The sequence below is a fragment of the Anomaloglossus baeobatrachus genome, chromosome 3 (assembly GCF_048569485.1).
Source record: "Anomaloglossus baeobatrachus isolate aAnoBae1 chromosome 3, aAnoBae1.hap1, whole genome shotgun sequence".
NCBI lineage: Eukaryota > Metazoa > Chordata > Amphibia > Anura > Aromobatidae > Anomaloglossus > Anomaloglossus baeobatrachus.
This window is the reverse complement of record NC_134355.1, coordinates 345,154,373-345,442,730: the sequence shown is the minus strand read 5'-3', so window position 1 is coordinate 345,442,730 and position 288,358 is coordinate 345,154,373.

Here is a 288,358-nt window from a genome sequence, read left to right as displayed (position 1 = left end):
AAATATGTGTATATTTTTTTATTTTTTTAACCTTTTAATTTTTAATGGGGCGAAAATAGGGGTGATTTGAACTTTTATTTTTTTTTATTTTTTTTATTTTTTAAAACTTCTTTTTTTACTTTTTATTTTTATTTTACTAGGTCCCTTAGTGGACTATAACGATGAGCAATCTGATTGGTCTTCCATATCTTCAGATCACAGCTACAGAGCTGAGATCTGAAGATATGCTGCTTTAGTCTCAATGCCGGCACTGTGTCGGCATTGAGAGAAAGTGACTCATGTTAGCTACAGGCGTCATCACATGACCCTGTGCTACCATGGCAACCACCAGAAGTCACGTGATCACGTCCCATGACTTCCGATTGGGTGGAGTAAGATATCCTAATGACGGTGCGCATATGCATCTCGCAGACAGATTTTGGCAGCAAGATGTAAGGGGTTTATAGTCGCGGGTGCAATGCGATTCCACTCGCAATCAGCAGGCACACATGTCAGCTGTTGAAATCAGTTAATATTTGCGCGGATTGCCGTAGACTGCCAACAGCAGCCCGCGGCGATTATAGTGACATGATCCATGACGTACCAAGTACGTCATGGGTCGCTAAAGAAGTGGCTTAGACACTGGTTCAGGAAACAAGAGTTTGAGTTCATGGAGAACATGATTGACTTCTCTTTTGGCTACAGGCTCTACAGTGGTGACAGGATGAACCTCAGTGGGGAATGTGCAGCCGTGCTGGGGGAAACAGTGGTTAAATTGGCGGAGTCCTTTTTAAACTAAGATCTGAGGGGACGGGGTTAGTGTAAAAAAGGAGACAGATATAGCTAACAGACAGTGGGATAGAGTAGCGGTTGGCCGGAGTTACACTTGCGAATGACTCACATCGCATCAACCGGCATGGCTGCACACTCTCCTGTCAGTAGAGGGTCAGCTGCATGTATTTCTATGTCGCTGAGACGGTCCAGTCCGGAGAGCGGCAGACCAGGCTGGGTGATGCAATGCGAGCCTTGTGCAAGTCAGTCCCAAATTTAACTATGGCCTTAATGAGGAATTAGGGCTCATGCGCACGTTGCGTAATTACATGCATTTATGCTGTGTATTGCACTGCAGCGTCAATGCATGCATCCAGCATCCCCTGTACAATCTATGTAAATTGTGCATGTTATGTGCACGCGATTTAGTAGCTAAAATTTTGACTCAAATTCGTGCGTTCATAAAAGCAGCATGTCAATTATTCCGTGCGCTCTTGATGCAGCTCCCACTCTGTCTATGGTGGGCACCAGCCATAGCGCATGAAATCGTCTTTTTTCTTCTGAAAGGGCTCATGCGCATGTAACTGCATAATATTCTGCAGTGATTTGATAGAACATGTGCGCTTCAAATCGCTGCAGAAACACTGCATAATGAATGCAGTATTTTTGTTAAAAAAAAATGATTTCAGGTGCTCGGGATGCTGCTCCCACCATAAACAGAGTGAGAGCTGCATCCAGAACGCACAAATAATTGACATGCTGCTTCTATGAACGCACGGATTTGGGTCAAAATTTTAGCACTCAAATCGCTGCGTTCAAAACAGCAACGTGCGCACATATCATTCACAATCTTCATAGATTGTGCAGGGGACGCAGGACGCATGCATTTACTCTGTGGTGCTATACGCAGCATAAATGCATGTAAGTATGCAAGTGCGCATGAGCTCAAACACTGCATCCATTATGCAGTGTTTCTGCAGCAATTTGAAGCGCACATGTGCTGTCAAATCGCTGCAGAATATTCAGCATTTACGTGCGAACAAGCCCTTAGAGTGGTCTGGGACTAGAAAGTAAAGTAGTTAGGTGACATGAGCTAATAAATGAGCTAATAGTATGTCCCCCTTAAGAACCAAGCCACTTTGTACATTAATGACCGAGCATCATTTTCTAATTCTGACCAGTGTCACTTTATGTGCTAATAGCTCTTGAACATTTCAACATATCACAGTGATTCTGAAATTAATTTTCTTGACACACTGTACTTTATGTTAGTGGTAAATTTTGGTCAATATCATTTGCGTGTATTTATGAAAATATAACAAAAGGCAAAAATGTAAAATTTCACAATTTGCAAATGTAGCGCCCTGGAAAACCAGGTAGATGTACACATAGGCCCCCGCATAACACCCATCCCACAAAGGGTTAAATCAGCCGACCTGAAACCCTAGTCACCCCCCTCAGAGAAGGAAAGGCACACCACTGGGCGGGACCAGGTGGTTAGGAAACACCCGCCTAGGGGTCTGGAGAGCCCGGGGCGGGAAAACAGTCAGATTGAGAGGAAGTTCAAGTTGGAGTGGAGGTGTCGAGCTAACAGGTGCCAGGGTTTCAGCCCTGACACCTTGGCTAGGTGGCAGACGGTAGCCAGAATCTGCAGAAGACGGGAAGACGGCTGCCGGGGATCCGAGGTGGACAGGGTTGGAGCTCGCCGGTACCGACACTGGAGAACCGACCCGGAAACCGTGTGCACAGAGGGGGTACTAGGACCCTGAAGCCAGGACCGGCACCGACGGCCTAGCTAATTAACCAATTGAGGACAGAATTTTAGGTCCTGTCCCAACCTAAGTCCCGAAAAGTAGACAACCACCCACCGAGAGGGATAGGGCAACCGTCAGGGCCCGTAGATGCCAAGGGTCATCGTCATACGGGCACGGCTCCCAACCAAAGGACTCCCGTGTTTCAAACCGGGAAGTCCTACCTACAAAACACTGAGTGCAGAGGAGAGAGACTTTGACTACCAGCCCGGGTATGGGATCAGATACACCTGTCTGCGGCAGCCGGCCACCATCACCTTAGTTTACCACGAGACTTGTGTGCTTTGTTCGACCGTGAGTATCATCCCCGGCCTGGCCGGGTGCCCTGGCCCCTGCAATTACCATCCTCAGCATAGAGACACTGGGCCCCGGGACATCCATCCCTACTTACGGAGGGGTTAACATCCAGCTGCCAGCCCAATATCCCCAGGAGCCCCGCAATGGCAGCGGTGGTGCTGCATCTCCCCACACACTGTGGGTGGCGTCACAGACATTTTACAACCAACCCCGTATAAATACGTCCCACCTTTATTCGGAGTGTCCGCGAGACCCCCGGGTCCAGAGAACCCCCTCGAGCCATACAGTAGATCCGGATCCGAGCAGCGTTGCCTGCTGGCACGGGGGCGGCACACAAACATTGAATTTTTATTTAAACTAGACAGTTATTGCACCAAAATAGTTAATATATTATTTGCCACATGTCTACTTTACATCACCACCGATTTTTAAATATAATTGTTTTTTCTTAGGATGTGAGGAGGGTTACAATTTTTCAGCAATTTCTCATTTTTTAATTAAAATTTACAAAACCATTTTTTTAGGAACCATATCACATTTGAAGTGAGTTTGAAGTGACAGAAAATACCCAAAAGTAACATTATTTGAAAAACTGCCCCCCTCAAAGAGCTCAAAACCACATTTAAGAAGTTTATTAATCCTTCAGGAGCTACAAAGGAATTAAAGCAATGTGGAAGCAAAAAAATTACGTTTTGCTTATTCCCAACAAAAATGTTGCTTTAGCTCCAAATTTTTCAGAGAGGCAGCAGCGGTGCCACCATCCCATCACCGCAACTCACGGGTGGCGTCACAGACAATCTCCCCAGCAAATACCCCCATCTTTCACTGTGTGCGTGGATGGGCGGTTGCGCGAGCCCCGGGTCACCACTCGAGCCCCAGACACGATCGCGGACCCGAGTGTCACTCGAGCAGCCCCGGTTGCCGCAGCGGAGGCCGCACCCATCCGCGACACATACATTGCACATTTTTGGCAGCGCACATTTGTAACAACTTCCTGATTCCAGCAAAGTGAATGAGAATCCTAAAGTCTCATGCAGATGTTGTTTATTTTCTCCTTGCAGATTTGGTGCCCAACTGTCCCTTCATGCAAATGCATTAACAAATCTTTAGAAAAAGTATTTCTAAAATCAATTTATGCTATGCTAATCAGAGCTTTGACTACTCAAGGGGATGTTCATTCCCTAACTAGTCGGCCCACTTAGGATTATTTTGGCATTTAGCAAATAAATATAATATTTGTAATCCTAATTGACCTAAAATGTAAAGGTTTATACTGATTTTAAATAGTGAGAAAGACATGCATATGTGTCTTTTTAGATAGTGTATGTAAACTTGTTAATTTCAACTGTATATTGTGTTTTCAGCTGGCACCTGTTCACACCTATTGGATGTGTGGAGCAGTCTTTTTGATATACAGTATTTGTAGTGCATTTCTTTCTGACTGATCACTCAGCCCTATAACCAGGGTTTGTCCATCTTCTTTTGTAGCTGGATCCTTTCTGCCTGGACAAGTAGGTTTTTAGCCCAGATAGCGGCATTCCAAGTTAGGGTACCGATATATAAGAGATCACCTTATCGTTGTTTATCGGGCTCACATGCGTTGGCCAACACAAAAGCTAAACATCTATTTTTCAAAATATTCCTAGAGCAGTAATGCAATACCAGAGTTCCCTTATTCATTGTTAGCATTTTACAGTGCAACTGTATGTATTTTTGTAGTTATATTGTGTTTTCAGCTGGCACCTGTTCACACCTATTGGATGTATGGACTTGTCCTTTTGAACTATTTTTGATAACCAGCAAGGGTAAAACAAACAGCTGGGGGTTGCAATCCCCAGCAGTCTGCTTTACCTTGGTTGGTTATAAAAAATAGAGGAGATACCACACAGGTTTTTTTTACAATTATTTAAATAAAGAATTGGGGTAATTGGGGTAATATATGTCATAGTGTAATTGCACCTAAAAAGGGATTATCTCAAGTTTGAAAGTTATCTCCTATCCACATAATAGGGGATAACTTTCTGATAGCTGGGGTATGACCACTGATCCTGAGAGTTGAGGTTGATCATCTGCGCTACTTTTCTATTTATTCTTGGTGGGGGCACCAAAGATTGCCAAGCACTGAGCTCAACTGATTTTCAGCACTCGCATTAGAGAAAATGGAGTGGCAGTCGACCTCCACTGCATTTAGCCAGGGCTCTTCAGAGCCCTGATTCTCATGATCAGTGTGGGTCACAGTTGTTGGACCCTCAACAATTGGAAACTTACCCCCTATCCTGTAGAAAGAGGATATCTTTCAAACTTGAAGCATCCATTTTAAAGAGTATCCAAAAGTTTGGGATATTTTTAGATATGTTTTGGACACATTCTAAGCAGATTGGTAGGGAGACCCCCAAAATTCTCCAACTAAAGACCCCGGTGAAGGGTACAACTCCAGATACAGGAGTGCATGCACACAATGCAGAGCAGAGGCAGTAGAAACTCAGTCCTGTTTCCTAAACTGTGTAATTTTAAGAGGTCTGTTGAGCAATCAGTGGGGGTCTCAGATTCTACCCCTTTTCCAGACTGAGCCCACTCAGATTTTTGCACACATAGCCACGCTACAGTGCTATAAAAATAAGAATGCTATAATTAATCAATATCCTAAAAAAGTTTTTATTTAATTGTGATCAAATATCCAAGTGAAAAAATGTATGCTCTATATAATACAGAAAAGGTGCCTCTGTGCCACATATATCAAAATAAATGATTAAGTTATTATTATCATATTTATATGGTGCCAAGGTGTAAATGTTTAAAACAGAATGAAAAAATGTGACAATGATTACACAGAAATAAATATTAACTATTGTTATATATTGTACTCATGAATTGAATTATTGTTTTTTTCATAAACTTTATTCATGTATTGTGTTATCATCTTTCTTTATCTGCTTTTTGTATGTATATTTTTACATGGTAATACCTTTTTAATCTGTGAACATGATTATCAATTGTGTCTGTATTATATGTGCCTTTAGCACATTTATTTCATTGTGTGCTTACTTGCTAACAGTGTACATGCTGGCGCACCGTTACTTTTATTCCCGGCTGTGTCACTCCCCTCCGTGACGCTCTGACCACGGGACCTAGGGCCTGCTCATGTGATATACTGTACATGGGCGTGTCTCCAGTTCTCATTCTCAAGGTGTGATCACTGACACGCCTGGCGATAGGACTGACCAAAAGACATCGACATGTGAATGTGCCCATGGGCATTGGCATCCCACCTCGTGTATGTAGAGTATATAACATTGTTTTCTAATGGTTCATCTTGTGTATATAAGGATCTGATCAAGGGTATTAGGCTACTCCCGCAGAAGAAGGCACAGTGCCGAAACAAGAGTAATATACTACTTATTGATCACTTAGATTCTGATGAATCTCTGCATTTTTTATTAAATGATACATCACTCTTATATTTTGCTTTATTTATTTGATTGTTATTCAGGATTATCTAGCATATTTAACTCTGTGATGTGGTGCCATCTACTGGCTAATTGTATACTTACCTCTTTAATCATGTAATTTCTTAAAAATTATATATTTTTAACTATATCTACCATTGGTTGATATGCATTATTCTGATATGATTTTTTTCAGTCTTCATGGTACAAAACCACATACATTTGTCCTTTTGTTATGGGTAGATAACATTTGTGATTTAACATTTTGTGACGTTGCATACAGTTCACACATTGCATAATGGGGTACTCACTCACTTTGCTGTGATGTGAGGAAGCACAGGAACACAAACCGTTTAAAAAAAAGTCCAGCAGCTTATTAAAATCCAGCATAAACTGCACTTGTGATACACAGATTACAATCCGTTACCTTTAGGGCATGTGCATACGTTGCATTCTGTACCTTGCAGAAATAAACGCATCCTCTGGCAGAATTTGATAAAGTCAAATTTGGTTTTGACCAAAAAAACGCAGGAAAAACGCATGCTTTTTGAGTAAGTTTTCATTGCGTTTTAGGTGCGTTTTGATTGCTTTTCACATGCGTTTTACTTGCATTTTGGTAGTTGCGTTTCCAATACATTGTCCTGATAGAATAAAGCTTCCAGAAATGAAAAAAAAAAAAAAAAATTAAAAAAAAATAGACATCTACTGTCATGTCATTTCATGCTGCCAAACATTCATTACATTCTGTTGAATAGGTAGAATCTCTTAGAAAATGTCTTTGTAAAATGGAACTTTACGTTAGTTGAGGATGTGATGTAACCAGGGAAGCCCTTGAGCTCACTACCAGCCAAAAACGGATGCGTTTTTGTTGACAAATATACATGCAGATCGCATACAAAATGCAAGTAAAAAGCAATGATTTGAATTTAGGATGCGTTTTGCTAATTCTCATTGACTTGAATGTTAGCAAAACGCTGCCAAAACGCTCAAAAGAATTGACATGTTGTTTTTTCAAATGCAGAGATTGTGACAAATTTTGGCACAAAAAACGCAGCGTTTATGGACGCATAGTGCGCAAAAAATATGCCTATTTCCCATAGACTTTGCTTGGATAACAAAACGCATGCATTTTGGCATTAAAACACTGCAGTTCAAAACGTTGCGGAAACGCATGAAAAAACACAACGTGAGCACATGGCCTTAGAGAGGTTTCTGTGCCTCTGTTCTGAGTCCAACTGCCTCTTAACCTCTCAGAGGCTGTTCCTCAGGTACTTGGATTTCTGGTCCATATTTGTTGTGGTAAGCCCACACAGGTTTGGATACCACTCAGCTGAAGTATCCCAGTGAGGCTGTCTCACCCCACTCACTGACCCCAGTCAGCCTTCATACTCCTCCAAGAGGTTATTCATGGAAGCCTGGCAGCTTCCTAACGCTGACTCCTATCAGCTCATGTGACGCCCTGGCCTATCAGGTCGTCACAGGGTATTGTGCAATCTGCCCTTCTGTGCAATATCCATCTCCTCCTTGGTTACGAAACCCCAATTTATGGTGTTGCCAAAACCAGCCAATCAAAATCCTAGGAACACTCTGCACCCCACCCACCAGACACACCAGTGGACGGCCTGAGTGGAATAGAGTCACCCACTTGGGGTGATGGTAAAGGGAGGTCAGGAGTGTCAGGAGTAGGTGAGTAAAGTGTTGGAAGTGAAGGAGAGAGGAGGTCAGGAGCTGGGCTCCTTGGAAGTACTAGGTGGCAGACAGTGGTCTTGGCCTAGTAGGAGCTGGACCCCCGGTCTCAGGGGATCGTGACAAGGGGCATGGAACTGTCGAGGAGGACAGCCGGCGGCCTTGTACCATCACCGAGCTGGGACCAGGGCACGACGGGGTACGTGGATCCTAGGTCAGGGAGTAGCTTCAGGCAACCTGACAATTTACCAGACAAGAACGGAGCCTTCAAGATCCGCTCTCCACCCGCTCCATAATCGGGGTACTAGCGCAACGAGAGGGATAAGACTTTCCACACATATGGTCCAAGAAATCCCAAGCGTGAACCCTGAGAGCAAGCTTCCTCAGTCAACCATACTGGGAAGCGGGACCCGACTAGTTTCAGGCTACAGGGACCAACCAGAGAGAAACAAGAAGCCAAGGGAAAGGTCACAGATCAACAGGCAACAACAACGGCAAGGGGACCCAGTCGTGCTCCCCCACAGCGGCAGCGGTGTCCAGAACTTTGATTTACTATAGTTGTCGGTGTCAGCGTTATTGGATTGAGTGAGTACGCAAGTGACCTTTACCTCCCCAATGGCATCTCCCTGTCATCATCACCAAGCCCCGGGGCATTCCCCTACCCGTGGAGGGGTTAAACACCTAGCTGCCCACTCCTTTGCCCCCAGGTACTCCCAGTTGCAGCGATGGAACTCCGCTTACCACACACCACGGGTGGCGTCACAAACTATTCCATACAATACTCCCCTGTAAATACCCCTTTTACTATTCGAGTGGTCGCCAGACTCCCGGGTCTGGACGCCCCTCGAGCCACCGTTGCTGACACGGGGGCGGTACACTCACACACCTCCTTAAACTCCACATGTGCAAAACAGACAATCTCCATTTTACATGTCATGTGTCACACCCATCGGAGGGGGTATGTAGGTAGCCAGACCCACCCATCTCTCCACCTACTTGAAAACCTGACCCAGAGAACACTATACAAACATGTGGCACTACATGTACCAGAAAAGACCTCCAGGTGTCCACCACTTCTGTGGTGCATGCCGCCCATTTACAATGAGGCCGGTCGTCATCTTACAATATCTTAAATTATACTTATTGTACTCAGTTTATTGTTTACATTTGCTTACACCCTTAAACCAATATTTAAATTTTCTGGCAAATCCATTGTTTTTTTGATTTGTAGGTATGCTTACTGTCGTCATGAAAAGTGAAATTGATCTTCATCTTCACCTTGTTAGGAGAGGCTTAAAAATGTTGTTGCAAAATTCACTGATATTTTGAACTGTTCATAATTTCCTCCACATTAACTAAAGATTTGGTTCCAGCTTCCAAAAAAGAGCTCCAAAGCATAATTGTCTTACAAATTTTTTTTATAAGCATTGAAGACTGTCATGGCATCGTTGGGATCTGTTCAGACTACTGATTCTGACACTCTGCCCAATAACTTTTCTCGTACTCTGTAATCAAAAGAGGCAGAGTCGGGCGTTGATCTGCAGAGTGGTAGTTCATAGGCAGACAGGCTAGCAAGAGTTAATCATTAATCTCGTCTTCTCTGCTTGTTAGTCACCTTTGATCACATGTTATAGGGGAGCCAAGTACATCTACTCCCCTCCTATTTATGCTGGCTATATGCGTCATTCTATGTCAGCTATAGTTTATCTTAGTCCGGATCACAACACCTTACCAGACCAGGTATCTGGTGATTGTGGTACTTGATGCTGAGTGGGGTTGTGGAGTTAAACCTGGTTGCCTTTTGTTGCTACTTTCCTGCTCTTGCTTTTCTCCTGAGTCTTCCCATTGTTTTTTCCTGTGTGTATAGTGTGTCAGACTTTTGGTTTTCCCTTGTCTGTCTTTATCTTTGTTTCCATCTAAGTTCTGCTACTTCCTTCCCTGGTGGTAGGAGGGAATCAGATTAGTTCTGGTCAGGCACATGACTCAGGCATCTCCATCATCAGGAGACATCCTGAGGTTAGGGATAGCCTAAGGTCCCCTAGCATGAGCCCCTGTCCCTTGCTATCCCACAGTCACATTGTGAGAATAAGGCTATGTGCCCACGGGACAATGTACCCGTAAGTATTTTCCCGCTGAAAACCTGCAGATTTATCTTGATTTTCTAGATACAGTGGAACCTTGGTTAACGAGAACAATCCGTTCTGGGAGTGTGCTTGTTAACCAAGTTACTCATTCAGCAAAGTAAGATTTCCCATAGAAAATCATTGCAATGCAGACAATTCGTTCCACAACTTGTTAAATGTCCCATCCTGGTCCCCTATTGTGCCATTCCACACATGCACAAACACACACAAACTCACACAAACACACACAAACACATACAAACACCCAAGCACGCAAACGCACATATTATGCTCACCTTACCTTCCGTTCCATCGCCGGTCTCCTGGGACTTGCTGTTTGCTGGTGCGGGCTGTGTATTGGGTTACCACCACGACGAGGGAGGAATTTCCACACCCAGAGTGCTGACGTCAAAGGCAGGAGCCGCTTGCCTCTGATTGGTCAGCGCGCTGCCTTTGAGTAGCGGTGATAGAGGAAGTTTCTGCTTCGTCGCGATACCTGCCGATACACAGCCTATACTGGCGAACTACAGGACCAAGGAGGCCAGCTATGGAATAGAAGGTAAGGTGAGCATAATACTGTATGTGTGTGCATGCGTGCGTGTTTGTTTGTGCGTGCTTGTGTGTGTTTGTGTGGACTGCAAGAGTCGGTTAGAGCGCGGTGAATGTACGGAACCAGAAGTGTTTGCGATGAATATTTTGCTCATACAGCAAAGCTTTCTCGTAAACCGAGTTACAAATTTACAGAAAGCTTCGCTTGTTAAGCGAAATTCTCGTTAACTGGGTTACTCGTTAAGCGAGGTTCCACAAATCCGCACATTTTAGCAAGTACAGACACTCCCCATGTTATCCTATGGGACATGGGGAGTTTCTGTGTCCATGCTGTGGTATATGCAGCTGCGGAATATGCTGCAGATGTCCCGCAGCCTCACGTAACTGCATGTCAATTATTCCTGCAGAAATATCTGCGGAAGTCCCGCCTCTCCACTATGGAGATAGAGGTGGGACATCCGCAGGTCGCATGAATGTTCGCAGGTTTACCGCAGATATTTCACTGGAAGGAGGACGTTGAGTCTTTGTGTTACCTTAGGGGTATTGTGTGGTGCGTTAGTGAGTCGCCCCCCCCACTTTTCTGTGAGGTAACATATGATTTCACTGGTGAACAGTGGGATGGACGGTGAGCATAAATCCCACCGCCACCTTTGATTGCACTGTTTGCACTTTTGAGCACTATATTTACAAAAACCGTTCATTTTCCTCCCTGATCATACTTCAGTGTTTTTCTGTAATTACCATTTTTGCACATAGCCACTTTCAAAAAAGAGTATTACTCATAGGGCAAGAGTGCAATTATGGGAGGATAACGGTTTTGCACAATGTCACTTTAACTCTACTTGGATGGATTTGTTTGAACCAGGAGGACTGTGAGGGAATTTTGAATAACTCCTGTAAGTTCTCTCTGTAGACATCCAATTTGTACGTTGTGTTTATCACCTTGTGGTATCACTTGTCTAGTTTTTATAATAATTTTAATAATAAATTAATAATTTTAAATACCAAGTGCTATACATACCTTATCATATTGGTATTAATCCTCTACTCCTCTTCACTGGAATCCCGCAGCAATGGATAGCTGCGGATTCTGGGGAGCTTCTGCGGGAAACCTGCGGACGTACCTGCAGATATATCCGCCAGTACATTGTCCCGTGGACACATAGCCTAATGCTACCTTCAGCATGCTTCACTATGGGTATTGTATTATTTTGGTGTTGCTTCGCACCAAACATACCTTTCAGAATTATGGCCAAAAAGTTCAACCTTGGTATCTTCATACCAAAACATGTTTTCCCATATTCTTTTGGCAGAATTGATATTGATTTTGGCAAAACATAGCTGAACTTGGATGTTTTTTCTTGTAAGAAAAAGCTTCCATCTAGGCACCCTACTTCACAGGCCAAACATACGAGGAATATGAGAGATTGTTATCACATGCAGTACACAACCAATGCTTGCTACAGAAATTTTTTTCTAAAATGTACTAAATAGGAAAAGCCAAAATAAGATATGTGCCAGGACTGGAATCTTACAAGGGATTTATTTAAAAGAGTAAACTTTGTTAAATACAAACTATTAAAAAGACATGAATAAAAATTCCCAGTAATACAGGCAAAGAGATAAATTCATAGTTGAGCCACTGTGGGAACCTCTATACTAAAAAGCCACCAATTATACGTAAGGCTATGTGCCCAAGGGACAATGTACCCGCGGATATATCCACAGGTGTTGGCACCCCTGACCCGGTCAGGCACCACTGAGTACTGCACCCATGCTGGGACAGTATTTCCAGGTAATCCTAAGGGTCAGAATGAGGTGTGTATGCACAGACACAAGGCAACCAGGTCTCCCACACCTTTAGAGGGGACCCTTAGGTAGTCTCCAGAGAGGGCTAGCCTTCAATTCTGTTCAAGGGGTGTAGTGGAGGGGCTGGGAGCTAAAGTGCAGAGGTTGTCAGGAAAGTAGGGGAGTGAGCCAGTCTGGTAGTGGTGAGTGGTGGTTACTAAGGGATACACGCGCGGCCACTAGTCAGACACTGCACGAGGGTAGTAACCATTGGCGGGGGAGAACAGTCACTTGGTAGTCAGAGTACAGTGCTCCTGGTGACTAGGCACGTATGGGGAACAGGTCCTTAGAGCAGACTCCAGTTTAACTATCTGCTAAACTTGGCAGTGAGGGGAACTACAAGTACCTCACCAACTTCTCAGAGTCCGAGCCTCAGCAGCAACACAGGGACCCATAAGGAGACAGAGCCTGAAGCCATCTCACCTGGTCCACGCTGCCGGCAAACGAGCCAAACACAGGGGAGAAAAGGCAGTTGCTACTCCCTGGATAGACCCCATGGTACTTCAAGTCAGGGGTTATCTGAATAAAGAAGTGCTAGGAAGACGAGCTAACAGGTTACCCTCAGCCCTGGTTCTACCTGGTTTATCGCAGCATCGCTCATGATAACATCTGAGTGAGTAAAAACGAGTTGAAAGACTTTCTGGACTGAGACTGAATTATTCCAGGACCCGCTACCCTGCTCACCCGAGTCCCTGGGGCCTGCCTCACTCACGGGAGGCTACACTATCTGGCTGCAGACCTCATCAGCCCCAGACGCTCATAAAACCTGCAGCGGCGGTCCTCTTCATCCCTGACCGCAAGCCGTGAGTGGCGTCACGATATATTAAATAAAAACTAACATTACCTGTTGACAAATCGAACAAGACCTCGAAAAGGATCATCACCCCTGGGGCGACATCCGCAGGTACATTCGCAGGTTTCCCGCAGCAGCTCCCCGGAATCCGCAGCTATCAATTGCTGCGGGATTCCAGTGAAATATCTTCGGTAAACCTGCGGGCATTCGTGCAACTTACCTGCGGACGTCCCGGCCTCTATCTCCATAGTGGAGTAGCAGAACATCCGCAGATATTGCAGGAATAATTGACATGTAGTTACATGCGGCTGCGGGACATCTGCAGCATATTCCACAGCCGTACATATCGCAACATGGACACAGACACTCCCCATGTCCCATAGGATAACATTGGGAGTGTCTGTACTTGCTAAAACCTGCGGATTTATCTAGAAAATCCAGATAAATCCATAGGTTTTCCGCGGCAAAATCCGTGGGTGCATTGGCCCTTGAGTACATAGCCTAACATGTAACCATATCAATATTGCAATCAAAATGTAAATAAATATTCTGTAATGTACTAATGCGTACCCCCACACAACTGTTTATAGATTGGAGTACAAACTAATGTACATTCCTCATAAAGAATCAAATACCATGATAAAATAATAAAAAGCTTATTCATCAAACACCCAACGTGTGTTTCACAAATGTTTTGTCAGGGCTTACAACAGTGCTTGCCAGAAATTCCTGCAGCTCCTTTACTGTTGTTGTAGGTCTCTTGGCAGCCTTGTGGACTAAGGACTGATTTTGTCACACCCAAGTGAATCAGGTTATCTTTTGCAAGTGTGTACAAATTTAAATTTGTCAAAATGAATCAAGCACAGATCAGTATCAACTTTCATTCAACTAACACTGATTTCAATAGTTAGATTTTCAGTACTCTCTGCCTTCCTATCCATTATCCTTTACAATTTTCTGCTGCCTCCAATTCAGATGGGTCATGAACAGACATTTACTCACAGTTCATAATATCACTTATTCAGTGCTGCAGGCTGGGTTGCTGTTTATGGCCCTACATTGACAGATATATGCTTACTTGCCCCCATGATATTTAAATACCATGCGATTTCAACCACTGCCACCTCAACTGCCAGTAGACAACCATGTTAGCCCCTCATCTCCTGGCTGCCCATTGTATTTTATAATGCTATTGTTTACTGCTTGCTGTAGGGCTGTCCATTGTATTTTATAATGCTATCGCTTGCTACTTGCTTCTGGGTCTACCATTGCTCACTCAAAACAGCCAGATATCTGCTTGCCTGCATTATGCTATTTTTATACCCTGCAGCTTCTGCCCCCCCCCGCCCCTGCAATGCCATACATCTCCTGGCGGCCCACTTTATTTTATAGCACCATACTTTACTGCTACTGCCAGGAATGCCAGAACCGATCCTATACTGTAGACATCTCCTTGCATACCCATCACATTCAATACTGTGTGGTGGTTGCTGCTGCTTCTACTGCTGATAAATGCCTAGATACATCTGCTGTTTTCGTCCAGTGTATAGATATACTGTACTGCTGAATGGAAGTGTACTCTTTTTGGGGTATGTAACGGGGTGCCAGGGGTGCCTCCGGCCTTGTAGTCGTGGCCCTCGGTATCAGGCTTACCCCTGGTTCCACCGTCACTATGGGGACAGGAGCTGACTTGGTGGGGCAGAGTGTGGTCGTGGTGCAGATGTTGTCCGGCGCACAAACACTCTTCAGGCAGGGTACAATGCGATGAACAAACATTCTTTTATTCTTCACAGTTAAAAGTCCAGACAAAGCAATCCGGTCAGCAATAAATCTGGCAGATGACAATTCCTGTGGAGCTGGGGACACCCTGACCAAACGTCACCTCGGGTGGGGATATGCCCTCCGTACTCTACTTCCTTCGGGCACCCACTATTCAGCCAAGCATACACCGGACCCACACCGGCAGAATAGGCTCTGAGGTTACGTCCACCTCCTTCTCTCCGGTGTCCCCTGCTGTTCTGCTCACACACTCTGCCCGACGTGCACACACTGCTGCCCCGGATGCTACTTCTCACAAAGTCCCGAACAAAGCCATAAAGGTGCTGAGACGCTTTCTTAGCTGGGGGAAGCCTGTCCTTGCGTCCCCTCCAGTGGTGATGTGCCTGACTACTCCTCTTCGCCCGGCTCCCACTTCTGGCTACCCACAGCCCGGACCCACACCGGACTGCTTCACACTAGGAGGTTACGCCCGCTCCTTTTCTCACCGGCTTCCCTGCTTTCCAGCTCCCACACTCTGCCCCGGCTCTGCTGCTCCGCTCCTGTCCCCGAGATGACTGCTCCCTTGATCTAATCTTTCCCTCACACCCTTGTTCTCTCCTCCCCTTGTCTCTGCCGGCTCCTCCTCTCCACTGTGGTGACAGCCGTCCCACCCGGCCACTAGGGGTACCCTAACACTATACACATGCACATACAAATAAAACATTTTTATTAATAACATTTCCGGGTTAACTATGCTCCCTTTTGCAGGGGGTCTGCTCACCCACTGCATACCTCCCCTCTTAAAACCCGAGCCTCCCGGCAAGGCTCTTAAACACATAAACACATAAAAACCTTTTGGGTCAGTCCTCAACAGCGGCACCAGTTCAGCGGCGCTCCCGGTCTCTGGACAGCGCCCGGAGGCTCAACAGCGCTCCCGGTCTTAGATGGGCGCCCGGAGGCTTCAATAGCGCTCCCGGTCTTTGCTGAAGGTGCCCGGAGGCTTCAAGAGCGCTCCCGGTCTTTGCTGGAGGGCAACAGGCCCGTCAACGTTAAAGAAACTTCTGCCGGCTGAACGGCGCCGGACTTAAACAACAGATCAGCAGTGGTGACTTACTCTGGGGCCAGGCCCTCTTCCATTCCTCCACTTGTGCCTGGATGTATGCCCCCAGGGATTGTCCCGGCTGCTGACGGATCCTCTGGAAGGACGCAGGGGCGTAGGGTGGCTCCACAGGCGCAGCTGCTGCAGCTCCTCTCGGTGGTGAAGGCGTCGCTGCCCCTGACAATCTTGCTGGTAACGGCGGCGGTGTCAATGCTGAGACTGGGTAGAGTGGAGACGGGTCCTCGTTTCCCGCTCCTAAACAGACTCCACCCCCATCCCCACGCATCATCTTGACTCCTCCGCTGAGGTACTTCTTTTTCTTCTTCCGTGCCCTGGAGCTGGCGCCTCCCCTCTTTGGGCGGAGTACTCCATGCTTTCTCTTCGGCACCGGCCAGCCCCAGGCTCTTCTTTTGGCGCCAATTCTGCGCGCGCCTTCTGTGTCTTCCCAGACAACGGCCATCTTGCCGCCATCTTGTGCCCGGTCCTTCACCTCAGGCACCGTCTCCTCTTCCCACCATGGGACTGCAAATCTTCGCTGAGAGTCCGGATCAGGGGCCCTCGGCACCACTTGGTCTCCATCTTCTTGGAGCGGGTCCCCTGGCATACGATCCGGATCCTGCCGACTACGCCACATGTAACGGGGTGCCAGGGGTGCCTCCGGCCTTGTAGTCGTGGCCCTCGGTATCAGGCTTACCCCTGGTTCCACCGTCACTATGGGGACAGGAGCTGACTTGGTGGGGCAGAGTGTGGTCGTGGTGCAGATGTTGTCCGGCGCACAAACACTCTTCAGGCAGGGTACAATGCGATGAACAAACATTCTTTTATTCTTCACAGTTAAAAGTCCAGACAAAGCAATCCGGTCAGCAATAAATCTGGCAGATGACAATTCCTGTGGAGCTGGGGACACCCTGACCAAACGTCACCTCGGGTGGGGATATGCCCTCCGTACTCTACTTCCTTCGGGCACCCACTATTCAGCCAAGCATACACCGGACCCACACCGGCAGAATAGGCTCTGAGGTTACGTCCACCTCCTTCTCTCCGGTGTCCCCTGCTGTTCTGCTCACACACTCTGCCCGACGTGCACACACTGCTGCCCCGGATGCTACTTCTCACAAAGTCCCGAACAAAGCCATAAAGGTGCTGAGACGCTTTCTTAGCTGGGGGAAGCCTGTCCTTGCGTCCCCTCCAGTGGTGATGTGCCTGACTACTCCTCTTCGCCCGGCTCCCACTTCTGGCTACCCACAGCCCGGACCCACACCGGACTGCTTCACACTAGGAGGTTACGCCCGCTCCTTTTCTCACCGGCTTCCCTGCTTTCCAGCTCCCACACTCTGCCCCGGCTCTGCTGCTCCGCTCCTGTCCCCGAGATGACTGCTCCCTTGATCTAATCTTTCCCTCACACCCTTGTTCTCTCCTCCCCTTGTCTCTGCCGGCTCCTCCTCTCCACTGTGGTGACAGCCGTCCCACCCGGCCACTAGGGGTACCCTAACACTATACACATGCACATACAAATAAAACATTTTTATTAATAACATTTCCGGGTTAACTATGCTCCCTTTTGCAGGGGGTCTGCTCACCCACTGCAGGTACATGGAAACTGCTTCCAAATTAGTGATTATTAGTAAAAGGGTAAAAGCCCCACTAATTAATAGCATCTCACTAGTGAGATACTTGTTTGAACATTGAGGTGCTTAGGTACGCTCAATGCTCAATCGAGTATCACAGGTGCTTGAGCCCCATGCTCAAGTCCCCACCCATGTTTCATGGCTTTTAGACAGCCAATCCACAAGCCATAATTATCTGTCATACAAAGTAATACCATAGCCATGTTGGCTACTGGCGTTTCTGTGATTTGCAGCCGCATCTCTTCATTGGGTCTTTTATACTGTAAGACCCAGTGATGCAATGTTTGGCCTATTCAACCAGGTGAAACTATGCCACCTGTAGAGCAGAACATACAAGTTCATCCAAGAGAGCTAGGTTCCTGTCCCACGTTGCAGGGACAGGACACCACTCTTGAAGCCAGAACAGTGAGAACAGGTGGTGGGTTTGATGGCAGATAAAGTTTCAAGTTTGTTTCCATGCACTATACTTTATTCCAAGAGTCTAGGTTACATAATCCTAACCCTAATCCTACTTCTTTCCACCATGGCGAGTCCCAGGAGACAAGTGATTTTACAGTCGACACTTCGAGAAGCTCTTTCCATTTCCATTTATTTATTGATTCTGGCCTCTCGCCCTGTACGGTTCAAGAGGGATATGAGGAGATCGTGAAGATCGTATAGAGGGATGCCCAAATATTTGAGCAAAAAAGACTGTGGGAAATGGCAATTAGTGTCTCAAGAGGTAGATGATGATGTAACAAAGTTGCTAACAAGTGATGTTAAGTCAACAAATCAGGAGGACCATAGTGCGGAATTAGAAGAAGAGGTGGTGAAGGATGAAGTTTCTGACCCAAACAGGGAAGGTGCCATGCAAAGCGAGGACTGCAGCATAGAGAGGAGGGATCCACAGCACCACCACAGGAAGGAAGAGGCACTGGGGAGGCTAGAGGGAGAAGGCAGGCAACTGTTCTCCATAGCGCCCACATGTGGCAAGTTTCCAGGCAAAGAGTTAGGTATTCCACAGTCTGATGCTTTATTAAAGAAAATGTGGATGATAAAATAACAGTTATTTGCAACCTTTGATGTACCAAGATCAGCAGGGGCCTGACCACTAGTAACAATCTCAGACACTAGCCATCAATGCAACTGACTAGGTGGGCCGAATGCCTGGGACCACAATCAGTGTCTGCAGATGACACCACTGCCTCTTCATCTGCGGTATGTGCTTGCCAATCTTCTATCTTTGCACCATTCAATGCACATTCGCAAGCACCATTGGCAACCATGTCCCATTCTTTGTCCCAGTGCAGCGTTCAGCTTTGTCTACTCTGGAAACATTGCACTACTGCCTTGGAGAATCTGCAACAGGCTCTGCTGAAACTAATTTGCTTAGATGACAAACAGCACACAGCTGCAGAGTTGTGGAAAGCTATAACAGACCAGACAGATCTGTGGCTGGCATCGCTGAACTTATAACCAGGTACAGTGGTGTACCACCAATGCTGGTAGGCCACGTGACTGTTATGGGGCCCGTCAGTTTGGGGGGCCTGCTGACTTCAGTGCTTGCTTCAGCTAAAAGTGCATCTGAGCAACACACGTGATCACCCAGCACTGGTTTCCTGCAGCAGCTGGGCGATCACATGCACTGCTAATAAAGAAAATTAATATTCACTGCTCTCCAAGCGCACAATCCTGGGTGTGGGGAGCAGCAAATATGCCAACAGCTGACATCGGTGTAAGTGGGCGCACATGGCAGTGACGTCATTCATTGCTCGTGTTAGACACTACAGTCAGTTGCCAGCATCATTGGAGGACACCATGCATGGGGTAAATAGAGTTAGGGTGAGTATAATTGTTTATTTTTTTTACTGTGTGTGGGGATCATATGTATCAGGATGGGGCCATGATGGGGTTATATACCAGAATGGGGTCATGATGAGGACATTTTCCAGGATGGGACATATACCAGGAAGGGGTTATGACAGAGACATATACCAGGATAGGTCCACGATGGGGACATATACCAGGATGGGGCCGTGATGGTGACATATACGAGGATAGGGACATGATGTGGACATATACCAGGATGGGGCCATATACTAGGACTGCTTTCTCCGGCCACCCTCTCTGTATAGCAGTCTGTGATTTGTTACAGACTGCTATACACGCCCCCCACCCTGTGTCCACATCTGTGACTGGTTACAGTCAGTTTGCTGTATGCTAGTGTAAAAATAAATACATTAAAAAAATGACATAGGCTCCTTCCCTATTTTGATAGCCAGCATAGGTAAAAAAGCTTTGGGCTGCAGGCCCCCTCTGTGAGCTTTACCATGGCTGAATATCAAAATAAAAGGGGGAAAAAAGATGTAGAGTCCCCCCCCCCCCTTTTGATATACATCCACAGCAAAGCAGGCAGGTGGGGGCTGGTATAATCAGGAAGGGAAGAGCCATGGATATTGGCCCCTTGCAGCCTAAAATCACCAGCCGACAGTTGTCATCAACCCCTAGATTTCTAATGGCAAGGAGTCAATGAGACCCCATTACTAATCCTGTAAGTCAAAAGAAATAAAACAGAAACACCAAAAAAATCCTTTATATGAAATAAAATGCACACACCCTCTTTCACCTCTTAATTAACTACAAAAACACCCTTGAAGATCCAACATAATCTATGACGCACCCCTAGGCTTTGGGGTACTCGGTCTCAGGCAGCATATTTACTGGGACAGTTCACTGGGTGGCCATTCGTGACCCTGGGGGTCACTTGAAGGGGGTTATGTACAAGGGAATAATAATACAGTTTTTGTCGTGACACCACTTACGGGTTGCGGCTATTTAAATGGGGCCGCCGCTGCACAATTTCTCGCTGCTGGGGCTGATGTTAATGGCAGCCTGGATGTTGGGCCCTACACAAGTAGGTCCAGGCCCCATTGGATAGATGATGGTGTTGGGTGCGGAAAGAAGGTAGGCCACACAAGGGATTGCAGTGTAACTGGTTCTTTACTCACAGCGTTGTTATTGCTTGCAACCCGATGGAGGCTGGTCCTCACCACTGGTCCCCTTAGTTCCAGTGCCGGTGTGGTAACTTGGTGGCTTTCTTCCCCTGCACCTGTCTCTGGTTGGAGGTTCCCCATGGCTTGGAGTGTCTGGGGGTCCCCTCCTGGTTGTCTTTCAGTCTTAGTCTGTACGGCATGTAACTTGAACTCTGTGGGGCCAGATCTCTGTCTCGTTCCCAGGTTCTCCCTTAGTTACTGTTCCCCGAACTTTTAGGTCGGTGAGGTCCTGGATGGTCCCCTCACTGTGCAGATTTTATCAGGTCTGCCTGGAGCGTTTTCCTGACCTAGGGCTCTGCACCCCATCGGTGCTATGGTTCCAAGAGTACCCCACTGCTACTTTCTCCCGTCAGTGCCGTTACGTCCGTCTCTTTTCACTTCCACATACTGACTGTCTGACCCCTCCTCCCTGGTCGTCATCTAGTGGACTGGATCGGTTCCACCCCTAAGTGGCCATCCATTGGGTCCAACCCTAGCCTGTCACCAGTCCTTGGGAAAGGGAAAAACAGGGATTGTATGAATGTTTTGGTGTTACCAGCACTGGTCTTCTGGATTCCTGGGGGTAGGTCCTGCATCTTTCACAGGATGCAATTCCCTGTAGGTCCTGATGGCTTATGAACACTACAGATACTCAACTCTGCTACATCAGGAGCCTGCAGAGAGTGGAAAATATGTCTCTTCTGACAAGGGGGATCTGTCTGTGAGCAGGTGACGTCACTCAGTTCACCAGAGGTCACAGCCAGGTTCCAACTGTATAACCTCAAGTGACCTGACTGCTGGGCTGTCGGCGTGCATGTGGAGGGCCGTGGGTACCTCAAGCTGTGACTGCAAATAACCTGAGTGACATCCACTCAATGCTGCGACTTAGTCTCTGCCTGAAGCGCACAGCGGGTGGTCATTGTTCTATGGCCACTCGCTATGACATCAGATGTAGCAAAGCTGAAATCGTTGTAAGACCTCATGTGGATTACGTCAGACTTGGGGGTTTAGGAGGTTAATAAAGTGGTAAAGAGGGTGAGGTTTTTTGTATTTCAAATACATAATTTTTTCGGTGTTTGTCTTTATTTTTTTTCACTTACAGATTAGTAATTTGGGGACCTCATAGACCTTCCCCATTACTAATCTAGGGCTTAGTAGCCGCTTTAGGCTGCCATTAACCCCCATTTTATCCCGATTGCCACCACACAAGGGCAATTGGGAAGAGCTGGGTGAAGTTCCGCGATTGTCAAATCTAATAAATGCAACACTGCTGGCCAGCTGCAGCCTGCTATTTTTAGGCTGGGGGCCTAATAACCATGAGCCTCACCAGCCTGAGAATACCAGTCCCCAGCTGTCGGGCTTTATCTTGGCTGGGCATCAAAATTGGGGGACAGAACGCAGGAGTTTTAAAATTATTTATTTAAATGTGTTTTGTTTGTTTTTTTCTTCCAATGGATACCGTCGCTGTTTTGGCTCAGCGGCTTCAGGGTCTGCTCCTGGAGGTTGCAAACCTTAAGTTGACTATTGTTGGGGATTCTGCGGGTCCAGTTGGAGCCCGAAATTGCCCACTCTGACAGGTTTGCAGGGGGTAGAGAAAAATGTTTTGCTTTTACAGAAGCCTGTAAACTGTACTTTAGGCCTTACTCCTCTGGAGATGAGGGAAAGCGAGTGGGAATAGTAATCTCACTATTGCAAGGGGATCCGCAATCATGGGCTTTCTCTTCCCCACATGGATCTGGTTGTCTCCGGTCAGTAGATGAATTTTTTAAGGCCTTCGGTTTCATCTATGATGATCTTGACCAAGTCTCCTTGGCTGAGTCCAGGCTGCATCATTTCCAGCAGGGAGACTTATTGTTCAGAATTTCGTAGATGGGCAACTGACACTAAATGGAATGAATTGGCTCTCCGAATCCAATTCTGTCAAGGCCTTTCAGAGAAATTGAAATATGCCTTGGTGATTTATGAAACTCCTGTGTCTTTGGATACTGCCATATCCTTGGCAATATGTGTGGACAGACGCCTCTGAGATAGACTGGTTAGATCATTCTACCTGTAGACCCTTACTCGTGGCAGTACCCCATTATCAGGGGGGTGATCTGAGAGTGAACCATCACTCATGGGTTTGGAGGAGCCCATACAGCTAGGAGGAGCCACTACTTCGCATGTTCCCACTAAAATCCAAAGAAAGAAGGGGTGTGAGTTTTTGTTTTGTTGTAAAGAGGGTCATTTTTATTAGGGTCTGTCCCTTATTTCCTAAGCAAAAAAGATTATCTGAAACTTGGTTTACACTTGGTGGTGTGGAGATGGAAAATCAGGGTGTGTGTTTGTCTTTCACATGTAATTCTCCCTGTGTCCTGGCAGCAGGGGTGGTGCTAGAGAGCAGCACTGAGAACATTTATGTGTTTGTGGACACAGTGGAGTCAGCATGGTGGATACTCTGTTTGTAAGAACTCATGGGCTTACCTGCAGTATGTTAACTAAACCCATCTCTATCTAAGCCATTGACTCAGCACCACTTGCTCAGGGATGCCTGACACAGATAGTACATGATTAGAGTTGATTGAATCCGCCAAAATCCGGGACCGGTAGATCACTGCCGGATTGAAAAAAAAAATCAGGATCCGCTCTGGATTTCGGTGCCCATATAAGTCTATGGGGACCAGAATCCAGAGATTAAAAATGTATTTGTGGAGGGGATAGGGGGATAGGAGTGCGCGTGGTGTACTCACCCGAGGCTGTGTCATGGCAGCAAACTCCTTCCAGGTCACGCTTTTCCCTTCCGGAGCCCACAATTCAATATTCATTGTTTTGCCTGCCCACCGGCGCGTGTAATTGGTTGCAGTTAGATGTGCCCTCACCTTGAGTGGCAGCGTGGCAGCTGACTGGCACCAATCACAGGTGGCAGGACGGCCGGTGGGTGGGGAAAGCAGTGCAAGTGTCTGCGGGTCAGTATGGTGAACGTGAATGTGTTTCAGAAACTCGTGCGAGTCTGGCATGACAGCACCCAGCATGGCCTGCACTCTCTGAACATGAGGGTGCATGTACACAGAAACACATACACGCTCCTGTCAGAAGTGTCCACGGCTGTTCCGGTGATGGAGCTTTTTTTTTTTATTTACAATGATTTTCTTTTCATCCCCAGCCAAGATAAAGCCGGCTCGGGGCTGGTATTCTCAGCACGCAGCCACCCGGTATTGCCGCATCTATAAGATGTGACAATCCCGGTGCTTTTCCTGCTCTTCTCGATTTGCCGTGGAGCGGTGCCAATCGGGCTAATAAGGGGTTATTAGCAGCGCACAGCTGCTACTAAACCCTAGGTTAGTGATAGCACAGGCATCTATGAGATACCTGCATAACACTAACCTGTAAATGAAAGGAAATAAACACAGACAGAGAAAAATCCTTTATTTGGAATAAAGTACAAAACACACACCCTCCTTCACCTCTTTATTAACCCTCAACACAGCCCTCCAGGTCCGACGTAATCCACACGAGGTCCCACGCTGTTTCAGCTCTGCTACATAACACAGCCAGTGGCCATAGAGCACGACCGTTGGCTGTGCAGACAATAACTGAGCCGCAATGACTGCATGGCACGCAGATCCTGTCACAGGCTGGGGGCGCATCTGCCTGCAACCAATCACAGATAAGAGTCGGTGGGCGGAGAAAACACGGAAAGCTGTGTGTATACAATGAACAGTACAGGAAGTGAATGCGTGACCCAGAAGCAGTGTGCTGCCATGACACAGAGTCTCTGTAAGTATGAAACGCTGTTTTGTTTCAGTTTTTCTTTATTTTTCAATTATTTTCCCCAGTACTAGATCCGGATTGTTCATCCGGAATCTCGGATCCGGGTCCGGCACCCAGAAATCTTTGAAACCGCGCAGATCCAGACTTTTACAGTTTGGATCCGCTCAGCCTTACACATGATATAAAACTAATGGTAGACCTCTGCATTGTGAAGTAATTTCCTGCAATGTCCTGGAAGGCCTTCCCTCTACCATTGTACTGGGTCGATTCTAGTTGGTGAAACATAATTCTGTAGTTGATGGCAATCCAAGGAAATTGTGGAGTGGGGAAACCACTGTTTTGATAATTGGCTGAACAGTTCTCTCTCTGGGGTCTCTATCGAAACCTTACGTACATTTTTGTCAGGGTTTCAGGATGTATTTTCGGAAAGGGGGTGTCAGGATTTGCCTCCCCATTGTGTATATGACTGTCCCATTAATTTGCTTCGTTAAGAAGAAAGATTGGGATCTCCGCCCTTGTTTGGATTTTTGGGAATTGAACCAGATTATGGTCCAAGACTTGTCCTCTTCCTCTTATTCCGGATTTATTCAACCAGATTGTGGGATCCAAATGATTCTCCAAGTTGGACTTAGGGGTACTTTGCACACTACGACATCGCAGGTGCGATGTCGGTGGGGTCAAATCGAAAGTGACGCACATCGTCGCTGTTGATATCAGAGTGTGTAAATCGTTTTTAATACGATTAACGAGCGCAAAAGCGTCAAAATCGTATCATCGGTGTAGCGTCGGTCATTTCCATAATTTTGGAAGGACCGATGCTACGATGTTGTTCCTCGTTCCTGCGGCAGCACACATCGCTGTGTGTGAAGCCGCAGGAGCAAGGAGCATCTCCTACCTGCGTCCTGCGGCTCACGCCGGCTATGCGGAAGGAAGGAGGTGGGCGGGATGTTTACGTCCCGCTCATCTCTGCCCCTCCGCTTCTATTGGCTGCCTGCCATGTGACTCCTTAGGAAGGAGGCGGGTCGCCGGCCAGTGCGACGTCACAGGGCAGGTAAGTCCATGTGAAGCTGCCATAGCGATAATGTTCGCTACGGAAGCTATCACAAGAGATCGCAGCTGCGACGGGGGCGGGGACTATCCCACTCGGCATCGCAAGCATCGGCTTGCGATGTCATAGTGTGCAAAGTACCCCTTAAGGAGGGCTTACAATCTGGTTCGAATCAAAGAAGGCAATGAATGTAAAATGGCTTTCAATACACCTGAGGGTCACTTTGAAAGCCTGGTCATGCCCCGGCCGCCATTTTACAGAATTTTGTGCATATTTTTCACTATTACGTGGGCAGGTTTGTGGTGGTTTATTTGGACGATATCTTGATCTACTCACTCAATATGGAGACACATCAGGTACATATTAAGCAGGTGTTAGAGGTCTTGGGAGATAAACTGTATTCCAAACTGAATAAGTGTGTTTTTACTGTCCTAGAGATACAATATTTGGGATACCTGTGGTCTGCTTCGGGTTTTCAGATGGATCCAGAGAAGGTCTGTGCTGTATTTAACTGGGATCATTCAGAACACCTGAACGTGTTACAGTACTTTTTGGGGTTTACCAATTTTTACCAGAAATGTATTAAAAACTATTCAATAATTGTAAAACCTCTCACTGACATGACAAAGAAAGAAACGGATTTCTCTAAATGGTCAGACTCTGCCCAGCAAGCTTTTTCCTCTTTAAAAAATGTTTACCACTGCACCTATACTCAGTCAGCCTGATGTTTTGCAGCCTTTTATTGTACAGGTGGACGCATCTGAGGTGGAGGCTGGGACTGTGTTATCACAGGGTCCGTCAGCTGGTAAATGACTTCCATGTGCTTTCTTTTCCAAGACATTGTCCTTGAAGAAACTATGATGTTGGCAATAGAGAACTTTTGGCAATTAAGTTAGCTTTTTGAGGAATGGTGCCATTGGTTGTAGGGGGCAGATCATCTCATTACGGTAATCACCTACCATAAAAACTTGTCATATCTCAAGTCTGCCAAATGTCTCAATACCAGGCAGGCTAGGTGGTCTTTGTTTTTAACAGGTATAATTTTACTGTCACTTACCATCTAGGTCGGCATTGAGGTCCTGCACAGACGCACTTTGATCTGCCCTGAGCAGGGCAGATCAAAGTATTGTAGGGCGCCTGCACAGGTCCTCAATGCTGACGCGTGTGCATGATGTACGACGCGCCATACACCCAGGCTTCAGAATAAGGAGGACAAAGATGTCCGAAAGAGGAGGCACCGGTACCGGAGAACAGAACCACCCATTCGACCAGTCTGCACCGTACCAACCATTTAGGTATTATAAAGTGATTTTTATGTTCTACACAGCGGCTTGGGCTCTTATATACACCATGTTAGAATGCTGTATATAAGAGCCCAGTGGTGGTGGCCGCCGCCTATAGTCACCAAATCTTGTGACAGGTTCTCTTTAATATTTAGTGTGTGAGTCATAATTTCTTATTGTGATAGTTACTAAGTCCCTTTTTCTTGATTGTTGTGCTATATTTAGAAATGGCACATATCGGAGTATTTTTCATATTATTGAAACTTGTTTTTCTTTTATAATCTCAAATTAAAATCTAAACTGGCACTTATATGATAAAAGCCATAAATCAATTGCTGTAATGTAACTCTCTCAACCACCTTGGGATAAATTATTACAATCTGCAAATAAATATGCTACTTGCGCAATGTGAAAACAAAATTGAAATTATGTATTGCAATTCCCACATATTTAACACTGTGTATCCAAATATATAAAACCTAATAGGATCAATAGACAACACTAAATACATATAGTATACAGTCAGGGCCAGAAATACCGTATTTGTCGGACTATAAGACGCACCGGACTATAAGACGCACCCTGGTTTTAGAGGAGGAAAATGGGAAAATAAAACTTTAAGCAAAAAATGTGGTCATTACACACTGTTATGGGGCGAGGATCTGCTGCTGACACTGTTATGGGGGTAATGTCACCAAATTCTCTACTAAGGTACCCCATCCTGGTAATGATCCTCCTGCCTTGTATATGATCCTGCTATAAACCCCCATCCTGCTCCTATACCAGCATCCTGCTCATATCCCCCCATCCTGCTCATATACTCCCATCCTGTTCATATACCCCATCCTGTTCATATACCCCGATCCTATTGATATACCCCCATCCTATTGGTATACCCCCCATCCATCCTGCTCATATTCCCCCATCCATCCTGTTCATATACTCCCATCCTGTTCATATACCCCCATCCTGTTCATATACCCCCATCCTGCCTGCTCATATACTCCCATCCTGTTCATATACCCCCATCCTGTTCATATACCCCCATCCTGCCTGCTCATATACTCCCATCCTGTTCATATACCCCCATCCTGTTCATATACCCCCATCCTGTTCATATACCCCCATCCTGTTCATATACCCCCATCCTGTTCATAAAGTCCCATCCTGCTCATATACTCCCATCCTGTTCATATACCCCCATCCTGTTCATATACTCCCATCCTGTTCATATACCCCCCATCCTGTTCATATACCCCTCATCCTGTTCATATACCCCCCATCCTGTTCATATACCCCCCTCCTGTTCATATACCCCCCATCCTGTTCACATACCCCCCGTCCTGTTCATATACCCCCATCCTGCCTGCTCATATACTCCCATCCTGCTATATGCCCCCATCGTGCTCATATACCATCCTGGTATATGGCCTGTATCCTATAGCACAGAGAAAAAAACAAACGTTTATACTCACCTTTTCCTCACTCCCTCCAGCACCGATCATCTTCCTCTCTGCGCCACTGACCTGCGTGTGTGGAGCCGTTCCCCTGCTGCATCGCGATGTCTTCCTGTCTGTGCCGATCACACGGGGACGGGTGAGTGTACTGATTCACTGCACCCCGCGCTGGTAATGACGCGCGGGGGGCAGTGAATACAGCCGCACATGATCACTCCAGGCTGTAATTGCCAGGGGTGATCATGCGGACGGCTCTTTGCTATGCGCGCGTCCCTGCTCGTCCTCCCGCCCACCTGTCAGCGCCGGCTTCTGCACTGAGAGATGGGCGGGAGGATGGGCGTGCATATGTAATGAGCGGGCCCACGTGGTCACGGCAGGCGCTGCTGCTGCCTGCTCGTGCCCCCGATGACCCGCAGCACTCTCATTCCCAGCCGCAGCCCTATAATCAGACCATAAGACGCACCCCCAACTTTCCCCCAACATTTGGGGGAAAAAAGTGCGTCTTATGGTCCGAAAAATACGGTATTTGGACAGTGACACAAGTTTTGTTATTTTAGCTGTTTACAAAAACATGTTCAGAAATACAATTATATATATAATATGGGCTGAAATTGCACACTCCCAGCTGCAATATGAGAGTTTCCACATCCAAATCGGAGAAAGGGTTTAGGGATCATAGCTCTGTAATGCATAGCCTCCTCTTTTTCAAGGGACCAAAAGTAATTGGACAAGGGACTCTAAGGGCTGCAATTAACTCTGAAGGCGTCTCCCTCGTTAACCTGTAATCAATGAAGTAGTTAAAAGGTCTGGGGTTGATTACAGGTGTGTGGTTTTGTATTTGGAAGCTGTTGCTGTGACCAGACAACATGCGGTCTAAGGAACTCTCAATTGAGGTGAAGCAGAACATCCTGAGGCTAAAAAAAAAGAAAAACTCCATCAGAGAGATAGCAGACATGCTTGGAGTAGCAAAATCAACAGTCGGGTACATTCTGAGAAAAAAGGAATTGACTGGTGAGCTTGGGAACTCAAAAAGGCCTGGGCGTCCACGGATGACAACAGTGGTGGATGATCGCCGCATACTTTTTTTGGTGAAGAAGAACCCGTTCACAACATCAACTGAAGTCCAGAACACTCTCAGTGAAGTAGGTGTATCTGTCTCTAAGTCAACAGTAAAGAGAAGACTCCATGAAAGTAAATACAAAGGGTTCACATCTAGATGCAAACCATTCATAAATTCCAAAAATAGACAGGCCAGAGTTAAATTTGCTGAAAACACCTCATGAAGCCAGCTCAGTTCTGGAAAAGTATTCTATGGACAGATGAGACAAAGATCAACCTGTACCAGAATGATGGGAAGAAAAAAGTTTGGAGAAGAAAGGGAACGGCACATGATCCAAGGCACACCACATCCTCTGTAAAACATGGTGGAGGCAACGTGATGGCATGGGCATGCATGGCTTTCAATGGCACTGGGTCACTTGTGTTTATTGATGGCATAACAGCAGACAAGAGTAGCCGGATGAATTCTGAAGTGTACCGGGATATACTTTTAGCCCAGATTCAGCCAAATGCCGCAAAGTTGATCGGACGGCGCTTCATAGTACAGATGGACAATGACCCCAAGCATACAGCCAAAGCTACCCAAGAGTTCATGAGTGCTAAAAAGTGGAACATTCTGCAATGGCCAAGTAAATCACCAGATCTTAACCCAATTGAGCATGCATTTCACTTGCTCAAATCCAGACTTAAGACGGAAAGACCCACAAACAAACAAGACTTGAAGGCTGCGGCTGTAAAGGCCTGGCAAAGCATTAAGAAGGAGGAAACCCAGCGTTTGGTGATGTCCATGGGTTCCAGACTTAAGGCAGTGATTGCCTCCAAAGGATTCGCAACAAAATATTGAAAATAAAAATATTTTGTTTGGGTTTGGTTTATTTGTCCAATTACTTTTGACCTCCTAAAATGTGGAGTGTTTGTAAAGAAATGTGTACAATTCCTACAACTTCTATCAGATATTTTTGTTCAAACCTTCAAATTAAACGTTACAATCTGCACTTGAATTCTGTTGTAGAGATTTCATTTCAAATCCAATGTGGTGGCATGCAGAGCCGAACTCGCGAAAACTGTGTCACTGTCCAAATATTTCTGGACCTTAAGGTACCGTCACACTAAGCAACTTACCAGCGATCCCAACAACGATAGGGATCGCTGGTAAGTTGCTAGGAGGTTGCTGGTGAGCTGTCACACTGCGACGCTCCAGCGATCCCACCAGCAACCTGACCTGGCAGGGATCGCTGGAGCGTGGCTACACGAGTTGCTGGTGAGCTCACCAGCAACCAGTGACAAGCCCCCAGCGCCGCGTGGAAGATGCTGCGCTTGGTAACTAAGGTAAATATCGGTAACCAACCCGATATTTACCTTGGTTACCACTGCACAGAGCTACACGTGCAGAGAGCAGGGAGCAGCGCACACTGAGCGCTGGCTCCTTGCTCTCCTAGTACAGCACACATCGGGTTAATTACCCGATGTATGCTGCAGCTAAATGTGCACAGAGCAGGGAGCAGCGCACACCGCTTACCGCTGGCTCCCTGCTCTCCTACTTACAGCACACATCAGGTTAATTACCCGATGTGTGCTGCAGCTACATATGCAGAGAGCAGGGAGCAGTGCACAATGCTTAGCGCTGGCTCCCTGCTCTCCTAGTTACAGCACACATCAGGTTAATTAACCCGATGTGTCCTGCAGCTAGCTATATGTGCACAGAGCAGGAGCCGGCAGCACAGGCAGTGAGAGCGGCGGAGGCTGGTATCGAAGGTAAATATCGGGTAACCAAGGACAGGGCTTCTTGGTTACCCGATGTTTACATTGGTTACCAGCCTCTGCAGAAGCCGGCTCCTGCTGCCTGCACATTTAGTTGTTGCTGTCTCGCTGTCACACAGCGATCTGTGCTTCACAGCGGGACAGCAACAACTAAAAAATGGCCCAGGACATTCAGCAACAACCAACGACCTCACAGCAGGGGCCAGGTTGTTGCTGGATGTCACACACAGCAACATCGCTAGCAACGTCACAAAAGTTGTTCGTTAGCAGCGATGTTGCTAGCGATGTTGCTAGCGATGTTGCTTAGTGTGACGGGGCCTTAACTGTATATGCCAATCTTTCAGTGTATAAGAGTTCATTGATCCAAATCTTTTGTTCAAAAGCTGTGGAGCACAGTTTGCTCCAGTCCTATAATTCCAATAAATCCAAAATACACTGTGTGCAGAATTATTAGACAAGTTGTGTTTTGGAGGATTTTTTTTTATTATTGATCAACAACTATGTTCTGAATCAACCCAAAAGACTCATAAATATCAACGCTTAATTTTTTTGGAAGTTGGAGTGTTTTTTTTTAGATTTGGCTATACTATCTGTTTGTGCAGGTAACTATTACTGTGCAGAATTATTAAGCAACTTAATAAAAACTAAATACGGTATATTCCCATCTCACTTGTTTATTTTCACCAGGTAAACCAATATAACTGCACAAAATTTAGAAATAAACATTTCTGACATGCAAAAACAAAACCCAAAAAATTAGTGACCAATATAGCCACCTTTCTTTATGATGACACTCAACAGCCTACCATCCATAGATTCTGTCAGTCGCTTGATCTGTTTACGATCAACATTATGTGCAGCAGCCACCACAGCCTCCCAGACACTGTTCCGAGAGGTGTACTGTTTTTCCTATCTGTAGATCTTACATTTTATGAGGTACCACAGGTTCTCTATGGGGTCCAGATCAGGTGAATAAAGGGGCCATGTTATTATTTTTTCATCTTTTAGACCTTTACTGGCCAGCCACGCTGTGGAGTAGTTGGATGCATGTAATGGAGCACTGTCCTGCATGAAAATGATGTTTGTCTTGAACGATACCGACGTCTTCCTGTACCACTGCTTGAAGAAGGAGTCTTCCAGAAACTGGCAGTAGGTCTGGGAGTTGAGCTTCACTCCATCCTCAACCCGAAAAGGTCCCACAAGCTCATCTTTGATGATACTAGCCCATACCAGTACCCCACCTCTATTTTGCTGGCGTCTGACTCGGAGTGGAGCTCTCTGCCTTTTACTGATCCAGTCCATTTGGCCCATCCATCTGGCCTATCAAGAGTCACTCTCATTTCATCAGTCCATAAAACCTTTGAAAAATCAATCTTAAAATATTTCTTGGCCTAGTCTTGACGTTTTATCTTATGTTTCTTGTTGAAAGGTGGTCGTTTTTCAGTCTTCCTAACCTTGGCCATGTCCCTGAGTATAGCACACCTTGTGCTTTTTGATACTCCAGTAACGTTGCAGCTCTGAAATATGGCCAAACTGGTGGCAAATGGCATCTTGGCAGCTTCACGCTTGATTTTCCTCAATTCATGGGCAGTTATTTTGCACCTTTTTTGCCCAACATGCTTTTTGTTACCCTGTTGGCTATTTGCCATGAAACGCTTGATTGTTCAGTGACCACGCTTTAAAAGTTTGGCAACTTCAAGACTCCTGCATCCCTCTGCAAGACATCTCACAATTTTGAACTTTTCAGAGCCCGTCAAATCTCTTTTCTGACCCATTTTGCCAAAGGAAAGGAATTTGCCTAATAATTAGGCACACCTTATATAGGGTATTGATGTCATTACACCACACCCCTCCTCATTACAGACATGCACATCACCTGATTTACATAATTGGTAGTTGGCTCTCATGCCTATACAGCTTGGAGTAGGACAATATGTATAAAAATTATCATGTGATCAAAATACTTATTTGCCTAATAATTCTGCACACAGAGTAATGGTATGAGTCCTTCAGTAGTAGCTACTACCTAAAAGTTTATTTCCACAAGTGAAGCTCACGAATACTGCTCCTAATTACCAATTTTGACGTTACTATTAAAGCTACAGTGTGGAAAAAACAAAAAAGCCAGCACTAAATGTGCACTACAGCACTAAAAATTCCAACTGTACTTATTATAAATTTGAGATTTCAAATTTCAAATCAGTCATGGGTACAGGATTGAAATAGACCAGGTGAGTGCTGCTAAGAGCAGTTCTACTATTCATATGTGAGGCCGTATGGCACATTTTATAAAAATATTTTAGTGTAGGACTGCCCCAAATGAGATTTGCCGTGACGTGGCGAGGCAGCTCAAGAAATTGCAATTTTTTGCCAAAAATCTCAAATTTTTTATAATAAGTACAGTTTGGAATTTTTAGTGCTGAAGTGCACATTTAGTGCTGGCTTTTTGTTTTTTAAAGCTACAGTGTGTAGCTTGGACATGCTGATCCTATATGTTTCAGAGATGCACGGCAGCTTGCTCAGTGCCGTCACAAATGGCAATCAAGAGCAGGATTCTGAAGCTTCATTCATGCAGATAAACTTTTTTAGGAGTAACCACCAGTCAGTGCACCACTGAAGGACTGAAGAATACCAGTATTTAAGACTACTTGAGTATTAGGACTGGAGCGAACTGTGCCTCGTAGCTTTTAAACAAGAGAAGACTCTTATAAGCTGACAGGTTGGCATATATACTAAATGTTTTCAGTGTAGTCTACTGATCCTACGAAGTAGGATATATTTTGATACACAATGTTATATACAGTGCCTTGAAAGTATTCTTCCACCTTGGCATTTTTCATGTTTTGCTACCTCACTGCCTAGAATGTCACTGTTTTGTTTGGAGGGTTTGCATGAGTTCATGTAAAGAATATGCCTACAACTGTGAACATTTGGTTTTCATTTTATTGTGGGGGAAACAACATTTAGGACAAAATACCTGAAAACTTCAGTGTGCATAACTATTCAACCCCCTAAAGTCAGTTCTTTGGTGAGCCACATTTTGTGGTAATTACAGCTGCAAGTCGCTTTAGATAAGACCCTTTGAGCTTTCCACAACTTACCACTGGATTTTTTTGCCCATTCCTCAAGACAAAACTGCTCCAGCTCCCTCAAGGTAGACTGTTTCCTCTGATGAACAGTAATCAAGTCTGACCAAAAATTCTCAATTCACAGACCGACACAGGTTTTGCTCAAGAATACCCATGTATTTTGCCCCATCAATCTTCCCCCTGACTCGGACCATTTTCCCTTTTCCTGCTGTTGAAAAACATCCCCACAGCATGATTCTGCCACCACCATATTTCACTGTGGGTATGTTGTTCTTGGGGTGATGAGCTGTGTTGGTAAGGTGCCAGAAACAGCATTTACCTTTGTGGACAAAAAGTTAAATTTTGGTCTCATTTGACTACTGCCTTCCTCCATGCATTTGTGGAGTCTCCCTCATGCCATTTTGCAAACAAAACAAGCCTTTCAATTTTTGGCTGTAAGTTAATGCTTTTTTTCTGGCCACTCTTCCATAAAGGCCATCTCTATGGAGTATACGGTTTATTATGGTCATATGTAAAGATACACCTGTCTCTGCTTGGGAACTCTGCAGCTCTTTCAGGGTTACCTTCGGTCTTTGTACTGACTCTCTGATTTATTCCCTCCTTGACTGTGCAGATAGTGTTCATGAGTGGCGATTTCTTAGCATGTTTGTTGTGTCATCATATTCTTTTCATTTCATGATAATGGATTTGATTGTTCTCTGGGAGATCATCAGAGATTTGGGATCTTTTTTAGAACCCAATTCTAACTTGTACTTCTCAACAACGTTGTCTCTGAATTGTCTGTGTATCTACAGACAGACCACGGGACACTTACATTGCACACAGGTGGCCTACCTTTCACTAAGCATGTGACTTATAAAGGAAAATGCTTGCACTAGCCAGACATTTTTAGGGGCTTCATAGCAAAAGGGGTTAATACATATGGTGATTTTTAGCTTTTTTATCCAATACATTTTATTTTTACCTATATTTTTCTCACTTCACTTCTGTGAGAGAACAGAATACATTTGAGTATGTGGTATCTGTCTTAAACTAAACTCTGACGTCATATGGTGATCAAATAACTGAATGGGCAGTTAAGTTTCACATTTCTATTCACGCTTCTACTACTCTTATTAGTGCATTGCTCAGAGAGAACTTGTCCTTTGACTGTGATATTACTTAAACTGGTCACATGTGGAAAAAAAGGAGAATTCGTTGAGTACACCATACTAGGATGTACTGTATTGATTTCTCGAGCACTCGTAATACAAATCTTATTCATTTGGGGTTCAAAAGGCATAGAGGAAGTGCATTTCACTCATACTTTCCGAACTTAGACTATTTAGTGCTGATGCATCACACACAAATTGAATTACAAAAATATTTAAACACAGGTTGCAATGTAACAAAATAGGAAAAAAGCCAAAGGGGTGAACATTTTTGCAAGGCACTGTATGTGGGTGTTATAATACATAATTTCCTCTTTTATCAGTATGCGCAAGTAGAATATCTATTTGCAGCTTTTATAATTTCATCTCCATGATGCCTAGAAAAAGAGCAGCCAGTAGAATAATATAAAGTATTTAGTGTACCTTGGCATCTGAAATGCAACTTGAATTATACTTGTTGAGATTACATAATGCTGCATGTTACTTTAATATTTTAATCAGTAATTCTGGCTTGTTATTTGTCTGAAATACTGGTCTGAGACAACAATAGATATTGAAAGCCAGGCCACGCAGAACCAGCTGAACACAAGCCTGTCCTCGAGACATAACTAGGATGTAATAACATGCTTCAGGAAATGCTGACATGGACTTTGGCAGATGTGCCCCTTGCAATTCTTCAACACAGAAGACCATTGGAAGTGATTGCCCATTTAATCCGCTCTTGAATAGCATTCCCTTTTGAAGATGCTTTTTTCCATTATAACAAATTAGACGTGAAATTGTCATAACTTGCCAGTTAAGACTAGTTTTACAGATCTACCACTTTCCCCTTACAGCCCATGACTAAAATAAATATTTGCTAAATTTCCGAGTGATTTTATTGTATAAATGATCTTTTTTGACCTTATTGCTTGATCACAACTGAATAGAAGTGTATTAGACAATAGAAGACGCTAGAACTTCAAGGTCAATGTCTCCCTTTACAGACTACACATAACATATAACTGTAATACTACAATCTAGCAATGTACAGCGTTAATAAGACTACAAGTGTAGCAAAAAAAAGATAATTACAACAAATCTAAAAGTAAAACATGCAGAGATCTGTGAATGCAAGGGAATTGTCACATATAGATTTTAACAAACTTCGCCAACTGTCATGGCGGCATTGGGTTATGTTCAGACTACAGATTCTCACACTCCGCATGATAACTTCTTCGGTGTCTGTGATCAACGCAGGCAGACTTGGGCATGGATCTGCAGTGTGGTAATTCATAGGCAGCCTTGCAAGAGTTAATCTCTACTAGGCTATGTTCACACAGGGGGTTTATGCTCAGGGTTTTTTTGCAGCAAAACCGCAGATTTTGCCAGGATATAACCTGCAGTTTTGCGGTGTTCTTTTGCCGCAGTTTTGCACTTTCTCTTTGATCTGTATGGGTAAAAAACTGGGGTAAAATCATGGCAAAACCACGGGAAAACCGCTGAAAGAATTGAAACGCTCATTCTTCCAAAAATGCAGCAAAAACCAAGGTTGACAAAACAGTCAGGAAAAAACAACATAGCCCTAGGCTTAGCTTTAGGCTATGTTCATACACGGCATTTTTGCTCAGGTTTTTTCTGCACTTGTGTCAGGAAAACCTTATGTTGTGGCAGAGAACTCTCCTAGTGGTGCCCGGCATTTTTGCAGTTTTTATGGCGTTTTTGCTGCGTTTTTTGGTGCTTTTTATTCCCCTTCGCATGTTCATAAAGTTCAGTTAAAAAAAAACCCTGTTGATCTGCCCATCTTTGTCTCAGTGTTCATTTTGTTCATCATTATCTTGTATAATCATGGCTACAGGATGACTTTTTTCAACAAGAAGAGGGGGGACCCCCATGTTGTTGGTTTTTTCAACTAAAGGCTTACCAGCATGATTAGTTGATGAACATCTATGTGCATCTGTGATGCCCCTGAACTAGTCAGGGTGTCACAGGGTCCTGCACCCCCTTTTCTTTTGGTGCAGAGCTCAACCCCCCATGGTTCTAGGATCCTAACCTTTGGTATTGCTCCATCATCATTCAAATCCTAGCCACACCTCACACCACACCCTGTCAGGCACACCAGTGGGTGGTCTAGCTGGAACAGGGCCACCCGCCTAGGGGTTAGACAGACTGAAGGGAGGGGCTGAGTCAGTGGAGTAGTAACCCTCAGAGAGTGAGAAGCTGGAGGGAGTTGAAGCTCCCTGGGAGATGTTGGCTAGGTCGCACACGGTGGTCTGGGACTGGAGGAGTCGGAGACCCGGTCGCAGGGTATTAGAGAGGGGTGCCAGACTTAGTTTGGGAGAACGGTTGGCACTGGAAAATCTAGTAACTGAACCGGTACCGAGCACGGAGTGGTACTGGACCCTAGATCAGGGAGTAGCTTCATGCAACCTGATAATTAACCTGTGGAGGATAGTCATTTTATGAACTTTCCCCAAGAGCTCAGAGATCGAAGGCATCAACACAGCGAGGAGGATAGGGCTTTCCAGCTTATGCGGCCCACTGAGATCCCAAGTTGCAGCCATTGAGAGAACCACTCCTCTAACTAACCGTAGGGAGCAGGACACCGAAAGCTTCAGGCTGAGGGGTTACTCAGAACATCCAAATTCTAGTGCATGGAGGCAGGTTACAGACCATGAGCAATATCAACGGGAGCGGACTCCCGGACGAGCTCCCCTGAAGTGGCAGCGACACCCAGAGACTTGGTTTACTACTGTGTCAGAATCTGCTTGATGGTCGCATCAACACCAACACGGCCTGAGTGAGTACGCTGTCTTACCCTGCGTCCAACCTGCACTACGCTCCCCTACACTCCACCATTCAGAGTCCTGGGGCCTCCCCTACCCGTGAAGGGAACGTCATCTGGCTGCCCCGCTCCATCTCCCCTGGGTACTCCCATCGGCAGCGGCGGTACTCCCCTTACCGCGAACCAGGGGTGGCGTCACGAATATTAATCCCCTGTAAATAGCCCCCTTTCATTTTCGGGTGACCCCGAGCCCCCGGGTCCGGAGACCCTCAAGCCACGGCAACCCCGGATCTGAGCAGTCCGACTGCTGCAGGGGCGGTACACATTCTCCAATACCAAGCCATTTTGACTGCTTGAGTAAATAGTTCACCAAATATGCTTTCCAAAAGTCCAGGAACTTTGCTGCAACACACTTCACTGTACTCTCTCCAACAAACTGTACTCTCACAAACAAACCTACTATCTCCTGATTCCTGTGACGTCACATCCTGCTGTTCTATGAGGTTTTGTCACCAAAACCTGATGTACTGTATGAATTTTTCCATGGCATATACGGCGATTTTGGCACTTCCTCATTGCTTGGTTTGGGTGAAAAAATGCTGACATGCTCATTCTTTGAAAAACTAGGTGAAAACCCCCCAAGGAGGTTGGCAAAACAGTCAGGGAAAAAACCCAAGGTGCTTTTGTGGCGCCCCTGACCTGGTCAGGCACCACTGAGTACTGCACCCACGCTAGGTGAGTACAAACAGGTAATCCCAAAGGCTAAATAGGGTGTGTATGCACAGACACATAGTGACCAGGTCTCACACACATCATAGAGGGGACCCCTGAGCAGACCCAGGAGGGGGAATGGCATCCACATCTCAGCTAGTGGTGGGTGGAGAAGCTGGAAGCTAGTGATGCAGTGGCAGTGAGTCAGAGAGAAGCAGGGAGGAGGACACAAGCCGAGTCTGAAGCGGAGAGCGGGCATGCAGACACGCTAGTCAGACCCTGCAGGTGTAATGGCTGTTTGTGGGGGAGTTCGGTTGCCACACAGTCAGCCTGAAAGACACCTCAGGAAGAAGTGAGGGGGTTGAGTACGGGGACTCCTGGTAGACCAGGGGGACAGGTCCCTAGAGCCAGACATCCATTTAGTGGTCTGCTAAAACCTGCCGGTGAGGACACTCCAAGTGTCTCACCAACCAATACAGAGTCTGCAGCATCTGCAGCAACGAGGGGGCCCATAAGTGAGATAGGGCCAGAAGCCATGTTTGCTTGGTCCACGCTGCCAGAAAACAGGCCAGAAAGGGGAGAAAAGGCAGTTGCGACTTCCCTGGATGAATCCCATATACTTCAAAGTCGAGGGTTATCCGAAACAAGAAGTGCTAGGAAGGCGAGCTTACCGTCACCCCTATACCAGCCTGAAGGATACCTGGTTCTCCCTAGTCTATCTCAGTATCACCCGGGTTACCTCACAAAACCAGCTGAACGTGAGTAAACAAGTTGAAAGACATTCTTGGACTTCGACTGAGTTATTCTGCGACCTGTAGTTCCATGCACATACACCCGAGCCCCTGGGGCCAGCCTCGCTCTCGGGAGGCCATAACACCAGACTACAGACACCATCAGCCCCAGATGTTCGTTAAACTGCAGTGGCGGTCACTACCCTGATCGCAAACAGAGAGTGGCGTCATGACTCCTATGAAAGTGAACCTGACATACCTGTTGCCAGAAGGGGTCCCTACAGAGAAGTCCCTGCAGTGTCCCGTAGGCGACCGCTGCAGCGACTCACTTTGTGTGTGTGTGCATGAGATTTCTAGAATCTAATTGACTTTTCAAGGACTGTGAAGGCAGCATTTTATTATCATGAATTTGCATAAAAATGCACCAAAAATGCTGCAAGAATGACCTATGTGAACTTAGCCTTAAGGGTGCTTTACATGCTGTGACATCGCTAACGAAATATCGTCGGGGTCACGGTATTTTTGACGCACATCCGGCGTCGTTAGCGACATCGCAGCGCGTGACAGCTAGAAGCGATGATCAACGATCGCAAAAATGTCAAAAATCGTTGATCGTTGATACGCCGCTCCTTTTCATAATATCGTTTCTGCTGCAGGTACGATGTTGTTCGTCGTTCCTGCAGCATCACACATCACTATGTGTGACACCGCAGTAATGACGAACATCTCCTTACCTGCGTCCACCGGCAATGAGGAAGGAAGAGGGTGGGCGGGATATTCCGCCCGCTCATCTCCACCCCTCCGCTTCAATTGGATGGCTGCCATGTGACGTCGCTGTGACGCCGCACGAACCGCCCCCTTAGAAAGGAGGCAGTTTGCCGGCAAGAGTGATGTCGCAGGGAAGGTAAGTCTGTGTGACGGGTGTAAGCGATGTTGTGCGCCACGGGCAGCGATTAGCCCGTGACGCACAACCGACGGGGGGCGGGTACGCTCGCTAGTGATATCGATAGTGATATCGCAGCTTGTAAAGTGCCCTTTAGTCTGCTTGTTAGTTTACTTTGATGATATGTTGTGGGGAAGCCAATCACATCTTCTCCCCTTTTATATATGCTGGCTAAATCTTTCCACCTATGCCAGCTATAGTTTATCTTAGCAGGTCTGGTGAGGTGTTGTGATGCAGACTATCTGGTGGTTGTTATACTTGTTGCTGAGTGCGGTTGTGGAGTTAACCCTTGATGCCTCTTCTGTTACCTCCCTGCTCTTGCTTTACTACTGAGTCTCTTATTGTCTATGTCTGTGTGTGCAGTGTTTCAGTGTTTTCGTTTTCCCTTGTCTGTCCTTATCTGTTTTCGTTCACACTGCTGTCCCATCTTTCCCTGGTGGGAGAGGGGTTATTAAAGTAGTACTGGTCAGCAGCATAGCTAGGAATGGGACTCAGGCATCTCCAGGAGTAACCCTGAGGTTAGGGATAGCCCATTGTCCCCTAGCATGAGGGACAGCATAGGAGCTCATGTTTTCCGCAATCCCAACAGTCACTTCAAGACAGCAACATGCTGAAAATTACCATATCTTGTTATCTGGTTCTATAAATTTGGGATAAGCCATCAATATTACAATAGTCTGAAGTGTATTCTGTTCCTTGTTTACTGGGCAGACAGTCATTCTGTATTTTTACTATTGGCTGTGCTTCATAGCCCTATAGTTTGGTCTCATTTACTTGAGATGTAGTAAACTTGTATGAAGCTACAGTGCTTTTGTCACGGGCGGCGGGGCGCTGCGCTCACCACACTTGGGTCCGGCGCTGCTGCTGCTCGGTGGCTCGAGCGGTGGGCCGGATCCGGGGACTCGAGCAGCGCTCCTCACCCGTGAGTGAAAGGGGGGTAGTTCGGTTTGGGGATTTGGTCCGTGACGCCACCCACGGGTTGTGGTGAGGTTGGGCACCACCGCTGCTATTGACGGAGATCCCGGGAGCGATGGTAGGGAGCAGCTGGGATGTTTCTCTCCCCTCCGTGGGTAGGGGGTTGGTGGTCCCGGGGCCCGGTGAGGTGTCGGGGAGGCAGGGTTGGCAAGGTGCAGGGTCGCTTGGACTGCGCAGCGCCGTGCCGGATGGCACGGTAGTACTCACTCAGCCACAAATGGATGCAAAGTCTCTGGTAAACCAAACGGCTGGATGGACGGGTCCCGCAGGCGGCTGCTGTGGTTTCTCCCGGACGGGTGGTGGTGGCTGCCTTTCCCTGCACCTTTTGTGTATGTTCGGTCCCGATGGCTTGCCACCGGTAACCCGCTCCCCAGCGTGTATATGTGCCGGAGGAGCCCTTTTGCCCGCAGGGTCTGGCCCTGGGAACTCTAGCTGTGGCGGTAGCTGTATTTCCCTTTTGCTGGTTGGACGGTTGCCTTCAATCGGGTCTTGGCTGTTAGGAAACCCCTGGGGTTCCAGTCACTAACAGATTTGACCTGTTTAACGGCGACTCCAAGCCTGGTCGGGGTCCGCAGGCCCTGCTGGTTTGTGCTGGCTTCACTTCGCTCCCCGGTTTGGTACCGGCGGGCCACCGCCCGTCCCCGGTCCTACGGTTCTGCGTTGATCTGCCTCTCCTGCAGACAGCCACCACCGTCTGCCAACCTTGCTCTCGGTGCCCAGGCCACGTACCCGGACACAGTCAGTTTGCTCCTCTACTACCACTTCCCTAACTGCACTCGAGCTCTGCCCGAGCTGAACTAACTTCCTTTCCCGCCTCCAGGACTGTGAACTCCTCAGTGGGTGGGGCCAACCGCCTGGCTCCACCCCACCTGGTGTGGACATCAGCCCCCGGAGGGGGGCAACAAGGATTTGTGTCTGACTGATGTGCCTATCTCGGGGTGGGGGTGTCGTGTTGTAGTCCCTGTGACAACCTGGCTAGTCCAGGTCGCCACACTTTATCTGCCTGAACAACTAATTAGTAGGTATGCTCAGTCTGCTGCATATATACAGTGCGCATATCTTACTGTACATATATGGCAAACTTGGGCAAAGTGGACCCCTCAGGCACTGTGGGCCTTTCACTTGTCAGGTATCACCACAGGGGTAGATATAGCTTTGGTGCAACCCCTGCATCTGCACAGAAGCCTAAGAGGTAAAGAGACACAATGCCATATGCAAAGCAGGTAGAAATGTACATTATGATCAGCTATTAGACTGCAAAGAGCCCATCTGTTTTATTTTGCACAGGGACCCTCTTCTCTTTGTGTCCACACCTGGATCACCAAATGCTGTTTGCTCTATACTGTACATTATACTTTGTCGAGTATTTTACGGTACTTATGGCTGATATCTTTTACATGTACAGTGTGATGTGTGCATTAAAGAGAACCCTATGGGAGATTCCTACTGCCTGAATAACTGGCATAATGGATGAGACACTGGCTTTTTTGCAGCTCTTCATGTTATACTGTGATACGCTGCAGTGTTTCAAAGAAAACATACTTTTAAAGTTGGATCAGTGGGGACTATGTATCTTGGATGAATACAAAGCATGTCTGTCTGGCTGCTCCCCATCCCATTCTACTTGACTGACAGGTCTTTCTAAATACAAACACATGTAAGGAAAGGCCTTTTAGTCTCTGGGATTGCGGTCAGTAGAAGCCGCCTGAGACCTGCCTCGGACTAGTCACCAGAAACACGTAGTGTCAGACTTCTTAATATTTTATCTGAAAACATTGCAGTGTTCCAGACTAAAATATACACAACTGCAGTAATATAGCCAGGGTTGCCTTGTGGATTGTCACAAGTCTTGTGACAAATAGGGTAATCATTTTCATCCACCTCTTTCTGCAAGCTAATGTGGCGCCCCTGAGGTGTCAGGTGCCACAGGGTATTGCATCCAGTAACAGGTGCAGTGCTAACCCCGGGTTCCTGGAAGACCAGTGCTGGTAAATCACATTCAAACACATCATACATACCCTTTTCCCAGACTGGGTAACAGGCTAGAGACGGGTCCAATGGAAGGCCATCTATTGGTTGGGACTTATCCAATCTGCTAGTAAGAAACACGGGAGGGGCTAATCAGTGCAGTTGATGGAAGACGGACATCATGGCAGAGACACAGACAGTCAGTCAGATAGTCAGAAGTTGACATTCAGACAGAAAATGTAAAGTGGCTTGCTGGGTTAAAGGCGTACGGTTGCCAGGGAGAGTACAGTGAGTGTACTCACGGGACCGAGCACCGGCGAGGTGCAGAGCCCTAGTTCAGGAAGATGCTTCAAGCTCACCTGATAAATCTGCCTGGTGAGGAAATCATCAGCGTTCCTCATCAACGTTAGTGTCCGGGGCACAACAGCAAAGAGGGAACTGGGACAGAGGTCCGACTCAAGAGAGGTTCAAGCTGCCTGCCATATTGGTCAGGACTGTGACAACAGGAGGGGACCCCAGAACGCTTCAGGCCACGGGGACCCACCAACTACAGACAGGTGCATGAAAGTAAAGCTCACCAGATCACTACATCGGCACTGGGATAAAGGGAATACCGGATTACCTGAGGCCCAGATTGGTAGAGACCAGCACCAGCCGGGTTGCAGCTACTCAGAACCAGTGAGTAAAGAACGAGTTAAACTCAGCCCCTGTGTTGTCTGAATTCTTCCTACACCTCTGCATCACCAACGTTCACCATGCTACAACCACCATCATTCTCCCCTGCTGCTTAGCTCTACTTGTGGAGGGCCATAACATCCTAGCTGCTCAATACCACCAGCCCCAGCAGTGAGAGACTTTGCAGAGGTGGCTTCCCCCATATAGCCGCATACTACAAGTGGCGTCACAAAAAACATTTTATTTTTATTTTCCCTTTTATTTTCACTTTTTATTAAGCAACCCCCAAGGTCACGGAATCGGGCACCGGCCACCCGTGACACAGACCCGTGATTCAAGGCCCGGGACCGAGTACCACAAGGCCCTGGGGTGCGTCAGCTTTCTGGCATCATGAACAGGATTGGACTAGGCCCGATAACACCGGGTGACGTGCACCTTGTGGATTGTGTTTGTGGCTGAACTTGTGAAATTGTCCGCCATCTTGTGTGACAGAAAATTAACTGCGTCACACGAAGAGCGGTTGTAAAAAGGGAGCGAAAAGAAACTCTGCCCACGACTCTGTCGACAATAGCCGAGGGGTGTAGTGGCCTGACCCAGAAGCTCCCGTAGTGCTCCAGTCCCACAAGAGAGGGTGGTAAGAGGAAACCAAGGGGGAAGCAGGATGGAGGTGTAAGGAGACGGGGATGCAGAGGGGCCTGGTCCGGGCATGGACGCAGCAGCGCCCGGACCGGTGGTACCGATCATTCCGTTCACCCTGCCGTATGTTCCGGGAGCAGCTTGGCTGCCCCAGTATCATGGTAAACCAGATGCCTTAATCGGGTTTAAGAAGAAAATATGTATTGTATTGGACTATTATGTATAGTATGCAATGACTGGCAAACAAAGAGCGTCTGTTGTGTTGGGACAGTTAATGGGTGCAGCAGAGCTGGAAGTAGAGACCTGGTCAGATGCAGACCAGGAATAAGTAAACACCATTTTTGAAAAGTTGAAAATTGCTTTTGAAACCTGTACAGAGGCAGAGTTGAGAATAGGATTTTACAATTGCAGACAGAGACCGCAGGACAGTATGAGACTGCTCTAAAGGCCGCTTTACACGCAACGACATCGCTAGCGAGATGTCGTTTGGGTCACAGAATTCATGACGCACATCCGGCCTCGTTAGCGACGTTGTTGCGTTTGAAACGCACGAACGACCTTTATCAATCAAAAATACTCACCATATCGTTGATCGTTGACACGTCATTCAAATCACAAATATCGTTGCTGCTGCAGGTACGATGTCATTCGTCGTTCCTGCGGCAGCACACATCGCTGTGTGTGACACTGCAAGAATGAGGAACAACCTCGTACCTGCTGCCGCCGGCATTGAGGAAGGAAGGAGGTGGGCAGGATGTTACGGCCGATCCTCTCCTACCCTCAGCTTCTATTTGGCGGCCGCTTAGTGACGCCGCTGTGACGCCAAACGAACCGCCCCCTTATAAAGGAGGCGGTTCGCTGGCAACAGCGACGTCGCTAGGCAGGTAAGTACTGTGACGGGTGTAAGCGATGTTGTGCGCCACGGGCAGCGATGTCGCCCGAGACGCACAATCGATGGGGGTGGGTGCGATCGGCAGCGACATTGCTAGTGATGTCGCTGCATGCAAAGTGGGCTTAAGACTTCAAGCAGCAATGTGGACCTTGAAGCTTGTAGACCTCATCAGTGCCTAGGAAGGGAATAGGATGATGATTGAACATATCCTGCAAGGGCTGCAATCATTTGAGGACCATAAACAGCTGTGCCTGTGGGCCTTGGAACACCCTGATGTGGACTTTGTTGTCTTAAGGGACCGGGCAATAAAAGCGCTGCCACCACCTGCAACCACAGACCCTGCCCCTCAGTCATGGCAAGTCAGTACCTCACCTTTGATAGTGGAACCCTCTTCCTTAACCATTGGGGAGACTAATGGACAGGCTGCGACAGCTGGTGCTTCTGATGACCTGTGTTCCCAAGTGCAACAGCTAAGTAAGGATGTAGCCATGATCCTAAAAGTGATGCAACTCAAGCTAGAACCCAAGTCGTCAGAGAAGATTCAGCTGGCTGACTGCCCTGAGGACGTTCCATGGATGCGAGGAAGGAGGACTCCATCATCTAGAGGAAGGACCAGCAATCGCTACGACTCATCTGGGCAACCCCTCTGCCGTCGTTGCAACAAAGTGGGCCATATTGCCAGAGCATGTCCTTTAAACCAGCAATCCCTAGGACCAAGGGCCAACCCCCAGGAATAAGACGACAAGGTCTATCTGATTGGCGTGATAGATATGTGGGAAGACGACCAGGTCTGTCCATCACGCTGGACGGAATTCCCACATCTGCATTGTTGGACACCGGCTCACAGGTAACAACCATCTGGTATGTTCTTTTCAAGAGATTCTGGTCTGATACTGAGCTCACCCGTCCAGACTCAGGCCTCACCATTTATGCCGTTAATGGATTACCGGTGAATCAAATAGGGGTCAGGGAGGTAATCATAAAAGTGGGGAGGGGAGGGTGACCAAGGATTGATTGTAGTTGAAACTGATGCTAATGAGAAAAAACTACAGATGATCTTGAACCAATGTAATTGATGATTGTTTAGGAGAAGTGCTGTTCTTACTCCAACAGATTGCTGGAACTGCCAGCATTGGGCAGCAGAGGGTCCTTCAAAAAAATCAAAGCCCTCCTACGGAGTCAAAAGGTAAACCTGTCCGGTGGGGAAATTGCAGTGTACGGGTGATAGACCTGATCCCTATTGTGTTACCCCCAAGAAGTGAGATGATGATATGGTGTTCTGGGCCGCAATAGGCCTTAGAGGGCAGGATTACCAGGCAGTGGTTGAGCCCATATGCTCAGAGAATAGGCTTACAATACTGACAGCCCGGGGGGTGGTTGATGTACGCAAGGGAAGGGTACCTGTATGAGTGCTAAACTGTGGAGAAGAGGAAGCCAAACTGCCCAGATACGCTACAGTTGCCAAGCTGTTCACTGTCAGCAACAACTCCATCCAGGCAGTGGAACCTTTGACCCCGTCAAACCTGGCGGAGGATAACAGTTCCAAGGAACAGTTAGGGGACTGCTGTCAGAAGCTGCATGTAGGCACTGATTCCACGCCTTCTCACCAAAAGCACGGAGTTTATCGGGTAGTACAGGAGTATGAACAAGTCTTCAGTAAATATCCATTAGATTTCGGGAGGATAAAAGGGGTACAACAGCATATACCCACAGAGAATCATCCACCCATTAAGAAGATACCTCCAGCTCACTATCAGTGTGTCAAAGAAATGTTGTGGGACATGAAAGAGGCAGGGGTTATCAGAGACAGTTGTAGCCCCTGGGCAGCTCCACTGGTCCTGGTTAGAAAGAAGGATTGAACAATGAGGATGTGTGTAGATTATAGGCAAATAAATCTTATAACACATAGGGATGCTTACACGTTACCCCGCATAGAGGAGTCACTTGCTGCACTGAAAACTGCTAATTCCTTTTCCACCTTGGATCTTACTAGTGGGTATTGGCAGGTCTCCGTAGCAGAAGAAGACTGAGAGAAGACTGCGTTCATAACAACAATGGGCCTGTGTGAGTTTAATAGCATGCCATTCAGACTTTGCAATGCACCCGGTTCGTTCCAAAGACTGATGGAGTGTTGCCTGGGACACCAAAACTTTGAGACCGTGCTAATCTACCTGGATGATGTCATAGTGTATTCTAAAACTTATGAGGAACATCTGAAACATCTAGCTGAGGTATTTGAAGCATTGTTAAAATATGGAATGAAGCTGAAGCCACTGAAATGCCATTTGCTGAATCCAAAGGTTCAGTATCTCAGAAATGTGGTCAGCGCATAAGGAGTGGCACCAGACCCAGAAAAGATCACCGTCATAAAGAATTGGCGAAGACCAACCACCGTCAGAGAGGTACGTCAATTCCTGGGCCTGATAGGGTACTACAGGAGATTAATAAAGGGCTATGCGAAGATGGTGGCACCTTTGCAAGAGCTCCTGGTAGGCCAGGCAAAGAAGGGAAGACCTCTGGTCCTCCAGTTGAATGGGGTGAAAAAGAGGAAAACTCCTTCAGGCAGATGAGGTGGGTACTGACTGATGAGGAGATTCTGGTCTATCCTAATTACAATTTACGATTCGTGTTATATACTGATGCCAGCAATGTTGGATTGGGAGCAGTACCTTCTCAGGTCCAGAAGGGAAAAGAACTCATGATTGCTTATGCAAGCAGGAAGCTACGTCCTACCGAGAGGAACCCAGAAAACTACAGCTCATTCAAGTTAAGGCCCCGTCACACACAGAGATAAATCTTTGGCAGATCAGTGGTTGCAGTGAAATCATGGACATATTGTTCCATTTGTACACAGCCACAAACCTGGCACTGATTGTCCACAATTTCACTGCAACCACAGATCTGCTGCAGATTTCTCTCTGTGTGTGACAGGGCCTTTAGAGTTCCTGGCCTTAGTCTGGCCTATCACTGAACAGTTTAAGCATTATCTAGCGGCTAGCAAGTTCACTGTCTTTACGGATAATAACCCTCTGACCCACCTGGATACCGCAAAGTTAGGTGCACTAGAACAAGGTTGGGTGGCCCGGTTGACAAACTCTGACTTCACCATCAAGTATCGGGCTGGTCGCAAGAATGCCAATGCAGATGCGCTGTCAAGGATTCCTCACTTACCAGATGCGGGAGAAGAAGTGGATGAGCTTGAAGAAATAGAGCTACCAGCTTTTCACTGCTATAGAGCATCCCAGTATCAAACTTGTACCAAACGTCAAGAAACTATGCTGAAATCATTACCCCACCATGGGTGGAAGGAGATGCAAGACAGTGACCCAGCTGTTAGCTTAGTCAAAAAACTGATAACCCAACCAGACTCATCTTGGCCCAGATGCTCCACCTGAAATACAACATTTGTGGAAAGAGAGGAGCAAGTTGTTTATTTATCGAGATAAGCGGTGTAGACGTTTTATCAATCCTAGAATCCAAGAGATGGTGTGGCAGAAAGTGGTACCAACGAGAGATGTCCAGATGGTGTTGGAGGCATACCACGATGGAGCAGGACACTTTGGATGGAAAAAGCTGGAGACACTGTTACGTGAGAGGTTTTATTGGGTTAGCATGAGAACCACCATAGAGAAATGGTGTAGAAATTGTAGTCCCTGCAATCTAAGAAGAAAAGAAAGTGACAGCCAAAGGGCACCACTGTAACCAATTATAACCAATCAGTCAATGGAACTTGTAGCCCTAGACCATGTAAAACTGACACCCAGTAGGAAATGCTATACATATACTCTTACAATGGTGGACCACTATTCCAGGTTTCTAGGGGTAGTTCCAGTAAAAGACTTAACAGCATAAACTGCAGCAAGAACCTTCCAAGCCTACTTTTGTAGACCACACGGGTATCCAGAGCAGGACTAACAGATCAAGGCCCTGCATTTGAAGCTGAAGTATTTCAAGAGTTTTGCAGCCTATATGGCTGTAAGAAAATCCGTACTACGACTTATCCACAGACTAACGACATGTATGAGAAAATGAATCAGGTAGTCATCGACCTGTTGAAAAGCCTGCCATTGGAAGAAAGAAACATGTGGCCAGAAAAGGTACCTGACTTAGTGGACATGTATAACAACATCCCTGTGAGTTCCACCAACTGTACACCAGCATATCTAATGAGAGCAAGACCCGGAAGATGGCCAGTTAATCTGGAGATGGGAATTGTAGTTCCTGAAATCAATTCACCAGATGCTGATTGGGACTCTCATCGTCGAGCACAATATAGAAGAGTACAAGGGTGTGTAGAGAGAAGTTTAAACCAGAGCAGAGAAAAACAAAAAAAGGTCTACAATAAAAATGCACAAGCTGTTCCCTTAACACCTGGAGAAATAGTTCTAAAAAGAAAGAGGAGAATTCATAAACTTGATGACCAGTGGGAAGCAGAACCTTACACTGTGCTATCCTCTAATTTTGAAAATAAAAAGACTTGCTTGATTAGTAAAGATGAAGGAAAAACATCAGCAACAGTCTCCAGAGACCATATAAAGACATGCCCAGAGCAATTGAAACAAAAAAAAGAAGAAATTCCCTGTACACCTCAATTGAAGGAAAAGAGAAGGTGATGCATACAGTACGCAGATACTTTCCTGAAAATTGGCCCCAGTAGAATGGAGCCATCATATTGCCAGTACTTACTTTCCCACAACCAGCGGAAGTACAGGAAAGACTGGAAGAATCCATTCGAATTCCAGAAGAACTACCTATTGTAGCAGAACCAGAGGAGCCTGCAATCAGTGAACCTGTCAATCCTACAGTTAGGGGTACTTTACACGCTGCGACATCGCTAGCATTTGCTGGCGATGTCGAGCACGATAGCACCAGCTCCCGTCGTACGGCCGATATGTGGTGATCGCTGCCATAGCAAACATTATCGCTATGGCAGCATCACACGCACATACCTGCTCTGCGACGTCGTCAGGACCGGCGAACCACCTCCTTTCTAAGGGGGCGGTTCATTCAGCGTCACAGCGACGTCACAGCAGCGTCACTGAACAGCCGCCCAATAGAAGCAGAGGGGTGGAGATGAGCAGGACGTAACATCCCGCCCACCTCTTTCATTACTCATTGCAGGTGGCCGCAGGTAAGGTGAGGTTCCTCGTTCCTGCGGTGTCACACATAGCGATGTGTGCTGCCGCAGGAATGACAAACAAGATCGTACATGCAGCAGCAACGATAATTGAGAATAGGGGGGCATGTCACCGATTAGCAATTTTGAACGTTTTTGCGACGATTCAAAATTGCTCATAGGTGTCACACGCAACGTCATCACTAACGCGGTCGGATGTGCGTCACAAATTCAGTGACCCCAACGACATCGCTTTAGCGATGTTGTAGGATGTAAAGCGGCCTTAAGACTAAGTAGTCGCAGACAATTACCCAGTCTACCTATAACACATAGGTCTATTCTGAATACAGACACTAGTGGGAAACTTACACCAGATACCAGAGTACAACAGGGAAAAGCTGAGACACTTGAATTACATAGGTCAAGTTGTACGAACTTTGGTCAGCCCCCATCCAGGTACAGAGAATAAGTGTCAAAATGAAAAAAAAAAAAAAATATATAACTGTTACGAGGGGGACACGGGGAAGTGTGCCAAGATGGTATATGGATAGCTTCCGCCAGTCAAGGTCCACTGTGCGGTGTAGGGGACCGCTGCTATGGTCGGGACAGAGTGAGCGGGTTGCTGCTAGTGATCGTCTGTTACGTCACAGACGATCCATGTAAACCGGTCCGCCCTAACCCGTAAGGGTTGTATGGCACGGGGCTACCAGCACTGTGTACCTATTGCACGGGGACGCACAGAGGTGCCCACGCACGTGTGCTTCAGAAACCAGGTGAGTCCGACAGAGAGTCAAGGAGCTCACCTGGGGCAGGAACACAGCCTGCTAAACGGAATACTGCTGGAGCAGCAAGGCAGGGGCAGGACCTGCAAACCAGGGGCTGCCTAAGCAGCAAGGGCAAAGCCCACAAAAGACAATGATGCCTGTACAGTGGCGTGGCAGCACACTGCCAGACATCCAACAATAGAAGGACAGTCACGCACCGCCATGATGGCAGGGGGAACTTTTAAGGACGTGCAGCTCCACCCAAGGGCGGGCGTGAGGCGGAGACGACGGACTTGAGCCAATCAGGATCCGTGACGTCCCGGCCCAGCCAGTCGGGATTCAGCACATCACCAGCCTCGTCATCGGGCCGTGTGATATCAGTGAGCGAATCAGAAGACGCCGCGTGGGGCACATGCTCATCCTCCTGCCTCTGGGTCATAAATACTGGATCCTCGGTTTCCCAATGTGCAGAGACAAGGGAAGTCTTGCTGCTTCACTGAGCATCTATCCTTTGCACACTGCGCAACCTCCCAGAGCCTCTGTGATGCTGAGCAGGAGGGCTCGTGGATGGGAGACCGCTCCATTCCTTGCAAGGGGAGAACTACTAGGTGTCACCCTTCTGCTGCGTCTCTGAGTAGGCAACTTCTGGAGACTGCACAGTCTCCCAGACCTTTGACACTGCTGAGCAGGAGGGCTCATGGCAGACAAGGAATGGGGGAACAGCTCGTACCTTGCAACAGGAGAGCCACGAGGTGTAACATATAACAAGGTATCCTTATGTATATAGTAGTGTACAGAAGGGTGGCGTCACAAAAAACATTTTATTTTTATTTTCCCTTTTATTTCCCCTTTTTATTAAGCGACCTCCAGGGTCAAGGAACCGGGCACCGGCCACCCGTCACAAGTCCCCATGATTCAAGGCCCGGGACCGAGTACCTTAAGGCCATGGGGTGCGTCAGCAGTTCTCAGTAATTTATTCTTCATTGGAAATAAATATCAGGTGTATTTAGCCCTCAGATTTAAGCCTGCTTTACACCTTACGATCCAGCATACGATATCGTATGCGATCGTAACCGCCCCCATCGTATGTGCGGCACGTTCAATTTGTTGAATGTGCCGCACATACGAGTAACCCCCCGTCACACGTACTTACCCGTCCATACGACCTCGATGTGGGCGGCGAACGTCCACTTCCTGGAGTCCAGTTCGGCGTCACAGCGACGTCACGCGGCAGCCGGCCAATAGAAGCGGAGGGGCGGAGCTGAGCGGGACGTAAACATCCTGCCCACCTCCTTCCTTCCACATTACCAGCCGGGAGCCGCAGGACGCAGGTAAGATCTGTTCATTGTTCCCGGGGTGTCACACACTGCGATATGTGCTACCCCGGGTATGATGAACAATCTGACGTTCAATTCATGAGGAATGAACGACATACGTGCGATGAACGTTTTACCGTTCAATCGCAATCGCACGTAGGTGTTACACACTGCAATGTACCTTACGATGCCGGATGTGCGTCACTTACGACGTGACCCCGCCAACACATTGTAAGATACATCGCAGCGTGTAAAGTGGGCTTGAGTCAGAAGTTATGTCACTAGAGCTCAATGCATCTCTATGAGAGCCAGAACAATGCCACAACAAGACTCTTATAGAGATGTATTGAGTTGTGAAACACTGGAGCTTCCATCAGGTCACAAATCACCAGAGCTGGACAGGAGCTACGGTCAAAACAGATGAAGATGGCGGCAAGTGAGTATGAGACAGGTGCCAGGGGACTACAGCGCCAGTGCTGAAAAAAGGAAATAAATGCTGGACTGTTGAATTAAAGCAACTTTATTGTAAACCTGGCCTCAGTGTGTTTATTGGCAGAGTGTTGTTCTACATGTGCTGCTCAGTGCCTCACTGCCTGCCTTTGTAGAGCACAGCAGATAATAACAAAGTCATCTTGGCTTCTGCACTCTCTATAAGCAATCAGCAACAGAGACGAATCACCAAGCAGTACATGAAGAAAAATGCACTGCTAAAAACACTGTTCAGTGAGCAAGAACATAAAATTGTATACCATATTGGTATACAAAGGTTTTTTGCATAGGGCCAATGCATAACATATATTGGTATATGGCATACACTGTAGTGTCACATGTTGAGACTACATTGGGTAAAAACAGTACATTAGAAGATTTCTCTACTATAGGCATTGAATGATGCTTATAGAGGTTGACCACTAGAGATGAGCCCACCTCAGGCTTGAGGCTCATGGTTCATACTCGGAAAATGATAGAAAAATTCTCGTGGTGAGTTGAGCACTGTGCTCGTGTCTGAGTGATTACCTGCACTGTGCGTGCTGCTGTGCTTTTAGTAGCAAATTACTCTTTTATTCAGCATACTGAGCTGTTTTGTTCACGTAAAATTAATAAGAAAAAAACAAAAAAAAAAACGCCCACCCACCTCTGGAAATGTTTTGCTTTAGGCCCATAGCTAAACATTTCCAGAGACAGGTAGGCAGTGTTTTTTTTTATTATTCTCTGTGAACAAAATAGCTCAGTATGCTGAATGAAAGCCTAATATGCGACAAACAAACAGTTCCAGCAGCGCGCACAATGCAGGTAATCACTCAGACACAATCACAGCGCAATACTCACCATGGAGATTTTTACGTCATTTTTCGAGCCTGAACCCCGAGCCTTGAGCCTGAGGTTCACTCATCTCTATTGATCACTACTCAGTCAATTCCTTCGCAATAATATATTTCCCCTTTATAAAATTATAACACCTAATCTCACTTTTGCTGAAACGGTGTTGACATAAGCTCTCCTGGGCTTGCATGACATAACAATCAGCGGTCACTTAACTGGCCACTCCTTCTGATGTAATTGACTTCCAGAGAAAGTGAGAGAGTAGCCGCTACTCTCACTTCCTCTTGATGTCAAAAGGAGAGGCCAGTGTAGTGCCTGCTTATTAGTTGTAGGGATCACGTTAGATAAGAGCCAGTGCTGACACCATTGAAATGGCTCTGGCACCGGAAGTAAGTATAGGTATTATTATTTTATAAGGGGGAAACATACTGATTGAGCAGGGGTTGTCCTAGTAGTGGACAACCCTTTTAAGATAGTTTATCAATATTAAATTGTGGAGAGTTAACACCTGGCACAGCTGTTTTCAGCTGCTGATTTCAACACCACTTAGGTAGAATGACCACTATGGTACAGTATGTACAGAGTCTGTATGAGATGTGGATAGGGTCTTATTCTGATGAAAGCCAGATTGAAAACCAGGAATGGAAAACAGATTAATCATTTTATGAGATCATCAATATCCAATATGCATAAAACAGAGTCTCCAATAGTCTCCACTGCATACACCAATGATCAGGTGACAGTTACAAGATGTTAGGGGCTCACCTGGTGATGGGGATTCTATAAGCCATAGGTCAGGGAGAACAGCAAGGGGCAGGACTTACCAGATAGCACGTGGATCAACAAGGACCAGGACAGTAGGGTATGCATTATGGTAGGCAGACGTGCAAAGCAAGGAGAGCAAGGAGAGTAGCCATACTCCAGAACTATAAGGCTTTGTTCCCATGATCAGTATCCATTCAGTTTTTGCCACTGAACAATTTCTGCACCATTTTCGCACCTGAGTTTACTTGCGTTTTTTAATTGTGTGTTTGTGTGCGTTTTTGACCCTGCGTTTTTATTGCGTTTTTGATGCTGAGTTTTTTGTCTCTGTTTTGTGTGTGATCCTTTAAAAAAAGCTGTTTTGTTTTTGAAACTTCCTGGTATTGACATCAGTAGGTGTGGATTACATGCTGTTTTGATTTGTTTCTGCCATGTAAATGCTTTAAAAACACATGTTCATTTTTTACCTGTGGAATTTCCGCATCTATTGCAAGTCTGAGGGGAAATTTTGCACTGAAAAATCAGCGTACCCACAAGAGAAATTGATATGCTGAGGACTGGAAAAATGCCTTTCAGATTAGTTTACTCAGTGTAAAAAAATAAGCACAATGGACATGAGAGTTCTATTAATCCCATCTTCTTTGCTTGTACTTTCACCCAATTAAAAAATGCAGCGTCATAAACACAATTAAAACTCATCGTGGGCATGTACCCTAAATGTTTATTCAGTCCAAGATATGCAGCGAACAAATGGTTAAAGACAGAGTTGTATGCTATCAGCGGACAGATGTCTTTGGTAGTGACTAGGGATGATCGAATACCTCAAATATTCAGCTACACTCATATTCGACGAATAGGTCACCGCTATTCGACTATTTGTGAATATTCGATGCGCAATGGAAGTCTATGGGAAACCCGAATAGCAACTATTCGGGCTTCCCATAGACTTACATTGCGCATCGAATATTCGCATAGCGGCGACTTATTCGTCGAATATTCACAAAGCCGAATATTGCCTAATATTTGTGATATTCGATCATCCCTAGTAGTGACTAAAAGCACTGATGCAGAGGCAAATGGAATAGTTGTTTGTAGAGAAGATGCACACTGTTGCAGCAGCAGTGAAAAGTTTGTTATGCTTACAACAGACAAAAGGTTAACTGCAAGTTTGAACCAGAAAGGAAATGCACATAGCTGTGGCCAAACAGGATTTTGCTTGAATGGATGATTGCCAACTGAGAAAATGGGTGATGAGGCAATCTCTAAAGCTGAAGATAACTGACAAAAGTTTCTAAATCCCACAGGAGTTTGCTGAGCTACTTAAGAAACCAGTTGACCACAAGAAAGGGAGGTGGCCATAGGAGACGGAAGCATGGCCTATCACTGGAGCTGAGACAGGTGAGTGACACAAGAATTAATATGGTATTAGTCTTCAATTAAAAACTAAAATGTACGGCTGGTGAGAGAGATTTTTTCTGTGGTACTATATTTCTATATACACAAAATTGAAGTGGCCCTGCAGGTGCGCCTTTAAAATTCTTCTATGGTACTTGAAAGTACTGAGTCCTTGCCTGACATGATACATTGTGAAGTATTCCAGGTCTTCATACAGATATATCCTGGTGACATCTGTGTATATAGTTACAGAAAAAAGACTTTGAGTGTATGATATTGTTCCACTGTTAGCCTGATGACAATGGGAATGTTAAGTACAAAAGTGCATATGAATATATATATGGGTTACATGGATGGAGGCATTGACCTTAAGTCGACATATCAGTGTTATTCTTGTGTGAGCTCTATTCTGTGTTCTTATGATTCATGGCGGGTTTGTATACTTATTCAGAGTTTTTCGGGACATACAGCAACATCTAAGCAATTATAATAACACTTAGACTAATTCAAGAATGCCCTATACAAATTTTTCATATTTTTTTCCACCTTTTCTTTCCAATGTAGCAACGAGCCAACGACAAAAGGGACTAAATAATGAGAGCAGAAAAATACGAGCAAAGCTCATAACCCTTGAGAGAAAGTGAAAGGATCTTCAGCTGACAGGCATTGCATTGAAAAGTATTATTATTGTGAATGTAAATGGTGGAATGCTGTTTAATGAAAAATAATGACAATGAATCAATTGATTGATTTCTTGGGAAAAGGCTAAAGCCTGATTTAGCTGTCAGAAACCACTTATTGCAGACGGTGGTCTGTAAGGCATGTTTATAGAAATTAAACAAAGCCAGCATCAAAATCACATTCATTCTAATCATCCACAGCAATAAAATCAATAGTCAGAAGCTGTACATGTAGACAAGATCTAGACAAATATAGCTGAAGAAGGCTGATGCGCTTTTAGCCATATTTGTCTTTACTACATTTATTTTTACTGAAATCTGAAAATGAATAGCAATTGCTTTGGATTACATAAATAATCAGTGTTGTCTAAATGACAAACAATATAAGTTTGATATCCTTGCCCTATCAGTAAATGGGATTTATCAAGTGCATATGTAGAAATCATACTAACTATAGAATAAGGCATACCCTTAAACACAGCATTCACAATGAATTATTAAATAAAGGAACAAGACTCATAATGCCCCAGAAAAGTACATACCATAGCCTTACTGTATACTATAGATCAGGGGTGGGCAATTCAGATTCCAAGGGGTCATATGAGAGATCGTGATTGGTGTGAAAAACTGAACCAATAGGCTGAAATTTAATTCTGCTTAATATTAATATTAACATATTCACTATAATTATTATTTTATAGTAATATTAATTGTATAAATAAATATTGAGCAGAATTAGGTATGTTAACAACCCCTTATATACAGGATGAACCCCACACAGCCCCCTACATGCAGTATAAGCTTTCACATCACATTTATATACAATATGAGCCCCTTACATAGCCTCCCTATATACAGGATAAACACTCACATAGCCCCTATATACAATATGAGCCCACAAACAGACCACTGCATATAGTGTGAGCCCTTCACATAGCCCCTCTATATACAGTGTGAGCCCCACATAGCTCCTCCATATACAGTGTGAGCCCCCACATAGCCCCTCTATATACACCATGAGCCCACACATTGTCCCTCTATATACAGCATGAGCCCACATATAGCCCCTATATACAGTGTGACCCCCACTGAGCCCCTTTATATAAAATATGAGCCCCCACATAGCTCCTTTATATAAAATGTGAGCCCTTACATAGCCTCTTAAAGACAGCATGAACCCCCACACAGCCTCCTAAATACAGCATGAGCTCCACACAGTCTTCTAAATACAGAATGAGCCCCCACATAGCCTCCTAAATACAGCGTGAGTCTTCAGCCTCTGAAATAAAGCATTAGCCCCACACAGCCTCCTAAATACGGCATGAACCCTCACATAGCCTCCTATATACATTATGAGCCCTCACATAGCCTATGTACATTATGAACCCCATATAGCCTCCTATATATATGAGCCCACATAGCCTGCTATATACATTATGAGCCCCACGTAGCCTCTTATATACATTATGAGCCCCTCATAGTCTCCTATATACATTATAAGCCTCCACACAGCCTTCTAAATACAACATAAACTCCCACATAGCTTCCTAAATACAGAATGAGCCCCCACACAGCCTCCTAAATACAGCATGAGCTCTCACACAGCCTACTAAATACAGCATGAGCCCTCACACAGACTACTTAACACAGCATGAGCCCTCATACAGGCTACTTAACACAGCATAAGCCCCCACAGCCTACTAAATACAGCATGTTCCAAAACACATTCTCCTAAATAGAGCATGAGCCTCCACACATGCTACTTAATACAGCAGGAACCCCCACACAGCCTCCTGAATATAGCATGAGCCCTCATCTATCCTCCTAAATACAGTATGAGCACCCACACATCCTACTTAATACAGCATGAGCTCCCAGATAGCCTCCTATATGTATTGTGAGCCCTACATAGCCTTCTAAATAGATTATGAGCCCCATGTAGCCTCCTACATACACTATGAGCCCCACAAAGCCTCGTATATACATTATGATCCTTCATATAGCCTCCTATATACTTTGTGAGCCCCACATTGTCACCTGAAAAAATGAGCCCCATATAGCCTTCTATATACAACATGAGCCCCATATAGCCTCGTATATATACATTATGATCCCTCATATAGTCTCCTATATATGTTATGAGCCCTCATATAGCTTATGATATACTTTATAAGCCCCAAAAAGCCTCTTATAAACACAAGCCTCCATAGCTATCATGAGGTTACCATAACGGAGAGTAGTCTCTCCTAATACTGGTGTTCTGAGATCAAAGCGCAGGACTTCATGCACACTTACTCGGGTTAATACTGCTGGCTCTGCAGATTCTCCTTTTTCCAGTGCTACTAGGGTTAAGTAGATCCTCTGGTCTCCAGAACTCTGAATGAAAGCAATAGCCAGCTGTTATCTATTGCTAATTAGCTCTGCTATAAAGACTTCCCTCCTAAAGGTACCATCACACTAAGCAACATCGCTAGCAACATCGCTGCTGAGGCACAACTTGCTAGCGATGTTGCTGTGTGTGACATCCAGCAACAACCTGGCCCCTGCTGTGAGGTCGTTGGTTGTTGCTGAATGTCCTGGACCATTTTTTAGTTGTTGCTCTCCCGCTGTGAAGCACACATCGTTGTGTGTGACAGCGACAGAGCAACAACTGAATGTGCAGGCAGCAGGAGCCGGCTTCTGCGGACGCTGGTAACCAATGTAAATATCGGGTAACCAAGAAGCCCTTTCCTTGGTTACCCGATATTTACCTTCGTTACCAGCGTCTGCCGCTCTCAGCTGTCAGTGCCGGCTCCCTGCTCCCTGCACACGTAGCTGGAGTACACATCAGGTAATTAACCCGATGTGTACTGTGGCTAGGAGTGCACGGAACAGGGAGCCGGTACTGGCAATGTGAGAGCGGCGGACACTGGTAATGAAGGTAAATATCGGGTAACCAAGGGAAGGGCTTCTTGGTTACCCGATGTTTACCGTGGTTACCAGCGTCCACAGAAGCCGGCTCCCTGCTGCCTGCACAAGTAGCAGAGTACACATAGGGTAATTAACCCAATGTGTACTGTGGCTAGGTGTGCAGGGAGCCAGCGGTAAGCGGTGTGCGCTGGTAACCAATGTAAATATCGGGTTTAGTTACCCTATATTTACCTTAGTTACCAAGTGCAGCATGCTTCCAGCGATCCCTGCCAGGTCAGGTTGCTGGTGGGATCGCTGGAACGTCGCTTAGTGTGACCTCTCAACAGTGACCTCCTAGCAACTTACCAGCGATCCCTATCAGGTTGTATCGTTGTTGGGATCGCTGGTAAGTTGTTTAGTGTGACTGGGCCTTAACTCAGGTAATTGCTAGTGATAGTTTCTGCTTTGTTTGCCTCTAGAGGGAACTTGTGAGCTGTGGACCAGGAAGACTTTCAGAAAACTGACTTGGCAAATTAAAGCACTTTTGCAGTGCTTTAAAACCAGTAAAAGCAGTAGAGGAATGGGGAAAATGGACACTAATATGGCGTACCTTCTCAAGTAGGTACGGCAAGTCTGGGCATGTTTTCATAAATTTCTGAACAAATAGGTTCAGCAAGTGAGCCATGCATGGCAAGTGTACCAGCTTGCCGACCTTTAAAGCTGGCAACAAATGACCAGGCCAGGTTGGAGGTGCAGCAGAAAGAGCCACTGATTGGTCTGCTCTTTTATACCTTGCCACAGCTCTGCTGCAGTGTGGGGCTTGTGACCTAAACAGATCAACTTCAGCAGAGTGTGTTGCTGCTTTGCTGATGTGCTGCTGCACAACTCCCAGCTTGACAGTGATAGGAAGGGTAATTCAGCAGAGGATGAGGAGCAGGAGGAGGAGGAGTAGGGTAAACAGGAAGTGGCATATGATAAGGCGGAAACGCTGGTAGAAGTTGGGCCTGCTATTCTTGGCGTGGGTAGGATGTGTGATGTTACAGTTTTCGAGTTTGTCCCAGCCTCCACCAGGTTCACCCAGGGTGCCATGACAGATATGTATCGTCTGTGTCCACAACAACTTGTCCACATGTCTGTTGTTAGTTGGATTTTCCCGGTTACGGCATTGGTCAGAGCATGGTTAAGATTGTTTAACACATTCTTGTGTAACATGGGATGGCACAACGGGCAAAATTGTGGTGGCTGGGAACACTGTATCATAGAGCAGCCACAGCCAAGAGATCACGGAAACACTGTGTTCCCACAAGCCTAAACGGCAACATCTCCACGGCTAGCAATTTGACAATATGCAACTTTAGTTTTTGTGCCTGTGGTGAGTGGCTAGGTATTTACGCTTCCTTTCCAAGATCTCAGACAGCTGGATGCTTCCCTGGGACAAAGAAGTAGATGTGGTTGATGTTTGCTGTGTGCGCAATTGCACCTTGTGGGCAGGATGTATGAGCACCTGATTCAAGGACAGCAGATTATGAAGGACGTAGCACAGGCGACTTGGTCTGATCCACAGACACAAATTTGGTACCCTGGTGTTCTGCCCACCTACTGGTGTGCTTGGCTGCCATGTGGTTCCATATACTGGTGGTGCTCAGGTTGCCTTTGCCCTGGCCTCTGCTCAATTTGGTATGGGAAATGTTACAGATTACAATGTGTTTCTCTGAAGGACTTTAAGAAAAAAAATTCCAGACAGCGGCTGAACGCCTTCTTGCCCTGACTTGGGCAACAGTGGGGGTGCTCTTGGGACCAGTTAACCCAGTTCTCACTCTGGGCAGACCACTACCCCTTGGTGCCTGTGTTGGTGCTACATATCCATCTTCCTCTGTGTTGCTGTGCTGGCTATGCATGTCAATGGTCCAAGTTGGATCAGTGGACTCATCCTCGACCACCTCGTCTTCCATCGTATCCTCCTTCCCACTTGAAATTGTAGGCTGACCTGATGGCAACTGTGTCTCATCATCATCAGACTCTACCTCAGGAAAAAGTAAATCAGGTTCCTCAAAATAGCTTTCTTCTGGCCATAGGTCCTCAAATACTTGTACATCAACACATGCCACCTCTTCACGTCCCTCTTCCATGCTGCATGGCGAGAGGCCAGAGCCAACCAATGAGTACGTACAAAATATTCCTCAGAGTGGCCAAGATTGGGGTCATATGTCTCTTGTGACTGATGAAGGGGGGAGGAATTAGGACCAGGTTGAGGATTGGATGGGCCAGCTTTTTGTGTATCCACAGTAGACTGTGTGGTCGTGGAAGATTGCTTGCTGCTTGACAAATGCGAAGAGACCTTGTCTGCCATCCAAGACACAATCTGCTTTCGCTCTTCTGCCTTCCACACATGTTTACGTTCCAGACAAGGAAATTTGGCAAGGAACATAGTGGATGCATCAAGCTTCTTCTGACCTGACACAGACTCAGTGTTTTATCACCCACCACTGACAACACCATGCCCACGTGCGTGTCCCTTAACAACTGCTTTTTTTGTCATTTTGGGTTTTGATAACATATTTTGCAGATGTTGATAGCCCAAAAACTTTGACCCCAAAAATATTGTGGAGAAAGTACAAGTGAGTACTTTGTACCAGGCAGCACAAAATAGTAGAGTCCTGCTTTGTATTGGCAAAGGCCACTAGCAATGTATGAATGTGGCTGTCGTGGACGGACGGCACAAGTCAGGCTGGGAACCCCTAAATATTGTGGTAACAGGAATCGTGCGTTTAGTGTATCAGGCATCACAAAATGGTCCTGCTTTGTATTTGTGAAGGCCACTGGAAACGTATGAATGTGGCTGATGTGGACGGACGGCCCAAGTCAGGCTGTGAAACCCTAAATATTGCGGAAACAGGAACGGTGCTTTACTTTATCGGGCAGCAGTAAATACTAGAGTCCTGCTTTGTAACTATTTGCAAAAGCCAAAAGCAACGTATGAATGTGGCTGACGTGGACAGATGGCGCAAGTCAGGTTGTGAAACCCTAAATATTGTGGAAGCAGGAACGGTACATTTAGTGTGTCAGGCAGTACAAAATGGTAGAGTCCTGCTTTGTATATGCAAAGGCCACTAGCAACGTATGAATGTGGCTGACGTGGATGAATGGTACAAGTCAGGCTGTGAAACCCTAAATATCGTGGAAACAGGTCCCAATTCCCTACCTAATCCACAATCTCTCCCTCCCTGCTGTGACTTTGTTCAGTGCTATCAGCTCTTAAAACAGCTATTGTATTCTGGTTTCTAGATGGTAGGATGGAGGTAGTGACACACACTGCTTTAAAAACTCTCCCTACTTGGAAATCGGTCCCTCTGGACACTTTACTGACCTACACTGCAGTAAGCCTCGAAAAGGGCTTTTTGTGTTACTAAGAGGCCTATACTCTACCTAGCAGCTGCTTGCTCTATCCCTACCCTGATACAAAGCAGGATCCACACTAAGTATGCGCCAAATGGCGATGGAAGGTCTTTTATAGACCCTATGACACTGAGCGGCCAGCCAATCACAGTAATGTCACAACTAAGATGGCTGCAGCATTACTGTGATTGGTTAAGAAGCCCAGCATGTCTATTGAATGCAAATCAGGTGCCAAAACGGCTGGGCGGGACATCCGAATATAGCGAGGCGAATACACCATTACTCGCTTAATAACAAATAGCCCGAGAACCGTACTATTCTGCGAATAGCAAATAGTAATGAATACACTTGCTCATCACTAATGGTGATATGTCGCTGACATTTGGGGATTGATGCCCTTCAAATGCCACAGTTAAGACCTGGGTTGCCAAATTTAAAATGGGCCACTTCAGCACCAATGAAGAGGAACATCTTGGATGACCGTGAGTGGTTGTTGTTCCAGAGATTGTCGATTCTGTGCACAACCTCATAGTGGAGAATCGACAAATTTCAGCTAAAGCAATAGCAGACATCATGGGCATTTCCCGTGAATGTGTTTGTGTCATTATCCATGAACAGTTGGACATGAGGAAGCTATCTGCAAAGTGGGTCCCGAAATGTTTGACAAGAGATCAAAGAACCATGTGAATGAAAACTTCCCGATGCATTTGTAAGTGTTTCCGGACTGATAAGAACATCCTGTATTGACTGGTCACTATAGAGGAGACCTGGATTTATTTGTATGACCCTGATAATAAGGAGCAGTCAAAAGAGGGGAGGCACAGTGGTTTTCCTCATCCAAAGAAGTTCAGGGTGCAAAAATCAGCCACTAAGGTGATGGCATCTGGGTTCTGGGATAAGGAGGGTGTGCTGCTAGTGGACTACCTTCAAAAGGGTTCCACCACCAATGCAAGGTATTACATTGAATTTTTGGACCAACTGAACTCAGCTCTGAAGGCCAAAAGGCGCAGCAAGCTGTCCAAAAGAATCTTGTTCCTGCAAGACAATGGTTTCGTTCACACTGCACAAGCAACCATGGCAAAACTGGCAGACCTGGGCTTCCAGCTGGTGGACCACCCACCTTATTCACCAGATCTAACTCCCTCCAAATATCATCTGTTTCCAATCCTGAAGAAATACCTAAGGGTACCAAATTTCACATAATTTCTGATTCCATGGCTGCTAGAGATGCCTGGTTTGAAGCACAACTGAAAAACCAAATATATTCCCATTTCACTTGTTTATTTTCACCAGGTAAACCAATATAACTGCACAAAATTTAGAAATAAACATTTCTGACATGCAAAAACAAAACCCCAAAATATTAGTGACCAATATAGCCACCTTTCTTTATGATGACACTCAACAGCCTACCATCCATAGATTCTGTCAGTTGCTTGATCTGTTTACTATCAACATTGCGTGCAGCAGCTACCACGGCCTCCCAGACACTGTTCCAAGAGGTGTACTGTTTTCCCTTCCTGTAAATCTCACATTTTATGAGGGACCACAGGTTCTCTAAATGGGTTCAGATCAAGTGAACAAGGAGACCATGTCATTATTTTTTCCTCTTTTAGACCTGTTGTAGCTGTTCTGTTTTGTCACAAGTCAGCTTATGGGATCACCAGTGAGGTCCTCTGAATTAGGCCTCTTCAGACCTAATCAAGATCGAGCGCTCGGAGAAAAAGACCTGCATTCATGTGAGCATGATCAATTTTCTGTTTATTCATCTAAGGTACAGTTTATTTATACCATTTACAGATCAATGTGATATTGCAAAAAAAAAGCTTCTAGCTGGACTTTACAAGTTGCTCATATGACCTTTAAGTTTTAGCAAAACAAAAATGTAGAGTCATGCATATGAGATAAGAAGAAGATAAGAAGAACATTTAGAGACAATAATAATCCTTGAGCTTGTCTCTTATTCCGAAGGCTCCATGACTATGAACTACCACCAGATATAATTACTAAATTTCAATAAAATATCTTTAATAAAGAAATAGAGAAACTATTAACCCTTCTATATCAGACCTTTACTGGCTAGCCACGCTGTGGAGTAGTTGGATGCATGTGATGGAGCATTGTCCTGCATGAAAATCATGTTTTTCTTGAACGATACTGACTTCTTTCTGTAGCACTGCTTGAAGAAGTTTTCTTCCAGAAACTGGCAGTAGGTCTGGGAGTTGAGTTTCACTCCATCCTCAACCCGAAACGTCCCACAAGTTCATCTTTGATGATACCAGCCCATACCAGTACCCCACCTCCACCTTGCTGGTGTCTGAGACAGAGTGGAGCTCTCTGCCCTTTACTGATCCAGCCTCTGCCCATACATCTGGCCCATCAAGAGTCACTCTTATTTCATCAGTCCATAAAACCTTTGAAAAATCAGTCTTGAGATATTTCTTGGCCCAGTCTTGACGTTTTATCATATGTTTCTTGTTGAAAGGTGGTCGTTTTTCAGTCTTCCTTACCTTGGCCATGTCCCTGAGTATGGCACACCTTGTGCTTTTTGATACTCCAGTAACGTTGCAGCTCTGAAATATTGCCAAACTGGTGGCAAACGGCATCTTGGCAGCTTCACGCTTGATTTTCCTCAATTCATGGGCAATTATTTTGTGCCTTATTTGCTCAACATGCTTCTTGCGACCCTGTTGGCTATTTGTCATGAAACGCTTGATTTTTCGGTGATCACGCTTCAAACGTTTGGCAATTTCAAGACCGCTGCACCCACCTGCAAGACATTTCACAATTTGGACTTTTCAGAGCCCGTCAAATCTCTCTTCTGACCCATTTTGCCAAAGGAAAGAAAGTTGCCTAATAATTAGGCACACCTTATATAGGGTGTTGATGTCATTACACCACACCCCTCCTCATTACAGAGATGCACATCACCTGATTTACTTAATTGGTAGTTGGCTTTCAAGCCTATACAGCTTGGAGTAGAACAACATGTATAAAAAGTATCATGTGATCAAAATACTCATTTGCCTAATAAATCTAAGGCCAACTAAACAACTTATTTTAAACTCAGAAATGTTGGCCTACTGAAAAGTATGTACAGTAAATGCACTCAATACTTGGTCGGGGCTCCTTTTGCATGAATTAACTGCATCATTATGGCGTGGCATGGAGGCGATCAGCCTGTAGCACTGCTGAGGTGTTATGGAAGCCCAGGTTGCTTTGATAGCAGTCTTCAGCTCATCTGCATTGTTGGGTCTGGTGTCTCTCATCTTCCTCTTTAGAATACCTCATAAATTCTATATGGGGTTTAGGGCAGGCGAGTTTGCTGGCCAATCAAGCAGAATGAAACTGTGGTTATTAAAGCAGGTATTGGTACTTTTGGCAGTGTGGACAGGTTCCAAGCCTGTTGGAAAATTAAATTTCCATCTCCAAAAAGCTTGTCGGCAGAGGAAAGCATGAAGTGCTCTAAAATTTTCTGTTAGACAGCTGTGCTGCCTTTGGTCTTGATAAAGCACAGTAGACCTACACCAGCCGATGACATGGCTCCCCAAACCATCACTAATTGTGGAAACGTCACACTAGACCTCAAGCAGCTTGGATTGTGTGCCTCTCCACTCTTCCTCCAGGCTCTGGGACCTTGATTTCCAAATGAAATATAAAATTTGCTTTCATATTTAAACAACACCTTGGACTACTGAGCAGCGGTCCAGTTCTTTTTCTCCTTGGCCCAGGTGAGATGCTTTTGGTGTTGTCTGTTGGTCATGAGTGGCTTGACACAAAGAATGTGTCAGTTGTAGCCCATGTCCTGGATATGTCTGTGTGTGGTGGCTGTTGAAGCACTGATTCCAGCAGCCGTCCACTCCTTGTAAATCTCCCTCAAATTTTGGAAGGACGTTTTCAATCCTAGCAAGGCTGCAGTTATTACGATTGCTTGTGCACCTTTTTCCACCACACTTTTTCCTGCCACTCAACTTTCCATTTATATGCTTGGATACAACCTTTTGTGGCTTTCCCTCCTTGTGGAGTGTGTCAATGACAGCCTTCTGGACATCTGTCAAGTCAGCAGTCTTCCCCATGATTGTGTAGCCTACTGAACCAAATTAAGGGACCATTTTAAACACTTAGGAAGCTGCTGTGGCCTAATAACCATTTAAACACAACTGTCTGTTTCTGTTTTTGTAATGATTTCATTTTCAGAGCACGCTGAAAATCTTTAGTGATTATTGCAAACAGGATTGGGGTTTTTGTATATAGCACTTGTCGTTGCACTTGGCAACCTTACTATAGCACACAAAAATTTCACCAACTCACTTAGAGCAAATGTATGATTCTATGACAGTGCCATGTTTCAAGTGGCTGAGCTTTTAAATTAATGGTGGGTTTACTCGGCTGACTATATAAAAGCTGATTGGCAGTTATGTACTAGCCAATTTGCACAGGCCAACAAATATTCTACAATCTCAGAACAACTGTTAATGTACTCTGCAGAACACCACCTGTTTACACAGGATAATGTACAGTTTACAACAATCATTTTAAAGTTGACTTAAAAATCATCACACCTTAAGTTGTTTACCAGCCTTTTTAGAAAGGCTGATAGTTGGGAATAAAAAGCCCTACGAACACTCATCCCCTATTACTGTCTCAACAATCTCAGCAATTTTCTGTTCTTGTCTATGAAGATTGCATGACTGTATGCTTGATTGTTAACATCTAAACTTATGAGCAGTTGATTAGTGGAAACGTCAGAGCTGAATAATTAGAATACTTTTGGTCATATAATGTAGAAGGAATGAATCGTAAAGCTCACTGTGAGATATCCAATAAAGCTATAGTCAAGTTAATGCGGTTCTCCAAGATATGGCAAATATGTTCACTGTGACGTGTTTCAAGCTGCAACTGTGTTGTAGTCACGTAGCAGGATGGCTTTACACCTTAAAAAAATAAAATTTGAGACATTTGTCTCAACTGTCAGAGGAGTAGCACTGTAACCTGATCAGCTCATTCAGACATTAAGCAGAGCCATGGCAAGGGAAATAAAAAACTTGCCCTCAGTTGAGTGAGCAGAACAGTCAGTCTTCATGCCCTGCTATAAGCCAGTCAGGTTAACTGAGAAGAACACTTTTACAAATGAGCACAAAGGAGGATTGAAGCTTGAGAAAAATAGCTTGGTTTGCAGGACAAGTTTTTTCTTTCTTTTGCTACAGCACAGTTTCAAGACTGAGTGAGGAGTTCAAGTCACCATGCTGCTCCTCTGACAGTTGAGACACATTTCTCAAGTTGTGATTCTCCTGGTGGCAACCTGTCCTGATATGTGACTGGGACAGGCTGCAGTTTCAAACTTATCACAGCAGCCATTTTTGTCGAATAACCCTTTTAAAGTATCTTTATCACAGGGTGACCTTAGTGACTTATGTGAAGTAACCTAAAAGCTTCTCCCGGTAAAATAACTGGTTTGTTTATAGTTGATGAACTACAAGTGAGCCTATGCTAATTTACATGGGACAAAGAGACCGATCACTGGTTTCTGTCTGTACTCTTCATTAGAGAGAGTCTCACCCAGCTGGTCTGATATAATTTTAGCTTTTTTGTTTTATTTTTGAGTAATCAATTATACGCTACACCAAATTAGCAAACACAATACAACATTGCCTGCTTTTCATAAAGGCCACTATCTAGTTTATACAGTTTCTGAAGTGCATCATTTACATGCCACAAGCGAAGAACCAGGAGCAGAATAAAACAATCAAAGCACTTTCCATGGACTAATCAAGGGATGCTCTGGAAATAGCTAATATTAATATCAAAACAAGCCCTTTAGTTTGAAATCCAGGCTATTCATGTGTTAATGTCCTTGAGTGTTTGAAGTTGTATAGGGTAGACTAATTAAACAGAAACTTTGTTTAACATTTAAGGGGCTGCCTACTTTATAGGAACGTTTTACAGGAGGCAATAAACGTCTGTGTTTTGCCACATAAACTTAGTTGTTCTTATGCCTCATCCCAGCTGAAAACTGGAAAACTAGATAATATGAGAAGGTGAATCTCCAAATCCATAAAAGTTAAGATACCGCTGGCTACATAATACACATAACCATTTACTTTACCTGGCTACAGACATTTGCACAGGCATTAAACAGGAACAGCTTGCATTCAGCCCGAGGCGAAGCTAGCAGGGATTATGGGAGGAGCACACTAGTATATATATATATATATATATATATATATAACACAGTTATACAGCCCTGGCTCACTTCGCAGACTCGATTACTCCAGGGACACCAGAAAACTTCATCCACCTCGCTAGGGGCAGTGTATAGAGCCGTGGGGCCGCCGGTTTCTCAGTGCTGGCGTTATGTGAAGGCAGTCTGGGCAGGGCCCCCACGCTCTGATGGGCCCCCCTCCCACGCTCTGAGGGCCCCCAGTCTTTCAATTACAAACTGCAGCGATAGCACAAGTTCCGTACTATCGCTGCAGTTTCCGCGGCTGCAGAAGGACCTGTGGTGACATCACAGTCATGTGATATCACCGTAGGTCCTGCACTGCGGAAGTCCCAGGCCTGTACATATCCGGTGTACAGGCCTGGAGACAGCGCCGCTATTCAAATATATGTGCATCTTTCAGATGCGCGTACATTTGAACAGTGTGGCCGGTGTCAGGACTGAGGCGGAGGAGCTGCTCAGCCTCGCACCGACACAGCAAATAAGAAAGCCGCGGAGACACCATCACGTGTTTCTCAACGCTGGCAGGAAACTAGCCAGGTCTTTCACCGGGAAGGAACAACCACGGGAAGGGCAGTCTCCAGTCAAGGAGACCACCTATACCAAACATGGTATCCATCCACAGACAGCCGTTTCGGGGTATTTGCCCCTCATCAGTGTGGAGTAGGAATCTGGCTAGTGGGGACAATGCCTAGTAAAAGACTACTTAAGCAAACATTGTTGACCTTAGGGAGATCAACATATCCACTGCGGAGACACCATCACGTGTTTCTCAACGCAGTGATTCTAGAGCATTGCCCCCTGGGAAGTATGCAAATAAGAAAGCCGCGGAGACACCATCACGTGTTTCTCAACGCTGGCAGGAAACTAGCCAGGTCTTTCACCGGGAAGGAACAACCACGGGAAGGGCAGTCTCCAGTCAAGGAGACCACCTATACCAAACATGGTATCCATCCACAGACAGCCGTTTCGGTGTATTTGCCCCTCATCAGTGTGGAGTAGGAATCTGGCTAGTGGGGACAATGCCTAGTAAAAGACTACTTAAGCAAGCATTGTTGACCTTAGGGAGATCAACATATCCACTGCGGAGACACCATCACGTGTTTCTCAACGCAGTGATTCTAGAGCATTGCCCCCTGGGAAGTATGCAAATAAGAAAGCCGCGGAGACACCATCACGTGTTTCTCAACGCTGGCAGGAAACTAGCCAGGTCTTTCACCGGGAAGGAACAACCACTGGAAGGGCAGTCTCCAGTCAAGGAGACCACCTATACCAAACATGGTATCCATCCACAGACAGCCGTTTCGGGGTATTTGCCCCTCATCAGTGTGGAGTAGGAATCTGGCTAGTGGGGACAATGCCTAGTAAAAGACTTTTACTAGGCATTGTCACTTGTCACCAAAGATCCCATTACTGCAAACTACTGTAATTGTACATTAGTTATTGTGTGTGCACAGGAGATGTGCAGGAGCCGCCTGTGCTTTACAGTCAGCGCTCCACTATAATGGGCATAGCAGCTACTAGATATTTGCATGTAGCTGTAGGGCGGGCCCCTAGAGTTATTTCCCCTGGTGGGCCCCAGATACCCCAGTCCGACACTGCCTATCACAGACCTTCATGCTGATGATCTGGCCTCGTATTTAACAGAGAAAATAGAAAACATCTGCCAAGAGATCAGCTCCCAGCCACTAAGCATCGTGATTCCCATCCCTCCCACATCCCATCCAGCTCACTTTCCACATTTGACCTAGTCACAGAAAAAGTCTCCAGGCTCCTCTCTTCTTCTCGTCTTACCACTTGCTCTACTGAACCCTTCCCCTCACACCTACTCCAGTCTCTCTCTCTCCGGTTGTTACTACTCACCTAACTAAAACCTTCAATCTCTCTTCTGACATCTACCTCAAACACTATCATGACTCCATTATTAAAAAAAAACTTCTCTTGACCCATCTTACGCAAACAACTACAGACCAGTCTCCAATCTCCCCTTCATCTCCAAACTCTTGGAGCGCCTGGTTTATTCCCGCCTCATCTGCTACCTCTCCACTCACTCTCTTCTAGATCCTTTAGGCTATGTGCGCACTTTGCGTTGAGGTAGTTGCAGTTCTAAACGCATCCTTTGGCAGAAATGGTCTTTGTCAAATTTGGTTTTGACCACAAAAACGCTATAAATACGCTTGCGTTTTTACCTTGTTTTTACAGCGTTTTAAATTGTTTTTCAATGCTTAAAGTCAGATGCGTTTTGATTACAAATACACTACTAAATAAAGTTTAAACATTCAAACACTATGAAAAAAACGGAAAAAAATGATAAATATTATCATTAAAATCATACACAAATTAGCTAATTTTATTAAAATTATGTCTGTGTTCTAATATTTATGCATAAAATAATGTAAAATTATGGATTTTCATTAATTTAATTGTCTGACTATGTGTGTGTGTAAAGGGACATATCATGCCCTTATTATAAAGTAAAAAACGCATGCGTTTATTTAGTCAAAAAAGCATGCATTCTGCATCAAAAAAGCATGTAAAACGCTAGGATTGTGATTTAGGATGCGTCTTGAAAGTGCTCATTGACTCTAATGTTAGCAAAACGCTGCCAAAATGGCAAAAATGATTGACATGTTGCTTCTTTAAACGCTGAGTTTTTGCCAAACTTTCTGCAACTAAAACGCTGCGTTTTTAACAGCGTTGTGTGCACAAGAATTCCCTATTTACCCTTGGACTTTGCTTGAAAATCAAAATGCATGCATATTGGCATTAAAACGCTGCTGTTTAACACGCTGCAGAAATGCAAGAAAAAACGCAAAGTGCGCACATAGCCTTATAGTCTGGCTTTCGCCCCCTACACTAGACAGAAACTGCCCTCATCAAAGTGACTATTGATTTTCTGACAGAAAAACATAATGGTGACTACTCTCTGCTTATTCTTCTTGACCTTTCTGCAGCCTTCGACACTGTTGACCACTATCTCCTTCTCTCTACGCTCCAGTCAATTGACCTAAAGGACACTGAGCTCTCCTGGTTCTCCTCCTATCTTTCTGGCCGCTCATTCAGCATATAATTTGCTTGCTCCACATCTTCTCCTCTTCCTCTCCCTGTTGGGGTCCCTCAAGGCTCCATCCTTGGCCCTCTTTTTTCTCCCTCTACACTGCCCCAATGGGACAGACCATCAGTAGATTTGTCTTCCAGTACCATCTTTATGCTGATGGCACACAACTATACACTTCATCCCGTGACCTCACCCCCGCTGTACTACAGAACACCAGTGACTGTATGACTTCAATTTGCAACATCATGTCTGCTTGCTATCTGAAACTTAATCTTTCTAAAACTGAACTTCTTCTCCCTCCATTTTCTCTCCGTACTAAACCCGACATCTCCCTCTCTGTGTGCGGCACAATGATAACTCCTAGGTAGCAGGCTCGCTGTCTGGGTGTTATACTTGACACTGATCTCTCCTTCACCTCCTACATACAATCTTTTGCCCGCTTCTGCCGCTTGCACCTCAAGAACATCTGTAGAATTTGCAACTTTCTCACAATGGAAACAACACAAACCCTCACCGTGGCCCTGACCAACTCCCGCCTTGACTACTGTAACTCTCTATTAATTGGTCTCCCCCTAACTAGACTCTCTCCTCTACAGTCCATCCTTAATGCTGCAACCAGGGTCACCTGTCTGGCTAACCGTTACTCGGATGCTTCTGCTCTGTGCAAGTCATTGCACTGGCTGCCCATATATCACAGGATCAAATTTAAATTGCTTGTTCTCACACACAAAGCTCTCCACAGTGCGGCACCCTCCTACATCTCCATCCTCATCTCTGTCTATCACCCTACCCATTCTCTATGCTCTGCAAATGACTTTAGACTAACAAGCACACTAATCCGAATCCCCCACTCCCGGATCCAAGACTTCTCCCGAGCTACACCAATCCTCTGAAACGCTCTACCCCAAGAAGCTTGGATGAATCACAACTTACTCAGCTTCAGACGCTCCCTAAAAACACATTTTTTAGTCAGGCCTATCACACTCCCCAACCAAATTAAATTCACATAATCCCTTCACAACCTCTCAGAACATAACTCTCCATCAAACTCCACCGCATCCAAATGCATCTCAAAGTTTTGGCTGACTGGTAAAGGCAGCCTTTATCTATTCCCCATTCCCTTGAGATGGATGGATTGTCATTGTAAATAAGCACCTGTACCTTGTCCTTCCCCTCTCACCTCATTGTAGATTGTAAGCTCTCAAGAGCAGGGTTATCTTTTGTGCTCTAATTATAGTATTTTCTATAACTGTTACTTGTTTGTATATGAACCTCCTGAATCGTAAAGCGCTGCGTAATATGTTGGCGCTATAGAAATAAAGATATATATATATATATATATATATATATATCACAGAACAGGCTGGGGAATCCATACATCACTGGGGAGGATGGGGCATGTATAGAGTATATCCCAGGAGTCACTGGGGCATCTATACATCACTGAAGAGGCTGTGGCATGTATACATCACAAAAGAGGCTTAGGTCATCCATATTTCACTGGAGAAGATGGGGCATCAATACATCACAGGAGACACTGGGGCATCTATAAATCACAGTAGAGGCTGGGGCATCTATACATCAGAGGTGAGTCTGTGGTATATATAAATCATTGTAGAGGCTGGGGCATCTGCATCTATACATCACAGGAGAGGCTGGGGCATCTATAGGTTAATGGAGAAGATGTATATGTCACAGGACACACTGTAAGTCTATACATCACTGGAGAGGCTGGGACATCTATATATCACTGGAGAAAATGAGGCCTCTATATGTCACAGGAGAGGCTGGGGCATCTATACATCACTGGGGAGGATGAGGCATTTATATGTCACTGAGGAGGCTGGAGCATCTATATGTCACTGGAGATCATGGGTCATATATACATTACCGCAGAAGCTAGGGCATCTACATGTCACAGGATAGGCTGAGGCATTTACAGTATATATCACTTGAGAGGATGGAGCATCTATACATCACAGGAGAGGCTTGGGCATCTATACATCACTGGAGAGGATGGGGCATGTATACATCACAGGAGAGAATGGGGCATCAATACCTCACAGGAGAGGCTATGGCATCTATGCCTCACAGCGGAGGATGGGGTATGTATACATCACTGGAGAGGATGGGGCATGTATACATCACAGGAGAGGATAGGGCATCTATACCTCACATGAGAGGCTGGGGCATCTATACCTCACAGGAGAGGATGGGGTATGTATACATCACAGGAGAGGATGAGGCATTTATATGTCACTGTAGAGGATGAGGCATTTTTTACAGCACTGGATAGGCTGGGGCATCTATAGATCACAGGAGAGGCTTGGGCATCTATACGGCACAGGAGAGGCTGGGGCATCCATACGTCACTGGAGAGGATGGGCATGTATACATCACAGTAGTAACTGGGGCATATATACATTACTGAAGAAGCTGTGGCATGTATACATCACTGCAGAGGATGGGGCATCTATACATCACAAAAGAGACTTGGGTATCCATAAGTCACTGGAGAGGATGGGGCAGCAATACATCCCAGTAGACACTACGGAATCTATAAATCACAGGAGAGGCTGGGGCATACATACATCACAGGAGAAGCTGGGGTATATATATCATTGCAGAGGCTGGGGCATCTATACATCACAGTAGAGGTTGGGGCAACTATACATCACAGTAGAGGTTGGGGCAACTATATGCAACTGGCGAAGATGTTGCATATATACATCACAGGACACACTGCATCTATACATCACATGAAAGGTTGAGGCATCTATACATCACTGGAGAGGATGAGGTATTTATACATCAGAGAAGAGTCTGGAGCATCTATACATCACTGGGGAGGATGAGGCATTTATATGTCACTGGAGAAGCTGGGGCATCTATACGTTACTGGAGAGGATGGGTCATCTATACATCACTGCATAGGCTAGGGCATCTATACATTACAGAACAGGCTGGGGCATCTATACTTCACTGGAGAGGATGGGGCATCTATATATCACTGGAGAAGCTTGGGTATCTATATGTAACTGGAAAGGATGGGTCATGTATACATCACAGGAGAGGATGGGGCATCTATACATCACAGGAGAGGCTGGGTACATCACTGGAGAGGATGAAGCATCTATACATCACAGGAGAGGCTGGGGCATGTATACATCACTGGAGAGGCTGGGGCATCTACTATGTTTATCACAGTACACAGTGGGGCATCTATACACCACAGGAGAGGCTTAGGCATCTATACGTCACTGGAGAGCATGGGCCAGCTATACATCACAGGAGACACTGGGGCATCTATACATCACAGGAGAGGCTGGGGCATCTATATGTAGCTGGAGAGGATGGGGCATATATAAATATATATATCACATGAGAGGCTGGGGCATCTATGCATAACTGGAGAAGATGAGGCATTTATACTTCATTGGAGAGGTGACTTTCCTCTGTACAAGTTGTAGAGACAACAGGAGAATGAACAAGGGTAATGGAGGATATAAACACACCCCGACCGCCACCCTCCAATCAGTCAGAGGAGGATGGTTGTCCAAAAGAGGAAACCAAGATATTAACCGTACACTCAGGAGCATCCTGAGGAGTGGGAAAATTTGTTCAGCCCCTCCCGATTTAGCCCCTGGGCCCAGAGAATAGGAGACAGGACAATCAGAGGAAATATATACTCCCAGACTGCCTTCCCCAATGTGGTCATGGGAAGCGCGTTTTTTTAGATGTTAGATGCGGAAAGATTGACTTTGGGTCCACACACTCAAGCCCATTCTGAGGAAAGGGAAGAGTATCCCTCTCATGTGCCGCAGATGGTGTAGTCGACGCAGACAGAATGACTGAGGAAACCATAAAGCTCTGGTTGCCTTCCTCAAAGCGACCAAGGGACATACTTTCTTAGGAGAGGGGACCTGTTTCAGATGAGATGGAGATACGTCCACAGTAGGAACAGGCCTCCATCCCACAGTAAACAGAAGCCAGCTGAATGCGAGAGAAAAGCCCCCAAACTTGCATGGGTTCATTCTCCTCTACCTGTGGGACCTCCACCTCCGGAAAGCAATGAGGGCTCCGGCCTTGGTGGATTTCTCTCTGAAGCATCTATCCATCCTAATGGCAAGGGACATTGCAGCCTCCAGTGACATGGGCACAGAGTTCTGGAGTAAGGAGTCCCTGAGGCGAACAGATAACCACTGGACAAACTGACTGAGAGCTGGTTCATTCCATAGCGTGTCCATGGTTCATCTCCAGAACTCAGAACAGTACTACTCCACTGGCCATGTCTCCTGCTGGAGGTTGCAGAGCTGGTATTCCGCCAGGGCAACGCCATCAGGCTCACCGTAGACAAGGGCCAGAGCCACTAATAACTTATCTACAGACCGCATAGCCAGAGAATAGGCCAGTATAGAGAAGGCCCAGGACTAGGGATCTCCTCGCAACAAGGAGACCACAATCCTCACTCACTGAACCTCAGTCCCCAAAGAATGGGGATGGAGCCTAAAATACAGGCGTCAGGCTCCTTAAAAAATTCTGAACCTATCATGCCCCCCAGAAAACTTGTCTGGGAGAGCCACTTTAGGTTCAGGTGGGGATTGGGCTGACATCAACAGGCCCACCACCTGTTGCAGCTGCTGCATCATCTCCGAACGCAGACCCTTAAAGGGAACCTGTCACCTAGAATATGCGTTCTGACCTATCAGTAGACGCATGTGTGCCCTAATTACACTTCCCTACCCAAAAACGTTTTATTACCTTCATATTTCCTATGTAAATTAGAAAGCCTTTGGTCACAGGGGCGGTGCCTTGCCCCTGCATACTTTCTGTGGTATCACGACCCTGTGGGCGTGATACCATGGAGCCACATGAGCAACGTCCCCGTCGCTCATTCGATCCTGCGCACGTTTACACTTACTATTGCGGCAGGCTTCTCTTCCGAGTTCTCCTTATCAGTTTCAGATGCACACTGCGCATGAACACCTGAAAAAGAAGCCTTCCACAATGCGCGCAGGATAGAATGAGCGACAGTGACGTCGCTCATGTGACTCCATGGTATCACGTCCACAGGGGCGTGATACCACAGAAAGTATGCAGATGTTCATAGGGCAAGGCGCTGCCCCTGTGACCAAAAGCTCTCTAATTTACATAGGAAATATGAAGGTAATAAAACCTTTTTTATTACTTTCACATTATACAATTTTATAACACAGGGATGGTAGGGAGGTGTAATTAGGGCACACATGCGTCTGCTGATAGGTCAGAACGCATATTCTAGGTGACAGGTTCCCTTTAACCTCTGCATGAGATGGGCAAGAGCCACCACCTGTGTCATACTGGCACAAAATAAAAAAATAAAAATGGATGGGCCGATTATTATGTTACGTTATGTGACCGATTGGGAGGTGACTGGACAGGGGATCCTGTTCTTACCCTCAAGCTATGGGGTGTACCCTAGGCTATGCCTCAATCCAGAGGTATGCTTGAAGGTAGAGAGGTCTGTGCCCCCAGCTTCTCCCCTTCCCTCTCCTGTTCTAGCCCTGATGATACGAGCCCTTCCATACCCAGCACCCAAGGACCCGGGCCAGGACAGAAGCCCTCAGAGCCCATCAACAAATAAAGACAGACAGGGGCTACAAAACAACACATGCACTACTACAACCAACACCAGTGGACTACAAAAAGTGAACAGGAACAACTAAGGATAGAGGAAGGTTACAATAGAACAAGTAGCTTCCACTCAACCAAACAACGGACGACAGCAACAGCTCCCAGTACATGTCCTTCCACCTTCAGACCTAGTTTCAGTATGAATCTGAATAACCAGCACCATTTGATGGAAAAAAGAGGGCTTTTTTTCATGCAGAAGTGGTAATCAATGGAAACAGCTGATAACCACTATGGAGTCTGCTGCTGCTACACAAACTGACATTAACTCTACTTGTGCCAAAGGAAAAAGATGCATTTAAACAAGATTGTCTTATGGCCCTGAGACTGTCATCACGGGTCATCATGACTATCGTGATATGGCCACTCCAAAACATTGCCTTTGTTAGCAGTATGCTTCGGGCCATTGTCCATTTGGAAGATTCATTTCAGCAGTAGCTGATGTGTTGAGATGTTGCTTCAGTATTACCACATACTCTTCTTTCCTCATGATGCCATCTATTCTGTGAAGTGCACCAGTCCCTCCTGCATGGTTGTTTTTTTATGTGTTTTTTTAAACCTTGTTAGTGATGCACAGACTCACAAATCTGAAAGTGAATAAAAACTATACCTAAAGGGGTTTTCCCATCAACAAATTTAATTTTAATCAATAGATCCTGGAATAAAAATATGATCCACAACTTAATGTAATTAAAACAAATGTACCTGTGCTGAGATAATCATATATATGTGTCCATGCTATCTACTGTGTAATGGCTGTGTCTGACCATACAGGAACATAGTCTGATCATATCACATCTCCTGAGCAGGGTAGGAAGCAAAAAGTATATAGAAATTACAGCACAGGATCACACAAAACTGTTTCTTTGAGGTAAAACATCAGCTGCCATCCCAGCTCTGGGCTGCATGGGCACCACTCTACTTCACCAAGGAGACCGTGGGTGCGAAGTGGACTTCGGACCGAGTGCATGAAACTTACTTGTAGGTTTGAACTTGTGTCCATCACCCCTGCTGCTAGTCGTCAACCTAGGCGGGTAGTCAAACATGCAACAACAGTTCACTTAGAAAACCAGATTTGTTTAATTTTATTTTTCAAACCATTATGACAGGCATGACCTTCCTTCCTCTGTCTCTGGGATACTACTCTTTGTGCTGTCCCCCGCTATCTCAGACCATGTCTTCAATATTCTTGGATCTGTGCCTCTTTTCCCCTAGTACTACACACCTTTGTCCACTTCTGCGCCCCGATAGCTTCTTTAAGCTCATCAGGGTGAGCCATAGGCTCCGGACCTCCAGAGGTTACCTAAGGGTTCCCTAACTGGCCCTACCATTGAGACCACATCTTCTCGCTTGGAACCCACTTTTCAACTGAATTCCTTAGGAGCCGCCCTCTCCTAGCCATCCACCTTGACACGTTACACTCCTCCCTTTTCTACTTTAACCATTTCTAATTAAAATGTCTTCTTAACTTGCTTTACCACCAACTAAACTTGACCACTAGATAGTAGTACTTGGCAATCTGATTGACTTTTACATCTATATCCTACTCCTATCTAAAACATTTAAATATCAACACATGCATTTATATTATTCAACAGTATACACATAAAACAGCATAGTTACACCATGGGGAATTGCATACCTATTACACACCTCCCCACTTAAATATGGTTGTCCTCGACCATAACTATATATAAACCATCAAACAGGTATTAATTTAACAGTCCATTAAAACACCATATCCCTTGTGTCCCTTAGGCAAGAGTACATAACACCTGCCCATATACGATAGAGCTCACGCAGCAGCTGGCCGACAGCTCGGGTCTTAAGTTTCCCACCTCACCTCTCTGTGGATGACATTCCATTCTTTCACACAACACTGGCCAGGTATGAGTTCAGGGGACATGGGGCAAGGGGTAGAGTCCATGAGCAAAGGACATAGTCTGTGTGTCAACAGGGCAGTGTGAGAAGTCCTTGGGTTGAGACAAAATCCATGGTGGTGGGCAAGCAGCTCTCTCGCTGCTCATAGTTCTGCAATCCTTTCTCTGGGACGGACGGAATGCAGGGGGTTGATGGGGGTCATTGCTGTGGCTGTCTGGCTGAGTGGTAGAGCTCGATCTTTCATGGTCGACAGCCGATATCACTGCTGCAAACCTCCCGGCCACCTCTCCTTCACTTCTGAAGGGATTTGGGCTGCCCTGTCCTGCCAGCCGAAGCAGCCATGGCCACTACTGGCACGTAGACCATACCAGCGGCCTCCCTAGCCAAGAATGGCTCCGCCTTGCTGTCTTTATCCATCCTGCTCTGTGTCATCCACAGAAATTGTACTGACCTGTATTGTTGGTGGAGCCTCCATCTTCTGGACTGTACCCTTCAGGCTGGGGCCTCTTCTGACTTTTTTTTCAGAGCAGTCAGCTCTCTCTCTTCAGTACACCCACCAGAGGCAGGCATCACTAAACAGGGGCATTTCTTAATCCCTAGCTTCTGAGAAAACAAAGCTCAACTTTGCACTCTTTTGCCACTGTACCACCCCTGATGGATGAGACTCTCTTCCTGTCACAGGCCATGTTCTAGCATTTTTGCAGCCATTAGTAGTTCTTAAGCTTAGGTATCTTTCCTGCAGCCTTCTTTCTCAGGTTGTGCTGGGAACGACCCTGCCCACAGCACCATTTCAATGAGGGTGCCGCTTTCCTTCACCAAGGAGACTGTTACGGGGGCTGTCTGATAATAAAACCTAAAGGAATGTCAGACAGTCAGGGTCCACCGTGCAAAGACTCTGCTGCAGACTATGGCAGAGGATAAGGGGTATATAAGTGTACCACGGTAAAAAATAATAGCACAAGTGCAGAGTGCAATACCTCTGTTAAACTCACAGAGGAATATAATTAGAAAATAAAGCAATTCCTCCCTTACTTGGAGGGCGTGTGGAATGGTCTCTGTTAAAGATCACAGAGAGAAAAGCAGTGAGTGTGAAATGGCACCTACCTAGGTCCGTTCTTCTAGTGGTGCCAGGAGATGGACAGCAGCGTAAGCCGCACAAAGCTCCTACCTGCGTTCGCTCCACTAGTGTGCGAGGACACGAACCACTAGATATGGCACCTGCCTAGGTCCGCTCTTCTAGTGGTGCAAAAGAGACGGACAGCAGCGTAAGCCGCACAAAGCTCCTACCTGCGTTCGCTCCACTAGTGTGCGAGGACACGAATCACTAGATATGGCACCTGCCTAGGTCCACTCTTCTAGTGGTGCAAAAGAGATGGACAGCAGCATAAGCCGCACAAATCTCCTGCCTCTGTTCGCTCCACTAGTGTGCGAGGATACGAACAACTGCCAGACGCAGTATAAGGAACGTTACCCTAGCGGCAACGTCCACCTACGAGTAGAATCAGAAGGCCCAGCTGGACCATGTGCCTCAGGCACCTGCCTATGTCCGCTCCACTAAGAGGTAAGGATACGGACTGCAGCCGAAGCTGTAAGGTATAAGAATGCTACCCTGCCGGTAGCGCTCACCTAACATAGGCAGAGTGTTGCCTAGAGGGACATGCACAGGGCATCTACCCTCATGCATGAACCAAGAGGACTGAGCGCCGGGCGGCGTGCGTCAGGGTCTTATATAGACTCTGTGCCTCATCCAAGATGGAGGACACCAGAGCCAATCCGCTGCCAGAATGACAGCAATGACGTCACGCTGGCCTATCACCGAGCAAAGCGTCACAAGCACATGACCAGCGACCAATCGGCATAGAAGGTGTCAGAGACATGTGACCACGTGTCACAAGCACATGACCAGTGGCCAATCAGCTTAGAAGGTGTCAGAGACATGTGACCTCGTGTCAGCGATGATGTCACCCGCACATGTGCAATGGCTCCAAGATAGGACTTAGTCTCCAGCGCTTGCACATGTGCAGTAGCAAGAAATCCGGACATAGTCTCCAGAGCCACAGCAACCGTAACAGAGACTCTCAGTGTGGAAAGGACTTTGGGCGGGGTGCATGGCACCTACTTGCCGTTTCGGGCCTGTGTCCATCACCCCTGCTGCCAGTCATCGAGGTAGTCAAACTCACAACACCAGAGCTCACTTCGCCAAACCGATTTATTTACTTTAATTCTTCACACCATTATGACAGACATGGCCTTCTTCCATCTTTCTGTGGGGTATTATTCTTTGTGCTGTCCCCTGCTATCTCGGATCTTCCCCTCAATACTCGGGATTCTGTGCCTTCGTTCCCCTAATACCACACACCTTTGTCCACTTCTGGGCCCCAATGGTTTCTTTAGCCAGACATCTCTGTCAGCCCCTGAGGTGAGCCATAGGCTCTATACCTCCAGAGGTATCTTCATGGTTCCCTGATTGGCCCTAGCCCCGAGGCGTCTACTTACTTTTAACCTAGTTGTCTAGTCACTTCCTCTGGAGTCCCCTTCTCCTACCATCCAACCTGCTACTCCTCACTTTTCTACTTTAACCCTTTCTGATCTAACATGTCTTCTAAACTTGCTTTACCACCAACTAAACCCGACTGCTAGATAGCAGCATTTGGCAAACTGACAGTCCTAGCACTACTATATCCAGACCCCACTCTTCTCTAAAACATTTAAATGTAAACACATGCATTTACATTATTCAACAGTATACACATAAAATATACCATACAGTTTAAACCAGAAATTTACATACACCATCAAAAAAGACACATATGCATGGTTTTCTCACTATCTGACATGAAATCAGAATAAACTTTTACCGTTTTAGGGCAACTAGGATTTCCAAAATTATTTATATTTGCCTAATGCCAGAATAATGAGAAAGAGAGAAAGTTTGAAGGTATTTTTATTACTTTCTGCAATGTCAAAAGTTTACATTCCTTTCATAAGCTTTGGATATCCTTCCACAAGCGTCTCACAATAGTGGGTAAGAATTTGTGCCCATTCCTTCTGACTGAACTGTTGTACCTGAGCCATGTTTGTAGGTTGCCTTGCTTGCACCTGCCTTTTCAGTTTTGCCCATAAATTTTCAATAGGATTGAAATCAGGCCTTTGTGATGGCCACTCCAAAACATTAACTTTATTATCCTTAAGCTATCTTGTAACCAGTTTGGCATTATGCTTTGAGTCATTGTCCTTTTGGAAGACCCATTTCCGCCAAAGCTTTAATTTCATGGCTGATGTGTTGAGATGTTGCTTTAGTATTGCCACATAATGTTCTTTTCTCATGATGCCATCTATTTTGTAAAGTGCACCAGTCCCTCCTGCAGCAAAACATAATTCTGCCACTCCCATGTTTCACAGTTAGAATTGTGTTCTTAGGCTTCGAAGCTTCTCACTTTTTCCTCCAAATGAAACGATAATCATTTTGGCCAAACAGTTCAATTTTAGTTTTGCCAGACCGCAAGACATATCTCCAAAATGTAAGGTCTTTGTCTCTGTGTGCATTTGCAAACATTAATCTGGCTTATTTATGTTTCTTTTGGAGTAATGGCTTCTTCCTGGCATAGTGGCCTTTCAGCCCTTGTTGATACAGTACTCGTTTCACTGTGGATAATGACACAATCCTACCAGCTTCCGCCAGCATCTTCAAAAGGTATTTTCCTTTTGTTCTTGGTTGATATGCACATTTCTGACCAAAGCGTGTTCATCTCTGGTACACAGAACCTCTCTCTTTCCTGAGTAGTATGATGGCTAGACATTCCCATCTTGTTTTTACTTGTGTATTAATATTTGTACAGATGAATGAGGCAACATTAGGTATCTCGAAATTGAACAGAACTCAGTGACCTCACCTCAGGTGAGGTCTTTGAGTTTAAAAAGGTCACCTGAGGTCAGTTTACCTGTGGTCAAAGCTGGGGTATTGTAGTCTCATCGCTGCCGCTCAGTCTCTTGTCTGAAGCCCACAGCGTGTGGACATGTTCTGTGCCCGCGCACTGTGCCTTCAATATGTTTGTAGCAGAGTTGGAATTGCTGTGGGACCTCATGTGGATTACATCGTAACGGTGTGTTTGGGGTTAATAAAGGGGCGAAAAAGGGTGAGTATTTTGTATTTTGTTTGACATAAAGGATTTTTTTCGGTGTTTGTGTTTATTTTTTTACCTTACAGATTAGTAATGGCGGGGTCTCATAGACACCTTTCATTACTAATCTAGGGCTTATTGGCAGCTGAGATCTGTAAATAACCCCTCATTACCATGATTGCTACCGTACTAGAGCAATCAGGGATAAGCCGGGTAAAGTGCAGGGATTGTTGCATCTAATGGATGCAACAATTCTGGCTGCAGGCTGCTACTTTTAGGCTGGGGCCCAATAACCATGAGCCTCCCAAGCCTGAAAATATCAGCCCCCAGGTGTCGGATTTATCATTGCTGGGTATCAAAAAGTGGGGGGACAGCATGCTGCTTTTTTAATTTATTATTTATTTATGGGGTCCCTCTTATACACATCAAAGATAAGCACATGACTGGGGGCTGCATCCTATAGCAGTATGCTTTATCTGTGTTGGGTATCATTATATGGGGAGATAATCCAAGTAGGAGAATGAAGCGGCAACTCGACCTGGTGGTTGGCAAACTTTTAATCTGTATTTACAGCAGACAACATATACAGGAATTAAAGGGGGGTGGGGTGGGAGGGATTTTGACGTACTTTCAGCAGAGCACCACCTGGAACGGCTGTATACAGGAGTCCTGGAACAGCTGATAGACTGATTCCGTAAGTACGGCATAGCCAAACAGCATAGTGCAGCAGTGCCCAACATTTTCTTCTTGTTTTTGAATTATATGGGGAGACCCTATGCAATTTTTATTTATTTATTTATTTTTACACCAATATAAACACGCAGTCAGCACCTGTGATTACAAGCAGCCAGACACACTGTCACACAGGGTGGGAGCGCGTTCTGACTACAACCAGTCACAGACACCGGGTCTACCTATGGGCAGAGGAAGCAGTGCATATGAGTGAGCTTAATGAGCCCTGGAAGTTGTGTTACCCCTTCTTGGGAGACTGTTAGGTTTAATGTGCCTGCTTTATTCTTATTTACTTTCTTAATGTTTTCTTTTTTAAATTACCCAGGTGGCCGGATCTGGAAAATTACCCAGAGTTCCCTGAGGACTCCGGGCCCGGGATCAGTGCACGGGTACTAGGTAACCTGAGTGGATCCAGACTTTTACAGTCCGGGTCCATCCACTCACTAATTACCACAATACATCTGAATATAATCACCAACTTGTTACCTAAAGCCTGCTTTACACGTTGCAATTTCGCATACGATATCGTATGCGATTTGCAACGCCCCCATCGTATGTGTAGCACGTTCAATTTGTTGAACGTGCCGCACAAACGATTAACCCCCGTCACACATACTTACCTTCCATACGACCTCGATGTGGGCAGCAAACGTCCACTTCCTAGAGTGGGAGGGACGTTTGGCGTCACATCGACGTCACGCGGCAGCCGGCCAATAGAAGCGGAGGGGCGGAGCTGAGCGGGACGTAAACATCCCGCCCACCTCCTTCCTTCAACATTGTGGGCCGGGATCCGCAGGAGGCAGGTGAGATCTGTTCATCATTCCCGGGGTGTCACACACTGCCATGTGCGCTACCCCGGGTACGATGAACAATCTGACGTTCAATTCGTCAGGAATGAACGACGTGCATGCGATGAACTTTTTTTCGTTCAATCGCAATTGCATGTCGCTGTCACACGCTACAACATACCTTACGATGCCGGATGTGCGTCACTTACGACTGACCCCGCCGACACATTGTAAGATATCTTGTAGCGTGTAAAGCAGGCTTTACAATATACAACATCAATATACAGTGCCTTGAAGCAGTATTTATACCCCTTAAACTTTTACTATTTTTTTCTACGTTAAACTCACAAATGTACAGTATATTATTGGAATTTTATATGAAACAAAGTGGCAAGTATTTGTGAAGTGTAAAGAAATGGATACATAGCTTTCTAAATATTTTAAACATATAAATTTGAAAATTGTGAAGTGCATTTCTATTCAGCCCCCTGCAGTCTGATACTCTAAATAAAATCTTTATTGAATAATTGCCTCCAGAAGTCATCTAATAAGTTAATTGAGTCCACTTTTCTGTAACTTATTCTAAGTATAACTACAGCTGCTCTATGAAGCCCTCAGAGGTTTGTTTGAGAATATTAGGTATAAAACAGCATCTTGAAAAGAAAGGAGCACACCAGACAGGTCAAGTTGTGGAGAAAAAAGTAAGACAGGATTAGATCATAAAAAAATAGCCCAAGCTCTGAACATCTCATGGAGATTGTACAATCCATCATCCAAAATGCAAGGAGTATGGCACAACTGCAAACATACCACGATAAGACCGTCAACCTGAACTGACATCCCAAGATAAGACAGCATTAATTGGCGAAGCAGCCAAGAGGCCCATGATCACTCAGGAAACCTGCAGAGATTTTCAGCTCAGGTACGAGAATCTGTCCACCCGACAACTATTAGTTGTATACGATGAAGTGGCCGCGGGTAAGACCGCGGCTGAGTTCCCATAATCTGTGCCAACAAAATCCCCACGCTCAGATTTTATGCAAGGGTACATTTCTTTACTGGTAAACATCTCAATGACACACGCAGCTGGCTTAGCAGCACACATAACCAGATGACTAAACAGCGGTGACTCCAAGGGAGAGAGATGGAAAATCTTCAGCCCTCTCAACAGAGGACTAGCTTACAGTCTCTTGGTATGGAGGAAGGAGATGGTCCGGAGGTCCCTTGAGTCCAGTATCACGTCTGCAGCAGTTCTGGCAATCCCTCACACTTCAGCGATGAGGGCAGTCCGAGGCAGGTCTGTTCAGGTCTAGCTAAAGTAGTTCAGTGTCCTTTTTCTCGCACTTTTACTTCCTGTACAACAAGTGCCTGAGGGAGGGGATCAGATTTTACAGCGTCCACCCCTCGAGCAGTTTCAGCACTTGTCCACAAGGTGGCAGCACCATCCTGTGTAATGTCAGTCTCCATGTCCATTTTAATCACAAAACAGTCAGAGCTGCTCGCCTCGTTACATATCCCCCCACTGAAAGGTTGGCAGTCCCTGTCAACATTCACAGGTTCCAAGGCAGCGAGGACTGAGGCTGTGGCAGGGGGAGGCTGAGAAGTGGACCATACATACTGGTCCCTATAAGACTGTCCAGGAGGAACCCCGGCAGTGGTGCATGTAGTACGCCGCAGAGGTTGGTTTCCCTCCACTCTATCACCGGTTACACTCTCTACCTCCGTGAGTTCCCTAGAGGGAGAGCCAGTCTGAGCAGGCGGGTAATCAGTCCCAGAGTCAACAAGGTCACTATGCTGAGTAATATCAATGGTGTCAGTCATGTCAGCAGTGTCATCCTCACCGGGTACTGTGGTCAGGGGGTCAGGCTGGGATCGGCAGGGGCGCAACATATTCCGATGCAAGGTGCGAGAGTTGCCGCTATCTTCGCCCCGGACTCTGTACACATGACCATCGGGGTAGGGGCGCTCAACTACCCGATAGACTTCAGCTTCCCACTTAGCTCGGAGTTTTCCTTGAGGCTTCTTAATACGAACCAGGACTAGCTGTCCTACTTCTAAGGGTTCTTCCTGTACGGGGAGCGGGTCAGCATGTCTCTGGCCCTGGATTTGTTGGCCTACCAGTCGGTATACAGTTTCCATCTTCTGACGGTGAGTGTGTAGCCAGGATGGATAGGTACCGCCGGTATCTTTTTCAGGACTGGTCAGGTTTAGGTCATGGACCTCTTTTCCTGGGCGGCCAAAGAGAAGGGTGTGTGGGGTAAAGCTGTCACGGAGTGGACTTGATTGTTGTAGGCCCACACTAGATCTGGGAGGAATTGAGGCCATTGGTGTTTCTTCTCATCGGCTAAGGTGCGAATCAACTGGAGTAGAGTCTGGTTAAAGCGCTCACACGCACCATTCCCCTGTGGGTGGTAAGGGGTGGTTCTGGACTTCTGGATCCCATACATCCGATGCAGCTCCTCGATAATTTGACCTTCAAAACAAGCCCCCTGATCAGAGTGCAACCTCTCTGGACACCCATAGACCTGGATGAACTGTTGACAGATGGCCCGCGCAGCTGACTCGGCAGTCTGATCTTTGGTAGCAACAGCAACTGCGAATTTTGAGAAATGGGTCTACCATAACCAGACAGTATTGGTAGCCACCACTCGCCGTCCCAATCGACAGGTAGTCCACCATCAACAGCTCAAGGGGCCGGGATGTCTCAACTGTTTGGACAGGTGCACACTGCTCAGCGGACTTGTAAAGCTCACAGGTGCGACAGGCTTGGCAGACATCCTCAACCAGCTTGCGGAGTCCCAGACAGTAGATGGACTGTTGGATCCACCGGAAGGTCTTGTCTATCCCAAAGTGGCCATTCCTCTTGTGTGCTTCTCCCACCATCTCACGGGCCATTTGGGCCGGCACTACAACCTGTAGGCACTCCTCCAGCATGTGGGATAGGAAGATCCTCCGGTATAGCACTCCTTCTCTCAGAATCAGATGATCCCATTGGCTGAGCAGGGTCAGGGTACTGGTGGACAGTCGTGACCGCGTGTCAGAGGACGGCTTCTGCTGCTGCTTCACCCATTGTTTGAGTAGGGCACATTCAGCATTCCGGTCCTGGATTCTGCACCATTCCTGTGGGGACAGTAGGGACCCTACTGGAGTGCCAGCCTCATCCACAGCATACTGGCGGCAATCCATCATCTGCCGGGCTAGTCTTGCGAAGTCAGGCATCTCGTCTCCTTCCAGCTCTTCGTCCCGGTCCTTAGTGGGCGAGGGGGATGGCCTTCTGGACAGGCTGTCCGCATTCTGTTTTTCAGCCCCAGCTCTATATTTAATCTTGTAGTTAAACTTGGAGAGCCGAGCCATCCATCGCTGCTCCATAGCCCCAAGTTTCGCATTTTCTAAGTGGGCCAAAGGGTTGTTATCCGTCAGGACTAGTACTTCTGTCCCCGTCAGATATCTGGCAAATTTCTCAGTCATTGCCCACATCAAGGCCAACAGCACCAGCCGGAATGAACTGTAATTTGCGGGATTCTTTTCACCTTCATGTAGGGACCTGCTGGCATAGGCTACAACACGCTCCTTGCCTTCTTGTACCTGTGAGAGTACTGCTCCCAGACCCTGTAGGCTAGCGTCAGTATGTAATTGAAAGGGCAGGGTGTAATCTGCATATGCCAGGATGGGGGACGACGTCAAGGCACCCTTTAGAGCTTGGAAAGACTCTTCTTGGGTAGGTCTCCAATTGATGAGGCGTCCTCTGGGACTGTTGGTGGTTCCTCGAAGCAGGTCGTGCAGTGGTGCGGCAAGCCGGGCGAAGTTCTTGACAAACCAGCGGTAGTAGCCTGCCAGTCCCAGGAAAGCCCTGACCTCCTTGACAGTTGTGGGCTGTGGCCAGTCCCATACAGCGGCTATTTTCTCCGGCAATAGTTGTACACCTTCGGCCGAGATCCTGTGGCCCAGGTAATCGATCTCCTGCTGTAGAAGACGGCACTTGCTGGGTCTCAACTTCAAGCCATGTTCCCTTAGCCTCTGGAACACGCGGCTCAGCTTCTGTAGATGTTCTTCGAACGTGGCTGAATAGACCACAAAGTCATCAAGGTAGATGAGGGTGAAGTCAAAATTGAAGTCTCCCAAGCAGCGCTCCATCAGCCTCTGGAAAGTTCCCGGTGCGTTGTTCAGGCCGAAGGGCATCCTGTCAAACTCATACAGACCCATGGGTAGGATGAAAGCGGTCTTTTCTCTGTCCTTTTCGCTCATGGGTACCTGCCAATAGCCGCTGGCCAGATTCAGGGAGGAAAAGTACTTGGCTTTCTTCAGAGCCGTCAGGGATTCTTTGATCCTCGGCAAAGGGTATGAGTCCCGGATGGTGCAAGCATTCAGGCGGCGGTAGTCCACACAGAACCTCGGGGATCCATCTTTCTTTTTAACTATTACCACCGGTGCAGCCCAGGGGCTCTGGCTCTCTCGTACCACTCCGGCATGGATCATAAATAGCTGGACCAATAGCTTTGTAACAATAACATAAGCCAATAGAAGGATTAAACCTAAAACATAACTTTTAATATTCAATGTATAAAATTGAACAATCGTTCAAGTCATCAGTTAAAACCAGGATTCACAATCGTACCTGTAATGGGACGATTAACCAGATCCCAAATATCCACAATTAGGATCAAAGATAAACGAACTGCCGCAGCTGACTTCAATCTTACATAATTAAGTGTCAAGAAACAAATACACTTACTTCAGCTGTAAAAAATACATAAGAGGTTTCGCCAAAGATCCTAAATAGAGAACCTATCTTAACATGTATAATAGGCAGATTAGTTATATTGAGAAACAAAGCTGAGTTTCTCTCTCTCAATAAGGAATGGTCTTACCAAATCCCAAGATGTTAGGCAGGCATTAGTAGCAAGTTACCGGCTCCAAAAACAGGGGGGCTGTCTCCCAGCACTTCAAATCCCATTTGGCCAGATAACCTCAGTCAGGCAATTTCAGTGGTTCCCACTCCCAACGTTTCACAATGGATCATCAGGGGAGTCCAAGTGGGATATCAGCTGTGGGCGTCATTAAGTCTTGCTTTAACATGACCCTCCACAGATGCCCGGTTCACTATAATAGCAATAAATACATGTCAAAAAATGCCCTGGGAACTGCCATATAGGCTCCGTTTATCATGTCCCATGGTTAACTCACCGCATCCAGGTGTATGTCCAACCTAGTTCAAGATTGCCGCGCTTTGCATTTGGAGTACGCTCCAAATATAGCACCGCGCATGCGCGGATTGGTTGAAATGATGACGCGCACCTCCCATCATGCCTCCGAACCGGAAGTGCGCGTCATTCAAGGCGGCGTCGCTTGGAAAGCGTCATCCTCCTCACCCGATAACGTCATATCCGGGTGGGTGGAACGCAAACAGCCCCATTGAAAGGTGCATGTGTTGGCGCTGCCTAGCAACCTCGGTTCACAGGACCGAGGCTGTGTTTCTGATTGTGCGGCACTGGGCACAAGTCCCCAAGAATGCCGATGTATGTTAGCAATATCACAGGTCAGGTTTATGCTCATATTAAGTTAAAATAGAACGCACTAGGCCGGGACGGCCAAAGGAATGTGAAGCAGAGAAAAATACATAGAGATTACAAGAAAACAAAGGGCTTCTTCGGCCAATGCCCTAAACCGGAGCATTACCAGGAAAACACAATTAGGTCAATCAGTAAACCGTGGGACCCCCAGAGAGAGGGCTAAGGCTAAGCGGCGACGATCAGGGGGTTTTTGGGGGATATTCAAGTATATATCGTTTGTTTGTTGTTATGTGATACAAATTGGGGCAGGATCAGCTATACATATTTTTTCATCTGGGGGGGGGGGGGGACTAGACTAAGGTGCACACTGATCACTGACCCTAGGTATAGATGCACCCTACCTAACATGTGGGGGTCGGCACCCTATTAAAACCCACGCCCCATTGGTGCCCCCACTCGGGCGTCGACTCTCCCTTCTACATGAAGCTCCTATTTCTAAGGTGCTCCTAGAAAAGGGGAGAAGGAGAGTGATTCGTTTAAACCAGCTGGTACCATGGTACCCAAAGTATAAATCCAGAAGCATTCCTTCTGGAGAATGATCCTGTCCCAATCACCACCACGTAGGGGGGGGTGGATCAAATCGATGCCCATCACTCTAAAGCTTCCCAAATCACCATTATGTGAAGCATTAAAGTGTCTAGCCACTGGTGTGTCGTTTTTATTCAGAATGTCGTTTTTGTGTTCCCCCACTCTACGCCTCAGCTCCCTGATGGTCTTTCCTATATACAACTTGCCGCATCCACAGCTCACCTTGTACACTACCCCCTTTGATTTGCAAGTTATGAGTGACCTCAGGGAGTATGATTTACTACCTGTTAAGTTTTTGAAGTCCTTTCCTTCTTCCATATACTTGCAATTGATGCAATCATAACATTTAAAACAGCCCTTTACTTCACTTCTTTTGGCTGTTTTCTCCTGGAAATGGCTGTGGACCAATCTGTCACTCAAAGATCTCGCCTTTCTATAAGTGACAGATGGGTAGTCCAAGAGGTATTTATTGATTGCTGGGTCCATACGTAATATGGGCCAGTGTTTCAGTAGTATTTTCCTTAGATCCACTGAGCCGTTATTAAACGTTGTAATGAACCTTAAGGTGTCCATGGTGGTGACATCCTGGTTGTTGGAGTGTAGTAAAGAGCTCCGATCCAAGCCGCATGTGGAATTGTAGGCCGTCTTAATAACCTGCTCAGGATAGCCCCTCTCTCTTAGGCGTCCCACCAGGTCATCCGACTGTGCCTTAAAGGCCGCATTATCCGAACAGTTTCTCCGCATTCTTATAAACTGTCCCTTAGGGATCCCCCTTTTAAGGGCAACAGGGTGAGCACTCTCCCACTTGAGAAGGGAGTTTGATGAGGTGGCCTTTCTATAGGTTGTTGTATCAAGACGACCCTCTGGTCCTCTCTCGACTAAAACGTCGAGAAACGCCAGCCTGTCTCCACCCACTTCACAGGTGAAGCGTAGGCCAATGTTGTTATTGTTCAATTTGGCCATGAAGGTATAGAACTCCGCCTCCGAGCCTTTCCAGACAAGGAAGACGTCGTCAATGTATCTAGTCCATAAGACGACGTCTTCCGTGTCCATCAGGCCACCAAAAACCACCTTCTCCTCCCACCAGCCCAGGAGGAGGTTAGCATACGATGGGGCACAACACGTCCCCATCGCAGTCCCCCTGAGCTGATGGGGGACTGCGATGGGGACGTGTTGTGCCCCATCGTATGCTAACCTCCTCCTGGGCTGGTGGGAGGAGAAGGTGGTTTTTGGTGGCCTGATGGACACGGAAGACGTCGTCTTATGGACTAGATACATTGACGACGTCTTCCTTGTCTGGAAAGGCTCGGAGGCGGAGTTCTATACCTTCATGGCCAAATTGAACAATAACAACATTGGCCTACGCTTCACCTGTGAAGTGGGTGGAGACAGGCTGGCGTTTCTCGACGTTTTAGTCGAGAGAGGACCAGAGGGTCGTCTTGATACAACAACCTATAGAAAGGCCACCTCATCAAACTCCCTTCTCAAGTGGGAGAGTGCTCACCCTGTTGCCCTTAAAAGGGGGATCCCTAAGGGACAGTTTATAAGAATGCGGAGAAACTGTTCGGATAATGCGGCCTTTAAGGCACAGTCGGATGACCTGGTGGGACGCCTAAGAGAGAGGGGCTATCCTGAGCAGGTTATTAAGACGGCCTACAATTCCACATGCGGCTTGGATCGGAGCTCTTTACTACACTCCAACAACCAGGATGTCACCACCATGGACACCTTAAGGTTCATTACAACGTTTAATAACGGCTCAGTGGATCTAAGGAAAATACTACTGAAACACTGGCCCATATTACGTATGGACCCAGCAATCAATAAATACCTCTTGGACTACCCATCTGTCACTTATAGAAAGGCGAGATCTTTGAGTGACAGATTGGTCCACAGCCATTTCCAGGAGAAAACAGCCAAAAGAAGTGAAGTAAAGGGCTGTTTTAAATGTTATGATTGCATCAATTGCAAGTATATGGAAGAAGGAAAGGACTTCAAAAACTTAACAGGTAGTAAATCATACTCCCTGAGGTCACTCATAACTTGCAAATCAAAGGGGGTAGTGTACAAGGTGAGCTGTGGATGCGGCAAGTTGTATATAGGAAAGACCATCAGGGAGCTGAGGCGTAGAGTGGGGGAACACAAAAACGACATTCTGAATAAAAACGACACACCAGTGGCTAGACACTTTAATGCTTCACATAATGGTGATTTGGGAAGCTTTAGAGTGATGGGCATCGATTTGATCCACCCCCCCCTACGTGGTGGTGATTGGGACAGGATCATTCTCCAGAAGGAATGCTTCTGGATTTATACTTTGGGTACCATGGTACCAGCTGGTTTAAACGAATCACTCTCCTTCTCCCCTTTTCTAGGAGCACCTTAGAAATAGGAGCTTCATGTAGAAGGGAGAGTCGACGCCCGAGTGGGGGCACCAATGGGGCGTGGGTTTTAATAGGGTGCCGACCCCCACATGTTAGGTAGGGTGCATCTATACCTAGGGTCAGTGATCAGTGTGCACCTTAGTCTAGTCCCCCCCCCCCCCCCAGATGAAAAAATATGTATAGCTGATCCTGCCCCAATTTGTATCACATAACAACAAACAAACGATATATACTTGAATATCCCCCAAAAACCCCCTGATCGTCGCCGCTTAGCCTTAGCCCTCTCTCTGGGGGTCCCACGGTTTACTGATTGACCTAATTGTGTTTTCCTGGTAATGCTCCGGTTTAGGGCATTGGCCGAAGAAGCCCTTTGTTTTCTTGTAATCTCTATGTATTTTTCTCTGCTTCACATTCCTTTGGCCGTCCCGGCCTAGTGCGTTCTATTTTAACTTAATATGAGCATAAACCTGACCTGTGATATTGCTAACATACATCGGCATTCTTGGGGACTTGTGCCCAGTGCCGCACAATCAGAAACACAGCCTCGGTCCTGTGAACCGAGGTTGCTAGGCAGCGCCAACACATGCACCTTTCAATGGGGCTGTTTGCGTTCCACCCACCCGGATATGACGTTATCGGGTGAGGAGGATGACGCTTTCCAAGCGACGCCGCCTTGAATGACGCGCACTTCCGGTTCGGAGGCATGATGGGAGGTGCGCGTCATCATTTCAACCAATCCGCGCATGCGCGGTGCTATATTTGGAGCGTACTCCAAATGCAAAGCGCGGCAATCTTGAACTAGGTTGGACATACACCTGGATGCGGTGAGTTAACCATGGGACATGATAAACGGAGCCTATATGGCAGTTCCCAGGGCATTTTTTGACATGTATTTATTGCTATTATAGTGAACCGGGCATCTGTGGAGGGTCATGTTAAAGCAAGACTTAATGACGCCCACAGCTGATATCCCACTTGGACTCCCCTGATGATCCATTGTGAAACGTTGGGAGTGGGAACCACTGAAATTGCCTGACTGAGGTTATCTGGCCAAATGGGATTTGAAGTGCTGGGAGACAGCCCCCCTGTTTTTGGAGCCGGTAACTTGCTACTAATGCCTGCCTAACATCTTGGGATTTGGTAAGACCATTCCTTATTGAGAGAGAGAAACTCAGCTTTGTTTCTCAATATAACTAATCTGCCTATTATACATGTTAAGATAGGTTCTCTATTTAGGATCTTTGGCGAAACCTCTTATGTATTTTTTACAGCTGAAGTAAGTGTATTTGTTTCTTGACACTTAATTATGTAAGATTGAAGTCAGCTGCGGCAGTTCGTTTATCTTTGATCCTAATTGTGGATATTTGGGATCTGGTTAATCGTCCCATTACAGGTACGATTGTGAATCCTGGTTTTAACTGATGACTTGAACGATTGTTCAATTTTATACATTGAATATTAAAAGTTATGTTTTAGGTTTAATCCTTCTATTGGCTTATGTTATTGTTACAAAGCTATTGGTCCAGCTATTTATGATACTTCCACTGTGGATCTAGTCCTGTATATTGCTAAAAACACTCCGGCATGGAGCATGAAGTTCAGGAGGTTTTTCACTTCTTGGTATTGCTGGGGGGTATCTGCCGGTATCTCTCACGGATAGGAGAAGCGTTACCTGTAGGGATCTCGTGTTGGATACTGGTGGTGCATCCAAAGTCGGTGTCATGCCGGGCAAACGACGCCTGGTGTTCCTGCAGTAGTTTTTCCACCTGGGACACTTCCTGTTTAGAGTATTGGGATGTATCCAGCTGACACTTCTCTAGCAGCTCCTTTTCAGCTTCAGTGTCATCTGTGGCGGTGGCCATGGCGGAGACAGTCAATGTCCAGTCTCCCTCTGTCGATGGGGCAAACTGAAGGGGGCCCCTGGGATTCACCTCTGTCGGTAGGGCATAGACTCTGGTGAGCTGTGTCCCCGCTTCTAGATCGACGCCTACACTAGCCGTATTGCTCAGACAGACAGGGATCCTTCCCCTCCTCATGACAGCCAGAGTGCGAGCGACTAATGGGTTAAGTTTTCCCTCCCTCGGGGTTCGCGGCTCAATCAGTACCTCCACACCTTCAAGCGGTCTTGTGGTGCTAAGGGGTAGCGAGATAATTGTCTCCTTTTCAGCCGGTAAGGTGATCCTAGTGTGGCGAGGCACGGTGATAGTGGCTATGGGCCGTTGTTCTTCTGCCATTTGCTGTAGGCTGCAGTCCCGAACCACTCTTCGGAATGCTCGGCGGGTGGCCCCATGTGTGGTAACTTCCTGCCAGTACTTGGATCCCCACTTGGTAAACAATGCCAGGTCCAGGTCTTTCAGGATGTCCATCCCAATAATCATGGGCGTTTCCGAACCGAAGCCTTCTTTGACCACGATTATCCCCCTCTTACCGAGGTCCTGTCCACACATTTCGGTGTTCATCCAAGCTACTCCCGTTACTGGAATGGGTAGATTATTGGCCGCTTTGATCTTGATGACGGTATTCGGGTCATAGGCAGCCCATGGTTGTAGATATTTCTCATAAAACTGCTCTGAGATGGTGGACAACTGGGATCCAGTATCCATTAGTCCTTGCACGGCAACTCCCTCTAGCATTACTTTCAGTGTAGGGCTGTTTGATGCAAGCTTGCTCCTTTGTTGGCTCCTTTTCTCTTTGGCCTTCCCGGTCGAGTGAGCCTCCTCAGCTGGGGTGTCTAGTTTAAAGGTGGCTGCTGTTGAGAGGCACGGCTTGGCGGTTCTAGTGAATAGGCCTGGGGCTCCACCCGCTATTTTGAGTGAAACTCCACTTGCTGGGGTGTTTGAGAGTCCATTCGATGGAACGGCTGCGGGTCGGGTTGGAAGGAGTTCTGGGAGCAACGGTTTGCTCTGTGACGGGGATCACCACATGTCCAGCACTTTCCCATAGGCCGGCTAGGTTGCCGTCTCACTTGCCTATCTGCCTGTCGGTCTAGTGTGAGCTACAGCACATGCTTCTGTAAATCCGCCACCATCTGCTTCAGTTCCTCCGTGTCGCTGTTCGGAGAAATTTGTACTGTACATGGATCTGCAAGTAGCGGTATAAGTCTCTGTTCCCGTAACAGGTCCCCTAGAACGTTCTATGGCTTCTTGTTTAACCTCAGCAAATGTAAGGGCTGGATTTATCTGGAGTAAGTCCTGCAATGAGCGGTTCAGATACGGATCTCTCAGTCCTATTACGAATTGGTCCCTCAGCACCAGGTCGCAAGAGGATGTACCAGCTAGATTTTCTCTATTTTTGCAGGCTTGTTCCAGCAGTACTTGGAGGGCGTTCGCAAATCGGGGAATGTCCTCCCACTCGAGCTGTGTACGCTTGAAGAACATGTAGCGCAGTGTTCCCAGGTATCTGGTCGGCCCATAGGTGTTCTCTAGCACCCGCACCAAGTCATCTAATGTACGCTGGCCCCTAACCATCTCCAGTCTGACTGTCGTCCATGCCTCCCCCTCTAACGTCAGCATAGCCATTTCCGCTAAAGTCTTAGTGTCAGCATTATACATTTCCCCCACTATCCTAAGTTGTTCCGCCCATTCAGGTACAGGGTAATTCCGTCCATTAAACTTTCTCACTTGATTTACAATAGACGCCGGAGGAGCTGTCTGACTATAAGCTACCACCGGGAGGGGATTTTGCTGGTCACAGATCCTGCCGACTACGCCAGATGAAGTGGCTGCGGGTAAGACCGCGGCTGAGTTCCCATAATCTGTGCCAACAAAATCCCCATGCTCATATTTTATGCAAGGGTACATTTCTTTACTGGTAAACATCTCAATGACACACGCAGCTGGCTTAGCAGCACACATAACGAGAGTTTGCTATCCGGGTCTCTAACTTCGGACACACGGCACAGAACACAAAAAAAACCCAGCAATGATAAACAAGAATGCTGTCCCTGACTTGCCCTATGGGTTATTTTACCAGTCCAAAACACAAGGAGGGAGGGCTCCCATGTAGCAGGCCTGGACTCCGGGTAAACAGCGGCGACTCCAAGGGAGAGAGATGGAAGATCTCCAGCCCTCTCAACAGAGGACTAGCTTACAGTCTCTTCGTATGGAGGAAGGAGATGGTCCGGAGGTCCCTTGAGTCCAGTATCACGTCTGCAGCAGTTCTGGCAATCCCTCACACTTCAGCGATGAGGGCAGTCCGAGGCAGGTCTGTTCAGGTCCAGCTAAAGTAGCTCAGTGTCCTTTTCCCGCACTTTTACTTCCTGTACAACAAGTGCCTGAGGGAGGGGATTAGATTTTACAGTGTCCACCCCTCGAGCAGTTTCAGCACTTGTCCACAAGGTGGCAGCACCATCCTGTGTAATGTCAGTCTCCATGTTCATTTTAATCACAAAACAGTCAGAGTTGCTTGCCTCGTTACATACTCCCCAAATCTGGGTTTTATGGAAAAGTGGCAAGAATAAATCCATTTTGAAAGCAAGTCACAAGAAGTCCCTTTTGCAGTTTGCAAAAAGCCATGTGGGGGATACAGCTAGCATGTGGGAGAAGTTGCTCTGGACAGTAGAACTTTTGGGGCTAAATGCACATTGCTATGTGTGATGGGAAGCTTACACTACAAATCACCCTGAAAACATGTTCCTTACCATGAAAAATGGTGGTGGCAGCATCATGCTGTGATGACACTTTTCTTCAACAGGGACAGCGACGTTCATCAGATTTGATGGGTAGATGTACTGAGCTAAATACAGGGCAATCCTGGAGGAAAACCTGTTAAAGTGTCCAAAAGACATGGGGCATAGCTTCACCTTCCAGCAGGACAACGAACATAAACATACTGCCAGATCTACAATGGAATGCTTTAGATCAAAGCATATTAATGTGAGTGAATTGCCCAGTCAAAGTCCAGACTTTAATCCCATTGAGAATCTGTGGTAAGACTTTAAAATTGCTGGGATCAAATCTCACTTAGCTAGAGCTATTTTGCAAAGAAATATGGGTAAAAATTCCAGCCTCTAGGTAACACATGTCAAACTCTGGCCCGCAGGCCAAATCAGGTAATCAGTGTACAGTGGAACCTTGCTTAACGAGTAACCCACTTAACGAGAATTTCGCTTAACAAGCAAAGCTTTCTGTAAATTTGTAACTCGTTTTACGAAAAAGCTTTGCTGTATGAGCAAAATACTCACCACACACACTTCCGGGTCCGTACTTCCACCGCGCTCTAACCCACTCTTGCAGTCCGCAAAAACACACACAAACAAACACGCACGCACACACATACAGTATTATGCTCACCTTACCTTCCGTTCCATCGCTGGCCTCCTCGTTCTTGTAGTTCGCCAGTGCATAGCGACGAGAGAGGAATCCTTGCTGTGAACTACAGGAGCCAGGAGGCCGGCGATGGAACGGAGGTAAGGTGAGCATAATATGTGTACCTTCCGTTCCCTCACCGCCCTCCTGGGTCCTGTAGTTCGCCGTTCCAGGCTGTGTATCGGCAGGCTGCGCGACGAAGCAGGAAGTTCCCCTGTCACCGCTACTCAAAGGCAGCGCGCTGACCAATCAGAGTCAAGCGCCTCCTGCCTTTGTCGTCAGCACTCTGGGTGCGGAAGTTCCTCCCTCGACATCATGATTACATGATACACAGCCCATACTGGTGAACAGCAAGTCCCAGGACACCGGCGATGGAACGGAAGGTAAGGTGAGCATAATATGTGCGTGTGCGTGCGTGCGTGCGTGCTTGTGTGCTTGTGTGAGTTTGTGTGTGTTTGTACGTGTTTGTGTGTGTTTGTGCGTGTTTGTGCATGTGTGGAATGACACAATAGGGAACCAGGATGGGACATTTAACAAGTTGTGGAACGAATTGTCTGCATTGCAATGATTTCCTATGGGAAATCTTGTTTTGCTGAATGAGTAACTTGGTTAACAAGCACACTCCCAGAATGGATTGTTCTCGTTAACCAAGGTTTCACTGTAATTATATTTGGCCTGCAAGGAAATTCTCAATGTCTACTAGAACTGGCTCACTCTAGTAGACAGTGCATGCTAATTTCACAAACCTTGAACTCCCTCCCCCTTTTTTCATGTACCATGTGTCATAAAACATTGTGCCATAAAACATTGTACCATGTGCTATTATACATCATGCCATAATACAACGTGCTACAAAATATTGTTTCAGGTGTCATAATACATGGTGCAGCTTTCTTTGTCCCCAAACAAAGTAGATAGCTTGCTGGCTATTATTATTGATATGATTTATTTCTAAAGGGAACTTGTTATCCAGTGGCATAACTAGAGTTCGATGGGCCCCGGTGGCCCTGTGCAAAGTTTGGGCCTGGCCTTCCAGCCCAAGCATGTTGGTCAGATGTGTGGGGCATTGTAGCATTCTAAATCCTATAAAGACATGTGAGATCCCCCCCTTCCCCTACATTATATAGTACTGACCCCCATCCTGTCCAGGGCCATTTCATAGTAAATATGTCCCCATCCTGGCATATTTGTACCCATCCTGGTATATGTCCACATCCTGGGCCCATCCTGGTACATTTGTTATCATCCTGGTATATTAGTCACCATCCTGGTATATTTGTCATCCTCTTGGGCCCATCCTGGTATATGTCCCTATCCTGATATTTATTTCCCCATTCTCGTATATGTCCACATCCTGAGCCCATCCTGGTATATGTCCACATCCTGGGCCCATCCTGATATATATATCCCTATCCTGGTGTGTAAGAACCCATCCTGGGCCTATCCTGGTATATTTGTTCCCATCCTGGTGTATGTCTACATCCTGGGCCCATCCTGGTATATGTCCCTATCTTGGTATGTATGTCCCCATTCTTGACCCATCCTAGTATATGTCCACATCCATGGAATATTCTGGTATATATGTTCCCCATCTTGGGCACCCCTATTAATGTTAACCTTTTTTCTTTATAACAATTTGGGTTTTTGCAACAGCTATTTCAGTTTCATATATCTAATAACTGATGGACTGAGTAATATTTCTGGATTGAAATGAGGTTTATTGTACTAACAGAAAATGTGCAATCCGCATTTAAACAAAATTTGACCGGTGCAAAAGTATGGGCACCCTTATCAATTTCTTGATTTGAACACTCCTAACTACTTTTTACTGACTTACTAAAGCACTAAATTGGTTTTGTAACCTCATTGAGCTTTGAACTTCATAGGCAGGTGTATCCAATCATGAGAAAAGGTATTTAAGGTGGCCACTTGCAAGTTGTTCTCCTATTTGAATCTCCTATGAAGAGTGGCATCATGGGCTCCTCAAAACAACTCTCAAATGATCTGAAAACAAAGATTATTCAACATAGTTGTTCAGGGGAAGGATACAAAAAGTTGTCTCAGAGATTTAAACTGTCAGTTTCCACTGTGAGGAACATAGTAAGAAAATGGAAGAACACAGGTACAGTTCTTGTTAAGCCCAGAAGTGGCAGGCCAAGAAAAATATCAGAAAGGCAGAGAAGAAGAATGGTGAGAACAGTCAAGGACAATCCACAGACCACCTCCAAAGACCTGCAGCATCATCTTGCTGCAGATGGTGTCAATGTGCATTGGTCAACAATACAGCGCACTTTGCACAAGGAGAAGCTGTATGGGAGAGTGATGCGAAAGAAGCCATTTCTTCAAGCACGCCACAAACAGAGTCGCCTGAGGTATGCAAAAGCACATCTGGACAAGCCAGTTACATTTTGGAAGAAGGTCTTGTGGACTGATGAAACAAAGATTGAGTTGTTTGGTCATACAAAAAGGCGTTATGCATGGAGGCAAAAAAACACGGCATTCCAAGAAAAGCACTTGCTACCCACAGTAAAATTTGGTGGAGGTTTCATCATACTTTGGGGCTGTGTGGCCAATGCTGGCACTGGGAATCTTGTTAAAGTTGAGGGTCGCATGGATTCAACTCAGTATCAGCAGATTCTTGACAATAATGTTCAAGAATCAGTGACGAAGTTGAAGTTACGCACGGGATGGATATTTCAGCAGGACAATGATCCAAATCACCGCTCCAAATCTGCTCAGGCATTCATGCAGAAGAACAATTACAATGTCCTGGAATGGCCATCCCAGTCCCCAGACCTGAATATCATTGAACATCTGTGGGATGATTTGAAGCGTGCTGTCCATGCTCGGCGACTATCAAACTTAACTGAACTGGAATTGTTTTGTAAACAGGAATGGTCAAATATACCTTCATCCAGGACCAGGAACTCATTAAAAGCTACAGGAAGCGACTATAGGCTGTTACTTTTGCAAAAGGAGGATCTACAAAATATTAATGTAACTTTTAAGTTGAGGTGCCCATACTTTTGCACCAGTCAAATTTTGTTTAAATGCGGATTGCACATTTTCTGGTATTACAATAAACCTCATTGCAATCCAGAAATATTACTCAGTCCATCAGTTATTAGATATATGAAACTGAAATAGCTGTTGCAAAAACCCAAATTGTTATAAAGAAAAAAGGTTAACATTAATAGGGGTGCCCAAACTTTTTCATATGACTGTATATGTCCCCATATCTCCATAATGGTATTTGTGTCCCCACACTGGTATATTTGTCCCCATCCTGGTATATGTCCATGTCCGGGACCCATCCTAGTATATATGTCCCCATCCTGGTATGTATGTCCCCATCCTGGGCCCACCCTGACATATGTCCACATCCTGGGCCAATCTTGGTATATTTGTCCCCATGCTTTTATACTTGTCCCATCCTGGTATATATATGTCCCTCCCCTTTTGTTATATATGGCTCCATTATGCCACACAAAATAGAAATATAAACAACTCTATTCACCTTTCCTCTGCTCCCCCAGCGTGCGGTGTCCTCCACTGATGCTGGTGTAACTGATTTCAGCATGTAAGCAGCTAAGCACATAACGTCACTGCCATGCATGACCACTTACACCATCGTCAACTGCCAGCATATTTGCTGCTCAGTGGGATTAGTGAATATTCATTCTCTAATAGCAGCATGTGTCATCGCCCAGCAGCTGCAGAAACAGGCGACTGGGTGATTACATGTATTGCTATTAAAGAGAATAAATATTCACTGCTCACCACTCCCATAATCCCACCCACCTCTATGCATTGGTTTCAGTGCCATGAGATGGGCAGGATTATGGCCGTGGGGAGCAGTAAATATTAATTTCCTTAAACACCAGGCACATTTGCAGTGCAGGGAGCCAATGGGTCTCTGTACTGCAATGTATTTCAACTTGATGTGTGACGCCCTTAGACTATCAGGTCGTCACAGGGTATTGTACAATCTGCCCTCCCGTGCAATATCCACATCCTTCTTGGTTATGGTTCCCTGACTACATGGTGTTGCCTACATCAGCTAATTAAAATCCTAGGTACACTCTGCACCACACCCACCAGACACACCAGTGGACGGCCTTAGTGGAATAGGGTCGCTCACTTGAGGGGTTGGTTAAGGGGAGGTCAGGAGCGTCAGGAGTGGCAGTAGTGAAGTAGTAGGAGTAGAGGAGTGAAGTGTTGGAAGTGAAGGAGAGAGGAGGTCAGGAGCCGGGTTCCTTGGAAACATCTAGGTAGCAGACGGTGGTTTGGACCTAGAATGAGCTGGACCCCCGGTCGTAGGGGATCGTGGCAAGGGGCACGGAACTGTCGTGGAGGACAGCCAGTGGCCTTGCACCATCACCGAGTTGGGACCCGGGAACGACGGGTTATGTGGACCCTAGGTCAGGGAGTAGCTTCAGGCAACCTGACAATTTACCCAACAAGAACGGAGCCTTCAAGATCCTGTCTCCACCCGCTCCAAAATCGGGGTACTAGTGCAACGAGGGGGATAAGACTTTCCACTAAAATGGTCCAGGATTTCGCAAGCGTGAACACTAAAAGCAAGCTGCCACACTTAGCCATAGTGGGGAGCGGGACCCGACTAGTTCCATACTACCGGGACCAACAGAGAAGTGAAATTATTGCCAGGAGGAAGGTCACGGATCACGAGACAGCACCATTGGGGACGGGACCCGAATTAGCTCCCCTCAGCGGCAGTGGTATCCAGAACTTTGGTTTATCCAGTTGTCGGTGTCAGTTTACTGGACTGAGTTAGTACGAAAGTGACCCCCTTCACACCCAACGGCACTCCCAAAGCACCATCACCTAGTCCCGGGGCATCACCCCTACCCATGGAGGGTTCTAACACCTGGCTGCCCCATTCCATCACCCCCGGGTACTCCCAACTGCCGCGGTGGTACTCCAAATTACCACATACTATGGGTGGCGTCACGAACTCTAACACAACCCCCTGTAAATACCGCCTTCATTTGAGTGGCCGCACGACCCCCGGGTCCGGACACCCCTCGAGCCACCGCAGATCTGGATCCGAGCAGCCCGGCTGCTGGCACGGGGGCAGCACAGATGCACTCCCTCGGACTCACATTTAGCTGAAACAGGCGCTTGGGTAGTTGAGGTCCCCAAGCCCATGGGCCCTTTAGCAGTCACATAGTCAGCTGCAATTGGCAGTACTCCTTGTTACTCAATCGAGCACCCTAATGCTTGATCGAGTAATGAACAGTGCCTAGCACCCTCGCTCATCACTAACTACTATGTAACATGAATTTAAAGATAACCTGTCAGGTCCAATATGCACCCAGAACCACAAGCAGTTCTAGGTGCACATTGATAATCCCTGCCTAACGGTCCCTGTATACACTAGTGTGACGTCCTGGACTAGCCAGGTAGTCACAGATAGACCCCCGCACTACACCTGTCCCCCAAAAAGGTGTCATCAGCCAACCATTAAAACCTAGTCACCTCCCTCAGTGCTTGATGAACACACCAGGGGGCAGAGCCAGGTGGTTGGCCACGCCCACCGAGGAGTTCTGAGGGCCTGAGGCAGGAAACAGAGTCAGTTGTCAGTTGGAGTGTTGAGCAGTGAAGGAGTCTGACAGGTGCCGGGGTTGGAGCCCGGGCACCTTTGGCTAGGAAGCAAACGGTGGCCTTAGCCTGCAGGAGCCGGGAAGACGGCTCGGTGGAACCGTGGTGGACAGGGACAGGGTAGTGGCCCGCCAGTATCGACCCGGGGAACCGACTCGGAAACCGGAGCACACAGGGTGGTACTCAGACCCTGAAACGAGGTCCAGAATCCACTGGACTGAGTTAATTAACTGATTGCTATCTGGACTATAGGTCCTTTCCCACCCAAGTCCCAACTGAAGACAACAGCCCACCGAGGGGGATAGAAAGCCTCCGCACAGGCAGAGAGATCTCACGGGCCAGCGTCTGCGGGCAAAAGGGCTCTCCCGACATCCACAAAGCCGGGGAGCGGGCTCCCGTCACTGAAGCGCAGGCAGCCCAATTACACAACACGGTGCATGAGAAAGGCCAAGACCACCAAACTGGGTGGGGGACCAGACGCAGCCGGCTGCAGGCACTGACCACCATCAACTTGGTTTACCAGAGACTTGTGTGTGTCAATAACAGTGAGTACAACAGTGCCATCCAACCGCGCACCACCCTGCACCACCCAGCTACCCCCAACGGGTCCTGGGGCCACCATCCCTGCCCACGGAAGGGTTAACAACTTGATGCATAAACATCTCCCCCGGGTGCCCCATAACTGCAGCGGTGGTGTCTACCTTCACCACATCCCGTGGTTGGCGTCACGAACTCAAGCGCGCCCCCGGCCGTGCACCTACCTAACCCCACACCAAAAGCGCCAGCATCGCCTTTCAGAGCGAAGTGACCCCAGTGAATTTCTAAATATCTTTTATCATATACTAATGAGCAAGGGGACTAGTACCCTGGGAGTTAGTTGCCCTGGCTAGCAGCCTTCATTAGCATGTTAGTATGTCCCTGTGAGTGTGCTATCATGCTAATGAATGTGCAGCATCAGAGGATGATTTGACTCACCTCTCCGCTGCCATCACGACTGACGCTGGATTTCGGCTCATTGCGCATGACCCCGGAGTTTCGGTCATGCGCACTACTTCAGTTTGAAGTCAGGACGTGTACACCTGGCTTCATAGTGCGCATGACTGGATCTCCGGGGTCATGCGCACTGAGCCGAAATCCAGTTTCGGGCAGCGATGGTACCGGAGAGGTGAGTGAGATCATTCTCTGACACTGCACATTCATTAGCATGTTAGCACGCCTACAGGGACATACTAACATGCCAATGGAGCTGACTAGCCAGGGGAACTAACGCCCAGGGGAATAGCTCATTAGCATACAATATAAGATCTTTAGAAATACTTTCTCTAAAGATTCCTTTAGCTATACTAGTGTATACAGGGACGGTTAGGCAGGGATTAGCAATATGCTCCCAGAACTGCTCGTGGTTCTGGGCACATACAGTTAGGTCCAGAAATATTTGGACAGTGACACAATTTTCGCGAGTTGGGCTCTGCATGCCACCACATTGGATTTGAAATGAAACCTCTACAACAGAATTTAAGTGCAGATTGTAACGTTTAATTTGAAGGTTTGAACAAAAATATCTGATAGAAATTGTAGGAATTGTACACATTTCTTTACAAACACTCCACATTTTAGGAGGTCAAAAGTAATTGGACAAATAAACCAAACCCAAAAAAACTTTTTATTTTCAATATTTTGTTGCGAATAGTTTGGAGGCAATCACTGCCTTAAGTCTGGAACCCATGGACATCACCAAACGCTGGGTTTCCTCCTTCTTAATGCTTTGCCAGGCCTTTACAGCCGCAGCCTTCAGGTCTTGCTTGTTTGTGGGTCTTTCCGTCTTAAGTCTGGATCTGAGCAAGTGAAATGCACGCTGAATTGGGTTAAGATCTGGTGATTGACTTGGCCATTGCAGAATGTTCCACTTTTTTGTACTCATGAACTCCTGGGTAGCTTTGGCTGTATGCTTGGGGTCATTGTCCATCTGTACTATGAAGCGCCGTCCGATCAACTTTGCGGCATTTGGCTGAATCTGGGCTGAAAGTATATCCCGGTACACTTCAAAATTCATCCGGCTACTCTTGTCTGCTGTTATGTCATCAATAAACACAAGTGACCCAGTGCCATTGAAAGCCATGCATGCTCATGCCATCACGTTGCCTCCACCATGTTTTACAGAGGATGTGGTGTGCCTTGGATCATGTGCCGTTCCCTTTCTTCTCCAAACTTTTTTCTTCCCATCATTCTGGTACAGGTTGATCTTGGTCTCATCTGTCCATAGAATACTTTTCCAGAACTGAGCTGGCTTCATGAGGTGTTTTTCAGCAAATTTAACTCTGGCCTGTCTATTTTTGGAATTGATGAATGGTTTGCATCTAGATGTCAACCCTTTGTATTTACTTTCATGGAGTCTTCTCTTTACTGTTGACTTAGAGACAGATACACCTACTTCACTGAGAGTGTTCTGGACTTCAGTTGATGTTGTGAACGGGTTCTTCTTCACCAAAGAAAATATGCGGCGATCATCCACCACTGTTGTCATCCGTGGACGCCCAGGCCTTTTTGAGTTCCCAAGCTCACCAGTCAATTCCTTTTTTCTCAGAATGTACCCGACTGTTGATTTTGCTACTCCAAGCATGTCTGCTATCTCTCTGATGGATTTTTTCTTTTTTTTCAGCCTCAGGATGTTCTGCTTCACCTCAATTGAGAGTTCCTTAGACCGCATGTTGTCTGGTCACAGCAACAGCTTCCAAATGCAAAACCACACACCTGTAATCAACCCCAAACTTTTAACTACTTCATTGATTACAGGTTAACGAGGGAGACGCCTTCAGAGTTAATTGCAGCCCTTAGAGTCCCTTGTCCAATTACTTTTGGTCCCTTGAAAAAGAGGAGGCTATGCATTTCAGAGCTATGATTCCTAAACCCTTTCTTTGATTTGGATGTGAAAACTCTCATATTGCAGCTGGGAGTGTGCACTTTCAGCCCATATTATATATATAATTGTATTTCTGAACATGTTTTTGTAAACAGCTAAAATAACAAAACTTGTGTCACTGTCCAAATATTTCTGGACCTAACTGTATTGCACAAGTGCCCTTTAAGACCAGGTTCACACATTCAGTGCTTGGTCAGTATTTTACAGAAGTATTTGTAACCTAAAATCAGCAATGGAACAAACAGAAAAAAAAGTCTAACAGAAATATGTGCAATATTTCCGTATTTTTTACCCACTCCTGATCTTGGCTTAGAAATGTTCTTAAAAAATACTGACCACTAGTGATGGGCGGACTCGCAGATAACAAGGACAGGCGGGTCTAACCGGGTTAACCACCCCCCAGTTCCAGACAAGGATTGATACCAGTTATTCGGCCGGATGCCGGTCCCAATATAAGTCTATGGGGACCAGAAGGCGGCGATTAAAATGGCGGTATAAGGCATAGGAGGATAAGAGCAAGTGTGCTATACTTACTGAGGATCTGGTGCAGCTGTACACTACTTCCAGGCCACACATTCACTTCTGTAGCCGCTCATATCCTTCATTGCATACGCACTGCTTTCCCTACCCACCTGCATCCTGTAAATAAACAGATGAAGGCGGATTTGTTATAAGCGTATGTCAAACGGATCCCATCTTGATATAGGCTTTTATCATTATTCTCTATGTAAATACAAATGATTCTGTTTAAATATTTTTATTCCTAGTAGAAATGGATACCTTAACTACACCACAAAAACATGATGTGATGATTATTATGGTTTTACAATGTGTCTTCAAAACATTTTTGTCTGGTTGTGATTTTTTGTATAAGCTGTCCAGAGAAAATAAAACATCAATTTGGCAACCCTCATCCCAGTCTATTAAAAATACAAATGGTTTAGTGACAATTAAACAACAAACTTATATAAAATTAGTGTGTCAATACAGTCCAGCAGAAGATACAGGGTGACATCTGCTGGTCAAACAGTAATATTGCAAACTTATGCCATACTGAGGGACTTTTCACATGAAATGCCAGGCCATAGTTGGAGCAAGTTACTTAGAAAGGTAAAAAATGAGCGAGTTGCAAAAAAATGTGCTAAAAAGAAATAAGCTATAGATTTATAATTTCTAGAAATGACACAAGCGGAAAGCAAACTCTCTGATGTATGTTTTACCATTGAAGAGCCCCAATCTGGGGTTGAAGTAGGTGAGAATGAAGTGTAGGCAGAGGTAGGCGACTGCTTAGGTTGCAACCATGATAGAAAAGTGGTGGAGATATATATATATATATATATATATATATATATATATATATATATATTATGGCATCGTGCTACTGCTGCCGCTTTTCCCTTACTCTAGCGTACTGTGAGGCAAAGTGCGATGGTGGCCGAGGCACGGACAGTCCACTGAGAATGGTCAGTGAGACACTAACTGTTCATCAGCCTGCCTGTACCCTGGCACATTAGTCACTGTCAGTAAAGACTGCAAGCAGAATGACAGTGTGCAGTGTCCATATGCTCCTTCATGTTTTCACGACCAATGATGGCTGGAGTACAAGCAGGCCAATGAGCATTGTCAGTGGCTCACTGTTAGTTTCCGTGTAAATCATTAAATCATTCAGACAAAATTCCCAATGGAACAAAAGTGAGGTCAACAAAAGTATTGTGCACCTTTGAAAAGAAGGACACCACTTGACAGAGGCCAAACGGAGCCCAGAGTAACTCTGTTACTTTATTAGTGTATTCATCTGTCTGGAGTTTAACCTTAATTACTAGTGATGAGCGAGTACTAAAAAGCTCGGGTGCTCGAGGCTCGGGCCGAGCATCCCAAGATACTCGTGTACTCGGCCCGAGCACCGAGCCCAATGTTATCCTATGGGAGACCCGAGTATTTTTCTGAAATGACCCCCGGCAGCATGTAGAAACCCTAAAAATATCACAATAGTCTCAGAAGAGTGCTCAAATGACATGGCAACAGCATGGGGAAGATCCCTTGAAGTATTTGTCACTCAAAAGTCACAGCTGTGAACAATTTTGTCCGCGTTTTACGCCATTTTTACGGACTCACCAGAAAACCTTCCAAAATGACACCAAAATGAATTTTCATGGCAGAAATATTAAGGGCACATACCCAATAGTGAGATAGAGCTGGTGTATGTTACTTTTTGAGATTAATACATGAAAGATTTTGCGTAAAACATTGTGTGGCACTCCGATGTCCCTGAGAAGAGACGTACATGAAGGCTTCTTGAGTCTAATGTGCCCATTTTGAGGAAGTGAGTCTTTGTAGTATTTTCCTTTGCCAGGGCAGTCCAAAATTGTGAGGTTCACCAATGCCCCTGCATACAGACGTGCATGAGGGCCTGTAAACCTGAAGTGCCTATTGTAAGGAAGTGGGTCTATTGTAGTATAGCCCTTTGGCAGGGCAGCCAAAAATTGGGAGGCTCCACGTTGTCCCTGGATAGAGACGTGCATGAGGGCCTGTAAACCTGAAGTGCCCATTGTAAGGAAGTGGGTCTATTGTAGTATAGCCCTTTGGCAGGGCAGCCAAAAATTGGGAGGCTCCACGTTGTCCCTGGATAAAGACGTGCATGAGGGCCTGTAAACCTGAAGTGTCCATTGTCAGGAAGTGGGTCTATTGTAGTATAGCCCTTTGGCAGGGCAGCCAAAAATTGGGAGGCTCCACGTTGTCCCTGGATAGAGACGTGCATGAGGGCCTGTAAACCTGAAGTGCCCATTGTAAGGAAGTGGGTCTATTGTAGTATAGCCCTTTGGCAGGGCAGCCAAAAATTGGGAGGCTCCACGTTGTCCCTGGATAGAGACGTGCATGAGGGCCTGTAAACCTGAAGTGCCCATTGTAAGGAAGTGGGTCTATTGTAGTATAGCCCTTTGGCAGGGCAGCCAAAAATTGGGAGGCTCCACGTTGTCCCTGGATAGAGACGTGCATGAGGGCCTGTAAACCTGAAGTGCCCATTGTAAGGAAGTGGGTCTATTGTAGTATAGCCCTTTGGCAGGGCAGCCAAAAATTGGGAGGCTCCACGTTGTCCCTGGATAGAGACGTGCATGAGGGCCTGTAAACCTGAAGTGCCCATTGTAAGGAAGTGGGTCTATTGTAGTATAGCCCTTTGGCAGGGCAGCCAAAAATTGGGAGGCTCCACGTTGTCCCTGGATAGAGACGAGCATGAGGGCCTGTAAACCTGAAGTGCCCATTGTAAGGAAGTGGGTCTATTGTAGTATAGCCCTTTGGCAGGGCAGCCAAAAATTGGGAGGCTCCACGTTGTCCCTGGATAGAGACGTGCATGAGGGCCTGTAAACCTGAAGTGCCCATTGTAAGGAAGTGGGTGTATTGTAGTATCGCCCTTTGGCAGGGCAGCCAAAAATTGGGAGGCTCCACGTTGTCCCTGGATAGAGACGTGCATGAGGGCCTGTAAACCTGAAGTGTCCATTGTCAGGAAGTGGGTCTATTGTAGTATAGCCCTTTGGCAGGGCAGCCAAAAATTGGGAGGCTCCACGTTGTCCCTGGATAGAGACGTGCATGAGGGCCTGTAAACCTGAAGTGCCCATTGTAAGGAAGTGGGTCTATTGTAGTATAGCCCTTTGGCAGGGCAGCCAAAAATTGGGAGGCTCCACGTTGTCCCTGGATAGAGACGTGCATGAGGGCCTCAAAACATTGTTCCCATTGCAAAGGAGCGGGTCTCCTGTCGTTGTAATGTCCATTCTGAAAGAATGGGCGAAAAAATGTACCACTGGGGGTATACCTGAAACAAAGGCCTAACTATTGTAACGGTCATCATGGTGGCGCATGAGGAGAAGGAGGAGCAGTCCAGCGATTATCCAAAGTCCAGAAGTGTGTACCCATGGGTGAGTGGAGGTACATGGCAAATTCCCGTTTCAAACTTTAAATTCCGCTCTCATTTGCTGGTGGTGTGGTGAAGTCTGGCCCAATCCAACCCTTGTTCATCTTGATCAGAGTCAGCCTGTCAGCATTTTCAGTTGACAGGCGGGTGCGTTTATCTGTAATGATTCCACCTGCGGCACTAAAAACACGCTCTGACAAAACGCTAGCGTCAGGGCAGGCCAGGACTTCCAAGGCGTAGAGAGCCAATTCATGCCACGTGTCCACCTTGGATACCCAATAATTGTAAGGCACAGAGGAATGTCGGAGTACAGTTGTTCGATCTGCAAGGTACTCCTTGAGCATCTGGGCAAACTTAGGATTTCTTGTGGCACTACCCCGCACCTCAAGGGCTGTGGTACGTGAGGGGCTGAGAAAACTGTCCCACATCTTAAAGACTGTTCCCCTACCTCTGGCGGATTGGACTTGTGCCTCTCTCGGCTGTACGCCTTGGTTGTCCACTGATTCCTGACCTATGCCGCTAGCGTTTTGTGAGGGGAATGCTTTGCCTACTTCCGTGACTATGGCCTTCCGGAACTGCTGCATTTTGGTTGACCTCTCCGCCTCGGGAATAAGAGACATAAAGTTCTCCTTGTAGCATGGGTCTAACAGTGTTACCAACCAGTAATGATTGTCGGCCAAGATGTTCTTAACGCGAGGGTCACGAGACAGGCAGCTTACCATAAAGTCAGCCATGTGCGCCAGACTCTTAACAGCCAGTACTTCAGTATCCTGACCAACACGATGACTGAACATGCTGTCCTCCTCCTCCTCCTCCTCCTCCTCCTCATCTACCCTGTCCTCTGGCCAGCCACGCTGAACCGAGGATATGACTGGTGTGCATGTCATATCCTCAATTTGGCCGGAGAGTTGCTCCATGTCTTCATCCTCCTCCTCGTCATAGTCCTCCACTGCACGTTGTGATGAGACGAGGCTGGGCTGTGTGTTATCACCCACACCCACTACTGTTTCTTGCTGCAACTTATCGCGCTCCGCCTGCAATGCATCATGTTTGTTTTTGAGCAGAGACCGTTTTAGAAGGCAGAGAAGCGGTATGGTGACGCTAATAATGGCGTCATCACCGCTCACCATCTTGGTGGAGTCCTCAAAGTTTTGGAGGATGGTACATAGGTCAGACATCCATCTCCACTCCTCAGGTGTTATGTGTGGAGTTTGACCCATTTCCCGACAGCTTAGGTGATGCAGGTACTCAACAACTGCCCTCTTCTGCTCACATATCCTGACCAACATGTGCAGAGTTGAATTCCAACGCGTGGGGACATCACACACCAGTCTGTGAGCCGGAAGATGCAAACGGCACTGAAAGCCGGCAAGGCCGGCTGAAGCAGTAGGTGACTTTCGAAAATGTGCAGACAGGCGGCGAACTTTTACCAGCAGATCAGACAGCTCTGGGTATGACTTTAGAAACCGCTGAACCACGAGGTTGAGCACATGGGCCACGCATGGAACATGTGTCAGCTGGCCTCGCCTCAAAGCCGCCACCAGGTTCCGGCCATTGTCACACACGACCTTTCTTGGCTTCCTGGCTTTAGGTTCAGAGGTGTGAGCCAGTGATCTGCCTGCTGTTTCAGAGCTGTCCACACCTCTTCTGCATTGTGGGGTTTGTCACCTATGCAGATTAGCTTCAGCACAGCCTGTTGCCGCTTCGCCGAGGCAGTGCTGCAGTGCTTCCAGCTTGGGACTGGTGTGGAGGGTAAAGTGGATGAGGATGCGCAGGAGGAGGAGGAGGCTGAAGAGCATGACATTCCGGAGCTGTAGAGTGTGGGTGAAACCCTGACTGAGGTAGGGCCTGCAAACCTTGGTGTGGGAAGGACGTGTTCCGTCCCTCACTCAGACTGGGTCCCAGCTTCCACAATATTAACCCAGTGTGCCGTCAACGAGATGTAGCGGCCTTGCCCACAAGCACTTGTCCACGTGTCTGTGGTTAGGTGGACTTTGGGTGAAACAGCGTTGTTCAGGGCACGTGTGATGTTTTGTGACACGTGGTTATGCAACGCGGGGACGGCACACCGGGAGAAATAGTGGCGGCTGGGGACCGAGTAACGTGGGACAGCTGCCGCCATCAGGTCGCGGAATGCTTCTGTCTCCACCAGCCTAAAAGGCAACATTTCCAGCGCAAGCAGTCGCGAAAATGTTAGCATTTAGAACTGTGGCATGTGGGGCGTTGGCAGTGTATTTGCGCCTGCGTTCAAAGGTTTGCTGAATGGATAACTGAACGCTGCGCTGGGACAAGGACGTGCTTGATGATGGTGTTATTTCTGCGTAGGCAACTGCAGGTGCAGGACCGGAGGAGGCTTGTTCGCAGGCAGCATGGACAGGGGGTTGGCTCGCATGCACAACAAGCGAAGACGTAGCAGTGACATCAGCAAGCACTGCTCCTCGACTCTGTTGTACTTCCCACAAAGTCGGGTGCTTGGCTGACATGTGCCTGATCATGCTGGTGGTGGTCAGGCTGCTAGTTTTGGTACCCCTGCTGATGCTGGCACGGCAGGTGTTGCAAATGGCCTTTTTAGAATCATCTGGAGCCAACTTAAAAAACTGCCAGACTCGGGAAGACCTAACATTTGTACAGGCACCATGTGTCGTGTTGTTGTTCCGGGGAACGGTTGCCTGACTTCTGCCTGGAGCCACCACCCTGCTTCTTACTGCCTGTTGGGATGCTATGCCTCCCTCCCCCTGTGCACTGCTGTCCTCGCTCTGCATATCCCCTGCCAGGTTGGGTCAGTTACTGGATCATCCATCACGTCGTCTTCCTCTTCCGCACCCTGCTCCTCCTCCTGACTTCCTGACAATTGTGTCTCATCATCGTCCACCCCTTGTTGAGACACGTTGCCAACTTCGTGAGAACGTGGCTGCTCAAATATTTGGGCATCTGTACATACGATCTCCTCATGACCCACTTCAACATGAGCTGGCGAGAGGCCAGAATGTGCGAATGGAAACGTGAACAGCTCTTCCGAGTGTCCAAGTGTGGGATCAGTAATGTCCGAGGACGTGTACTCAGCCTTGTGGTAGGAAGGAGGATCAGGTTCTGAAATGTGCGGTGCAGTATCACGGCTACTGACACTTGACCGTGTGGAAGACAGAGTGTTTGTGGTGGTGCCAATCTGACTGGAAGCATTATCCGCTATCCAACTAACAACCTGTTGACACTGGTCTTGGTTCAAGAGCGGTGTACTGCTGCGGTCCCCAAGAATTTGGGACAGGACGTGCGAGCGACTAGATGTGGCCCTTTGTTGTGGCGAGATTAGAACTTGCCCACGACCTCGGCCTCTGCCTGCACCACCATCACGTCCACTTCCTTGTTCCTTGCCAACGCCCTTGCGCATTTTGCAATGCTGTGCTGACGTGTATTCACTAGACTTGTGCGTTATATATTAGTTTGTGAAAAACACACACAAGTGCACCTGTACGCTGCCACCGACAGGCACACACGTGCGGTTTTTAAATGCAAGCACGGACGCACTAAGAACCTAACAGGTTTTTAGGAGCGACAATTACTGAGAAGTCTGACACTATCAGACACTGCCGACTGACGTGTATTATTCACTAGACTTGTGCGTTATATATTAGTTTGTGAAAAACACACACAAGTGCACCTGTACGCTGCCACCGACAGGCACACATGTGCGGTTTTTAAATGCAAGCACGGACGCACTAAGAACCTAACAGGTTTTTAGGAGCGACAATTACTGAGAAGTCTGACACTATCAGACACTGCTGACTGACGTGTATTATTCACTAGACTTGTGCGTTATATATTAGTTTGTGAAAAACACACACAAGTGCACCTGTACGCTGCCACCGACAGGCACACACGTGCGGTTTTTAAATGCAAGCACGGACGCACTAAGAACCTAACAGGTTTTTAGGAGCGACAATTACTGGGAAGTCTGACACTATCAGACACTGCTGACTGACGTGTATTATTCACTAGAATTGTGCGTTATATATTAGTTTGTGAAAAACACACACAAGTGCACCTGTACGCTGCCACCGACAGGCACACACGTGCGGTTTTTAAATGCAAGCACGGACGCACTAAGAACCTAACAGGTTTTTAGGAGCGACAATTACTGAGAAGTCTGACACTATCAGACACTGCCGACTGACGTGTATTATTCACTAGACTTGTGCGTTATATATTAGTTTGTGAAAAACACACACAAGTGCACCTGTACGCTGCCACCGACAGGCACACACGTGCGGTTTTTAAATGCAAGCACGGACGCACTAAGAACCTAACAGGTTTTTAGGAGCGACAATTACTGAGAAGTCTGACACTATCTGGACTGGTTTAGACTGTGTACACCAGCCCCAGATATGATGAAGGCTGGTATACGGTCACCACTAGGAATGGCTATATACCCTGCCTGCCTGCCTGTATACTGCTACAATAGTCCTGACAAGGACTCTTCTGGTCACTAGCCTGTATTCCGACCTGTCTATACCCTGCCTGTATACAGCAACAATAGTCCTGAGAAGGACTCTGCTACTGTACTCCGACCTGGCTATACCCTGCCTGCCTGTATACAACTATAATAATCCTGAGAAGGACTTCTGGTCACGCTGTTTGCAGCCCTGCTCTGGAACTAACTATAAAGGGCCGCAAACCTTTCCCTGAAGCAGCAACACTCTCCCTGCATTCACTGTCTGGATGGCTGTGAGCAGAGCACAGCGCGCCCGCCGGTATAAAGGCTCGGTCACGCTGTGCAGGCCAGCCAATCACTGCAATTCCACAACTAACAGGGCTGTGGCATTGCAGTGGTCTGCCAGCCAATCCCTGCATGAGGGCTGGCTCTCAAAAGAGCGCCAACATGCTGGGATGAAGACCACGAGTACAGCACGAGTATCGCGAGATTACTCGGTCCCCGCCGAGTAGCCCGAGTACAGTGATACTCGTGCGAGTACCGAGTAGTAACAAGCATACTCGCTCATCACTATTAATTACGTATTTTGGAGATTTGAATGGAAACCCCAATGTAAGTGCTCAGCATAGAGCACAGAATACTGTAAATGTGAAGTGATCCAAAATGTTCACACATTCTATTCATGGGCATCAGAGGTCTACTCCAAAGATTCATAGACTCAAGAAGAGGAAAGCATTTGCACCAATGCCCAGAATCTTTGTCAGTTGGAGCTAGGGCCAGAAGAAGTAGGGTCTGAGCAGAATCTAGACCCTTGTCACCAGCTGTTAACACCCAGGGGTGGAGGTTATCATGATGAGACTCAGATATCTGAGGCTCACGCGTACTATACTGTGATGTCAGGGCAGGAAGAGGAGGAGGGTCACTCTCAGAGAGAGGAGTGGGACAACAGAAAAGATGACAATGAGGTTTTACATCCCACTTGGTATGAACCCAGAGGAGTGTGTGACACCCTGGCAAAACCAGGTTGACACAAATAGGTCCCCGCATAACACCTTCCCTCATTAGGAAACACACAGCCAACCAGTAAACCCTAGTCACCCCCCTTAGGGAAAGGTAGACACACCAGTGGGTGTGACCAGTCGGTTGGGACATGCCCACCCAGGGGTCCAGACAGCCTGAGGGCGGGAAAACAGTCAGTCAATTGCAGTTGGTCGGAGAGTTCAGTTTGGAGAGGAGTGTGGGCTGGAGCTAGGGGTAGTTCCAGCAGTCAAGTCCAAGTTGAGCGGTGCCACGGTAGGAGCCCTGGTACCTTGGCTAGGAGGCAGACGGTGGTCTCCATCAGCAGGAGATGGGAAGACGGCTCGGTGGAACCGAGGTGGACCGGGCCAGGGTTGTAGCCCGCCGATACCGACACGGGGAACTGACCCGGCAACCGTAGCACAAAGGGGGGTACTCGGACCCTGAAGCCAGGACCAGAACCTACTGGAGCTGGTTAATTAACCGATTGAAGCCAGGACTAGAGGTCCTGTCCCACCCAAAGTCCCTTATAGAAGACAACAGCCCACCGATTAGGGATAAGAGGTCACCGCCAGGGCCCATAGATCCCACGGGCCAGCGTCTGCGGGCACGGCTCCTTAGGCCACATCCAGCCGGGAGCGGACTCCTACGTTTCAAACTGGGAAGTCATTTCTACTTAAAGCAGTGCAGGAAAAGGATAGAGACCACCAGCCGGGTGGGGGATCCTGAACGCAACTGGCAGCGGCACCGGCTACCACCACCTTGGTTTACCAGAGACTTGCATGTTTTACTGACAGTGAGTACACCAGCACCCTCTGCGGTCGTCATTTCCCCTGAGCCAGAGCCATTGGGTCCCAGGGCCACCATCCCTGCCCACGGAGGGGTTAATATCTCGCTGCACAACATCTCCCCCAGGTGCCCCGTAACAGTAGTGGTCGTGCCCCACCTCACCACACACCGTGGGTGGCGTCACAAACCTATTATGGCCTAGCCCGTACATCTACATCCCCCATTTTATTCGGCGGGTCCGCAAGACCCCCGGGTCCGGAGACCCTCGAGCCACCACCCATGAAGGTCCGGATCCGAGCAGCATCAGCTGCTGGCACGGGGGCGGCACACCCCGAAACTTGGCGTCACGAACAGGATACTTACCCATCCACTTACCTTGTATTGGACAGTCAGCGGTGATCCATTGCCAAATTTTCAGAAGTCGCCATTTTGGTCACCATTTTGGGGCGAAAAACTACAGCCCAGCGTCTTCTTACCAGTGGAAAGGGCGCGAAAGCCGAAGCCTCACCCCCTGGGAACGCGGCCAGAAAGCGAGGCCGGAAGTCGCAAAACGAAACTAGCAGGCCTGAAAGGGGAGTGCCAGCAAAAGACCAAGGGGGAGCAGCGGGAAGATGTCTGCGCCTAACCCCCATGGCGGAGTAGTGCTGGCCGCTGGAGCGGCGGCGCCCGCGGATGGGGCAGATGATGGAAATGTGGCAGCTCTCGCTCCGGTCGCAGGAGCGGAGGGAGCCGTGGCCCCGGCGGTCACCCAGGTAATGCCGATCTCCTTGCCATATGTGCCCGCTGCTGCCTGGCTGCCCCAGTATGACGGGAAGCCCGATGCCCTGCAGATATTCAGGAAGAAAATTTGTACTATCCTTGATTTGTATGCCATGATCGGCAAGCAGCGTGCATCTGTGGTACTCGGGCAGCTGACCGGCGCCACTGAGCAGGAGGTGGAGACCTGGGCAGATGCCGACCGGGTCTCGGTAACTGCCATTTTCGACAAACTGCAAGTCGCTTTTGAGACCCATACTGAAGCGGCGCTGCGGATGCAGTTTTATAATTGCCGACAGCAGGATAGCATCCGAGACTACGCCCTGAGGCTGCAGATGGCCCTACACACCCTGAAGCAGGTGGACACTATTAATGAGGCTCAGAGCAACAAAATGCTGGTGGAACAGTTCCTGCAAGGACTGGGGTCCGCTGAAGATCATAAACAACTACGGCTGTGGTCTGTGGAACACGTGGACTTGAGCTTTGCGGTTCTGAATGAAAGAGCCATTAGAGCGCTGCAGACGGTCTATGCCGGTGCCACTGAACCGCCACCCTGGCCGGCTGACACTGCTCCCGTCTTGGTGGCGCCCCCTTGTTGGCCCTGCCGGCTCTTGCAGCAGCAGCAGCCGGGACCCTGAAGGACCTGTCGCCTGAGTGATGACGTCGCCAGGATCCTCACCACCTTACAGCTACCACCGAAAGCCAAGCAAACGGAGAAGATACAGTTCGCCGACAGCTCGGAGGACGTCCCGTGGATGCAGCGGAGGAGGAACAATGACAGCCGGTATGGACCACCCGTTTGCTACAAGTGTAACAAAACTGGTCACTACTCTCGCCAGTGCCCTTTAAACGAGCAACCCCTGAGGCCAAGGGCCAATCCTCAGGAAAAGACCCTCAAGGCCCAGCCGACTGGCGTGATCGATACGTTGGAGGCCGCTCTATCATCTCCCTTGCTGTGGACGGTATCCCGATCTACGCCCTTCTCGACACCGGTTCGCAGGTAACAACTATGCCTTATATACTGTACAATAAATACTGGTCTGATAGTGAGCTTACCCCCCCGGACCCCAGTTTGACCATCATTGCAGCTAACGGACTCCCTATGACCCATGTAGGGTTTAAGGAGGTAACCTTGAAGGTGGGGCGGGTAGAGCTGAAACACCAAGGGCTAATCGTGGTGCAAAATGACCCGAGTGACCGTACTCCAAAAATTGTCCTAGGGACCAATGTGATCGAGAACTGCATGGGGGAAGTGCTGCTCCTATTTCAACAACTGTTCGTCACAGCAGGAGGAGGGCAGCAGAGGACTTTACAACGTGAAATCCTGGCCCTACTGCAGCGGCAGCAAGTGAACATGTCAGGTGGAGAGATTGGTGGTGTGCGAGTGATGGATGTGGCGCCTCTAGTGGTGCCTCCGCAGAGCGAGATGATGATCTGGTGTAGAGTAGCAGTGGGACCCCGTGGACAGGATTACCCGGCAGTGGTGGAACCTCTGCCTTCCGAGCATTGGCCCACAGTGATGGCAGCCAGAGTGGTGATTGATGTCAAGAAAGGACGGGTGCCCGTGAGAGTGATGAACTGCGGAGAGGAAGAGGTTAGGCTACCCCGCTACACCACCATTGCTAAGTTATTCACTGTAGATGCAGATGCCATCCACGCAGCAACCTCCACTATGACCGCACCCCAGCCAGGCAGTGATACCCCATCCAGACAGCTAGAAGAGTGGTGCCAGGAGTTACATGTAGGCACCGAGTCCTCACCCACACATCACAAGGAAGGGGTGTACAGGGTAGTGCAAGAGTATGAGCAGGTATTTAGCAAATACCCATTAGATTTTGGGAGGATTAAGGGGGTTCAGCATCATATTCCCATCGGCACACACCCACCTATCAAGGAGAGGTACAGGCCAATCCCACCTGCACATTACCAGTGCGCTAAAGATATGTTGAGGAACATGAAGGAGGCACGGGTCATCCGTGATAGTTGTAGTCCCTTGGCAGCTCCGTTGGTCCTGGTAAAGAAGAAGGGCGGCACTATGAGAATGTGTGTGGATTACCGGAAAATTAATCAGATCACGCATAAGGATGCGTACCCTCTCCCCCGCATTGAAGAGTCGTTGGCCACGTTGAAGGTAGCTAATTAATTCTCTACTCTTGACCTCACTAGTGGCTACTGGCAGGTGTCGGTTGCGGAGGAAGACCGCGAGAAGACTGCGTTCGCTACCCCGATGGGACTTTGCAAGTTCAACAGCATGCCTTTTGGGCTGTGTAACGCCCCGGGAACCTTTCAGAGGCTCATGGAGTGCTGCTTGGGACATCACAACTTTGAGACGGTCTTGTTGTTCCTGGATGACGTTCTCGTCGACTCCAAGACGCATGAAGCCCATCTAGAACAGCTCGCGGAAGTGTTTGAAGCTATCTCCAAGTACGGGATGAAATTGATGTCCTCTAAGTGCCACCTGTTGAAGCCCAGAGTGCAGTACCTGGGACATGTGGTGAGTGCCGAAGGTGTGGCCCCAGACCCTGAGAAGATCACTGCCATCCAGGGTTGTCCGCCATGGTTAAGGAAGTGCGACAGTTCCTGGGCCTGGTGGGCTACTACCGTCGCTTCATCAAGGGATACATCAAGATGGCTGCTCCCATGCAGGACCTCCTCGTGGGACAGACTAAGAATGGCAAGATTCCCGGACCTCCATTTGCCTGGGGTGAGAAGCACGAGGAATCCTTCCATCAACTGAAGATGGCCTTAACTGGAGAAGAGATCCTGGCCTATCCCGACTATGGCCTCCCGTTCATTCTCTACACGGACGCCAGCAACGTGGGCTTGGGTACTGTCCTGTCCCAGATGCAAGATGGCAGGGAAAAAGTGATTGCCTATGCAAGCAAAAAGCTCCGGCTGACAGAGAGGAACCCCGAGAACTACAGCTCTTTCAAGTTGGAGTTCCTGGCACTCGTCTGGGCGATAACTGAGAGGTTCAAACACTACCTGGCGTCGGCGAAATTCACCTCCTATACAAAAAACAATCCTTTGACACACCTGGACACGGCAAAACTGGGGGCCCTGGAACAGTGCTGGGTAGCCCGCCTAGCCAACTACAACTTCATCATTAAGTACAGAGCCAGCCGTAAGAACACCAACGCGGATGCCTTGTCCCGGATGCCGCACCTACCTGATGAAGGGGTGGCTGAAGATGGGTTGGAGGAATTCGAGCTGCCCGCGTTCCACCAACCAAGAGATGAAAGGCCTTATGTTGGCCAGCAGCAGGCGAACTTTGACCCATTATCCCGCCATGGGTGGCGAGAAGCCCAAGATCAGGAACCCGCAGTCCGGTTAGTCAAAACAATGATTTCTCAAGATGCTTCCAGGCTAGAGCCTACTGCCCCTCTGAAGCGCAGCGGTTATGGAAAGAGAGACACCGCCTCTACTTGCAACAAGGCAAGCTGTACCAGGGATTAATCAACCCGAAGACGCACGAGAAAGTCTGCCAGCTGGCATATGTACCTATGATTCTGAAGGCTTATCATGACGGGGCCAGACATTTCGGCTGGAAGAAGCTGTAGATGCTGCTGAGGGAGCGCTTCTACTGGAGCGGGATGAAAGAGTCTGTAGAGGCCTGGTGCAGAGAGTGTGGTCCCTGTGCGCTGAGAGGACGGGACAAAACCAGTCAAAAGGCCCCGCTGCAGCCAATTGTCACTCGCCAGCCTTTGGAGCTGGTTGCCTTGGACCATGTGAAGCTCACGCCTAGTCAAAGCGGATATACGTACGCCTTGACCATCGTAGACCACTACTCCAGGTTTATGGTGGTAGTCCCTGTCAAGTATTTAACAGGTCGCACTGCAGCAAGAGTCTTCCAGGCGTACTTCTGCCGACTGCACGGGTACCCGGAGAAGGTGCTTACGGATCGGGGCCCGGCCTTTGAGGCAGAGGTTTTTCCAAGAATTCTGCAACTTATACGGGTGAAAGAAAATCAGGACCACGGCCTACCATGCCCAGACTAACGGAATGTGTGAGAAAATGAATTATTTGGTTCTCAATCTCCTCAAGACCTTGCCTCTGGACGAGAGAAACTTGTGGCCTGAGAAACTACCCGACCTACTGGACATGTACAATAATATTCCCTGCGGTTCCACGAAGTGCACGCCTGCATACTTGATGAGGGCCCAGCCTGGGAGGCTGCTGGTGGACCTAGAGTTGGACGTTGAAGTACCTGAGACCATCTCCCCCACTGCCAATTGGGACGTCAAGCGCCAGAAGCAGTATCGTCAGATTCAGGAATATGTAGAGAAGAACCTGCGCCAGAACAGAGAAAGGCAAGAGCAGCGTTTTAAAAAGCGGGCTCGGGCTGCTCCCTTTGGACCCAGAGATGTGGTACTGAAGAGGAAGAGAAGGATGCACAAGCTGGATGACCAGTGGGAAATAACCCCTTACGTTATCCAACCCATTGGATGGGAAGACCAGAAAACATACCTTGTCAGTCGAGATCAGGGAAGAACTACGGCTACTGTTTCCAGGGACCACCTGAAGAACTGCCCAGAACCCCTAAGGGGGATGGAAGAGGTCCTCCCTCCTACACCAAACGTGGAGCAAAAGAAAGAGGTGATCCACACCATTATGGGTGATTTCCCAGCTGATTGGTCTATGCAGAATGGAGCGATGATTGTTCCCGTTATCATGTTCCGACAACCTGTGGAGGAAAGCGAGCCAGAAGAGCCTGCCAGTAGTGTACCCACACCAGCGCCCAGGGATGCACCTAAACCCCGACCCTGTAGGTCTCTGCCAGCCATACCTGACGTTGGGGAAGAGGGGTCTGCAACCCAGCGGTTCCATGTGAACCTAGAGGGCCCAGAAGGTCCACGCGCCCTAACTTGGGCCAGCCACCACTTAGGTACAGGGAGACCGCAATCTAGTGAGTGGTGTCTGTGCATGGTGTAAATACGAGTGTGAATGAATACTAATCAACCGAGGCTGTCACCAGATTATGAATGTTAAGCAGTGGTAGCGGTTCCCGGCTACCCACAAGTTCAGTTCCCCGTTGGGACCGTCTAATGTCCCGTTAGCAGTTAATAAGTTAAACCAAAGACAATGGCTGAGAACTTGCAGGCCAACCCATAAACTTTTGGGCCTTGCAAATAGCCCCCAGACCGACCTTTTCACCAAACCGCAGTATCTGGAGAGGCTGATTGGAGGACGGGCCTGCGGTAGAGTCGGCCGAGGCCCTGTCACCAACGAGACCGGTCACTACCCTCCGGGTCAGGGGTCCCCTGGATGTGGGGCCCTTGAAAGGACTGCTGGGTAAGGAACTTTTCACCCGGCCCGTTTGGGCAACACCCGGACCTAGCCTGGACTTGGGCAAAGGGGTGCCAACCTGTGTTTTAGTGGTGGCACCAGGGCTAGGTTGTTTTGGGTGGGTGAAGTGGAAAGGACCCGGTCTGTCCCGTCCCGGTTATGTATGTGCAACATTTAAGCAACCTGCCGCCCGTAAGGGAAGAAAACAAAATATTCTTGAAATTTTAATCGTATGAATGTATACCTTACCATCATATAAAAATAAACACCAGACAATAGAGAGTGATTAAAAAATATCAAAAGGATAAAAATCAAAGTTGAATATCAAGATTTTCTATATATTCTTGAAATGTAAATATGTTATTATACTTGTAATTGTTTTATTCTTTTAGCTCCTGGCAGTAAAAATAAACCGGTGGTGGTCGGACAGCCAGCGGACGGTCTGTGTCTAACCAAGGGGGAGTGTGACGCCCTGGCAAAACCAGGTTGTCACAAATAGGCCCCCGCATAACACCTTCCCTCATTTTGAAACACACAGCCAACCAGTCAACCCTAGTCACCCCCCTTAGGGAAAGATAGACACACCAGTGGGCATGACCAGGCGGTTGGGACACACCCACCCAGGGGTCCAGAGAGCCTGAGGGCGGGAAAACAGTCAGTCAAGTGCAGTTGGTCGGAGAGTTCAGTTTGGAGAGGAGTGTGGGCTGGAGCTAGGGGTAGCTCCAGCAGTCAAGTCCAAGTTGAGCGGTGCCAGGGTAGGAGCCCTGGTACCTTGGCTAGGAGGCAGACGGTGGTCTCCGTCAGCAGGAGATAGGAAGACGGCTCGGTGGAACCGAGGTGGACCGGGCCAGGGTTGTAGCCCGCCGGTACCGACACGGGGAACAGACCCGGAAACCATAGCACAAATGGGGGTACTTGGACCCTGAAGCCAGGACCAGAACCTACTGGAGCTGGTTAATTAAATGATTGAGGCCAGGACTAGAGGTCCTGTCCCACCCAAAGTCCCTCATAGAAGACAACAGCCCACCGATTAGGGATAAGAGGTCACCGCCAGGGCCCATAGATCCCATGGGCCAGCGTCTGCAGGCACAGTTCCTTAGGCCACATCCAGCGGGGAGCGGACTCCTACGTTTCAAACTGGGAAGTCATTTCTACTTAAAGCAGTGCAGGAAAAGGATAGAGACCACCAGCCGGGTGGGGGATCCTGAACGCAACCGGCCGCCACCACCTTTGTTTACCAGAGATTTGCATGTCTTACTGACAGTGAGTACACCAGCACCCTCTGCAGTTGTCATTTCCCCTGCACCTGAGCCATCGGGTCCCGGGGCCACCATCCCTGCCCACGGAGGGGCTTACATCTTGCTGCACAACATCTCCCCCGGGTGCTCCGTAACAGCAGCGGTGGTGCCCCACCTCACCACACACTGTGGGTGGCGTCATGAACCTATTACGGCCTAGCCTGTACATCTACGTCCCCCATTTTATTCGGCGTGTCCGCGAGACATCCAGGTCCGGAGACCCTCGAGCCACCACACCTGAAGGTCCGGATCCGAGCAGCGTCGGCTGCTGGCACGGGGGCGGCACAAGTGCAGCTGAGCTGCTCAGCAGAGGAGGTGGAGGAGGAGGAAGAGAAGGAGTTTACATTGAGGTTTCCTGCACAGACAGGGAGTGATGCAACCACAACAAGCACTGCATCCTCAGCCACAACTCTGACTGTGCCCAGCAGCAGTCGAGAGTCTGCAGCTCAAAAAGGCAGCAAGGGTTGCCTAGCCTGGGCCTTTATTGAGACGGCAAAATATGACCCAACTTATGTTATCTGACAATTTTTAATAAATGACTTAGTAGAGGCAGAGTTTCCAATAATTTGACTATGCATGTGTAAAGCGCCAGGGACGAGCAGTAGTGGGCGAGGGTCTTTGCAGAGGTCATCAACCCACCCCGACACAGTACAGACACAGGGAGCAGAGGGGAGTAGGTGTTATGCGGTGATGAGATGTTGGTACTTGCTGTATCTCCGCATCTTCGGATGGCTTCTCTGACTCCCATTCACTTTCATGGGCCCCGAGCGTTTAGTAAACAGGCGACCACTAGGTAAAAGATTCAAAACTTTACTGTATAGCTGTTCAACAGATATTTTCCATCTGCCATCACAGAGACATCATCATCAGCGTTATCATCCTTCAGACACTTCAGTTCCAACATCCAGCTTTGCCTTGCGGAGATGCTCATGGTGGGGTGACTGACCCTTCCTCTTCAGACCCACTCTCCCAGCATGGTGATGGGACACTCGGCTAACAGATGGGTAAACCACTTGCCTTACTGCCGCAACTGCTTTCCCTCAGGAACCAGCAGATGACGCGTCAGGTAGGAGAACCCCTGGATTTAGGTCCCTCTGCAATGGAGCCCTTTCTGTCACTTTGCTCTTCTCCCTTTCTCTTTCAGCTTCTGTTCCTGTAGAAGGGACCAGGGAATGATGGATGTTTGGACTTCCTCCAATCCTTAGGTCCTGTCCCTGTCACCTCCACTGTTCTGCACTCCACTCTGCACTTCTGTCCCTTTTGGACTTTTCTCTTGTTCCTTTCACTACAGCAACATCTCCCTATCTGCCTGAACCAGGAAGTTCTGTTATGAACTGGTAACCGTGGACGATGACAAAACATCCCATTAATCAGGAAAAACAAAACCACAAGAGTAGTTGGAAACTAAAGGGAGCTTTACACGCTGCGACATCGCTAATGCGGAGTCGTTGGGGTCACGGAATTTGTGACGCACATCCGGCCGCATTAGCGATGTTGCTGCGTGTGACACCGATGAGCGATTTTGCATCGTTGCAAAAACGTGCAAAATCACTCATCGGTGACATGGGCGTCCATTCTCGATTATCGTTACCGCAGCAGTAACGATGTAGTTCGTCGCTCCTGCGGCAGCACACATCGCTATGTGTGACGCCGCAGGAACGAGGAACCTCTCCTTACCTGCCTCCCGGCCGCTATGAGGAAGGAAGGGGGTGGGCGGGATGTTCCGGCCACTCATCTCCACCCCTCTGCTTCTATTGGGTGGCCGCTCAGTGACATCGCTGTGACGCCGCACGGACCGCCCCCTTAGAAAGGAGGCGGTTCGCCGGTCACAGCGACGTCGCCGGCCAGGTAAGTATGTGTGATGGGTCTGCGCGATGTTGTACGGCACGGGCACCGATTTGCCCATGTCGCACAACAGATGGGGGCGGGTACCCACGCTAGCGATATTGGGACCGATATCGCAGCGTGTAAAGTAGCCTTAAGATGACCGCAATCCTCTATCTATTAGACAACACTAGAAGTAGTAGTGAGATGTTGCTACCACACCTAGACACCTCGTCACTGCCGGAGAAACCTGCTACACCTCAAAGATAGAAATGAAAAATCCTAACTTGCCTCGGAGCAGTCCCCAAAGAAATAGCAAGCCCCCAACACGCAACAACGGTGATGTAAGAAAACACAGATAGAAAATATAGATTAGCAAAGGTGAGGCCCGACTTACTAGATACGACAGGACAGGACAGATAACTGATTGCGTTCAGCAAAAAACCCTGCAAAAAATACCAAACTCCTGATAGGAAAAAAATACTAGGACCACACGGTCTTCCCTCGCTATATCAGGTACTCTTGTGCCAGACACTTTAAAGTGAATTGCAGATATAATGGGAAGAAACAAAATCACAGAATAAACAATATTTTAAAGTGCAAATAATCCAAACATGAACAGGGAGCATGCTCCCTTTCTTACTGGAGGAACTGCCCTGCTCATAAAAGCAGAGAGACAGATGCTCACATACAAGAAATTAAACACAGAACCAAATGGAATAAGCAGAAACACCCTTAAGTGCAATTTCAGCAATTAAGCACAGAAACTTTAAAACTTATCTGGAGTAAATTCAGGCACAGAATAAGTGGGAGAAATTGAAGGGAAATCTCCCAGCCATCTTCAGAAGCAGCAGGAAAACATCCATCACCAGCGGCAGCCAGGCAGAAAATGCTCTCTAAATACACTAGGCTGATCTTCAATAGGACTTCCTGAATTCCCAATTAACTCCAACACCTGTTTGAGTCACAGATTCAGACTAAGCTTCATTATCATTCCTGGCCACCAGAAGGAGCTCCACACCAGCACCCACTCTGATGAAATTCACAACAAAGTTCCTTCCCCTATATCTCCACCTGTGGTTTTGAGCCATCCTTTCAATTAACTGCTGCCCTGCCACTTTCCATCTACCCCTCCTCAACAACGGATCTGGAACTAATGACACCTTATGGCATCAGGTCGTATTAAACAGGAGGTATATACACAATAAAATACATCACAATGCAGTAAAAGAAAACACACACACATTTACATTGTAATACCACAAGTCAACAGCACCAAGTGGGGGCGGTAGGGTACTGGTCACCCTATTACATTCTCCCCACTTTAAATTTGCCAGTCCCCTGGCGACGAGACCTGTAAAACATGAAACACAACATACATTACACAGATATTTACATGTTTAACCTGCTAAAACGGACATAACTGCATCTGTCCACAGTCCTTCAGGAATGAGGGCAAGGTCCATAAGGAAAATGGGAAAAGGGCAGTCCATGACGGGACAAATGAGACAAGGGAAGTCCATGACAGGGCAAATGGGGGAAGGGAAGTCCATGACGGGGTAAAAGGCAAGGTGGTGGTGCTGAAGGGTAAAATAGGGGAACTAGTAGTATAGGTAAACCCCAGCACTCAAAGGGAAAAGGAGAATTTTTTGATGCAAATAAATTTTATTTTGGATTAACTGCAAAAAGTGAACCCTGACAAATGCAACACCAATGTTTCGGCTTGCGCCTTTCTCAAGGTTGTTGCCTGAAAAGGTTTAAAAATACAGTATAAGTATATACAAGTGATAAATATATACAAATATACAAAATATTTACAAATGTTTACAAAGGAAATCTACACATACTTAATGTTGAAGTTCAAGGGAACGCGGATCACAATGGACAACCGTAGTTGAGATAAAGCAGGTGCTTCACACTTTTCAGTACAAGCAATCTAGCACATAAGGAATATATGGGTTAGAAAACAACATACAGTTAGGTCCAGACATATTTGGACAGTGACACAATTTTCGCGAGTTGGGCTCTGCATGCCACCACATTGGATTTGAAATGAAACCTCTACAACAGAATTCAAGTGCAGATTGTAACGTTTAATTTGAAGGTTTGAACAAAAATATCTGATAGAAATTGTAGGAATTGTACACATTTCTTTACAAACACTCCACATTTTAGGAGGTCAAAAGTAATTGGACAAATAAACCAAACCCAAACAAAATATTTTTATTTTCAATATTTTGTTGCGAATCCTTTGGAGGCAATCACTGCCTTAAGTCTGGAACCCATGGACATCACCAAACGCTGGGTTTCCTCCTTCTTAATGCTTTGCCAGGCCTTTACAGCCGCAGCCTTCAGGTCTTGCTTGTTTGTGGGTCTTTCCGTCTTAAGTCTGGATTTGAGCAAGTGAAATGCATGCTCAATTGGGTTAAGATCTGGTGATTGACTTGGCCATTGCAGAATGTTCCACTTTTTTGCACTCATGAACTCCTGGGTAGCTTTGGCTGTATGCTTGGGATCATTGTCCATCTGTACTATGAAGCGCCGTCCGATCAACTTTGTGGCATTTGGCTGAATCTGGGCTGAAAGTATATCCCGGTACACTTCAGAATTCATCCGGCTACTCTTGTCTGCTGTTATGTCATCAATAAACACAAGTGACCCAGTGCCATTGAAAGCCATGCATGCCCATGCCATCACGTTGCCTCCACCATGTTTTACAGAGGATGTGGTGTGCCTTGGATCATGTGCCGTTCCCTTTCTTCTCCAAACTTTTTTCTTCCCATCATTCTGGTACAGGTTGATCTTTGTCTCATCTGTCCATAGAATACTTTTCCAGAACTGAGCTGGCTTCATGAGGTGTTTTTCAGCAAATTTAACTCTGGCCTGTCTATTTTTGGAATTGATGAATGGTTTGCATCTAGATGTGAACCCTTTGTATTTACTTTCATGGAGTCTTCTCTTTACTGTTGACTTAGAGACAGATATACCTACTTCATTGAGAGTGTTCTGGACTTCAGTTGATGTTGTGAACGGGTTCATCTTCACCAAAGAAAGTATGCGGCGATCATCCACCACTGTTGTCATCCGTGGACGCCCAGGCCTTTTTGAGTTCCCAAGCTCACCAGTCAATTCCTTTTTTCTCAGAATGTACCCGACTGTTGATTTTGCTACTCCAAGCATGTCTGCTATCTCTCTGATGGATTTTTTCTTTTTTTTCAGCCTCAGGATGTTCTGCTTCACCTCAATTGAGAGTTCCTTAGACCGCATGTTGTCTGGTCACAGCAACAGCTTCCAAATGCAAAACCACACACCTGTAATCAACCCCAGACCTTTTAACTACTTCATTGATTACAGGTTAACGAGGGAGACGCCTTCAGAGTTAATTGCAGCCCTTAGAGTCCCTTGTCCAATTACTTTTGGTCCCTTTAAAAAGAGGAGGCTATGCATTACAGAGCTATGATTCCTAAACCCTTTCTCCGATTTGGATGTGAAAACTCTCATATTGCAGCTGGGAGTGTGCACTTTCAGCCCATATTATATATATAATTGTATTTCTGAACATGTTTTTGTAAACAGCTAAAATAACAAAACTTGTGTCACTGTCCAAATATTTCTGGACCTAACTGTATTTCTTCATTTTCACAGCTCAATGTTATAATATTCTAGGAAGCACCTGGGGGTTCAAGGTGCTCACCAAACATGTTGATAAATTCCTTGAGTTGCCTAGTTTCCAAAATAGGGACACTTGTTAGGGAGGTCCACTTTTTAGGCACATCAAGGGTCTCCAAACGCAACATGGCGTCCGCTATCTATTGCAGTTTTGTTCTAAAAAGAAAAAACAAACAGCCAGCACTAAATGTGCACTTCAGCACTAAAAATTTCAAACTGTACTTATTATAAAAATTTTGAGATTTTTGGCAAAAAATTGCAATTTCTTGAGCTACCCCGCCACGTCACGGCAAATCTCATTTGGGGCAGTCCTACACTAAAATATTTTTATATAATGTGCCATGCGGCCTCACATATGAATAGTAGAACTGCTCTTAGCAGCACTCACCTGGTCTATTTCAATCCCGTACCCATGATGAGTCATGGCTGTGGGCGGGACAGGTCCAAGCAAATGCTGCATGAAGTAAATAGCCTGTGGACAGGCCCTGATGACTGAATGTGAACAGTCACCAACCGCCAAAATCTAGACAGGTGGAATACAACCCAAATTGGGGTGCATAGCAAGGTGGGGGTCAGCCACCGACCAATTCAATGAAGAAAAAACAAAAAGCCAGCACTAAATGTGCGCTAGGCCACATTTTAGCAAGGGGAAATTTCCCAGAATAATGCATGTTGCATGCTTATGTGCCCGTTCATATGTAATAGGGTTAGCAGTACCCTACCACCCCCACTTGGTGCTGGGGACTTGTGGTATTACAATGTACATGTGTGTGTGTTTTCTTTTACTGCATTGTAATGTATTTTATTGTGTATATACCTCCTGTGTAATATGGCCTGCTGCCAGCAGGTGTCACTTGTTCCACATCTCTTAGTGAGGAGGTGTAGATGGGAAGTGGCAGGGCAGCAGGGAGTTAATGAGGATGACTCATAAGCAGAGAAGATATAGGGGAAGGAACTTCCTGGTTCAGGCAGATAGGGATGCTGCTGTAGTGAAAGGAACAAGAGAAAAGTCCAGAAGGGACAGAAGTGTAAAGTGGAGTGCAGAACAATGGAGGTGACAGAGATAGGATCTAAGTATTGGAGAAAGCCCAAACCTCCATCATCCCTGGTCCCTGCTACAGGAACAAAAGCAGAAAGGGAAACGGAGAAGAGCAAAGTGACAGAAAGGGCTCCATTGCAGAGGGACTTAAGTCAAGGGGTGCTCCTACCTGAGGCGTCATCTGCCGGTACCTGAGGGAAAGCAGTTGCGGTGGTAAGTCAAGTGGTCTACCTGTCCATTTACCGAGTGTCCCACCACCATGCTGGGAGAGTGGGTCCGAAGAGGAAGGGTCAGTCACCTCACTATGACCGTCTTCGCAAGGCCGAGCCGGATGTTAGAACTGAAGTGTCTGAAGGATGATAACGTTAATGGTAATATCTCTGTAATGGCAAGATGGAAAATATATGTTGAATAGCTATGCAGTAAAGTTTTGAAAGTCTTACCTAGTGGTCACCTGTTTACTAACTGCATGGGGCACAAGGCCCATGAAAGTGAATGGGAGCCAGAGAAGCCGTCCAAAGATGTGGAGATACAGCAGGTACTATATCCACACCACCACATAACACCTAATCCACTCTGCCCCCGTGTGCCGGGGTGGGTTGAGGAACTCTGCAAATACCCTCTCCCACGATTGCCCCTCCCTGGCGCTTTACATTTGGCGTAGTCGACACGATGCGTCCACCTTGCATCCAAACGGGGAGAAGACTCTGTGCCTGAGCACAGCCGGGTCAGCACCTGAAGTGACTCTGCAGCTGAATAAGGGGTCTGCAGGAGGACCTGACATGAAGATGGTGCTGAGAGCTGAGTGGCCAGAAACTGAAACGGTGCTGCAGCAGAGCAATTTGTCAGGAAACGAAAGTGAAACCGAAACTCCTGGTAAGATTGCAATCAAGATAGCAGATGACCGCATGCTCCCCAAGATGGCGGCGACATGTGGCCTGGGAAGTGACCTGTCCTGAAGGAGTGTCGGCCATGCTGAAGGGAGGCGCTGGAGAGAAGCTCTGGCCCAACAGAGGTGACATCCGCAGGAGGCGGGTGCAGCAGCTGAAGAAGCGCTGGCTGGTGGAGAGAGGCATGGCTGTGGGCGCGGCCGAGAACATGGACGGGCGATGTGGCTGGGTCCTTGTGCCCAAGGAGGCAGGACTCAGAGCACAGGAAGAACAAGTCATCAAGTCAACTGGCGCAATTCTGGAGACAGTGTGTGACAGTGCAAGACAGACTTTGTAGAGTCGGATACAGCAGGACGATATCGGCTGAAAGAAGCGCCGCTGAACTGTAAAAAGGTAGAGGCCTGAAAGACCTGAGGTAACCCTGTTGTTCCAGAGTTGGCTGTAATGTCGTATTGAAAAAGGGGGCTAGTTTAAGAGCCCTCCACAGTGAAAAAGGGACCTGAGGCTAGTAAGATGATGAGTGTTGGGCCAGAGAATGTTGCCTCAAAGTGGTTGGAAGAGGCCAAAGCTTAAGGAGTTAAGTTTTCGTGAGTGATAGGACATGCCCCTCGAGAGCAAATCGAGCAAAGAACTTCGTTGCCACTGTCCCTTTTCTAGACTGACCTTGCCTTTTACCCCATCATGGACTGCCCTTGCCCCATTTGTCCCATCATGGACTGCCCTTTTGCCATTTTTCCTTATGGACCTTGCCCTCATTCCTGAAGGACTGTGGACAATTGCAGTTATTTCCATTTTAGCAGGTTAAACATGTAAATGTCTGTGTAATGTACATTGTGTTTCATGTTTTACAGGTCTCGTCGCCAGGGGACTGGCAAATTTAAAGTGGGGGGAATGTAATAGGGTGACCAGTACCCTACCGCTCCCACTTGGTGCTGGTGACATTTTGGTATTACAATGTACATGTGTGTGTGTGTGTGTGTGTGTTTTCTTTTTCTGCATTGTAATGTATTTTATTGTGTATATAACTCCTGTGTAATACAGCCTGCTGCCAGCAGGTGTCACTAGTTCCAGATCCCTTATTGAGGAGGGGTAGATGGAAAGTGGCAGGGCAGCAGGGAGTTAATTGAGAGGATGGATCATAACAACAGGAGGGGAAGGAACTTTGTTGTGAATGTCATCAAAGTGGGTGCTGGTGTGGAGCTCCCTCTGTTGGCCAGGAATGGTAATGAAGCTTAGTCTGAATTCTGTCTCCACACATCCCAAAAATTCCATCACATCTTAAGTACACCAATCACTTCTTGTCTATACTGAAGTCTGTCACCTCTGTCCCCGTTAACAGTCTACTAGTTACTCTAGACATGTCTAGTTTGCATACCAGCATCGACCATCAGGAAGGACTCCAGGCAGTTGATAGCTTCTTACAAACCTATACGGACCTTTCCATTTCCAAAAAAGAGTTTTGTCTTGATCTTCTTGAGTTAGTACTCACAAACTTTTTTTTTTTCTCTTTGAAGATCATTTTTTTACTTCAGCGCAGGGGGACCACGATGGGATCTAACGTCGCGCCCCCTACACTAATATTTTTATGGACCATTTTGAGCAGAAATACATCTATAACCATCCTCAGTTTGAACACCAGGTCAAACTCTGGAAACAGGTTATAGATGATATCTGTTTCATCTGGACTGGTGATGTTCCGTCACTTGAGCCATTTTTCAATGACATCAACACAGCCACGGCCAATATCTCTTTCACCCTTCATCACAGCAACACCTCAATTCATTTTCTTGATACTACAGTCATCATCAACACAGACCGTTCCCTTTCCACGGATCTTTTTATCAAACCCACTGACAGAAATAGTCTTCTTCTCTATTCCAGTTGCTACTCCAAACACATCAAGAAATCCCTTCCACACTCTCAGCATTGCCGAGTGGACAGAATAGTCAATGATCCCAATACCAGGCACACTCGTCACAAAGACATGGATCAGAAATTTATCACGAGAGGCTATCCCACCTATGTCAAGCCTGATCTCTCCACGGGGCTTCCTATACTCCAGAATCCTAACAAAATTCCTTTTGTTAATACCTACCATCTGTTTTCTCCTCTCATTAAAAAAGCAATTCTTAAACATTGGCCTCTCTTGCACCAGGCATATCCCACAATCTCGGAATTTTAATCTCCACCGCTTCTCTGCTACAAACACCCCCGTAACCTTAGGGACTCTCTCGCTCCGGCTAACATTGGCCCGTCAAAACCACCTGTCAGACAGACATTCCTCTCCACCAGCTGCAAAGGGACATTTCCCTGTTTACATTGTTTGCAATGTTCCCATGTGACAAAAGGCGACCATTTCACAATCCCGCATACAGGTAAGAAATTCCCCGTACAAGGATACCTCACATGTGATTCCAACTACGTGGTCTACCTGATAAAGAGTCCGTGCGGTCTCAGATATGTTGGTGAAACCACCCAACATATCCGTGACCGCATAATTAAACACAAATCTACCATCCATTGTCAGCAGTCCATATTCCTCATTCTATCACACTTCCTGTCTGCAGGTCACTCCATATCTCAACTGAAATTTCAGGTATTGGAATACATTGGTCAACCTCAACGAGGGGGAAATCGTATCAAAATGTTGCATGAACAAGAGTCATTCTGGATACATACGCTACAAACATTGGAGCCCCTGGGTCTGAACTGAGAATATGAGGTTCATATTTAGGGTCCAAATACTGATCCTCAATTCTGTTGTGAACTTATGGTTTTGATTTATTGCATTTTGCCTTTATACATGTGTATCTGTCTCTTCAGTGATATAGTGTCCAGGTTAATTATCCCTGTTTGGAAATTTACATAATCCCTTTACCACCACATGAGATTACATGTTACTCATTTACCTTCAATGTAGCTCTGGTTTCAATAATGGCTATTTGATTCCAATCTTATTATTAACACTGTTCCTCTTTTTCTCACTCTAGAAATCATATTATCCATTGTAGTGCACTATCAGCAGAATTTCCCATTCTCACTGGCACCTCCTGCAGCAGGTAATTAACATAGCAACTCACTCATTCACTCATGTACTCAGCGCTCATTTGACTCTGTTTACCGTCCTGGCACCGCCCACCATTGGTCACATGATCACGCACGTGACGCGCATGTGCAGATGCATGCGTCCCACTCATGCGTTCCACCGGGCTGTACCAAGAAGTGATGTGTACATCATCACTTCCTATAAAATGGCGCTCCCCATGCACCATTACTTCCACTGCCACTGCCACTGCCATATTGCTGCTGCAAATCTCCCTGGGCATATCCTACAGGTATTTATAATCTGGGTTCTACTTAGGCAATAACCACTATGTAAGTGCACTATTTTAATCTTCTATCTTCCTTCCAGGCATTCTCCTTTTCTCCACCATCCTTCTGAATAATCTACTTACTAATACCTTGGTATGTAGCCTTTTCCTACAGTGATATTGATACTCCCTCTAGCACTCTATCTGAGTATTACAGTGTAACATATTGTATTTGACCAGTATAGTCTTTTATTTCACTCATGTAGTTCTAAAATTCCGTTCCTTAGCAGCTATTTCACTAACATGCTACATGTTTTTACGCAACCTGCTCTATATGTAATTTTGTATTGAATCTGATGGTTTTTTCATTTTTTTCACTTGCTGGTACAGTTAGGTCCAGAAATATTTGGACAGTGACACAAGTTTTGTTATTTTAGCTGTTTACAAAAACATGTTCAGAAATACAATTATATATATAATATGGGCTGAAAGTGCACACTCCCAGCTGCAATATGAGAGTTTTCACATCCAAATCGGAGAAAGGGTTTAGGAATCATAGCTCTGTAATGCATAGCCTCCTCTTTTTAAAGGGACCAAAAGTAATTGGACAAGGGACTCTAAGGGCTGCAATTAACTCTGAAGGCGTCTCCCTCGTTAACCTGTAATCAATGAAGTAGTTAAAAGGTCTGGGGTTGATTACAGGTGTGTGGTTTTGCATTTGGAAGCTGTTGCTGTGACCAGACAACATGCGGTCTAAGGAACTCTCAATTGAGGTGAAGCAGAACATCCTGAGGCTGAAAAAAAAGAAAAAATCCATCAGAGAGATAGCAGACATGCTTGGAGTAGCAAAATCAACAGTCGGGTACATTCTGAGAAAAAAGGAATTGACTGGTGAGCTTGGGAACTCAAAAAGGCCTGGGCGTCCACGGATGACAACAGTGGTGGATGATCGCCGCATACTTTCTTTGGTGAAGATGAACCCGTTCACAACATCAACTGAAGTCCAGAACACTCTCAATGAAGTAGGTATATCTGTCTCTAAGTCAACAGTAAAGAGAAGACTCCATGAAAGTAAATACAAAGGGTTCACATCTAGATGCAAACCATTCATCAATTCCAAAAATAGACAGGCCAGAGTTAAATTTGCTGAAAAACACCTCATGAAGCCAGCTCAGTTCTGGAAAAGTATTCTATGGACAGATGAGACAAAGATCAACCTGTACCAGAATGATGGGAAGAAAAAAGTTTGGAGAAGAAAGGGAACGGCACATGATCCAAGGCACACCACATCCTCTGTAAAACATGGTGGAGGCAACGTGATGGCATGGGCATGCATGGCTTTCAATGGCACTGGGTCACTTGTGTTTATTGATGACATAACAGCAGACAAGAGTAGCCGGATGAATTCTGAAGTGTATCGGGATATACTTTCAGCCCAGATTCAGCCAAATGCCACAAAGTTGATCGGACGGCGCTTCATAGTACAGATGGACAATGATCCCAAGCATACAGCCAAAGCTACCCAGGAGTTCATGAGTGCAAAAAAGTGGAACATTCTGCAATGGCCAAGTCAATCACCAGATCTTAACCCAATTGAGCATGCATTTCACTTGCTCAAATCCAGACTTAAGACGGAAAGACCCACAAACAAGCAAGACCTGAAGGCTGCGGCTGTAAAGGCCTGGCAAAGCATTAAGAAGGAGGAAACCCAGCGTTTGGTGATGTCCATGGGTTCCAGACTTAAGGCAGTGATTGCCTCCAAAGGATTCGCAACAAAATATTGAAAATAAAAATATTTTGTTTGGGTTTGGTTTATTTGTCCAATTACTTTTGACCTCCTAAAATGTGGAGTGTTTGTAAAGAAATGTGTACAATTCCTACAATTTCTATCAGATATTTTTGTTCAAACCTTCAAATTAAACGTTACAATCTGCACTTGAATTCTGTTGTAGAGGTTTCATTTCAAATCCAATGTGGTGGCATGCAGAGCCCAACTCGCGAAAATTGTGTCACTGTCCAAATATTTCTGGACCTAACTGTACATTTTCACTAGAGTAACAGGAGAAAATGCACAACACAATTTGTTGTACAATTTCCCTTAAGTACAACAGCACCCCATATAAGGGAAATCCAATGTTAGGGTGCACAGCAGGGCTCAGAATAGGAGTGTCATTTGATTTTTTTAATTCAAATTTGTCTGGAATAATTAGCGGACTTCATGTCATGTTTGTAGCGTCCCTGATGTGTCTAAACAGTGGACCTCACCCACAAGTGACCCAATTTTGGAAACCAGATCCCTCAAGGAATTTATCTAGATGTTCGTGAGCACCTTGAACCCCAAGGTGCTTCATATAATTTTATAATGTTAAGGCATGAAAATGAAAAAATATATTTTTACCACAAAAATGTTGCTTTAACCCCAATTTTTTTATTTTCACTAGGGTAACAGGAAATATAAGACTGTACAATTTGCTGTGCAATTTCTTCTGAGTTAATCAATACCCCATATGTAGTTGAAAACTACTTTTGAGAAACAGTACAAAGTGAAGAAGGGAAAAAGTGCTGAGCCCCTGAGGTTCCAGAACATCAGAAATCCACCAAAAGTGACTGCATTCTACAAACTGCACCCCAATATTAATCAATCTAGGGATGCAATGAGTATATTCACACTACAGGTGTGTCACAAAATTTTATACTATTAGGCGGGGAAGAAATCATAATTACATTCTTACTACTAAAATGTTGTTTTAACCCCTAATTTCCAATGTTCACAAGGGGAATAGGTAAATAACGTCCCCATAAGGGGTTACACAATTTATTTTGAATCAAGCAATTGTGCCGCCCCCGTGCCAGCAGCCGGCGCTGCTCGGATCCAGGTCTTCAGGGGTGGTGGATCGAGGGTCTCCGGACCCGGGGATCTCACAGACACACCGAATAAATGGGAGGACGTATATGTACGGGCTGGGCCGTATTAAGTTCGTGATGCCACCCACGGTGTGTGGTGAGGTGGGAAACCACCGCTGCTGTTACGGGGCACCCGGGGGAGATGTTGTGCAGCAAATTGTTAACCCCTCCGTGGGCAGGGATGGTGGCCCCGGGACCCGGTTGGTGCGTGCAGGGGATGGCGACTGCAGGGGATGCTGGTGTACTCACAGATAGTAAAACACACAAGTCTCTGGTAAATCAAGGTGATGGTGGCTGGTGTCGCGGCCGGTTGCGTTCTGGTCCTCCATCCGGCTGGTGGTCTCTATCCTTTTCCTGCACTGCTGTACGTAAGATGGACTTTCCTAGTGTGAAACTCAGGAGTCCGTTCCTGGCTGGATGTGGCCTAAGGAGCCGTGCCCTCAGACGCTGGCCCGTGTGATCTATGGGCCCTCTTATCCCTAATCGGTGGGCTGTTGTCTTCTATGAGGGACTTTGGGTGGGACAGGACCTCTAGTCCTGGCCTCAATCGGTTAATTAACCAGCTCCAGTTGGTTCTGGTCCTGGCTTCAGGGTCTGAGTACCCCCCTTTGTGCTATGGTTTCCGAGTCGGTTCCCCGTGTCGGTACTGGCGGGCTACAACCCTTTCCTGGTCCTTTCCACCTCGGTTCCACCGAGCCGTCTTCCCGTCTCCTGCTGACGGAGACCACCGTCTGTCTCCTAGCCAGTGGCACCAGGGCTCCAACCCTGGTACCGTTCAACTTGGACTTCACTGCTGGAGCTACTCCTAGCTCCAGCTCACACTCCTCTCCAAACTCAACTCTCCGCTTGACTCAACTGATCTGCTGCTTTCCCACCCCGGGCTGTCTAGACCCCTTGGTGAGCGTATCCCAACTGCCTGGTCACGCCCACTGGTGTGTCTATCTTTCCCTAAGGGGTGGGTGACTAGAGTTTTCTGGTTGGCTGTGTGTTTCCTAATGAGGGAAGGTGTTATGCAGGGGCCTAACTGTGACTACCTGGTTTTGCCAGGGCGTCACACAATACCCCTCATTTAACTGTACAGTACTGTTTGGCCACACCACAGGGCTCTGGAGGGAAGGAGCACCAAATAATTTGCCCAAGAATACTCAACTAGCTGTTTTAAAATATCTAAAAATCTTTATTAATATTTCAGCAGAAAAAGTTTTGTTTATGTGTACAAAAGTAATACCGTATAGTTTCATAGTCATAATAAATGTCAGGTGAGGACACAAAAAGGAAGACCTGCTTGACATATATGAAGAAACAGTGTCCGGGTAAAAAGTGTATACGTACAAGAACTTATTGTCAAAAAGTCAAAGACTGCTCATGTAGTGAGAGGTAATGTTCACTAGATGGCATCAAATCCCAAAGCAAAGAGAATTATGTATAACCATATAAGGAGACTCAACATGGAAAAAAAATCATCAGAGCTTATAATAATGGACCAAAATCAGTAAGTATAATTACCCATGTGGTGCTGTATTGTGGCATGCATACAAGCCGGCATGAATTCTGTCTCTCAGGTGCCAGCTTGTGGTAAGGTGCCTTAATCTTAATGTTCTTAGTCGATATCCACCAAGCCCTAGTCCTAACTTTGAGCTTTAGATTCTGCTGTTGGCATTTAACATGGTTCCAGTTCATACTCTCTCCTACTCTACTGAGATGATGCTGAGCCAACCCCCAGGACCTACCTGAGATGATGGAGTGTTTCAGAGACCACAGGTTCAGAGCCCACAGAAAGTGTCTCACACTCCCCCTCAAAGAAAGGGTACTTAGGATGGAAGCCTAGATTACAGAAGAAAAGGGACATATCAGCCTTGTGATTAGTGATGGGCAGACATGGATTGTAAAAATCCAAATCCACGAGGTGTAATTGGTACCCAAGTGTCAGGGAGTTTTCTTAAAAAAAGAAAAATAAAGAAAATAAAAATGAAACACGCGCATCATACTTATCGAGACTCCGGTGCGTCTGTACACTGCTCCCACATCCTCTCCTTCATTTCCTGGGCTGCTCCTTATTGCAAATCCATATACACTGCTTTAACCACCTACTTACTGTCTTGGCACCTGTGATTGGTCACAGTCAGACGTGGCCCCAGCCTGTGAGATAGCATCTGACTGCAACCAATCACAGGTGCTGTCTGTGGGTATTCTCAGGCTGGGGAAGGCACATGCTTTCACAGAGCCTAAAAATGCACATGCACATGCCATCACAGAGCCTAAAAATAGCAGCCTGCAGCTGCCCAGGATTGTCACATTCATTAGATGCAACAAGACCGGCACTTTACCCGGCTCATCTCCATTGCCCTGGTGTGGTGGCAATCGGGGTAATAAGGTGTTAATATAATAACAGCCTACAGTTGCCACTAAGCCCTTGATTAGTAATGGTAGGTGTCTATGAGACCCCTCATTACTAATCTGTAAGTGAAAGTAAATAAACACAAACACCAAAAAAATCCTTTGAAATAGAATGCAAAAAAACCCCTCTTTCAGAAATTTTTTAACCCCCCAAACACAGGTGCAGATCCATCGTAATCCCCATGAGGTCCCACGATGATTCCAGCTCTACTACATATCTGAAGTCACACCGTGTGATTATGTTACATGACCGAATGCTGTGAGGTTCAGGCAAAGAATGAATGAGCTGCGTGATCAGCGGTGATGTCACTCAGGTTATTTGCGGTCATGGCGGGAGGTCCAACGGTCCTCCACCTGTGACCGCAGGTAACTTGACCTCAGGTAACCTTAGTAAACTCAGGTTCACAGACCTGCATCACCTGGCAGAAAACCAAGGTTTTTTTGCCAAGAGGTACAGGTTTGGTGCTGAAATTTTTACACCATATTCCTGCAACCAATCTACACCTCCTGGCAAAAAAAGCATCACTACCGCATCATACCGCATGTTTTCATGTGTTTTTTGTCAGCAGGTGTAGATTAGGTGCATGAATATGGTTTAAAAAATTCATCACCAATTTGCATCTGTTGGCCCAAAAATGCAAAAAAAGGGTTTTGACTCCATTTCAGTGCAATGTTTTGCCAGGAGGTGCAAAATTGGTGCTGTAATGTCTGCAGCAGATTTCAGCACCAAATTTGCCCCTCCTGGCAGAAAAACTGTTTTTTTTGTTCATATTTGGGCCAAGAGATGCAGATTTGCTGCTAAAATTTAATGGTGATGTCACTAAGGTGATTTGCGGTGATATTACATCCTCCACTTGTGATTGCATATAGCCTGACACAATAGCTCACACTCAGTCTCTGCCTCTGCAGTTACAGCGCATGGTCATTGTTCTTTGGCTGCGTACTGTAATTTCAGCTGTAGCAGAGCTGAATCGTCGTGGGACCTCGTGTGGATTACGCCAAACCTACAGGGCAGTTTTGGGGTTAATAAAGTGGTGAAATAGGGTGTTTTGTCTTTTATTCCAAATAAAAGATTTTTGTTGGTGTTTGTGTTTATTTCTTTTCACTTACAGATTCGTAACGGGGGGATCTCATAGATGCCTGCCATTACTAATCTAGGGCTTAGTGACAGCTGTGAGCTGTCATTAACCTCATATTACCTTGATTGCAACCACACCAGGGCAATCTGGAAGTGCCGGGTAAAGAGCCGGGCTTATCGCACCTAATGGATGCGTCAATCCCGGGTGGCTGCAGGCTTTATTATTAGGCTGGGTGGTGGCCCACTAACCATGGGCCTCTCCAGTCTGAGAATACCAGCACGCAGCTGTTGGGCTTTATCTAGGCTGGGAATCGAAGTTGGGGAGACTACACACCTGTTTTTAAAATAATATATTTAAATAATTAAAGAAAAAAAAAAGCCGCATGCAGTTCCTTTCATTTTAATACACAGCCAAGATAAATGCACTGTTGCGGCTGCATCCTGTAGCTGTATGCTTTATCTGTGCTGGGTATTATAATATGGAGGACCCTATGCCAAATATTTATTTATTTATTTTCATACCACAATAGACACTCATAACGTCTGTGATTGGAAGGATCAGACATGCTGTCACTCAGGTTGGGGTGGTCTGACTTCAACTAATCACAGATGCCGGTGGGCGGGGAAAGCAGTTCATGTGCAAAGAAGGCTAATTTGCGGCCCTTGAAGTGAATACGCAGCCGCTGGAGCAGTGTACAGCTGTGCCGGAGCCTCGGTAAGTACCGCGCACAGTAAGTACCGCGCTCCCTTCTACCAACATTTCTAATCAGATTCTGGTTCCTATAGACTTATATGGGGACTGGAATCCGGTGCGGAACCAGATTTTAAAAACCAGATCACCGGGATCCGCTGGTCCCAGTTATCTGCATGTCTGCCCATCACCCCCTGTGTTGCCTATTGCTTAAAGCAAACATAGCCATGGCCAGGTATGCCCCATTTTCCCTCTTTATGGGATCAAATACACCTTAAATATGACTCCAAATACTGGTTGGTTCGCTCAGTTTCACCGTTCTGCTGAAAGTGGTATGGAGACAAAATTGACAGCTCCAGCCAGAGGCACTTATAGAATGCCCTTCAATACCCAGAAATAAACTGTGAGCCTCAATAGGAGACAGTATTTATTGGAAGACCATGCAGGTGTACCACCTGTGTGGGAAACGGATGTACAGTATCCTGAGCATTTCAGAAACAATGGCATTGTTTGGTAAAGCAATCAACAATTACCCAGTGGTCATATCTTTTGACTTAAGGAGATCATTTATAAAATTCATAGATATGTGAGACCATGAACTTACAGTCATTGGAAGAGGTAAGAGCTTCCCAAATTTCACATGCCTTAACATAGGGCTCTACATCCTTACCTAGGGATGGCCACCAATATCCTTTGTGTAAAAGGTGACACATACTCTTGATGTCTGGGTGACCCGCTGTGACATGGCACTCCCAAAGCAACCCCAACCTCAAGTGCACAGGAACAAATAACTTACTTGCATACTAAGCAGAGCCATTCCCTGTGTTTTGACCACCTCCCATGCCAAATTTAAAGTGCAGACCACCCCCTTGGAAAGGATGAAATCTGTCTCACTAACCTCAGACTGGATGGGATAAAGACTCCGAGTGTCACGATGACTTTTGGATAGCATGGAACAGGGGTTCCTAAGCTGTCCCTCAAGCTAGGGGACCCTATGCTATCTCTAATCTCAGGGATAATCCTGATGGTGGAGAGGCCTCAGTCTCCTTCCTGGGTATGCTCCTGAGTCTTGACCAGCCCTGATCTGATTACCCCTCCTCCCAGAGAGGGATGGGACAGGAATGAGTTGAAACCATATATAAAAACAGACAAGGGAAAAAGCAAAACTCTGTCACACAGCATACAAGCACAAAGGTAAAGACAATAAGAGATTCAGGAGGAAAAACAAGAGCAAGAAGTAAGTACAAAACAACAAGAGAAAACTCCACAACCGCTCCAAGCAATAGGCAAAACTAAAGCACAACTTTAAGCAAAGAGTGTGGGACACAACACCTCACAGACCAACATAGGTGGGAAAATTGGTAATGTATGGGTAATAGACTCCGGCCCTATTGTGATACCCACGCAAAGTGAGATGATGATGTTGGGTGGCATTAGGCCTTAAGGGGCAGGATTACCAGGCCCATATACTCAGAAAATTGGTCTACTGTCTTAACCGCCAGGGGAGTAGTTGATGTTTGCAAGGGGAGGGTGCCCGTGTGTGTGTTAAATTGTGGGGAGAAGGAAACCAAATTGCCCAGGTAGGCTACCATTGCCAAACTGTTGACTGTCACAGACGAGTCAATCCAGGCAGTAGAACCCCTAACCCCATCAGAACAGGCAGAAGATAATCCCTCCCAAGAACAATTAGAGGGATGGTGTCAGGAACTGCATGTAGGTACAGATTCCACCCCTTCACATCAGAAAGATGGAGTCTACCGGGTAGTACAGGAATACGAACAAGTTTTCAGTAAGCATCCACTAGACTTTGGGAGGATAAAAGGGGTACACCATCACATACCCACAGGTAATCATCCACCCATCAAAGAAAGATACAGACCCATACCACCCACCCACTATCAGTGTGCCAAGGAGATGTTGAGGAACATGAAGGAGGCTGGGGTTATTAGAGATAGTTGTAGCCCCTGGGCAGCTCCACTGATTCTAGTCAAAAAGAAGGATGGCACTATGAGTATGTGCATGGACTATAGGCAAATCAACCGAATAACCACTAAAGGATGCTTATCCGCTACCCCGCATAGAGGAGTCGCTGGCTGCACTGAAGGCTGCTAATTACTTCTCTACCCTAGTCTCACCAGTGGTTATTGGCAGGTCTCTGTTGCTGAGAAGACTGCATTCGCCACACCAATGGGCCTGTGTGAATTCAACAGCATGCCGTTTGGACTGTGTAACGCACCAGGAAAATTTCAAAGATAAATGGAATGCTGCCTGGGACACCGCAACTTCGAGACAGTACTGCTCTACCTAGAGGATGTCATTGTGTATTCAAAGATCTATGAAGAACATCTTGGACAACTAGCTGAGGTATTTGAAACGTTGTCGAAGTACGGGATGAAGCTGAAACCGTCCAAGTGCCATCTATTGAAACCCTAGGTCCAGTATTTCGGGTATGTGGTCAGTGCTGAATGAGTCGCACCGGACCCAGAAAAGATTACAGACATTAAGAACTGGCCTAGACCGACCACCGTCAAAGTGGTACGTCAGTTCCTGGGCTTGGTAGGATACTACAGGAGGTTCATAAAGGGCTACACAAAGATGGCAGCGCCTTCACAAGAACTCCTGGTAGGCCAGGCCAAAAAGGGCAAGACTTCTGGTCCTCCATTTGAATGGTGTGAGGAGAGGAGAATTCCTTCAGATGAAGTTGACCCTGACAGATGATGAGATTCTGGCATATCCTGACTATCAGCTCGCCTTTGTGCTGTATACCGATGTCAGCAACGTGGGATTGGGAGCTTTGCTATCTCAAGTGCAGAATGGCAAAGAAAGAGTGATTGCCTACGTAAGCAGGAAGCTCCATCCTACTGAAAGGAACCCTGAGAATTACAGCTCCTTCAAGCTGGAATTCCTGGCCTTGGTCTGGGCAGTAACAGAAAGGTTTAAACATTACCTGGCAGCTGCAAAGTTCACCGTCTTCACAGACAATAATCCTCTGACCCATCTGGATATGGCAAAGTTTGGTGCGATGAAACAATGCTGGGTGGCTCGACTAGTGAATTATGACTTTACCATCAAGTATCGAGCTGGTTACAAATACGCCAATGCAGATGCGTTATCCAGGATGCCTCACCTGTTAGATGAGGGAGAGGACATCGATGAGCTGGAGGAGATCGAGTTGCCAGAATCCTGTAGCTGATACCAGGAGACTGCATTGAATCCACTACCTCATCATGGATGGAAACAAACACAGGACAGTGACCCTGTGGTAAGACTGGTCAAAGAACTGCTGACCCAACCAGGTTCATGTCTAGGTCCTGACGCTCCACCAGAAGCTCAACTCTGGAAGGAAAGGAGCAGGTTATACATCCATCAAGGTAAACAGTGCAGAAGCATTACCAACCCCAAAACCCATGAAAGGGTATGTCAAGTGGTAATACCCAAAAGCCACCAGATGGTGCTTGAAGCCTACCACGATCGAGCAGGGCACTTCAGATGGAAGAAGTTAGAAGTGTTACTGCGGGATCGATTTTACTGGATTGGGATGAGACACACCATAGAAAAAGAGTGCAGAAACTGTGTTCCCTGCGCCCTGAGAAGGAAAGATCGCAACAAACAAAGAGCACCACTGTGATCCATTGTTACCAAGAATCCATTGGAGATAGTCGCCCTGGACCATGTGAAGTTAACAAGAAGTCGAACAGGCTATACATACGCTCTCACCATGGTAGATCATTACTCCAGATTCTTAGTGGTCGCACCAGTAAAGGACTTGATGGCGAGAAAAGCAGCAAGAGCCTTTCAAGCTTACTTCTGTAGACCTCACGTATACCCAGAACAGGTATTAACAGATCAAGGTCCTGCATTTGAGGCTGATTCCAAGAATTCTGTAACCTGTATGGCTGTAAAAAGATTCGTACTACACCCTACCATGCACAAACCAACGGCATGTGTGAAAGAATGAATCAAATTGTCATCGAGTTGTTGAAGACTTTACCACTACAGGAAAGGAACATGTGGACAGAAAAACTACCTGACTTAGTGGATATATACAACAACATTCCTGTGAGCTAAACAAACTGCACTCCAGCATATCTGATGAGAGCAAGACCTGGAAGATTGCCAGTAGATCTTGAAATTGGAGTTGTCATGTCAGAAATGGATTAATCAGGTGCAGACTGGGATGCTAATCGTCAAGCACAGTACAGAAAAATACAAGATTGTGTTGAAAAGAGCTTAAATCAAAGTCGAGAAAAACAACAGAAGGACTACAACAAAAATGCACAAGCTGTTTCCTAAAGGGAAGGTGTCGTAAAAAAAAAAAATTCAATAACTGAAAAATGTAAAGTATTAATGTTTTAATGTTTTGTTTAAATATTTGTTTTTAATTGAGCAAAATATATAAAAAAAAAAGTTTGATATTTTCCACTGTTAAACACTAGGGGGAGCAGCTTCTGAAATCCTACAGAAATCCTACTGTAGAAATAGCCTGGATTACATCTGCAGTAAAGTGGGCAGAATCTCCTCTCCTGTATGTGATATCATACCTCCCCTTCCCAATCTGGGTGTTTCCAAAGGAACAGAGAATTAAATTTAAGATCACAGTGCGGAGCCATTTTGTTGGTGACCACAAGGCTATGTGTCCACGGTAGAATGTACATGCGGATTTTTCTGCATGAAAATCCGCGACTTTCGCGGCAAATCCGCACCCGCGGATTTGCCGCGGATTTACCGCGGATTTGCCGCGGATTTTGATGCGGATTTTTTTTTTTTCCCTATTCTATACCCAAAATCCGCGCCAAAATCCGCAACAAATAATTGACATGCTGCAGATTTTTCCGCATCAAAATCCGCGGCAAATCCGCCGCGGAAAAATCCGCAGCATGGACACAGCATTTCCAAAATGCCATTGAAATGGCTTGGAAGTGCCGCTGCTGCAGATTTTCGGGAAATCCGCGGCAAATCCGCGGCAAAATCCGCGGTAAATCCGCAGCGTGGGCACATAGCCCAAATGTCTAATGTGTCACCAAGGACAGCTGGAGTATCACACAGGATATGATTAGGTACACAGCTCTGCAGACTATTACACAGGATATGATTAGATACACAGCTCAGCAGACAGTATCACACAGGATAGGATTAGATATACAGCTCAGCAGATTATCACACAGGATAGGATTAGATACAGCTCAGCAGACAGTATCACACAGAATAGGATTAGATACACAGCTCTGCAGACAGCATGACACAGGACATGATTAGATACACAGCTCAGCAGACAGTATCACACAGGATAGGATTAGATACACAGCTCAGCAGACAGTATCACACTGGATAGGATTAGATACACAGCTCTGCAGACAGCATCGCATAGGATAGGATTAGATACACAGCTCTACAGACAGCATCACACAGGACAGGATTAGATACACAACTCTGCAGACAGTATCAAAAAGGATAGGATTAGATACACAGCTCAGCAGACAGTATCACAAAGGATAGGATTAGATAGTCTGCAGAGTTGTGTATCTAATCCTGTCCTGTTTGATACTGTCTGCAGCGCTGTGTATCTAATCTTCTCCTGTGTGATACTGTCTGCAGAGCTGTGTATCTAATCCTGTCCTGTATGATAGTCTGCTGAGCTGTGTATCACACAGGAAAGGATTAGATACACAGCTCTACAGACTGTATCACCGGTACACACACAGGCCGACAGGTGGCAGGCGGAAGGGAGGGGGGCCGGGGGATGTTATTGGAGACAGTAGCAGCGGTGGTGGGGGGGGAGGGGCGCTGGTACTCACATGCAGAGGCATACAAACACACACACAGCAGCGGTGGCAGAGGGCAGAGCGGGGGCTGGGTAGAGTGGAGGGAGGGGGTGTGATTGGAGATGTTAACGGCGGGAGGAGGGGAGGGGAGGTGGCGGCAGAGGGTGACTTTGGAGACAGACATGGTAATGGCGGGGGGAGAGCCAGCGGCGGCAGCAGTAGCGGGGGGAGAGTGGGGCTGGGTAAAGCGGAGGGAGGGGGTGTCATTGGAGATGGTAACGGCAGGGGGAGGGGAGGGGAGGTGGCCCGGCACCCTGTACTCACACATCCCGGCAGTTGACAGGGGTAAAGTAGAGCAAACAGCATACGATGTGAGCTCCACAATGATGGCGCCGATCTCCTCCCTCTGCTGTGATCTGGACAGCCCAGGGGGCGCGTCCAGGTCACAGCGGACGCCTACTCTAACCTTACTAAATGGGGTCGGATCCCGACCACTGTTCTCTATGCACAGGGGCTGCCATAAAGGAGTGAGTAACTGTCGTTACACACAGCCCCCAGTGCCTTCAGTAAAATTAGAATTAAATAAAAACTAAATAAGCAGTGATTTTAATTTTGTATTAAAAATACTTGATTTCATAATCACTATTTTTAATACAAAAATAAAAGACTGCGACACCCTACCTTTAACACCTGGAGAAATAGTTCTAAAGAGAAAAAGAAGAGTTCACAAACTCGGTGATCAGTGGGAAGCAGAACCCTACACAGTGCTACCTTCCAATTCTGACAACAAGAAAAATTGCTTAATCAGCAAAGACAAAGGGAAAACTTAAGCAACTGTCTCAAGGGACCATTTGAAGAAATGCCCAGAACCATTGAAACTAAAAGAAGAAGTACCAAATACACCTCAACTACCAAAGAAGAAAGAGAAGGTGATACACACAATACTTGGCGACTTTCCAGAGAATTGGCATCAGTACAATGGAGCAATAATAGTGCCAGTCATCACGTTCCCACAACCAGTGGAGGAAGCTACAAACAATGGATCTGTCAGTTCACCAAGAAGACACAGACAATTACCTAGTCTACCTACAAACACTAGTGAGACACTTGCATTAGACACCAGAACACAACAGGGAGCAGCTGAGACACCACGGTTATGCAGATCTACGCGTAGCAACTTTGGTCAGCCCCCACTTAGATACAGGGAGTAAGTGTTCGCAGGAAAATATGTAAAACAGTGTCCTTATGTAAATAGAGTTATAAATGCCTGAAAAATGTTGAGTGACGTTGCCTTAACCAGTTTTGAATAATGTTTGCAAATAAAAATGGACCCAGACTGCAGGACTGGCGGCAGTCAACAACTTTACCTGTAAATAAGTTGCACCAGTTGTGCCAATACCAGAGTACAATTTTGCCAAAAAGGAACCCTCATTGACTCCACCAGTAAGGAGAGGAAAAGGTCGCAGGAAGGGTCTGCAACAGAGACCCAGTCACCATGGAAACTGGTGACCTTCCTCCTAGGGGTTTTGGGACCAGGACCTTTGGGTGGTGGTTGATGAGGGGGGAGTACTCCAGTTTGCAATGTTTAAGAAAGTGTCTCCACTGAGCGGGAAGAATTTTTAATGTTTTTACAAATGCCAAATTTAAAAAAATATTAACCTGTGTCACCCTTTGCAGCCCGAGGATGTGCTGAAATTAACCAAGGGGGAATGTAGCACCCCTGAACCTATCAGAGCACTACAAAGTACTGCATCCTGTCAAAGATGCAGGGCCTACCCCCAGGGACCTGGAAGACCAGTGTCGGTAAAAGAAAAACACATTATAATCCCAGTTTTTTCCCATACACACAGACTGGTGACAGACTAAAAATGGACCCAATGATTGGCCACCAAGGGGTGGAGCCGATCCAGTCCACTAGACAATGACCAGGTGGGAGGGGACAAACAGTTGGAGACAGTAGTAGGAAGAGAGAGGAGACGGACGCAACTGCTCTGACAAGGGAGTGTAACGGGGACCTGAAAGCCCAGGCGTGTGGTTGCCGGAGAAGTACGGCGAAGTGCAAATTAGCTGCAGCAGACAATATCGTAGCAGACGTCTGCTGCAGCTAATCGGTAAGATCAGCTGTTCTCCAGTCCTGTTGAGACCGCGTGCACTCCCGCGGTCACAACGAGATCTGAAGAAGCAAGGGCGCATGCGCTGCCCTCTCAGGCACAAGACTAGGTAATGCAGGCTTCAGAAACATGGCGCCGGAGTGATATACGCAGGCGCCAACTCGGACACCATGTTACTGAATAGAAAAATTTCCAAGTGCATAACCCGCCCGGATATTATCAGCAGAGGAGCAACAGGCAGTCAAAAAGATGATGAATTTTTAAACTTCACAAACTTGGATTTCAAAGCCTAAACATTAGAGCTGCCCACTAATGCCAGTACTGCACTGGCTTTACCATTATATTAAAATCCTGATGTTTGGTTCCCTTTAAGAGGAAAAAAAACATCTCAAACATGGCGCAAATATAACTGAATAAATCAATCACTGAGTGAGATATGACATCAAATAAATATATCAATACACTGAATAGTGCAGTAAAAAAGACATAAAAAGTTCCACTCAGTAAAATACATGCAAGAATCATAGCGTCAGCTTACCCATGGTAGATGAGAAAAATCCCCCTGGAGACTCCAGGAACCCCAGGCGCTTTTCACCTGGTGACTTTCTCAAGGGAATGTGCCTGCTTGTTTGATCCATAACGGAGTATATATAAGTACCGGAAGGAGGGCCAATTACAAAGCAGCGCATACAGGGTCAAACAGGCACATTCCCTTGAGAAAGCCACCAGGCGAAACATGCATTTGGTTGATGGGGTCTCCAGAATTTTTCTCATCTATCATGGGTAAGCTTACACTATAATTCTTGCATGTAGTTTACTGAGTAGGACATTTTTAATGTATTTTTACTCTACTATTCAGTGTATTGATATATTTAATTGATGTCATATCTCACTCAGTGATTGATTTATTCAGTCAAATATTTGCCCCATGTTTGAGATGGGTTTTTTCCTCCTAAGATTCCCCTCCACCACTAGTGAGATTTAAATCTGACACTTCCTCTGTAAAAAAAACTGATTTATGTTAATGCTGTCTATGTTTGCTATATTTTTGTAATTTTGAATAAAGTATTCATTTTTTAGTGGATGTGTTACTCCAATTCTATGTTTTGATATAGTTTTGATGCTGTAGATTAAATTTGGAGCCAATCAGATGCCTCCCTGATGGTACTGCATGAAACATAAGTATCTGTCTGAATTTCTCAGCATTGGTGAAACAATTATTCCTGGCCAAATCCCAAAATTCATTTGCTGAAATGCAGCCCAAGAATTGCAAGAAGCCTTCACTATGCTTTCCTGTTGCCTGCACACACTAATTATTGTGCTGCTTTCCAGCCCTATGGAAACCATGATGCTTTTTGTTACAGTCAAATATTTCACATTTTGACTCATCAGTTCAGAGTGACTGCAGTCATTTTTCTGTACCCTAGTTCCTATTTTTTTATGCTTATTTAAGTCACTTAGGCTTATCTCTACGTTGAAGTTACGGCTTTTTGGCTAAAATTCTTCCATGAAAACCACTTTTTGCCAGATTTCTAGCAGTAGATGTGTGTAGTTGAGTTCTACTGGTTACTGGTAGTTCTGAGCTGATAGCACTGCTGCACATCTTTTGATTTTAAAGGGAACCTGTCAGCAGAATTTTCGCAATTAAACTAAAGGAATCCCCTTCTGCAGCTCATGGGCTGCATTCTAGAAAGGTTCCTCTTGCTACAGTGCCTCCTTTCAGACCTAAATAAACACGTTATAAAATCTTACCTTTTGGTATGCTAATGTGGTTTTATGGTCACGAGGGCGGGCTGTATTGCATCCGTTATTCCCCCTCCTGCCGCTGTTCGCCGTCCCCCGATAACCTCACCAGCGCTCGCAATTTGCACAGTGCTCAGTCCTGCGATAGTGCCACTGGGCATGCGCGAGACCTCGGGAGCACTGGGTGGCAGCCTCATGTATGTAAATGAGCAATGGGGGACGGCGAACAGCGGCATGAGGGCGAATAACGGACGCAATACAGCCCGCCCTCGTGACCATAAAACCATATTAGCATACCAAAAGGTAAGATTTTATAAAGTGTTTATTTAGGCCTGAAAGGGGGACCAGTAGGAAGATGAACCTTTCTAGAATGCAGCCCAGGAGCTCCAGAAGGGGATTCTTTTAGTTTAATTGCAAAAATTCTGCTTACAGGTTCCCTTTAGACCCGCAACACACATCCGTTAAATTTGTACGTGTGCGGTACGTATTTGCACGTACCGGAGACACGTACACACGGAGACCCATGCTATTCTATGGTAGATGGCACACACACGTAAAATCACACGGAACGTGTGTCCATGTGGTAAGTACGTGTGTGCACTTTTCTACATGGACAACATATCCGTTTTTGGCCGGCAGCACGCAGGCACGGACCCGCTTTAGTCTATGGGTCCGTGCCTGCACGTACCGCACACGAAGTATGTCCGTGTTCAGCACGTTTCGTGCGTGTGCGTTTTTACACTAGAGATCTTATTTTTTGTTTTTTTTAAATTAAAGTCAGTATACTTACCTTTTTTTCTGCTGTTCTCAGTCATACTTACATTGGCGCTCGTTTTTTTTCTTCCCCCGGCTCATATCGCTCCCTGATTACCAGCGCGGCGAGGAACAGCTGTGCAGAGAATACGCGGCAACAATTACTTTGAATATGCCAGCCGCTCATTAATCAATCTCGTATTCCCTTCTTTCCCCACCCACAAACGCCTGTGATTGGTTGCAGTCAGACACGCCCCCCACGCTGAGTGACAGCTGTTTCACTGCACCCAATCACAGCAGCAGGTGGGCGTGTATATACTGTGCAGTAAAATAAATAAATAAATAATTAAAAAAAACGGCGTGCGGTGCCCCCCCATTTTAATACCAGCCAGATAAAGCCATACGGCTGAAGGCTGGTATTCTCAGGATGGGGAGCCCCACGTTATGGGGAGCCCCCCAGCCTAACAATGTCAGTCAGCAGCCACCCAGAATTGCCGCATACATTATATGCGACAGTTCTGGGACTGTACCCGGCTCTTCCCGATTTGCGCTGGTGCGTTGGCAAATCGGGGTAATAAGGAGTTTTTGGCAGCCCATGGCTGCCAATAAGTCCTAGATTAATCATGTCAGGCGTCTCCCCGAGATACCTTCCATGATTAATCTGTAAATTACAGTAAATAAACACACACACACACACCCGAAAAAATCCTTTATTAGAAATAAAAAACACAAACATATACCCTGGTTCACCACTTTAATAAGCCCGAAAAAGCCCTCCATGTCCGGCGTAATCCAGGATGGTCCAGCGTCGCTTTCAGCTCTGCTGCATGGAGGTGACCGGAGCTGCAGAAGACACCGCCGCTTCTGTCAGCTCCACGCAGCTAATGAAGGCAATAGCGCGATCAGCTGAGCTGTCACTGAAGTTACTCGCGGCCAACGCTGAATACAGCTGATCGCGCTATTGCCTTCATTAGCTGCGTGGAGCTGACCGGAACGGCGGTGTCTTCTGCAGCTCCGGTCACCTCCATGCAGCAGAGCTGGAAGCGACGCTGGACCATCCTGGATTACGCCGGACATGGAGGGCTTTTTCGGGCTTATTAAAGTGGTGAACCAGGGTATATGTTTGTGTTTTTTATTTCTAATAAAGGATTTTTTCGGGTGTGTGTGTGTGTTTATTTACTGTCACTTACAGATTAATCATGGAAGGTATCTCGGGGAGACGCCTGACATGATTAATCTAGGACTTATTGGCAGCTATGGGCTGCCAAAAACTCCTTATTACCCCGATTTGCCAACGCACCAGGGCAAATCGGGAAGAGCCGGGTACAGTCCCAGAACTGTCGCATATAATGTATGCGGCAATTCTGGGCGGCTCCTGACTGATATTGTTAGGCTGGGGGGCTCCCCATAACGTGGGGCTCCCCATCCTGATAATACCAGCCTTCAGCCGTATGGCTTTATCTGGCTGGTATTAAAATGGGGGGGACCGCACGCCGGTTTTTTTAATTATTTATTTATTTATTTTACTGCACAGTATAGACACACCCACCGGCTGCTGTGATTGGGTGCAGTGAGACAGCTGTCACTCAGCGTGGGGGCGTGTCTGACTGCAACCAGTCATAGGCGCCGGTGGGTGGGGAAAGCAGGGAATACGAGATTGATTAATGAGCGGCCGGCATTTTCAAAGTAATTGTTGCCGCGTATGCTCTGCACAGCTGTTCCTCACCGCGCTGGTGATCGGGGAGCGGTAAGTATGAGAGAGGGCTGCTAACTTCAGTCACTCGGGGGATTAGCGGTCACTGGTGAATCCTTCACAGGTGACCGCTAATCAGTACGCGGCACACAGACAGAGCCGCGGCATGACAATGAAGTCGGGTGAAGTTCACCCGAGTTCATTCTCATCGCGCAACTCTGTCTGCTGTCTGCCGACATGTATCAACGACATTGTGCAACACACAAATGGACATTCCACACGGACATTCCATGTACACATACACGGGCATTTTACACACAAACACGGACATTTTACACGTACACACGGCTCGCATACGCCATCACACGGATGCCATACGTACCGGAGAAACGCCCCAAAAAAACAGCACACGGACCCGAAAAACGGACCGTAAGACACGTACGTTTTTTTTGCGGAAGTGTGTTTTAGGCCTCAAAGGATATTGTATCTTTCATCTGCTGTACATTTTCTTGACTGTCCACTTCATCTACAGTCGTCAAGTTTGCATATAGTTACAAGGTTACATAGGTTGAAAAATGACCTAGGTCCATCTAGCTTAAACTTCCTCCTCCATTTATATATTTTGCCACTAAATCATTTATAACATAACTGACAATGTTGTGTGTACTGAGGAAATCATCCAGCACTTTATTAAAAGCTGTTATAGTATCTGTCTTTCCTACCTCTTGTGCTAAGGAGTTCTACAATCTGACTACTCTAACTGTTAAGAACCCCTGCCTATTTAGTTGCCGGAATCGCCTTTCTTCCACTCGCAATGAGTACTCGCTGATCTTTAGTATTGTTTTTGGAAGGAATAAGTCCAGTGCCAATCCTTTGTATTCAGCACACATACAGTACAGACCAAAAGTTTGGACACACTTTTTCATCTCTAGAACAACTATTAAGAGGAGACTTTGTGCAACAGGCCTTCATGGTAAAATAGCTGCTAGGAAACCACTGCTAAGGACAGGCACCAAGCAGAAGAGACTTGTTTGGGCTAAAGAACACAAGGAATGGACATTAGACCAGTTGAAATCTGTCCTTTGGTCTGATGAGTCCAAATTTGAGATCTTTGGATCCAACCACCGTGTCTTTGTAGAAAAGGTGAACAGATGGACTCTACATGCCTGGTTCCCACCATGAAGAATGGAGGAGGAGGTGAGGAGGTGTGATGGTGTGGGGGTGCTTTGCTGGGGACACTGTTGGGGATTTATTAAAAATTGAAGGCATACTAAACCAGTATGGCTACCACAGCATCTTGCAGCGGCATGCTATTCCATCCGGTTTGCGTTTAGTTGGACCATCATTTATTTTTCAACAGGACAATGACCCCAAACACACCTCCAGTCTGCGTAAGGGCTATTTGAGTAAGAAGGAGAGTGATGGGATGCTACGCTAGATGACCTGGCCTCCATAGTCACCAGAAATGAACCCAATCAAGATGGTTTGGGGTGATCTGGATCGCAGAGTGAAGACAAAAGGGCCAACAAGTGCTAAGCATCTCTGGGAACTCCTTCAAGAGTGTTGGAATGTTGGAAAACCATTTCCGGTGACGACCTCTTGAAGCTCATCAAGAGAATGCCAAGAGTGTGCAAAGCAGTAATCAAAGCAAAAGGTGGCTACTTTGAAGAACCTAGAATATAAGACATATTTTCAGTTGTTTCACACTTTTTTTAAGTATTTCAATCCACATGTTTTCATTCATAGTTTTGATGCCTTCAATGTGAATCTACAATTTTCAGAGTCCTGAAAATAAAGAAAACTCTTTGAATGAGAAGGTGTGTCCAAACTTTTGGTCTGTACTGTATATTTATACATATAAATAAGATGTCCTCAGAGACGTCTTTTTTCTAAGCTAAACAAATCCAACTTTTTCATTAGATATGACAAGTCCGGAACTTTACCAGGCTTTCCCCCGATTGCCCTGATGCAGCCTGAGAATACCGGCTCCCAGCTATTGGCTTTCTCATGGCTGGGTATCAAAACTTGGGGGGACTGAATGCAATTTTTTAAAATCATTTATTTATGTATTTAAAAAAAGCCACATGGAGTCCCTCTTATTTTGATACACAGCCAAGATAAGCAAACGGCTGGGGACTGCAGCCTGTCGCCGTATGCCTGTGCTGGTTATCTCAATATGGGGAGACCCTGTGCCAATTTTTTATTTATTTATATTTACACCATGATAGGGACACACACAATGTGTGCAATTGCAAATAGTTAGAAATGCTGTCACACAGGTTGGGGGTGCGATTTGACTGTAACCAATCAGAGATGCCGGGACTGCTAGTGGGTGGGGGAAGCAGTACATCTGTATGAAGGATAATGATCGGCTCTGGAAATAGTAGTAGTAGCACCCTGGAAGTAGTGTTACAGCTGTGCCGGAGACTAGTAAGTATGATGGGCTTGCTTTATTCTTTTTTTCCCTTTATTTTTTTTCATTAACTGAGTTGCCGGATCTAGATAGTTACCCGGAGTTACCTGAGAACTCCAAGCCCGGGGTCAGTGCACAGGGACTTTTGAAACCGCATGGATCCACTCTGGGTCCGCTCATCACTACACATTAGTATTACCTGACAATCCATATCAAATGTCTTCTATGTATGAAGTAAAGTGTAGCCTATTTGGTTGAAAAGGTATATAATGCAGAACCACTGTAAGGGGGTGGCAGTAGCGCCAAAACCTCCCGACGACCTGGCTTCATGTTCTGGTAGGAAGATGGGTTGGGGTGGAGTTACATAGTTCACCTCTAGAGGGCAAAGTGTCCCCATAGTTGAGTGCAGGGGGGAAGGGATGAGCTCAGAGGTAGATGGGGAGGGGCACAAGTTAGAGACAGGAAGGAGGAGAGTAGAGGAGTGAAGAGGAGAAGAAAGTAAGAGGCTGCAGAGAGAAGGAGCAGAAACAAGGGCAGTTCTAGAGCCTTAGCAGGGAGACTCAGGAAGTAAAACTCCAAACTTTATTACGTCCAATAAAAAAAAAAATACAAAAGGTACAGACCTCCATGTGGGGAGACAGAAAAAAAATGAATGACCCAAGGACAGAGGAAAATTCCTACATGTTTCAACCAGTGAAGGTCTATATGCTGTAGGGGTGACCCAACCAGCTACCCCCCGAGAACATGAAAGATTGGCAGCAGAAGCCGAGGCGGAAAGGAAAGAGCGTTGGCAGAGCAGCTGAAGCTGTGAGAGTTGTGGACCAGGGGGCCGGAATCAACTACTCCGGATGTGAAGAGCACCATTGACACCAGCATGGTGGGTGGGAAGCTGCAGGATCCTCGACAGCCTTTCATCAGAGCTGCTCCCTCCATGGTGCTGTAGGGAAATCTCATTGGCCAAATCTATCTGGGAAGGGATGTGGAACCCTTTGTAGACCCAGAGGAAGAAGCTGATTGCCTGCGTAATCCGGACAGGCCCTGGAGATGGCAGTGCCCCGTATCTCCCCACACACTTGAAAGGTGGAGAAAGAAGTGGGCCCCCGAGAAACCACAGGAAATAAGTGGCTGAAGGGACTGTACCTTTTTGTACTCTATGCTAAAGGAGGCCAGTTCTGTAATGCCTTCTGGAGTCAGTTGAAGGTCCAGAGCCTTGGTTAGATTCATACCCCTGTTTGGCTGGAAGAGGCCTATGTTGTTGAAAAGTGAGGGATGCTTCTTACCCCTCGTAGCCGAGCAGGCCAGGACTGTTACCTGTGGATTCAGAGGAAAAGTTATTTATAGAGGGATGGAAAATGCCCCTGTGGCTGGATAGGCCAAAGACTTTGTTGTTTTTCTGGACTGATTTTGTCCCGGTTTTGCCCCCACCATAGACTTTTTGCCCCATTTGCCTCCAGCATGGACTGCCCTTCTTCTTATTTTCTTGCCCCTGTCCTGCCTCATCCATTGCACCTGAGGACTCTTTTTCAAGTATTTTCTGTACTAATTAAAATTGTTTTGCTGGAATTATGTTTTTGTCTTACAGGTCGTTGCATAGGTGGCGACAGCTATGGATAAAGAGGAAAGAGGGGGATGTAAGGGGGTGGCAGTAGCCCCAAAACCTCCCAACGACCTGGCTTCATAGTTGAGTGTAGGGGGAAGGGATGAGCTCAGGGGTAGATAGGGGAGGGGCACAAGTAAGAGAAAGGGAAGGAGGAGTGTAGAGGTGTGAAGAGAAGAAGGAAGTAAGAGGCTCTAGAGAGACGGAGTAGGAGAGGGATCGGATACTGATGTGTAGAAGGCCACCCTGTGGCTTGTAGACTGGCAGAGAAAGACACAGATGCAGCAGGCATTGGGCTAAGTCCTAGGGACCGCCACCATGTAGGATTGCTGAGGGGCTCCGGAAAGTGGGAGATCAGCATGGCCAGATTACCCGTATCCACAGGGAGAAGGGCTGGTAATCCAGGAGGCCAATGGAATACTCTGACAGCTGGGGTAATGAGAATAGTGTGGAGATGGATGTGTTTGGTGAAGAAAATGTTCCCTGCCTTGGAAAAGGAAGGTGTTTGTGTAACGCCTCTGCAGCTGGGTCATTACAGGGTATTAAATATTACCCCCATTTTTCCCGGGCAGGAGGAGTGGAGTCCATGCACACACACTGACAGGAAGGAATTAAAAGCTCATGCTCTTTCCTAAATGAGCAGGTGTGCAGGTCCCCATGACAACCTAAGGGGAGGGGGGCCTGAATGAGGAGTGAGTACAGTGCAGAGCAGACAGAAAGTTCTGCAGAACGACAGAGGCTGTGAGAGAGCACAGACCTCAGGGGAACAGCTCCTGCTGAGGAGATGCCACGAGACCAGGGCAGATAACATCCAGAGGAAGGGGATGGAGCCGGACATTGGGGATCTTTGAGAATGTTGTACCTGGTGGCGGTTAAAGGATACGCTACCGGGCAAGAGAGAGAGACAGAATGGCGGCGAGGACCCAAGATGCTCTATGCCACGGGGGCGGCACTAATGCACACGAAAGAGAGAGACCCCCAGAACACCTCACCGGACCCTTCCTCCTACCTGCCTGGGACCGACAAAAGGCTAGAGGCGGCAAGGACTAGCACCCGGGTGCGATGTGGAACAGACTGTAAATAAAGAGAACCTGGAACCCGTGACTGGTGTAAGTAATGCTACCGCCCCGTGCCCCCGATGTCCCTGAGGACTGTTGCCCTGGGTCTCACTAACCTCTCGGGGCTCCCCCGCTCCTCCCGTGGGGAGCGATTCCATCTGGTTGTCTGTAACACCTGCCCCGGAGAGACTGTGCAGTGGCGGCTGAACACCTGGCCGCATACTATGGGTGGCGCTGCTAGCACCCCCGTCCTCATCCCATACCGTTTCCTGTGGGAGAGCTGCGGCAGAGGAGGCCGAGACCTCAGTGGCCGCTGCGACCAATGGCATGCTCCCCAGGAACCCCGTCACTCTTCTTCCTCCCCCTTTGTCACACCAGATTGACTGTCAGACTTTCCCTTTATTGAAATCCGCCGGGGTCACGGAAGCCAGGTCGGGCCACTCACAGCCTGACCCCGAATACCACCGGCCCGGTGACCGTGCCACCCCCTGCAGGCCCCGGCGCGGGCGTTTCATTTGCAAAACTGTTAAAGTGCAGCTGTTGATTTAAAAACTGGAGTCTGCCTCTCATTTACTGGGACTGTATCATAACCCAGAGGTAAACTCTTCAGCATCACTGGGAGCTTGCATCCTTCTACCACCTCTATACACATTATCCCTTTTTAATGAAGTGAGCCAGTAAAGGGCACCACGGCTACAACGCCCAGCCTCGGCAGAGCCCCCGGCGGCTACTTCACCACCAATTAATAAAGGTATAAAGTGTTTAATTGGTTATGTTAACAAAAGAATACATTAAAAAGCACCTTCGTTTAAAGGGAACCTGTCACTTCAGAAAGCACTATCTGCAGATATGGTGTTAATCATTCAATTAAATAGTGTTTCAATGCTGACTGGGCACTTTTTGAAATTGAGGCTAGTGGGAGAAAATTAACTTATGATTTTTCCTACCTGAAGCCATTGGCTTTTAGTCATGGGGGCGTGTTTGGAGAAATTACAGGTTTTGCTCACAGCACCGCTTAGGTGGCTGTAAGCGCACCCTAGTTCTTTGATCGCCAGATGGCTGTGTAGTGCACCTGTGTAGACTGAGCGGTCACTCAGAGCGCTGGGGTATGCTTACCACTCACAATATAACAGTGCAGATAAATAGCTTTTTCCGAGGTAACAGGTTCCCAATGGAACAATATAAGGCAACCATAACCGGCCAGTGATCAGTAAGTCCCTGTGTTGTAAATTCTTCTCATAATAACATTATACAATATGAGGTAGATGCCAATCCAACAATTTTCTCATACATTTTTACAGCCACACATGTGTAACTCAGAAATAAAATAATGATGTTCAGTTTCACAAATTGCCAGCAGGTGGCGCATGAGACTCGTGTCATAATCTCATGTACAAAGTGGATTCCAGTTAGAAACCTATTTTGTTTTATTTTTGGAATCTAATTTGCCTAGTAGACGGCTGACGTAACTGGTAACTAAGTTATTAAATATAACACTTGTCTAGTTATTTTTTTGAAGTTCAGAATGTTAATTTTCATTCCCAAGAAATAAATATTTTAATCTTCAAAATTCTTATGCATATTAATAACAAAGGCAATGGAGTTTAGCAAGTAAATAAGGTTATTTAAATGTCTTATTATAAAACTGCAATTTAACTGACCAACACTTTTCATTAAATGCTGTACATAATAATATGAATGACATTTTACAGAATGTCACCATTTGGAACACAATATACCAGCAAATTCTGCTTTGTGGATGAGCACAAAAAAATAGAAAAAAATATTAAATAAGAATTGTTGAACCCATACACAAGGTGGTGACTGGCTTGACATTATTGAGATACACAGAAAATTAAGGGGCTTGATGCATGCATGGCTTTAGGCAGTGCTGCATTAAACAAGGTGTCCCTTTTCACAGTTTCTTCTATAAGCTTGTGAAATGCATTTTAGTATGTATAAGGGTATATGTCTATGATCAGAACTCGCTGCGTTCAGAAGGCAGCGAGTTCTGACCTGTGGGGCAGTGCGTCTCCTCCACGGGAGAACGCAGGAGACCGCAGCTGACTGTGCCCACGATCAGGGTTCAGTGCACTGCGTTCTCTCGCTTGTGTTCTCCTTACGGAGGATGCATGCAAATCCGCAGAAAGTAATTGACATGCTGTGGTCTAGAAACATGCACCGCAGGTCAGTGTTTGCTATGGAAAAAAAGCATAGCGGGCACTGGATTTCTGCTTGTACTGTACACTGCAGCGTTTTGGACGCAGCTAAAGCATGCTGCGTCCTAATCGCTGCAAATACTGATAGTGGCCACGCATTCTTAGTGTGATATTTGTGGTATGTATTTTTGTTGTGCTCATGCAACAGGCACAGTTTCACCTGCCAAAAATCTTTGACCTGTGTGCGCTCTATAAGCAGCATGCCCACTTCTCTATCCCTTACAGCACTGCCAGCTCATATTCAATTACAAAGGTATCTAACAGAGGTATTAATAAGTAAACTGGTAAGGAACTGCATTCAGAGCAAGGCCTAGCCTAAATGCAGCTAAAAGCAGTATTACTAGTAGCACCAGCAAGGCCTGTAAGGCTATAATCCCTGACTACAGGCCTCTAAAGCCTGCTTTACACGTTATGATTAAGCATACGATATCGTATGCGATCGTAACCGCCCCCATCGTTTGTGCAGCACGTTCAATTTGTTGAACGTGTTGCACAAACAATTATTTGCTGTCACACGTACTTACCCTTCCATACGACCTCGATGTGGGCGGCGAACGTCCACTTCCTGTAGTGGGAGGGACGTTCGGCGTCACATCGACGCCACGCGGCAGCCGGACAATAGAAGCGGAGGGGCGGAGATGAGCGGGACGTAAACATCCCGCCCACCTCCTTCCTTCCACATTGCCGGCTGGAGCAGCGGGATGCAGGTAAGATCAGTTCATCGTTCCCGGGGTGTCACACACTGCGATGTGTGCTACCTCGGGAACATTGAACAACCTCACGTTCAATTTTTAGCATTTGAACGACATGCATGCGATGAACGTTTTAACGTTCAATCGCAATCGCACGTAGCTGTCACACGCTACAATATAACTTACGATGCCGGATGTGCATCACTTACGACGTGACCCCGCCGACACATCGTAAGATATATTGTAGAGTGTAAAGCCCGCTTTAATACACTAACCCTTCTCCAGAAGCTCACCCTACACTGAATGCAGTAAAGAGCAGCATATTAGATAATAGAATAGATTTATTAGGTAGCACCAACAAGATGTGTAAGGCTAATATCCCTGCCTACAGGCCTTTAATACACAACCCTTTTTCAAAAGCTCACCCTACATCAATTGCAGCTAAGAGTAATATTATTAGATATAGAATAGATTTTTAGATAGCACCAGCAAGATCTGTAAAACTAGAATCCCTGCCTACATGCCTCTCATACACTAACCCTTCTCCAGAAGCTCACCCTACACCAATTGCAGCTAACAGCGGTATTATTATAAAATAGAATTGATTTTTTAGGTAGCACCAGCAAGATTTAATGTCATCACTAGGGGGAGTCAGCACAGTGTTCAATGAGAACAACCACTAGAGGGAGCCAAAGCACAAAGTGTCCCAGGTAACTAAGTGGTTGCTAAGAGGAGTCGTGCTAACTAGGTCAGAGCTGAGAGGCAGCGCAGTACAAGGAAGGAGGTGGAGTCAGGGTCAGGAACAAGCCAGAAGTCAGTAACCGGGAGAGCAAGCCAAAGGCGGCCGCGGAGGGACGAGACAACAAACAGGGAGCAGGAGGGAAGAGTGGAAGGTAAGAAAAGACGGAGGAAATGGGAGACAGGGAGGTCGGGCAGAACAGAAGTGAGGGAGGTCAGGCAGAACAGACGTCAGGGAGGTCAGGGGAGGTAGCGGACAGCATCTAGAGCACTAGGTGAGGGAGGTAAGGCAGAACAAATGTCAGGGAGGTAAGGAAAGGTCAGGGGAGGTATCGGACATATTCTAGAGCACTTACAGGGACCAGGAGAGCATGCTGCAGAGTAGGACTTTAACTGGCGCCGTGATGATGGAGGGAACTTCCTGATAAAGCAGCATGCTCCCGGAAATGAGGCAAAGAAGGATAGGCTGCTCCCACCGGGAAATGCCGACCATGGAATCAGGTGACCGATACAACTCTGTGACAGCAGAGTGCAAACAGTATCGTGACACAAGATCTGTAAAGTTAGAATACCTGCCTACAGTCCTCTAATACACTACCCTTACTCCAGAAGTTCACCCTACACTAATTGCAGCTAACAGCAGTATTATTAGATAATAGAATATATTTTTTTAGGTAGCACCAGCAAGATGTAATGTCATCACTAGGAAGAGTCAGCACAGTGTGTAACGAGAACAACCACTAGAGGATGCCAAAGCACAAAGTGTCCCAGGTAACTAAGTGGTTGCTAAGAAGAGTCGTGCTAGCTAGGTCAGAGCTGAGAGACAGTGCAGTACAAGGGAGGAGGTGGAGTCAGGGTCAGGAATAAGCCAGAAGTCAGTAACCAGGAGAGTAAGCCAAAGGCGGGCGCGCAGGGATGGGACAACAAACAGGGAGCAGGAGGGAAGAGCGGAAGGTAAGAAAAGACGGAGGAAATGGGAGACAGGGAGGTCGGGCAGAACAGAAGTGAGGGAGGTCAGGCAGAACAGACGTCAGTGAGGTCAGGGGAGGTAGCGGACAGACTCTAGAGCACTAGGTGAGGAGGTCAGGCAGAACAAATGTCAGGGAGGTAAGGAAAGGTCAGGGGAGGTAGCGGACAGAATCTAGAGACCTTACAGGGACCAGAAGAGCATGCTGCAGAGCAGGACTATAACTGGCGCCGTAATGATGGAGGGAACTTCCTGATAACACGGCGTGCTCCCGGAAATGAGGCATAGAAGGATAGGCTCCTCCCATCGGGAAACGCCGACTACGGAATCAGGTGACCGATACAACTCTGCGGTAGCAGAGTGCAAACTGTATCGTGACACAAGATCTGTAAAGCTAGAATACCTGCCTACAGTTCTCTAATACACAACCCCTACTCCAGAAGTTCCCCCTACACTAATTGCAGCTAACAGCAGTATTATTAGTTAATAGAATAGATTTTTTTAGGTAGCACCAGCAAGATGTAATGTCATCACTAGGGGGAGTCAGCACAGTTTGTAACGAGAACAACCACTAGAGGAAGCCAAAGCACAAAGTGTCCCAGGTAACTAAGTGGTTGCTAAGAGGAGTCGTGCTAGCTAGGTCAGTGCTGAGAGGCAGCGCAGTACAAGGGAGGAGGCGGAGTCAGGGTCAGGAATAAGCCAGAAGTCGGTAACCGGGAGAGCAAGCCAAAGACGGGCGCGCAGGGACAGGACAACAAACCGTGAGCAGGAGGGAAGAGCGGAAGGTAAGAAAAGACGGAAGAAATGGGAGACAGGGAGATCGGGCAGAAAAGAAGTGAGGGAGGTCAGGTAGAACAGACGTCAGGGAGGTCAGGGGAGGTATCGGACAGAATCTAGAGCACTAGGTGAGGGAGGACAGGCAGAACAAATGTCAGGGAGGTAAGGAAAGTTCAGAGGAGGTAGCGGACAGAATCTAGAGCACTTACAGGGACTAGAAGAGCATGCTGCAGAGCAGGACTGGCGCCGTAATGAGGGAGGGAACTTCTTGATAACGCGGCGTGCTCCCAGAAATGAGGCATAGAAGGATAGGCTCCCCCCATCGGGAAATGCTGACCACGGAATCAGGTGACCGATACAACTCTGTGACAGCAGAGTACAAACAGTAACGTGACACAAGATCTTTAAAGCTAGAATACCTGCCTATAGGCCTCTAATACACTACCCCTACACCAGAACCTCACGCTACAGTAAATGCAGAATAAAGGCATTATTATTAGAGAATACAATAGATTTCAATTAGGTCTGAAGAGAGCTGTTCTGGTGTCTGAGCAGCAAAATACTAGATCGAGTATCAAGCATATCGTGCTTATGATTAAGGACTGCTTTTAAATTCCCCTTTTTTGTGTCCGAAACGCGTCAAGCCGCAAGGCAAGCCGCATGGCGGTTTTGGAAATATCTGTGACCCTTTATTTTTAACCTTTTTCTAATAAAGCATGAAGATTTTTATCTATTCGCATTGGTGCTGAGTCCCACTTACTTTTCATTGCTATCTTCCTGGAACACGGACCTGCCTGTCCGAGGGACTACGTGCATTCACCGCAGACTGGAGGAGAAAAAGTGGAGAAAAAAGTGGAGAAAAAGTGGAGAAAAAGTGGAGAAAAAGTGGAGAAAAAGTGGAGAAAAAGTGGAGAAAAAATGGAGAAAAAGTGGAGAAAAAAATGGAGAAAAAGTGGAGAAAAAGTGGAGTAAAAATGGAGAAAAAGTGGAGAAAAAATGGAGAAAAAGTGGAGAAAAAGTGGAGAAAAAGTGGAGAAAAAAATGGAGAAAAAGTGGAGAAAAAATGGAGAAAAAAATGTAGAAAAAGTGGAGAAAAAGTGGAGAAAAAGTGGAGAAAAAAATGGAGAAAAAGTGGAGAAAAAGTGGAGAAAAAGTGGAGAAAAAGTGGAGAAAAAAATGTAGAAAAAGTGGAGAAAAAGTGGAGAAAAAGTGGAGAAAAAGTGGAGAAAAAATGTAGAAAAAGTGGAGAAAAAGTGGAGAAAAAGTGGAGAAAAAGTGGAGAAAAAAATGTAGAAAAAGTGGAGAAAAAGTGGAGAAAAAGTGGAGAAAAAATGCAGAAAAAGTGGTGAAAAAGTGGAGAAAAAAATGGAGAAAAAGTGGAGAAAAAGTGGAGAAAAAGTGGAGAAAAAGTGGAGAAAAAAATGTAGAAAAAGTGGAGAAAAAGTGGAGAAAAAGTGGAGAAAAAATGGAGAAAAAGTGGAGAAAAAGTGGAGAAAAAATGGAGAAAAAGTGGAGAAAAAGTGGAGAAAAAAATGGAGAAAAAGTGGAGAAAAAGTGGAGAAAAAGTGGAGAAAAAGTGGAGAAAAAAATGTAGAAAAAGTGGAGAAAAAGTGGAGAAAAAGTGGAGAAAAAGTGGAGAAAAAATGGAGAAAAAGTGGAGAAAAAGTGGAGAAAAAAATGGAGAAAAAGTGGAGAAAAAGTGGAGTAAAAATGGAGAAAAAGTAGAGAAAAAATGGAGAAAAAGTGGAGAAAAAGTGGAGAAAAAAATGGAGAAAAAGTGGAGAAAAAGTGGAGAAAAAGTGGAGAAAAAGTGGAGAAAAAATGGAGAAAAAGTGGAGAAAAAGTGGAGAAAAAGTGGAGAAAAAAATGGAGAAAAAGTGGAGAAATAGTTGAGTAAAAATGGAGAAAAAGTGGAGAAAAAATGGAGAAAAAGTGGAGAAAAAGTGGAGAAAAAAATGGAGAAAAAGTGGAGAAAAAGTGGAGAAAAAGTGGAGAAAAAAATGGAGAAAAAGTGGAGAAAAAGTGGAGAAAAAGTGGAGAAAAAGTGGAGAAAAAGTGGAGAAAAAAATGGAGAAAAAGTGGAGAAAAAGTGGAGAAAAAGTGGAGAAAAAGTGGAGAAAAAATGTAGAAAAAGTGGAGAAAAAGTGGAGAAAAAATGGATAAAAAGTGGAGAAAAAGTGAAGAAAAAGTGGAGAAAAAATGTAGAAAAAATGCAGAAAAAAATGTAGAAAAAGTGGAGAAAAAGTGGAGAAAAAGTGGAGAAAAAAATGGAGAAAAAGTGGAGAAAAAGTGGAGAAAAAGTGGAGCACCCTTTGGTGCCTTTCATGTGGCACTAAGGGGTGCTTAGCTTTGTATTTAGCCAAAAAAATGAAAAAAAAAATGACGTAGGGTTCCCCCTAGTTTTGTAGCCAGCTAGGGTAAAGCAGACGGCTGCAGCCTGCAGACCACAGCTGGCAACCTCACCTTGGCTGGTAATCCAAAACTGAGGGCACCCCACGCTGTTATTTTAAATTAAATAAATAATTAAAAAAAAAAACACGTAGGGGTCCCCCAAAATTGGATCACCAGCCGAGGTAAAGCAGACAGCTGGGGCCTGATATTCTCAGACTAGGGAGGTCCATGGCTATTGGACTCTCCCCAGCCTAAAAATAGCAGGCCGCAGCCGCCCCAGAAGTGGCGCATCCATTAGATGCGCCAATCCTGGTGCTTCGCCCCAGCTCATCCCGCGCCCTGGTGCGGTGGCAAACGGGGTAATATATGGGGTTAATACCAGATGTGTAATGTCACCTGGCATCAAGCCCTGGGGTTGGTGAGGTCAGGTGTCTATCAGATACCCGACATCACAAACCAAGTCAGTAATAAAAAAAATAGACGACAAACACATTTTTATTTGAAAAAACACTCCCCAATACATTCCCTCTTTAACCAATTTATTAGAATGAAAAACAAATCCAGGTCTGCTGTAATCCAAGGGGTTGCCATGACGATCCACACTGTCCCAGTCAATGAAGAGCAGGATGTTCCCCATTGGCTGGGAGAGCAGTGCAGTGACCTGAGCTAACATCAATGGGTCAGCCCAGGTCACTGCAGGGCATGACAAGTGCTGCTGTCAGCGAGGTACATTACCTGCGCTGATCTCCAGCACACTGACAGCACCTGTCACTGAGTTCAATGACCGGCGCCTTCACACCAAGTATCGCGAGAGGCCCGTGACGTCACCGCTAGTCAGTCTCGGGTCGGAAGCAAGAGGTGATGTGACAAGCGGCGGCCATGGAGGACAGTGACAGCGCTGAGGTCGGGATGGCGGGACTTCATCACCGCAGGTAAGCCGAGCGGGACCATGTGTGTGTGTGTGTGTGTGTGTGTATGTGAGTGAGTGTGTGTGTGTGTGTGTGTGTGTGTACGTGTGTACATGCCGCGGGCAGGAGGGGGCGGAGTGAGCTGAGCGGGGAAGTGTGGGCTTCCTGCACGTAACTAGGATAAACATCGGGTTACTAACCAAAGCGCTTTGCTTGGATACCCGATGTTTATCTTGGTTACCAGCTTCTGGCAGGCTGCCAGCGATGGCTCCTGCACACTGTAGCTGTAAAAAGCCCTGCTTTTTGCTGCTAGAACCGTTCTCGAACGTATCTAGAACTATCGAGCTTTTGCAAAAAGCTCGAGTTTCAGTTCGATCTCGAACAACCCCCAAAATCACTCGAGCCTAGAACTGGAGAACCACGAACCGCGAACCACGCTCAACTCTAATCAGGAGTGCGGTGAAACGAACATCTGTATATGCTTAGCCGTACTGACAGGAGCAGTGGACATGTGTCACACTGTTTGCGCTTTCCGACATATCTGTTGTATGTCATCCTCGCATTTGTGTATTGTATGTGTTGCGTCATTTGACCTCTTTCATCCCTGTGCACTGTCTCTTCCTTGTTGTGTGCTGTATATTGGTATCTGGTGTTGGGTTTCTTGAGCTGTGTTCACTATATGGTGTCGCGCTGTTTGTGTGTGTTTATGACATGTGGTCTTTTATATATATATATATATATATATATATATATATATATATATATATGCACTAAGACAAGAGGAAGAAAAAAACAGCTCACCCTTTCAGGAGATTAGAGCATCAGCCAGAACGGTGCACGGACTTTTGGTAGTTAGACCTTGTTACCACGAGGTTCAGGGAGAGGAAGATAATCCAGCATCCAGTTCCAGAAATTTAAAACATCAATTTTATTCAGAAAAAAGTTAAAATTCCATGTTCCATAGTTGCATTAAAAGTGCATCATAGCAGGTGTAAAAATTGAAATATATATATAGTTTTTTTATTTGCTATACTCAGCTCTAACACACACACACACACACACATAGATCTTCTATCCATTCAGCTCTAACACACACAGCTCTGCTATCTACTCAGCTCTAACACACACAGCTCTTCTATCTACTCAGCTCTAACGCATACACAGATCTGCTATACTCAGCTCTAACACATACACAGCTCTGCTATACACTGAGCTCTAACACACACACACACACACACACACAGCTCTGCTATACACCCAGCTCTAACACACACAGCTCTGCTATACACTCACCTCTATCACATACACAGCTCTGCTATGCTCTCAGCACTAACACACACAGCTCTGCTATACACTCAGCTCTAACACATACACAGCTCTGCTATACACTGAGCTCTAACACACACACACACACACACACACACACAGCTCTGCTATACACCCAGCTCTAACACACACAGCTCTGCTATACACTCACCTCTATCACATACACAGCTCTCCCATGCTCTCAGCTCTATCAGACACAGCTCTGCTATGCACTCAGCTCTTTCACATGCACAGCTCTATCACACACAGCTCTAATGTACACTCAGCTCTAACACACACACAGCTGTGCTATACACTCTGCTCTAACACACACAGCTTTGCTATATACTCAACACTAACAAACACACAGCTCTGCTATACACTCAGCTCTAATACACACACACACACACAGCTCTGCTATACACTCAGCTCTAACACACACAGCTCTGCTATACACTCAGCTCTAACACACACAGCTCCGCTATACACTGAGCTCTAAAACACACAGCTCTGCTATACACTCAGCTCTAACAAACACACAGCTCTGCTATACACAGTTCTAACACTCACACAGCCCTGCTATACACTCAGCTCTAACACACACACAGCTCTGCTATACACTCAGCTCTAACACACACAGCTCTGCTATACACTCATCTCTAACACACACACAGCTCTGCTATACACAGCTCTAACATACACACAGCTCTGCTATACACTGAGCTGTAACATACACACATAGCTCTGTTATACACTCAGCATTAACACACAGCTCTGCTATACACTCAGCTCTAACACACACACAGCTCTGTTATACACTCAGCTCTAACACACACACACAGATCTGCTATATACTCAGCTCTAACACACACACAGCTCTCTCTCACGTGACATTGCACACGGAGCAGTAAGGAGGCATGGACGGATATGTCTGCACTTCCCTGACATCGCCATGCCTTTAGCGATGTTGCTGCGACAGGCAAATATGGACATACCCAGCTACGCTTCCATACTCCTCCGTGACATTGCACATCTGTGATCATCAGTACCGCCGCGAGGTGAGGCATGGCTGGTACTGCACGTGCGTAGGAAGAGCAGTGACGTCACCCCTACTTGCGCATGAGCAGTTTGTGGCCGGAAGCTGCGGGTGACCTGTATGTCACTTGCACAGGCGCAGTTTGAACCGCACCTGCACGACTGACAGTGGTGCGGTGCATGCCGAAATAGGGTCACAGACACAACTGGCAACTATGTATGTAGATATATGTGTGTGTGAATATATATATATATATATATACTGTATATGTACAGTATATATATACTGTGTGTGCATGATGCATAATGAGCTGTCTAGATTGGAGTTTTTTTGTGGTTCTCACTCCAGCACTGAACTGTCTAGAATGGAGGCTGCAGGAAAACCTCAAAAATCCACTCCAATCTAAATGCAACCATGTGCTCACAGGACCTGTGTGATGTCACCGTCATGTGATCAGTCACTTGATCAGAAGCTGCTTTTCCAGGGGACTCTGCTCTGTGTCTGCAGAACTCTGCTGTGCGGGAGTATGAAGCGGAGCCGCAGGTGTGTCGCGGACGGAGGAGGGGACGCCGCGCTCTCCCACTGCTCGGGTCCGGCTGCCGCTGCTGCTGCGGCCTGCTGCTGCTCGGTGGCTCGAGCGATGGGCCGGATCCCGGGGACTCGAGCGGCGCTCCTCGCCCGTGAGTGAAAAGGGATTGGTTTTTGGGATTGTTTATTGTCCGTGACGCCACCCACGGTTGTGGTGATTGTGTGGACACCACCGCTGCTCTGTATGGGGATCCCGGGAGTGGTGACAGGGAGCAGCAAAGTTGTTGGTTCTCCCCTCCGTGGGTAGGGGGTAGTTGTCCCGGGGCCCAGTGATGAGGTGGGTGATGAGGGATGGTGGGGCCGGTGCAGGGCTTGACGGGGTGCAGGGACGCGGGGGGCAGCGCTGTGTCTCGTGGCACTGTGGTACTCACTCAGCCTGAGACAGGGACACAGTTCTCGGTAAAACACACGGCTGGAAAGACGGTTCCCACAGACGGCTGCAGTTGCTTTTCCCCAGTAGTTGACGGTGACGGTCCCTTTTCCTGCACCTAAGATGATGTTGGTAGCGATGGGTTCCCACCGGTAACCCGCTCCCCGACTTGGATATGGGCCGGAGGAGCCCTACTTTGCCCGCAGGCGCTGGCCCTGAGAAACTGGTGCCCTGGCGGTGGCGGTGTCTCTCTCTAACGGTTGGACTGTTGCCTTCAATCGGGACTTGGCTGTTGGGAGACCCAGAGGTCCCCTTCACTGACGGATTTGGCAAATTCACGGCGACTCCTAGCCTTGCCGGGATCCGAAAGGCCCCTGGCAATGGTGCTGACTGCTCTTCGTATACCGCTCCGGTACCGCCGGGCCACCACCCGTCCACGGTCCTTTCGGCAACCTCCAAGCAGCCTCTCCTGCAGACAGTCACCGCCGTCTGCTGACCTTGCTATTCTCAGTTCGGGGCACACACCCGGACCAACTTCAGGCTTTCTCAACTGTCACTTTTTCTGTCACTACTCTCACTGTCCTCCTTCTTCTTCCTCCTCCAAACTCTATCTCTACTGAACTCCTCACTCCTCCACTTCCCTAGCTTAACTGATCTGCTTGGTTCTCCCGCCTCCAGGGCTGTGAACTCCTCGGTGGGCGGAGCCAACCGCCTGGCCCACCCCCTGGTGTGGACATCAGCCCCTGGAGGAAGGCAACAAGGATTTTTGGTTAGCTTTGGTGTACCTATCTGGGGTGTAGGGTGTGGTGGTGTCATGACCTGTGACCCCTGGCTTGCCCAGGGCGTCACAGGTGTAATGTGTGGGGTGGTGGACCCGTGCGTGTAATGTGTGGGAGGCGGAGCTGTGCGTGTAATGTGTGGTGGGCAGAGCCGTGCGTGTAATGTGTGTGGGGCGGAGCCGTGCGTGTAATGTGTGGGGGACGGAGCCGTGCATGTAATGTGTAGGGGGCGGAGCCATGCGTGTAATGTGTGGGGAGCGAAGCCGCTTGTGTAATGTGAGGGGGGAGCGGAGCCGCATGGGTAATTTGTGGGGAGTGGAGCCGAGCGTGCAATTGGGGGGGTGGACCCACGTGTTGAAGCTTTGGGTGTTCGAACTGCGGCTCCACAATCGACAGTGGCGCGGTGCATGCCGGAATAGGTGGACAACATCCAGAACTAGTGATTATGTATTTAGATTTTACTTCAGAAATTAATTGTGGATTATACAGTGTCACAAGACCAGTCTTGGCAGACTTCCATATATAACAAACCTGGTTTCTTTTTTTAGCTTTTATCAGCCACGTATTAATGAGAATAACCCAGGCACTTCTTATCCTCTCTCCTCTCTTCTCATCCTTCTCTGGATACTGCTGTCTCTGAAGACTTTCCTCTCTAGGTTCTCTCTCCAATCTCCTTCCTCATATACTCTCATGTCTGCCTCCAAGCAGCTTCTAGCTCGCTCTCCCAACATGCTCAGGATGACCTATCACATGCACCATCCAGCAACACATTCCTTCTACATATATACAACTGGTGAGGCAGAAACCATAGCAATACACCATTATTATATCACATACAATAACAGTACAAAAAACACATGCTTCAAAGTTGTTAAAGTTATATACTCCAGACATGTATACCCTTTATACATTTTCACTGTTAGCCCTCTACAATACTTTTAACTTGTTCTGTCATGAGATTGAACTGTATTGGTATCACATTTACCCTGAAAATACCAATTACTTTTGTTTCATAGAGGTCCCCCAAAAATTTTTTTTTACCAATTTTTGCACTTTGTGCCTATTCCTGTACAGGGACCAAATCCTGCGCATAATCCTACCTGTGAAATTTAACCTAGATGCTAAAATGTATTTAATAACAAAAATTATCAAAATTCATACACATTTACCAAGATTTTATTCATGGAAGATGAAGAATTTTGTCACAAATTTTTTAACCTTATAATCCTAACATTATAGTGCTTTGAAAATTATTCCTACTCCATGGTCCCCACTATAGCTTCTCATAAGCCAGATCAGATCCCATACTTTGCACTGATGAGGGGCAATCACCCCAAAACACTGTGTCTGCAATTTGGGGTTCTGATCTGGTAAAAATCCTAAGTCATATGAACAGGCTTGTTAAAAGGCCACTTTAGGATTGCTACCTCCAATAGGTGGCGCTAGAGTTTGTCTCCTTCCTCCCTGGAGAGACAATTTGAATATTTCCCAGAGAGTTCATTGCAGCTATAAGTCCCCTCACTGGCAGCCAGACTGGTTTGTCAGGTCTCCGCAAGGAGAATAGTCTTCCCTGTGGTCCCCACTATAGCTTCTCATATGCCAGATCAGATCCCATACTGTGCACTGACAAGGGGCAATCACCCCAAAAATGATCGGTATAAATCCTAAGTCAAAACACTGTGTCTGCAATTTGGGGTTCTGATCTGGTAAAAATCCTAAGTCATATGAAAAGGCTTGTTAAAAGGCCACTTTTGACTTGTAGGATTGCTACCTCCAATAGGTAGCGCTAGAGCTTGTCTCCTTCCTCCCTGTTGAGAAAATTTGAATATTCATACTCCATAAACTTTTTCACATTTTTTTCACATTACACCCACTAATCTAAATGTTCTTAATTGTGATTTTATAGAGTATACCAATATAAAGTAGCATGCATTTGTGAAGTGTAGGGTAAATTATATATTTTTAAAATATTTAGAAAATCCTGTAAGCCTGAAAATTATGATGTGCATTTGTATTCAGCCCCCTGTGGTCTGATACCTCTAAATAAAATTCTGAGTGACCAATTACTTGCAGAAGTCACCTAATTCGTAAAGTGAGTCCAACTGTGGGCAATTTATTCTCAGTATAACTACAGTTGCTCTGGGAAGGAGTTAGAGGTTTGTTTGAGAACATTAGGATCAAACAGCATCACAAAAACCATGTAAGTTACCAGACAAGCCCAGGATAAAGTTGCTGGGAAGCTTAAAGCAGAGTTGGGTTATGAAAAAATAGCCATAACTCTGAATATACCAAAAAGCACTGTTCAATCATCCAAATATGGAAAGAACTGCAAACCTACCAATACATAGCCTTCCACCCAAACTGATATCCCAAGCAAGGAGAGCTCTAATTAGAGAAACAGCAAAGAGACCCATGGCCACTCTGGAGGAACTGTAGAGATCCACAATTATGGTGGGAGAATCTGTCCACAGGACAATTATTAGTTGTATACTCCACAAATCTGGTCTTTATGTAAAAGCAGCAAGAAGAAATCCATTTTGTAAAGAAAGTCATAAGGTCCATTTGCAGGTTTCAAAAAGCCATGTAGTTGACATAGCTAGTCCTCTTGTTACATGAGACCAAAGTAGAACTTTTTAGGCTAAAACCAAAGTGCTTTAGCACATCACACTGTAAACACTATCCCCACTGTCAAACATGGTGGCAGCAGTATCATGCTGTGAGGATGCTTGTCTTCAACAGGGACAGGGAAGCTGGTCAGAGTTGACGGGAAGATTAATTAAGCTAAATACAGTGCAATCCTAGGGGAAAACCTGATCGAGGCTGTAAAAAACTTGAGACTGGGACATAGCTTCACTTTTCGGCAAGATAACGACCCTACTTGTAGTGTAAGAGCTACAATGAAATGGTCTAGATCAGGGGTGGGGAACTTTTTTTCTGCCAAAGGTCATTTGGAAATTTCTACCAATCTTCAGGGGCTGCACATAGTTATCAATATGAAAATTAATTGGCTATATTTGATCAAGCAATAAATTAACTCACCCCTACTGTGGTGGGTGGACCTACTTCTCTTTGGTGTGGCGATTAATTTTCGATTATATTGATCATGTAACATTGCTTTTCACAACTACTTTTCCTGTTTTGTCTCTCTTTGGAACGCAGTCAACTCTTTATAATAATAAGATTGGTAAATTATATACATCACGTAACAGATGCTGTGACTATGGTATGTACATCACATAGGAGATGTTGTGACTGCTGTATATACATCACAGGAGACATTGGGGACACATGCATCATACGAAGGGCTGGGGACATGTATATTCCCCAGCTCCTCCTGTGATATATATGATCCAGGCACTCCTATAATGTATATGCCCCAGCCCCTCACGTGATGTATATGCCCATCTCCTCCTGTGAGATATATATACATATATACAGTACAGACCAAAAGTTTGGACACACCGTCTCATTCAAAGAGTTTTCTTTATTTTCAGGACTCTGAAAATTGTAGATTCACATTGAAGGCATCAAAACTATGAATTAAAACATGTGGAATGAAATACTTAAAAAAGTGTGAAACAACTGAAAATATGTCTTATATTCTAGGTTCTTCAAAGTAGCCACCTTTTGCTTTCATTACTACTTTGCACACTCTTGGCATTCTCTTGATGAGCTTCAAGAGGTAGTCACTGGAAATCGTTTTCCAACAGTCTTGAAGGAGTTCCCAGAGATGCTTAGCACTTGTTGGCCCTTTTGCCTTCACTCTGCGGTCCAGCTCACCCCAAACCATCTTGATTGGGTTCAGGTCTGGTGACTGTGGAGACCAGGTCATCTGGCGTAGCACCCCATCACTCTCCTTCTTAGTAAAATAGCCGTTACACAGCCTGCAGGTGTGTTTGGGGTCATTGTCCTGTTGAAAAATAAATGATGGTCCAACTAAACGCAAACCGGATGGAATAGCATGCCGCTGCAAGCTGCAAGATGCTGTGGTAGCCATGCTGGTTCAGTATGCCTTCAATTTTGAATAAATCCCCAACAGTGTCACCAGCAAAGCACCCCCACACCATCACACCTCCTCCTCCATGCTTCATGGTGGGAACCAGCCATGTATAGTCCATCCGTTCATCTTTTCTACAAAGACACGGTGGTTGGATCCAAAGATCTCAAATTTGGACTCATCAGACTAAAGCACAGATTTCCACTGGTCTAATGTCCATTCCTTGTGTTCTTTAGCCAAAACAAGTCTCTTCTGCTTGTTGCCTGTCCTTAGCAGTGGTTTCCTAGCAGCTATTTTACCATGAAGGCCTGCTGCACAAAGTCTCCCGTTAACAGTTGTTCTACAGATTAGAAGGTGTGTCCAAACTTTTGGTCTGTACTATATATATATTTCCCAGCCCATCATGTGATATATATGCTTCCAGCCCCTCCTGTGATATATATGCCCCCAGCCCCTCCTGTGATGTGTATACCCCCAGCTTCTCCACTATGATGTATATGCCTCAGCGTCTCTAATGTAATGTATATTCTCCTAGCTCCTCCCGTGATGTATATGCCTCAGCCCGTCCTTTTATATATATGCCCCCAGCCCCTCCTATGATGTATAAGCCCCAGCCTCTCATTTGATGTGTATGCCTCCAGCATTTCCAATGTGATGCATTTACCCCATCCCCTCCTGTGATATATATGCCCCTAGCATCTCCAATGTGATGTATATGCCCCAGCCCCTCCTGTGATGTATATGCTCCAGCGTCTCCTGTGATGTTTATGCCCCAGTGTCTCCTATGATGTATAGGAGTGGTTTGGGCATACACATCACAGGAGAGCTGAGGGCATATACATTACTGGAGGGGCTAAGGGCATACACATCACAGGAAGGGCTGGGGCATATATGTAGCAGCCATGGGGCAAGGGTTAAATTACTCATTGCCGGGGCTTGTGATGTAAGGTCTGGGGATGTCACAGGGTGGCCTTTTCCCCTGGTTTTGTGGCCCCGAGGTGTACAATAAAGGAGGGGGGGTTGTAATGGAGGTTTGATTTTGTGACGCCATCTGCGGTATACGGTCATTGAATAATGGCCGCTGCTGTCTCTGTCCTCCGGGGCTGATGGTAGTAGTAGCAGCTAAGATGTTTCTGCTCCCCACAGGTGGAGCAGGCCTGGGGAGGATGATGAGGGGAGTAGTAATGGCAGGCACCGAAGCGTGGGGCGCCAATGCCACCAAGGGCAGGCGGACACATTCTCTGCGGCTTCCAGGGGATTTACTCACAGTTCTTTAGGTAACCCGGTTGCCGCTTCTGAAGTACTGTCCACCACTGTGATGGGCCCCGGTCGATCTCAAGCAATTCGAGGTCCCCGCCAGTGTTCCCACTGTGAGTCCTTTCTAGTCGGGGTCCTGGTGTTTATGGAATATGGAACGGGCTGCGGGTGTTCCCTGCACTCTCTGCCAACCCTGGAATCCCATGTAGCTGTAGAGAACCCGGGCTGATCTGGATGCTCCAAGCCACGGGTCCTATGGCTCTCCCAGAAGTGTGAGGTAGAAGAAGATTGGACCGGGTAACAGGTGTGTCTCACCCCAAGCTGTGCCAGGGGCTAACTAACTATGTGTGGAGATGCTCCTTCCCTTTTCCCCAAGTGGTGATCGCCCCTCAGGTGGTTGTCCTGGGAAAGTCCCATGCTTGGTGATGGCCACTCCCCTATCTACCTCAGGCCATGCCCCCGGTGGGAAAGCACCTAACTGTGTTTTCTATGTGAATGTGAGAATCACCAGCGATTAACCTCTCCTTACCGGGAAGAGTACTACATCTTAAGAGGGATGCAGTACCCTGTGGCGACTGAAGCCTCAGGGGCGCCACATATACATCACAAGAGACGCTGGGGCACAGACATCACAGGGAAGCACATATATGGCTGAGGGGCACAGATAGCACTTGGGTGGTATAGACAGCACTGTTGGGGCACAAGCATCACTGGGCAGCAGGCATCACTAGGGAGGCACAGACCGCACTGGAGGAACACAGAAATCACTAGGGAGATCACTAGAAGGAGCACAGACATCACTAAGGGGCACGGGCAGCACTGAAGGAGCACAGACATCACTGGGGGGGCACAGACATCACTGGAGGTTGCGGACAGCACTGGGAGGCATGAACAGCACTGGAGAGCATGAACAGCATAAGGGGGCCTGGATATCATGAGGAGAACACGGACAGCACTGGGGAAAGAGTACAACACTTGCAGAGCACAGACATCACTAGATGAGCACAGACATTACTGTGGGGCACTGACAGCACTTCCATAGAACAGACATCACTAGGGGGGCATGGACAGCACAGGGGAACATGGACATCACTGAGGGGCACATCACTGGGGGTGGTACACATTACTGGGGTGGTACAGAGCACTGGGTGGTAGTACAAAGCACTGGAGAGGGCACACAGCACTGAGGATTGAGGGGGCACACTGCACTGGGGGGGTGAGGGGGCACACAGCACTGGGGGTTGAGGGAGCACACAGCACTGGGGGTGGCACACAGCACAGAGGGCACACACCACTGGAGGAGGGGGCACTAAGTGCTATGGGTGACACACACAGCACTGGTGGTGGCATACAGCACGAGGGACATACAGCAATGGGGGAGGGGGTCCATTGCGCTATTGTGGTGCCCTGGACTAGCCAGGTCATCACAGGTACTACAACACACACTCCCACCCCGAGACAGGCACATCAGCCAGACACAAAATCCTTGTTGCCTCCCTCCAGGGGCTGATGTCCACACCAGGTGGGTTGGAGCCAGGCGGTTGGCCCCACCCACTGAGGAGTTCACAGTCCTGGAGGCGGGAAAAGGAAGGCAGTTGTTGTTGAGAGAGCAGTTAGGGAAGTGGACGAGTGAGGAGCAAACTGACCATGTCCGGGTGTGTGGCCCGGGCACTAAGAGCAAGGTTGGCAGACGGTGGTGGCCGTCTGCAGGAGAGGCGGATCAACGCGGAACCATAGGACCGGCGTCGGGCGGTGGCCCGCCGGTACAGAACCGGGGAGCGAAGTGAAGCCAGCACACACAGACAGGGCCTGTGGACCCCGACCAGGCTTGGAGTCGCCATTAGAGGTAAAATCCGTCAGTGACCGGAACCCCAGGGGTTTCCTAACAGCCAAGACCCGATTGAAGGCAACCGTCCGACCAGTAGAAGGAAATACAGCTACCGCCACAGCTAGAGTTCCAAGGGCCAGAGCCTGCGGGCAAAAGGGCTCCTCCGGCACATATATACGCTGGGGAGCGGGTCACCGGTGGGAATCCATCGGGACCGAACATACACAAAGGTGCAGGGAAAAGCAGCCACCACCAACCGTCCGGGAGAAGCTACAGCAGCCAGCTGTGGGACCCATCCATCCAGCCGTTTGGTTTACCAGAGACTTTGCGTACATTTGTGGCTGAGTGAGTACAACCGTGCCATTCGGCACCGAGCTGCGCAGTCCAGGCGACCCTGCACCTTGTCAACCCTGCCTCCCCGTCACCTCACCGGGCCCCAGGACCACCAACCCCTACCCACGGAGGGGGAGAACAACATCCCAGCTGCTCCCTGCCATCGCTCCCAGGATCCCGGTCACCAGCAGTGGTGGTGCCCAACCTCACCACAACCTGTGTGTGGCGTCACGGACTAAATCCCCAAACCAAACTACCCCTTTCACCCACGGGCGAGGAGCGCCGCTCGAGTCCCCGGATCCGGCCCACCGCTCGAACTACCGAGCAGCAGCAGCAGCGCAGGACTCGAGCATTAGCGAGTGCAGCGCCCCGCCACCCGCGACAGTATGAGTGACACACACAGCACTGAGGGAAGGGTTACACAGCACTGGGGTTGCACACAGCACTGGAGAGCCAGCACACAATGTTAAAAGCCGTGAAGCTGCTGCTGCTGTTTGTCTTCTGTGGGACGGGACAAAGTAAGTCCTGAGCACACTGGCACTCACCAGAGCGAGGACCCAATGGTACGCTCATGTAGCTTTCAGTAGTGAACGCTTCACCGGAGTCTCACATCACATCACTTGGCAAGGTCGCACACTCTCCTGACAGGAGTGTCTCAGCTGCATAGAAATACATGCAGCCGACCCGTTCCTGTAAGGAAAGTGTGCGGCTGTGCAGGGTGATGTGATGTGAGACTCGCAAGTGTGACTCCGGAATGGGGTTTTAAAGTGCCGATGGTTGCCAAGACGTGATGGCTTGCCTGATCACTGTGTCACCAGGAATCTGCCTGGGGACCGCAGAAAACATCTTTGCGAGCCGCATACTGCCCGTGGTCCGGAGGTTTCGCCACCACTGGTCTAGATTGAAGCATGTGTTTGAATGGCCCACTCAAACTCCAGACCTAAATTCCATTGCAAATCTGTCGCAAGACTTGAAAATTGCTGCTCACAGACGCTCGCCATCTAATCTCACTGAGCGAGAGCTTTTTTGCTTAGGAGAAATGGCAAAAAATTCAGCCTTTAGATGTGCAAAGCTGATAGTAGAGACATATCCCAAAAGACTTGCAGCAGTAATTACAGCAAAAAATGGTCTTTTAAAGTACTGGCTCAGGGGGGCTGAATACAAATGTTCTTCACAATTTTCAGATTATTTTTTTTTTTAAATATTTAGAAAACCATGTATCATTTATTTTACTCTTCACAAGTGAGTGCTACTTTGCATTGGTATATCAGATAACATTACAATAAAATATATTTAATACATTTAAGTTTGTAGATGTAATGTGAAAAAATGTGGATCAGTTTACTGGATATGAATACTATTCAAGGCAATCAATATGAATGGTGTTCATGTATGTAGTGTTGGAGCAGTTCTAACTAGAGATAAGTGGATCTTTGGATGTTCGGGTTTGTCGGGTTTGGCCAGACTTTATGAAAAAGTTTGGTTCGGGAACCTGACTTGACCTGAACTTGACCCCAGAAAACTAACCCCATAAAAGTCAATGGGCATCCAAAGTGTGCTGTAAAATGGCTGTAAAATTGTCATAGTAAAGGATTTGGGGCTGCAAAACAAAGCAAAAGGGGGGTAAGAGCATACCAATTATATGTAACATGTTCCCCAAAGATAAGGCAGCAGTCAGACTTATTTCTGGCCCACTCCTTAAACTATATGAATATTCTCTGGTTCCTTTGTCTACTCTCTGTGCCAGTATCTTGCAGTATCTTGTAGTCATTGTGCTATACACACCCTCCACTGCCCACCCTCTTTACTGACCTCTGGAATTTTTTGCAGTTAGTCAGCTGTTTTATAGTAAAAAGAAATAAAATAATTTAAAAAATGATGTGGGCTCCGGCCCTATTTTTTATAATAAGCATGGGCAAAAGAGAGATCTACAAGCTGCAACTACCAGCGGACTGCTTTACCTTGGCTGATTATCAAAAATACAGGGGATCCCAAGCCATTTTTTAAAATTATTTAAATAACTAACTTTTAAAAAAGGGTACGAGGTCCACCTCATTTTCGCTAGCCAGCCAAGGAAAAGCAGACCACTGGAGGCTGAAATTAGCAGGGAAGGGACACAGTTAATTGGCCCTTCCCAACCTAAAGATAGCAGCCTGCAGCCACCACAGAAGTAGTGCATCTATTACATGCACCAAATCTAAACAAAAGCTGAAGGGGAAACAGTGCAATGGGGTCATACCCATCTTACATGTAAAAGAAATAAGGAAATGTGCTCACCTTATTGGGTTGGGTGTCACACAACTAGAGATGAGCGAACCAGCCGAGGTTCGGCTCGAGCTCGGTTCGCCGAACCGAGGTCCCGTTCGAGTTCGGTTCGGCGAACCGGTTCGGCAAACCACTCGAACCAATAGGAAACAATAGGAGACAATCACAAACACATAAAAACGCATTATAAATGTACACATACAGTTAATAAACATTGCCATAACACTTACCGGTGCCCACGATGCGTCCTGCACTCTGTCTGCTGTCACTATTTCTTCCGATGATCGCTGCGTCCTCCCAATAACCAGCACTGACAGGACCTTCCGTGACGTCGTCAAAATAGCCATGTGACCAGTCACGTGGCTATTATCTCATTGGCTACAGACTGGTCACATGGTCACATGTCCTGTCCTAGGTCCTGTCATTGCACTCTCCGGTACACGGTGCACGTTTGTGTATCGCCGTGTACCGGTGACATGCTCTAGCACATGGTCGACTCTCCGTTCTGATTCCCCGTTCCGTTAGAAACCGGCTGACACAGCCGGTCATTAACGGAGATCACCGTTGTCATAGCAACGCAGTTAGCGGTGACGTCACCGCTAACCGTGGCTCCGGGAATCACATGATCAGAACACCGTTTATATCGTAAAGCGTCTGTCAGCGTTACCGCTGTTACCGCTAACAGCCAGCAGCACTGATCACTCATGGAGTGAAGGCTGCACGGGAAGCAGCGTCTTCCCCCATGCAGCAGTGATGGAGCATAGCTGCATTTGTTGAACGAGAAAGTCAGAAGACCATAGATCGTGGAGGGCTGACAGTGAGTAATAAACATGGAGTTTCTAATGTGTCTGTGTATTTATTTCTATTAAAGTTTTTTTTCTCTGTGTGGTGTCTTTTTTTAACCCTTTATTGGAGATTCTTAGTGGCCGGGTCAAACGTGCCTGACATTAAGAATCTCTGGCTTTATACTAGCTAGTAAAACAAAGCCAGCATTAACTCATTATTACCCAGCAAAGCCACCGTCACCAAGGCTGTTGGAAGAGTTGGATACAGCGCCAGATGATGGCGCTCCTATGAAAGCGCCATTTTCTGGGGCGGCTGCGGACTGCAATTCGCAGCAGAGGGGCCCAGAAACCTCGGGCTAACCTGTGCTGCGGATTCCAATCCCCAGCTGCCTAGTTGTAACTGGCTGGACACAAAAATGGGGCGAAGCCCACGTCATTTGTTTTTTAATTATTTCATGAAATAAGTGAAATAATTAAAAAAAACAGGCTTCCCTATATTTGTGGTTCCCAGCCGGGTACAAATAGGCAACTGGGGGTTGGGGGCAGCCGTACCTGCCTGCTGTACCTGGCTAGCATACAAAAATATGGCGAAGCCCATGTCATTTTTTTGGTGGGCAAAAACTCCTGCATACAGTCCTGGATGGAGTATGCTGAGCCTTGTAGTTCTGCAGCGGCTGTCTACTCTCCTGCATACACTAGTGAATGGAGCATGCTGAGCCTTGTTGTTCTGCAGCTGCTGTCTGCTCTCCTCTATACAGACAGACAGCAGCTGCAGAACTACAAGGCTCAGCATACTCCATCCAGGACTGTATGCAGGAGTTTTTTGCCCCCTGAAAAAATTATGTGGGCTTCGCCATATTTTTGTATGCTAGCAAGGTACAGCAGGCAGCTACGGGCTGCCCCCAACCCCCAGCTGCCTATTTGTACCCGGCTGGGAACAAAAAATAAAGGGAAGCCCTTTTTTTATTATTTCATGAATTTCATGAAATAATTAGAAAACAAATGACGTTGTCTTCGCCATATTTTTGTGTCCAGCCAGGTACAACTAGGCAGCTGGGGATTGGAATCCGCAGCACAGGTTGGCCTGAGCTTTCTGGGCCCCTCTGCCGCAAATTGAAGTCTGCAGCTGCCTCAGAAAATGGCACTTTCATAGAAGCGCCATCTTCTGGCGCTGTATCCAACTCTTCCAGCTGACCTGGTGAAGGGTGGTTCACTGGGTAATAATGGGGTTAGCGCTAGCAGTATATTATCAACTGAAATCATTAATACCCAGCGAGCCACCGGCATCAGGGCAGCTGGAAGAGTTGGATACAGCGCCAGATGATGGCGCCTCTAGGAGAGCGCCATTTTCCGGGGAGGCTGCTGATTGAAATTCGCAGCAGAGGGGCCCAGAAAGCTCGGGCTAACCTGTGCTGCGGATCCAATCCCCAGCTGCCTAGTTGTACCCGGATAGACACAAAAATGGGGCGAAGACTACATCGTGTTTTTTTTTTTAATTATTTCATGAAATTCATTAAATAATTAAAAAAGGGCTTCCCTATATTTTTAGTTCCCAGCCGGGTACAAATAGGCAGCTGGGGTTGGGGGCAGCCCGTACCTGCCTGCTATACCTGGTTAGCATACAAAAATATGGCGAAGCTCACGTCTTTTTTTTGTAGTTTTTTGGCAAAAAAAATAAAAAATGCTTCCCTGGATTTTCCATTGCCAGTGAAGGTAACACCAAGCAGTGGGGGTCAGCAGCCAGTAGCCTATTGGATTACCCTTAGCTAGCAATACAAAAAATGCAGCGGGAGCCCATATATATATTTTTTTTAATTATTTATTTAAATAACTAAAAACAAAATGGGCTTCCCTGTATTTTGATTGCTGGACATCACAGTGCTGTAAAAATAAATCTTTAAAAAAAAAGACGTAGCGCTCCGCGGTATTTTTGATTCTCAGCGCAGATAAAGCAGACAGCTATGGGTTGCCACCCCCATCTGCCTGGCGTTACCTTGGCTGGCAATCAAAATACAGGGAAGCCCATTAATTTTTCTATTTAAAAAATAGTTAAAAAAAAATGACGTTGGGTCCCTCCATTTTTGATAGCCAGCTAGGGTAAAGCAGACGGCTGTAGCCTGAAAACCACAGCTGGCAGCTTTACCGTGGTTGGTGATCCAATGTGGAGGTCACCCCAGGCTCTTTTTTTATAATTATTTTATAAATATTAATAATTACAAAAAAAAGTAGGGTCCCCCCCCAAATTGGATCACCAGCCAAGGTAAAGCGGACAGCTGTGGTCTGGTATTCTCAGAGTGGGAAGGTCCATAGTTATTGGGCCTTCACAGCCTAAAAATAGCAGGCCGCAGGCACCCCAGACATGGCGCATCCACTAGATGCGCCAATCCTGGCGCTTCACCCCAGCTCCTCCCGTGCCCTGTTGCAGTGGCAAACTGGGTAATAAATGGGGTTGATACTGGCTGTAAAGTCACCTGACATCAAGCCCAGCAGTTTGTGATGTCATGGCGTCTATTAGATACCCAACATCATAAACTGTCAGTACTAACAAAAAAAATCGACAAAAAAAATTTATTTGAAAAAACAGTCCCCAAAACATTCCCTCTTTCACCAATTTATTGTAAGAAAATAAATAAAGGGGTCCCACGACAACTCTGGACCATCTAGAATATGGGGGGACATGCTCAGGGAACATATCCCCCATTTTCTAGGAGTGCAGACCCTCCATGTGAGGAGTGTGGGTGCAATGAATCTGCACTCACTCTCCCCGGATCCACAGCAGCAGAGCCCATGTCGTAACGGTTGCTACCAAAGCTGCAATGCCGTGCTCATGAGGTAAGGGCATGCCTAATCAGGAGAACTATTCTTCATTTCCAAATATTGGTATTTGCTGATATTATTGCTATTCCACCTACTATATATTGGCATGGCCCCCCGAGGAAGCCCTACGCGAAACGCAGCGTCGGGGCCCCCTGGACAGCTTTACCGCAATCCTTACACTATGGGTGAGCATTCATAACTTCTTGTAACCTTGTAATCTGGTGGCTGTAGTGCAGCATTGATGCATAGCCGATTTAACTAATCCCATTATATGTGTGGAGTCTTGGGTGCCTGCAATTTACTACACACTGGCTGCACTTTTCCATGCAGCAACTGGGATTCCTGTCTTTACCACCGTATTACAAACACATATTCTAATGTCACTTATGCTGTTGTGTCATTGACACTAGCCTATGATATATGGTGGGAGGAGGATTCCCATACTTACTGGTGTTACTGCAGTGTGTTTAATGACTTGCCTGACCCAGATATCAGCACTATTACGCAAATATCAATTGTATTTGATGGGGGATGTATCTTTTTGCACTATATGCCATTTGGAACTCTTTATGCTCACCAATTACTCATATTGTGGTATTTTTGCTGTTCCTTGCACCTCATCTCCCCTTTTACTGTGTGTTATTTTTATGAATTTTGTATTGAATAAAATTATACCTTTTTAAACATAATTTTGGATTATGACTCCGCTTTTTCTGAGTTTCTATATTGTTGGGAGTTTCCACATGTAAAAAATATCTATATGATGCACCGGATGTATTTGATTGTATATATTGGGGATAGGATCTTGGAGATGGAATACTCCTTTAAGTCCAGTTATCCAGCTCAATGAATACTTAACAACAGAGCTCGCTATTTAGATGTGTTTTCTTGTTTCGCATAATGTACTCTCATGTTTGGTAGTAGTTCAGCAGGGCAACTATAAAATCAAATACCTCCATTTGGAAATGTAGTATATAGATCTCCTGATCAACTATGTTTCCTTACCTCATGAGCAGGGCATTGCAGTAATAATAATAATTTATTCATTTATACATTTATATAGCACTAGAAGGTGGCCCGATTCTACGCATCGGGTATTCTAGAATTTACGTATTGTGTAGTTCATGTATGATTTTTGTTATAGATATATATATATATATATAGATGTTGTTGTGTGTAGTTACCAAGTGTTTGTGTAGGGCGCTGTACATGTTCTGGGTGTTGTCTGGGTGTGGCGGGGGGTGAGAGCGGTGTTGTTTGTGTGTTGCGTTGTTTGTGGAGCGCTGTGTGTCTGTAGCGTTGTGTGTGTGTTGAGCGGTTTGTGTGTGTGTGGTGTGTTTTGGGGGGAGGTATGTTTTGTGCAATGTGTGTGTTGTGCGGTATGTGCGTATATTTGTGTGTGCAGCGTTGTCTGTGTGTGGGTGTCTGTGTAGGGCAGTTGTTTGTGGTTCCCAGTGTGTGTGTGGTGTGTTGTGCAGTGCGCGTGCGTGTGTGTGTTGGGGGGAGGTGTGCACTTCCCATCGTGCTCCATCCCCCATGCAGCGCACTCCCCATCGTGCTCCATCCCCTATGCTGCGCACCCCCCATCGTGCTCCATCTCCCATCCTGTGCACTCCCAAACGTGCTCCATCCGCCATGCAGCGCACTCCCCATCGTGCTCCATCCCCCATGCTGCGCACTCCCAAACGTGCTCCATCCGCCATGCTGCGCACTCCCAAACGTGCTCCATCCCCCATGCTGCGCACTCCCAAATTTGCTCCATCCCCCATGCTGCGCACTCCCAAACGTGCTCCATCCGCCATGCTGCGCACTCCCCATCGTGCTCCATCTCCCATGCTGCGCACTCCCAAACGTGCTCCATCCGCCATGCTGCGCACTCCCAAACGTGCTCCATCCGCCATGCTGCGCACTCCCAAACGTGCTCCATCCGCCATACTCCGCACTCCCCATCGTACTCCATCCCCCATGCAGCGCACTCCCCATCGTGCTCCATCCCCTATGCTGCGCACCCCCCATCGTGCTCCATCTTCCATGCTGCGCACTCCCAAACATGCTCCATCCGCCATGCTGCGCCAGCATCAGCCTCTCTACCCGCAGCATCAGCCTCTCTGCCCGCAGCATCAGCCTCTCTCCCCGCAGCATCAGCCTTTCTGTCCCCAGCATCAGCCTCTCTGTCCCCAGCATCAGCCTCTCTGTCCCCAGCATCAGCCTCTCTCCTTCCAGCCTCCCCCAGCATCAGCCTCTCTCCTTCCAGCCTCCCCCAGCATCAGCCTCCCTCTCCCAGCCTTCCCCAGGATCAGCCTCTCTCCTCCCAGCCTCCGTCCTCCCAGCCTTCCCCAGCATCAGCTTTCCCCTCCCAGCCTCCCTCAGCATCAGCCTTCCCCAGCATCAGCCTCTCTCCTCCCAGCCTCAGCCTCTCTCCTTCCAGCCTCCCCCAGCATCAGCCTCTCTCCTTCCAGCCTCCCTCAGCATCAGCCTCCCCTTCGCAGCCTTCTCCAGGATCAGCCTCTCTCCTCCCAGCCTCCTTCCTCCCAGCCTCCCCCTCCCAGCCTCCCTCAGCATCAGCCTTCCCCTCCCAGTCTCCCCCAGCATCAGCCTCCCTAAGCATCAGCCTCCACCAGCATCAGCCTCTCTCCTTCCAGCCTCCCCCAGCATCAGCCTCTCTCCTCCCAGCCTCCCTTGTCCCAGCCTCCCCCAGCATCAGCCTCCCCTTCCCAGCCTCCCCCAGCATTAGCCTCTCTCCTCCCAGCATCAGCCTCTCTAATCCCAGCATCAGCCTCTCCTCTCTGTCCCCAGCATCAGCTTCTCTCCTCCCAGCCTTCCACAGCATCAGCCTCTCTCCTCCCAGCCTCTCTCCTCCGAGCCTCCCCCAGCATCAGCCTCCCCCAGCATCAGCCTCTCTCCTTCCAGCCTCCCCCAGCATCAGCCTCTCTCCTTCCAGCTTCCCTCAGCATCAGCCTCCCTCTCCCAGCCTTCCTCAGGATCAGCCTCTCTCCTCCCAGCCTCCATCCTCCCAGCCTTCCCCAGCATCAGCTTTCCCCTCCCAGCCTCCCTCAGCATCAGCCTTCCCCAGCATCAGCCTCTCTCCTCCCAGCCTCAGCCTCTCTCCTTCCAGCCTCCCCCAGCATCAGCCTCTCTCCTTCCAGCCTCCCTCAGCATCAGCCTTTCCTTCCCAGCCTTCCCCAGGATCAGCCTCTCTCCTCCCAGCCTCCTTCCTCCCAGCCTCCCTCAGCATCAGCCTTCCCCTCCCAGTCTCCCCCAGCATCAGCCTCCCCCTCCCAGCCTTCCCCAAGATCAGCCTCTCTGCTCCCAGCCTCCTCCAGCACGCCGTGCTCCTCTGCCGACACTCACACACCCGATGGCATACACTCACACACACCCGATGGCATACACTCACACACACCCGATGGCATACACTCACACACACCCGATGGCATACACTCACACACACAGACACTGACGATATTGCACATACGCGCTCACTCACAACATCCGGAGATACCACATGCTTCTGGCCATGTGATCCTCCGTCAGGTCCTGGAAGGTCACAGCACAGTATCGAGGCCGAGAAGCAAGCGATATCGCCGGATGCTGTGAGTGTGTGGATGCGATGTGTGTGAGGTGTTTGTGAGAGTGAGTGTGATCTGATGTGTGTGTATGCTGTTATGTGTGTGCGTGTGGATCTTCCACCGCTGCAGGACCTTGATGAGCTGGTAACCATGCTAGCATGGTTACCAACGTATCCCGTCCCCCGCTCGCATGGGAGCCCACACCAGCATACGGTGGCAAGGCCAGCAATGCGAGGGTCAGTGTCGGCTGGGTTGGCAGCGTACGCTGATGTGGGCTCCCGTTAGGGGGGGGGGAGTACAGTACTCACCTGGGAGTCGTAGTTCCGTGACCGTGTCAGTTCGGTGAATGCGCGGGGGGGGGGGCCAGAGCTAGCGTGCATTGCGTGAGGGGGGCGTGGCGTAGCGTGGGCGAGTTGCCAATGCCTGCAGGGTGCCGGGGGGAGAGGCCAATCTGTGGGGGGGGCAGAGCCTGGGCGAGCGGCTGGCCAATCCGTGTGGGGGCGCAGCCTGGGCGAGCGGCCAATCCGTGTGGGGGGGCGGGGCCATGGCGAGCCCAGCGGCCAATCAGCTTTGTGTCACCGTAAGGACACAATGTCACCGGAAGGACACAATTTTGGAGCATGACAGACAGACAGACAGACAGACAGAATAAGGCAATTATATATATAGATTATTAATTCCATAGCGCTTTGCATACATTGGGAACACTGTCCCCATTGGGGGCTCACAATCTTAATTCCCTATCTGTATGTCTTTAGAGTGTGGGAGGAAACTAGAGTACCCGGAGGAAACCCATGCAAAAATGGGGAGAACATACAAACTCCTTGCAGATGGTGTCCTTGGTGGGAATTGAACCCAGGACCTCAGTGCTGCAAGACTGCAGTGCTAACCACTGAGCCACTGTGCCGCCCATTTAGCTTACAGATGCATAACCACCACTCACTGTGTCTGAACACAGGAAGCTGAGCTGACAGCCACTCTGAGCATGACGCAGCGTCTATTGTGAAGGAGAGGGCCGCGCGGGATCAACACTGCACAGGTACCGTGGGACACCGGGGAACACCGGTGGGGTTATAGGGGGTGACCTGGCAGGGCCTGGGGAGGAGTTTCCTGTCTCATGTGTCATGGCACATGCGACAGAAATCAGAGGAGTAGGGTGAATGCGGCCGGCGCGCTGCTGTGCGCGCGGCCATCTTGGATTTCTGGTAGGGGGTCAGGGGGGGCACTTTGGCGACACAGGGGGACCGGGGAGGAGATTTATCATGTTTGTTCATGCCAGATAGGAGATAAATAATTTTTTACCGGCGCTGTCATTTACTGTAACGTGATCATCGGTGTACGGTGTATACCTGTGATCTCGTGAGCGGGGACCGGAAAAAACGGCCTGAATCATGATCTCCAGGGTCTCAGCTAGCCCTGAAACCCCGGAGATTTTCTGACCCTGGGGGGCGCTATTCACTTATTTCTGCCTGCTGTTTATAAACGGCAGATCAGAATAAGGCTACATTAACACGACCGATCTATGTTTGCGGTCTGCAAAAAACAGTCAGTTTTTTTCACGGGTGCATCCGTGTGGCATCTGTTTCCGTTCCGTAGACGGTCCGTATGTCATCTGTTTCTCATCTGTGTGCCTTCCGTTTTTTTTGCGTACTGCAAGGAGGGAAAATACATAAATTTACCCAGGATCCATAGCTTCAACCTACATGAGGCGTTCACATGTTCACTCCAGTGTCATTTTGTACTGCTTTTCACAGCGTAGAGCGCTCTGGTGATTTTCTTGTGCTTGTACACTTCATATCAGTCTTTTCTGTCATTATAATGGCAGAAAGACACATAATGTCCCACTCTCCTGCATTTTGTAATTTTGCACCCTTTGGTGCCTTTCATGTGGCACTAAGGGGTGCTTAGCTTTGTATTTAGCCAAAACAATATAAAAAAAAAATGACGTGGGGTTCCCCTATTTTTGTAGCCAGCTAGGGTAAAGCAGACAGCGGCAGCCTGCAGACCACAGCTGGCAGCTTCACCTTGGCTGGTAATCCAAAACTGAGGGCACCCCACGCTGTTATTTTAAATTAAATAAATAATTTAAAAAAACAAAACGTGGAGGTCCCCCAAAATTGGATCACCAGCCAAGGTAAAGCAGACAGCTGGGGTCTGATATTCTCAGACTAGGGAGGTACATGGTTATTGGACTCTCCCCAGCCTAAAAATAGCAGGCCACCACCGCCCCAGAAGTGGCGCATCCATTAGATGCGCCAATCCTGGTGCTTCGCCCCAGCTCATCCCGTGCCCTGGTGCGGTGGCAAACGGGGTAATATATGGGGTTAATACCAGATGTGTAATGTCACCTGACATCAAGCCCTGGGGTTTGTGAGGTCAGGTGTCTATCAGATACCCGACATCACCAATCCAGTCAGTAATAAAAAAAAATAGACGACAAACACATTTTTATTTGAAAAAACACTCCCCAATACATTCCCTCTTTAACCAATTTATTAGAAAGAAAAACAAATCCAGGTCTGCTGTAATCCAAGGCCTTCCCATGACGATCCACACTGTCCCAGTCAATGAAGAGCAGGATGTTCCCCATTGGCTGGGAGAGCAATGCAGTGACCTGAGCTAACATCAATGGGTCAGCCCAGGTCACTGCAGGGGATAACAAGTGCTGCTGTCAGCGAGGTACATTACCTGCGCTGATCTCCTGCACTGCTGACAGCACCTGTCACTGACTTCTGTGCCCGCCGCATTCACAGCCAAGCGGCCCGTGACGTCACCGCTAGTCAGTCTCGGGTCGGAAGCGAGAGGTGATGTGACAAGCGGCGGCCATGGAGGACAGTGACAGCGCTGAGGTCAGGATGGCGGGACTTCATCACCGCAGGTAAGCCGAGCGGGACCATGTGTGCAGAGTGCCAGGTGGGCGGAGCCTAGCGGGGTAATGTGTGCAGAGTGCCAGGTGGGCGGAGCCTAGCGGGAGCATGTGTACAGAGTGCCAGGTGGGCGAAGCCTATCAGGGTAATGTGTGCAGAGTGCCAGGTGGGCGGAGCCTAGTGGGGCAATGTGTGCAGAGTGCCAGGTGGGCGGAGCCTAGCGGGACCATGTGTGCAGAGTGCCAGGTGGGCGGAGTCTAGTGGGGTAATGTGTGCAGAGTGCCAAGTGGGCGGAGCCTAGCGGGACCATGTTTGCAGAGTTCCAGGTGGGCGGAGCCTAGCGGGGTGTCACGCTCCCCGGGTCCCCTGTCCAGCTCCCCGGCTCCCCTGCCACGCTCCCCGGCTTCCCTGGCTCGCTCCCCGGCTCCTCTGTCCGGCGTCCCCTGCTCCACAGCCTCCAGGCCTCCTCACCTAGGATCCCCAGGCGTCCCGGTCCCCGCTCCCAGCGTCCGCTGTCAGCTTCGCTCCAGCCCGGCTCCCCTGCCTCCTGTTCGCTGCTCCCTGCCCTGGCTTCTGGCACCCGGGCCTCGCGCATGCGCATTAGGGCGCGCGCGCGGTCATTGACCCTTTCGTAAAGGGCCAGCGTCCACAGACAGGATATTGAACACACAGGCACAGGGTATAAAGGGGTTTAATGTCCAAGTGGGCGGGGCCTGTTCTTCGTGTTTCCTAAGCTAGGAGTCAGGTCTCCTTGTTTCTGTGATATACTCACCTCTCTCTCTTCTAGAGCCGCTCCTGCCTCGCCATCCGGTCCTGCCGATTCCCGAACCCCGCACGCTGACTATCTGCCATCCCGTCAGTCCGTACCATCTTTGACCCCTGTGGTGACCCGTCCTCTCGCTCCATCAGTTCCGGACTCTGCCTGACAACATCTTGGCCTCCGAACCTGAGCTCCGTCACCAGGACTACCATCTGTGACTCCGTGGTCCCAGGGACTTCTACATTCCACTATTTTGCACGGACTATCCTGCTACCTGTAGTGCTCCGGCTACTGGACCCCTTGCCTTCAGTGAGGAGTTCGGCCCAGTGGATCCACCTCCTGGGTCTGCCCGTCCACCTGGCCCTAACACGGGGTAATGTGTGCAGAGTGCCAGGTGGGCGGAACATAGCGGGACCATGTGTGCAGAGTGTCAGGTGGGCGGAGCCTAGCAGGACCATGTGTGCAGAGTGCCAGGTGGGCAGAGCCTAGCGGGACCATGTGTGCAGAGTGCCAGGTGGGCAGAGCCCAGTGGATCCACCTCCTGGGTCTGCCCGTCCACCTGGCCCTAACACGGGGTAATGTGTGCAGAGTGCCAGGTGGGCGGAACATAGCGGGACCATGTGTGCAGAGTGTCAGGTGGGCGGAGCCTAGCGGGACCATGTGTGCAGAGTGCCAGGTGGGCAGAGCCTAGCGGGACCATGTGTGCAGAGTGCCAGGTGGGCAGAGCCTAGCGGGGCCATGTGTGCTGGCGGCGGAGTGCGAAGTGGGTGGAGCCTAGCGGGGCCATATTGCGCTGAGGACGTCAGTGTCGTGGATTGCATGGCTGGGGACAGGTGAGTGTGAGTGTGTGTGTGTGAGTGTGTGTGTGTGTACATGCCGCGTGCAGGAGGGGGCGGAGCGAGCTGAGCGGGGAAGTGTGGGCTTCCTGCACACGTAACTAGGATAAATATCGGATTACTAACCAAAGCGCTTTGCTTGGATACCCGATGTTTATCTTGGTTACCAGCTTCTGGCAGGTTGCCAGTGATGGCTCCCTGCACACTGTAGCTGTAAAAAGCCCTGCTTTTTGCTGCTAGAACTGTTCTCGAACGTAACTAGCACTATCAAGCTTTTAGCAAAAAGCTCGAGTTCTAGTTCGATCTAGAACAGCCCCCAAAATCACTCGAACCGCAAACTAGAGAACCGCGAACCGCGCTCAACTCTACACACAACCAGATTCAAAGCATGTTATCAGCTTCTGCAGAGTCCACGTGTTTAAAAAGCTGTAGAAGATCAGGAACAAAGTTGATATGGAACTGTTAATGCGCTGCTGAAGATATGACATAAGTCCAGGAAAGATTGAATGAAGGTGGTTTAATTGTACATGTTTCGAAGTGTTTCCCCACTTCTTCATCAAGAAGCCACATTTCTGCCCAGCTCTAATCTCCTCTCATTCCCTGCTAAGCCCAGACACACATTCATGTGGTTTTATAAGGTGACCTGTATCCTATGAATGGAAAGCAAGACTGCATATTAACCGTTAACAACCTCCTCATAGTAGAACATAACAGGTACATTGCTTGGTGCATAAATATACCACTTCTGTATGCTGAATTCTCATGTACATTATCTGAAAAGGAAATGTTAAAAGGATGCAAAATAAAAAGGTAGCAGTCAGCTCTACTACATCTTAAAGGCACATACACAAGAACGTTGGGGTATTAGGTGTGCACACAACATCTTTACAAAACGAAAGGCTGCTTTACACCAGACAATCTATCGTGCGATAGATCGTCGGGGTCACGGTTTTTGTGACGCACATCCGGCATCGCTGGCGATGCCGGCCTGTGTGACACCTCCTAGCGACGCAGTATCGCTCACAAATCATGAGTCGTGTACTGCTCGCTAGGTTCCATAATATCGTTTAATTTAGTTGTTCATCGTTTCCGGGGGTAGCACACGTCGCTCCGTGTGACACCCCGGGAACGATGAACAGCAGCTCACCTGCGTCATGCGGCCGCCGCCGGCTATGTGAAGGAAGGAGGTGGGCGGGATGTTTACGTCCCACTCATCTCCGCCCCTCCGCTTCCATTGGCCGGCGGCCGTGTTACGTCGCTGTGACGCCGAACGTCCCTCCCACTCCAGGAAGTGGACGTTCGCCGCCCACAGCGTGGTCGCACGAGAGGTAAGTACGTGTGACGGGGATTACTGACTTTGTGCGACACGGGCAGCGATTTACCCATGACGGAAAAAGGACGGGGGCGGGTACGATCGATTGTGAAATTGCACAATCGGTCGTACCGTGTAAAGCAGCATTAAGGTTTTCCTAGGCAAAGCTTCTTCATAACTAAACATGTGAACAGAAATGTCATTTTTACATTCCTGAGCATTAGTTCATTTTTTTGCGCCGGCTTTGCAGCACTTTTTCAGGTTGATTCCAAATGGAATCGGACTGAAAAAGACGTTGCGTGTGCATTCTCTCAAAGTCTTGAGTTTTAGCTATTGTAAAACTGTTTTAGTGTTCTTGAACACAATTCAATGCAGAAGCGTGAATGCCCACTAGGCATCAGTATTGATTCATTGATTAATAAAGGTCAAAAAAGACGCCTTAGGATTCTTCTATTGACATCCCCCTATTCATTAACTGAAGAAAGGAAAAATATAATAATAAAAATAATAGCACAAAACCAGAAAGAATAAAAAGAAAGAAACACTTCAAAATCCTGTTTACAGCTCTCCTTATGCAAACTGTGACTCATCAACAATACCTGGCAAAGACAGCAGCGATGTGGCTATCCTGAGGAGGGGGGCAGTTGTGACTACAAAATGTATTGACGATAAACCATTTTTATTGATCATGATGTCCTGGACTTTATTGGAATTCAGCAGCGCAGAATTGGCCATCTCCCTTGCTTTTTAACCATAATAAAAATTATCAGATTTGGAACTTAAATGATACACTGTGTGAATGCAGCATAGAACAAATATCACAGAGTTGAGAGTTACCTTGGAAATACAAACAAAGTAGAATATGACTGTATTATTGTTAAACTAGGCAGCAATGACTCAATGCATAAATACCTGCTACAAGGTCATGCTATATATACACTACACTGGCAGTACTGCTATAATGCCAGTGCAGACTGCATTCATTAAAGTCTGGGTATATGAATGTAGATTAATAGAGTAAAGAGTTTCACGTCACTGTCTTGCATTCTGTTAATATAACAATTTCACATAAGAAAGCAACAAAACCATGTTTTGTCTTTTCATTTCAATTACGAGTTGATGACATTGTTCATACTTTGCGGCACAATGACTTGCTTCATAGGTATGTGCTACAAGGTCAAGTCTAATGCACACTACAAAGTCAGTTTTGCTAGCACAGAATGCATTTACAGTGGTGTGAAAAAGTGTTTGTCCCCTTCCTGATTTCTTATTCTTTTGCATGTTTGTCACACATATATTTCAGATCGCCAAACAAATTTAAATATTAGACAAAAGTAACACGAGTAAACAGAAAATTCAGTGTATAAATGAAGGACTTTATTATCAAGGCAAAAATAAATTCAAACCTACAGGGCCCTGTGTGAAAAAGTAATTGTTCCCTGAACCTAATACCTGGTTGTGCCACCGTTAGCAGCAACAACTGCAATCAATTGTTTGCGATAACTGGCAATGAGCCTTATAGAACACTCTTGGAAATTTTGTCCCACTCATGTTTACAGAATTGTTGTAATTTTGCCACCTTGGAGGGTTTCCGAGCAAGAACCACCTTTTTAACGTCATGCCACAGCAGCTCAATCGGATTAAGGTCAGGACTTTGACTAGACCGCTCCAAGGTCTTAATTTTGTTTTATAGGATAGTCTAGATGATGGATAAACAGCCTCAATCAAGTTGCAAAGAAATTCAAGCTGCCCTGCAGGCTCAGGGTGCATTAGTGTCGGCACAAACTATCTGTTGATATTTGAATAAAATGAAATGCTATGTAGGGGACAAAGGAAGACCACACTGTTGAAACAGAGACATAAAAACCCTAGATGGTAGTTTGCTGATGTTTCTTTGTCCACGTTGCGCAACATAACTAAGAAATTTACAACTCATGGCACTCTAGCTAATCTCCCTGGACTTGGATGACAGAGAGAAAATGAAGAAATGTTTTGACACAAGATAGTCTAAATGGTGAATAAGCAGCCCCAATCAAGTTGCAAGGAAATTCAGGTTGCCCTACAGGCTCACGGTGCATCAGTGTCAGTGTCACCTATCCATTGATATTTGAATAAAATGAAACACTAAGAAGGGGACAAAGGAAGACCCCAGGCACAGGTACATAATAAAGCTGTCTTCAGTTTGCCAAATTATACATGAGTAAGTCAAAAGCTTTCTGGGAAAGTGGATAGATGAGACCAAGATAGAGCTTTTTGGTAAAGCACATCATTCAACTGCTTACCAAAAAGAGAATGAGGTTTACAAAGAAAATAACAAAATGACTACCGTCAAATATGGTGGAGGTTGAAAGATATTTTGGTGATGTTTTATTGCCTCTGACACTGCATACCTTTGTTGAGTGCAAAACTTCATGAAATATGAATATTACCAAAGAATTTTTGGTCACAATGTAGTGCCCATTGTCAGAAAGCTGGGTTTGCGTCGTAGGTCCTGGGTGTTCCAGAGTACAATTAATCTAAACATACTTCAAGAAGCACCCAGAAATGGATGGAAACAAAGCACTGGAGACTGAGTTCTGAAGTGGCAGCAATGAGTCCGGATCTAAATCCCATTGATCACCTGTAGAGTGATCTTAAAATTGCTGATGGGAGAAGGCACCCTTCAAAATTGGGTGTCCTGGAGCAATTTAAAAAAGAAACATGGTCAAAAATTCTAGTTGAGAGGTGTAAGAAGAGATTGATTGCAGTTATTTATTCCAAAGGATGTGCCACCAAATATTAAGTTGAGGGTGCCAACAATTTTACCTAGCCCATTTTTGGGGATTTTATTTAAAATTATTGTAATATTTGCCTTATTTTCTCATTTTTTAATGTTTTCCAATGAACACAAAGGAAATAAACATGTGTATAACAAAACTTGTAATTACAATAATGCTATGGGAGAAATATTTCATTTTCTGGAACAATTTCAAGGGCGCCAACATTTTTTGGCCATATTATACCTGTAGTCAGCTCTTCCTGTTAAATTGGAACCAGATCCCAACTCGTGTTTTGGCATGTAGCCTTTGTCAGGAAGCATGGCCAAGGAAAGAACAAGTAGTCATATTGTCCTGCTGGACTGGGGCCAAATAACAACTTGTATTTAGGTGTGTAGCCATTGTCAGGGTGCATGGCCACACCCCTTATGAAGGCTACATGCCTTGATGATATTTAATTATTGACTACTAAATCCTGCTGTCACGCTTCCCGGGTGTGAGGACGGCGTCCGTCACCCTAGTTACCATGTAAACATCATGACGTAAATCATCCGAGCGCGGTCATCTGACCGGGCTGGGCGGATACAACTTTGTTTGCTAATGTAGCCTATTAGTATAACGCTGACATCCGGCCGCGAGTGTGGGAGCGGAAATAGCATCAGACGCTACCTTAGTAACGATGTAAACATCATGACGCGAATCATCCGGCCGCGGTCATGTGACCGGCTGGGCGGATACGATTCTGCAGCTTACCATCATGACGCTGATACCTGGCTACGGTCATGTGACCGGGTAGGCGGAAATAGCGTCAGACGCTCCCGTGGTGAGGGAGCATTTAAAAACCTGGCAGTCAGCGGTGGCTCTTTTGATAGAGCAAGAAGCAAGACCGCTCCTGCCACATGGTGAGTAAACTTTCTGCGGACATGCATTATGAAGAGTCCTCCAGACATGCTGGCACTGATTTCTATCATTGTTTGTTTCAGCATGATCAGGTGCTGGGTCCATGTTGTATGGGACCTGATTTGGATTCACCGTGTATATGACTCTGTGATGAGTCTGGGTCCACTGGTGAGTTCTTCTATATGTGATTATGTGAATTAAGTTGACATACTGACGCTTATCGCTGTTCTGTATGCAATTTTGTATGTTTTTCAGCATGCCTATTGGATATAACGGGTTCTTGATTTTATGAGACCCGGAATGGATTCTTAAGCTCCCCTGAAGAGTTCTTTCAGAATGAAACGCGTTGGGAGGTATATCCTTTATTTATAAGGTTCTGCCATGAGATGGTTTGAACGAATCAGAATTTGGATAAATTGGTGAGATAAATCCATTTTGGACCTTGATGTTGATAAGCATCTAGTCATTTGGTAATCTTAATCACTATAGCGGTAAATAGCTGAATTACTGGCCCATATATGTCTCCCTGGTTTGGAGGGGCCAAACTATATATGTATTGTTTGTCTAGTTTTATTGATTGAGGATCTTTTAATGAACTTAATAATAAAAGTTAAATTTTAATTGGAGAATTTGGTACTTCAAAAATTTGCTAATTTCACTTTGATGCTTGATTAAACAACCCATTGGCTAGAGTTATATTACACGCTTCCCGGGTGTAGCAAGCGTGGTGAGATGCGTTCAGACCTATGTGTGTTTGAAACACAATAAATACACAAGCAAAGGAGGCATTGGGGACACAAAGCAATAGGAGACCCTAGAACTATTGAGAGGGGTAGGTGAGAATCTCCTAACCTCACTTGCAACTGTCCCTTCTCTTCTCACCATTCCCTATACAGTCTCTGCAACTGTCGCTGAACAGGAACCTGAGACCCTAAAAACGGCCCTATTGTAACCCTGACTAGTGAGGGGCAGATAAGGTACACTAGACCTCACCACTGCCCTAACAACACACCAGGGTAATAAAGAAAAACAGGGGGAACAATAGCAACCAAAAGGATATCGCCTGAGAACAGGAACTAGACTAAGGGTACCTTCACACTTAGCGATGCAGCAGCGATCCGACCAGCGATCTGACCTGGTCAGGATCGCTGCTGCATCGCTACATGGTCGCTGGTGAGCTGTCAAACAGGCAGATCTCACCAGCGACCAGTGAACAGCCCCCAGCCAGCAGCGACGTGCAAGCGACGTTGCGCTTGCACGGAGCCGCCGTCTGGAAGCTGCGGAGACTGGTAACTAAGGTAAACATCGGGTATGGTTACCCGATGTTTACATTAGTTACCAGTGTGAGCAGGGAGCAGGGAGCCGCGCACACTAAGCGCTGGCTCCTTGCTCTCCTAGCTACAGTACACATCGGGTTAATTAACCCGATGTGTAATGCAGCTACATGTGCAGAGAGCAGGGAGCCTCGCACACTGAGCGCTGACTCCTTGCTCTCCTAGCTGATGTACACATCGGGTTAATTAACCCGATGTGTACAGCAGCTACATGTGCAGAGAGCCGGAGCCGGCAGCACAGGCAGCGTGAGAGCTGCGGAGGCTGGTAACTAAGGTAAATATCGGATAACCACCTTGGTTACCCGATGTTTATCTTGGATACAGCTTACCTCAGCTGTCAGACGCCGGCTCCTGCTCCCTGCTCGCTTCATTTGTCGCTCTCTTGCTGTCACACACAGCGATCTGTGTGTCACAGCAGGAGAGCGGCTTTGAAGAAAACGAACCAGGGCTGTGTGTAACGAGCAGCGATCTCGCAGCAGGGGCCAGATCGCTGCTCAGTGTCACACACAGCGAGATCGCTAATGAGGTCACTGCTGCGTCACAAAAAGCGTGACTCAGCAGCGATCTCGGCAGCGAGCTCGCTGTGTGTGAAGCACCCCTTACAGACCTTCTTCACAGGTGGCCAGGACACAAATGAATTTGTATCTTCAGCAAGGAATGCAGGGAATCACCACTATTTAAAGCTGAAGGGCGTGAATACTTAGTGAATGCAGCTGATCAGGAAAAGCTGCAGTAGTAAAACACTTAACCACTTAAGTGCCAAAAGAAATGAAATAAAATTTAAATGAAAAGAACCAGATGAGAGGCTCTAGTCCAAAGGCTGTCACTGGTCCCAACATGCAGAAAGATGATTGTGACACCTGCAGCCAATTGTAATATACATTTACATTATATATTTACAATATACATTTATAAAATACATTTTCTGATTATTTGCCTCATCCCCGCCTGTGTTGTGCCCCATACATATTCACTGTATTTTAACCTTGTCCTTGTACATGTCATATAATAAAGATTGACATATTTAGTGCTCAATGGTAGGCTACATATATTCTTTTGTGAATAGGTTGTTGTGTTATCAATTTATATATTATTATTATTATTGTTGTTTACTTATATATAGAGCACCATTGATTCCATGGTGCTGTACATGAGAAGGGGGTTACCATATAGAATACATATACAAGTTACAGTAGACAGACTAGTACAGAGGAAAGAGGACCCTGCCCTTGTGGTCTTAAATTCTATAGGATTTTGGGGAGGAGACATAAGGTGGGGTGTAGGTTGGATGGCAGCTCCGCACAGTGGTGAGGTGGCAGCTTAGTACGGTGGTGAGGCGGCAGCTCCGCATGGTGGTGAGGCGGCAGCTCCGCACGGTGGTGAGGTGGCAGCTGTGATGGTGGTGAAGCAGTGAGGTCATTGTAGATTATAGGCATTTCTGAGCAGATGAGTTTTCAAGTTCCGTTTGAAGCTTGCAAGTGTAGCAGATAGTCTGACGTGTTGAGGAAGCGAATTCCAGAAGACTGTGGATTTTATATATGCTTTTCGTGCAAGTATACAATGTCCCTTTATTTATACAACTACGAAGCTATAGATTATATTTTTTTATATTATATACACCATTTTTGACTCAACATTGGTTTATTCTATCTTAATTTTACATTTGTTAGTGATCACTTTATTTATGCATTCAGCATGTAACATAGTTTTATCACAATAAGAGTCCTAAAGTGCCATACTAGACAACGTCTTCAATTTATCACTTACTAACATGGCCACAACATAATATTTCAAGGGCAAGGCAAGAATTGGGCCCAAAATACTTACTGCACCAATAGTGTATTGTACCATCCCCACATATTATAAGACATAAGATCATTACCTACGAATAGTGATGAGCGAGTATGCTTGTTACTACTCGGTACTCGCACGAGTATCACTGTACTCGGGCTACTCGGCGGGGACCGAGTAATCTCGCGATACTCGTGCTATACTCGTGGTCTTCATCCCTGCATGTTGGCGCTCATTTGAGAGCCAGCCCTCATGCAGGGATTGGCTGGCAGACCACTGCAATGCCACAGCCCTGTTAGTTGTGGAATTGCAGTGATTGGCCGGCCTGCACAGCGTGACCGAGCCTTTATACCGGCGGGCGCGCTGCGCTCTGCTCACAGCCATCCAGACAGTCAGTGCAGGGAGAGTGTTGCTGCTTCAGGGAAAGGTTTGCGGCCCTTTATAGTTATTTCCGTAGCAGGGCTGCAAACAGTGTGACCAGAAGTCCTTCTCAGGACTATTATAGTTGTATACAGGCAGGCAGGGTATAGCCAGGTAGGAGTACAGTAGCAGAGTCCTTCTCAGGACTATTATTGCTGTATACAGGCAGGGTATAGCCAGGTCGGAATACAGGCTAGTGACCAGAAGAGTCCTTGTCAGGACTATTGTAGCAGTATACAGGTAGGCAGGCAGGCAGGGTATATAGCCATTCCTAGTGGTGACCGTATACCAGCCTTCATCATATCTGGGGCTGGTGTACACAGTCTAAAACAGTCCTGATAGTGTCAGACTTCTCAGTAATTGTCGCTCCTAAAAACCTGTTAGGTTCTTAGTGCGTCCGTGCTTGCATTTAAAAACCGCACGTGTGTGCCTGTCGGTGGCAGCGTACAGGTGAACGTTTTGCACAAACTATTATATAATGCACAAGTCTAGTGAATAATACACGTCAGTCAGCAGTGGCTGATAGTGTCAGACTTCTCAGTAATTGTCGCTCCTAAAAACCTGTTAGGTTCTTAGTGCGTCCGTGCTTGCATTTAAAAACCGCATGTGTGTGCCTGTCGGTGGCAGCGTACAGGTGCACTTGTGTGCGTTTTGCACAAACTTGGATATAACGCACAAGTCTAGTGTATAATACACGTCAGTCAGCAGTGTCTGATAGTGTCAGACTTCTCAGTAATTGTCGCTCCTAAAAACCTGTTAGGTTCTTAGTGCGTCCGTGCTTGCATTTAAAAACCGCATGTGTGTGCCTGTCGGTGGCAGCGTACAGGTGCACTTGTGTGCGTTTTGCACAAACTTGGATATAACGCACAAGTCTAGTGAATACACGTCAGCACAGCATTGCAAAATGCGCAAGGGCGTTGGCAACGAACAAGGAAGTGGACGTGATGGTGGTACAGGCAGAGACCGAGGTCGTGGGCAAGCTCTAATTTCGCCACAACAAAGGGCCACATCTACTCGCTCGCACGTCCTGTCCCAAATTCTTGGGGACCGCAGCAGTACACCGCTCTTGAACCAAGACCAGTGTCAACAGGTTGTTAGTTGGATAGCGGATAATGCTTCCAGTCAGATTGGCACCACCACAAACACTCTGTCTTCCACACGGTCAAGTGTCAGTAGCCGTGATACTGCACCGCACATTTCAGAACCTGATCCTCTGCCACCAGGCAGAGTACACGTCCTCGGACATTACTGATCCCACACTTGGACACTCGGAAGAGCTGTTCACGTTTCCATTCGCACATTCTGGCCTCTCGCCAGCTCATGTTGAAGTGGGTCATGAGGAGATCGTATGTACAGATGCCCAAATATTTGAGCAGCCACGTTCTCACGAAGTTGGTAACGTGTCTCAACAAGGGGTGGACGATGATGAGACACAATTTTCAGGAAGTCAGGAGGAGGAGCAGGGTGCAGAAGAGGAAGACGACGTGGTGGATGATCCAGTAACTGACCCAACCTGGCAGGAGGATATGCAGAGTGAGGACAGCAGTGCACAGGAGGAGGGAGGCGTAGCATCCCAACAGGCAGTAAGAAGCAGGGTGGTGGCTCCAGGCAGAAGTCAGGCAACCGTTCCCCGGAACAACAACACGACACAAGGTGCCTGTACAAATGTTAGGTCTTCCCGAGTCTGGCAGTTTTTTAAGTTGGCTCCAGATGATTCTAAAAAGGCCATTTGCAACACCTGCCGTGCCAGCATCAGCAGGGGTACCAAAACTAGCAGCCTGACCACCACCAGCATGATCAGGCACATGTCAGCCAAGCACCCGACTTTGTGGGAAGTACAACAGAGTCGAGGAGCAGTGCTTGCTGATGTCACTGCTACGTCTTCGCTTGTTGTGCATGCGAGCCAATCCCCTGACCATGCTGCCTGCGAACAAGCCTCCTCCGGTCTTGCACCTGCAGTTGCCTATGCAGAAATAACACCATCATCAAGCACGTCCTTGTCCCAGCGCAGCGTTCAGTTATCCATTCAGCAAACCTTTGAACGCAGGCGCAAATACACTGCCAGCGCCCCACATGCCACAGTTCTAAATGCTAACATTTCGCGACTGCTTGCGCTGGAAATGTTGCCTTTTAGGCTGGTGGATACAGAAGCATTCCGCAACCTGATGGCAGCAGCTGTCCCACGTTACTCGGTCCCCAGCCGCCACTATTTCTCCCGGTGTGCCGTCCCCGCATTGCATAACCACGTGTCACAAAACATCACACGTGCCCTGAACAACGCTGTTTCACCCAAAGTCCACCTAAGCACAGACACGTGGACAGGTGCTTGTGGGCAAGGCCGCTACATCTCGTTGACGGCACACTGGGTTAATATTGTGGAAGCTGGGACCCAGTCTGAGTGAGGGACGGAACACGTCCTTCCCACACCAAGGTTTGCAGGCCCTACCTCAGTCAGGGTTTCACCCACACTCTACAGCTCCAGAATGTCATGCTCTTCAGCCTCCTCCTCCTCCTGCGCATCCTCATCCACTTTACTCTCCACACCAGTCCCAAGCTGGAAGCACTGCAGCACTGCCTTGGCGAAGCGGCAACAGGCTGTGCTGAAGCTAATCTGCATAGGTGACAAACCCCACAATGCAGAAGAGGTGTGGACAGCTCTGAAACAGCAGGCAGATCACTGGCTCACACCTCTGAACCTAAAGCCAGGAAAGGTCGTGTGTGACAATGGCCGGAACCTGGTGGCGGCTTTGAGGCGAGGCCAGCTGACACATGTCCAATGCGTGGCCCATGTGCTCAACCTCGTGGTTCAGCGGTTTCTAAAGTCATACCCAGAGCTGTCTGATCTGCTGGTAAACGTTCGCCGCCTGTCTGCACATTTTCGAAAGTCACCTACTGCTTCAGCCGGCCTTGCCGGCTTTCAGCGCCGTTTGCATCTTCCGGCTCACAGACTGGTGTGTGATGTCCCCATGCGTTGCAATTCAACTCTGCACATGTTGGTCAGAATATGTGAGCAGAAGAGGGCAGTTGTTGAGTACCTGCATCACCTAAGCCATCGGGAAATGGGTCAAACTCCACACATAACACCTGAGGAGTGGAGATGGATGTCCGACCTATGTACCATCCTCCAAAACTTTGAGGACTCCACCAAGATGGTGAGTGGTGATGACGCCATTATTAGCGTCACCATACCGCTTCTCTGCCTTCTAAAATGGTCTCTGCTCAAAAACAAACATGATGCATTGCAGGCGGAGCGCGATGAGTTGGAGCAAGAAACAGTAGTGGGTGTGGGTGATAACACACAGCCCAGCCTCGTCTCATCACAACGTGCAGTGGAGGACTATGACGAGGAGGAGGATGAAGACATGGAGCAACTCTCCGGCCAAATTGAGGATATGACATGCACACCAGTCATATCCTCGGTTCAGCGTGGCTGGTCAGAGGACAGGGTAGATGAGGAGGAGGAGGAGGAGGAGGAGGACAGCATGTTCAGTCATCGTGTTGGTCAGGATACTGAAGTACTGGCTGTTAAGAGTCTGGCGCACATGGCTGACTTTATGGTAAGCTGCCTGTCTCGTGACCCTCGCGTTAAGAACATCTTGGCCGACAATCATTACTGGTTGGTAACACTGTTAGACCCACGCTACAAGGAGAACTTTATGTCTCTTATTCCCGAGGTGGAGAGGTCAGCCAAAATGCAGCAGTTCCGGAAGGCCATAGTCACGGAAGTAGGCAAAGCATTAACCTCACCAAACGCTAGCGGCATAGGTCAGGAATCAGTGGACAACCAAGGCGTACAGCCGAGAGGGGCACAAGTCCAATCCGCCAGAGGTAGGGGAACAGTCTTTAAGATGTGGGACAGTTTTCTCAGCCCCTCACGTACCACAGCCCCTGAGGTGCGGGGTAGTGCCACAAGAAATCCTAAGTTTGCCCAGATGCTCAAGGAGTACCTTGCAGATCGAACAACTGTACTCCGACATTCCTCTGTGCCTTACAATTATTGGGTATCCAAGGTGGACACGTGGCATGAATTGGCTCTCTACGCCTTGGAAGTCCTGGCCGCGTTTTGTCAGAGCGTGTTTTTAGTGCCGCAGGTGGAATCATTACAGATAAACGCACCCGCCTGTCAACTGAAAATGCTGACAGGCTCACTCTGATCAAGATGAACAAGGGTTGGATTGGGCCAGACTTCACCACACCACCAGCAAATGAGAGCGGAATTTAAAGTTTGTAACGGGAATTTGCCATGTACCTCCACTCACCCATGGGTACACACTTCTGGACTTTGGATAATCGCTGGACTGCTCCTCCTTCTCCTCATGCGCCACCATGATGACCGTTACAATAGTTAGGCCTTTGTTTCAGGTATACCCCCAGTGGTACATTTTTTCGCCCATTCTTTCAGAATGGACATTACAACGACAGGAGACCCGCTCCTTTGCAATGGGAACAATGTTTTGAGGCCCTCATGCACGTCTCTATCCAGGGACAATGTGGAGCCTCCCAATTTTTGGCTGCCCTGCCAAAAGGCTATACTACAATAGACCCACTTCCTTACAATGGGCACTTCAGGTTTACAGGCCCTCATGCACGTCTCTATCCAGGGACAACGTGGAACCTCCCAATTTTTGGCTGCCCTGCCAAAGGGCTATACTACAATAGACCCACTTCCTTACAATGGGCACTTCAGGTTTACAGGCCCTCATGCACGTCTCTATCCAGGGACAATGTGGAGCCTCCCAATTTTTGGCTGCCCTGCCAAAGGGCTATACTACAATAGACCCACTTCCTTACAATGGGCACTTCAGGTTTACAGGCCCTCATGCACGTCTCTATCCAGGGACAACGTGGAGCCTCCCAATTTTTGGCTGCCCTGCCAAAGGGCTATACTACAATAGACCCACTTCCTCAAAATGGGCACATTAGACTCCAGAGGCCTTCATGTACGTCTCTTCTCAGGGACATCGAAGTGCCACACAATGTTTTCACGTAAAATCTTTCATGTAATCTCCAAAAGTAACATACACCAGCTCTATCTCACTATTGGGTATGTGCCCTTAACATTTCCGCCATGAAAATTCATTTTGGTGTCATTTTGGAAGGTTTTCTGGTGAGTCCGTAAAAATGGCGTAAAACGCGGACAAAATTGTTCACAGCTGTGACTTTTGAGTGATAAATGCTTCAAGGGATCTTCCCCATGCTGTTGCCATGTCATTTGAGCACTCTTCTGAGACTTTTGTGACATTTTTTGGGTTTCTACATGCTGCCGGGGGTGATTTCATAAAAATACTCGGGTCTCCCATAGGATAACATTGGGCTCGGTGCTCGGGCCGAGTACACGAGTATCTTGGGATGCTCGGCCCGAGCCTCGAGCACCCGAGCTTTTTAGTACTCGCTCATCACTACCTACGAAGATTGGCAAAAAAAATTTGATAAACATTAGCATGTTTTCAGAAATTGTTCCATTCTGAAGCTATTTGTTTCAGATAATTCTCACGTTGTATATAAAAGGCCTGCAATATTACAATTTATTTGATTCAAAGAGTGATGGTGGCAGTAAGATTACAAAAACCTATTGCTAACGGGTTTAAACAGAACCTGTCATGTACAATAAATACTATTAACCTTCGGATATGGAGTTAAATTGCAGATTGAGTTCTGATGCCATGCAGCCATAGAACTAAGAGCTTTGAGTTATAGGAGCATGGCCAGCGCAGTTTCAATTACCGCTCAGAGCACAGACAGCAGCGACTGTAACCACACCCTTGGCACTGACTGACAGCCAGCTCTGTACATATGCAATACTGAGGTGGGTGTCAGTCAGTTCTAAGAGCATGGTTACAACTGCCACTCACTGTGACCTGAGCGGTAACTGAAACCACATCGGCTGTGCCTCTAAAACTGAAAGCTCAAGGCTGAGGAATAAAGTTAATTTTTTCCCAGCAGTGGCTCCGGCAAGGTGTCAAAATGCTGTTAATCTGCAGAAAACCCCCAATATCTGCAGGTTAATAGTGTTTTTTTTTCATGACATCACATTTTTGTTTCAAGACTGTCCCAGCAAAGTGAATGAGATTGAAATCTAATCTAATGTACATGTTTCTTTGTCAAGGCAGTTCATAAATTTACAGTGATGCAATCTAATTGTGCATCCACCTTAACCCTGTCTGCATCCCAAATTATGAGTCAATTGTGGTAGCATGCATACCATTCTTTCATACACACCAGAGACGTATTCGGATATGAATAGAAAGTAAGACTGATTTAATACGGAAGTTGGAGAAACATTTAAAAGGAGTTATTGGCTAGGGGCAAAGAACACGTAACACGTCTCCTATTGGATAAAGTATCATAGAGCTTATTCTGTGATATACAATATACTGTAATCTGCTTGTTTCCTCATTATATTAAGCTATGTCAGCATGATTCACTTGTCACATGAAAGTCCAGACTGTCTGAGTCTTGTGATGTCTAAATGCAGATATAGGTGTGGTACAGTTCAAACACCATCTTAAATCCTGGTTTTTGGATATCTTCATATAACTATTATATATACTCCTAATAGTTCATAATCTTGTCCATAACATTCCCTCCTTTGGAGATAGCCAAAAGTCTTTCCTTACTTTTCCCCGAGTCTATTGATCTGTCGTAATGCCAATGTTTACCTCACTCGCATACGAGATAACCCATCCCTTGTGAATGAATCTCCCCACCCAACAGACTATGCATAGGAAGCCAGATTCTGACCGTATTGTCTTGACTGTCCTCAATGGCTATCTTCCACGCTGACACACGTTATTCAGGAAGGGGGAACATGGCGGTAGTCCTCTAATTAGCTCATATTTATCAGGGTTGGTTTCACTCAGAGTCTCGTATTCCTCAGGCGGTAATGGTGGGACATCATCAAAGGTGGGATGCACAGTCATCTTCTGGTCCACAGGCTTGGATATCATTGAGAACAGAGAGAGGTTGAGAAAAAGAGAGAGATAGATTGAGAAGAGCGGAAGAGAGAGAGAGGAGAGAGAGATTGAGAATAAGAGAGAGAAAGATTGAGAAGAGAGGAAGAGAAAGAGAGAGAGAGAGAAGAGAGGAAGAGAGAGAAAGATTGAGAAGAAAGAAAGAGAGAAAGGGAGAGAGAGAATAATAATAATTTTATTCATTTATATAGCGCTATTAATTTCACAGCGCTTTACATACATTGGCAATACTGTCCCCATTGGGGCTCACAATCTAGAGTCCCTATCTGTATGTCTTTGGAGTGTGGGAGGAAACCGGAGTACCCGGAGGAAACCCACGAAAACACGGGGAGAACATACAAACTCCTTGCAGATAGTGTCCTTGGTGGGTTTTGAACCCAGGACCCCAGCGTAAGAGAGAGAGAAAGATTGAGAAGAGAGAGAGAAAGATTGAGAAAAAGAGAGAGAGATTGAGAAGAGAGGAAGAGAGAAAAAGAGAGAGAGAAAAGAGGAGTGAGAGAAAAAGAGAGAAAGAAAAAGAGAAAAATCTAGATCTGGTTGGATCTGGAGGAGAAAACTCAAAAATGTATATTAGGCAAATGTTTAGTTAAACAAACAAGCTTAGTTAAAGTATCTGGGGGTACTTCTAAACAGGATTTCATAGGGTCTCAACCTAGTGGTCCCTGCTGGGGTGTGTCTGGCACTGAACAATGCAAGGGAAAGACTCTCATGCCCTTGCTTTCTACACTGTCCCATCCTCCCAACCTTGGCTGATATGGGGTGTGTAGGTTCATTTCTGTGTCTAAGGTCTGCCATATCTCTTTGGCAGGCAGTAAAAGCAGGTCACTAGCCACTTCCTATGGTCTCCGGGAGCCCACAGCTGCACCCTATCTCAGTCCACGTCTTCTTCTGAGACTTGCTCTTGTAGGGTCAGGACAATGTTTTCTCAAGATTTTCCATCTTTCCTTGTTTCGTCACATTGGGGTCATTCAAAAGGCACAGATTGACTGACTGTTTCTGTGGTAAGTGGTCTTGGGGCTTCTTTGGATGTCCTGTCAGTGAGGGCACTCCTTACTGCTTCCCTTGACTCCTCCAATGTAGGCCTCAACCCTGCTCACCGCGACTCTGTCTGGCAATAGCAAAGCTTCCATCAGTTCTTCTATGGCCTCATGGCGGCGTACAGTTCCATTGGCGGTGATCAAGTCTCTTGTCTTCCATACAGAGTAGATGTTGACTGCCATCTTGCAGGCTTCAGCGAGAGTACACACCTCTGCTTCTTTTGCAGACAGGGATGCAGGTAGCGACTGCTCTATCGGCACAGCGTCTTCTGCTACCACCACCATACCCATGCTGAACCGTCTTCTTGATGCACATCTTGATCCATCCGCAAAGGGGTTAAGTCAGGGTCCAAAGGTGTATCTGTCACTGTATTGAATCCAGAGTTTCCACCAAGGTGTCAGAGGTGGGACACTCCCCCTTGGAAGAGGGAGAAGTTTAGCAGGATTAAGGACTGCACACCGGGAGATGGTGACTTTGTCAGGGAGCAGTGATGTCATACGGGCATTGATCTTCAACTGGTACTTTAGGTAGGTGTTCAATCTGGCTGAGTAGTATTCAAAGGGATGCTGTCTTCTTCCATGGCAAACAGGTAAAATGACTTCTGGGCTGGAGATGACGTGATGATACTCTTCAGATGACTGTGAATGCAGCCCATCTGTATGTGGGGTGATTTAGTAAGCTGATAGATACATCTCCAGACGTCTTGCCACTTGAAGGAGGGTGTCTTGGTCCTTCAATCTGTAATCAGGAGTTACCAGCTGTAGTTGTTTGCATATGGGCTCTCGGAGACCTGATACAAAGGACTATACCCAGGTTTGTAAGGAAGAGCAATGGGTGTAACTTTGGGTCAGGAGAACACTGCAATTCTAAAAATGAAGATCCCCTAAAACCCTGGGGGAAAAAAGAGCACAAGAGTGTTTGAAAACTAGCAAGCAGCACCCCCACCTGACTGCATATACACAACTAGAAAAAGCAGTGGAGTGTATCGACTCTACCTCTCCTGTGCTTACCCTGTAACTGAGGGCCCTGCACTCTCTCTCATCCCGACGGTAGACCTGATGGTGGTCAGGGTCGAGCCTCCAGCGTTCCCTATCTCCTGTCAGACCCTGCAAACTAAGACACAAAGGATTACTGGGTGCTGCCAACAAAAACCCTAATATATGCCAACTCCTGATGATCAAAGTCTCCTTAGGACCACATGATCCTCCACCCTCTCTATCAGGGAACTTTTGTGCAAGATACCAGGCAGGATAACATACAAGTGAGAATATCTCAAAACTAGGCTAAGCATCAACTGCCAAAGGCAGAAAAATATTCACTGTCCACCGGGACTAATAGTGAGCAGTCTATATGGTCTAATAAATTGTATACTAGGTACAGCAAAAACAAATATGCAAAAGTGAAAGGAAAAGGTTTCCACAGGACTATCAGCAATGTCCTTTGTTAAGTTTCATTAGTGGGAACACAATGGGGCACAACTGCATATATGCCAAAAACGTAGTGTGTATTTCAGGTCACCATGTCCCTCCTTTGCAGCCTCTGCTACATCAGCAATAAACAGAGCAGTGGCTATGGGCTCTATGATGGCGGCTGGAAAAGGGAACTGGGTGATGGCCAGACTAAAATGGCGTCAAAAGAGGAACTATGTAGTGTCTGAGTTAAAACGGCCGCTAAAGATAATTACTGATAAGAAACAGCCGCTAAAAGAGGAAGTAGGTGTTGGCCAAAAATGGCGTCTGAAGAGGTCTGGGAGGGAAGGACATGGGTTGTGCCATCTACATTCAGGAGTTATTCAATCTGTCACTGGGAATATGGATTACATAGGGACCCCTGGAGTGACCCTGTAACTAGGGACCCTGTGCTCGCCCTCATCTCGACGGTAGACCTGATGGTGGCCAGGGCCGAGCCTCCAGCGTATCAGTATCTCCTGTCAGACCCTGACATAATATCAATATAGCCTACCCCACCCAAAACACAGAGTGACAGAAATAAATCTACATTCAGGACAGGAAATAATGGGGTGGGTTTTACGTGGACACAGTGCTCCACAGACAGTACACAAGTCCAACCTATGGGGACGACTTATAGGTTGGAGGACATTGCTTCTAATAATGTAACTGGACAAGCCATTTTCTCAAACAGGTAAAATACACATAGTGTAATAATTACTAGATTCAGAATTACATTTCTTCAAATCATCTCAATACTTTCAATTCCCTTGACATTCCATATCACATCCTGTACCTTCATTCAATCCTCATCTAATCTCCCCCCTTGGGAGAATTCTCCATTTTATTTTTCAACATACGTGTGTCACTTACAATTAAACTTGCTGGTCTAATTTGACCTCATTCACAGATTTTCAAATAGAAAACTAAAGCCTGCTTTACACGTTACAAATTTGCATACGATATCGTATGCGATTTGCAGCGCCCCCATCGTATGTGCAGTACGTTCAATTTGTTGAACGTGCCACACAAATGATTAACCCCCGTCACACATACTTATCTTTCATACGACCTCGATGTGGCGGCGAACGTCCACCTCCTGGAGTGGGAGGGACGTTTGGCGTCACATTGATGTCACGCGGCAGCCAGCCAATAGAAGTGGAGGGGCGGAACTGAGCGGGACGTAAACATCCCTCCCACCTCCTTCCTTCCGCATTGTGGGCCGGGAGCCGCAGGAGGCAGGTGAGATCTGTTCATCGTTCCCGGGGTGTCACACACTGCGATGTGTGCTACCCCGGGTACGATGAACAATCTGACGTTCAATTCGTCAGGAATGAACGGCGTGCATGCGATGAACGGTTTTTCATTCAATTGCAATTGCACGTCGCTGTCACACGCTACAACATACCTTACGATGTCGTATGTGTGTCACTTACGACGTGACCCCGCCGACACATTGAAAGATATCTTGTAGCGTGTAAAGTGAGCTTAACACTTCTTTTTTTTTTCTTCAATTTCAACATTCCTACAGTGTTTCATACCAGAAACTATGTACAGTATACAAACAAACGTCTTCCAGAAAGAAATAGAGCACCAGTGTCACGTGGGTGATAAGAGATTACACTCACCATTTATATGCCAGGCCAGCTGTTTTTGATACCTCGAGTACTAACAAAATCTGTTCACATTACATACTGTATACCTCATGAGGACGGTCCAGCCGGACTCAACAACTATGATTATGGCCAAGGTTAAGGATTCTACTAATGTATTTCTTAAAATACATCGCCATCCACCAACGAACAATGAGCCAGTGTACAAACATTCAACTCACTGTTTAGCGGAAACCGTACCAGGTAACAATCAGGGCTCTTTCACCCACTTTTATAACTCTGCACCAGTACCTTTAAAACCCCCCTTTCAAATCCTCTTTCCGTCGAGGACCAGGCTCCCGGGCCTTATCAAACACTGATTATTGATGACACGTCACTCATAGGTGTATACAGCAGTCAGTATACCTTCTGACACACAGTTAACTTTACAAAGTACAATTTTTTTTTCCTTCACTCAAAGAAACAGCTGCTATTATACCGTTACACTTCCTCATTTTTGCTCAAACGCCAGCATCTGCTATATTCTTTCCAGTCTTCCAGACAGGCAAAATAACGAACCAACACATTGATTGACATAACAATAAAGACACTATATATACCATCCAGGTGGCTGACCTCACCTGCATTACACACACATATAAGCAACGTATATAACAACTCATATACATATATACGTAAATAACAACTTCCTCATTTCCCTGTAATGTTAACTAAAAGAAAACGAAACTTGGAACTACTTGTGCTTTTTCCACAGAACAGACAAAAAAACCAATCCACATTACATTTAACGTTTTAACATTTTATGCAGGCAGCTTAAGGGATCTCTATTGACATTAGTGGGATCTCTTAGGACGGCTTATCTCATGCGAGATGGCGATCATTAGGTGTCTAGGCTTGGACAGCCCAACCCCCCTTTCGAAATGCAAGTACACGCATGTGGTCTGCAAGGTGAGATTAGACAGATTTTCTCACCTGCATTGTGGAGAGCGCATCTCCCTTCTCATGTAGTTGCCTTTTCAAATCAAGGTGTCAGCATGGCCGTCCATCATCCAGACTCCGTCCTAAGGTTCGTTGGGTGCCACTGTCAAGGCGGTCCATAAATTTACAGTGATGCAATCTCTAATTGTGCAACCACCTTAACCCTGTCTGCATCCCAAATTATGAGTCAATTGTGGTAGCATGCATACCATTCTTTCATACACACCAGAGACATACTCGGATATGAATAGAAAGTAAGACTGATTTAATACGGAAGTTGAACAAACATTTAAAAGGAGTTATTGGCTAGGGGCCAAGAAGACATAACACATCTCCTATTGGATAAAGTATCATAGAGCTTATTCTGTGATATACAATATACTGTAATGTGCTTGCTTCCTTTAAGCTATGTCAGCATGATTCACTTGTCACATGAAAGTCCAGACTGTCTGAGTCTTGTGATGTCTAAATGCAGATATAGGTGTGGTACAGTTCAAACACCATCTTAAATCCTGGTTTTTGGATATCTTCATATAACTCTTATATATACTCCTAATAGTTCATAATCTTGTCCATAACAACTTATTTTACCTTAAAGATTTGAAGCAGTTTCAAATCAGCATTATGACAATTCTTTAGTGTTTCTGCAATGCTTTTCACCCGTTCTAATAAACTGGAAAAAAACCACATAAAAAAATACATCAAAGATGCCTTCAAAAACATGGCAAAATGTCACATTTTCAGCGTTTTTCCTGAAAAGAGACTCATTTTTCATGCAGAAATCTCTGCAGCATATACTTAATGTGTGCACATACTATGAAGCATATATTTATGCGCCACCTTTACAACAGCAAAAAAAGTAATGTTTTTAGTAGTATAACAACTGGAAAGACTGGTAATTTTTTATCTCTCTTAAAGGGAACCAAACATCAGGATTTTCAAGGTGCAGCCAGTGCAGTACTGGCACTATGAGGCACAGTGTGTATGTACCATCAATGGGCAGCTCGGGTGTTTAGGCAGTGAAATCCAACTTTATAAAGTTTGAAAAATCAAGCACTTTTTGATTGACGTGTGCACCTCTCTCCTAATGTCCGGGCGGGTTATGCACGTGTATCCCTGCCCCCCCGCCACCTGTTCCTCCCTGTCTCTGGTTGTATTCAAGTTTCTCTCTTCAGAAACATAGCGCCGGAGTTGGCACCTGCGCATAGCGCTTATCTCCGGCGCCATGTTTCTGAAGCCCGCAGTAGCTAGTATTACCTGCAGCTACGATATCGTGCCGCCCCAGGACACCGTGCCAGCACAGCAGCTGCCTAGGACACTGGGACACCACAGGAAAAAGCCGACAGCAGCCTGCCAGCGAAATCGGGGGTCAGGTGAGGTAAGTTCACAATGGACTCACATGACCCCGTGACGGCAGTGCTGCGAGACCTGGTCACGGTGTCCTGGGGCGGTAAAGCTGATCTCTACTGTCATTCTCTTAAATGCCACTGTCAATCACTGGTGTCAATCACCCACCCCTGCCAAGCTGATGGGTCCTTATGACTGTTGTGCATGTGCAAATGGCTCACATGCTAGTCATGTGATTTTATTCCTGTGACTTGAAACCTGTAGTTGGGCCTTATAGAAGACACTGATTTTTATTAATTACATGTGTGCCGCCCTCGTGGAAGCAGCTGAGCTGCTCAGATCTGGGTTCTCGGTGGCTCGAGGGTCTCCGTACCCAGGGGTCGTGCGTCCACTCAAATGAGGAGGTATTTACAAGGGATTATAGAGTTTGTGTCGCCACCCGTGGTGCACGGTAACTGGGGTGAATACCGCCGCTGCTGTTGGGGAGTACCCGGGGTGATGACGGGGGGCAGCCAGGTGTTGTAACCGTCCACAGGTGGGGGGAATGCCCCAGGACTCAGTGTGGGGGTAAGGCTGTGGGATGCAGGGATCACTCTCGTACTCACTCTGTCCATTAAGCAGACACCGACAACCAGGTAAACCAAGTCTCTGGACACCGCTGCCGCTGAGGGGAGCTAGTTCGGGTCCTGTCCCCAATGGTGCTGCCTAGTGATCCGTGACCTGCCCCCTGGCACTAAGTTTACTTTTCTGGTTGTCCCGGTAGTGTGAAACTTGCTGGGTCCTGCTCCCCACTATGGCTAAGTGTGGGAGCTTGCTCTCAGGGCTCACGCTCACGTGCCCCGATTCTGGAGTGGTTGGGAACGAATCTTGAAGGCTCCGTTCTCCACGGGTAAATTATGGGGTGTCCTGCAGCAACTCCCCGACTTAGGGTCCACATACCCAGTCATGCCTCTGTCCCAAACCGCCGGCTATCCTGCTCAACAGATCCAAGCCCCTTGCCACGATCCCCTCCGACTCCTCTAGGCCAATACCAGCGTCTGCAACCTAGACAGCTTTCTTACGGGAATTACCGCTCCCGACCTCCTCAGAGCTCCTCACAGCTCGAGGGCTACTTTCTCACCCCTCGTGACCAACTAACTGACTACACTCCTCACCTCCCCTCCCTGACCCCCCCAGGTGGGTGACTCTATTCCACTCAAACCGTCCTCTGGAGTGTCTGGTGGGTGTGGTGTAGGGTGTATCTAGGATTTGATTTGCTGTTGAAGGCAACACTATTTGGTTAGGGACCTATAACCAAGAGGGACATGGATACTGCATGGGAGGGTAGATTGTGCAATATCCTGTGATGACCTGATAGTCCAGGGGCGTCACACATACAGCAATACTCCAGTATATCAGTGTATAGTAGAAGTGATCAAATGAATGCAGGTTTCAAAAGTATCCAGGTGCAACTGGATACTGATAAATGATCTGGGTCTGGCACTCCAGTAATACAAAAAATGAATGAAAAATAAAGAAAAAAAATAATAAAGCAAGTGGGGATTCATACTTACCGAGCATCTGATGCGGCTGTAGCTGCTGCCGCAGCCACCCATCACTTCCAGGGCTGCTCATTATGCACATGCATATGCACTGCTTTCCCCACCCTGTCTGTGATTGGTTGCAGTCAGACGTTCTCCCACCCTGAGTGACAGCGTGTCTGATGCTTTCAGTCACAGACCCGAGCTGCTTTTCTATATCGTACAGTAAAAATATATTAATTAAAAAAAAAAAGAAAATTAGCATAAAGTCCCCCCTATTATGCTACCAGCACAGATAAAGGCTGCCGCCCCCAGCCGTGCACTTATCTTATTTAAATAAATAATTTTAAAAAACAGCATGTGGCCCCCCCAATTTTGATACCCAGCCATTATAAAGCCTGACAGCTGGGGACTGGTATTCTTAGGCTGGGGAGACACATGGTTATTGGGAGCCCCCAGCCTAAAAATAACAGTATACAGCCACCCAGGATTGCCACATCCATTAGATGCAACAATCCCAGCACTTTACCTGGCACTTCCCGATTGCCCTATTATGATGGCAATCGGTGTAATAAGAGGATAATCACAGCCCACAGCTGCCATTGAGCCCTAGATTAGTAATGGCAGGCATCTATAAGACCCCCATTACTAATCTGTAAGTGAAAGTAAATAAACACAAACACTGAAAAAATCCTTTATTTGAAATAAAAAACAAAAAAATCCCTCTTTCATCACTTTATTAACCCTCAAAACAACCCTGCAGCCCCAACGTAATCCACACAAGGTCCCCTGACAATTCTAGCTCTGCTACATTACCGAGGGCACAACAACGAGCGATCATAGAACATGTTTGAATGATATGATGTTCAGTCAGAGACTGAGCCGCGATGAGCGGTGACGTCACTCAGGTTAGTTTCGGTCACAGGTGGAGGTTCTCATGGGCCTCCATCTGTGATCGCAGGTAACCTGATCCTAGGTGACCAATAAACTCTCACTGAGTTCACAGACCTGCATCTTCTGGCAAAAACTGTATTTTGTTTGCCAAGAGATGCAGATTTGGTGCTGAAATTTTTACACCATATTCCTGCACCCAATCTCCACCTCCTGGCAATAAAATGCAATACTACCGCATGCGGTATGATGTGGTAGTGATGCGCTTTTTTGCTAGGAAGTGAATATTGGGTGCAGGAATATGGTGTAAGAATTTCAGCACCAAATCTGCATCTCTTTGCAAAAAAAATGCACAAAAATGGTTTTGGTACCGTTTTGGTGCAATTTTCTTCCAGGAAGTGCAAATTTGGTGCTGAAATGTCTTACTTTTATACACAGCCAAAATAAGCCTAAAGCTTGCACCCATATGCTTTATCTGTGCTGGGTACCAATATGGGGGACCCTAAGCCAATTTTTTTCTTTATTTATTTTTGTACCACAATTGGCGCACGTAGCATCTGTGATTGGAAGGAATCAGCTGACACACTGACACTCAGAGTGGGGGCGCATCTGACTAATCACAGATGCTGATGGGCAGAGAAACCACTGCATATACATGAGCTTAATGAGCGGCCCCGGAAGTAAATAGGTGGTTGCAGGAGCAGTTACAGCTGCACCGGAGCCTCGTTAAGTTTAGTGCGCCTGCTCCTACTCCCCTGTCCCTTCTATCACCATTTTTAAAAACCATATTCTGGTCCACATAGACTTAAATGGGGACCAGCATCTGGCCAGATATGTGGGATCAAATCTAGGCTGGAACCAGATTTTTTAAAAAAAAATCCGGTTAGGTCTGCTTGTCTTGGTTATCTGCGAGTCCGCCCATTACTACTGTCTACCATGTGATTGTCAACATAACGCCATCATGCATAGGATTCTTCTAGTAAATCCTCACACAAAAATTCATATCCAGGGAGAAACAAATGAATTAGTCATTCAAATTCAACTGTCCGGATCCCTCATTCTTCCTCTGTAAAGGGAGACTTGGTGGCCTCCATACACATTAGAATGTTGGAAAAACTAGCAAGTATTGACAGGTTCTTCCAACATTAGCAATACCTACAATATGAGCCATTACATGGCTGTTGGTATAAGTGTAATATGTAGGTCCTCATTTAAACTTTGTCTATTTACTCCTTAATGATTGCTGAAACACATTAAAATGACGGTCATTAAGGGGCCTTAATTCCTGATCACAATGAGAAAATAGTGCCCACCACTGCGGTTGAAAATTCCATGGGTGACAGCTGTATATGAAAGACGACATCATGTGGCATCGGTAGCAACTAGTTTTGGAACCAATTGGGGATCATTAACTCCTTACATGTCTCTGTCACTATTGACATCAGTAATTAAGTGCTTGTAAGGAGGTTAAAAGACCCTTTCAACACCATTGACACCCCCTAATAGTAATTGATGGTCTAATGGTACCCCAAAATCATCTATTGACCCCAGGGTATGGTGGCCTGTTAGATCTTGTTAGCATCAAGGGTCTAACAGGCTAAATCAGTGAGACACTGACAAGTCTTAGCCAGGCACTGATGGTAAGGTGGGATATTGCAGGCTGTTAGCTTTCTTTTAGACATGTTTTTCAGGTTCCATCTGAAAGTTCTTGAATGTGGTGAATAATCGGACATATTGGGGCACAGAATTCCAGGGGATGGGGGATAATCAGGATAAGTCTTTGAGGCGATTGTGAATGTACAAATGTGGAGGAGAGAAAGAGGTATTAGGAGGACCGGAGATTACGTGTTGGAAAATATCGGGTAAATCAGTTTGAAGATATTTGAAGGAGACAGATTATGGACGGCTTTGTAGGTCAATGCTAGTGATTTCAGTTGGCTATGTTGGGTAATTGGGAGCCAAAGAAAGGATTTGCAGAGGGTAGATGTGGAGGCATCGCAAGTAGAAAGGTGGATTAGTTGGGCAGCAGAGTTAAGGACGGATTTCAGAGGTACAAGAGTTTTAGCAGGGAGGCCACACAGGACGATATTTCAGTAGTTGAGAAGAGACATGATTAGGGCATGCACTAACAATTTAGTAGACTGAGGGTTGAGAAAAGGATGAATTCTGGAAATATTTTTGAGTTGAAGGACAGGGTTACTCTGAAGCAGCGAGCTTCTGGTACAGCGGAAAGCATGATATCATTTATTGTGATAAATAGATTGGGTAGGGGAGTTAGCTAAGATGGAGAACAGATGATGAGTTCAGTTTTGTCCACATTGAGCTTAGGAAGCTTGATAAGAGGATATGGCTGATAGACACTCAAGAATGATGGACAGCAGAGAGGTAATGTCTAGGCCAGAGAGGTAGATCTGAGTGTCATCCGCATATAGGTGGTACTGGAAGCCATGGGACTTTATTCTAGGCCAAAGATATAGATTGACAAGAGAAGAGTAGGTGTTCCAAGGCAGAGCCTTGAGGGAAATCAAAACTGAGAGGGCAGGATGAGCAGGTAGCAAGGGAGAGGGAGACACTAAATTGCAGTTAGAAAGGTATGAGGAAATCGTAGATAGGTCGAGGTCTTTAATGCCATGGAAGAAAGGTTCTGCAATAGGAGTTAATGGTCAACTGTGTTGCAGGCATTTGAGAGGTGTAAAAGGAGAAGTATAGAGAATTGCCTGTTTGCTTTAACAGTAAATCATTAGTAATTTTGTTTAGGACAGTTTTGGTGGAGAGTTGGTGATGGAAGCCAGATTGTAGGTTGTCAAAGAGTGAGTTAGATGGGTGGCAGGAAAGTTCAGCTTGGACATGATGATTAAGGACATTGAAGGTAAACAGAAGTAGCAATATGGGGCAATAGCTGGATGTAGAGGTCAGGTGGAGGGATGATTTCTTCAGGATATCCAGGAAAAGCATTGTGTTAAGGTTGGGTAGGAGGTAAGGTTGGATGGAGTTGAGTGCACAAGTGGTAAGGTGTGATTTGGAGAGAAGATAAGTAAGCTCTCCTTCAGTGATGTTGGGGATAAAGGCTGTGGGGGAGGGCCAGTGGTCTGTTGTACATAGGGGTTGTGGTGGTTGAGTAGTAAAGACTTGCATTGTTTGGTGGATCTTATTTTTTAAATGTGCTACAAAGTCTTCTGCAGAGATGAATGAGGTTGGAGGGGCTAGTGGTTGGCAGAGGATGGAGTTAAAAGTGCTGAATAACTGTTTGGGGTTGTGTGATAAAGAATAGACAAGGGTTTTGATGTAGTCCTGTTTAGCTGGATTGAGGGTCGACTGTGAAAGTTGCTTGTTTGAATGTTGTGAAGTCATCTTACAAGTGTGTTTTCTTCCAGTGCTACTCTGCAACCGTGGACACTAGGAAAGGAGTAAAGGTATTTTGAGGTTGCCGCCTGGTGGGTATCAGTGGGAATGTTGTAGTCATTCATGATGATACTAGGACTATTAGCAGAGAGAAGATGTAGATGGAGCAGTGGTCAATAAAGGCAGTGGCCAGACCTAGGGTTTGGTATATAACTGCCATTTGGAGGTTGGAGGGATAGTACATGTGGACACAGTGCAGTTAAAAAAAAAGAGAGGGTAGAGGGGAGATTGGGATTAAGATGCAGTTTTTAGTAAGGAGAAGGTCCACTTCTCTACTATGTCTATAACCAGGGCGAGTAATGTGGGGTAAATGAAGGCCACTAATGAGGCTGTATCGGAGGGTGTTCACCATATTTTGTTCAGGAGCAGGAAGGATAAATTGTGAGAAGTAAAGAGGTTGGGAATGATGTGGATCTTATTGCAGATGGTCAGGCCATTCCAGAATGCTCCAGAGAGATGGAGGAGCAGAGAAGTGGTCAAGACAATGAGTTTTATGTTGGAGAGTTTGTAGTAGTTTCCAAATAATTGGAGGTATCAGCTGCGGGGGTACTGGATAGAGAGATATATCACCAGCAGTAAGGAGAAGCAAGGGAGAAGAGGTGAGTGAAGGAGAGTGGTCCACTTGTTTTTTTTATTTTAGTAGGAGAGATCTGAGGTTTAGGAGCAGGTCAACAGATGCAGGAAGGTAGGGAGCTTAGAGAGAAGGTGAGATTATTATTTGTTTGGAGAGTGCTGGCAGTGAAGGAGCGTAATGATTAATGGTACATGATGAAAGAGAGGGTGTGGGAAAATATAGCGGTAAGACCAGTAAATAATCAGTTGTAGCTTCAACCTTCTGGTCACTTCTGAGGCATTTCTGGTATATTTCGAAGGTTCCCTTAAAGAACTATCTTTGATGGAGTTGCATGCATAGACCATGGTCACACTAGCAAGACATAAAATAAAAAATAATAAATACCTGGTATTGTGCAAAAATAAAAACTATTCTTTTACTACTGTCTATTTGTACATGCTACCTCCGAAAAATCAAAACAAGGCTCAGTTGACACTTATCCTGTGCTCTCTGCTAAAAGATTACTTACGGGTTTCAGTGTAACTTCCAAAAACCACGAATCACACAAAATCCCCAACTGAACCACTTACTGCCTCAATAATAAGGCAGATGGAGTCACATTGGAGTTCGTCTGGTCTCTTTTCTTGCACTACCCCATCATTTTATGCATGTTGTCAACCACAGTTCTATGAACACCTTAAAAGATGGATACCACCTAAACAGATGTCAAACAAAGTACAAAGTGTTTCCATCTGCTTCTTATAATGATTAATTCCCTTGTTATTTTTTACCTCAGTTACGTTTTTGTGGGATTTACATGGAAACCATGATGTAAGTGCTGAATGTAGAGCAAAAGAATGTGATACCAGCCTTATGCTAAAAGCACAATGTTATGTACCCCGAAATGATACCAATTAAACCCCTAACTTTTCCTGTACAAAACCAGCCCCCCACTCAGCTCTGTCATCTGTCACATATATATAAGGGTTTGACACGTTACTGGTAGGACAAAGACTCTGGAAAAGCAACATGGTTCTTACCTCCGCAATAAAATCTAAGGAAATATATGTTCCCAAATCCCAATGCCACCATCTATCTGAGTCTCACTGTGCCTAACCCACAGTATGTGGCCTCATGTTTTTCATTACTAGGGATGAATGAGGAGTAAAATGCTCAGGTGCTCGATGCTCGGATCGAGCATATTGAAATGCTCGAGTGCTCGACCCGAGCACCGAGCCCAATGTTAACCTATTAGAAACTTGAGCATTTATCCGGCGGCACCCCCGGCGGTCTGCAGAAAGCCTAAAAATATCACAAATGTATAAGAACAGTGCTCAAATGACATGGAAACAGCATGCGGAAGACCCCTGTAAGAATTTCTGTCTCCCAGGTCACTGGTGTGCATAATGTTGTCTGAGTATTGGGAGAGGAAGAATCCTGTGTTCCTCCTTCCGTTTGATATGTGTGACATGCACTTTCGCTGAGTAGCATATGTGCAGCAGCTTCTATCTGCCTGTACATTCACTGTTAAGCGAAATCAAAAGTGATCAGTCAAAAAAAATAGCATACTCACCTCTCTGCAGACTCCCGGGACATGTCTGATTGGCTCCAGGACCTCCCGGTAATCATCTGATGCTGTCACTAATTGTGTTGTGTTTTATATCTAAAAAATATTTTTCTCACTGTTGTGTTTTATTTATCTTTACTAAAAATTCATGGTGGCCTTGTCTAATATTGGCATGACACCATGAATTTTGGGCTTAGGGCCAGCTTATAATATATGCTGGCTCTAACCCCATTATTACCCAGCGAGCCACCTGGCACAAGGGCCACTGGAAGAGTTGGATACAGCACCAGGGGATGATGCTTCTATGAATGCGCCATTGTCTGGGGCGGCTGCACACTGCAATTCCCAGCAGGGGGCCCAGAAAGCTTGGGCCTCCCTGTACTGCAGATTCCAATCCCCAGCTGCCTAGTTGTACTTGGCTGTACACAAAAATTGAGCAAAGCCCACGTCTTTTTTTTTTAAATTATTTAATGAAATTCATTAAATAATTAAAAAAAGGCTTCCCAATATTTTTGGCTCTCAGAAGGATGCAAATAGGCAGCTGGGGTTGGGGCATCCTGTACCTGTCTGCTGTACCTGACTGGCAAGACAAAAATATGGCGAAGCCCATGTCAATTTTTTTTAAACAAAATCATTAAAAAAAAAATCCAAACACAGACCCCTAACCATGGTTAGGGGTAAAACAAAATTGTGTGGACTCCCGCTGCATTTTATATTGCTAGCTAAGGGTAACCCAAGTAGCTACTGGCTGCTAACCCCCACTGCTTGGTGTTACCTTCACTGGCCATGTAAAGTCCAGGGAAGCCCTTTTTCTTGCTTTTTGCCAAAAAACTAACAAAAGTGATGTGGGCTGTGCCATATTTTTGTATGCTAGCCATGTACAGCAGGCAGGTACACGCTGCCCACAACCCCCAGCTGCCTGTTTGTACCCGACTGGGAACCAAAAATATAGGGAAGCCCTTTTTTTATTATTTCATGAATTTCATGAAATAATTAAAAAAACCAATGTGGGCTTCACCCAATTTTTGTGTCCAGCCAGGTACAACTAGGCAGCTGGGGACTGGAAGCCGCAGGGCAGGGTGGCCCAAGCTTTCTGGGCCCCCCTGCTGTGAATTGCGTATTCAAGTCCGCAGCTGCCTAATTGTACCTGGCTGGAAACAAAAATTGGGTGAAGTCCACGTCAATTTCATAGAAGCGCCATCTTCTGGCGCTGTATCCAACTCTACCAGTGACCATGGTGCCGGGTGGCATGCTGGGTAATAAGGGGTAATACCAGCTTTGTTTTACCAGCTGGTATTAAGCCCGAGATTCTTAATGTCAGGCCAAGTTTGACATGGCCATTAAGAATCTCCAATAAAGGGTTAAAAAAAGACATCTCACAGAGAAGAAATACTTTATTAGAAATAAATACACAGACACATTTATGGACTCCATCTTTACTACTCCCCCTCACAGCCCTCCACAATCCTGGTCTTCTGTCTTTTTTCTTCTGTCTTCTTCAACCGATTAAGCTCTAGTATATCAGAAAGCACGGGGGGAGGAAGAACGCTTCTGCTCCCTGTGCTGTCTAATCACTCAATGAGTGAGCAGAGACTGCGGGTTGGTAAACGGTGACGTTACCACTGCCACCATTGAAATAGTAACTTAATGAGCGGGTTACTATAACAACGGTGATCTCTCTCTGATCACCTGATTCCTGGCGCAGCTATTCACCGGCTCGGTGAATAGCAATGCCGGTAAACAGAGAGTTAACTCTTGTGGCTCCTGCAGGAGCTGGTGAATAGCGGTGCCTGTAATCAGATGATTGGAGATCACCGTTGCTATAGTAACCCGCTTGTTAGGTTACTATGGAAATGGTGGCAGCGGTGATGTCACCGCTTACCAACCTGAAGTCTCTGCTCACTCATTGAGTGATTAGACAGCTCGGGGAGCAGAAGCATTCTTCCTCCTCTCGTGCTTTCTGACACACTAAATCTGTCCCTAGCTCAGCAGTACCTCTCCTACACTAGCTGACTGTGGATCAGAGTGCCAAGCACAGAGCCATGAGGTCTTATATAGACCTGATGACGCTGTGTGGCCAACCAATCACTGTAATGCTACAACCATCATGACTGTAGTATTACAGTGTGTGGCAGTCAATCCCTGTATGTGGGCTGACTCTGTAAAGAGTATGTGCAGTGTGTGGCAGCCAATCCCTGCATGTGCCCGAGCATCTCTCGCTACTCTGCTTGCTGAGTATCTTGAGTACTGAGATGCTTGGGTGAGCACCGAGTACCGGCGAGCATGCTTACCCATCCCTAGTCATTACTGTAGTGAGTAGAGTTGAGCGCGGTTCGTGGTTCTCCAGTTCGCGGTTCGAGTGATTTTGGGGGGTGTTCTAGATCGAACTAGAACTCGAGCTTTTTGCTAAAAGTTCGTTAGCTCGAGTTACGTTCGAGAACGGTTCTATCAGCAAAAAGCCAAGCTAATTACTAGCTGGCTTTTCGCTGTAATAGTGTAAGTCACTCTGTGACTCACACTATTATGAAATTTCAGCGTATAGTGTGCGGGGACTGCGCGTTCAGATCACTGCTGCTGGGATAATGGCGCCATTTTTTTTCCCCTTTTCTTCCTTCCCTAAGCACGCGTATAGTGGCGCGGGCCAGCATGTCAGCCAATCCCAGACACACACACATCTAAGAGGACTTTTTGCCAGGCAAGCAAGGGCATGTGTCATAGGCTGTCCATGTCACATGTCCTTGCATTATAAATACGGCCATTTTCCCGTCTGGACGCCTTTATCTGCCTTCTGCGTCTGGGTGACAGTCACCGCTGACGCAGCTCCTGCCGCCGATTCTGCTGTGTACGCTCTACACACAGCGATCTACAGATTAGGGATAGAAGTTTAATTCAGCCCTTTTCAGGGCTCATTTCATCCGGCTCAGAGCCATAGGTGACAGTCAGGTCCGTGGAAACAGTTTTTAACAGCTACAGATAACAGCGTCTGTGTAGCTAAGCTCAGGGACTTCCTTGCTGCATTTCACCATTAAGAGGGATAGAAAATGAGGCTTCCTTTCCTCTACACTGACCCACAACCCGGCCACTGTACCCTCCTGCCCTTTTCAGCAAAGCCGTTTTAATTGCAGAGTGCTGCCAGTTAGTGCCGTCCAAAGAGTGGCTGCTGTCCTCCATTATTGTGGCACTTGTGCCTAGCAAGTCCCACTACCTCTGCATTCTCCCCTCCTGCACAATTTTGCAAAGCCATTTTAATTGAAAAGAGTGCTGCCAGTTAGTGGCATCCAAAAAGTGGCTGTTGGACTTCATTAGTGTCCCACTGGTGCCAAGCAACTTCCAGCACCTCTGCATTGCACCCTCAAGCTCATTTTTACTAAGCCATTATAATAGCAAACACTGAGGAAACTTAGTGGCATCCAAAAAGTGGCTGTTGGACTTCATTACTGTCCCACTGGTGCCAAGCAATTTGCAGCACCTCTGCATTGCACCCTCAAAATCATTTTTACTAAGCCATTATAATAGCAAACACTGAGGAAACTTAGTGGCATCCTAAAAGTGGCTGTTGGACTTCATTAGTGTCCCACTGGTGCCAAGCAATTTCCAGCACCTCTGCATTGCACCCTCAAGCTCATTTGTACTAAGCCATTATAATAGCAAACACTGAGGAAACTTAGTGGCATCCAAAAAGTGGCTGTTGGACTTCATTAGTGTCCCACTGGTGCCAAGCAATTTCCAGCACCTCTGCATTGCACCCTCAAGCTCATTTTTACTAAGCCATTACAATAGCAAACACTGAGAAAACTTAGTGGCATCCTAAAAGTGGCTGTTGGACTTCATTAGTGTCTCACTGGTGCCAAGCTATTTCCAGCACCTCTGCATTGCACCCTCAAGCTCATTTTTACTAAGCCATTATAATAGCAAACACTGAGGAAACTTAGTGGCATCCAAAAAGTGGCTGTTGGACTTCATTAGTGTCCCACTGGTGCCAAGCAATTTCCAGCACCTCTGCATTGCACCCTCAAGCTCATTTTTACTAAGCCATTAAAATAGCAAACACTGAGAAATCTTAGTGGCATCCTAAAAGTGGCTGTTGGACTTCATTAGTGTCCCACTGGTGCCAAGCTATTTCCAGCACCTCTGCATTGCACCCTCAAGCTCATTTTTACTAAGACATTATAATAGCAAACACTGAGGAAACTTAGTGGCATCCAAAAAGTTGCTGTTGGACTTCATTAGTGTCACACTGGTGCCAAGCAATTTCCAGCACCTCTGCATTGCACCCTCAAGCTCATTTTTGCTAAGCCATTATAATAGCAAACACTGAGGAAACTTAGTGGCATCCTAAAAGTGGCTGTTGGACTTCATTAGTGTCCCACTGGTGCCAAACAATTTCCAGCACCTCTGCATTGCACCCTCAAGCTCATTTTTGCTAAGCCATTATAATAGCAAACACTGAGGAAACTTAGTGGCATCCAAAAAGTGGCTGTTGGACTTCATTACTGTCCCACTGGTGCCAAGGAATTTCCAGCACCTCTGCATTGCACCCTCAAAATATTTTTTACTAAGCCATTATAATAGCAAACACTGAGGAAACTTAGTGGCATCCTAAAAGTGGCTGTTGGACTTCATTAGTGTCCCACTGGTGCCAAGCAATTTCCAGCACCTCTGCATTGCACCCTCAAGCTCATTTTTACTAAGCCATTACAATAGCAAACACTGAGAAAACTTAGTGGCATCCTAAAAGTGGCTGTTGGACTTCATTAGTGTCCCACTGGTGCCAAGTTATTTCCAGCACCTCTGAATTGAACCCTCAAGCTCATTTTTACTAAGCCATTATAATAGCAAACACTGAGGAAACTTAGTGGCATCCAAAAAGTTGCTGTTGGACTTCATTAGTGTCCCACTGGTGCCATGCAATTTCCAGCACCTCTGCATTGCACCCTCAAGCTGATTTTTACTAAGCCATTATAATAGCAAACACTGAGGAAACTTAGTGGCATCCTAAAAGTGGCTGTTGGACTTCATTAGTGTCCCACTGGTGCCAAGCAATTTCCAGCACATCTGCATTGCACCCTCAAGCTCATTTTACTAAGCTATTATAATTGTAAACTATGCTGCCAGTTTAAGGGCCATAGTTGCATTGTCAGGGATAGTCTGTGTTGTTTTTTCTGCTGTCAATAAAGCTAGACCACCTATGCAATCTACACCACCTCTCAATTTTTACTACCACATTTTAAGTGGACAATCTTGTCCCAATCAAAATGAGTGGCAAAATGACAGATGCTGGTGGAAAGGGGAACAGGCGTGTTGGAAAAGGAAAAAAAGTTTGTGTCCGTGGGGAAGGTGGCAAAGCTCCATTAACATCTGCTGAAGATAGGCCATCTTCCAGCAAAAGTAAGATGTCTACTACTTTCCGTGGACAATCCGATGTGCTCCCTTTTTTACGGACATGAACAACTGGAACAAAGGTAGATGATGCCCAAAAAAAGAACATGCTTGAATGGATCTCAAGTGGTCCAACAAGTGCGCTCTCCTCCACCTCAACTAAGGCATCCAACAAAAAAACAGTCCTCTGAGTTGTCATCCCAATCACACTTTCTTTCTCCCAGCTCTCAAGTCTCCGTCTGCCCAGCACAGTATGGTGGAACAGAGATGGATGAGTTTGCAGAGCTGTTCAGTCACACTATAGCCTGGGAATCAGAGGTCTGCTCCCAAGCTATAGTGAGTACAGACCAGGAAATGGTCTGCAGTGATGCCCAGAACCTTTGTGACTCTGATTCAGGCCGTGAGGACCAAGTTTCTGAGCATAATGTTGACCCTTTTTCACAAACTGTAACACCTGTTGTTATAGACAATGAGGAACATACTGATGACGATGAGACGCAGATACCAGATTGGGATGACAACTTAAATATTCGGTCAGTGCAAGAAGAGGCTCGGTCTGAGGGTGAAGGGAGTGCAAACACAACAATTGATGAGGAAGTTCTAGATCCCACCTACTGTCAACCCACAGTCAGGCACTCGAGGAGGTCAACAGAGGCGGTGGAGGAGGATGCAACCGACGACGAAGTTACCTTGCGCCTTCCTGGACAAAGTCCGAGCACTGGTAGCACGTCTACAACTGCATCCTCAGCCACCACTCTGCCTCTGAGCACTAGTCGGGGGGGCTCAGCAGGTCGCATGCCCTCTAAGCCTTCCTAGCCTGGTCCTTTTTTGACATAGCAAAAGATCGCCCAAATTATGTGATCTGTAAAATTTGTCGGGAATCTGTTAGTAGAGGAAAAAACCTTAGCAGTTTGACAACTTCTTCCATGAATCGTCACATGAATAAATATCATATGTCCCAGTGGGAAGCTCACCGTGCTGCAATGCGGCCTAGCAGAGCGGACCATCCACCATCTGCCCCTTCCAGTGCATCCGCACGCTCTTCATCTTCTAGGACTGTGGGGACAACTGTCACATCTGGTTTTCCACGCACAACTTCCACCACTGTAACCACAACAGGCAGTTTGCTTGGTAGGTCATCAGTTGGTTTGGAAGGGGAAACAAGTGCGTGTGTACAGCTCTCTCAGACATTGATAGCACCAACGTTGGATGAAGGCAACATCATGTGTACGCCTGCACTTTCCTCACAAACCTGCATTTTCCCAGGGACACCCTACTCACCACCATCTACACACAGCAGCCAGATCTCTGTCCCTCAGATGTGGACAAATAAAAGCAAATAAAAGGCCATTTCCTGCGGCCCATGTCAAAGCTAAGAGGTTGACTTTACCCCTCTGTAAGCTCTTGGCTACCGAAATGCTGCCTTTCCGCTTGGTGGACACACATGATTTTAGAGACCTTATGTCTGTCGCTGTGCCCTAGTACCAGATGCCCAGTCGCCACTTCTTCTCTAAGAAAGGTGTGCCTGCACTACACCAGCATGTCGCACACAACATCACCGCTTCCTTGAGAAACTCTGTGTGTGAACGGGTGCATTTCACCACCGATACTTGGACCAGTAAGCATGGACAGGGACGTTACATGTCGCTGACTGGGCACTGGGTAACTATGGTGATAGATGGTGAAGGGTCTGCTGCACAAGTCTTGCCGTCCCCACGACTTGTGTGTCAATCCTCTGTCTGTCCAAGTTCCTCCACTGCTTCTGCCTCCTCAACCTCGTCTGGGTCCTCCATCTCCGCCCCAAGCCTGCGTGGTCAGGCCACCAGCGTTGTAACTGCGCAGAAGGAATCACGCACCCCTCATTACTATGCTGGCAGCAGAGCGCAACGGCATCAGGCGGTCTTTATCTTGAAATGTCTTGGAAATAAGAGTCACACAGCGGCTGAGTTGTGGGCAGCTCTGGAGACTGAGTTTGGTAAATGGTTGTCTCTAGTGATGAGCGAGTACTAAAAAGCTCGGTTGCTCGAGGCTCGGGCCGAGCATCCCAAGATACTCGTGTACTCGGCCCGAGCACCGACCCCAATGTTATCCTATGGGAGACCCGAGTATTTTTCTGAAATGACCCCCGGCAGCATGTAGAAACCCTAAAAATGTCACAAAAGTCTCAGAAGAGTGCTCAAATGACATGGCAACAGCATGGAGAAGACCCCTTGAAGCATTTATGACTCAAAAGTCACAGCTGTAAACAATTTTGTCCGAGTTTTACGCCATTTTTACGGACTCACCAGAAAACCTTCCAAAATGACACCAAAATGAATTTTCATGGCGGAAATGTTAAGGGCACATACCCAATAGTGAGATAGAGCTGGTGTATATTACTTTTTGAGATTAATACATGAAAGATTTTACGTAAAACATTGTGTGGCACTCCGATGTCCAAAACGCACGTTTTGTGCTTTTTACTAGCGATGTCGGTCATTTTTTTTTTCATTCTATCTCCCGTCGGTCGGTCTCATTCTGTCTGTCTCTCTCTGTTTTGTCTGTCCCCCTCTCACAGTCTGTCAGTCAGTCTCCCCCCTCTCTCTTACTTACCGTTCCCCGATCACTGCCGCGGCGCTGCACAGCTGTTCACTAAACTCCGGCAGCTTTTCCTCTTTTGAAAAAGCCGGCCGCTCATTAAACAATCTCGTATTCCCTGCTTTCCTGCTTTTCGGCACCTATGATTGGTTGCAGTGAGACACGCCCCCACGCTGAGTGACAGGTGTCTCACTGCACCCAAACACAGCAGCCGGTGGGTGTGTGTATACTGTGCAGTGAAATAAATAATGAAATAATTAAAAAAAACGGCGTGCGGTCCCCCCAATTTTAATACCAGCAAGATAAAGCCATACGGCTGAAGGCTGGTATTCTCAGGATGGGGAGCTCCACGTTATGGGGAGCTCCCCAGCCTAACAATATCAGTCAGCAGCCGCCCAGAATTGCCGCATACATTATATGCGACAGTTCTGGGACTGTACCCGGCTCTTCCCGATTTACCCTAGTGCGTTGGCAAATCGGGGTAATAAGGAGTTAATGGCAGCCCATAGCTGCCACTAAATCCTAGATTAATCATGTCAGGCGTCTCCCCGAGATTCCTTCCATGATTAATCTGTAAATTACAGTTAAGAAACGCACACACCCGAAAAATCCTTTATTAAAAATAAAAAACACTAACAAAGTCCCTCATCACCAATTTATTGACCCCGACAAACCCTCCATGTCCGGCGTACTCCACAGTCCTCCAGCGTCGCATCCAGCTCTGCTGCATGCAGGTGACAGGAGCAGCAGACACCGTCGCTCCTGTCAGCTTCACACAGCAACTGAAGACAGCCGCGCGATCAGCTGAGCTGTCACTGAGGTTACCTGGATCCAGCGGTGGATGCAGCGGTGGCCGCGGGTAACCTCAGTGACAGCTCAGCTGATCGCGCTACTCACCGCCGCTCCGGTCAGCTCCATGCAGCAACTGAGGTGAGTATAGCGATCAGCTGAGCTGTCACTGAGGTTAATCGCGGCCACCGCTGGATCCAGCGGTGGCCGTGAGTTACCTGACTGACAGCAGCTGATTGCGCTACTCACCTCAGTTGCTGTGTGAAGCTGACCGGAGCGGCGGTGTATTCTGCTGCTTCTGTCACCTCCATGCAGCAGAGCTGGACGCGACGCTGGAGGTCCGTGGATTACGCCGGACATTGAGGGCTTTGTCGGGGTCAATAAATTGGTGATGAGGGGCTTTGTTATTGTTTTTTATTTCTAATAAAGGATTTTTCGGGTGTGTGTGTTTTTTAACTGTAATTTACAGATTAATCATGGAAGGAATCTCGGGGAGACGCCTGACATGATTAATCTAGGATTTAGTGGCAGCTATGGGTTGCCATTAACTCCTTATTACCCCGATTTGCCAACGCACTAGGGTAAACCGGGAAGAGCCGGTTACAGTCCCAGAACTGTCGCATATAATGTATGCGGCAATTCTGGGCGGTTGCTGACTGATATTGTTAGGCTGGGGGGCTCCCCATAACGTGGAGCTCCCCATCCTGAAAATACCAGCCTTCAGCCGTATGGCTTTATCTGGCTGGTATTAAAATTGGGGGGACCGCACGCCGGTTTTTTTTAATTATTTATTTATTTATTTTACTGCACAGTATATACACGCCCACTGGCTACTGTGATTGGGTACAGTGAGACACCTGTCACTCAGCGTGGGGGCGTGTCTCACTGCAACCAATCATAGGCGCCTGTGGGTGGGGAAAGCAGGGAATATGAGATTGCTGTGTGCAGAGCACAGCACGCCCGCCGGTATAAAGGCTCGGTCACGCTGTGCAGGCCGGCCAATCACTGCAATTCCACAACTAACAGGGCTGTGGTATTGCAGTGGTCTGCCAGCCAATCCCTGCATGAGGGCTGGCTCTCAAAAGAGCGCCAACATGCAGGGTTGAAGACCACGAATACAGCACGAGTATCGCGAAATTACTCGGTACCCGCCGAGTAGCCCGAGTACAGTGATACTCGTGCGAGTACCGAGTAGTAACAAGCATACTCGCTCATCACTAGTTGTCTCCACTCAACCTGCAGCCTGGTAAGGCCGTGTGCGACAATGCTGCAAACCTGGGTGCGGCCCTTCAGCTGGGCAAGGTGACACACGTGGCTTGTATGGCTCACGTGTTGAACCTTGTTGTCCAGCAATTTTTAACACACTATCCTGGCCTAGATGGCCTTCTGAACAGGGCACGAAAACTGTCTGCTCACTTCCGCCGTTCAACCGCCGCAGCTGAGCGACTTGCATCGCTCCAGATGTCTTTCGGCCTGCCGGTTCATCGCCTGAAATGCGATGTGCCGACACGCTGGAATTCGACTCTCCACATGCTACAGCGACTGTGGCAGCACCGCCGAGCCCTGGTGCAATACGTCATGATGTATATCCTGGGCCAACAAGATGCAGAGGTGGGGCAGATCACCCTGATGGAGTGGTCTCAGATCAAGGACCTATGCACCCTTCTGCACAGTTTCGACATGGCGACGAATATGTTTAGCGCTGATAATGCCATTATCTGCATGACAATTCCAATCATTTACATGCTGGAGCACACGCTAAACACTATTCGGAGTCAGGTGGTGGGAGAACAGGAAGGGGAGGAACTACAGGAGGATTCATATGCGCAAGGGACAACAACATCACCAAGGTCCAGACGTTCATCATCACCAAGGTGGCAGGCAAGGGACCATGGGGGACAGGGATCAACAAGGGCGCATGGTAGCAGGCGAATGTTGAGGAAGGTGCAGGAGAACATGAAGAAATGGGGGACGAACTGTCCATGGACATGGAAGACTCAGTGGATGAGGGAGACCTTGGTCAAATTTCAGTTGAAAGAGGTTGGGGGGAGATGTCAGAGGAAGAAAGAATGGTTAGCACCTCTATGCCACAAACACAGCGTGGACTTGGTCCGCATGACTGCGCAAGACACATGAGCGCCTTCTTGCTGCACTACCTCCAACATGACCCTCGCATTATCAAAATTAGAAGTGATGATGAGTACTGGCTTGCAACACTATTAAATCCCCGGTACAAGTCCAAATTTTGTGACATAATTCCAGCCATAGAAAGGGACGCACATATGCAAGAGTATCAGCAAAAGCTGTTAATCGATCTTAGCTCGGCTTTTCCACCAAACAACCGTGGTGCACGGAGTGAATATCCCAGTTGTAACTTGACAAACATGGGACGGTCTCGTCATCTTCAACAGTCTACCCATACAAGCAGCACCGTATTTGGTGCTGGTAACAGCAATTTTATTGAATCTTTTCATAATTTTTTTAGCCCATCCTTTGCAAGGCCACCAGAGACAACAAGTCTGACACATAGTCAACGGCTGGAGAGGATGATACAGGAGTATCTCCAAATGAACATCGATGCCATGACTTTGCAAATGGAGCCTTGCTTATTTTGGGCTTCAAATCTTGAAAAATGTCCAGAGCTCTCCACTTATGCCTTGGAGATCTTGTCGTGTCCAGCTGCCAGCGTTGTCTCTGAATGTGTCTTCAGTGCTGCTGGGTGTGTGCTGACAGATAAGCGCACGCGTCTGTCCAGTGACAATGTGGACAGACTAACGTTCATCAAAATGAACAAGTCATGGATACACAAGGAATTTACTACCCCTGTGTCATCCTGGGGAGAGTAAATGCTTGTGTATTTTGAATGTGCTTGATGCAAATCTACCTGTGAAGTGTACAACTGGGGCACAAGTGCTGCCACTGAAGGGGTGTCTGTGTGGCACAATTTTTGTAAAAAAGGGAGACTCCGCTTGGAGTGACCCTTGTTTGCAGTGTTTCAAAAATTATCCAAGATGAAAAGATCGGGGATCAGCAAAGACTTTGCTACCCACCCGCTATCATCCTGGGGACAGTTAAGGATGGCGTATTTTTGAATGTGCTTGATGCAAATCTAGCTGTGAAGTGTACAACTGGGGCACAAGTGCTGCCACTGAAGGGGTGTCTGTGTGGCCCAATTTTTGGAACAAAGGGAGACTCCGCTTGGAGTAACACTTGCTTGCAGTGTTTCTAAAAATCATCCAAGATGAACAAGTCATGGTTCAGCAAAGAGTTTGCTACCTACCCCGGTGTCATTCTGGGGATGGTTAAGGATGGCGTATTTTTGAATGTCCTTGATGCAAATCTACCTGTGAAGTGTACAACTGGGACACAAGTGCTGCCACTGAAGGGGTGTCTGTGTGGCCCAATTTTTGGAAAAAAGGGAGACTCCGCTTGGCGTAACCCTTGCTTGCACTGTTTCTAAAATGATGCAAGATGAACAGATCGGGGATCAGCAAAGACTTTGCTACCCACCCCGGTGTCATCCTGGGGACAGTTAAGGATGGCGTATTTTTGAATGTGCTTGATGCAAATCTACCTGTGAAGTGTACAACTGGGGCACAAGTGCTGCCACTGAAGAGGTGTCTGTGGGGCCCAATTTTTGGAACAAAGGGAGACTCCGCTTGGAGTAACCCTTGCTTGCAGTGTTTCTAAAATGATGCAAGATGAACAGATCGGGGATCAGCAAAGACTTTGCTACCCACCCCGGTGTCATCCTGGGGACAGTTAAGGATGGCGTATTTTTGAATGTGCTTGATGCAAATCTACCTGTGAAGTGTACAACTGGGGCACAAATGCTGCCACTGAAGGGGTGTCTGTGTGGCCCAATTTTTGGAAAAAATGGAGACTTCGCTTTGAGTCACCTTGCGGTGTTTTACATCATTTTGGAAGGGCATGCCATGCCTATATCTGTGTCTTCTCCTCTTTTTCCTTGTCCAGCTCTTCTGTTTTCGCATGAGTATTTGTCCTTGTCACTTTCCCATGTGTTTGTGTTGTGTTGTGAGTTGTTTGTCACCTTTTGGACACCTTTGAGGGTGTTTTCTAGGTGTTTTTATGTGTTTGTGATTGCCTCCCATTGTTTCCTATGGGTTTGAGTGGTTCGCCAAACCGGTTCGCAGAACCGAACTCGAACTAGACCTCCGTTCGACGAACCATGCTCAAGACGAACCGCGACCGGTTCGCTCATCTTTAGTAGTCAGGAGATCCCGATTAACAATTTATATGGTGTATGTCGCACTGAGGCACCTGTGGGTTGAAAATACTTACTACACCAATACATTAATTTTGTTAGTAGTGGAGATTTAAATATGGGGTCACTTGTAGGTTTTTCTGCTGATCTGTCACCTCAGGGGCTCGGCTAATAGAGCCCACAATCTATTCAAATGGAATCTGCATTTTAAAACCCAGTAAGTGCTGCTTCCCATATGATCCCTACCATGTATTCAAACAGTAGTGTACAACAACATATATTCTGTCCACTTTTTCCTATTACCCCTTGAGTACACTTCGAGGCTAAAGTAAAATTTTAGAGAAAAACACCCTACGTTTTTCATTTTCACTGCCGACTGTTATACAATTCGGTTTAGTTTGTAGGTGAAAAATTGTCACCACTTCAATAGAGGAATGCCCTATGAAGTTTAGTTTGCCAAATAAGGTGACATGTGGGTGTTTCCGCTTCATTGGCACCTCAGAAATTTTTCAAATACAACACAATGTCAAAAGTTCCAAAAATAAAATAGCGCTCTTTGCTTTCCTAGTTTTGCCATGTGCACAACATTAGTTTCTGACCACATACAGGGTATCATATTGCATAGCAAAAATATGGGGTCCATTTTCTCCTATTACACATTGTGTAAATTATGTTTGGTGGTGAAACAGTACTTTAGTGAAGAAAATGTAATTTTTTATTTTCACATCCAAATTTTATAAAGCTTTGTCAATCACCTGTAAGTTAAAAATGCTCAGTAAACCCTAGATGAATTCTTTGAGGGGTTCTACTTTTAAAAACAGGGTCACTTGTATTGGAGTGGGTCAGCTGTTTTGGTATGTCAGGGGCTTTGCAAATGCGACATGGCATTCAGTAATTCACAGTCAAATTTATCTATGTAGTACTTGTGCTCAATATAAAATCCTTGAAGGGTGTAATTTCCAAAATGGGGTCAGTTGTTGCGTGTTTGTACTGTCTAGGCACCCTGCAAATGCAACATGGTGCCCGCAATCTATTTCAGCTAAATTTGTATTTCAAAATTCAAATGGCATTGCTTCCATTCCAAGCCCTGCTATTTGTCCAAATAGAGATTTCTGACCACATGCGGGGTGTTAGTGTGCTCAGAAGAAACAGGGTAACAAATTGTGGGGTCCATTTTCTCGTACTATTGTGGTGCCCCTGATGCTTCAGTCGCCACTGGGTATTGCACCTCATTTAAGGTGCAGTATTCATACTGGGTAAGGAGGAGGTTATTTACTGGTGTTTATCACATTGCATACCACATACAGCTTAGTAGCCAACCACTGGGACTGGGCTAGAGGTGGCCGTCATGGAAACTGGACTTTCCACTTATTGGTCAGCACCCGGGGGGTTGAGCTACACACTAGGGGGTTAGAACACACATACACTCAGACAGAACAGTCATAGAGAGGGAAGATGTGAGACACAGGAGAACATGGTCGCTGAGGTGAGAGCTGATATCCCTCAGGAACGGCGCAGACGGGTGCGGAGCCCTAGGTTGTGGAGAACTTTATGTCCCTCTTACAAGTCCAGGGGATTCCAAGTCTCCTGGCCCACCACAAATGCCCGGGGCAAAGAAGCACATAAGAGCCAGGAGTTGTGATCATGATCCAGCCCATAGCGTACTCACGCTGAGTGCTATATGGGATGGGAACAAATCCCAGGACATGGGTCTCTGTAGGACTACAAGTCACAGGGATCCATCAAACACAGAGCAAGGAGGAATGGCTCACAATTCACAGCACTGGTTCTGTCCTCTGACCTATCCAGAATCGGCTGAGGCCCATCACAGCAGGGACCGGCGCTCCAAGGGTGATGACCTTACAGTGAGTAAAGACTTTGAACTGCAGCCTCTGTGTCATCCCATTTCTACTGGTGCCCCTGCGCTCAGGCGTCATAGACTACTACCACCATCATCCTCCCTGGAGCCTAGATCTACCTGTGGAGAGCTGCAATATCTGAGCGGCGTCATCTTCCGCCCCAGCAAAGAGAAACTTCCAGCAGCGGTGGCTAATACTGGCTGCGTCGTGGGCGGAGGGGACGCGCTCGCCATGCTCGGGTCCGGGGCTTCTGCTGCTGCTGCTCGGTGGCTCGAGCGGTGGGCCGGACCCGGGGACTCGAGCAGCGCTCCTCGCCTGTGAGTGAAAAGGGGTAGTTTGGTTGGGGAGATTGTTCGTGACGCCACCAACGGGATGTGGTGATGATGGCACCACCGCTGCTGGTAATGGGGTTCCCGGGAGAGATGGTAGGGTGCAGCTGGGATGTTGTCCCCTCCGTGGGTATGGGGTTGGTGATCCCGGGGCCCGGTGATGTGACGGGGAGGCTGGATGGCTGGGGTGCAGGGACTGCGCGGCGCGGTGCCGGACGGCACTGGTGTACTCACTCAGACAATCACTCACAGAGTCGCTGGTAAACCAAAATGGCCGGATGGATGGGTCCCGCAGCCGGCTGCAGTGTTGTTGTTGTGCTCTCCCCGGACGGCTGATGGTGGCTGTCTTTCCCTGCACCTTTTAGAATGTTCTGACTCCTGTGGTTGCCCACCGGTAGTCCGCTCCCCGGCGTATAGGTGCCGTAGGAGCCCGTTTTGCCCGCAGGCGCTGGCCCTTGGATCTCTAGCCTGTGGCGGTGACTGTATATCCTCACAGTGTGAGTGGTTGCCTTCTGTCGGGACTTGGTTGTTGGGAAACCCCTGGGGTTCCTGTCACACTCGGATTTGACTATTGACGGCGGCTCCAAGCCTGTTCGGGGTCCGATGGCCCTGCCTGTGTGCTTAGCTTCACTCCACTCCCCGGTTCGGTACCGGCGTGCCAACGCCCGACCCCGGTCCTTACGGCTTCGCAGAGTTCCACCAACTCCTGCAGACGGCCACCACCATCTGCCAACCTTGCTGTCAGTGCCTGGTCTCCTACCCAGGCACACGCAGAAGTTTTACTCCTCTCACTTTCACCTCCAAAACTGATCTGACCTCCTTTTCCCGCCTCCAGGCCTGTGAACTCCTCGGTGGGTGGGGCCAACCGCCTGGCTCCGCCCTACCTGGTGTGGACATCAGGCCCTGGAGGGAGGCAACAAGGGTTTTTGTCTGACTGTTGTTTCTGTCTAGGGTGGGGGGTGTGTATGTTGTTATGTATGTGACTACCTGGCTAGTCCAGGGCGTCACAGCTGCACACCACAGGTGGCGTCACGAACAACTATTCCCATTATCCCTATCCCCATCTTTATTGTCACCACCAGGGTCATGGAATCGGGCAAGGCCATCGCCACGACCCAGGAATAGAACCGCGGCGGTTCTGTGACGGGTAACCCCAGACCCTGTGGGTGTGTCACTATCCCTTCCAAAAGTGAAAAAAATAGGGCTAAATTAACATTTTAGTGGAAAAATGTTTTAAAAATGTATTAATTTCATTGATTCATATGTAACAGCTGAAGGGTTAAGAAATTTCTTGATGGCAGTTTTGAAGTATTTGAGGGGTTCAGTAAGTAAATAAATAATAATAAGACATGTTAAAATCCTTTTAGAATTAGTTGACATTGTTTGATATGTAAGGAGGTGGACCTGTGGTTGTGTTTCTCCCCTGAAAACACCAATCTCGTCAATGCTCTGTAATTGAAAGCATAATAGAGATAAGCATTAGTAATAAAAGATAGGAATATATAATGTGCAAGATATAGAACTGTTGATAATGTAATGTGAATGTTCGTGTATAACGTAAGGCATAGCAGTGTTTTACGTATTATGTGATAATGCAGATCATTATAATGTGTATAGAAATATAGGTAAAAGGTCAAGTCTGCCCATCAACAGGCTATAGGGGCAGACAAAGTTAATGTTGGGACCAGCCCATAGGGGAGGGGTTAGAATGCAGGGAAATAAACAGGTTTCCTTCCAGAGCTTCAGACAGTGATTAGTTTGCATTTACAGCAGTCGTGATTCTGAGTGCTCAGCAAGGCCACATGACATGGGTGCCCTTACAACTAAGGAAGATGGGAGCTAGGGATACCATTGTAAAATGAGGTGAAAGGTTAACAAAGTATCCAACCTAGTCGGGTCAGACTGGTGACCAAGTAATAGTCTCCCTTAGTGAACTGTGTAACAACTGGTCCTGGCCATATGAAGCCAATGGCAGCTTGCAGCTTGCTACCCTGCACTGGCGAATTGCTCTCACTACACAAGTCTACACACCCAGCCAGTACCACCCCCATCTTTCCTGTGGTGTGCCAGGACGCGGGTGAACAGCACCTTGCCTACCACCATGTGCCATGCTACAGATAAAAAACATTAAAGCCATCCTACTTTGGGTACAGGGTGTACCCAATCAGGACAGACTGTAACTCTAGTGACTCACCTTGCTATGTGTCATTTGACCTCAAAATAGATGGGAGCAGACATGCGTGGACTGAGTTACACTTGCCTGTTTAAATCTAAATAGACTAAAGGCCACTTTACACACAACGATATTGCTAGCGATCTCGTTAGCGATGTGACACGCCCAGATTGTTGCTACGATTTGCCGAGTTGGCTCATAGTTCGTTTTGTAGCGGTCACATGTACGCATCTCACAAACGACGCAACATCATTCAGCGATATATTGTTTGACCAAGGCGGTCGTGTGGACACTGTCACACAGCAATCCTCCCAACGATTCCGGCAACGACAGAGGCGTATAATTTTGTCTGCCTTAGCAAACATGCCTGCCAAATCAGAATTCAGTTGGTTTTACCAATCAGAGCAGAGGAGGCGTGGAGCATTGCTCGTAATGACACGCCCGTGTCGCTTATGACGGACGCACTAACGATGTTCGTTGTTGGCAGGGTGTCAAACGTAGCAATATGTCTGCTGCGTTCCAAACGACGAACAATATTTTGAAACTGAACGATGTGTCAACGATCAACGATTTTCACTATTTTTAAGATCGTTCTGAGTCGCTCGTAGGTGTCACACGCAACGACGTCGCTAACGATGATGGAGTGCGTCACGAAAACCGTGACCCCGATGACATATCGTCAGATAAATAGCGTGTAACGGGGCCTTAAGTCCACAACCCAAAGAAAGGGGGAGGGGAACAGCACACACCAATATGTAAAAAATACAAACAACTAAAGCAAAGCCAAAATTATATGCCAGCTTAGCAGTTGGTCTATGTGTAATATGTAGGTGCACATTCAATCTTTGGTCATTAGCAGACAAATATAACCTAGAATATAAACAATGAACAAATTCTCTGCCAAAAGTCAACTGTTTACTGCTTATGGTGACCATTGCTTCTACTGACCATGGTTTCATAGAGTAGAGAGTTTGACCTCCCACTTTCCACTGAAAAGTCAGTTTCTTCAAATCACTACTTACGTCAGATTACTTTTGGCATTTCTTATCCATTATGATTGCATGACACATTACAAAGTAAAAACCTCAGTAATAAATTAAGACAGTTATCCCCACTACCATTCAGAAAAAGCCTTATGCAATATGTAGTGATTGTAAAATACTGCATTTAAAAAAAAAAATCAAATCTGAAAGTAACTTTGAAAAACACTGTAAAATATCTGAGGCATGATTAAACACTGGCTGTCACTGTATATCAGTTTTTTTATATCAAGATACTAAAAGTCTCCTATGAAAGTGCAAAATAGGATCATGAAAGGAGATTTTCTTTTAATTTAATTTCCTGCTGGAGTTGGAAAGTAGATATATATCTAATAAGGAATTAGTTGTTTAGAAACTGTATTTCAGTCTCAGGTTCTCTCTGGTTTCCTTCTTTTATTGTCAAAAGATCATCATGTGTGACATGCAGGAAGAGTAGGGAAAAAAATTGCACTTTAATACTGCAAGAGCAAGAGCCCTATACCCACCAGAAAAGACTTGATATTAGAACACTTAGCTAAGTTAAAGGAAAACAAGTCCCCAGGTCCAGACGTTTTACTCCCTAGAGTTTTGAAAGAGATGCTGAGGAATTAATAGTACAGCTTGCCATAATCTTCAATAAGTCATGGGAAACACGAGAGGTCCCTCTAGATTGAAAAAGGGCAACTGTGGTTCCTATTTACAAAAAGGGGAAAAAGAAGGATCCGTTGAATTACAGGCAAGTAACCCAAACCTCCATAGCAATAAAAATCTTTTAGCAAATAGTCACAGAACATTTACTTAGGTACCTGGATGGCGAGGCATTAATTAACCAGCATGGTTTTATGACCAATAAATCTTGTCAGACCAACCCGATTTCCTTCAATAACAAAATCACTGAAAGGTTGGACCAGAGGAATGACGTGGATATAGTATACCTTGACTTCAGTAAGCCATTCGATGAGCTATCACATAACATCATCATTGAAAAAATTATCAAGTACGGAATCGACAAAAAATCAGGTAGATGGATTCACAGCTGGCTTAATGATCGGGCGCAACGAGTAAACCTAAATGGCTGCACATCAAACTGGAGGAAGTCAAAAGTGAGTGCCGAAAGGCTCTGTCCTGGGCCATGTGCTTTTTAATATCTTTACAAATGATCTGGAGAATGGAATTATTGGGGAACTCATAAAATTTGCAGATGATACTAAGATAGGAGGCAATGCCAACACTAGAGAAGAAAGAGAGCGTATTCAAAAGGATCTAGACACACTAACAAAGAGTCGAAAAAGACAGAATGGTGTATAACAGACACAAATTGAAAGTCCTACATCTGGGTAAAAGAAATGTAAAAATCATATATAGTATGAGATGAATAGAAGATAGCAATAGCACAGGGGAAAAGTACTTGGGTGTAATAGTAGATCACAGATTCAACATGAACCAACAGTGTGGTGCGGCAGCGAAAAAAAGGTCATCAAAATTCTGGGATGTACAGTATAAAAATAAGCATTGAATACAGATCAAGAGAGGTTATTATTCCTCTTTACTCTTCCCTTGTCAGACCCCACCTGTAATACTGTGTGCAGTTCTAGGCTCCCCAATTTAAGACAGGCATCAATATATTGGAGCAAGTACAGAGAAGACCAGCCAAGATGGTAGAAGGTCTGCAAACTATGTCATTTGAAGACCAGCTAAAAGAACTAGGAATGTTTAGTTTGCAAAAAGAAGGCCGAGAGGAGACTTAATAGCGGTCTACAAATATCTCAAAGGTAGTCACAATGCAGAGGGAACTACCCTATTCTCATTAGCACAAGGAAGAACAAGAAGCAATGGGATGAAACTAAAAGGAAGGAAATTCAGATTAGACATTAGGAAAAACTTTCTGACAGTGAGGGCAGTTAGAGGGTGGAACAGGCTACAACGGCAAGTAGCGAGCCCTCCGTCAATAGAAATCTTCAAGCAGAAACTAGATAAAAATATAGCTGGAATGACTTGCACTTGCAGGGGGTAGACCCAATGGCCCTTGAGGTCCCTTCCAACTCTACCATTCTATGATTCTACCTATCATGTGTCATTTTAAGAAGTGTCAACCCTTACTTTTTTATGAATGTATTAAAATAATAACATTTATCAGGAAATAGCAATTTATATCACAACCACTTTGTGACCACTGACCATATATAGACTGATGTAGCATAAATATATAACATAGGTTGTAAATAGTGAAGAGTGGATCTGTGGAAGTTCGAGTCTGCCAGCCAAACTTTAAATAAAAGTATTGTTCCAAATTGACCCAAACAAGACCCCATATACAGTTTTGTGAAAAAGTGTTTGCCTCGTCATGATTTTTTATTCTTTTGCATGTTTGTCACATCTAAATATTTCAGATCACGAAAGAAATTTAAGTATGAGACAAAGGTAACACAAGTAAACACAAAATAGAAATTAGAAATGAAGGTCTTTATTATTAAGGGAAAATAAATCAAAAGCTACAAGGCCCTGTGTGAAAAAGTGATTGCTCCTAAACCTAATAAATGGTTGGTCCACCCTTACCAACAACAGCTGCAATAAAGCTTTTGTGATAACAGGCAATGAGTCTTTTACAATGCTCTTCAGGAATTTTGGCCCACTCATCGTTGCAGAATTGTTGTAACTCAGCCACACTAGAGGGTTGCTGAGCATTAATGGTCTTTTTAAGGACATGCCACTGCAACTCAATTGGATTAAAGTCAGGACTTTGATTGGGCCACTCCAAAGTTTTAATTTGGTTTTTCTTAGGCTAAGTTCCTACTTCCGTTGTTTTGCATCAGTCACAAATTGTTGCCTTGAGGAATTACGGTATCCTGCAAAATATTTTGCAGAAAGAGGTGGACTTAGAGATATTTTTAAAGGATTTAGATTTTAATGAGATAAAATAAAGCTTAATAAAGCGAGCACTAAGACACGTGAAATGTACATTAGACAGTTCACGGCAGTCCCCCTCTGCAGATCTACTTCATTGAACCGGTTGGCATTACATTTAAACTTCAAAATGGAATGTCTCTTATTATATGTATTTTATATTTTAGCCGGTTCAATCCTACCTTCGCTCTGCAGGGGGCAGACTGCTGCTCTTTTTACATGGCACCCAATTGACTTTGTTTGACAAGCACTTTAGCCTCTAATTATGTGTATTTGTACAAGGGTTTGCCATTCATTGTAATGATTCCCTGTATTTCATGAATCCTGTATTTTGAGAGGAGTTTTTTTTCACCTCCATTCACCCTTGTATACCCTGCTAAACAACAGGATCCTGTCAGTTCTCTGTATGTTTTGTCTAAGGGGTGCTTCACACACAGCGAGCTCGCTGCCGAGATCGCTGCTGAGTCACGCTTTTTGTGACGCAGCAGTGACCTCATTAGCGATCTCGCTGTGTGTGACACTGAGCAGCGATCTGGCCCCTGCTGCGAGATCGCTGCTCGTTACACACAGCCCTGGTTCGTTTTCTTCAAAGCCGCTCTCCTGCTGTGACACACAGATCGCTGTGTGTGACAGCAAGAGAGCGACAAATGAAGCGAGCAGGGAGCAGAAGCCGGCGTCTGACAGCTGAGGTAAGCTGTATCCAAGATAAACATCGGGTAACCAAGGTGGTTACCCGATATTTACCTTAGTTACCAGCATCTGCAGCTCTCACGCTGCCTGTGCTGCCGGCTCCGGCTCTCTGCACATGTAGCTGCTGTACACATCGGGTTAATTAACCCGATGTGTACAGCAGCTAGGAGAGCAAGGAGCCAGCGCTAAGCAGTGTGCGCGGCTCCCTGCTCTCTGCACATGTAGCTGCATTACACATCGGGTTAATTAACCCGATGTGTACTGTAGCTATGGTAGGAGAGCAAGGAGCCAGCGCTCAGTGTGCGCGGCTCCCTGCTCCCTGCACACACAGCTGTGCGCTGGTAACTAATGTAAACATCGGGTAACCATACCCGATGTTTACCTTAGTTACCAGTCTCCGCAGCTTCCAGACGGCAGCTCCGTGCAAGCGCAGCGTCGCTTGCACGTCGCTGCTGGCTGGGGGCTGTTCACTGGTCGCTGGTGAGATCTGCCTGTTTGACAGCTCACCAGCGACCATGTAGCGATGCAGCAGCGATCCTGACCAGGTCAGATCGCTGGTCGGATCGCTGCTGCATCGCTAAGTGTGAAGGTACCCTAAGTGTTTTGTATGCATATTTGGTCCATTTTTGTGCCCCCTATTTATGTCTTAATCATGTTTACATTGTAAAGTGAATCTCATTAAAATCTAAATCCTTTAAAAATATCTCTAAAGGTACCGTCACACATAACGAGATCGCTAGCGAGATCGCAGATGAGTCACCGTTTGGTGATGCCGTAGCGATCCCGTTAGCGATCTTGTTATGTGTGACACCTACCAGCGATCAGGCCCCTGCTGTGAGATCTCTAGTCATTGCAGAATGGTCCAGGCCATTTTCTTCACACCCCATCTGTTTGTTTTACCTGCGCTGGTTATAAAAAATGAGTTGGAGTCCAAGTAATTTTTTCAACTTGATTGTTAACAGCAGTGGACAGGCAACTTCAGCAAGCAATAAAGCTTGTTGATTGGCTGCCCTGCAGCCTATCAACAAACATTATTAACAGACGAACAGTGCACAAACACTGAATTCAAACACAGACTTTTTTAACTCGTTCATCCCCAGCCTGTTTTCAACTTCATAATCAGGTCAATTTTTTCAATTCTGACCAGTGTCACTTCCAGGTTATAACTCTGGAATGCTTCAATGTATCTTAGTGATTCTGAGTGTTTTTTTCTTGACATATTGTACTTCATCATAGTCATAAATTTAGCATGATATTTTTTATGTTTCTTTTTGAAAACATCAGAAATTTTTAAAATAAAGGTAATAAGTAGCACATAAGGAATCTATTTTTTAGGTATTGACAAGTAGATGTGGTGCTCAGCCAAAAAACATGTTAAATTTCATGCATGTAGAGCAGAAAAATTTTAGGCATTCACGACTGGTTCTGTTTATTTTTACATGTACAAATTCTTTCCAAAACTCCTATTGATCAAGCAATATGTCAGCAGGTTTGTGTTATGTAATCTGAGAACAGCATGATGTAGGTCCACATATTATAGTGGTGTGTCATTTATTAGACTGGGTGCTGTTGTTTCCTACAATTTAAGGTTTTATTACCAGGAAATTATCCCTGCCCAGGCAATTGGTCTGACCATGCCACTCCTCTGATAAACACTTCACTGTCAATAGACACTGTAAATAGAAAGCTGTGGTGTGGGCATGGTTACATCCTACATGCTACATCTAAGAACTGTTATTCAGTCACAACTACTGCACCAGTGTACTAAGTGATTTATTGTTGGAATCCGGCTTCTTTTTACTACCTGGTGACAGATTCCCTTTAATCCTTCCACAACCCAAAAGGTACCAGTACATCCTTTTTGATTGGGACTTCCTCACCTTGGACGTACCAGTAAGTCCTGGCAATCCTGAGGGCACAGGAGCTGTGCCTGTGCGATCGCAGCCAGGAGCTCAGCTGACATGACAGCCGAGACTCGGCTGTCATAGATGGGGATGGTCTCTGCACTGTCCCTGGCAATCTTACTCCATAAATGAAACAGTTGATAATGATTGCAGCATTTAGGGAGCTGGGAGAGGGAGGGTGCTCCCTCTGCCTTATGATCGGTGCCCCGCAACGTCATTGCGAGCGCCCAATTGTTGCCATGGTGACCCAGAGGCTTATGTCAGTGCACCACTGACAGATATAGTGTATTGCAATACTGGTGTATTGCAATACATTATATCACCGGTCAAGGCACAATAAGGTAATGTCCCATATAGGGACTAGGTAAGAAAGTAAAAAAAAAAGTAAAAATATTTAAAAAATAAAATCAGAAAATAAAGAAAAAAAATGAAAAAATTATACCAATAAATTTGTATGTTTAGGTTAAAAAAAAGTACACATATTTGGTATTGTTGCATCCTCAACAACTCCATCTATAAAACGGGCACACTAGTTAACCCCTTCAGTGAACACCATAAAAATGTCTTTGAATACATGGCTTGGCAAACAACTAGCAGGAACCTTCAATTATGGAGGATGTTGAGCATGAACATTTACACCTATACTTGCACATCCACAAGTATAACCGTCAAAACAGAGAATTAGCCAACTGTAAAACAAGAGTGTAGTATACATGGCCAAATGGGGTTGACCATGTAACTATGATGGCAAATTAGAGAATTCAGGTGTCGTATTTAGGACCAAATTGGTAACATCCGTAAGTGTGAGAAAGCTATATTTGCAACACATGGCAAAGAAATGGAGATTAGAATAAACTCCTCCTAGAGTGCAAATAGATTTATTATCTGAGCTTTTTACAACCCACTGGCCTGAATAACTTTCATCCTATACGTGTTTCATTGACACAATACTGTCAATCGTAGCTTGACCCCACGCCTCTTTTTCCTTAATCTTTTTTTCCATATTTCTCTCCTGTACCAGTCTGTGCTGTGTATTGTTCATGATTATTGTACATGATATTTATTATGTATACCCCTTTTCACATATTAAGCATTCTGGAATAAATGGCGCTATAATAATAATAGTAGTAATACTAAAGATAATACACACAGCATCAAACTTTGACATCAAATATTATATCAAATTACATTATAACAGTAATGAATAATCTAATAATAAACCCCATTCATTCGTAGTGTAAACAATTCACAGCAGAATATAGGAATGAATAACATTTAAATGATAATTATTGGTCTGCTATTGCTGCTGAGCACCATTGTTGTCTGCAGCTGTGAGCATGGGAAAGAGTGTGATCTTTGGCTTCATACTAAAAGAAGCTGTGATGTAATCAACTTTACAGTGAAAATGAAAAAATTCGTTATTAATGAATACATTCTAAATTGAAATCTACTGCATTTAAACAATAGGACTTGTAGACATGCCACAGATTTTCACTTCAGGCTTTAATTTTTGCAATGCAATGCGTGCTGAGTTTGGAACAGAAACTACCAAAAAATTTAGATGTAGCAAATTATGACTTTATTGCATATTTTTAGGCTAGATCAAAACCATAATTTTTATGCTCTACGTGAATCTGCTCTTTAGAGTAGGAGTCTCAAGGTGACATTAGACACACAGTTTTCTTTCTTTTAAAGGTGCTTTGTTTGATTTAATGAAAAATGTAATACACTCACAAAGTCATTGTCCATGTGTTAAAATATAGTTGCTACTATGTATCGCCTTGAAGCTGTTATCTCTTAAATTAATTATATATTTTTCCCATACCAGCACACAATGAAACGTCAGTCAAGTTTTTCAATTTTTAGGATAAATTTGGTTGGAAATATATATTGGGAAATTATGCATGATGTGACCTACATAAATTTATAGTTCAAAATATTGAGCCTGTAATAATCTTATCGCATTGGAAGTAAAATTGTGACTTGAGTTTAACATGAGCAACAAGTTACTTCATTAGGCTGGAAGCTACATGAGTTAAAGAAATAGTCCTTGATAGTATATGGCTGCAAACATAGTATAACTTACAGGCTTGCTCTGACTGGCTCTAATGGATGCATCAATTTTGTGGTGGATGCGGGCTGTTATTTTTAGGCTGGGAATGGCCATATAACCTTGGCCTTTATCACTCTGATAATACCAGCACCCAGTGGTCTGCTTTAGCTTGGCTGCTTATTGAAAATGAGGGAGGACTGCATGCAGTTTTTTTTTCTACGATTTATTTAATTAATTATCAATAAATTGCTTGGGATTCACTTTCTTTTTGTTAACCAGCCAAGGTATAGCAGACTGCTGAGAGTTGCAGCCAGTAGCTGTTTAACTTGCGCTTATCATAAAAAAAAGTCAGGAGCCCAGATCATTTATTTAAATTATTTATTTTTACACTAATAGAGTTGATGGCAACCAATTGCAGATGCCGACACAAAGAGTAGGTGGCTAGGGGTGTGTATAGCAGTACAATCAAAGATGGTGTCACAGAGCGTGGGCAATGGAAGCAAGGAATATTCATGTAGTTTAATGAGCGGACTAGAAAACAGTCTGACTGCCATGTATGGGGTTTGTTGTTGTGGGGTAAGTCCAGTTCCCAAACCCAAACATTCACGGGTCCGCTCATCTCTAATCATAAGAAGGAAATAGTGTAAAATAATAAAATACATATTATTTAACTACTCAAACTCTTGCCTCTCCAGCATATCCTCTTTGATATTTCCTGCTAACAATAGAATGATAACATCATGGTCAAATTATATATTGGCTGTTAGAACCCAAACAATGAAAAATTGGAATAGAATCTGGGGAATACATGAAACCTCTATCCAGAAGATATGTTATGTTTTCTTAACAAACACATAATGAATGCTAACAAAGGCAAGTCAGTAACAATGGCTATATCTAGCGATGAGCAAGCATGCTGACCACTGCACATTACTCGATCGAGCATAAGGGTTCTTGGAGGCAAATCAACTATCAAGTATAATGGAAGTCAATGGGAAACTCAAGCATTTTTAAATGCTTGATCGAATAATGAGCAGTGGTAATCATCATTAGATATAAATCATAATAAATTAATGGACTTTAGCCTAAAATTCCCAATGTCAGCTTCTATGGAGATTACTTTTGTTGTTTGAGAAGTTAAAAACTACAGCATACTTTGTACTTTTATCTGCCAAAATTGAATATATCTTCTAAATATTGAAACAGCTGCTACTCCCTGACTGTGCAGTGGATTCTGAAAGAATTATTAGTTACTCAGTACCATGCATACATTTTATATCTGTCTGATTTTATACTGGCTTAGCCTACTAACACAATGCTTCAGACTATCCACAAGCTTCTTCTGTGCTTTGCATCATTATGTTTGCAAATATTTTGCACATGCTTAAACAAATTTACATTTCAAATATTTTTACACTTTTTGAATGTAACTTCTACTGAAAACGATGTATAATATAGAGACATAAGTTTAGGGTTGCTTTGCAGTTTCAATAAATAATAATAATAATAACAATAATAATAACAATAATAATAATAATTTCTGATTTTACAAATTATGCAATTTTCAAATCTTCTTTATAAATCAATTTTGCTTGCAGTAAATGAATAAGAGAATAATTGTTTATATTCTGATGATCGATTCTTGGTTATGTGAATTTTTTCTCTTCTCTCTCATAAAAAGCTCTGGATCTGTTTCATCATTGTGTGACTAGAATAGATTTTCATCCTCAGTACAAATATCTAATTGCACGCAGAAGGTATAAAGAAAAAAAGTAAGATCCCCTACCAATATACTGGTATGCATGTGGATTTCTTTAATCTGATAAGGTGTTTTATGTGTTTTCTAAAGCTTCAGTTTCTGAACAATGTGTTTTAATATTAATAATGCTATTAAAACAGGACAAGTCCAGCAGGAATAATCCTGAGTTGTATCTTTTAATGACGCCTCCCTGGACATGACTGACAGGTGTCATTCAGTTCCCATTATAGTAGAATTCTAATGACCAGAGAGGCATGATTATTTGATTCACTACAGGACCAGTCTGGGAAAGAGACTTCCTGCCAGATTAGTCCTGCCTCATTAGCCTATGTAAAATTACAGGAAAAAGTAATTTTTTTTAATATTGCAACATTTTTAAGCATATAAAACACTTGCCATGAAAGACATCAACATGTAAACCATTATAGTAGTGGCTGGTTTGCAGTCAGGTGACCTGCCAGGTTCTTTTAAATTATCTCTTTTCTGACATTGGGCATAATATAGATAAGAAAAAAGTGGAATAAGGGAATAATATACAGCACTTCAATGTAACATTCTAAAAACCACAGCAAAATCAAGTAACAGGAAAACAGAAGAAACCCATGAATGATTATTAATCAATGTACAGTATATTTATTAACTTTACATAGATAATGAAAATATTTTAAAAGTAAGGGTACCTTCACACTTAGCGATGCAGCAGCGATCCGACCAGCGATCTGACCTGGTCAGGATCGCTGCTGCATCGCTACATGGTCGCTGGTGAGCTGTCAAACAGGCAGATCTCACCAGCGACCAGTGAACAGCCCCCAGCCAGCAGCAACGTGCAAGCGACGCTGCGCTTGCACGGAGCCGCTGTCTGGAAGCTGCGGAGACGGGTAACTAAGGTAAACATCGGGTATGGTTACCCGATGTTTACATTAGTTACCAGTGTGAGCAGGGAGCAGGGAGCCGCGCACACTGAGCGCTGGCTCCTTGCTCTCCTAGCTACAGTACACATCGGGTTAATTAACCCGATGTGTAATGCAGCTACATGTGCAGAGAGCAGGGAGCCGCGCACACTGCTTAGCGCTGGCTCCTTGCTCTCCTAGCTGCTGTACACATCGGGTTAATTAACCCGATGTGTACAGCAGCTACATGTGCAGAGAGCCGGAGCCGGCAGCACAGGCAGCGTGAGAGCTGCAGAGGCTGGTAACTAAGGTAAATATCGGGTAACCACCTTGGTTACCCGATGTTTATCTTGGATACAGCTTACCTCAGCTGTCAGACGCCGGCTCCTGCTCCCTGCTTGCTTCATTTGTCGCTCTCTTGCTGTCACACACAGCGATCTGTGTGTCACAGCAGGAGAGCGGCTTTGAAGAAAACGAACCAGGGCTGTGTGTAACGAGCAGCGATCTCGCAGCAGGGTCCAGATCGCTGCTCAGTGTCACACACAGCGAGATCGCTAATGAGGTCACTGCTGCGTCACAAAAAGCGTGACTCAGCAGCGATCTCGGCAGTGAGCTCGCTATGTGTGAAGCACCCCTAATGAAGGATACCTCATAAAAGATCCCTTTCAGTAGGTCTCTAATGATAAAGTAGTTATAAAACACTTAACCATAGTATAATAGGGGTAAAAAGATTATACTAACAGACATACAGCGGGTGAAATGAGCATTGAACAAGTCATCAATTTTCTAGGTCAATATATTTCTAAAGGTGCTATTGACATGAATCTCTCATCAGATGTTGGTATCAATCCATACAATCCACACAGGCAAAGAAATTAAACCATATATGTCCATACATTTAGTGATTTGCAATAATGAGAAAATTCATAGGGAAAAAAAATTGAACATGCTTACTGAAATTCATTTAATACTTCATACAAAAGCCTTTGTTGGTGATGAGAACTTCAAGATTGCCTCCTGTATTGAAAAACTAGTTGCATTCATTGCTCTGGTGTGATTTTGGGTCCATTCTTCCACACAAACACTCTTCAAATCCTGAAGGTTTTGTGGACTTCATTGAACTGTCATGAGCTCAGTTTGTGGATTGGATCCGGTGACCTGTTATTGTATGAGTGGTTACTCTGTCTGCTGGGCTATTGTTTATTTTTCCTTGACCAAATGCTGATTATTCATATTGTCTTTGTTCTTCCTTTTTGGTTTACTTATCTCTAGGTGTTTCTCATTTTCCCATTTTGGTTGCTCTATTACATATTGGGTTAGGTGATATACTGTATGTTCACCTTTCACTGCACTTACTTGCTGGCTATACCTATAGGTGGAGTTGTTTCTAGGAATTCCAGCCCGTCAGCTTAGGCATCTACCATTGGGTAAATGCCAACTGAGTGCCTTCTGTGAGTCATGTTGTTTTCCTTCTTAGCACCTATTTCTTTCACCTTATAGGATTGTGTTTCAGTTTCTCCCTCTAGATTTTTGTATCCTCCTGCACAACTTCCTCTTCACTGGTAGGTAGTGTATTGCGGCCTCCCGTCTGGTAATTCAGGGGGTATGAAAAGACCCTTGACGGCCTTTTAGGGAGTAAGGTCTGAGGTGGTGATTTTAGTTGTGTGGCTAGGGTCTTTCTATTTTGTGCAGGCACCAGTTGGGTTAGGATCCATCGTTTCCTTGTATGGGGTGTTACCACTTCCATTATAATGAACAGATAATTATCTGTGCATGAGAGTGTTTATGTCCATAAAATAAACGCTGAGCTTTAGTTCTTTCCATACATTTTCTATTGGATTCAGGTCAGATGATTAATTGGACCATTCTCGCAGCTTTATTTTATTTCTCTGAAACCAATTGAGAGTTTCCTTGGCCGTGTGTTTGGGATCATTGTTTTACTGAAATGTCTACCCTCACTTCATCTTCATCACCCTGGTAAATGACAGCAGACTTTTATCAAGAATGTCTCGAGACATTTGTCTATTCATCTTACCTTTAATCATATGAAGTTTGCCAGTGCTGCATGCTGAAAAACAGCCCATACCATGATGTTCCTACCTCCAATCTTCATTGTTGGTATGGTGTTTTTGTAGGGATATGCACTGCCTTTTGGCCTCCAAACATGGTGTGTATTGTGCCATCCAAAGAGTAAAATGTTGGTCTCATCTTGCCATACTAAATTTTCCCAGTATTTCACAGACTTGTCCACATGTTGTTTAGTAAAATTGTGACTCACTTGAACATGCTTTTTATTCAGCAATGTAGTCTTGTGTACTGAATGTGTATACAGGCCATGGAGGTTGAGTGTGTTACTTATTGTTTTCTTTGAACTAATTCCACCAGCTGATTCCAGATCTTTCTGTAGGTCTTCACAGGTGGTCCTTGGTTCTTCGTCAACTCTTCTGATAATTGTTTTCACTCCTCCATCTAATATCTTGTGGGGAGCACCTGGTCATGGACAGTTTATGGTGAAATAATGTTCTTTCTTATTATGGCCCCAACAGTGCTCCCTGTAACCTTCAGTGGCTTAGAAATTCTTCTGTAACCAATGATGTTAGTATATTTTGCAGCAATAAGATTGCAAAGATCTCAAGACAGCTCAATTTTTTTACCCATCATGAGATGTTTCTTGTGTGGTACCTTGGTAAGGAGACAAACCTTTATAGGCCATCAGCTAAAACAACTGATATTAAATGTTGCTTTCTTATTACTAATAGATTCAGTTGGTATTGTGACTTTACATGCCTTTTTAACATCTTTTTCTCCATGTGTTCAATACTTTTTCCCTTTGTCATTTCTCATTATTTCACATAACTTACCATATTTTTCGGACTATAAGACGCACCGGACCATTAGACACACCCTGGTTTTAGAGGAGGAAAATAAAATTTTAAGCAAAAAATGTGGTCATGACACATTGTTATGGGGCGAGGATCTGCTGCTGACACTGTTAAGGGGGTAATGTCCCCAAATTCTCTAATAAGGTAGCCCATCCTGGTAATGATCCTCCTGCCTTGTATATGATCCTCATCCTTGTATACAGTGCTGGCCAAAAGTATTGGCACCCCTGCAATTCTGTCAGATAATACTCAGTTTCTTCTTGAAAATGATTGCAATCACAAATTCTTTGGTATTATTATCTTCATTTATTTTGCTTGCAATGAAAAAAACACAAAAGAGAATGAAACAAAAATCAAATCATTGATCATTTCACACAAAACTCCAAAAATGGGCCAGGCAAAAGTATTGGCACCCTTAGCCTCATACTTGGTTGCACACCCTTTAGCCAAAATAATTGCGAACAACCGCTTCCGGTAACCATCAATGAGTTTCTTAAAATGCTCTGTAGGAATTTTAGACCAATTCTTCTTTGGCAAACTGCTCCAGGTCCCTGAGATTTGAAGGGTGCCTTCTCCAAACTGCCATTTTGAGATCTCTCCACAGGTGTTCTATGGGATTCATGTCTGGACTCATTGCTGGCCACTTTAGTAGTCTCCAGTGCTTTCTCTCAAACCATTTTCTAGTGCTTTTGAAGTGTGTTTTGCGTCATTGTCCTGCTGAAAGACCCATGACCTCTGAGGGAGACCCAGCTTTCTCACACTGGGCCCTACATTATGCTGCAAAATTTGTTGATAGTCTTCAGACTTCATAATGCCATGCACACGGTCAAGCAGTCCAGTGCCAGAGGCAGCAAAGCAGCCCCAAAACATCAGGGAACCTCTGCCATGTTTGACTGTAGGGACCATGTTCTTTTCTTTGAATGCCTCTTTTTTTTTCCTGTAAACTCTATGTTGATGGCTTTTCCCAAAAAGCTCTACTTTTGTCTCATCTAACCAGAGAACATTTTTCCAAAACGTTTTAGGCTTTCTCAGGTACGTTTTGGAAAACTCCAGCCTGGCTTTTTTATATCTCGGGGTAAGAAGTGGCGTCTTTCTGGGTATCCTACCATACAGTCCCTTTTCATTCAGATGCCAACGGATAGTACGGGTTGACACTGTTGTACCCTCAGACTGCAGGGCAGCTTGAACTTGTTTGGATGTTAGTCGAGGTTCTTTATCCACCATCCGCACAATCTTGCGTTGAAATCTCTCGTCAATTTTTCTTTTCCTTCCACATCTAGGGAGGATAGCCACAGTGCCATGGGCTTTAAACTTCTTGATGACACTGCGCACCGTAGACACTGGAACTTTCAGGTCTTTGGAGATGGACTTGTAGCCTTGAGATTGCTCATGCTTCCTCACAATTTGGATTCTCAAGTCCTCAGACAGTTCTTTGGTCTTCTTTCTTTTCTCCATGCTCAATGTGGCACACACAAGGACACAGGACAGAGGTTGAGTCAACTTTAATCCATCTCAACTGGCTGCAAGTGTGATTTAGTTATTGCCAACACCTGTTAGGTGCCACAGGTAAGTTACAGGTGCTGTTAATTGCACAAATTAGAGAAGCATCACATGATTTTTCAAACAGTGCCAACACTTTTGTCCACCCCCTTTTTTATGTTTGGTGTGGATTTATGTCCAATTTGGCTTTTTGATAAATGTTATTTTTCTTTTTTCATTGAAGACAAATTAAATGAAGATAATAATACCAAAGAATTTGTGATTTCAATCATTTTCAGGAAGAAACTGAGTATTATCTGACAGAATTGCAGGGGTGCCAATACTTTTGGCCAGCACTGTATATCTCCCTCATCCTGGTATAGCCCCTATCCTGATAAATACCCCCATCCTGGTATAGCCCCCATCCTGTTATATACCCCATCCTGATATATACCCCAATCCTGATATATACCCCTATCCTGCTATATACCCCCACCCTGCTATATACCCCATCCTGCTGAATACCCATATCTTGCTATATACCCCCATCCTGCTCATAATATATCCCCATCCTGCTATATACCCTCATCCTGCTCATAATATACCCCCATCCTGCTATATACCCCCATCCTGCTCATAATATACCCCCATCCTGGTATATGCCCTCATCCTGCTATATACCCCCATCCTGCTATATGGCCTGTATCCTATGGCACAGAAAAAAATAAACGTTTATACTCTCCTTTCCTCACTCCCTGCAGCAATGGGTATCTTCCTGTCTGTGTCAGCAGCAGCGCTGCTGACCTGTGTGGAGCCATTCCCCTACAGCATCACGATGTCCTCCTGTCTGCCGGCTTGCTGATGTGTGTAGAGACCAGTGTGCACAGGAATAATGTCATCGCTGTGCTCACCACTTTCTACACAGATCAGCTGGCCGACAGACAGGAGGACATCATGATGCTGCAGGGGAATGGTGAGTATACAGTACTTATTCACTGCCCCTCGTGCTGATGATGATGCGCGGGGGGCAGTGAATACAGTAGAACATGATCACTCCAGGTTGTAGTTGCCAGGGGTGATCATGCGGGCTGGCTGTTCACTATGCGTGCACACCCCGCCCATCACCCCACCCACCTGTCAGCGCCAGCTTCAGCGCTAAGAGATGATGGGCGGGAGGATGGGTGTGCATATTAAATGAACAAGCCCACGTAGGTACGGCAAGCGGTGCTACAGCCTGCTTGTGCCGCCGATGACCCGCTCCACCGCAGCACCCTCATTCCCCGCTGCCTGACATTCAGACTATAAGACGCACCCCCCACTTTCCCCCAACATATGGGGGAAAAAGGTGCATCTTATAGTCCGAAAAATATGGTAATTTATGTACATGAATGGTTTGATTTCCTTGCCTCTGGGGACTGGATGGGTTGTTACCAACATCTGTGGAAAACTTTTTGTCAATAGCAGCTTTAGAAATATATGTACTTAGAAAATTGGTAAAGTTACAGTGACGAGAAAAAGGGTAAAAATTAGTGATTGACAGATTTGCAGATAACAGGCAGACCTAACCGGATTAAACAAAAATCCAGGTCTGGCCTGGAATTGATCCCCGATATCTTGCCAGTCCCCATAAACGTCTATGAAGACCAGAATCCAGTGATTAAAAATTGTCATAGAAGGGATAGGTACAAGAGGGCTATACTTGCCAAGTCTGTAACTACTCCCGCGGTCACTCATTCACTTTCAGGGACACTCATTACCTTCATTGCATATGCACTGTTTTCCCTGCCCACAGGAGTCTGTGATTGGGTACAGTCAGACATGCCCTTCATGGTACATAAATAAGCTCATTGACCCCCACCTGAGGTGAAGTCACTGACTTTACTGAGATCACCTGAGGTCAGGGTACCTGTAGTCACAGATGGAGAGCCCATGGGAACCTCCAGCTGTGCCCGCAACTTACCTGAGTGATGTCACCGCTGATCGCTGAGACGCAGTCTCTGTCTGAAGTCCACAGTGTTTAGAGTAATATTAGTGTGCACTAAGCAAGAAAAACCTCTAGCTTTTTAAGAAGTACTAGTGAGGGGACCATGGTCCAAGTTTTATGTCTATTGAAAAACACTGCACTCTCTTATCTTATCAATGAGACAGAACTGAAGTTTCTTTGCAAAAAATTTTGTGAGTTTATTTGATGGCTACAGAAAATAAGAGGACGTTCCGGCCTCACAGAGCCTTTTTTATGCACAGTCGCTAAGGAAAGTGAACATAAAAATAAGAATCAATAATTTTTTTATAACAATGTTTCCAACTTTTGACTCTCAGGCTCCATATCTACCATCCACTACATCTTTAAGCTTGAGGCTATCTTCATTTTATACACAATCATCTTGGTGATCACATACATAAATTTGACTTGCAACCACTTAACATATGATTAGTTATGCAGATTTGTGTCATGTCACAGCATTGTTACTGTTTTTCTCCTGATGGTGGAAACATATTTTTCTTCCTGTACACTGCAAATTCCAACCTCTTCTTACTTTCCCTTACAACTCAGTGTGTTATAAGTTTGATGGTCAAGCAAAATGTCACATGTTTGAATTAAGAGCAGCTATGAAGATTTCCCAAGAAAAGAGAAACAGCATCATCTAGCTCATCGATAGTGGTCTCTCGGCCAAGAAAATTGCCAAACTGTATTATGTGAGTGCCATGACAGCTTGAAGAATACAAAATGCTCGTCACTGTAAGTATTGAAAACTTTACCAATTCTCTAAATACATTTTGGTTGTCATTGTATTTCACTCGCTGTATATAGTAATTTTCCACCGTAGGAAAAACCTGCAAAATTTTTAGCCTTCAAAATACAGTGCAGCTTGCATAAATCATTATAAGTGAGGTTAAAAATACCTTTTTAAGTCAAACTACTACTGTACATCATAAGTGAGGCACTATGTCCCTAAAGCCCAACGTGCATTTAGCTCAGTTTCTGTTTAGTAATTACTATAATTACATCAGACATATACTGTATTCCTTTTATGATGTATCCTTGTTTATTTTTAAAATATTTTAATTATCTGTATAACATTTAACCCATTCACCACCCAGCCTATTTTGACCTTACTGACCTCGCCAATAATTCTGGAACGCTTCAACAGATCCTAGTGATTCTGAGATATTTTTTGTGACATATTGTACTTCAATAAAGTAGTAAATTTAGGCCAATTTAATTTTTTTGCGTTTATTTTTGAAATTTTCGGAAATTTTCCGAAAATGTTGAAAATTTCACAATTTTCAAAATTTTTAATTTTATGCCTATAAATTTGAGCGATAGGTCACACAAAATAGTTAACAAATTACATTTCCCACATATCTACTTTACACCAGCGCAATTTTCGAAACAATTTTTTTTTCGTTAGGATTAGGAAGTTAGAAGGGTTCAAAGTTCATCAGCAATTTCTCATTTTTCCAACAAAATTTACCCCAAAAATTTTGTTAGGGACCACATCACATTTGGAGTGACTTTGAGAGGCCTGAGTGACAGAAAATACCCCAAAGTCAGCCTATTCTAAAAACTGCACCCTTCACTCTACTCAAAACCATATCCAAGAAGTTTATTAACCCTTTAGGTGCCTCACAGGAATCAAAGCAATGTGGAAGGAAAAAATGAAAATTTTACTTTTTACACAAAAATGTTGTTTTAGGCCTAAAAAGGGTATCAGGAAAAAATGCACCACAAAACTGATTTTGCAATTTCTCCTGAGTGCACGATATCTCATATGTGGTGGAAATGAATTGTTTGGGCACACGGCAGGGCTCAGAAAGGAAGGAGCGCCATTTGAATTTTTGAAAGCAAAATTGTCTGGAATCATTAGCAGATACCATGTTGTGTTTGGAGACCCTCTGAGGTGCTTAAACAAAGGAGCTCTCCCAAGAGTGACTACATTTTGGAAACTACACCCCTCATGGAATATATTTAGATGTTTAGTGAGCACTTTGAACCCCTGGGGGCTTCACAGAAGTTTCTAACAGTGAGCCGTGAAAATATATATTTTTTTTTTACCACCAATTGTTACTTCAACCAGGCAGCTGTTTTTTCACAAGGCTAACAGGAAAAATTGCACCATAAAATTTATTGTTCAATTTCTCCTGAGTACACAGATCCAATATATGTGGTGGAAATCAAATGTTTGGGCGCACAGCAGGGCTCGGAAGGCAAGGAGCGCCATTTGACTTTGTCAAACGCAAAATTGTCTGGAATTGTTAGTGGATGCCATGTTGCATTTGGAGATTCCCTGAGGGGCCTAAACAAAGGAGCTCCCCAACAAGTGGCCCCATTTTGGAAACTAGACCCCTCATGGAATTTATCTAGATGTTTAGTGAGCACTTTGAACCCCTGGGGGCTTCAAAAAGTTTATAACGTTCAGCCGTGAAAATAAAAAAAAAAATGTTACCCAAAATTGTTACTTCAACCAGGCAGCTTTTTTTTCAGACAAAAATGCACCATACAATTTATTGTGCAATTTAAACTGAGTACACAGATACCTCATATGTGGCTGAAATCAGTTGTTTGGACGTACGGCAGAGGTCAGAAGAGAAGGAGCGCCATTCGAATTTTTGAAAGCAAAATTAACTGGAATCATTAGTGGATGCCATGTCAGGTTTGGAGACCCCCTAAGATGCCTAAACAATGGAGCTTCCCCTCAAGTGACCACATTTTGGAAACTAGACCCCTCAAGGAATTTCTCTAGATGTTTGGTGAGCACTTTAAACTCCCAGTGGCTTTACAGAAGTTTATAACATTGAACCATGAAAATATATATATATTTTACCACGAAATTGTTGCTTCAATCATGTAGATTTTTTTTCACAAGGGTATCAAGAAAAAATGCAACATAGAATTTATTGTGCAATTTCTCCTGAATACGTTGCTACCTTATATGTGGTAGCAATCAATTGTTTGGGGGCAGGGCTCAGAATGGAAAGAGCGCCATTTGAAATTTTTAAAACAAAATTAAGGTGAGGTGCCCCTTGAGGTGCCTAAACAGTAGAAACCTCCCACAAGTTACCCCAATTTAGAAACTAGACCCCCCCAAGGAACCTATGTAGATGTATACTGAGCACTTTGAACCACCAGGTGCTTCAGTGAATTTTATAATGATGTGCCATGAAAATGAAAAAAAAAAATTTTTACCACAAAATCGTTCTCATAGTCTCTATTTTTTTTTCATTTTCACAAGGGCAACAAAATAAAATGGACCTCAAAATGTGTTGGGAAATTTCTCCTTAGCATGCTGATACCCCATATGTGGGGGGAAAACAATGTTTAGGCGCATGACAGGGCTCGGAAGGCAAAAAGCGCTACTTGAGTTTTCAAACGCAAAATTGTCTGGAATAGTTAGCGGACGCCATGTTGCATTTGAAGAGCCCCTGATGTGCTTAAACAGTGGAAACGCCACACATGTGACCCCCCCAAGAAACCTATTTGTGGGACATTGTGTATGGTGTGTTGGGCATGTAAAAAAACTAACAAACTGTGTGTGTATATGTATATGAATGTGTGTATGTGTGTATATGTGTGTGTGTATATATGTGTGTGTGTGTATATGTGTGTGTACATGTGTGTGAATGTGTGTGTGTATATGTGTGTGTATATATGTGTGTATATGTGTATGTATATATGTGTGTGTATGTGTGTGTGTATATGTGTGTATATGTGCATGTATATGTGTGTATATGTGTGTGTATATGTGTGTATATGTTTGAGTATAGGTGTGTATGTGTGTGTGTGTATATGTGTATATGTGTGTTGTGATCCGGTAACCGTGGAAGATTACAAAAAACTCCCATTAGTGGAAAAACACCAAGAACAACAAGAGTAGTTGGAACCTGGACTGACTGCAATCCCCTAACTATCAGACCACACTAGAAGAAGCTGTGGAGTGTTCCTAAACACCTAGACACCTCATCGCAGCATGAGAAACTAGGTACGCCTCACAGATTGAAATTATGAAATCTACCTTGCCTCAGAGAAGTCACCAAAGGAGTAGATAGTTCCCGATATATAAAGATTACGGTGATGTAGGACAACACAATACACAGGAAAAATAGATTAAGCAAAGGCGAGGCCCGACTAACTAGATGCAAAGGAAAGGAAAGGACACTGATTGTGGTCAGTACAAAAATCCCTGCAGAAAAATACCAATCTCCTGATAGTAAAAATGGCCCTTGAGGTTGAACGACCTCACCCCCATCATATCAGGTACTCTTGTAAATAATGGGAGAACAAAATACCAAAAAGAACACAAAAATACAAAAGTGCAAATAATAAAGTTAGACAGGGAGAAACTCCCTTTTCTTGCAGCAGAGGTAGCAAAGGGGGCACTCTCATGCTCACCAAAGTAGAAAGGCAAATCTTCACCTGCAAGAAAATAGATACAAAACAAAACCAAGAAAAACAAACACCCTAAGGTGTAAACCAGAAAGCAAGGACAAAACTAACAAACTTATCTGCAGATGTCTTGCAAAGGGAAACAGGTAAGGACAGAACTCCAAGCCAGGTCCAGAAACTGAGGAAAATTCAATTATAACCGTCACCAGCAAGGCAAAAAGTGCTCTCCTATATACACCAGGCTTGTCTGCAATAGGACTTCCTTAATTCCCCATTAACGCCGACACCTGTCTGAATCACAAGCTCAGAGTCAGCTCCACTATCATTCCTGGCCACCAGAGGGAGCTCCAAAACAGCACCCACACAAACGACATTCACAACATGTGTGTGTGTATATCTGTGTGTGCGCATGCATGTGCATCTGTTTATTTTGAGTAGAAGAAAAAACTAAACAGAATAAGAGAAAATAGAAAGAAAATTCAGATTTGGTAACAAAAAAAAGAAATACTAAACGGACGTCAGAAAAAAAAGAAAAAAAAAATACTGCCTAAAATCGTGTATGGATGGCAATCTGTAATGTGCATCACAGATCGGCGGCTGCAGGACACATGGACGGATGGGGTGCAAAAGGCAAAGTGAGATAACAGAGAAAAAAAAATCCTGACCAAAATTGTGCACCAATCGCGATCTCTCATGTGCACCACAGATCGGCGATCAGCGGCTGCAGGAAGCATGGACTGATGGGGTGCACAAAACGATGTGGGATAATGGAGAAAAAAAATTATATTAGCAGGTAGATAGAAGGAAGATAGATGAAGACCTTGGACCATCAGGAGGATCTGGACAACAGGCAAGGAGGCGTCGGAGGGGGTTGGGAGAAGCCATGGGGGAGGGGACAGGAGAAGCCATGGCGGGGGAAAGAAGCCATGAGGGGTAATGAGGGGGGATAGATGGAGAGATCAGAAGAGGGGAAGTTCTTGTGCAGTTGAAGGCCGTGCAGGGCGATGGGCAGCAGTGGCAATAGAAAGCAGCAGCAGTGAAGTGGAACTACAAGTCCCAGCATGGGCATGCCACAGACTGGCTGGGGAAGGGGTGGAGGGGGGATGGATGGAGCGATTGGGGGAGGGGCAGTACTTGCTGCGGCAGAGGCCGTGCAGTGGCGATGGGCAGCAGTGGCGATGGTGACCAGCTGTAGTTGCGACAGCGGGGAACTACAAGTCCCAGCTGGGCGCACACCACAGACTGGCTGGGGGAGGAGGGGGCGGAGGGAGAGATCAGAGGAGGGGCAGTACTTGCGGTGCCAATGGCCATGCAGCAGGGGCGGCAGAGATCAGGCAGCTGCAATAGGCAGTGGCAGCAGAGATCGGGCTGCGACGGCAGCGTGGAACTACAAGTTCTAGCTGGGGGCACGCCGCAGACTGGCTGAGGGAGGGGGGACAGAGGAAGAGATCGGAGGAGGGGCAATACTTGCGGTGGCCACGCAGCGGGGGTGGCAGAGATCGGGCAGCGGCGATGGGCAGCAGCGGCGGAGATCGGGCAGCAGCGATGGCCAGCAGTGGCGGAGAACGGGCAGCGGCAGCGGTGTGGAACTACAAGTTCCAGCAGGGGCACACCACAGACTGGCTGGGGGAGGGCTCTCCAGGCCAAAACAAGCCTTGGGAGAGACATCACAGCCTGATCAGCCCAGGTGGGGTGGGGGGTGCCGTGTTTGATGATCTACAGCTATAATCTACTGCAGAACCTCATAGCTGGATCTCACAGGATCGCACTATTTTGGGCATGTTTTTAGCCAAAAACAGTGCGATCTCTGTCATTGGTGGTTCAGATTTTAACAGCCAATCAGAGCGATCGCAGCCACAGGGGAAAAAGTCACCCCCCCTGGGCTCAACTCCAGGTCCTCACGTACCTCCATCGCTGATGAGATTTCAGTGACCCCGGTCACCAGCACTGCAGGAACAAAATCCTGCCATGACTCATACGGTGTGTCAAAGGTCGGGAAGGCACCAACTTTCATGACGCATATGGTGCGTCAAGGGCCGGGAAGGGGTTAACCCCTTCAACCCCTAACCTGTTTTCTCCTTCCTGACCAGGCCAAATTTTACAATTCTGACCAGTGTCACTTTATGAAATTATTCTGAGACTGTTTTTTTATGAAATGTAATTCATGTTGGAGGTAATTTTTGGAGACTGTTTATTCAAATAAACTTTATTTTCCTGTGTGTGTGTTTTTTTAACTCTATACTTCCTGGGTCAGTAATAGAGGTATCTGTTAGATGCCTATCCATTACTAACCCCATGACTTGATGCCAGTTGTCAATTCACAGCTGACATCAATGTCAAAATTAATTACCCAAATTGCCACTACACCAAGGCAATCAGGCAAAGCGCCAAAATTGGCTCATCTAATGGGTGCTTCACTTCTGGGGTGACTACTGGCTGCTTTTTTTAGATTGTGAGTGGCCAAATAACCATGGGGTGTCCCAGCCTGATAATACCAGCCTTCAGCTGTTTGCTTTACCTTGGCTAGTTATCAAAAATAGAGCAGAGCAAACTTTTTTAAATATTATTTATTTAAATAATTTAAAAAAACGGCTTAGGGTCCACTCTATTTTTGATAACCAGTCAAGATAAAGTTGATGGCTGGCGGTTTCTGCTCCAAGTTGTCTGCTTTAGCTTCATTGGTTAACAAAAATAGGACCCTACATCATTTAAAAAAAAAACATATTCCCTATCCATATTTGTAGGGCAGTTTTCCCCATTTTGCTTCCTGTTACCGCCACATATTACTATGACGATTTTACAGGACAGAAGTTTGGTTCTCTATTGACTTATATGGGATTCGGGGTCAAGGGTCAAGTTCAACTCAAGTCTGGATCCTGAATCAAACTTTTAACTAAAGTTTGGGTGAACCACAATTTCCACAGGTCTACTCACCAATAGCAAGTAACAAGTTACACACATATTTAATGATACTGTTTTAAGGCTTTATCTGAAACTTGCAGTTAATTTAAAAGAATTTCCTAAGCAAAATATTAGATCACTCATAAGAAAAAGACAATATCTTGATTTTGAAAAGAAAAATGTTTGGAATATTCACTACTTGTTCAATTACTCAGAATGTACCCAAGAGTATTAATAGTTAATGTTATAGTCAGTGTAAATTGCATTAACAAAATAGTTTAAGTAGTAAGATTCCAGGAACTAGAAATGTAACACCACTTTTAAAGAGATGGCATTGTAGATATGTAGAGGTGCATGCTGATGCCACTATGCTAAATGCTTATCTAATTGGCTTCTGAGCATATGGCTGAACAGCATATCATTGATAAACTTCCCTTACAAATCTCTTTTTTTTTAAGTCACTGCTACATTTAATATATCGTGTATGCACTATGTGTATACATATATATGTACATTTAAAAAAATCTAAAATGTAAAGCTGAGTATATGTATGTATGTGTGTATATGTGTATGTCTGCTAAAGGAATCCGCACTATAGCATTTACAATCACAACATTTTGCACAGCCACTTCTTTTGACTCAGGGAATGTCACAGACTATGTTTTGAGGGGAAAATGTAACCCTGCGTTTTAGATTAATTCTTTAAAATACCTGATTACATTAAAGTCAACAGTGATGGGAACAGATCTGTCATTATAGACTCCTATTATGGATAGAAAAAGAGACACACAGAGAGACCCCCCCACACACACACACAGACAGAGACCCACACACACACACACAGACAGAGACCCACACACACTTAGAGACACACACGGACTGAGACCTACACACACATACGGACAAAGACCCACACACACACACACGGACAGAGACCCACACACACATGGAAAAAGACCCTCTACACCTAAAGAGAGCCACACACACAGAAAGAGACCCCCCACACAGAAAGAGACACACACACACACACAGAAAGAGACACAAACATGGCAAGAGACACATACACGGAAAGAGAAACACACAGAAAAAGACACACACTGAAAGGCACACACACACAAAAAGAGACACTAACACAGAAAAAGACAAACACACAGAAAGAGACACACACACATAGAGCCGCACACATAGAGATGCACACATAGAGATGCACACAGACAGAAAAACACAGAGAAAAAGAGACACAGACAAAAAGACACATAGACAGAGACACATACACAGAAAGAGACACACACCGAAAGACACACACAGAATGACACACACACACACACAGACACACAAACACAGAAAGAGCCACAGACAGAAAGGGACATACACAGAAAAAGACACAATACACAGAAAGAGACACACTGAAAGAGACACACAGAAACTGTTTGGATGTTTGAGGTAACATATTAACTGGTTTGACAGTTACAATGGATATTTATCAGGTAGCCTATAGTCAATCACAGCTCTGCTTCTATTTTGTTAAAGGTAAAGGAGCTTTAATTGGTTGCATAAGGCAACAAAGAACATTGTTAGTATAGGACAGCTTATGTGTGAGTTAATATGATTTCAGTGGTGACACTTAAGGTACCGTCACTAGAGTTGAGCGCGGTTCGCGGTTCGAGGTTCTCCAGTTCGAGGCTCGAGTGATTTTGGGGGCTGTTCTAGATCGAACTAGAACTCGAGCTTTTTGCAAAAGCTCGATAGTTCTAGATACGTTCGAGAATGGTTCTAGCAGCAAAAAAAACAGCTAATTCCTAGCTGGCTTTCCGCTGTAATAGTGTAAGTCACTCTGTGACTCACACTATTATGACATTTCAGTGTATAGTGTGCGGGAACAGCGCATTCAGATCACTGCTGTTTGGATAATGGCGATCACCATTTTTTTTTTTCCTTGTCTTCCTTCCCTAAGCGCGCGCGTGTAGTGGGGAGGGCCAGCATGTCAGCCAATCCCAGACACACACACAACTAAGTGGACTTTTAGCCAGAGAAGCAATGGCATGTGTGATAGGATGTCCATGTCACATGTCCCTGCATTATAAAAACGGACATTTTCCTCCAGCACGCCATTATCTGCCTTCTGCGTCCTTGGTGTCAGACATCACTGGTGCAGCTCCGTCCTGAGTCCTATCGCCGATACTGCTGTATGCGCTCCATACACAGCGCTGGACAGCTTAGGGATAGCACTTTCTATCAGTCCTTTTAAGGGCTCATACCGGCAGGGTCAGAGCCATAGGTGACAGGTCCTGAAAACAGAGTTTAAAAGCTACACAAGATGACAACGTCTGTGTAGCTAAGGTCAGGGATTTCCTCGCTGCATTTCCCCATTAGGAGGGATAGAAAGGCAGGCTTCCATTCCTTTACCCAGAGACCCACAACCCTGCCACTGTACCCTCCTGTCCTTTGCACACTCCAACTCATTGTTACTAAGCCATTATACTAGCAAACACTGAGTGAACTTAGTGGCATCCTTAACGTGGCTGTTGGACTGCTGTATTGCCCCAGTAGTGCACAGATATTTGCAGCACGTCTGCCTGCATTGCACACTCAAACTCATTGTAGCTAAGCCATTATACTAGCAAACACTGAGTGAACCTAGTGTCATCCTAAACGTGGCTATTGGACTTCTGTATAGTCCCACTAGTGCAAAGATATTTGCAGCACCTCTGCCTGCATTGCACACTCAAACTCATTGTTACTAAGCCATTATACTAGCAAACACTGATTGAACCTAGTGGCATCCTAAACGTGGCTATTGGACTTCTGTATAGTCCCACTAGTGCAAAGATATTTGCAGCACCTCTGCCTGCATTGCACACTCAAACTCATTGTTACTAAGCCATTATACTAGCAAACACTGAGTGTACTTAGTGGCATCCTTAACGTGGCTGTTGGACTGCTGTATTGCCCCAGTAGTGCACAGATATTTGCAGCACGTCTGCCTGCATTGCACACTCAAACTCATTGTAGCTAAGCCATTATACTAGCAAACACTGAGTGAACCTAGTGTCATCCTAAACGTGGCTATTGGACTTCTGTATAGTCCCACTAGTGCAAAGATATTTGCAGCACCTCTGCCTGCATTGCACACTCAAACTCATTGTTACTAAGCCATTATACTAGCAAACACTGAGTGAACTTAGTGGCATCCTTAACGTGGCTATTGGACTTCTGTATAGTCCCACTAGTGCAAAGATATTTGCAGCACCTCTGCCTGCATTGCACACTCAAACTCATTGTTACTAAGCCATTATACTAGCAAACACTGATTGAACCTAGTGGCATCCTAAACGTGGCTATTGGACTTCTGTATAGTCCCACTAGTGCAAAGATATTTGCAGCACCTCTGCCTGCATTGCACACTCAAACTCATTGTTACTAAGCCATTATACTAGCAAACACTGAGTGAACTTAGTGGCATCCTTAACGTGGCTATTGGACTTCTGTATAGTCCCACTAGTGCAAAGATATTTGCAGCACCTCTGCCTGCATTGCACACTCAAACTCATTGTTACTAAGCCATTATACTAGCAAACACTGATTGAACCTAGTGGCATCCTAAACGTGGCTATTGGACTTCTGTATAGTCCCACTAGTGCAAAGATATTTGCAGCACGTCTTCCTGCATTGCACACTCCAACTCATTGTAGCTAAGCCATTATACTAGCAAACACTGAGTGAACCTAGTGTCATCCTAAACGTGGCTATTGGACTTCTGTATAGTCCCACTAGTGCAAAGATATTTGCAGCACCTCTGCCTGCATTGCACCCTCCAACTCATTGTTACTAAGCCATTATACTAGCAAACACTGCTGCCAGTTTAAGGGCTGTAGTTGCATTGTCAGTGATAATTATTGTTGTTTATTCTGCTGTTAATAAAGATAGACCACTGCTGCAATCTACACCACCTCTCAATTTTTACTACCACATTTTAAGTGCACAATCTTGTCGCAATCAAAATGAGTGGCAAAATGACAGATGCTGGTGGAAAGGGTAAGAGGCGTGTTGGAAAAGGAAAAAAAGGGTTTTTCCGTGGGGAAGGTGGCAAAGCTCCATTAACATCTGCTGAAGATAGACCATCTACCAGCAAAAGTAAGATGTCTACTACTTACCGTGGACAATCCGATGTGCTCCCTTTTTTACGGACACGGACAACTGGAACAAAGGTAGATGATGGCCAAAAAAGGAAAATGCTTGAATGGATCTCAAGTGGTCCAACAAGTGCCCTCTCCGCCACCTCAACTACCGCATCCAAAAAACACCAGTCCTTTGAGTTGTCATCCCAATCAAACTTGCTTTCTCCCAGCTCTGAAGTCTCCATCCGCCCTGCACAGTATGGTGGAACTGAGATGGCTGAGTCTGCAGAGCTGTTCAGTCACACTATAATAGAAAATGAGTGGGACTCAGCACCAATATGGATGAATAAAAATCTTCATGCTTTATTTGAAAAGTTTAAAAATAGAGAAAAGGGTCACAAATCATCCAAAATCGCCATGCGACTTGCCGTGCGGCTTGACGCGTTTCGGACACAAAAAGGGGAATTTAAAAACAGTCCTTAATCATAAGCCATGTAGGATGGGAGGCAAGAGATATATATAGCACCTTAAGAAGTAATGAAATACAAGAGCAAGATGGAAAACAGGAAGGGAGTCCACCCGAAAACATGCAAATTAGTAAGAGGGTTGGTATATCATTGGATTCTCTTAACCCCATATGCGTATGTATATCTACTGGGGAATTCATGAAAAACAATTCTTAGATTACAAAAAGACCTCAAAATAAGGTCAATGCAAGCATACATGTGTATATGTGCACCATTCCACCCACCCATATATTTCGTATAGCAATTATTTCACTAAGGAAACAAAAAAGATTATTTCATTGGTCTATGAAAAGATGTTCATGCAGATATTATAATAAGTGGATATATCTTATATAGATGGTATGTGTACACATGCATATAAATGCATGTGCTCTGTGGGTGCAGGGCAAAGAAAAAGATAGATAGAAATAGAAATACATGTATGTGGACTAGATATTATATCGTCTCCAGTATAGGATTTTATATATTATAGACATAAAAAAAAAAAAAAAAAAATATAATATTTTTATTTTTGTTTTTATTTTTATTTCTATATTTTGTATGTGTAGCTATATGAGCTCTATGTACACATGTGTGCAGTGTGTACACATGTGTACGATGGAAGAAACATATAAAACATAGGATATCCAGGAATTCAGAATTATAAAAAAAAAAAAAAAAACCTTTTATTTTAGTTTTTATTTTTATTTCTATATTTTGTATGTGTAGCTATATGAGCTCTGTGTACACATGTGTGCAGTGTGTACACATGTGTACGATGGAAGAAACTTATAAAACATAGGATATCCAGGAATTCAGTTATGAGAATTATTAATGAGATTTATATCCTACTCTGAGATATGAGTAATTCTCCAATAAATTCACATTATCCTTTTGTGTTAATATTCATATCTTCTGATTGTTTCCTCAGTATATATCTATCACACAAAATGTTCATATGGCCATTGATATTGGAGGTGAGGTAGAATAAAAAAAAACAAAAAACAAAAAAAAAAAACAAAAACATATGATTATATTTCATATATATTGTGAGACTCATGTGGGATTAGTGGATGAGGGCAGGTATATCTCACCCCGGTATCGGTCCTATGTGACTTAGCCTGGCCAGGATCACCTGGCTACTAATGGATTAATGGGAGGTGAAGGACGGAGGTAAAAGGAATCTGGGAAGTTGGGGGAGGGTCTCCATCTGGGAACACAGTAAGCCTGTCTGTGTAGGAGACACTTGTGAGGAGCAGTGCCTGATGTTTGTATGGTTTAGCTGGAAGGGAGAAGCCCTCCAGTTGGTAGTTAGGATAACACCGTGTATAGTTAGTGCCGGACAGGCAAGGATTTATTTTGTTGGTTTTTTTTTTCTTTTTGTTTATGCTTCACTGCAATAAACCTGACCAAGCGTCAGTTACACCTTGAATTCGGCTGTCTGCCTGAGGTGAATACGTGCCCTTTGAACCCAGCAAAGGCGATCCCGGAGCGTGTTATCACATTGTGGTGGAGAACGCGGGCAGCACGTTACAGCGCATCATAATGGATGACGTGGTAAAAGCGCTGGTACAATCCGCAGCTGTGCAACAGGAAGCTAATCGCTTGATGTCGGCACAGTTGAAGGAACTGGTGGAATCGACGGTTAAAGACCGCCAACTTTTGCAGCAGGTGGCGCAGCGTCTGGCGACCGTACCGGAGAGTAATGCAGAGGCTGACCAGAGGGTGATTCGTGTGAGTCGGTGCTGGCAGAAACTAACCACAGAGGACGATGTGGAAGCTTACCTGACCACGTTTGAACGGACGGCGGAGCGGGAAAAGTGGCCAAAGGAGCGATGGGCCGACTTGCTTGCACCGTTTCTAGCAGGTGAGGCCCAAAAAGCCTACTTTGATCTTGAGCCTGAAGCAGCGCATGACTTTGATAAACTAAAAGCCGAGATCCTTGCCCGGCTGGGAGTGACGACGGCCGTGCGAGCACAGAGAGTTCATCAATGGACTTATCAGCCCGATAAACCACCGCGGTCACAGATGTTTGACCTCATTCACTTGACCAAGAAATGGCTACAGCCTGAGGTTTTGATGGCGCCAGAGATGGTACAAAGAATCGTTCTTGATAAATACCTAAGAGCTCTACCGCCATCTCTGAAGAGGTGGGTAAGCCATGGAAACCCCACGACAGCGGATCAGCTAGTGGATCTAGTGGAGCGTTATTCCTTGGCAGAAGGACTTATGGACGATGCTACACATCCTCACTCTTCCCCTTCTCGACGAGGATCTGGTAAGACTGTTCCAGGGTCATGGGGAGGAGGAAAATATCCTAAGGCAGTGGAGGAGGAAAACAGGACTGCTGGCCCTGTGAGGGCTAAGGTGCCAAACTATGGTCTTAGCAAGGGGCCCGTGAGGTGTTTCCGCTGCCAGGAGGTGGGCCACATTGCTGCAAACTGTCCATTAACTGCAGAACCGATGCAGTGCGATGTCACGGACTTTGAAAAACGCAGGGCTATGGTTGCACGGGTAGTGTGTGTTGCTGCATGTCAAGGCGATATGAAAAAACACCTGTGTGAAGTGTCCATTGATGGCAATACTGTTGTTGCACTATTAGACTCGGGAAGTGTGGTGACTCTGGTAAAGGCCAGTCTGGTAGCAGTCCCGATGGGACCGTCAGATAAATTTTCTGTGACATGTGTGCATGGAGACACCTGCTCGTACCTCACAACGGTCTCCTGCATTACTACGCCCTATGGGTCTGTGCATCATAAGGTGGGACTAGTACCAGCACTATTGCATGATATCATTTTGGGCAGGGATTTTCCCCACTTCTGGCAGTTGTGGGAGAACCAATTAGTACCCCAGGGTAGCCGCACGGATGATCCTTCTCCCACACCTTGTGTGGGCCCGGAGCCACTAGAGGATGCCCCACAAGAGGGTTCAGAGGAGGAATCCGCTGAAAACAACCCCCAGTTCCCCTTTTCAGTTCTGGCGGGTGATTCCGATGAACCCGGGGCAGAGGCGGACACGGGTGGCTGTCCCCCTTCCTCTTGGCTGAATTTGGAAGTCCACAAAGATGACTTCCAAAGTGAGCAAATGAGAGATCCTACCCTTTCTCAGGCTATAAAAAATGTTAAAATGATAAACGGGGTGCAGGTGGATGCAGGTACTAGGCTGTCTTACCCCTACATGGCACTGGAGAATGACTTTCTCTATCAGATAGAGAAGAAGGGGGATGACACAGTACAACGATTGGTTGTGCCGAGAGCCTACAGGCGGAGAGTGCTGGACCTGGCACACGGACACATGATGGGGGGACACCTGGGGGTCCAGAAAACTACCGAAAGGATATTACACTGTTTTGTTTGGCCCGGCATGCATCACGATATTCGCACCTATTGTGAGTCTTGTCCTGACTGCCAATTGTCTGCACCTAGGCCCCGTTTCTGTAGCCCCTTAGTACCTCTGCCTATCATCGAGATCCCATTTGAGAGAATTGGGATGGATTTAGTTGGACCCCTCCCCAAGTCTGCACGAGGACACCAGCACATCCTTGTCATCTTGGATTATGCCACTCGTTACCCCGAGGCCATCCCTTTGCGTAACACGGCCACCAAGACCATTGCCAAGGAGCTGGTCCATGTGTTTAGTCGGGTTGGTGTCCCAAAACAAATACTCACAGACCAAGGAACCCCCTTTATGTCTAAAGTAATGAAAGAACTCTGCAGGCTGTTACAAATAGCACAGTTACGCACCTCTGTGTATCACCCTCAAACGGACGGACTGGTCGAACGGTTTAACAAAACTTTGAAACAGATGCTCCGTAAGGCGATAGACAAGGACGGGAAGAACTGGGACTACTTACTCCCGTATTTGCTTTTTGCCATCCGGGAGGTGCCCCAGTCTTCCACCGGGTTCTCTCCTTTCGAGCTTCTGTACGCCCGACGTCCCCGTGGACTGTTAGATGTCGCTAAAGAAACCTGGGAGGGACAGGTCACCCCGTTCAAAAGCGTAATAGACCATGTAACCCAAATGCAGGACCGTATTGCGGCGGTGATGCCCATCGTTAAAGAGCATATGATACAGGCTCAAGGAGCACAGAAAAGGATTTATGATAGGGGGGCCAAGATCCGTACTTTTGCACCCGGAGATAGGGTGTTGATCCTGGTCCCCACGGCAGAAAGCAAATTTCTGGCAAAGTGGCAAGGCCCCTTTGAAATTAAGGAACGGGTGGGTGAGGTAAACTACAAAGTGTACCAGGCTGGTAAAAGGAAGCCTGAACAGATTTATCACGTGAATCTGATAAAACCCTGGAAGAACCGTCCAGCTCTGTCAGCAGGTCTGGCCCTTCCGGTCTGCAAGCAGACCATACCGGATGTCGGGATTGCGGAGACGCTGTCAGAGCGGCAAAAGACAGACGTCAAGCAGTTTGTAATCAACAATCACGAGTTTTTCTCGGAAAAGCCCGGGCAGACCACTCTCATTAAACATGACATCATAACAGAGCCTGGGGTAACAGTTCAGGTAAAGCCCTACCGAATACCGGAAGCTCGGCGGGAAGCTGTCTCCCGAGAAGTGAAGACCATGTTAGAGTTAGGTGTAATCGAGGAATCGCATAGCGCCTGGTCGAGTCCGATTGTGTTAATACCGAAACCAGACGGCTCCATTAGATTCTGCAATGACTTCAGGAGATTAAATGCGGTCTCCAAATTTGATGCATACCCTATGCCACGGGTCGATGAATTAATAGATCGGCTTGGAAAAGCCCGGTATATCACGACCCTAGACTTAACGAAGGGCTATTGGCAGATCCCGCTAACAGAGGCCGCTAAAGAGAAAACTGCGTTTTCTACACCGGAAGGTTTATACCAGTATGTGTATATGCCGTTTGGACTACACGGGGCACCGGCAACCTTTCAAAGGTTGATGGACCGAGTCCTGAGGCCCCATAGGCAGTATGCTTCTGCGTATTTGGATGACATAGTCATTTACAGCCTGGACTGGGAGACGCACCTCCAGAAACTAGAGGCCGTGATTGAGGACCTGCAGGAGGCAGGCCTAACAGCAAACCCCAAGAAATGTCATATCGGGCTGGAAGAAGCCCGGTATTTGGGATACGTAATTGGGAGGGGAATTGTTAAACCTCAGATTGACAAGATACAAGCCATTCAGAAATGGCCGCAACCAGTCAACAAGAAGCAGGTGAGAGCGTTTTTAGGAATAGCCGGCTACTACCGACGGTTCATTCCCAATTTTGCGGCTACCGCTGTTCCCCTGACGGACCTTACCAAAGGGAAAGACTCTGTCATGATCAAATGGACCACGGCAGCCGAAGAAGCCTTCCATAACTTAAAACTAGCTCTTTGCTCTCAACCTGTGCTAATGACTCCTGACTTCCGCAGCGAGTTCGTGGTCCAAACGGACGCTTCTGATGCCGGTATAGGGGCTGTATTGTCACAACTAAAGGACGGAGAGGAACATCCGGTCCTTTATCTTAGTCGGAAACTTAATAAGCATGAACGCAACTATGCCATAGTGGAAAAAGAATGCTTAGCCATTAAGTGGGCTCTAGAGTCCCTTAAATATTACTTGATTGGTAGGAAGTTCCGGCTGATCACTGACCATGCCCCTCTCAAGTGGATGCACTTGAATAGGGAACGGAATGGCCGAGTGACCCGGTGGTTCCTTGCACTTCAGGCCTACCGTTTTACAGTGGAGCACCGCCCGGGGGTGCGGATGGGGAATGCTGATGCCCTGTCTCGTGTGCACTGTTTTGTGGGTGCTGTTGCTCAGCTGCAGTGGTCTGAGCAGAGGGGGGGGATATGTGAGACTCATGTGGGATTAGTGGATGAGGGCAGGTATATCTCACCCCGGTATCGGTCCTATGTGACTTAGCCTGGCCAGGATCACCTGGCTACTAATGGATTAATGGGAGGTGAAGGACGGAGGTAAAAGGAATGTGGGAAGTTGGGGGAGGGTCTCCATCTGGGAACACAGTAAGCCTGTCTGTGTAGGAGACACTTGTGAGGAGCAGTGCCTGATGTTTGTATGGTTTAGCTGGAAGGGAGAAGCCCTCCAGTTGGTAGTTAGGATAACACCGTGTATAGTTAGTGCCGGACAGGCAAGGATTTATTTTGTTGGTTTTTTTTTTCTTTTTGTTTATGCTTCACTGCAATAAACCTGACCAAGCGTCAGTTACACCTTGAATTCGGCTGTCTGCCTGAGGTGAATACGTGCCCTTTGAACCCAGCAAAGGCGATCCCGGAGCGTGTTATCACAATATATACAATAATCATATGACATAGCGTAGATCGGAACGATAATTAAGTCCCTTTGGATGCCGGGTATCGAGCCGTAATATCCATTTGGCCTCGGTGTAGAGAAGTTCACGAAACCAATCGCCTCCTCTTAGAGGTTTTTTGACTTGCTCGATGCCTACAATGTTCATAGTGGAAAAATCACCGTTGTGAAGGTCAAGAAAATGTCTGGTGAGACCTGAAATAGATCTTTTATATTTCGGCGGATTCGAAGAAAGAGTTGGGAGTGGGATGTGGGTATGCCCGGATATCCTTTTTCTGAGAGGCCTGGAAGTGCAGCCTATGTGGTCCTTCGAGCATATGGTACAAGAGGCCTTATATATAACATATGTAGTAGAGCAATTTATGAAAGTGGAAATGTTATAGGAAATGTCACCCACTGGAAAAGACAGCGTTTTTCTCATAAATTTACAAAGTCCGCATCGTGGCAAAGCGCACTTGTGGGAGCCTTTTGTACTAAGCCAGGTCTCTGTTTTATTTTGAGAAATGAAAAGACTAGGAGATATCATATTGCCTATGGTTTTGGCCTTCCTGGCCACGACATTGACCCCATTGGATAATATTTGAGCTAACTCCGGATCCTGTTGGAGAAGGGGAATATAGCGTTCCCAATGAAATAATCTTTTTTGTTTCCTTAGTGAAATAATTGCTATACGAAATATATGGGTGGGTGGAATGGTGCACATATACACATGTATGCTTGCATTGACCTTATTTTGAGGTCTTTTTGTAATCTAAGAATTGTTTTTCATGAATTCCCCAGTAGCTATACATACGCATATGGGGTTAAGAGAATCCAATGATATACCAACCCTCTTACTAATTTGCATGTTTTCGGGTGGACTCCCTTCCTGTTTTCCATCTTGCTCTTGTATTTCATTACTTCTTAAGGTGCTATATATATCTCTTGCCTCCCATCCTACATGGCTTATGATTAAGGACTGTTTTTAAATTCCCCTTTTTGTGTCCGAAACGCGTCAAGCCACACGGCAAGTCGCATGGCGATTTTGGATGATTTGTGACCCTTTTCTCTATTTTTAAACTTTTCAAATAAAGCATGAAGATTTTTATTCATCCATATTGGTGCTGAGTCCCACTCATTTTCTATTACCGTTTACTCTGAAGCTGGACCTGCCTGTCCGCAGGACTACGTGCATCAACCGCAGACTGGAGGACCTTACATGGGTGAGCTGAATACTTTTTTTCTCTACTTTCCCTGTTTTTGGCGTTTTTTATTCGCGCCCACCCTTGAATTTGTTCAGTCACACTATAGCCTGGGAATCAGAGGTCTGCTCCCAAGCTACAGTGAGTACAGAACAGGAAATGGTCTGCAGTGATGCCCAGAACCTTTGTGACTCTGATTCAGGCCGTGAGGACCAAGTTTCTGAGCATAATGTTGACCCTTTTTCACAAACTGTAACACCTGTTGTTATAGACAATGAGGAACATACTGATGACGATGAGACGCAGATACCAGATTGGGATGACAACTTAAATATTCGGTCAGGGCAAGAAGAGGCTCGGTCTGAGGGTGAGGGGAGTGCAAACACAACAATTGATGAGGAAGTTCTAGATCCCACCTACTGTCAACCCACAGTCAGCCACTCGAGGAGGTCAACAGAGGTGGTGGAGGAGGATGCAACTGATGACGAAGTTACCTTGCGCCTTCCTGGACAGAGTCGGAGTACTGGTAGCACGTCTACAACTGCATCCTCAGCCACCACTCTGCCTCTGAGCACTAGTCGGGGTGGATCAACAGGTCGCATGCCCTCTAAGCCTTGCCTAGCCTGGTCCTTTTTTGACATAGCAAAAGATCGCCCAAATTATGTGATCTGTAAAATTTGTCATGGTTCTCTTAGTAGAGGTCAAAACCTCAGCAGTTTGACAAGTTCTTCCATGAATCGTCACATGAATAAATATCATATGTCCCCGTGGGAAGCTCACCGTGCTGCAATGCGGCCTAGCAGAGCGAACCATCCACCGCCTGCCCCTTCTAGTGCATCCGCGCGCTCTTCATCTTCTAGGACTGTGGGGACAGCTGTCACACCTGTTTTTCCACGCACAACTTCCACCACTGTAACCGCAACAGGCAGTTTGCTTGTTAGGTCGTCAGTTGGTTTGGAAGGGGAAACAAGTGCGTGTGTACAGCTCTCTCAGACATCGATAGCACCAACGTTGGATGAAGGCGACATCATGTCTCCGCCTGCACTTTCCTCACAAAGCTGCATTTTTCCAGGGACACCCTACTCAACACCGTCTACACACAGCAGCCAGATCTCTGTCCCTCAGATGTGGACAAATAAAAGGCCATTTCCTGCGACCCATGACAAAGCTAAGAGGTTGACTTTATCCCTCTGTAAGCTCTTGGCTACCGAAATGCTGCCTTTCCGCCTGGTGGACACACAGGATTTTAGAGACCTTATGTCTGTCGCTGTGCCCCAGTACCAGATGCCCAGTCGCCACTACTTCTCTAAGAAAGGTGTGCCCGCGCTACACCAGCATGTCGCACACAACATCACCGCTTCCTTGAGAAACTCTGTGTGTCAACGGGTGCATTTCACCACCGATACTTGGACCAGTAAGCATGGACAGGGACGTTACATGTCGCTGACTGGGCACTGGGCAACTATGGTGATAGATAGTGAAGGGTCTGCTGCACAAGTCTTGCCGTCCCCACGACTTGTGTGTCAATCCTCTGTCTGTCCAAGTTCTGCCACTGCTTCTGCCTCCTCCACCTCATCTGGGTCTTCCACCTCCGCCCCAAGCCTGCCTGGTCAGGCCACCAGCGTTCTCACTGCGCAGAAGGAATCACGCACCCCTCATTACTATGCTGGCAGCAGAGCGCAACGGCATCAGGCGGTCTTTAGCTTGACATGTCTTGGGAATAAGAGTCACACATCTGAGGAGTTGTGGTCAGCTCTGCGGTCCGAGTTTAATAAATGGTTGTCTCCACTCAACCTGCAGCCTGGTAAGGCCGTGTGTGACAATGCTGCAAACCTGGGTGCGGCCCTTCGCCTGGGCAAGGTGACACACGTGCCTTGTATGGCTCACGTGTTGAACCTTGTTGTCCAGCAATTCTTAACACACTATCCCGGCCTAGATGGCCTTCTGACCAGGGCACGAAAACTGTCTTCTCACTTCTGCCGTTCAACCGCTGCAGCTGAGCGACTTGCATCGCTCCAGAAGTCTTTCGGCCTGCCGGTTCATCGCCTGAAATGCGATGTGCCGACACGCTGGAATTCGACTAACCACATGTTACAGCGACTGTGGCAGCACCATCGAGCCCTGGTGCAATACGTCATGACGTATAGCCTGGGCCAACGAGATGCAGAGGTGGGGCAGATCACCCTGATGGAGTGGTCTCAGATCAAGGACCTATGCACCCTTCTGCAGAGTTTCGACATGGCGACGAATATGTTTATCGCTGACAATGCCATTATCAGCATGAGAATTCCAGTCATTTACATGCTGGAGCACACGCTAAACACTATTCGGAGTCAGGGGGTGGGACAACAGGAAGTGGAGGAACTACAGGAGGATTCATATGCGCAAGACACAACAACATCACCAAGGTCCAGACGTTCATCATCACCAAGGCGGCAGGCATGGGACCATGGGGGACAGGGATCAACAAGGGCGCATGGTAGCAGGCGAGATGTTGAGGAAGGTGCAGGAGAACATGAAGAAATGGAGAACGAACTGTCCATGGACATGGAAGACTCAGCGGATGAGGGAGACCTTGGTCAAATTTCAGTTGAAAGAGGTTGGGGGGAGATGTCAGAGGAAGAAAGAACGGTTAGCACCTCTATGCCACAAACACTGCGTGGACTTGGTCCGCATGGCCGCGCAAGACACATTAGCGCCTTCTTGCTGCACTACCTCCAACATGACCCTCGTATTGTCAAAATTAGAAGTGATGATGACTACTGGCTTGCCACACTATTAGATCCCCGGTACAAGTCCAAATTTTGTGACATAATTCCAGCCATAGAAAGGGACGCACGTATGCAGGAGTATCAGCAGAAGCTGTTACTCGATCTTAGCTCGGCTTTTCCACCAAACAACCGTGCAGGTGCAGGGAGTGAATCTCTCAGTTGTAACTTGACAAACATGGGACGGTCTCGTCATCTTCAACAGTCTACTCGTACCAGTAGCACCGTATCTGGTGCTGGTAACAGCAATTTTATGGAATCTTTTCATAATTTTTTTAGACCGTCCTTTGCAAGGCCACCAGAGACAACAAGTCTGACACATAGTCAACGGCTGGAGAGGATGATACAGGAGTATCTCCAAATAAACATCGATGCCATGACTTTGCAAATGGAGCCTTGCTCATTTTGGGCTTCAAATCTTGAAAAATGGCCAGAGCTCTCAACTTACGCCTTGGAGATTTTGTCGTGTCCAGCTGCCAGCGTTGTCTCTGAACGTGTCTTCAGTGCTGTTGGGTGTGTGCTGACAGATAAGCGCACGCGTCTGTCCAGTGACAATGTGGACAGACTGACGTTCATCAAAATGAACAAGTCATGGATCCACAAGGAATTTACTAGCCCTGTGTCATCCTGGGGAGAGTAAATGCTTGTGGATTTGGAATGTGCTTGATGCAAATCAAAACATCCTGTTTGCAACTAGGGCACAAGTGCTGCCACTGATGGGGTGTCTGTGTGGCCCAATTTTTGGAAAAAAGGGAGACTCCACTTGGAGTAACCCTTGATTGCTGTTTTTTTTAAAAGGAGCCAAGATGAACAAGTCATGGTTCAGCAAAGACTTTGCTACCTACCCCGGTGTCATGCTGGGGACGGTTAATTATGGCGTATTTTTGAATGTGCTTGATGCAAATCTAGCTGTGAAGTGTACAACTGTGGCACAAGTGCTGCCACTGAATGGGTGGGTGTGTGTGGGGCCCAATTTTTGGAAAAAAAGGGAGACTCCACTTGGAGTAACCCTTGCTTGCTGTGTTTTTAAAAAGGATCCAAGATGAACAGAGCTGGGATCAGGAAAGACTTTGCTACCTACCCCGGTGTCATCCTGGGGACGGTTAATTATGGCGTATTTTTGAATGTGCTTGATGCAAATCTAGCTGTGAAGTGTACAACTGGGGCACAAGTGCTGCCACTGAATGGGTGTGTGTGTGGCCCAATTTTTGGAAAAAAAGGGAGACTCCACTTGGAGTAACCCTTGCTTGCTGTGTTTTTAAAAAGGAGCCAAGATGAACAGAGCTGGGATCAGGAAAGACTTTGCTACCTACCCCGGTGTCATCCTGGGGACGGTTAATTATGGCGTATTTTTGAATGTGCTTGATGCAAATCTAGCTGTGAAGTGTACAACTGGGGCACAACTGCTGCCACTGAATGGGTGGGTGTGTGTGGGGCCCAATTTTTGTAAAAAAAGGGAGACTCCGCTTGGCGTAACCCTTGATTGCTGTGTTTTTTAAAAATGATCCAAGATGAACAGAGCTGGGATCAGGAAAGACTTTGCTACCTACCCCGGTGTCATCCTGGGAACGGTTAAGGATGGCGTATTTTTGAATGTGCTTGATGCAAATCTAGCTGTGAAGTGTACAACTGGGGCACAACTGCTGCCACTGAATGGGTGGGTGTGTGTGGGGCCCACTTTTTTGGAAAAAAAGGGAGACTCCGCTTGGAGTAACCCTTGCTTGCTGTGTTTTTTAAAAGGAGCCAAGATGAACAAGTCATGGTTCAGCAAAGACTTTATCTATCTACCCCGGTGTCATGCTGGGGACGGTTAATTATGGCGTATTTTTGAATGTGCTTGATGCAAATCTAGCTGTGAAGTGTACAACTGGGGCACAAGTGCTGCCACTGATTGGGTGGGTGTGTGCGGGGCCCAATTTTTGGAAAAAAAGGGAGACTCCGCTTGGAGTCACCTTGCGGTGTTTTACATGATTTTAGAAGGGCGTGCCATGCCTATATCTGTGTGTCCTCCTCTTTTTCCTTGTCCAGCTCCTTTTTTTTCGCATGAGTATATGTCCTTGTCACTTTCCCATGTGTTTGTGTTGTGTTGTGAGTTGTTTGTCAACTTTTGGACACCTTTGAGGGTGTTTTCTAGGTGTTTTTATGTGTTTTTGAATGCCTGCCATTGTTTCCTATGCGGTTCGAGTTCGGTTCGTCGAACATTCGACAAACCGAACTCGAACGGGACCTCAGTTCGGCGAACCGACCTCGAGCCAAACCGGGACCGGTTCGCTCATCTCTAACCGTCACACTAAGCGACGCTCCAGCAATCCCACCAGCAACCTGACCTGGAAGGGATCCCTTGAGCGTCGCTACACGGGTTGCTGGTGAGCTGTCACACAGGCAGATCTCACCAGCAACCAGTGACCAGCCCCCAGCCAGCAGCGACGCATGGAAGCGATGCTGCACTTGGTAACTAAGGTAAATATCGGGTAACCAATCCAATATTTACCTTGGTTACCAGCGCACACCGCTTAGCGCTGGCTCCCTGCACTTCTAGCCAGAGTACACATCGGGTTAATTACCCGATGTGTAGTCTGGCTATGTGTGCAGGGAGCAGGGAGCCGGCACTCGCCACGTGAGAGCGGCAGACGCTGGTAACGATGGTAAATATCGGGTAGCCAAGGAAAGGGCTCCTTGGTTACCCGATATTTACATTGGTTACCAGCATCCGTAGAAGCCGGCTCCCTGCTCACTGCACATTTAGTTGTTGCTCTGTTACTGTCACACACAGCGATGTGTGCTTCACAGCGGGAGAGCAACAACTAAAAAATGGCCCAGGACATTCAGCAACAACCAGTGACCTCACAGCAGGGGCCAGGTTGTTGCTGAATGTCACACACAACAACATCGCTAGCAACATCGCTGCTACATCACAAAAGTCGTGCCTCAGCAGCGATGTTGCTAGCGATCTTGCTTAGTGTGATGGTACCTTTAGCCAACACTGTTGAAGAGGCTGATGTAAGTCACATGACCTTATCTGTATACTAATTGTGGGGGGTTTATGAGACAATATATTGGCTGTTTTCATATTTAGCATGGATATTTATTAGTAACATATAGCAACCAATCACAGCTCTACATCTATTTTAATAGGAGCTCTGATTGGTTGCTGTAGGCAACAAAGGACATTCTTAATCTAAGAAGCTTAAGTGTGAGGTAATATGATGGCTCTCGAATAAGGAGTTAAAGATAAAGTACTTCACATTACTTTGGTAGTCATTTAGTTAATTTGTGTTGCATATCTGGGCTGTTGAATTTATGATATCAAATGCCTCTATTACTTTACTTTTTTATATTTAATAATATAATTTGCCTGTTTGGTTTGTGACATTTATGTGCAAAATAATTTGTTGTTGCTGCATTTTATTTTGTTATAGTTAAGAATAGGTAGTTACTATCTTGGGCAACGCTAGGTAACACAGCTAGTTTTATATATATATATATATATGTTTTGTCTTGGGACCGTGATGAAGGCGGCTGCGTCCGCCGAAATGCGTAGTCCATACTGCATATACCTTGCGCTTAACAACTTGTCAAGAGCTCTGGAATATTTTATTCTTAGATAATAAAGTCAGAGGAAAAAAAAAAAAACCAAAACTTTTGTTGCCCTTTGGAGTCATTCTGCCTTGCTGGATCCTTCTTCAGCTTGTTCTATATATATATATATATATATATATATATATATATATAGATATATACCGGTATATATATAATATTGAACACTGTTTTCAAAGTCAGTAGTGATGTAGAAGGTCATTGTATATGCTTGTGTGTCACATAAGGAAGAAAGACAGCTGTTGGCATTGGACTGAGAACACTTCGGCATGTCATGTTAAACAACTTGTGATTTTTTTTTTCCATGGGATGTGAAACTTGACACCTGCTCAACATTTAGTGTAAGTGATGATAATTAAACAAAGACACTTTTCGCCATAAGTGTTAATTATAATAGAATAATGTTAGCAAATAAAACAAAAATATGAAAAATAAAACATAATCTTGACGTTTGTCTTATTTCTGAATTACCATCTTGTAAACTAACATGACAAAGTAAAGGTCATAAGAAAGTACGTTGTATTTCAGTGACAGACTTAGGGGCACTTTGCACACTGCGACATCGCAGGTGCGATGTCGGTGGGGTCAAATTGAAAATGACGCACTTCCGGCATCGCATGCGACATCGCAGTGTGTAAAGGCTGGATGATACGATTAACGAGCGCAAAAGCGTCGTAATCGTATCATCGGTACAGCGTCGGCGTAATCCATAATTACGCTGACGCAATGGTCCGATGTTGTTCCTCGCTCCTGCGGCAGCACACATCGCTGTGTGTGAAGTCGCAGGAGCGAGGAACGTCTCTTACCGGCCTCACTGCGGCTTCCGTAGGATATGCGGAAGGAAGGAGGTGGGCAGGATGTTTACATCCTGCTCATCTCCGCCCCTCCGCTCTGATTGGCCGCCTGCCGTGTGACGTCGCAGTGACGCCGCACGACCCGCCCCCTTAACAAGGAGGCGGGTCGCCGGCCACAGGGACGTCGCACGGCAGGTGAGTGTGTGTGTGAAGCTGGCGTAGCGATAACTTTCGCTACGCCAGCTATCACCACATATCGCTGCTGCGACGGGGGGCGGGCACTATCGCACTCGGCATCGCAGCATCGGCCTGCGATGTCGTAGTGTGCAAAGCCCGCCTTAGACTGCAGAAGCCACTGTGAAATACAGACTCCTTGCTGCCCAATAGATGACATATCAATAGCCAGGGTTTTGTACCTTATTTGGAATATTTTAATTAATGAAAATGATGTAATGATAATGAATAATAAAGTAAAACATGAGAAATTCATAACTTTATTAAAAGTTCTGTTTACTAAAGAGTAACTTACAAAACATGACTAAAGGCCGCTTTACATGCTGCGATCTCGCTAGCGAGCGTACCCGCCCCCGTCAGTTGTGCGTCACGGGAAAATCGCTGCCCATGGTGCACAACATTGCTCGGACCAGTCACACTACTTACCTGCCTAGCGACGTTGCTGTGACCGGCGAACCACCTCCTTTCTAAGGGGGCGGTTCGTTTGGCGTCACAGCGACGTCACTAAGCGGCCACCCAATAGAAGCGGAGTGGCGGAGATGAGCGAGACGTAACATCCCGCCCACCTCCTTCCTTCCTCATTGCCGGCGGCCGCCGGTAAGGTGAGGTTCCTCGTTCCTGCGGTGTCACACATGTGTGCTGCCGCAGGAACGACGAACACCATCGTACCTATAGCAGCAACGATATTTGGGAATTGGACAAAATGTCAACAAGCAACGATAAGGTGAGTATTTTTGCTCGTTAGCGGTCGCTCGTACGTGTCACATGCAACGACATTGCTAATGAGGCCGGATGTGCGTCACTAATTCCGTGACCCCAAGGAAATCGCGTTAGCGATGCCGTTGCGTGTAAAGCGGCCTTTAGGCTAGCTTTAGCTATTAACAATTGATGATCAGTGTTTAAGGCTGTTTTAGTCACATTTTTGCTAAATAGTAATAAACGTATTATTAGTAGTAAAAAGACGAATATTAATGATAAACAAATAGTACTCAGGGCAAATTATATTTAGTTTTTACGTAAATGCCACAAGAGATGTTGTAGTTTTAGATTTTGACCATTATGGCAATGTTATCCTGGATAAGGAAAATGGAATATAACAATTTTGGATAAGGAAAACACTAAAGATGAGTGGATCAGGCAAAATTTGGATTTTCCTGTTCATGTGTCACGAAGGTCTCCTGTCCTTGGGTGACTTGTGACAGGTTTTGGATCTGAGTCTCACATTGCATTGTGGCACTCTGGGTTTTAAAGAGGACAAAGCATCAGGATTTTCATAGTAAAGCCGGTGCAATACTGGAGCTAGGATGCTGAATGTAAGCATACCTTTTGTTCTGATATTGTCTTTTTTTTTTAGAAATATGTGCAAGTAAAGTTACAGAAATGCACTGCTATTTGATTGATAGCAGCTCCAGAATATCTAATAGGTGGGTTGGGTTTTGCTATCTATTGCCACCCCTGTCTTCCTGCCTGGCCTTGGTAGATGTTAGTGAATAGGTGAAAGAGGGTGTCTCTTGTCTTTATTTTTGTCACTAATTTTCTCTTTTCATGTGTTTTAGGTTTACTTTTGGGAAACATTGTGGGATGTCGCTATGGATTACGTTGGACTTAAAAAAAGTAATACATTGGTGAATGAGGACTGTAGTTGGGGGGGTGTTTTTCAAAATAAGATTTAAATTTCCTTTTTCAAATTCTAGATTAGTAATGGGGTGTCTGCTGGACGCCCACCCATTACTAATACTAGGGCTTGATGCCAGCTGCTAATTCACAGCTGCCATCAACCTCATTTATTAACCCATTTGCCACCACACTAGGGCAAGGGGATGAGCCAAAGTGAAGCGCCAGGATTGGTGCATCTAATGGATATGCCACTTCTGGGGTGGCTGCGGCTTGCTATTTTTAGGCTGTGGAGTGCCCCATAATCATGGGCCTCCCCAGCCTGAAAATACTAGACCCCAGCTGTCCACTTTAGCTTGGCTGGTGATTCAATTTGCACCCCATCCCCCACCTTACCCAATAGCTTCATGTGTTCTTAACTTCCATGGTTACTAGCTGATCTTTTAGGTAGGTTTTTAGGAGCCCAGACAGATGCAGTATAGAGTAGAATCCTGCAAGGGAAGTTTCCACAATGTGGCAGTTGGGCAGGTATTAGAGGGGTCATTCTAATATACCAAACACCTCTAAATGTTTTTATGTTAGTTTTTTATT